At 36.7% G+C, this 276,281-nt stretch overlaps 6 protein-coding genes and 1 long non-coding RNA gene across 10 annotated transcripts; 3 read left to right on the forward strand and 4 right to left on the reverse strand.

The window, feature by feature from the left end:
* Positions 1 to 6,667: 6,667 nt before the first annotated feature.
* On the reverse strand, positions 6,668 to 9,327 carry LOC122844539. The gene is made up of 3 exons (XR_006372893.1): positions 9,239 to 9,327; positions 7,288 to 7,447; positions 6,668 to 6,826 (listed from the first exon to the last, which is right to left on the reverse strand). It is a non-coding gene; the product is annotated as an uncharacterized LOC122844539 (long non-coding RNA).
* Positions 8,720 to 72,045, forward strand: LOC122844535 (glucocorticoid receptor-like). Of its 3 annotated transcripts, XM_044140114.1 has the most exons (11): positions 8,720 to 9,652; positions 11,516 to 11,611; positions 12,025 to 13,157; positions 48,849 to 49,018; positions 52,107 to 52,133; positions 57,835 to 57,951; positions 61,617 to 61,889; positions 63,108 to 63,252; positions 63,909 to 64,039; positions 66,849 to 67,006; positions 67,754 to 72,045. In XM_044140114.1, exons 2-11 carry the CDS (start codon positions 11,585 to 11,587, stop codon positions 67,904 to 67,906), a joined length of 2,334 nt encoding a protein of 777 aa, XP_043996049.1. In that variant the 5' UTR covers positions 8,720 to 9,652; positions 11,516 to 11,584; the 3' UTR covers positions 67,907 to 72,045. The 3 variants fall into 3 exon arrangements, with proteins under 3 accessions (XP_043996049.1, XP_043996050.1, XP_043996051.1); XM_044140115.1 differs by lacking the exon at positions 52,107 to 52,133; XM_044140116.1 differs by lacking the exon at positions 11,516 to 11,611 and having other exon boundaries at positions 8,722 to 9,652.
* Positions 72,046 to 73,371: 1,326 nt separating this feature from the next.
* LOC122844538 (rho GTPase-activating protein 26-like) lies at positions 73,372 to 153,511 on the reverse strand. The gene is given in 26 exon segments (XM_044140118.1): positions 73,372 to 75,066; positions 77,332 to 77,423; positions 79,040 to 79,150; positions 79,240 to 79,275; positions 83,246 to 83,435; positions 83,687 to 83,831; positions 85,096 to 85,255; positions 88,092 to 88,197; positions 92,811 to 92,869; positions 93,004 to 93,049; positions 93,124 to 93,228; positions 94,561 to 94,626; positions 95,754 to 95,790; positions 97,222 to 97,300; positions 99,115 to 99,209; positions 99,521 to 99,621; positions 99,877 to 100,006; positions 100,899 to 101,003; positions 101,245 to 101,355; positions 101,446 to 101,547; positions 105,361 to 105,432; positions 105,772 to 105,833; positions 107,917 to 108,012; positions 142,409 to 142,565; positions 151,729 to 152,953; positions 153,137 to 153,511. Coding segments are annotated over 25 exon segments (2,421 nt in total). The 5' UTR covers positions 151,798 to 152,953; positions 153,137 to 153,511; the 3' UTR covers positions 73,372 to 74,977.
* Positions 153,512 to 153,653: 142 nt separating this feature from the next.
* Positions 153,654 to 157,640, forward strand: LOC122844537 (fibroblast growth factor 1-like). Its single transcript, XM_044140117.1, is given in 4 exon segments — positions 153,654 to 154,061; positions 157,114 to 157,217; positions 157,426 to 157,540; positions 157,543 to 157,640. Coding segments are annotated over 4 exon segments (495 nt in total). The 5' UTR covers positions 153,654 to 153,844; the 3' UTR covers positions 157,602 to 157,640.
* A 29,959-nt stretch (positions 157,641 to 187,599) lies between these two features.
* On the forward strand, positions 187,600 to 204,910 carry spry4 (sprouty homolog 4 (Drosophila)). 2 transcript variants are annotated; one of them, XM_044140453.1, is made up of 2 exons: positions 187,600 to 187,686; positions 202,370 to 204,910. In XM_044140453.1, the coding sequence occupies exon 2, from the start codon at positions 202,421 to 202,423 to the stop codon at positions 203,564 to 203,566; it is 1,146 nt and encodes a 381-aa protein (XP_043996388.1). In that variant the 5' UTR covers positions 187,600 to 187,686; positions 202,370 to 202,420; the 3' UTR covers positions 203,567 to 204,910. The 2 variants fall into 2 exon arrangements, with proteins under 2 accessions (XP_043996388.1, XP_043996387.1); XM_044140452.1 differs by lacking the exon at positions 187,600 to 187,686 and adding an exon at positions 199,946 to 200,238.
* A 57,341-nt stretch (positions 204,911 to 262,251) lies between these two features.
* Positions 262,252 to 270,364, reverse strand: LOC122844720 (NEDD4 family-interacting protein 1-like). The gene is made up of 7 exons (XM_044140438.1): positions 269,991 to 270,364; positions 267,735 to 267,822; positions 267,250 to 267,380; positions 264,657 to 264,744; positions 264,427 to 264,551; positions 264,074 to 264,140; positions 262,252 to 263,111 (listed from the first exon to the last, which is right to left on the reverse strand). Exons 1-7 carry the CDS (start codon positions 270,018 to 270,020, stop codon positions 263,008 to 263,010), a joined length of 633 nt encoding a protein of 210 aa, XP_043996373.1. The 5' UTR covers positions 270,021 to 270,364; the 3' UTR covers positions 262,252 to 263,007.
* Positions 270,365 to 270,992: 628 nt separating this feature from the next.
* On the reverse strand, positions 270,993 to 273,950 carry endou2 (endonuclease, polyU-specific 2). The gene is made up of 6 exons (XM_044140437.1): positions 273,846 to 273,950; positions 273,530 to 273,635; positions 272,671 to 272,792; positions 271,852 to 271,964; positions 271,395 to 271,548; positions 270,993 to 271,286 (listed from the first exon to the last, which is right to left on the reverse strand). Exons 1-6 carry the CDS (start codon positions 273,948 to 273,950, stop codon positions 271,032 to 271,034), a joined length of 855 nt encoding a protein of 284 aa, XP_043996372.1. The 3' UTR covers positions 270,993 to 271,031.
* Positions 273,951 to 276,281: the final 2,331 nt, after the last annotated feature.

Consider the following 276,281-nt stretch of genomic DNA (forward strand, 5'->3'; position numbering starts at 1 on the left):
TTATGTCTACGTAAATATTAGAAAAACCTTTAAATGGATTAACAGCTGCCAAGTCTTTTGATGAATGTTCACTACAGTTACACATCCAGATACTTAAATATATGCCTATTTATAATTGAGAAATATCTCAAGATCAGTCATATTAAATGTGAAAGCAAATTTGTTTTTCCTCAAATTCTTAATTGGATCTGTCTGGATTTTGACTTTGGCCATTTTAACACATTTATATTAAGAAATTAAAACCATTGTAGCTCTGTTTGAATTTTGTCCTTTTGGGAAGTGAAACTCTGTTTTAGTCTTAAGTGAAAAGAAAATTGCTCTGTGATTTTCAATAATTAGGATATTGCTTTGTAACTTAATCCTGCTATAAACCTTTTTATCTCTCTGACCTATCTGCTGTGTTGCTTCATGATTCTGTTTGTTGACTAATGTTCTCTAACAAACTTCTGAGGACTTCACTGAACAGTTTGACATATAATGGCATTAAACTAAAAACAGGTTAATTCTCCTGACATATGTAAGACAAACAGTTGTATTGTGTTTTATTTTTGGAATAAAATTGTAACATGGGTTGACTAGATGACACACTTTTTGCTTTTCACCTTACTAAACATTTTGAAACATGCTTATCTCTTTCTGACCACTTTACAGTTATCTGTTACTTTGTGCTTGCCAGTACCTTTAACAACATTTGTGGTTTTTACATTTCAAAATATAAAAAAGTCCAAGTGAATGAATGCTTTTGCATGGCTCCAGTCAATGGATTTTCCTCACAAATTTCCTCACAGACGCACTGTGTAAAACATAATAGTAAAAACCTTACTAAATTTTGGATTTGCAAAGTGAAGCCTTGCTTTGATGTCTCAATAAACCTACTGACATCATCATTGTGATTAATGTTAAGTTAAGCATTGCAGCTCATGTAGCAACATTAAAAACATTCACTCCTGTGAGATTTGTACCATGTGATTACAATCTCACTGGAGGCCTTTACCATGAACCACCATCCCTGCTGTTCATGAATAAATCACATGTACACCAAAGCCACACACAGACTCCATAAAATCTGTTCCAGTTAAAGGGTTGTAAAAATTAAACATAAGCTGAATATGTTTGCCGTCTATCAAATCTCTTGGTAATTCAAATCTTACATTAAATCTATGGTATGTCTCTTCTATTAAAAAATATGGTCTTTTTCATATTGTTAAGCCAATCACCATGTCGTGACAGTATAATATAATATGGTGGTGAAAAGCTCAAGCTCCACCACCACCTCCCTGTGCTGCTATTGGGATCTGAAGAAACACGTTAAAAACAACCAGTCAGAACCAGGTGGAGCATCTTAGCAATATCAATCAATCTCATGGCCTAGAAGTAACTCACCGTTACAAGAAAACCGTTTATTCGCCATGATCTATGGCCATGCTAACTAGTCTTACTATTCACTACAAGCCCGGTTGACTTGTATGATAGCAGAGAGCGAGGGCAGAAGGGGTGAGTGACACACACAATAATTAACAGTGCTAACACCCTCCTTAGCAGCTAGTCCTGTAGAACTGGGAGAAGCCAGAGGAGCTAATTAAAAAAAATAATAATAATTATCTGTCTCATACTAAACTGTCATGACATAGTGACAGTTTCAACAAATATGTCAAGAAATATTTTTATAACAGTTATTTACTGCAGCTTTAAGCTTTGGTGATTATGTCTAGCTAACTAAATATAGTGTACATCTACACAATGTAACAATTAAGCTTGATAAAAAAACAAAAACCCTAAGACAAAGAACATGTTCCTGACATCAAAACCCAACTCCAGCAGTTTTGCTGCACCACTTTACATTGCTGAAAATAGATTTCCTACATTTTAATTAGACTTCCTTCCATTGATTACGTCATCTATATTAATCGCACAAGAAAAATCAAACGTCAAAAAAGTTGCACATTTTTCATCAGATCTCCATCCATTCTATTGATATATGGATATATGTGACTGATTACATATTTTAGAATAGAAGTTTAATCTGTTTGTCTTATAAAGTGTTTTGATATGAGATTTGATGTGAAATTAGTTGCCTAAAAGTCCAGACCTAAATGCGAGAGCATTTGAGGTAAGACATTCACAGACACACTTTTCTCCATCTTACTGAACCTCCTTTTTTAAAATGAAAATGGACAAACATTTTAGTTTGCAAATGTGCAAAGCTAGTAGAGATGTACTTCAAACGACTTACAGCTGTAACTGCAGGTGTTCTACAAAATATTCAATCAGGGGTACCGAACATTAATTCACCCAACATTTTTTTAGATTTCTATTTGTAAAACCTTTGACAACTAGCAATCATTTTCCTGTTACTTCAGTTGGACAATCAAATAAAATTGCATTAAGTATATGAAAGTTTGCAGTTGTAGCGTGACAGTATACTTGCATGCTTAAGACTTTGTATACTTTTGTAATCACTTTATATTACACAATGCTACGTAAAAAAAGAAATGTTTTCAAAAGATTCTCTGACTGCTGCTGCCTTTGCGGTTTTTGATGCAAACACAAACCTCACAAAAATAATCACTGTTTTGTTGTCTGTCTGGCAAAAATAAACATGTCACAAAATAAAAAACCATTATGGAATAAATCAAAAATAAAATAAATACATAAACAAAACCTGATATGAATAAATACATAAAACTGTGAATGACTAAATAAGTTCTCCATTAAAAATATCCTTTTAAGTTTTTATTTTGTTTTATTTTATGGGCACATTTACATTTTTGATGGAGTACTCATGAAATACTTACCAATAACAATATTTATTTACTTAATTTTAAAGAAAAAATGTCTCTTCATAGTTTCCAAGCCCATGTTGAGAAGAGTTTCCCCTCTCACAGTCAGGAGAACTCTTTAAATTTGAACTACCTGGTTAGCTTTAAGCACTCATTGTTTCCTTTTGGTTCTTCCGTCTTCCGAAGAAATTCTTCCTCCCTCACTGCCCTTCCTGTCCAACATTACTGTGTTAAATAAGACCTGAATGAATGTAGGTGAAGGGCTTTTGGGGAAAAGTATGAAGGATTTACTGATAATATTGTTGATGAAGATCCTTACTAGTACTCTGCTATTCATGTGTAACTTCAGATAGATTTTATTTTGATATTATATCAATGTTTTCAGTGGAACAGTCCTGCTAGCAAAGCTGCAGAGGGCTCTGTAAAAATGACAATAGTTCCAAGAAAACAACACAGATCCTCAGGGTCCCTTTAAAATGCCAGTCTGATTTAGCCTCAAGGTATCTGGGAAGCAATGTCCATCCTCAGGTTTCCTGCACGAGAATCCCTAAGACAAAATAAATTTGTACCAGGTCCTTGCTTGTTCTTTACTCCATGTCCTGAAAGGAAGCATCTAAACAATATTCACATTTTGTTCAATACCCATCCTTATCTAGCCTTATCAAGCAGCATGGTTCATTTTGGTTCTATCTCTTATAAAATGAAGTTCTGTCACTGTGTCCTGTTACAAACTCTCAGCTGGATCTTTGTGGTTTATGAGCTTGACAACTTGCAAACAAAACTAAAGGAAAGGAGGAACTCTGTTATCAGTGGGAGGTAGAAAGACAATCTTTGTGGTCTTGAGTGGTCCAAACAATCTACTTAAATCCATTTTAAGACAAAATGGACACTCCTTTCTTTCTTTTTCCTTGTTTCTGCAATTTTAAGCTAAAGTACGTTCAAATATTTTTTTTATTTTTACTTGGGAATCTTAGAAACCTAGTTGAACAAATCTAACCATGGCTGGCAGAAATACCTGTCATCAAGTGTTTGAGATACCTGGTAAATAGTCATTTACATCATAGCTGAGGAATTTTGACAGACACTTCTTGTTATTGTTTTATTTGGCCATGTTACAGGTTTCCAAGAATGTACAGCTAGTTTGAGGTCATACCACAGCATGTTACAGCGCTAACACTACCATGTTGCACAGCAAGCGTTCTCATCATGTTTTTCTGTTCTTTCTTCTGGAATGTTTTGTTAGATTTATGTATGGAATAGATACTCGTTTTCCAAATATGTCCACTTTTTTTAACAGTATTTAACAGAATATTTTCTAAAGGTTTAGCGATCATTTGGAAGTCGTCTTATAATGAAGCCTAGGTGCAAATTCAAACTGGAAGACGCTTTCTAGCCCCACCCGCATTATCCAACCGGTGCATCCCGCTCATCAACGTCGACCAATCAACGCTGGTCCAAGACACGTCAAGTCCAATCACCGTCCAAGTCCCATCTGATAAGGACCTCCCTCCATGGCGTCTTCTGCTTTCCAGCAGAGCTCAACCCATGTGGTCGTTCGGCCCTTTGACCGCATTCTTCACCAACCTCCACCACCAATGCTGGATCCCGGGGGATGACGTTCCTATCAGCATCTGGAATGCTCATCCGAGCCTATCGCAAATAATCGATGTCTTCAGCCGGGACCCGAGTGCCAAAGATTTAATTCATGCATGTTAATAAACTTTTCAAATCGTCTTCCGTTCGCTGTCTGAGTATCTCCAGGTTGAAATAAATGTGAGACTTGCCATTGCATTCCTTCAAAAGAACAGTTACTGTCACCTTGGAACTCTTTCATGGATCCTGAACTTGCTCAGTCTCCTCACTGTTGAATCATTGACACTGCAGCATATGACATATAACATATGTCATATGTCACGGCAATATGACATATAATGCAATGCTTTATATGTCATATTGGGCTCTTTCGTGAATTCCAGGAAGAGTCTTTACTTTGCTCTTGGAGTAATTTTGTTGGGCCAGCTACTCCTGAAAGGTTCCCTAGTCTTCTATAGTTTCTCCATTTAGTTATTAAGTGTTCTCGCTGTTTTTCACTACATCCCAAAAGCCTTAGAAATTGCTTTGTCCAACATGTGCCAGATCTGGATCAGAAATAGGTCTCCTTACCTCTGTAGAGAACCTTTAACCGAATTCCAGTCTATACATAGATCTTTAGTATTATGAACCTTTTTCTACTTAACAGTCAACAACCAAACAAACATCCTGACTTCTAAATAAACCATTTTTTTCTAGTTTCATATTTACAGATAGTGTTCTTGGCCTAGGACCATAACTATTCAACACTCACCTCTAATGGGCAATTAGAAGCTTCTGTTCTAATTTTTCACCTATAGAAAAATGTCCAGGTCACTTTGGTCAGGCTAATATCAGCTCTGAACAGTTACATACCCAAATCCAGTTTCTTGGACTCAAAAATTGAGCATGGAAGATTGAGATTTAAGAATGTCTCCAGTCTTTTTTTTCCTGTGATATGAGTCAAATTCTCAAAATTTCTGTAAATATATTTGGTTACTTCTTTTTTAAAAACATGTTTGTAAGCTGTTTTAAGTATGGAAACAAGCCTATGGGTTATCTTGAGATATCCAAGTAGTTAGATTTTTATCTCCAACAGTGTCACCTCTTTGATATAACATTTTGAAAGTCAGTCAAAGTTGAACCACAGTTCCTAATCATTCATTGAATTTCATTTAATAGATGCATTCCCACTGTAATCATATATGCCAGTTCTCTTTTCCACCCAAATATGATCTCCTATCTAGCGTTTAGTCCTTTAAGTCAACAGAAAATATTTCACAAGCTTCAAGCAGATTCAGAATTTCTATTTCCTACTACCTGGTGCTCACTTTCTTGCCTCAGGTAGAACCAACGGTAGATGGGGAAGTGCTGGGAAGGATACTGCTTTACAGCAAGCCTTGCTTTTTCTTCTCTTTCCTGTTTGTGCCTAATTACAGACAACTGTGTGTCAGGTGTGTGAGGCTTGAGTCACAGCTGCTGCTCCTGTTCAACTCCTCCATAAATATCTTTTTACTGAATTGAATCACCAGATCTTACTGGCACTTGTACAAACACAACCAGCTGTTCTGGGTACATGCAAGTAATGTTTTGCCACCTCAGTGGATGCTGTTATACTTACCTTCTTAACTTCATGTGGAGGCTGCCTCACTCACCTGCAATATTCACTAACCTTGGGAAAAATACACACCAGTATCAACAAGACTCCCAGTCTGCTTTTGTGTTGCAGTTTTGGGCCGTTTCAAAGTCTTACACCTTCTTCAACAACTCAGTGCTTCTTCTCTTTTAGAATTCTTTTGTGATTAATATTGTCAGACCTAAGCAAACAATGCCACTGACCTATAGCCCCATAACCATAAACTTTTGTTATGTATTGAGATTTTTGTTATGTACTTTTCTTAAGAGAAGAACATTTGAGACCAAATGTTCAAAGTTTCAATATTGATTTGGTGCCAACTCACCCAAGGGTTGTATGTAAATATTCACAATGATCTGTCTTCATAGGAGCACGTTCAACCTATCGAGATCTGCTGAGCATTCAGAAGCAAGTTGTGTTATAAAAGCAAAGCAGCATAATTCCCCATGAATTTACAGTTGCACACACATGCACATGGAGCACGGCATGTCCAGTGTTTTCATTATTTATTGGTAAATAGGATCGCCCATTGTTACCGGGCATTAAAAACTCGCAGTGTTCTCTGTGATGTTTTGAGAACAGCATGGTTTTCTCAAGCCCTTGGGAGCTCCTCTCTCTCTCTAGCTCCACTGGCATTTAATGAGACATCTGCATGCCCAGGACACATTTTGTTCCTTCTAATCAGATGACTTGGATGGAGGACCATACCTGCAGACCCCTGTTACCCCTCCTCCCGCCTGCTTCTTTACCTTTCTGCTCCTGGCTGTTGGTTCCAGTCAACTCATCTGTTTATTTTGGTTGTCTGCACAGACTGGACTTTTCACTTTCCCTCCAATCTCTCCTTCAAATTGAGCAGATATAATTTACATATTTAATTTCTTACGTCCATGGATTGGTCTTTGTAAATACAGGACCTTCTACAGAATGGCTAAGAGAAGTGGAATCTTTGTCAGGGATACAGGAAGTTGTGGTTGACTCATTAAACCTTGAAACTTTCATCAAGTTAAAAGTAGATGGTAAAATTATTTTTCTGTTACATGTACAGTCCTTAGCAATAGTATAACATTTTCTCAACTTTTGTCAAATTACTAAATTACTAACTCTAATTTATTTTGGTGGAATCACATTTAATAACCGCAACACATAGTAGTGCAAAATTCCAAGTTGAAGAGTAAATAATAAGTCATAAGACAAATTGAAACTCACTGATACCTTACTAAAAACTGTTTTCACAACAATGGAAAATAAGCAACTGAATGTGGATTAGTATATATTACCAATATTGTGGAGTGGCTCCCTTACCTGTCTTAGCCAAGTAATTTATATGTTTTCAACGAAGATGCCTTCAATAGGAAACAATATCTGTCAGTTGATTATCCAAGTAGGGAGTTTCCCTGTGTAGCTGTAGAGAAGGGGCTTCAGGTTTCCAGAATGGTATCCTAACCCTTTGACCCTGCACTCTCTGCTCCAGCAAAAAAAAAAAATAAAAAAAAAAGCTTCACTAGTAAGTTACAGGAAAGTTAGTATGTAATAATTAATTCACAACTTTAAGCACAAACTGGAAGGTCATCTGCTGCATTAAGAAAGGATTTCAGTCCAGAGGGTTCAAAGTTCTTTACAAACATTATCTGTGTTTATCAATTAGAAATGCAGAAGAGATGATTACGCTTTGATAATGAATAAAAAATGTGATAGGTGGATAAGCAATTGATATCTTACTGTATTTGATTGCTTTATTGGTATCATAATTTTGCATAAATCCAGATTAGTTATGTCATAAGGCAAGAGATAGTCTGAGACAGGCAAAGACCAAAGTGCACTTTTACCATTTTCAAATGCTATCTTAAACAACTCCACTGTCAATTATACAAAAGTGACTTTAAATTTCAACCTTTGAACCATGGGGTCTCTAACTTCAGTTCTGTTGCTGAAACCTTCAGATGTGCATCTGCCTCAACACACCTGAAACAAGTAATTTGGCGATTAGCAGGATTCTGTCGAATTTTGGCTGCATGTTGAGGTCATTCATATGATTTGGGTAAGTTGGGTCTGAAATTCATATGAAGGCTGCAAAGCACTGGCCCTGGAGAAATGAAGTTTGAGACCACAGCATTGTCATGTTTGCATTGTGCAGTTACTTACACAGAAGACAATTGGTTACATGGGAAATGAAGAGTTGATCTTCCTATTTGAAACATGTACTGATAACAGGATATGTATCAGAGTAACAGTAGCTGCCTAGTGTTCACATCACTTTATATTTTGTTTTACATTATTTTACTTTTAAATTACAGAATTGCTTTGATTGGAAATATCTAAGAAGTTCTGGTTTATGCTGCCGTTCCACACAGGAACATAAAGGCTGTCGAAGAGCCTCCAGTATCATCTGGGTAAACAATGATCGGTTTCTGTGTAAATAACCGCCAAGTGCAGACATGGTAACGGTTTAAATGTACTTAGATAGCATTTTCATGAACTATTATGCCATATTTGGTTGTTGCTGCAGAAAATCTCCAAAAATCATTGTTATCACAATTATTAAAAATATTTCATGTCTCGCATCAGAAGCCAAATCACAGACAGGTTGATATTTAAGACTTTCTCCCTGACTTGAGCTTTTTTCATATGCTTGAGAAAAGCAACAGTGAGAAACAGGAAATACAGTATCTGCATGACCTCATCCAAAGGCAACTGAAACCCCCCGTCTCAGTTGATACCCTGACCCTACTTAGACCCCCAGATACGACGTTCGGTTCGACTAGAGGCGCACCGAACATGGGTTCGGCTTCCTAGATAAAAGGCTCGCAGGTTAGAGGTGACACTGAAAGATTCCGCAGCAGACGGAGTTTCAGTGGGCAAAAGGGGCGTTAACCGCCAAGTGCCAAACTCACTGAGCGGTTAAGCTGTCCCCAACAGGCAGTCCAAAGGAGTCAAGGTAGCTTTTTCTTCAACGTAAAAGAACAACGATATGATTGGAGCGAACAAACATAAACACGTGAAGACAGCTTTGATATCTGGTTTAAATGTGTGACAGCTGGGATCATCGATACATTTACAAGTGTGGATAAAGTGCTCAAGATAAGTGCTAAAGCTGACGATCTTGCTCGCCCTTTATTCTGAAACACCAAAACGGAAACGCAGATAACGTTTTAGGTGGCTTTGTCGCCGCTTCTCTAACAGATCGCCCTGTCTGAGTTTGCAGCTGAGTGGGCCACAGCACCGCGGCTCTATTATATAACTTTAATGTACTCACAGCTTTTTCACGGCGCATAGGGGTGATCATTGCACTGCAGATTTGATCGATTCTTTATGGATTAATCCTGAAGATCGGGAGCGACTGACTTTTATTTCTCTTTCTCCCCTCTACGTCCCCCTGCTGCTGACGAGGCGCATTAAAAGTTGCAGACGGATCCAAGAAGCGGCGCAGAGCGACGGTGTTGGGTCTTGAGTAAGAAATATCGCGGTGAATGTTTTCTTGTCACACGAACAGAGACGTCGCTACTCGTTCTTCTGCTATTTCAGCACGAAACATCAGCGCAATAAGAAGTGGGGCTTCTTTTACAGCTTGATGCGGTGGACACTGCGTTATTTCTCGTGTGTATTTATTTCTGAAACAACTTGCTCTGACAGGAGATGACCTAATCGAGGGAGTTTTCTTTCACTTCAGGTAAGGACTACTTTCAGGTGCAACTACTTTTTTCTTGTTTGTTTGGTTGGTTTGTTGTTGTTTTTTGCAGCGGTAGTGGTGGGTGGGTAAAAACCTTGTGGTTCCCGTCGAGTAGGCCGACGAGGAGCGACCACGGTGGTGCGTGACAAGCGCGCTGACAGCCGAGCACCGAGTGGCACAGTTAGAAACAGAGAGGCGGGGGTGGGGGGAGCCTCACGCTTCTAAAGCGTACTAAATCAGTCTTATTATGGAGTTCCCAATACACATGAAAACAACAGCTTTGAATCTTTGTTTTGCTCCTTCTTAAGGCGTGTGATCGAGTGCAATTTCCTTCAAAGCCAACAGGTTGCACTAATCATAAAATGCTTGTCCGGCTCGGTGGAAAAGTACAGTATGGGAAGTCAGGAAACCTCGAACTTTTTAAAGCAGAGGTTTTCCGTGAGCCATAGCCACCCCGTGAAATGTTGTTTTTAAAACTATTTTATTATTATTATTATTATTATTATTATTATTATTATTATTATTATTATTATTATTATATTATTATTATTAATATAATAATTAATTATTATTAATGTTAATAATATAATAAAATATTATCATTGATAATAAAATATTATTAATAATAAAAATATTATTATTATTATTATTATTATTATTATTATTATTATTATTATTTTATTTTTTATTTAAATAATTTATTAACTTTTATTTTCCAAAAGCACCATCTCCATGTTTACTTATGTGTATTGCTTTACATAAAATCAATTTTTTATTTTATTTTGTTCCCCTATATCCCTTTTTGTTAGTTCTTTAAAACTAGTTTTTGGATTTTATGTACTTATTTGTTAAACCCGATTTTCCTAATGTACTTAAATTTTTTTTCGGAAAAAGCCATGTTTTTTAAATTTAAATATTATTAGCATGTATAAAATATAGTTATTTGTGAGTCTATATTTGCCTCAAATCCCAATCTTTCTATTTTTTCCTTTAAAAAAACAAACAAGCAAACACACAAAAAATCTACACTAAAGAGCTGCTCTCATTGTCTCCCATAGCAATAAAGTAATAATTTCCATATAGAAAAAGTTCTTTTGTAATTTATGTTGGATCACAATTTATTCCTGTGTTTAGCTCAGTGGTGGTACAGCGTCAGCTCTGCATAGCTTCATGCTGTGAACTGAACTGTCTGCATTGGGGTATACAAAACTAATCAGACTCCAATCAATTCAGACATACTGATCTGTTTTAAAGTAGTTGGTACTCTAGTTATTATAACTGCACAATATATCAATTTGCAAAATTAATGTGTGCAATATAGTAATAGCAAAAGTCTATCTGGATGTTCTTTGGGGAAAAAATACTTTACCTGACATGCAAATAATAATATATTTGGCCACTTTGGTGGACCTTCACTCCCATTAAGGCTCCTACATGCTTAAGCTAACAAAGAGTTGTGAGGATGTCATGATGATGAGGAAAATGAGAAAAGAGTGATAAAATTGTGTCTTAGTTACAATTGATAGTGGCATTACAGTATTCAACAATGGTATTGAAACTGAATGTCTGAGTGTCATGAATCAGAGAGGTAAGGAGAGAGGAATGGACATTCGAAATGTGCACAATATGAAGAAGAAAAAGTGGCATAGGCGTTAAACAGGTATAGGTTAACAAGTAAATTTATATGGATGATCACTACCTTTCCCCCAGTTGGTAGCAAGACTGCTTTTCAGGACATAAAATGTCCAGATAAATTTATTATGATATTGAATGAGAAATGTTTGCCTTTAACTTTGTGCTTTTTCTGCTTCTTGATTCGCCACCTTAAACATTTTGTACTCGACTGCCTGTATTTGCCAACAGAGCTAGACGCTCGCTAAGGCCTTCAGTAAATGCCCTGCAGCCCCGGAGTGGGTTAATCTCTTCCAACCGATGCATTCTGTTGCACACACGCTCTCTGTAAGTGGGACCGTCAGCAGTTTCACTTGAAAAGCAAGTTTTTGCTTGGGCATGTCCTTACTCTTAAGCCAGAGAAGAGGACACCGTTCAAACATAAGACATGCACATTTTAGTCATTTCTGCTATGTAAATGGTTGTGGATACATTTTCTACTTAGCTTTCATGTTCTATTGTTGAAGCCGTAACAGTGCTATAGTTTTTGTTTGATTTTCAAAAATAAAATGGATAAAAGAACAATAGAGTAGTTTGCACTATTGAACTGTAATGTGACACTTTTGAACTTTTGACACCTGTAGCTATAAATGATCTATACTCTAGTGAGTTTTCTACCACAGATGTCATTGCATTCATTAATATCACATTTATTTTCATTTCCTCGTGACTCATCTGTTTATTGTTAATTTTGTTTGCAGAATGACAAGATGGATCAGGGTGGACCAAAGCACAACGGTAATCGGAACGACAACCTTACATTGGCAGGGATCAGACCTGAAGTAGGCAGAGATTCAGTCAGCACATCTGGTTTGCTGCTTCAACCCGCAATGCATCTGCCCAGTCCCGGGTCTGTGAACCAGAGCACAGTGGCACCGAATGGACAAGGGGGAACTAAAGACCAGGGGGAACTTGGAGGCCTCTTTGAGTCAGATAAGGAGGGTAAAATGAGCAGAATGCACAAACAAGAACAGGATATATTCAGCTATGGGGACAGTTTGCCTTTGTTGAACCAGAGTACGTCTGATCTCGACCAGACGTCCACTTCTGTCATTAACACGTCAAAAACCTCAGTCCTGGTGAACCTCCCTTTGCCTGACCTGTTCCCTCAGCAAATTAAGCAGGAGGGAATTTTCTCTCTGGATAAGGAATTAGAAACTTATGGTGGACAAGCAGGTGTTGGTTCTTGCAGTCTGGATGGGAGCACTGCTCAGCTAATTGATGATGCAGATATCTGGCAAGACCTGGACCTTCCAAACTCTCTGCCAGAAATCAGTGCTTTTGAGTTGGATTCAGAAGTGGCACATTTGGATACCATCCTCCAGGAGAGCGGCAGCGGTGGTGAAAAGTCCCTGTTAGGTAATGGGGCCAGCTGTATTGGTTTGAACGGCACAGATCAGCAGCAGCTGGTGCAGCAACATCAGCTTCAACAGCAGCAGCCACCGGGAATGCTCTCCAATGTTGTCATCAAGGTAGAGAAGGATCCTGACTTCATACACATCCGTACCCCTGGTGTGGTCAAACAGGAGAAGCAGGACGGTGCTAGTTACTGCCAGTCCCAGTGTCTGCAGGGTGGCATGAGCCCTCTGCATGGGGCGGGAACCATACCGTCTGCAATGGGTCTTGCCACGGGAACTGGGTACCACTACATAAGCAATCCTGAGACAGCGGGCTTGCAAGACCAGAAGCCTTTTGGCACATACTCAAACTTGCCAGGAGTTGGGGAGAGCTGGATAAGCGGGAAGAGGTATGGAGAAGCCTCTGGGATTCAGAGCACCAGTGATGGCCTTCAGTCTGCTGCAGCTCTGGGGAATTTTCCTGTCGGCTTTACAAGGTATGAATTAAATTATTACTCCGCCGGACTTCATTTTCCTACCTTTGCTTTATTTGTGTTCTGTAGAGTGGTTTGAATTTGCATTTACGAGCACCAAGAAGTTTAAATTTTTCAAAAAGCACTCAGTTTAGTGTGTTTCCCAGCTTTCGCTTCAGTCTGTAACATTCTTTAGCAAAAGAAGTCCTATCACTCCTGGGGTGCAGGGCATCTGGCACTTATCACCTCCCAATGGGCAGACCTAGCTAGACACACATTCTTCTGATTTATCCCCATTGTGTCACATTTTAGGAATGCCAAGGTTGAACTTTAAGACCTTTTTTTTTTCCTTTATAGGTCAGACATGGTTGGAAAACTAGTTGAAGTGTTGTCAGATTAGAAGGTGGCTGGAGAAAAAAATGTTGAATGTTCAGTCAAAGAGAGTTTACTCTTTAAAGAGGCTTTGTTGAGTATTTTTTTTATTCTAAAGATTTCATAATTCCATGAAACTGTCTGAGTGGAAGGGTCTTACTATCAAGGTGTGTTTTCAGTACATTTGTGAAAATGCATCACGGTGGAGCTTAAACACAAAGGAAATGAGAAATGTGAGAGAGTGAGAGATGTCTGGTAGGCACACCTCACTTTCAGCCTTGAAAGTACCATCTGATAACTTGATGAGCTTCAAAGTGGAGCATTAAAAAAATAGAGAGATTAATTTTTCAGGCTTCATGAGCCTCTTGTGTGTCTGAGTTGAAGAGTGTAGATGTTGTTTGATTAATGCTGGGTGAATCACTACAGCCTCGTTTGCAAGTTAGTGGTAGATGAACAAAGGACTCGGCTTCTGCTGGCGCTTCACTGTCAGATTAATATGGTGTATCTAACTTCCTGATCACAGGTGTAACAGCATGCTTTGCTACTTCATACTGTGTCCCTTTGATGCATGCCTGTCAATGATGTGCAAGGCGGGAGCCTCACAATGCAAAAAATATCTTTCATACACACGATAGAAAAAGACATGGTGTTGTTACTCAACCAAAATTAAGTTGGAGATCTGCATTGTTTTTAAATGTGTATACACGGTAATACATTTCAGTTATGATACCAACTTGGCATGAGATTCTTACTGTGCAATAATTGTGCATCGAATGCATGTATATGAACATCAAAAGGAGTTGGTGAAGGTAGTTTTGGCATATGATCAGAATTTTGAGGTTTTCCAAGTAGAAGACCTTGGGGAAGATCCAGAACTCGCTGGAGGGAGTATAAATCCTGTTTGGCCTCTAAACCCCTTGAGAATTCCTATAATTTACTGGAGTATGTTGATGGGAAAAATATGTCTGGGATTCCCTCCTGGAACTACTACCCCGTGACACAATTTCAATCTGTAGAGACTCAGACGGAGAAAAGCGAAGCCATTGGAAAAGTTTAATAACAGTATGATTTAAATCTTTGGCGCTTGGGCCCCGGCTAAGGACATTGATCATCGCAAACTTTGCGATGGGCTTGGATGAGCATTCCGTATGCTGAGAGGAACTTCATCTCTCGGGACCCGGCACTGGTGGTGGAGGCGATGAAGGATGTGGCCTGATGCCGAGCGAGTGGAGGTGAAGGGGTGGAGGTGGGTTGAGCTCTGCTGGAAAGCGGACGACGCCATGGATGGCGGTCCTTATCAGCTGGGGCTTGGACGGGGATTGGACGTAACGAGTCTTGGTCCGGCGTTGAGCAATCAACGGTGATGAGCCGGAAGTTCCGGCTGGATGATGCAGGTGGGGCTAAAAGAGTCTTCCAGATTGAATTTGCGCCTAGGCTTCATTTCAAATAAATAAAATTAATGGCCAGCATTCAAGTTTCCAGGTTTATGCTCATAAATTCCTTTAAATCCCTCTTAAATTCCATGGAAAGTTTTCAAGTTAAAAAATCTTGAGAATTTTGTTAATAATCCCCTTTCCAAAGGGATACGTTTCCAGACATTCAACATTGCAATGTCTATATAAACATTTACAGTCAGAAAAATATACTTTCTGACTTGTTTAATTATATTTTCGCATTTATGATGTCTTCATTGAGAGCAATGCTGAGGTGAAGTCAAAGACCTTGTTTGTATACACAAACTGGATTCTGATTGTTGTATTTCAAGACTATTCCAAACATTCTTCTGACCTGATACACTACCAGCTCCCTAATTATGGCACAACGCACATTTATCAAAACTTTACTTAGAGGAAGGTTTCAATATTTAGTTGAAACTTAAACAGACTGTTATATTTAATGCTATCATGCTAGTTATATAAAAGTTATGAAAATGATTATTCAACTTGCATAAACCATATTTAATAAAAGGAGTGAAAGGCACTAGCCAGGTAATTTATAGCCAGAAATATTTTCAGACAAATTAGTTTAGTTCTTGCAAGTGATACATATGTGTTTAAGCTTTCCTTCTGCCAGCTGACCGGCAGTGTGCCTCTGTTGCAGTGTTCCATTGTTCTAAAAACTCCATACAACTTGAGAAAACACCAAACACACCTGCACACTCTGGCCTCTCATTCCAAACACTTATGAAAGTGTTGACACTAATCTTTTAAAACCTTTGTATACCTGTATAACTGTAATTGACCAAAACGATAATTGTTTGAATTAGTGGATTGATGTTAAATGCTGCAATAAATAACATCACATGTCATAAATATTTTTGAAAGACATCAGATTAATCAAAGTGAGAGTAAAAACAAAAGAGTGAGAAATCTTTATGTCTAGAAGACTAGCAACCTGAATTTGAATTTGAAACATTGGACATAAAATTATCTTTAGTTTGTTGTCTAAGTACAGGGTAGGCCATAAGTTTCCATACATAGAAAAAATAAACATTTTATATTGGACAACCGTTTTTATTTTTCAAGGATTCTGTGTAATCGCTGCACGTCTTGGACCAATTTGTGGTTGATCTGCAGCATTTCCAGTTTTCTGAAACTTGAAAATAAGTTTTGCCACAGTGTAGTGTGTGATACTTGTTCCATATTTGTTGTTAAATTTTCGTGCAACAATGTGACTGCTTCTCAATCAAGCCATCAGTATGATTTCAATTCATTGTTCTTTTGTCAAACGCATCCTCTTCGGTATCTGAAATATACATTTTACATTCTATGTATGGAAACTTAAGGCCCACCCTGTAGAAACAAATTCTTTTAACTTAACATAAGCCTTAGTTAATTAAAAAAACAGCTTTACATATTTTAATATATCATGTCAAATGAAAGTAAACCTTACTGCTTGCCATTATTATTATTATGACTTTGGTGTTAAGTGTTTATCCATTACTAATTCAAAAATATTTAGACTAGTGCTTAACTCTTTCCTGTAGCTGTGCTTTTTACATCATTGAGGACTTTGACTGGTTTTTTGTTTGTGTGTGTGTGCGTGGGTGTGGGTGTGCGTGTGTGTGTGTGTGTGTGTACTGAATGGCCACGTGTACAATAGTGTGAGGGTGCCTCTTGGTCTACAAGCTGTCAACTGTTTTTAATTTTTTTCTTCGCTATACTGACCACCCTTCTGAGAACTGTGCTGGCTAGTGCTTTTGTTGCAGATGTTTTTAACATTTTACATAAATTGTTTTCCTCTATTAAATCCATTTGACTTAAATATTAACATGCTATTATCCAGATGTGACTTTTTTGGGTTGAGGAAGATTTAAAAATGAAAGTTCAAAATATGTTTGATTTTAGAAGTTATGTACTAATGTGTGCAGTAGTAAAACCTAAGATACATGAATTACATTTAAGGAATAATTATATTTTTCTTCTTGACATCTTCCAGTCCCTCTAATACTTTTTTCCCCTTTTTTTTTTTTTTTACTGTTGTCGTGCTTGTAAATAGATGTGTGAGATGTATTTATTAGACTTTTCACAATTCTCCTCATCTAGCTGCTCATGCAACTAAAACAATTCCTGATCAGTTAACATTACAAAAATGACACTTAAGTCACATCCACTGGATTGGAAAAGAGGGCTATTCTCATTTCTATTACTGCAATTTTCAATTATGCAGTAATAACATACATTACTGACAATAGAATTATATAAATCCAAATAGGAACAGCAATATATTAGCCTTACGTTGCAGAGCAACGTTTCATTCCTAATATCCCTAGACGACCTTTGAGTGACAGGATTTAATTCAATACAGCTGAAATATTCTTGCCATGTTGCTTTAAACTTAGCACTGAAAAAGTATCTAAACAGGTTCTGCAAATTTGCTCTGCATGTTTTTTCTGCTGGTCCCTTGTGTTTAAATGTTTATGTAATACTGTTTAGTTTAAATGTGCATGAATATATGGAAGTCAAAGTATGATTGCACCAATTGTATCCCTGATAAGCAGTCTTTTGTAGTAAATAAAAATGTGCAGTAAACACTTATATTGATTCCATCTAAGCCCAAGTTGAAAGCATGGCAGTGTGAGCGATGAAGGGACATGTTCCTCTGATTTTATAATTGTTTCTTGTCTGCATTCAGAGCTTGTTGTGTGTCTGACTTGAAGCATCTCAGGCTGCATATTTTTACATGTTACTGCTTGTATAGTCTGCAAACTACTGAGATGTCATCTTGTTACTGGAAGTCATGACTGTGTTGTAAGAGCTCATATATTGTCGTGAGTCCAAATGTAACAACAGTCTTTCAGTTAGGCTGGTATTCATCTACCCATAACTTTTGTTTTTAAAAATCAACAAACCAACCTGATTAGTTGTTAATTATCTTACCATTGCATGATGTTATGATAATATTTGTTTTTGTGTAATAAATTGTTTCTATATTGATATATTGTCATTTTATCTCAGGTACAGTAGATGAATCCTAGTGCTGACAAATCTAGTTCAGTGTTGTCTCTGTTAACTCACTCTTCTGGATTTGTAATCTGTTAAGATTATGTCAACGTTAATTCACGTTGTTTGAGTTCCTGTTTACGGATATCCCTTGTTACCCGTTGGGCTACCCCACTTGATATCTTTTGCTTTATTATATCTCACTTTTTAAATTGTGCTTTTGCTTTTCATTAAGTCTCCAGACATTTTTAAGCTTCATATATCCACTTCTGCCTTTTTCATACATAATTTCTTTGTTTGGTTTAATTAATGTAAATAATAGAAGGGAAGAATTTTTTTGCAGAGCTTTCTTAGCTGTGCATTTGATGTTTAAATTGTTTTCTTTGAAGTGAAGTGGATTATTTTATATTGCAGGAAATTATATTTAAACTTCATACTTGAATGGTAGCTTAAATATATTTAATGTAAATTTATTCATAGATATTTATCACAAATTGTGTTGCTTTTCATTTTTTATACCTTTTTGCATACCTTTCTTTGTGTATGTCACCCTGCCCTCCCCTCCCCTGTTTGAGCTGAGTCTTTGAAGCAGGCTTTGGTTGGGGGTCATAGGTCATGGAGCCAAAGGAGGTTGAGGCCTCTAAGCAGCCAAGCTGTTGCTTTTTTTAAGGTTGCTGTGGTGCCTGCTGGCTTGTTTATGCCTATGTTGGGTCTTGTGTGCATTTCAAGGTCTGTCTAATAGGCCACATAATGGATTTGACCTCTTTTACAGGACAGAGTGAGCCTTTTTTATTATTTCCAGAAATACAAAACTGCAAACATGTTGAATTATTCAGTACATTTTTGGAATAATTGGTTTGCACTTTTATTAATGAGTAAAAATTATAGATTCAGCCTCTTTTTGTTTTGTTTTTTTTAAAAGTGTTTTGTTTTTTTTAAAAGTGTTTTGTTTTTTTTAAAAGTGTTTTAAATGTACTTATCTGCTTTGAACAACATTCTGATTATGATTCATGTTTTTTATACTTAGAAAATTATATATGAACCTTTAGCACTGTCTTCATTGCTGTAAGATGTATTTACTATGGATTTATATCCGCCCTCTTCTATGTCGCATAGCAAATCATTATATTATAGAATTGGATATAAGACACAAATGTTCCTGTAATATCTCAATATAATTCTACCATGTTTAGGTTGATGTGAAAAAATAAAAATATGCAGCCTGCTAAACTGTGATCGGATATGTCTGGTGTGAGCGTAAATATAGCCCCAACCTCACTGTATTTCATAAACACGATTGAGCTTGTTGTGTTTGGCAATGGGTCAATCAGGAAACAGGAAGAGGGGAGTCTAAAGGCTGTAGTGGTTCGGTCTAATGTCCCCTCGCCCTCTTTACCATGGCAGATTGATAAAAGTAGTGAGAATGCTACGAGGGCACATTCACAGTCAATGGGTTATGCTGGCTTTTATATACTGCAAATAATACTATTTAAAACTGCAAGATTGCATCAGGTCCCATATTTTCAAGAAATGCAGTGCTTGGTACAGAGAAGCTCGTTTTTGAATTGGAAAACCGGCCCCCCCTCTAATACTTTTTACAAGACAGTCTAAAAAATTTTAGGGGTTTGTACATGTGACTTGTCAGGGTTTTCCACAGGAAACTGGTTTTGTGGAGGTGTTGGTGGAAGTTCCGTCCCCCACACCACTGAGCTGAATCCCCCTCTACCAAATAGCTTTTTATATCATTTGGGCTCAAAAAGTGCAAAAGGTTAGGACATTTGAACTTCAGTGATAGTTACGGAGCATTTTCACATGATCATTAGAGATCTGGGTCTTTAAATCTAAATTTGTTTCACATTTGTCATGATTCTCTATCCAATTGTTCATCCATTTCCTTTCATCTGTCAGCCTGAACAGAACTGAATATTAAATTGTCTTCAGGACTGTACGGTGATCTGTTATCTAATATGATTTAATTTAAAAGACACTAAGACACATTGATTTTTGTATGTTTCTCTGTGCAGTTTTATAACTGAGGTATTCACTAGTTTTTCACCTGCTCATTGTATCCCATGGAATAAGGAAGAAAAGGTCTTCCTTATTTGTAATATCTTTATATTACTCATAATATATAGAAATATATATTTTTGGGAGGATTTATAACTGCATATTTGCTACTAACGGTAGAGACAGAACTTTCCTTTCTTGGAGGTCTACTGCTAAATGCTGCTCTCTTTTTTTCAATTGATTCCTTGGTGAAGTGATTTTTACACAAACTGCAACTTTGCTTGGCATTATGACTGGATCGTTGCCATTAAAAAGTAAAATTGACCTGTTTTCTGTGACTGGAATGTGAATGGACACTTGTATATTGCAATAAATAACAAAACACTAGTTTTTTCCACCAACTATTGTACAGCTCATACAGAGGAATCTCATCAACATTCCTCGAGTTACACTTGGGTTGAGGTTCAGCGTCAGCCAATTATGACTTATTAATCAAGAGACTTTTGAAACGGCTCATTTTCCAGACATCAAAAAACATTAAGTTGTTGCCAAAAACTGTCAGAGTGGAGTATCTTTAAGCTCGATACTAAAATGCCTCGTATAAAAACCATGCTGAGAAGCAGAGTGCTTACTCTGCAGCAGAAAAATTGTACTGACAGCAGGCTACAATAACAGGTACAGTCGATGTAATTTGGCCAATTAGACAAATTCGTTCATTAATTTTATCTATTTGTTTTATTATTTAAGTGTGCAACATTTCTTTTGCTATAAGCTAAACCTTGTGCAACCACATAGATCTGTGGCACATGCATTGGAGACCTAAAGCTTGGTGTGTGGCTCAAGAATGAACTCAGTTTTGATATAATTCTTGGATCATTTGCAGCTCTAGTACTTCATCAGAATGAAAATCCTTTTTTTGTTCTTAAATAATGGAATGTCACCATTGTGAAAAAAATACTAAAATCCTTTAATCCATAAGGTTATAATTTCCCAGCCTTTTATTTAGTGTCCCTATTTACAAAAGTAGTTTTTTTCTTTTCTTTTTTTGCATTAGCTTCATCGAGATTAGAAACCATCAAGAACATTGAGGAATTCCATCCTTATAATGATGCTGACTGAGAGAAGTTGTGGCAAGACTAACAGACATTCATAATAACTGTAACATCACAAGTCCAATAAATTCTCCAACGTGATTAAACTTGCTTTGGTGATCATGAGGGAATTTGCTGAAAGCAAAAAGGAAAAAATGTTTTCCTAGCAATGCTTTCTACTTTCCTTTGTATACAGTTTTGCTCTTCAGGCAAGTTGCCAAACTGTTTTATTTGTATAAAACTGTATGTGTTCTCTGAGGTGCTCGGCTTTTTGGGTAGTCAACTTTGAGGCTGTGTGTCCGACTTGGCGAGAAACATGTGAGACTAGAGGTGGAAAAAAAATGTTTTCACTACACACATTGCTTGCTCTCTCAGTGTTTTACGTTGAACTAAAGGAAAACTCATCTGGGTGTGTCTGGGTTTGACAGCCAAAGTTCAGAGTTCAGCTGTTTGTTTTCCAGCAGCAGGAGGAGCAGATTTAAAAAGGGTTTCTTTTTTTTAAACCCAATGCATTAAAGTGTGACAATATGATTTTCTGCATGAATAAATCTGACTCATTGTGCCAGAATAGAATTTTGTGGAGATTTCAGCACTTGGTAAGAAGTGAATCCCAACAGCATGTGAGAAAGAGTGTGGTCTAGATCAGGATTATGGGCTTTCTTTTCCTGCCCCTGCTGTTCTACAAACAAGGGTTAGGGAGTTTTCTTGACACATGATCGGTGTGAGCAGGATGACAGAGTTACCAAGGAGACTGTCAGCAGGGGGTCACGGGTTCAAGCCCCTTGAACGACAACCTGCCACCTGTTGAAGTGAGAGCAACTTAACCAGTCCTTTTAGGCTCAGAGCCACTGTTATTTTTATTTATCTTTGTGCAAACTTGTGAAACCTGGAGACCATTTCCTGCAGGTGTAAATAGTTGGTAATTGTATTGAAGCTTGAATATATTTTGTGTTCTAGAAGTATTGAATGTCTGTATAAATGTGAGGTGATTTGGAGCTAGAATACTGTAGGAACCTTGTTTTTTGTTTTGATTTTCTATTTTTTTTTTTATGGGACAAGTTAAGAGAAGCTACTCTCTTTTACTGTTCAAAAGACCTTAGCTTTTTTTATTATTATTTCAAATGGAGCTAAATTTATCTTCATTTGTATTGTAATACACAACAATGCCAACATTTAGTTGTCAAAGGCTTTTGTTACTCCGGCTTCCTCCCACAGTCCAGAAACATGACTGTCAGGTTAATTGGTTTCTCTAAATTCTCCCTAGGTGTGTGTGTGTGCGTGTGTGTGTGTGTGTGTGTGTGTGTGAATGGTTGTGTGTCCTGTATGTCTCTGTGTTGCCCTGCGACAGACTGGCCACCTGTCCAGGGTGACCCCGCCTCTCGCCTGGAACCTAGCTGGAGAGGAACCAGCAACCCTCCTGACCCCATTAGGGACAAGGGTGTAAGAAAATGGATGGATGGATGAATGGAAGGCTGTTGTTTAAAGCCGAATAACAAATTAAAAATGTTTTACAGAAATAAACAGGCTAACAACCTGTTTATTAGTCACTTTAATTGTTTAGCTGCTCATATGTAATTAATGACTTTTTCAGAGCTTACGATCTTTTTATTGAGTGATACATATATGGCTTTTGAACTTTGAGACAAACTGTGATGATGCACAAATATGTTGGCTGAGTCAACTTAATAAAATGCCTATTTTTATTATTTTATGAGAAAAAATAGATCAGGAATAATATTGCCTACTACCAGACATTACAGAGGACCTTGTGCCATAGGTGAGTGAATGATTTACCCAAGCAAGGTAACTGTGCATGTGGAGAACAAACATTCAGGCTCTGAAGCTCTCAGCCTGTCTCGCGCTTTATGTAATCTTATGATCCATACTGGCTGGTTTTAGAGAAATTGTGTCAGTGGCCTCATTTTGAAGTAATGTATGGCGTTTCAGTTCAGATTTGTTCATGACTGTGGTTGACAAAGCGTTTCTTCTTCTCCTTCTGCTGGCTGGTTGTCGCTGCCCACCTCAGCATTGCTTCTGAAACTGAAATGGAAAACCGTTAAAAAAATCAAAGCAGAATTTGCTTACAGTTTATAGGATGAGAATGAAACCTTTCTTGTAGACATACCTTTTTGTTATTTGTATAGTCATATGGTTCATGGTTTAGAAAAATATGTTTAGAAATTACAGCAGCCTGCACATTAACTGACCTCTGTTGCAACATTCTCTTATAAAGAAAAATGAAGATTATATTATTCTTTTGTTTTAATTTGGTTCCACATTCCCTTAATGTAGTCTATAAAATAAACGGAACTTACTAGAGATTTGTCCATTGGCTTTTTTAGGGAGATTATAAGAAAATAAATGTGCTGCAGGTTCTGTGATAGAGGTAGTGGTTCTGAATTCAACTGACAGTTAATGCATTAGAGCATTATTCCCATTTGCTGTATACAACAAAGCATACATGATTTCTATTAGATACAAAAGCATGATTAATTTTCCTGGGTGATGAGCCTTACAGACCAGAAATACTAGTAATTTTTGGTTCTAATGCCTCCATTGAATCAGTATTTAATTCATTAGATACTCTGGTTGTTTGTTGTATCTCTCTAACTGATCCATCTTTGTAATTTTATTTACTTTAACTTCCTAAGAAAATACATTTGAAAAAAATAATTTGTCTTTTGAGCTGCTGACAGTGTTGCAGTTTGTAGCACTGATGTCTTGCAGCAAGATGTTTCTGAATTCAAGTCCTGACATAAGCTCTTCCTCCATGGAGTTTGCATATTCTCCTTATGCATGCAAGGGTTTTCTCTGGGTACTCCCACTCTACAAAAACATGACTGTTTCGTCAATTTTATAGTCTAAATTGCCCTTAGGTGTGAATTTGTATGGTTATCTATCCTGCGTGTCTCTTTATGCCCTGCAAGTTGTGCAGTGGAAACAACGACAGAAAAATATCAATAGTCCTTAACTTTTTCATATCTACAGCTAAAGCAACCTTGACTTTGATTAACAAAGCTGGATGAAAGTTTGCTATGTGAAGGAGGGTGGTAAGGTAGACAAAGGAGCTAAAGGTCTCCAAAGCTCACTTTTAGAGTTTAATAGCCTGTGTTTCTTCTGTCCCTTTTTGCTACTCCTTTTTATTTATTGGTGTGGGAACATGGGCTGACCTCTCAACTGGCACTCTGTCATCCTTTAAAATAGATGCTCCTCTATGTCTGAAGCTTGTCTATTTCTAGCTCTGTTAGCAGTAAAGCCAAGGCCAGGCTTCATTTCTTTTAAAGATCTGCTTATGGTGCTTGTGGTATTGATACATACTTTTATGGATTATAACACAGAAGTTTCCTAAATTTATGGCTAAACAAGACCAGTGTCATGCATACTTAGTTATTGGTGTTTGAATTGTACTTTTCTTCTTTTTCATTCGAATATAAATTATACTAAAATATTTATGAAATAGTTATCTGATGTGAAAAATTTCTGATTTTCTATAATCTCGAGTATTAATGCATTCTGTTGATAAATCCGATGTTTATTAAAGTAGAGGCGCACACAATCAGGATAAAGGTGAATCTTAAGACTTGAAGACGTTTTGTTGACTAAACAGATTTGTTCAAAAAGCAGCTAAAAACCCATTTGGCCCAAACTGGAATTAGGGTGGATTTACTTTTTATTTAATTCTATTTACATGAAATATTGCCTTCTTAACTACTTGTGTTTTGATTTGATATTTCTTATACCTCTCTTATGTTATTTTGTTTGCACTATATGCGCTTAAGACATAAAATTCACTTAAGCTACAATTTTCATATTTTTTTGTTTCTTTTTTTCAATAAAAACAAAGTGATCCCGTTAAAATTCTAGAGATTACTTATTTTATTTCTATCCAAGTTTTCTATTGGGCTATCTTTAACTTTCCCACAAACACTATTTTGGTTCTTGTTCATTAAAATGAATTAATTATTGAATTTTGTGGGCTGTCGTTTTGTGAACTTGACGTTTGATTTAACTTCGATAAAAACCAGATCGGGTGTGTATCTCTTAAGACCCAAGCACTTAAAGAGGGTGTACTTTCTTTTTTTATCAGATCTACTAAAACAACACTACTTTAAGTGAACATTTTCGAAGAGTATGGCTTTGTTCTGTTGACACAAAGAAAGACTAACAAAGGTTTGGGGCTTTACATCCAACAATCAGTTCTCAGTTCCTCCTTTTCCTCCTGCTCTCTTTTCTCTCTTCCATTCCTCCACTCTTCCTGTCTGAGGGCTTCCTTTGCCGCTTTAAGCCTACGTCACTGGCTTCATTGTGTTCATTCCCCTCATTCTCTCCATTTGTCTGCTTGAGCCAGATGTCAAACTGCAGTATAGATCTTCTGGTAGTTGTCAACGTTTCATTGCCCTTATGTGCCTCTTAATCTGCAGCGAAGCCAAGACTGAAACAGTGGTGTGTGTGTCCAAGTAGGTAAACGCACAGACTTTTCTCAGCAGGAGACACAGTTTCTTTGACTGCTTCTACTTAACTTTAAGCATGGTCGGCAGCTACACTTATTACCAGCAATAAATGCAGTAAATCACAGTGACTTTTATTACATCAGTATGGTATGGGTCATTTACACTCACTTCCCTCCTCGTTGTCACATGTTAATTTTATATGATAAGGAGAACACACCTGGTCTGTGTTAAGAGTTGTACTAAAAGGAACAAAGTGTGATAAACTTGTAGTTTTTCATATTTGTGACTTAGCAAAAAAAAAAAGATTTTTGTGTGAACAGTTTGGATAAAAGTGAAACATATTCTTAGCTCCTTTGAAGTGGTGCTAACCACTGCAACAGGAAGAGCCATGCATCGCTGTGGTCATCACTCATCTCCTCACATCACTCATTGGCTTTCAATTCAGGAGTGGCCTACATTTCGTCAGAACTAGTCTACCACACTATCAGTAACTTTTTCTGGTGAATTGATGGAACTTGTAGCTGCTTACTCTTTGAACGTCTTTCTCCATAGGGGTGAAATTTGCCAAGTAGTGTGTTTCCAACTTCAAGAACTGAAACTATTTAGTTTTAGGCCTTGCTGATGCCTCTAAATCTTTATCATAAGATTTTACTATAGCTTCAACTTCCATCTTCCCTTTGGGATTAATTTATTTAATAATTACTATTTTGTTAACTACAGCAATTTTCACAAGTATTGGCAAAGTTGGCAAAGATTTGAAATCTATTTAGTTTCATGAAACAAAATCCAAATTTTAATTTTACTGCATTCAGATTTTAAGATTTTTCCACATTAAGAAATTGTTTTTAACAAAACTGTAGTTGCCACAGTTGAATGCATGAAAAAAAAATTTCAGGAACTTTTAGTAATACCTGACCTCCTGTTTCCCATCTGTGTTAAAATAAGGTGACAGAGGCCTCATCCACATCAAATGACAACCCGCATCTAAAACAAGTTCTCGGTTTCAAAAACACCTGCATCAACACAGGGCCATTTTCAGAAGTGTTATCAACAAAGCACTATTTTTACATGTCGACGGCATTAAACATGAAGTGCGCACACAGCGCAAACCCCCACATGTAGTTAGCTGTGAACACAAAAGAGAACTAGAACGCCGCACAACAAAGTGCAAGTCGAGTCTTTGGTGCGGAGTTATGATCCAGCCAAGCTTTCAATACATGCTGCATTAGATTATAAATTTAATACACTACAAGAGGAACGTGTCATCTGCCATTGTTGTTGTGTATGTCATGTTTGGGGTTATAGGTTAAAATTAGAAATTACATCAAATATTTCCGCAGGAGAGGAGTTTTCGCTGATCATATGAATATGCAAAAGGGAAATTTTTCCTCTGGAATCCATTTTAAAAAATATTTAAGGTCCCCTTATATGGATGTGAGACACAGATGGTTAAAAAGTTTTGTTTTAGAACAAAATGTTCCCAGGTGGTCAGAGCCAGACAGGCTAACTTTTACTCGCTGCTCTTCAAAATGCTGAGACAGGAGGACTTTGCCTTTAAGAATGACAGATATTTGTCAATCTGTGAGTCAGAAAAAAAAAACCTAAATGTTTTACATATTGAGACTCACAGCTTAGACTGGGATAGTTTATGCAATTAAGGAGCAGGAAAAAAGCTACACTTTCTTTCCGGAAATAAAATGACAGCAGTTAAAATATATTTTACTTGTTTGTAGTAGATTCTGTGAAACATGAATATTTTTACTTTAGAATACGCTGTAGGAATTCCCTGCTGGCATATTTCTAGTCAGCACAATGATTAAAAGGCTGAAAAGATCTTGAACTGTGGTAAATGGAGCATAGCCTGAAGATTAGTAATAGAGGGGAAAAAAATCTATAATGATGACATTTAAATAGTCTAGGAAGTGGATTCTCAAAGAAAATCCCACATTAAAAGGTATTTTGCTTTATGCAAACTGTTTGCTTTAGTCTATGCTTTCCTCCACCTCTGGCAATAATCTTATTTGTGTTTAGTTCTTTTGAAAGCAACTTTAAGCTCTTCTTTGATGGAACCAGACTGGCAGGTTTAAATTATTATTAAATTGTTATTTTAGAGCTTAGTGACATGTCACCAAATCCACTGCAACATTACTCTTCTTGTTATTTGTGTGGTATCACCAACAGAAGCTCTGGAAATGTACACATTATATTTTTTATTTTCACATATGTCCTGCACATACAAACCTCCCCTGTTCAGTCTTTGACTATAAGTGTTGTAGCTGTGGAGAATACAGAGAAAGGGAAAGTAAGGAGGAGCTTTTACTGTAAATGGGCCCCATTCCAGCGGGGCCAAAGTCTGTACCCGACCGCAGCTTTCTCAGACTTTTCTAAATCTTCCCAAAGCTTCTCAGCCAAACTTCATTTCACCCTGTCTTTTTATTTACATCCTTTAAGTTTTAACAAAACTTTACTTTTATGAGACTTTACTCTGTTTCTTCAGAGAGTAAAGGTTTGCGTGCTTTGCTTTCATATCGTTTACCAACCTGATTTAACGTTCCTATTATTCTCAAGCTGCTGAACAGAACTGCTTAGCTTTAAATTCCTGACAAGCGTCTGGTTTGTCGCATATGGGTCACCTATTTCCACTCAGAAAATGCAGAGGAAGCCGTAATACCTTATAGAAAAAGATGAGGCAAGAAAACAGTAAGTGTTCCAGAAAGGCTGCAGTTAGCGTCTCAGAACAGATGGGGGGAAAAAGCAAAGATCCAATGACAATATCTTGTGTAAAGCAATACTTTCATTAGCAAATTGCAAGCTTTTAAGAACCTGTTGTAATGTTGTAATGGTGGAGACCACTTTCCACCTTCTCAGTTTGTGTTCAGTCAGTGGGTAAACATTCTCCGTGTCTCTTTTGCAGAGTCAGGTAGTTTCAGACAGAGTGGAAAAAACCCAGAGGTATTTTACTGACAGCCTGTGAGAAACTGGTCAAAGTGCTTCGATGCAAAGGAATGGGACTTCAAAAGTTCATTTGTAGTATAAATAAATCAAGTGTTCTATAAAACTTTATTTTTACAGCACTTTCCTAATAAATTGGTGTAACACAAGGTGCTTTACATAGATTCAAAAAGTAAACGAAAACATAAATTATCTAGGTTTTTGAATTTATTACATTTTTTACATCATGCCCTACATTATAGATCAATTTTCAGTTACTTCAATTGATGAATTTGAAACATTTCCCGCAATGTCTCACAAGTGATAAAATTGAGAACATTTTAGATCTTTTTGTTTCAACTAACCAATAGAAAATTATGTGTTGAATATTCTCAATAAAACATTAACAATATCCTGTACGTTGTACAGGAAATGCAAAAATATTTGCCCTCTCTGTAAGGCCATGACAGTAACACACGAGGACAATAGGAAGAAATTCCTGTGCATTCTTTCTGTTTGTAATGTTTTCCTGCTAGGTCAAGACATAATCTGAATTTTCTGTGATGTTAAAATAAGCCAAATCTAACAATAGATTATTTTATTTTAACAGTGGCTGCATTACGGAAAAATGAATTTTTCCTTCAGTTATCAAGGTGCTCAGTGTATCGAACAAACTGTGTGCTTCAGTGTCTCCAGTCCCCTCAGCTAAATTGAATGTTTGCATGTAGACATTTCACAATCGGTCTGATTAACCCAGTGTGTTATTTGCATGCAAAGGTTAATTGTAGCATATGTGGGAAACTAAATTAGCCTCTGGTTTATGAAAGTGTAAACAGTCATTTGTGGTGCTGATATTGTGCTTTGACAATTTCCTTACACTGTAATAGTACTAACTTTATTCTACTCATGCTAATATTTTATATTATATAATGTTTTAATATAAATGTGCACTGTAACAATATCTCAACATTGTTTGCAATGCCATGTTTGTTGAATGTTTTTTCCAGGTGTCAGGAATACACACTTTTTTTTGCCAATTATATATTCAGCCTGTCAGAAAGAGTCATATTACTGTGGATGCAGCTGACACACATGATGGCTCCCAACACACTAAAACTCACAGACAAGATGAGAGAATTCAACTTATCGTCATCACATGATTAGACGGTGTCACCGCTACCACAGGATTTTTTTTTTTTATTGTGCATATTGTTTTTGGGTACTTTTAAAGCGCTGCTCAACTATATTTATTGAAGATAAACAACTAGGAGACTTTTCTCCATGATTAGCTGCAGGAAGTTGTGAATTTTGCTTTTTTATAAGAAATGCTTTGGCAAGATGATTAAATTGTCGCTTTGGTAGAAGAAGATCAAATGTTCATTGGAATTAAGATGATATCTTTATTTCAATAAAAATGTTTCCAGCGTTATTACTTAAAAAAAATTATTCCAAATTGCAACTTTCCTTAAATAACACCATTAGGTGTCTGAGCCATTGTTCTATCATTTAACAAGGAGTCGTTGTGCTTGTGTCTTTTACCTAGAAAAGCACAAGCTGGCTTTAGCTTGCTTTGATTTTATGTCTGTTTTTGTTGTTGGATGATGAATGTTCTTAATGCACTGCATTGAGTTCGCTCTGCTTTCGCTCTTTAAGTGAGTGAAACTCTGACTGTGATGGTGTGAGGGTTTGCTCTAATGACTGCCGTTCCCCCTCCACCACACTTTGCTCCTCACTACATGGTACATCAGCCTTTCAGCTCTTAATTACAGCCGACACTCTGCCTATTTTCTCAATCTGCTCTCTTTCCTTTCTCTTGTATTTAGTGCTATCTCACCACTGAATCATCAGTCTTTCCTGTCTGTTTATCCTCATCTTGCAGCAGCAGAGCAGCAAATGGTGTTTGTCAGAGTACGCCAGCTCGTCTTTTTGTTTATTAGAACATATTTGTGATGAATAACATGTTAGTTTAGAAATTAAGATGGCCATAAGTTGTTTTTTTACTTCAAACGCTGGGTCTAAATTGGAGTTTTAAAGCAACAAGTGTAAATTGTAAAATACGATTGTGCCGTAACCATCAATCATCAGTGTATATTTAAGCCACATAATCCTCATAGTCTTAATTCGAGACCTCATGAATTAAGTTAAAAGCCTGAAACAAAATAAATTAAAGTTCAAAAGATGCATTTAACTTAGACAACTTGTTTTCTGCTGCTGTGAAGTTTCAGGCCTTTGTTTCCTCTGTGTCTTTGGGTAAAATCTGGTTGTCTCATTGTTGAAATGCAACATAATGGTGAGTTTGATATAATCCTTAGAATTTCATGCAGTTTGTGTTCCAAGATGCAGCCTGGTTTATTGACTGCTCATTTAGTTTATGGCCCTGAGCAGAAAAAAACAAGCAAGGGATCTTAAAAGGCTTCTTTATGTTTTCTCAACGGGGCCTTTTTCTTGCACACTCGGGAAGAGGAATGATGGTGGGGAGAGGCTGTTTATTTGTTCTCTGCTTCTATTTTTAAAATGAAATGGGCTTTATTTGTTTAACCTGATTATTTGTTAAGCATATCTTAAGATATATTTAGTCCTTAGACAGAAAAGAAAGAAAAGCATCTAAATAAAGTAGATCTGTTACAGTTTAAAGAGTAGAGATTTCCGCTAGTGACTAAACCATGTTTTGATCTATTATGTTCATGAATATGTTAAATTTTAATACCATGCTATTTTCTGATTTAAAAAGTAAAATAAATAAAAAAATCGCATTCTGAATCCAGAAAATAAAGTATGAGATATTTACAACATCTTTTTTTGGCACAGAATGAATTACGCCATATTTAAATTCAGTAAGACTGAATTGCTTTCTATTGTTTGTATGATGATGATTTTATTTCTAATGATTTCTATGTGTTGTTGAAAAATAGTTGGAAAAAACAGCGGCTGTCAACTTTGGTTGCTCTTAGTGACACTGGATAACATTGAGGAGGTGATGGAGGTTAAAGGTTAAAGGAGTGTGGAGTAGACCTGGCTGACACTAACAATTATTTTGGATTTTCAATTAATCTGATGAATTTTGAATATTTGAGAAAACAGAATTTTTTTGCAAAAATGTTCATATATTTGAAACATTTTGCATACCACAAAATGAAAAACAAACATTTTTTATGATGAATTATGAATTATATCTAGTGCTTTCTCAGTAAAAAAAAAAGAAGCTCACATAATAAATGTAATTTTCTATTAATATAATTTTAATCACCTTTTAGATAGTGTAATAAAAGAGCCTGTCACTTTAAATGATTGTTAACACCATGTTTTATTCAAGAACTTTTCTACTCAAACTTAAATTTGTAGAAGTTGAGATTCTCCAAAAATAAGTTAACAATTAATTTAGAATACTACAATGTCTGGAAATGAACACAAGCTGGCACAGCATCAAGCAGTCCAGTGCAGGAAAAACAGCAGACTGAAAACCTGGCCTCCCAGTGCATTCACAGTTCAAATTTCTATTTATTGGCGCCTTGAAGTACTGCTCTACTTTAAACCATCTTTAAAAATCATTCATAATGGGGCTCATTGGAGAGTAGTCAGATGCTTTTCACCATGTTTGTTTTGAAAGATTAGCACAGAGAGAGCTAGCCGACCACTGTGGCTGAAATTAAAGGCACAGACACACAAATACCTCTGCAGCCTGCTGGGGCGGGACTCTGCACTCACAGCAGTTTTGATAAAAATGCTTTAAGTTTGGGAAGGACAAGAAAGAAAATAACCAACAGGAAATCCTTAAACTTGTGTCAACAATTTATTGTGATAATAATAAATAAAAAGTCTTATGATAAATTTATCACAATAAATGTTAAACAATATTATAACTGCACACCCCTTTGTAGGTATAGTGACACTATAGGTGAAGATGTTTTAAAGAGCAATGGGACCTTTTTTCCAGTGAAAGTTAATGAAGTGAAAATCTCACTGAGAAATTATTGTTTTCCACAAAATCATCAGTATTATTATTAGTGGCAAACCTGACACTTATGCTCCTGAGAAACAATTTTGTAATCATGGTTTCCTCTTTCCTGGGAAAATTTAGGGATCCTATCTCATTTCTTCAATGAAGGAAAAATGAGAGAACATGGCATTCAGGTCAGCTAAACTTGTGTGGAAATTGAGAAAAAACAAAACCTTATCATGATTTGCTCATATCTGCGGTGTGAGCAATATTTAATGACAGCTTAAACTGTGACATTTAAGGCTGGAGGAAGACGTTTATCACAACACACAGTGAGCAAGATTATTCTCCAAACTGCACGGCTAGAGAACTACAGGAATTATTTTACCATCAGATTATGATACTGCAACTCAACATGAATTAAGTTCAACACTTTTGCTCACTCTTGTCACTCATCTAATAATTGTAGAGGACAATGGAGCTCTGTCCTTTCTTTCCTTATATTTTTTGCTGAAGACTAGACAAGATATACAAGTATGATTGATTAGACGTTGTGGAAGGCACATTAAGGTATATTTAGTAAGATTTAGCACTGAAGCACAGAGGTAGTTTTAATGTCATTCTTTTTGAAGAAGGGTAAATCATTTGAACTAATGATTCTGCCAGATGGCTTTTATTTTTTTTTATGTTTGGGAAGAGGTAGGCAGCTGCATTCTGGAAAAATGTGAATACCAACTAAAATAACAGAGTAGTAATCGTGTGCATAAACCTCCATGTGTTGTTGTTTAACAGCACTTTAGTTGTAAAGTAGAAGTTTAAAAAAAAAATAGTTTCCATTTCGCAAGCGGTTTTGTTATACGTCAGCTTTTTGCTTCTGTAAATCCTGGAGGAGTTGTCAAGAATGCAGCAAAACACAAACAGTGTCATTGACTAGGAGGCAAACTGGGTGTAGTTTGAAGAAATTTACGGAAAGAATGTAATGATTATTCTGAATTCCCTGGTGTAAATTCATTTCTTGTTTATGCTAAAGAAAAAGCAGATTTTATGTAGCATAAAAGTAGGGCTACCACTCCCCAAGCCCTTGCTGTGCAGTCAGTGTGTGCTGAAGAAAAATAATTCTCCTAGAAGTTGCCCTCTGTTGAAAGAAGGATTAGGCTGTCTGTCTGAAAATATTTGCATTTGCCTGAAAAAACAAAACCAAACAACTCTTACAGGCCTGGCCTGGATACTTCCCTCCACTCAGGTGACACAGTTTTTATTGCATGTTTGCAACAATCCAAGACAGTTACTGTGTGGGAGAGTAAAATAAATGGCATACAGCATATTATTTATGAGGGCAGAATATTATTTAGTTTATTAAATAATTAATTAATAATCAGCTTCTTATTTACCCAATGTTACATTACAAAATACTGTGAATGTATGGTTTTCTGTGTAATATGGTATATGCAATTTACTGCTTACCAACTCTAACTAAAGTAAAAAAAAAATCTGGTTTTTCATCAAGACTTACACCACCATGTAGAACTGTTAAAGAGGGAATATTTCTATATCTTCTATAAAAAAATATTACTAGCTAGCTTTGAATTTGAAAAAAAAATATTTTGAAAATAAGAATGTCATGTTGTGCAAGTGTGGTATCATAAACCCTCGTTTAATTTGGATAATTGTCATGAGTTGGTAAAAAAAGGAAAATAGTTCCATTAGGACATGAAATGTTGCTCTCAAAGTCTTAGAAACGTGATAATAAATAGAAATGCTCAGAAATGTCAGTTGGTGGCCTTGATTCCCTAACTAGTCAAGAACTTACATTTTGGAGAACGGATTGTAAGTTAAAATGGGCTGAAATTGGTTTTTGTGGGTCAAAGTTATGCAAACTGTATATCTGGAATTGACAACAAAATTGGTGCGTATGTAATAATTATTCTTGTAGGAATAAATAATATCCATGCTAAGGTAGATACATTGCTGCTGCTTTTAAATAAAATTGAGTTTTTAATCACTTACTCATTAAACTACATTGTTCTTTTTTTGCCTAAAACTGTTTTACTGCCCCTGAGACAGACTGGCGACCTGTCCAGGGTGACCCCGCCTCTCGCCCAGAACGTAGCTGGGGATTGGCACCAGCAACCCTCCCGACCCCATTAGGGACAAACGGTGAATAGAAAATGGATGGATGGATGGATGGATGGATGGATGTTTTACTGCTTAGTTTGACTAAATTTCATCAGCAAGAAAACAAGCTCAGAAGGTGGAGTTCAGGATACCTTTTTTAAAACATAAATATATTTTACATGTTTACATTTTTTAAAAATATTCCCATAATTGGCCAACCACACACCACACTTTACTCAAGTTATTCTATGTCAGAAAATAACACTGAGAAGAAAATCTAATCACCATGTAAATATGAAAGTGAGGAAAAAAAGAAATGTCCTAGATGTCCTGATGCTTCCCAATCAGAATGAAGCCCCAGAACAGGAAGCCTGAATCTCCTTAGCAACACATGTTGACCCAAAATGAAAAGACCTCAGGAGCGGTGAGATCTGATGGGCTCCAAATTCTGCAGACTGGAGCTCCTGTGGAGATTAAGGGAGAAGTAAATGTTCACACTCGTGTGTTTGTGTCACGGCCGAGTTAATACATGCATCCTCTCTGGAGCCCACCACTGATGCATTTGTTTGAAGAGATGCTGCTTTATTGTGGTTGATCCATTAATGTTGACCTGTGGTGAAAAGTGCTGGTTTCACCACTAATGGTTTTGTTTACCTCCATTAAATCAGTCCAGCAGATGCTGGGTTTTTTATTTCTTTTTTTTTGCCACACAGTTCCTGAGATGAAACAAAAACAGTGTGGCGATGCATTGCCTATATGCTCATTTTGATTTTTCATTTCTAAACTGCATATGTTACAGTTCCAATTAAGCCTTTTATCTCTAAACATATAAACTAATTCATTTATTTTTTGCATACATCCATCTCTGGTGCTCTAATATTAAATTCATGTTTTACTCTATCACTCCAAGCATAAACTCTGTTGAGTTTAGAGCTGATGCATCCACAGTGTCTGTGGATATCTAGATCACAATAACGGGAGCAAATCGTCAGTTCACCTAAGTGAAACTCTTCCCCTCCCCACCCAGAGCCCAAGCTCACCACTGCGTGGATCATATTCCAGCGGGGTTCCCATAGGAAGCAGTCATGTTAGGAGAGGAGGCGTTTTGGCCTGCACTGCTCCGTTCTGTTGTCAGAACTGACCGAACTTGGCTCGTTTTCTCTCTTTTTGTTGCGCCTGCCTCTGCTGGATCAGCTTTTATTGCTTCATCCTGTTCTTCTGTTATTTTTATCTTAACTCCCTCATCTATCTTCAAAGTCTTCTAAGAAAACGTCCCAACTGTGAGCACGGTTTATGAAATTTTATGATTTGTGAAATCATGTGAAAATATTTTTACAATCTCATATTTATCTCATCTAGTCACATATTACTTTTGTGACGTACATATTTCTTTAGTCTCATTTAGTTTTCACCTGAGGCAGGAATGGGTAAAAAAATTACAAGTGGAATTTTATTGTATTTCACCTTGTTAATGATTGCCTTCTTTCATCATATGTGCCGCTTTACGGGCAGAGCGTGTGGTTGAAAGTGAAGTGACAGACTCAGACTTTATATCTGGCAAAGGAATCTAGCAAGAGAAAAATTGAAACTTAAAGGCTGCTAAGATCAACACAGAAAGCAACAAAAGAATCTCTCCCTTTAGTTCTTCTGTTGTAAGTTTTCTAACCGGTTTACTTCAGTCTAAGAAAAGGCAGTGCTCATCAGAGGCCGCTGTGACAGTCGAACAAACATTGCATCAGGCTTCTAATTATTGAACAATATTTAACTATGTGTGGTAACAATGCCTGAGACTGCACAGTTTTGTGTGTTGTGTATTGGACCTGAGTGGAATCAAATGGAATACAGGACTAATAATTTACATAATAAGAAATGGGCCTACTTAGATCTTAACAGTATGAGGAAGGATTCACAATAAGATGACATGTTATTGGGTTAAAACATAGCGGACATTATTCTTTAGACACAAGAAATAGCCTTCAATTTAAATAAGACGTCTGGTTTTCCACTGCGTAGTATAATGTATGACATAAGGTGTTTTTAGTTGAAATAGAAAATTGCTGCAAAAATATTGAAAATCACAACTGATTTTAAAGTGTGTACTATATGTTTTATTGTTATTTTGATCTGGTTGTATTAACTAAAGCAAAAACAAGTTATAGCACTTTGGTAATTCCTGCTCTTCCTCTGCTGTGTTTTGCTTGACGGCTAACTCTGCAGGATTCTGTGGATTTATATGGACCAAAACATGAAATATATTTGGTGTTCCAAGATGAACCACTTTTTTGATGCCTGATGAGGAATGCATATAAACATTTTAGTGAAATCCCTTGCATCTAAAATCCTTTATTTTATTTAACTATGATCTAATGTCAACCTTTTGAATGCTCTGTCAATTCCTTCATGAAGTTGAACCAATTTGGCAACATTTTATTTCTCACCGTCACTTAAAAGCTCAGATAATATGTTTTATTAAAAGTCAAAGAAATCCCTGGTTTGTGTAAATCTGAACTGTTTCTTGATTCTCGCTCTCATTCAGCAGCCTTTGCACCCACACGATTGGCCTCTTGCCCTTGCATGATTCTCTCTTTGTCAGCAGAATTCAGTTTGCATCTTCAACGCCATTAATCTTTTTGCAGACAGACATGGTGGGCGTATGTAAATGTAACCCTCCATTCGTGAGCCAAAGCTTTCACTGCTGCCGCTGTTTTAGACGTTCCTCTGAACTCTTGCCCACTTGCTCCAACAGCTTGTCTTGCATCGTCTACTTTGCAGCAGCCACAAAGGGCGGTATAGGTGTAGTTTTTTTTAGTTTTTTTTATTAAGATGATTGTAAAGTCCATCAAAAAAAGGTTGCATGCTGTCCACACACTGAACTCAGACGTTGTAACAGCACAGAAGAAACGGAGAGATGCTAAAGGCTGTAATGTAATCGTCTACTGAACAACAGGAGTCACTGTCATCTATTCAGCTGATGCCAATGGTAATTTTATTGTGGTTGCTTTCCTCACTCAGAGGCTAAAGCGTATTCTCATGAGCTGCCACTCGGATGCATATCAGATTAGCAGAGTTTATGGTCTTCAGCAACAGTGTGCTGACATTTAAGATTTGATCAGGTGCTTTAATTCTGTTTCAAAAATAGAGAGACGTAGGAGTCAAGTGAAAGAAATCTCACTCTCTTCCCTTTTCATTTTGTTTACTTTATTAATCCCAGATGGCAGACATCCAAGTTATTATTTGGTTGAAATATGTCTTGTCATATGAGTATTTGTGGTCGTTTAAAATTATATCAATGTTTAGAAACGCATCAGTTTTACAATTGGCCTTGACTTTGCAGTCTTTGTTTTTTTCAAAAGGTCATGAATTTTAATTCTCAGAACAATTTATTTATGATCAATCAAGGATAGTTGCACTTAATTTAACATGGATTGAATCTAAGCTGTCTATAGAAGGTAGTTATTGAACCAATAATTAATTTTATTAATGAAACTAAAGTTTAATAATTTAGATAAACATAACACAAAATAAAGCAAAGCTAATAAGCCAGTAAAGCTAAGTAATGAATATGCTCTGCTGTTTATATCCTACAGACTCTTAGATGCTGAAAGGAAAAGTTTCATAAGCAGGAAAATGAACGTTCAGAATATTGTCAAAGCTAATAAGAAATCTACTGTTTATTATGGATTTGTTTATTTTCCGAATAATCCTGAGGTAAAATATGAAATACCTTCATTCATCAGACTGGAAAAAGAAAAAAAAGAAAGAAGAATCTTAAGTCCCAGAACCACGTTCCATCTGTTACATTTCAACTGCAGAACCACCAGGAACGTAATTAGAAGATTATTCTGATGACGTTTCCTTACATCATCAGATGTGCTTTATGTTCTCCACAGACTTCCATTTTTGCAGAGGTGGTTCTGCTAGCTTCACATCTCTCTCTCAGCTGAAGAAGTTCTCACATCTTCTGTTCTAACAGGGAAGTTGTTTGCCAGGTTTTCACTTGGACTATGTAATTTTTTACACTCAATAGCTCATCGATTCAGGTTTGGATCCTCAGTTACAAACATCTTGAGAGAGCTCTTAGGTTTGGCCATTCATGACTCCTTGGTAATAAGGTACCCTTTGTGGGTCATCAGTTGGGACTGAATCATCTTCCACAGAGTCATTAAATTGCCTTCTAATTACTGATAGAGTTTAGCTGGTGCTTTTTTTGCAACTCAATTTCTTTATATGCTCAATGCCTTTTTTATGGTGTCATTCTGTTTTTACCCATTGGTGAATTTACAAATTTGTATGCATGAACTAGATGAATTGTTCTCTGGTCAAAATGTCAAAGTTGAAGTAACCGATTGTGAAAATGTTACACATAGTTTTGACATTTTTTTTCTTTTCCTGCTACTCAAGTTCCGTTATTTTTGGCACAGTTTTTATTTAATCATGATCATTTCACACCTTTAAATTGTGAAAATGTTTAAGCTGCAAGGGTCATCACTTGAAAGGTTAAATTCTAACAATTTAAGTTTTTATGAGAATGATAGATATTTATGCAGTTGCGGTAAAACACAACCACACGCTGTGTATTTGCTGTAGATTTGCTGTAATTCAGCAACAGAGAATCGGTCATACAAACCGCCATTGTCTTATAAACACTGTAATTATTACTGCCCTGTAATGATGCTAACACAATTATGAAAATACTAGTGGAAATAGTGCAGTTTAATTAATCAGGAATTGGGTGAGAATTAAATGGTTTTCTTTTTAAAATGAAAGTGGGAAAGAAAAAGTGGGTGAAAAGGGAAGAAAGGATGTTTCTTCTGCGTAATTTGTGGGGGCTAAAGCATTTAAAGTCCTAAATGAAAGCTAATTACATAAGAGGAACAGGGGAAATGGGAGCTCTGCACCCTCAGGGCGCTGGCCATCTATCTGATTTAAGACACACAATGTGCCAGCACCAAATCGAATCTGCTGGGAGCAATTGAAGGTTCCCTGCGCCACACACACAAGCACACGCATGCATTTCCTTACGTCAAGATAAGGTGAATAATACAGACATTACTGCAGCATGTTCTCGTTTCTGAGCAGACTTTAAGATAAAATAAAACAAGTAATCAATGTTCTTAGACTAAGTTTTTGTTCAATTATTTCAGGTAAAAATTTAATCTAAAATTGTTTGAAATCAACCCTTTTAGGTTATTTTAGCCCTAAAATACTGTTTAATGACTGTAACACTGTGGTGTCTTTGGTATATTTCCAAATTAAAAATATTTTTCCACACAGTAAATGTCCATTCCCTTAAATTTGGGCAGAAAGTTATTGCAGCCAAAGTCCAACAAAAAACAGTCAAAGAATTCCCTGGGAAATGCTGATGAACTACACAAGTTTGCAAAAACATCCGTCTTCCTGGAAGCAACTGTAAAGAAATGAGGGATGACACCAGTCTTCTGCCCCAGATTTTGTGCTTTTTATTAGACACCATCTAAATAACCAGAAGATCAATGTTTTGTAATCAGTGTATGGAGCAAATTCTCTGAACCACAACTCCAAAATAGTTAACAGTGTTTTTGCAAATTTTCAGTCCTAGAGAGTTTGCCAAAGAGTTGGGGGAGGGGAGTGAAGCTGAAATACTCTCTACATGCCTGCAACTTCAACTTCATGTATTACTAAAACAAAGATGATGTTGGACAAAATAAGTTAAGCTTAATAGTTTTTTTTTAAATCTAGCTTTAATTGATGGAAAAAAACAACAGATCTGATTTAAGAAAAATAAACTTCTAGGTCTATACTGTGTAAACTAAAGGAGCCATAAAATGTTCCCTAACTAAAATCACTGTGGCAGAACTGATCATTTATATTTTCCACTGTACATATTTAGTTAAAGAGATATAAACTCGATTCGCTCCCTCTGGTCTAAAGCATGTGGCCCAGTTTCCTGTATTGCTCCACATTCCAGTTGAGCAGAACTTTGCTCCAGGGATCTAACATGTGACCCCATGTAGCCTAAACATAACCATTCTCAGGGTCGATCAGTAGATGTTTTGTGGAGCTGCTTCTGACTGTTAACCTTTGTTCTTAGTGCTATTTTGTACATTGAAGTTGTAGGAAAAAAGAAGACTATGTACTTTTTGCACACTTTGTAATTGATCTGTTTCCTTGTGTGCTAATCATTTCTGCTAATGTCTTTTGGTTGAGCTTTGTGCAGAAATTATCTGAAAAACTTTTACCAAAGTCAGTGTTTGAAATATATCCAAATGATTTAAATTTAACTTACTAAATTTCAGCAGATCGCCTGAACAGCTACAGTTGAAATATGGTTTTCTGTTCTTCTTCTTTATGGGATTCAACATTAATTGTAGCAACATATCCACTTTATTGCTGGACAAACTATATTAGTGAACTTTAGTGAACTGCTGTATTCCTGTCTGCCACAACATTCTGCAGCTAGTAGGTCTCTCACTTTTTCGTCTTCTGTTTCCCATAAGAGCTAATTTAAAATCACCCCTTCTTAGCCCTCTGAATGATTGTAATGTGTAATATGTTACCCCATATTTGTTACATGTTTGCACCATATCGTGTTGCCATGGTGTATTTTTAGTCCTTTGCTACGTTGTTGTAGCAGAGAGGAAAACGATGCTGAAAAGAAAGCGACAGAGTGAAAGCTTGCGCCCAGTTCACCGACGAGCCTCAGTGGAAATTTGCCCTAATGAGTTATCATTGTTGCCGCTTGGTTAATGATTCTTCATAGGCTTGCGCCTGTTGCTGGTGTGTATTTTCGAGCACAAGAAGATGAGAACGAGTAGTGGGATGGCACAACTGTCACTTGACGCAGTAGAGGAAGTCAACGCGCTTCCTTGAATTACTAGTTTTTCTTTTTTGAGGGTGACTCACACATGTTGACCTTCATGAGCTCACAATGAGGCTGTGGACAGTTTGCTGCATATGTCAGAGCAGTTTGAATGAATTATGTTTTCAGTATTATTCAGTTCTTTTGCAAAATGAAAACATAATTTTCTGTAGTCCTTGTAAATTGTCATTTTTGATTTGATTTGGATTTTCCTGCCAATTATTATCTATTTTAAGTCCATTCATCCACCCAGGCTTCCTCCCAGAAAAAAGAGGTTTTGCACTGACAGCAGGGTGGAGATGTAGACACGCTGATATTCTGACGGGTGGGCGTTTGAGTGTCATGCTTAGGAATAAGAAAAGAGGAAAAGACCGAGCTGTTATGCAATTGCAAATGGTTTGCAATGTCAGTTTTCATATCTGCACTAAGAAAAACCCAAATCAACAAACAAACTTGAATGCATGTGCATGCAAGTCTCCCCATTAGTGTCACATACTCTCTTATCTCCCGGTAGGTGAGTTGGATAATCTCATGACTCGCCTGACCTCTTCCAAACTGCCTGCTGGCACTGACAGTGGATTGGCCAAGAGGCCTGGGTGGGGGTGGGGATGGGAGGCGTCTGCTCCAGCAGCAGTAATGCCCATGTTATATAATCGTAGCAGATGAGGCGGGATACGAGGGGGAAGAGGAAGGAAAGGGGGGAGGACTTTTAAACAGAAGAGGAATGAGGAGATTTGTCTTGAAATGAAACTTGTTCAGATAGAGAAAGTGAGGAATATAAAAGACAGGAAGGAGATTCTACAATAGAAACTAAAACTTGCACCATATTTAAACTAATTGCATAGCTAATCAAATTTTTGTCAAGGGTGTCTTTTAAAAGAGTTGTATATAAATAAAGCTTTACAAAGTTTTAAAAACAAGGAAGCATTTAAACAACACAGGAAATGCTAATCTGGTCTGTTGCTTTGTTTTAAACTGCATACTTTTATAAAGGAATTCAATACAAAATGTATTCAGTGTAGACATAGTTTGGGACATAATATTTTTTTGTTATAAACCAAACTTTTAAACAAGTTTCTAACCACCTTTAGCCCTGATTTAATAGAAGCACATAAAAATTATTTAGACTAAAAATTTTACAATAGTTTCCATTCAATGATTGGGCCTAACAATTAATTCTGGACTATGTGCCCACCATAAGTGGTCAACATGCAGCTTCTGTAAATTGCAATGTGTGGCAGAACCGTATGCTTTCATTCAGTTGAATAATAAGCGATGTTTTGATCTAAAACATTATCGTAACAGAATGAACTAATCTGAGTGACGAAAGTTTTTTTTAAGCCATTGTGGCATCAAAGTGTGGAACAAGTTTTGGGCTAAAATAGAGTTGATGCTTTCATGCCGTTGTTTGTGTTTTTAGTTCTGATAGCTTCAGCATTAGGATGATATTACTGGAGCTGCTCTGTCACCAACTCTCTGCTGGACCAGAGGACATCCACCTGCAGATATTACATGAGTAATACTACAGTTAAACTGCAGATCTGCATGTAAATCATCTAAAAAATGTAGAATACAACAGAGCGAGGAAACGTTTACTGGCAGAGGCATTTTGGGTAGCAAAATGACGTGTCAAAGATCTGGCTGCCTGGGTGTGGGAAAATAAATGTGTGTGTGTTTATATGTGTGTATCTTAAAGACGTTACCAGCCCTAGTTTAGTACCAGAGGCACCACTGGGAAAACCCCTACTGTACACGAATAACAAGAACCATGTTTTGCAAAATGTGCAGATGTGAGCAAACAAGAGAACACTTTTAATAAACAAACAATATTTCAGCAAACAATATTATTTGCAAAAAATAAATTAATGCATCTTATAAGCAATCCATCCATCCATCCATCCATTTTCTTTACACCCTTCTTCCCTAAATGGGGTCGGGATCTTATAAGCAATTGAGATGGAAATATTGGTTCTACACACATAAAACAAAGATTTTGGTTTTATCTGTTTATTCAAATTTGGTTTATTACTTTTGGCTGTAAACATGAGCAGATATTCAAAACAGAATATATTCTGATGTAAAAATAAAAATAAATAAATATTCTATCATTTTATCTCTTATTTATTTGAGACTTTTTCTATTTTTACTTTATATTACTCACACATTTATTACACATACTTAAAACAGCATGTAAACAACAGTCGTTGAAAATACGACAAAAAAGCAATATATATATTTTTATGCTTTTGTTTGAACCAATGCATTTCGCTTGCAGAGTAGCTGTTATTTTGCTGCGGTGATGGCTCCATGCTTTTTGTTTGAAACAAAAATCTGAAGCTTTGATCTTGTTGTAAGGAAAAGAAAAAAACTTGGCTTGCATTGGTTCCCACTGTAATAACTGCTACAGTAAATGATTCTCCAGTGACATAACAGGTCAGCCCAGTTCTGTCTCTCAATAGTTTCTGCAGAAACCTTGTTTGTCACGCCGTGTCATTGAGGGCAGGCAGATTTTTCAAACATATAATTATATAATTATCTAATCATATGAATTCTGGAATTTTTTGGGGATTTTTTTTTTATTCAAATTGAATTTTAATCCTGAATTGAATTGGCGTTATTAAGTAATAAATGATACTCTTAAGGAATTGTTTGACTTAAAATGAGTCATAGCTGCAACATTTATGGACAACATGCTCTCTATTTTAGTCTGATTTAAATGGCTTGGGGCCAACAAAAGTAGAGTATAGTTATAACCAAGGGTAATGTGATATACCTTACTTGCATTCAAAGAGCATCTCATTTCACTGGCATTTTTGGCTCACAAATAAATGAGGTATTTCTGTCTGAGGGTTAGATTCTCAAAGACTGGCGTTGTTTGTGACTTGCAATTTGGGTGAAATATTTGCTGCCCCTTTAAATGATGTAAAAGCCGATTTGTAGGAATAAATTGTCTTTTAGTGATTTCAATGACAGTGGTTTGTTAAGATAAAAAGATGAACAAAGCTGGTAACAATGTAATTTTTCAGCACACATAGTGAGCCCATGATCACTCTGACATAGCAGTCAAATGGAGGAAAGAAATAAATGGTAACACAGTGTTTGAGTTTTCAGGTCTCAAAGGAAGAAAAGGTAATTGCGGTGGAAAAACAATAAAACACAGCTGTCCTCTTCTGTTCCTGCAAAAATCTATCACTGTGTGAGTGCACTTACTAGATTTTTCCATATGTTTTTTTTTTATTATTATTATTACAAAATCACTTTCCAGTTTTCCTGTTAATCAGTAAACATCGGCTCGGTGTCTGTGTATCACAGTTCAGACTTGCGCAGCAGTTTTGCTGAGCTTTGGTGCATTATGGTCCCATTTCTAATGAGGTTTGAATCGGTTTTAAATAGTTCAGAGACACAGTTGATGCCTCAGTGGTGAATGGAGCGTATGAGCAAGGTCTTTTATAAATGTTTAATTCAACACTGCCCTGTGGTTATTTTATGACCAGGTTTTTAGTCACTAGACTGAAGCAAATAAAATTATGTAACTTCTCTATTTAGTCATCGAATGCATTTTAAAATTATAAAGCCAAAACTGGGGCATCATATTGAAACCAAACATAGCAAATTCAAAGTAATTTCCGCCACTTAGTTTGCTTGAATTGTTGGTGGTTTCATTTGATCTATTTCATTCTTTCTATTGTTTTGCAGTTTCGAAGTACTCCAGAGGGAGCCCTCATGGGGCAACAGCCACTCAATAATTAGGCTTCATAGCATCTTCAGTTTAATCCGACCAAAGCTGTCAATAATGTGACTGTGATGTAACAAGAGTACATCACAGTGGAATGGAGGTTAAGAGGATGTTTTTTTCTATAAACTCCATACTTCTCTACTGATGATCCATTGTTACAACCAGCATGTTTCAGAAGGCAGCAGCTAAGATTCATGATGTGCAAAGACGGTTTCTAAGCATTTACTGTGTAGCATTAAATCATTTAATTGAATGAGGCCACGCCTTACCGCAGAGGGTAGTTGCACGAATAAAAACATTTGTTATTTGCATCAGATGCACTGATTAACTAAAGCAACTAAACTTCAATAAAATCAAAAGACTGAAATCAGTTTTCTTGTTGTAATGCTGCATCTGGGGAACATTACATGGAGCATGTTTACAGACCAAGTTTTCCATCTCCTCAGATTCCAGTTCAGTGAAGCATCCATTAAGCCAGTCTAGTCCATGAAGGTCCACAGATCCAAAGGTTCAGCAGAGCTTCAGAGTCAAAAATATCTGCCTTTCTTGTTTCAGATTGGTTTATTTTATGCTACAGACATACATAAAGTAGTGCAATATTTTCTGAAACCTCCTTGGGTTTTTTTCCTTCTAGCTCTAGGTATGTAGAGATTGACATGCTTTGCCTCATTTTTTTTACAGAACAGCTCTACCTCATTGAGGTCAGACGAATAGCATCACTGAACAGCAAATTTCAGGTTTTGTACCAGATTAAGCTGTACTGAAGCTGAATTGATCTTCTACAGGGTGTCACATTTCTTTGAATCTTTGAATTATTAATTAATTTCCCAATATTTTTTCTTCTGTTGTAAATGTGCCCTTGCTGTATAGTCTCACTTATGTCTGTGTGAGTCTGTGTGTTTCCACGTTTCTGTCACTTTGCTGCTCAACTTAAAATCATCTCTTCAGTGACGTTCTCTGACAAACCTCCAAGGCCACCACAGAGCCACTGTATTTAATACTGGGATTAGATTACATATAGGTGGACTGCGTTTACTTCTGAAGCCAATTAGTTAGCTCATAGAGGGATCTGAGTAAAGGAAGCAATGCAAAACACCACGTGCAAATACCTGACTATTTTAGGGATTAGCAGCAATTTCTTGGTCCCATAAATAAAACTGGGACGATGTTTAACAAAAACTGATATTTCTTTCCATCTTGTTGCCTTTTGTGCATGTTTTCTGGAGGGGAGAGGTTGGCGGTGTGTTTTTTGTTTGTGCATGTGACACTGTGGTGTGTTTTCTTTAAACAGAGAAGCAGTGTCAGCAATGTGGTTGTTTTTTCATTGTGTCTGAAGGGTAGAGAGGTATATATGTATATATGTAAATATTGGTTATCCTCCATAATAGTAATAGATATGGGTCCGAATCTTTAGATCAGTGCATCCCTTGTAAAACTATGTAAAAAAAAACCAAAATGTATATTTTTTCTTCCATTTATACCCTATTTTAATATGGTCTGTCACACAACATCTCAGTAATGTGTAAAGAAGTTTGTGGTGAAACACTGTGAAACATTTATTGATTTTTATTAAATATACATAAATTTGATTCAAATCGATATTGAACGAGTTGTGATGTTGTGGCAGATTCTAGTTAGTGAAAATATGTGTTAAATTTGACCCAGATTCTTAATGAGACTGTTAGCTACAATCCAGACAGAACAAGCAGGTACAGGTTGTGGTTTTAAAAGTTTCAATATAGGCCGCATTTAGTCATTTATGTTCCTAGTCATACAGCTGTTTACGTGTGAGGGTGAGATTAAACCTAAACACTATGTTCTGGGTTATTATGAGCGTCAATCATTTTCTCTCCAGACCACTAAAATAAACAAACAACTCATCTATATTCCTTTTTTTTCTGGTTAAGGTACTGCTGTCTTTCTGAAGTTAGATCATGTCATCTATAAACTAGAATTGTTTACTCCTGATGTGCCACCTCCTCTTAGAGACTCTGTCAAAAAGCTCCCTGCTCTCCCTTCCCCACTTTGTTTCTGCCATTTGTAAAACAGTGTGGTTGACTGTCTTACTGGAGGTTGACAAAATCTCAGCATTTGCATTTCTATTGCTGTGGAAGTTTGTGTCATTATATCTGGTCTTCATGTGCCAGGAGAAATCTTTCCCACTGATACAACATGGACAAACATTTTTAACTGGATGCCTTCCAAGATCCACTATTTCTACTCTGTTTTGTTACATTCTGGTTTACACAAGCAGGTATCGTCTTTCCAAAGGCTGTAAAATCCATTGTGGTGGTTTGAAAAAGGATCAGAGTTCAGTGTTTGAAAAAAGTATTCCTTGAACTGTTCTGTCAAGTTCAACCAAAGGCTTAAATGTATTTTATTCAGACTTTATGTTAGTTTGTTATTAAGTAGTTAAGGAGGAAAAATTAGAAATGTTTTTCAGAAACTTTTTTTTTTTACAATTAAAATCTGGTTACACCTGCCAATCTGCTTCACTATGGGTCTGGTTTGCTGTTGTATGTTTTCCATTTCCTGATGGTGGATCAAACTGGGCTCCATAAGATGTTCGAAGCTTGAAATAACCTAACCTGACCTTACCTTAAACTTACCTCTGCTTAAACCTATCCACATCTTCATCCTTGCATCCCTGATGTGTTCCTTAGTCTTATTTTTTCTGATGTTCACTATAAATAAATTTCTTTCACACGAAAGCTGTGATTATATTGCAGTGAAATAACATACAGATGAAATCTGTTTGGAGGACATTTAGGGGTATCAGAGTAGAAGGGGCTGAATACAAACTGCATGCCACTCTTCTCAGATTTTTATTTGCAAAACATTTTGAACACCATGACATTGTTTTCTACTACACATGACTTGTTAAGTAGAAACTACTTTGCATTGGTACTCTATCATAGGATCCTAGTGAAAAACACTGAAGTGTTTGCTTACAATGTGACGAAACGCTCAAAAGTTCAACGGGTATCAATCCCTCCACTTGTTTCTATATTTGTACATATAGACCTACTTTTTTGTCGGAAGCAAGCTTAGCAAAATGGTTGCTTCATAATTTTAATTTGCATTCTCTCCTGTGTGCTACAACACAATAGAGGAGAGTTTGTTTAATTCGGTCAAATTCTTGCCATAATCCTGCTGCGCCTGCTGCTGCTGCTACTGTAGCTACAATTCACTGTTTGTGGTGACTTAGGTTTTATGATGTGTGGTAGAAGTTATGGTAACTTCAATTATTACCAAAGAGAGAATGACGACCGCAAGTGTACACACAGCAGGATTTAACAAGGGTTTAATAGGCATTATAATAAAATTGCAGGCATGGCCAGAGATTTGGAGCTTAGCTTGTGCACAAAAACACTGTTGCTGGAGATAAGCTGCACACTGTTCAGCTTATTTGCTTTCATATTAATGAAAACAGAAGCTGTAAGCTAGTCAAAATAAGAACTCTATTAATTATGTCACATAATGAGTCATTTCTTTCTCTCCACCAAATAAAAAGGAAATAAAAAACATAATTGTGCTTCTATTTTTTTTTTCCATTTCTTTGTCTTTTGAGAAAATAATTAAAATGATGCCTTTCTTTCTGTTTTTTCTTTGGACGCCAGACCTATCAGAAGGACTTTTACGTCTCCTAGCAACAATACAACATGCCACTTTTTATGCCTGTAAATCAGGCTTCTGCAGGCTATAATTTTCCTGAAAACTAGCATATTTTTATGCATAGCACACATTCTGAGCGTGTTTTTTTTAACCCCACCCTCTTCTCGGCTTTTCTTCCAGCTCATCAGCCAGAGCAGGAGAGAACAGCAGCACTGCCGTGACAGGCCAGTCCAAGCCCGGTGGGCAAGCCCATAAGATCTGTCTGGTGTGCTCGGATGAGGCATCAGGATGCCATTACGGGGTGGTGACCTGTGGCAGCTGCAAAGTGTTCTTCAAAAGGGCCGTTGAAGGTTAGTCTTAGATACCTACCACACACTGATCACACTTCACTGATTTCTCTCAGTCGTGACTCACTTTTTGGAAACAGTTACGATTTTCCTCCATAAATCACAAGTTGTCTTTTTCTGAAAATATGAGACTTTAACACCAAGCTATAGTCATGTATTTTTTTGCATGTCCCTTTGATAAACATACAGCGCATATTTGAAGGATTCGACTGTTAACAGTTTTATCACATCTGCACTGTTTTTGTTTCTGCAAATGTCAGTGTTAACTTTGGCAAACTGGCAGGTAGATTGTTTTACTCCTGTATGTGCAATTTTGTTATTTAAAATTCTAGTTCTGGCCTCCTTTTTCTTTCCTATTGTCATTGCAGAGATCCACAGGTCATTTTAAAAAATCATCAGAAATCTACTAATTAAAAGACAATTAAATAATCTAACCTATATAATCAAATTTGACTAATGGGATTGTCTAGGGGTGGAACGGTTCACAAAATCTATATTTGGTTAACATCGCTATGATCACGACTTCAATTCACCTTTTTGTATTTTGTTAAGCTTTCTGATTTGGTAAAAAGATTTAAAGAATGTTAAATTCATGCTATTTTGCCCAGTTTTAACAATAGTTGAGGATGTTCTTCACAAAGATTCCTGTTATTTGCTCCACGTGGTGTAATTAACAACTTATCGACCATTCCTCATTAGGTAACAAAAATTTGGACATTTTAAACTGTGGCAAAGCAGAATATCTCACAGCAAATTTAGTATAAGCTAGCTGAACGCCATAGGAATTTGCTAACATGAGCATCATATCCTGTGTTTCTGCAATAGCTGAATATATTTCTCAGCTTTGGCGTAAGGTTGCAGTTTTGCTCCACTTAAAGTGTTTGACAAATAGTTTCATTCACAAAGACAGAGAAGCTGAAGATTAATTTTTTATTGCTATGATGCAGCAACAATAGGACAACTGAGTAGGAATGGTCCCAGCAGCAGGGCAGCATGATGATTAGATGAGCAGATACTGTAGCACAAATGGGACACCAGAGATGGATTATCATTTAGTCTGACGGTGTAGATCCACTTCATTCTATTTGAAATGGAGTTGCTGCTGTTGTTTCCACATAACATGAGCCTGCAAACACATGTTGTTTTTTATTTTTAGTTAATACGCTGACCTGTTTGGTACAGATTTCACTCAAACTGAAAATGAACCGTTCCATCCTCCGTATTACGCTGCAGTAGACTAAATGGATTCTTATTCTCCTTGTCACAAGAACCTCTAATATCATCTTGTCGAGTTTTTATTTTTCTAGATGATCTTTGTTTTGCAGTCATAAAAATATATTGAGAACAAAAGGAATGCAGCTGACAGGCGATAAACATCTGTTGGGTCTATTGCTTTTTTCTGAATTACTCCGTGTTCTTTCCTGTGCTTTTACTGTTTCTGTCTTTTTACAAGCTGTCCCTGTAGATGTGGTGTTACCTTCTGGATGTTTTGTTCCTCACAATTGATCATTGCTTGCACTCATCAACAATTGGCTTGCAAAGCCTTGGTGAATAATAAATAAGCTAGTCCCTTAATTCTTATTGATCCAATGCTGACGCAGTGCCCACTGCAAAGCGATGACCCTCACTAATCCTTTTCTCCCTGGTTAAGAGATTGTGGCCTTGTCCTGCTTTCACTCTGTTTCAGTTGCTTCCTCTGTCTGCTTCCACTGTAACTGCAAATACCATTGCTGGTGAACAAACTTGCTTTCACAAATCATTGCTCCTTATTTTACATGTTTGTCTGGCTTCTGCAGGTTCCGAGTATACATGTTAATGCAAAAGATACTGAAAACTGGCACATGGGACATTGCTGTCACAAAACTGTTAAATATGGTTCGTTTCAGATTTATGGTTTAGATTTTTTTGTCATTAACAGTACTCAAGAACTCGATGACTAAAATATGTTTTCATGATGCTTAAAAAGTAATAATAAATGTTGGCACATTATTTCAGGTCATGTTTAAAAACAAAGCAAAAACTGCAGAGTCTCAAGGAAGTCAGAGACTCGGCCTGCCAGAGTACAACCCATTCTTTGAATGAGTGTAGACTCAGAAGAGAATGTGCCAAATCTGAAAGTGTACCTATGTAGATCAGCCCTTATTATAAAATAAAATATAAAGTAGCTACAGGAACAGCTGAGTGAAAATGCACTTAAAGTAAGCTGGGTCTTAAAATGGCAACTCCCTATTCATCCAGTAATTCTTCCAGAAGAATGAGGTAAAACGACTGCTACTTAATTACTGCAAAATTCCTCAGATGATTGCAAACCATGCCTCACAAAACACTCAGGGATGGGTCTGAATGCCTAAAAGGCACTAGAAGGGTGGATCTGAAACCATACAGTCAGTGAAAACTCTTAGTTTAGTTTTATTTGTCAGAATGAAGGATCATATCAAATCAATAGGGCACCTGACAAAATGTGTTGGTAAAATAAGATAAAATCATGTAGGTTTTTAACAGCTTACACCATAGCAAAAGAAAAAAAAAAGAAAATGCAAAAAGATTCATTTAGCATTTTCAATATTGTCACTAATTTAAAAAAGCACAGCTGTTTATTTTCCTAAATCCATAGAGCTGTCCATATATTTTTTCCATTCTTAAATAGGTTTTGTCATTCTGCTATAAACTACCTTCTGCCAATTGTGTAGCGAACAGCAAACAGAAATGGAGAGATAATAATTATTTTTCATTTCAAGATTTAAAGGTTCCAGTTATTAGTGATTTTTAAAGTCTATGACAGTTTGATCATTAAAGTACAACATTTTGCACTTTAGCAGGATTTGATAGTTGAATATTCTTTGTGTCTTCAAATATGAACATTGAATATGAGATTATTTTTACGGTACTAGAAATTGCATGATTGTTTTTTTTATTTTTTTTGCTTTGCCTGCTTTTATGATGTCGTGCTGGTGTAACCACCGATGGGGCAGAACTGAACTGTCACTTTATTTTGAAAATAACTGCCAATAGTAGCACTGAGAAAGTTATGTGTGTCATTTTTGTTTTTCTCCCCCTTGTCTGTTCTCTGCTCATCATCTCTATGGTGAAGGATGGAGAGCACGGCAAAACACAGATGGTAAATAAATGCACTTTTAAACTGCATTAATAATAGTAATCATTGTAATTGTGATTATGATGAAAATTGTGTCACTTCTGATTTGCTCATGTCCCTGCATTTCTTCAGCACTAAAATGTTAGCAGTCTGCCTACATATCCACACAAGCCTCTGCTGCCCACTGTCTCTGAATGCATGCAGATTTCTGACTTGATGATTCAAATGAGCGTTGGTTGCTTTTGAATGATTATTGTGCTTTTTGGTTTCATCTTGCTCTACTTCACCTCTTCTTCCTGATTAGCCTGGGATCTCAGAGTTGATGTTACAACCACCCTCCATTTCACTTAAACATCTGCTGTTGACCCACTTTATCTCTGGAGATCTGTCTCTGTGCTGCTCAGGTGTTTATAAAGGCTCATATTACAGAATGTAATGGTAGGACTTTTGAGATATTGTTCAAAACGTTTCTGGGTCATTTTATTCCTATTTGGATTTGTTTACTTAGTTTTTAGTTATTTTATTGCTTACTCTTACTCAAGAATCAAAAATATGATTTAACTGATGTTCTTGCTGTTACACAAAACTAAGTTCTATTTCCCTCATTTAAAAAAAAAAAATTTGGGATTATATTTCATATTATTGCACCCATTCATATTTTCAAATTTGGTATCTCTGGACAATGAGGGCATTTCTGGAATCTGGTCAGCAGATCGGAGTCGGATAAAACACTCAGCTGACACATTTGACACCACAGATGGTTGTTTACGTTGGTGACTGAGATGACACTTTGTCACGTCAGTGAAATCTGCAGTTTACAGTCTCGGTATCGTCATTTTGTGTTCACAACACCGGCCCTTCAACACTGATGACAAGTCTGAATTATTTTCAGAATTTTTCAGGTTGCAATTTCTTACTATTATTTCCCCTTGATGTATCCCCCTACAACTAAAGACAACCCTGTTAAAGATGTTTTAATTTACACAAATTCCTCTTTTGTTACAGTAGCATAATCACTCTACTGCAGTTATTTCCAAGAGAGCTTTGGAGTTTGTTGGAATCTGTAAGAATAATGTAAGACAAACTTGGGTCCTTGTCCAGCCTTGTTTGGCAGAGTTTCCGGTTTTTGGTCAAAACATGTTAGTCTGTTAATAAAATTGGTTTCTTAACCCTTCTAAGTATTACCAGCATTATCTGATCTTTGTCTCTGTCTGTGCATCTCGGAGGTAAGTGAAGCTGTGATAGAAATTGTTGGATCTCTGCTGCATGTAGGTCATCTCATATTTACTAAGTAGCAGCAATTAAGTCTTTAATTGCTCCTTAGCTTTCTTTAACTTCAATAAATACTTTAAATTGAATAAGTAAATACTAAATTATGGATTAGCTTAAAATTTTTGTCGTCAAAGATTCCAGTACCAGTGAATTCATAAAAAAAAAACTACTAAAAAAAAAACAACCTCTGAATAAATATATTCGGAGTAACTTTTAGTTTTACATTGGAAAATAAGGAAGAAACTACGCTTGGGGAAAAAAAAGTGATTTTACAGTTATTTAACAGTAGTCCTTATGATTTTGGAAAGTGGGATTGGGCTGCTATGATATTTGCATCTTAAGTAAAGATGAAAAATCACATCATTACTGTTACCACAGCAATGTAAACCAAATGTTGCTCATCATAAACAAAAGTTTTTTTATATCACACAGAAAAGCTACAATTATTTACTTACCGTTGCAAAAATAAACTTTTTATTATTGAATTTAATAAAATGCAGTAATAAAAATAATAATAAAATGTGTGGATATTTTGGAGGTTTTGAAAGCATAATTTTCTTTGGTATTTCTTAAAACCAGAAACCAACTCATGACTTCTGTGGGTATGAACAAGTCAAGGCAAGAAGCAATTTTCCTAAAGTAATTTCCTGTCTTATGGAGACAAACAAGCTTTTCTTTCTTAAATAACTAACTTTCTTGTCTTTCCTATTTTGAAAAGTGTAAGAAATGGATCTCACTTTCTTTTCAGGTTCTTATTCCAAGCAAGCATTGGATAGATTGGATTACTAGATAAAAGTTATGAACAAAGTTAAAAAAATTGGCATTGCTATATACAAATGTATAAAGTTTTGTTCTATCTGGTGTCCAGACTGCACTTCACATCAGCCGCCGTCGCTGCAGGAGGAAGCATCATTAAGCTGAGCTAATTATTTGCTTGCTGTCCCAGATCCAGTGTTTACTGATGACCAGGAGATCCTGGCTGCAGCGCTACTAGAGTTGATGTTCAGACAGAATCTCTTAACACGTCATTTAAAGGAAAATATTCTAGCTGTGACTCGTCTTGGTAAAGCCAAGTACTGTTGAGCTTTATTTGCACGTTGTGGGCACAACCTATTATAAATAATCAGTGATTGCACATGTAGATGCCTAAAGGCTCTGCATTTCTTTGATTCCTTCCAAATAGTGTGCATCTATTATGCCTACAGCCATTAAACACAAATAGTAATGGGATTTGTCCTACAATGAGTTTTCAAAGTGAGTTTTAACAGTCTGACTGTTAAAACTCACCTGGATTGCGACTGTCCAGGTATCACAGAGTTAAGCAATTCTGGAGTTCCTTAAAGAAATTTGTTTCAAAGAAAGAATGGGAATATAATCTAAAAACAAGAAGCTAACATCTAAAATATGGTATTTAAAATCAGTGATTCCCCTTGTTTTCCTCCACTTTTCATATTGCAAACATTTTAACTCTCTGTACGGCCACAACTGTCTTAAAGATTAAGCTCCAGTTTTTAGAGACTCAAGACTTGCTACATTAGATATTTAAAATGAAAATAATCTTAAGGTTAACCATATCTTAAAGTGTTGTGTGGTTAACCCAGTTTAAACCTTCGTTCACCAGTTCATTAGCCATGTTGATGCCAGATGTTGTTCCATCCTGTTTTTGTGTTTTCTGTGCTGGCAGGTGTAGAAAATGCATTTCCTTCATGTTAAGGACTTTTTCATGGTTCACAAATAAATAACACAAGTCCACTTACTATAAAATCAAATTGTCAAACTACAAATGTTAAAAGGTTTAACATCAATATGCTGTGAAGGCTGAAAACAGACTTGGCCAGTAAAGTTGATTCTGGTAAAGTTTTACCAGCAACACCTTAGTCTTATCTTTCCACCTCTAGATTCCAACAACACAGAACATATTCACATCCTCTTATAAACCACCATGAATATTAAAGAATGCAATTTGGTTCAAGACATTGCATCCAGCCCTGGATATTTCAAAGATCTGCAGTGAGACTGTTATTAATAGACCAGTCATTGTGGTCCCAAAGGGCTTTTTGTTCAGGCAATGCATGACTTTGAATGCAGCCTTGTTTCTGAGCAGATGACGTCTCCTGCAGTCATGCTCAATCTTCTGAGTATGAAGCAACACTACTCCTGCACTAGCTATATTATCCTTAATGGTAACTTTGAATATATGAGGAGGGAGTATTCAGTTGCTTCTGGATGCATTGCAGAAGCTTTTCATATCTGCCCTACACTGAAAAAGGATAACTGCATAAGACTTGTTATTGCTGCTTGGAATTAGCTAGTGCTACATTTAGTTGTAGCACTGACCCTTTAGCATACATTCTTATTAAAAACATTAAAGTAATATTTTCTAGCAACATGATCAACATGTCTTGCACACTGACCTTGGAGTTGAACAAAAATACATATTCCAAGTAAGACTGTGCATAGATTTATTTTGTTATGTCTCCATCAGACATTTTTTCTTTTATTTTTGATAAGAACAAATTTTTAGAAAAGAACAAAGTTTAATACGGCACATCCCAAACTTACTGGCTCACCTGGCAAAGGTGAGCCAACAAGACTAAATAAATGATTAACTGCAGTCACTGTGAAATCTCACTGTGAAAAACCTATGAAAAAGGAAATGCTTTGAGTGCATTTATTCTGTGAACCACAAAAAAATCCACTTATGGGACCTTATAGATTAAATGTAGCTTAAAACTTAAAGCAATCACAGTGTGTAGGAACTTTTAATAAGTAATGATTTATTGTTTCTGCCAGTGTAGCATACGGCATAATGCAGAAGTCAAATGACAATATCCACTTATCAAAGACATTGGAGTTAAGGCAGAGGTGTGTTGAAGCAACTTGTCGAAAGTTGCCCGTAGCAGTTAGAGCAGTTATTAAAAGTTTTAAATCAACCGACAAACAAGGTTGCATGAGGACCAACGTTTATGACTACACTAAAACAGAAAAAGAAAGAAATCTCCACAGTTCACTTTTGTAATCGGTGCAAATAAATGCAAAGGATTTTAACTGCAACAGGTGAGCCTAACATCATAAGACTAGCATTTAAAAAATGAGGAAGATGAGGAACGAACCTGATGCCCTCTGATAAGTACAATAGAGGATCAGTGATTATGTGGCCCTGATTCTCTCCGAAAGCAAAGATGCATGACATCATGATAAGTTTTTAAATACAAGAGACTGTAAATATGATCATTGCTGTGAACTTTTGTTTTTGTCCTGAGGTTTATTTCTTTATATTTTTTCATGATGTCACACATGTAAGTAAAATGCATCCATGTGTGTGGGTCCATTTAACTCAAAAGGTTTGAGTTAATCAGTCCCAGGTTTGCAAACAATGACATTGTTATCTCAGCTTTCTCAAATTGGATTAAGGGATTATAACGTTGTTGTTTCAGTTCTCTTCATTCTTCCAATTTCACAAATATATATATATATATATATATATGTATATATATATATATATATATATATATATATATATATATATATAATTGTGATAATCCTAACTGACCTGAAAGTGAGTGAAAAAGTTGTTATTTTTATATAATGTTTGTGTATCTGGTTTCAACTGTATTTGCTGCAATGTCTCAGCAGCTTGTCTGCAGCTCATTGTTGGGTTGGTGACTCATAAAGTCCATCAATTCTATTTTTTTTGGGTGAATGTGGCAGTTGGAATGCCGTTGGATGAGTCTCATAACGAAACTTTAACAGATGAGCGTAGCATGGCTCTGTGGTGCCTGACATTCTTATTTTTGGTCGCCATGTTGATCCTGGCAGAGAGGAGATTTCAGTTGCTTCATGAAACATACCTCAACGTTCGCCCCAGGAAATATACAGCAAAGGTTTCATGAGCTAGCTGTGTTTGCAAACCATCAAATCAAAAAGGATATTAAGCAGTGATAATTACGTGGTGTAGAAATATTCCCCAGATGGGCTTTACTGTATTGCACAAGCAATAAGGAAGGAATAAGGAAATCTACTGAATTTCTTCCCTCTGGTCACACATCTATCACTGCCTTCCTTTTCTTATTAACTTACCTCTAATCAAAGACCCTGTTATGTTTTTTTGTTTTTTTCCTCCCATGTCTGTAGTGGTTATGGCACAATGCTTGTGTAGAATAAACAGTTATTAAGAGGTAAATCATCTATGATCTGCCAAATCAAACAAATCAAAATGCATTTTTATTCTTGAACACAACCATTGTGCCTGGTGGTAGAAACACAGACTTGAGAGGGTGACTCTGTCAACACTACTGGGATGCCACATGTTTGTGAGGGTTTGCTGTAAAGTCAACAGGTGGTGAATGTGGTTCTGCAGGCTGCTCAGGCTAATCCTCCTCAAACCATCTTAGCTGGCTAATTTGTCTGTCCCTTATCCCCTCTCCTCTTCCTCCTCCGTTTGTCTGTACAGGTCAGCACAACTATCTGTGCGCGGGAAGAAATGACTGCATCATTGATAAGATCCGCAGGAAGAACTGTCCAGCATGCCGCTTCAGGAAATGTCTCCAGGCCGGAATGAACCTGGAAGGTAAATACGGTGACAAGTGAATGAATCACGTCTGCTCTGGTCTTACACTGTAACTCAGCTTTTCCAGGGAGAGGAATTTCTGGGTAAAAATGGAACCAAATAAGCTTGTTAGGACTGAATTCATTGCCTCACTTAAATGTTGGCATGGCCATGCAAATCCTGAGTAAAATGGAAAGCCAAGGGATTAGAGGAAGAACGGTCTCCCCCCACCTACACCTGCCACACAAACTTTGTTACGCCGGGTGGGGGTGGGGGGGTATATTCCAGGAAGAGATGATTAATTTAAAATAAAGACCTCAGGGGAAAAAGGAAGCTCAATATAAAGTAGCTTGAAACATATCCATAAACCTTCTTAGATTAAAAGTGTTGCAAGCCCAAGTACAGTATACACTCCCTTGTGATACTTTGCATAACTCCCTTTCACTGCAGTTACAGAAAAAAAATGTTAAATAAGATATATTAGGAAAATAGATCAGTTGAAAAAAAATAATTTGTTGAAAACTTTGCACCCAACATCTTCTACTTTGGAAATAGTGTGAACTGATTTTGTAAAACATTCTGTGGTTTTTGGGTTGCTGGAAAAAAAAAACTTTAGAGCATATTCAGAAGTTACCAACTCTTTCAAAAAGCCAAGAAACGTCCCAAAGCATGTCAGGAAAAGTTTTTATATGTTGGTTTGCAATAACTGAGCAAAAATATTTCAGTTAAGAACTTTCCCAGAATATCCTTTATGTCATTGTCAATATTGATTTAAAAACAAGTCTTGGGAGCAAAAGAAAATAAAAGTGAAGCACTTCTTCAGAATAAGTCATTTACTACTTTGTTCAGAATCCAATCTTAATACAACTCTATGTTGAGTCAGTTTTTGCTCAAAGTCTGTAACAAAATATTGAATTTTCTTTTCAGGTTTGTCAAGGTTTGAATAGGTGTAGAAAATGAAAAGTTTTTTTCTTAAAAGATAAAAATCTATATTTCTGTCATTAAATTGCTGAAACTGCCAGTCTTTGTTTTCATATTGCATGTATATAAAAATGATAAAAGCGGTGGAGCTTGTGATCACTTGGCAGCAGTTCATTTTGTTTTGACTGCCAAAGCATCGGCGCAGGACCTGAAAAACTGGTGTTACCAATGCAACATGCTCATTCATGGCCAGAATAATGAACTCCTTCACCTGGGAGCAGCTTTTAGAAATGCACCGATCACACGACAATGACATCAGATTTGGACAGCTCTATCTTGACTGGCTCTGTTCCACGTCAAATTGTAAAAAATTTGTTTTCGTTTAAATGGAACACAACGTAGAACTCCCAGAATTTTTGGTTGTACATCTCCTACTGCTCAGGCATATTTTAAGTTTAAATAAAATCAGGTACAGGCTCAGTGGCATACTCTGTGCTTTAATGCCTTATTTTTGTAGCTGTCATGTTTTGACATGGGATTTTTCTTCCCTCTTTTATGTCTTATAGTCTATAGGAGCAACAAAAAAACCTATAAAATAGAAAAGTTTAGATTTTATAAATTTATATTCAGACTAAAACAATAAAAATATTGAGCTTTACTACTTGTTGTAAATCAATTTTACAGACTGAAAATTGCAAAGCTAAACTGTGACTTTTTATAGGACCAAAGCACTTTTAAGGAAAGCACATCTTTTATAGAAGAAAAGAAATGTTAATTATTGTTGCTTTCTTAAGTTTTGAATTTGGGTCGTTTTTATTGTGTTTTGACCATGTCCAGTGAAACAGCTCGATCACTGTTAAAATATCTACTTTTAATTTTGAGGAGTCTTAATTCAAACATTAATAAGAAAAAAAAAATCAGCAATATTTGTAGAACTTTATGGTTCCCATGGACTTAGGCATTAAAAAAAACATTGGTCATCAGGTTTAACACAGCAGCTGCTTTAATTGCACTGAAGTTGGATGTTATTTAAGCATATTTCATGTTTCTTTTAGCGTATTAAATTGCTGTTGGTATACTTTGTACAAGCTGATGCTCATCAAGAGAGACAGGAAGACAGAAAGTGGGATTTGATGGACGTCAGTGCATCAACAGACAGGCTTTGTGTTGAAAGGCTTACTGTTGCCATAGAAACGCCAGGGGAGGAAATTAAAAAAGGTAGAGTGTAGGAAAAGCTTGATATTTCTTTTTTTCCAGTGATAACCTCTCCACATCTGATATGTTTGTCACATTTAGTCACATAAAATGGCACCCAGATTAGGTACAGAGCGTGTGCAAAAACTAGTGCAGTAATGGAGAGGAAGTCAGAAATGGCAAAACCAGGATCTTAGAGTTTTGTTAATGTTGATGACATTGCATAGCTTAAGGGTTAGAAAGTAGCTGTAGTGCCGTTTCTGACCCGATATGCTCTTCCTTCATATTTTTAAATAAATAAATCTGCATTAATCTGAGGCCAGAGGCTGAAAAAGTGCTAAGTCAGTGTTTAATCAATTAGTTCAGGCTAAGCAGAGATTTAAACATAGGATTTGTTCAAGATTTTATCCCATTTTATAATATAATGATTTATTTGTGGATCACTTACAAGATGTCCACTGAATTTTCTCCTACATTAATCACTCTGAAGAATAAGCAGCAACTAATTTGATTGTAATATTAGCATGGCCATGCTCAAAATATCCATTGTCATGCTAAAACCGTAACAGGACCCAAATTTTAACAATACATTATTAATTTATTAACAGGTTTCTAAAGCACTTGGCTACTGAGGATTTGACTCAGGGCACTAAAACTTAAAGTAAACCTTCAAGGACTGCAGCTCATATGAGGCTCACAGGCCAGAGGGATAAATAGTCCTGACAGTTAGTTCTGAGAAGCTGATTTTAACCATTTGTATTCAGGATCTTGTTCTTTCGGTCATAATCCATATCATATGACCATAGGGGAGTGTTAAATGTAGACTGAGTGGTAAATCAGTTAATCTCTGGGCCAGAGCAGCATCAGCAGTTTAGTTTTTCACCCGGTTGCTGTGGAAATTAATAGAAAATAAATATTTATTTTTCTCTTTATTGGCAAGTTTCTTCTTTTCATTCTTCATTATTTTTTTATTAGTTTCTCTGGTAATTTATGCTTAACATTCTCCATTTTGCTATATATTCCCCAACAGACCAGAACAACATATTTATCAAGTTAAATTCTTGTCTAATGGAAAAGTGGAATTAGTATTGAAGTTAAAGAGACAAAATGCTCAATGGTAATGTAAAGTTTTAAATGGAAACCTAACCCTTAGACTGTGAGAACATCTGTGTTTCTCTAAAATGAGATGATGTTGAGCAGCGTGATGCAGGTAAGACACTGATTGCTGATGATGAATCCACAGAACCCCAATCAGATTTACATTCATATTATTTTCAAAAGTAAACCATTGGTTGGAACAATTATGAGCCAATTATGAATTCTGAATTCATGATTAATTTATCAATACAAAAAAATCAAGAAATATAAATTCACCATTTTGATGTAAAATATAAAAATTTATTACATGTTTTTATTGGAATTTGCTCTGTTAATTTTTTGGGCATTTCTCTGTTTTTCACATAAAATTCATACTTCTAACAATAATAATTTTGTAGTAGATACAAAAGCATAATATGTAAGTGAAATAAATTAGAATTTTAATTTTGTTTTCCACAACCTTGTCCCCTCAGCAAGGAAAAACAAGAAGCTTAACAAGATTAAAGTGCAAACGCCGTCCAGGCCCTCAGAACCTGCCAGCAGCCTGCCCATGCCCGTCATACCCAGAAGCATGCCGCAGCTCGTGCCCACCATGCTGTCCGTCCTGAAGGCCATCGAGCCTGAGATCATCTACTCGGGCTACGACAGCACGCTGCCGGACACCTCATCTCGTCTCATGAGCACCCTCAACAGACTGGGAGGCCAGCAGGTCATCTCTGCCGTCAAATGGGCCAAGTCGCTGCCAGGTAGCTTTGGTTTTGATGTGTACTTATGTCAGTAGTTGGTAAACCTTTTAAAGGACTCTCCAAATGTCGAGGCTGCTTGGGTCTGATTAAATACAGAAGGCAAGTCGTGGTTGAGCTACTTTAATTGGTGAGAATGTAAGTAGAGGAATGTTTTTATACCCTGCAGTAGAGACAGATGCTCAGCTACCATGTGATCCAATGTGTTTCTCCAGCAGCTGAGTGGAAGCGTAGAGTAATTGTGGCTCATAAAAGAACAATTATTGTCAGAACTCCGCTAACTCAAAGTACTTTGATAATGAAATAGGTCTTTGCCAAGGTTAATTCCTCTTTAAATGAACATAAATGGGGTGTTTTAAAGCTTTGTTTTTGATGTTGGAGACCACAGTGAGGACTTCATGAATTCATGAAGACCGCTGGTTTTGTATGTCACATAAAGCCAGAAAAAATACATTCAACAATGAACATTGCTTTCAGTATGATGTATTTATTACAGCTTGATAAATGAGACTTTTCCAAATATTGCACCACCAAATGCAACAGTCTCTGTCTGGTTCCCTACCTTTACAAAGCCAGCGATCTTACAATATAATCAGGAATATTTATTTTTTAGTATATAAAAAATAATATACCAGGAAACATCTTGAAAAACATACAAGTAAACTCCAAATTTACACAAGTGTTTAACTGCGTAAACTACAGACAACTTCCTGAAACGGCTCAAAACCACATTACCCACAATACCACCATCCTAAAGGGGAAGACGGGTTTGTTGGGTTGACGAGCCAGTTGCTATGTGGGGTTGAACAGTTATTGCAGTTCACTCCACAAATGTATGCAATTTAGTTTCAGTTTATTCTGTGGACTGCTAATTTTCTAAAATATTAAATATTGTTTATTAAGGCCATGATTGGGGCATTTTTAGTTTTATTAGTTTGGTCTTGAACAAGATGTAAGTTTTCCATAGTGACCAACTGCATGTCAAACTGGTGTGTAGTGTCTTTAACATACAGGATACCATCATTCTAACATAATCTTAACCTTAATTTATTTTAAAGAGAACAATAACCTTATGGAAAAGTTGCAATCTAAAGCCTCTAAAAATATAGAAAGATATTCTAAAAGAAAATTAAAATGTTCAATTTTATTTTAGGATCCACTTCATCTGCCTGTGTCATTTTCCTGCCTTTATATGTAACAGAGTTTATGTGTCCCTCTCAGGCTTCCGTAACCTGCACCTTGATGATCAGATGACGTTGCTGCAGTGCTCCTGGCTTTTCCTCATGTCCTTCAGCCTCGGCTGGAGGTCCTATGACCACTGTAACGGCAGAATGCTCTGTTTTGCTCCAGATCTCGTCATAAATGAGTGCGTACCAGATATCTGAATACTTTTAATTCTTTTATCAGAAACACATCATCAGATAGATTCATTAATCTAATTATCTGTTGCAGGATTGAAAAATCTGATGTTCAGACACTCAGATAGGAAAATTGATTAATGTTTCATCATCTAGATGTGTAAAGCTGGTAGAGACATTTCTCATAGTTGCAGCTGTTATTGCAGCAAAAGGTGGTTAAATACATGCCCCATGTAATTTAATAAAACAATCATTGATTTTATAAAAAAAGATTCAAAATTCATGTGTCATTTTCATTCTCCTGAACAACAATGTTTTGAAATGTTTTGTAAGGGATTGTACTTGATGAGCATCTGAACACTCAAAGCTGCTTTTCTTTTGAACATCACTTCCTATTAAGATTTAAAATGCACTGAGCAGTAAAATAACAAGCTTTAGTTGAATGAGTCATAGCCAGTGCCATTTCAATTGTTGATGATGAATTATTGTGTGGTATTTAAGAGTGAAAGTATGATTTAAAATTTCATATGTTCTCTTTTTTTTCATATAATTTTTTTTTTTGCTGCATTGTAGCACTTTTCAATATAAGAAAATAATTACATAATCAAAAAATTGATGTTGAGTCAAACTAAAACTTCTTCTTCTGCACCCTGTCCTGTTCCAGAGAGCGCATGAAGCTGCCTTTAATGAGTGACCAGTGTGAACAGATGCTGAAGATTTGCAATGAGTTTGTCCGGCTGCAGGTGTCCTATGATGAGTACCTCTGCATGAAGGTCCTGTTACTGCTGAGTACAGGTAATAAAACACCTCTATTAGAACGCTATTTAAAAAATTTAACAGAATGTTTTTGGATTTGACTGCTTAATGATGTTCTATTGTGAAAAATTCAAATTAAATATAAAAATTAAGGAAAAGATTGTATCAAAAAAGATTCCTTATTTTTTACCACTCAAACTAGCCATAGTGATGTGTTAGAAGTCATTATCTATAGGGGCTTTACAGATATTATATTTATTACTGGAAAGTTTAGTAGAAGGAAAAAGTGCAGAAGCAACAGGGAATAACCTTGAGAATATTAGGATGAATCCCACTGGTGAATCTGGGGGAGGGTCATGCAATATTCTCAATTGTTTTCATGTGTATTTCTGAGAAACTAAATTTTGATATTCTGTCAATAATCCGACAAAAAAAGTCAATTTGTTGTAATTGGTGTCAGTAAATCTTAAATCTTGACAGTTTTCTTAGTTTCATTCAAAAATTGAAAACTGCATCAGAAATCGATCATTTGGTGATTGCTTGATTTAATCATGATTTTTTTATCTCCTTGTTGAAAGTACTAAAGGAGTTTGACAGATTCTTCCACTTGTTTCCCTTTGGCTGTTCAATTCAAAGTTTCTTGTATTTTTATTTTTTCCAAATATGCAGAAAATGCAGCTTTGCTTTTATTTTATGCATTAAGCTCAAAAGATTGTTTCATAAGAATCTTTATAACATTTCATTTTTTCTTGCATGATCTTTGACAATGCTAAATATTGCTAAATTATTGGGGGCAACCTTTTGTTAGTTAGTTTTTCAAAATCAATTTCCTGAAAGAAATCTAATTTCCTTGTTTTGATTTGAAGAATACAGGTGGTCAAGATGGAGGTAATTTCGTTTCTTTCCTGAGGAGTTGATTTACATGCTGCTTTCTGACTTATGTAATTGTCAGAAATTGCCAAAATAATGCGAGGAGACTCATTACAAGAAAATCTCATTTCCCAGATTTGAATGTTTCATTTTTGGTGGCTGACCAGCGATTTATTCATGTAGTCTTAATCATGTCTGAATGGATGCGAGTTGTTTTTTAAACTGTTATAAATTAGGAGCGTGGCCTTAACTACACTAGAGGAAAATGTAAATGCTTTTCAGCCTTTTTATGGTAGAGAAAATGTTAAAAGAATTGGACACAGTCTCTTCTGGTTATTCTTACACTATTAAACACCAAGACAGTTCTCTTTCCCTTTCCTTTGCAAACTGTGAATTGCAGAGGAATGGACTGTTCTTTCTAGCTGTTTCTTTGACATTCAGGGAAAAGTGTGCTCTTCAGAGAGATTACATTTCCATAGTGAGCACAGGTTGCATTTCTGTACCTAAGAGCTATTTCCATCTGTTCCCCACAGTGAAGGAGAAACTATCAGGTCAGGACAGCTTTAGTAAGAGCTGATTAAATAACTCAAGAGGACATTTATCAAAACTGAAGCAACCCATGAAGCATTTCTTGTTTTATCAGCTCCAGGCAGAGAAGCATTTTAGCCCTGCAAAACTATTGAACTCTTACACTTTCTGTAATATTACAAGTGCAGTTTTGAATATGTTAGAATTTGATGTTGTAGACCACCCCAAAGTAATCCATATTCATAAAGTGGAAGGCAAATGGTAAATATGTTTTCTGAGATATAAAATTCTAAATAGTGTGATGTGCATATGTATTCAGCCTTCCTGAGTCATGCACGGGTTTCCACTTTCCCAATCTTCCATGGACAGATTTGAGGAGTTTGTGCCTAATAGCTGCCATAGCAACAGATTCTCCTACCTGAGATGTGGATCTCTGTAGCTCCTCCAGAGCTACGATGGGCTTTTCGTATTTATGTTCTCCGTTCCCTGCCGGTTGTGAATAGCTATATAATGTGTTTGCGTCTTGCAAAGTTGCTTTATAACCTAATCCTCACATTACCACATTTCTGATCCGTTTCTTGATCTTCATGCTGCTGATGAATCACAAATGATCAGATCCATTCTATTCACCAGGTACTGGATGTTTGAAGGCTTTTACTTGATATTTTATTAAAGAGAACTGAGTACAAATGCATGCCACACCTTTGAGATTTTATTTAGGGGAAAATACTTTTCTTTCCACTTCATAATTATGAACTTTCTTTGTGTCTATTATATGAAATCCCAATAAAGTGCACTAAAGTTTGTGCTTTTAATATGACAAAATATAAAAAAAGTTGAGGATATAACACAAGACGCCAAAATATCAAGATGATTCTGCAAAAGCAGGTCATTGTAGCCTTTTTCAACTCCACATGAAGTTCTGTAAAATATTACAAATTAAAACATTTTGTTGAAAGATACAAAATGATTCAAAGTACAGGCAGAAAAAAAATGCCTCTCTGTGTCAGAGATAAAAGTCCTGATACATAATATGTGTGATTATGTAAATCATCCTGCATTTCACTAATCTCTGTATTTGACTGTGGCTTTTTTGGACCCGTTGCAGCCTGACAGGGACTTCACTGATTTATTTGTTACATTAAACAGTTTTCCTTCGCTAGGAAACAAAACAGGGTGTTGGAGTAAATTTTAAAGGTCAATCTTTATATACTGTTCTTTTTTCCCTTTGCAGTTTAAAGTCGACAAAGTTGGTTGGTTGTCAAGATGTCAATATAATTGCACTTTGAACAAAAAGTGTGACAAAATACTCTGCATTTTAAAAAACAAGGAAACAAAAGACTAAAGAAATATTGTCCCTGTTATTGTACCCAAGATTATATTTATTTCCATCTAAGCTACATCCACAGTCATCTTTGTGTGCCTCTGTTTTCTTGTTCCATGTGTGCAGTTCCAAAGGAAGGCCTGAAGAGCCAGGCGGTTTTTGATGAGATCAGGATGACTTACATCAAGGAGCTGGGAAAAGCCATTGTGAAGAGAGAGGAGAACACAAGTCAGAACTGGCAGCGATTCTACCAGCTAACTAAGCTACTGGACTCCATGCAGGAGGTTTGTTACACAGACACTCACCTCTGCTCAGCTAGACGGGACTTTTTCTTCTTCTCTCGTAGCTGTTCATTAGTCAGGCCATCTGCTCTGGTAGTTGGCCTGACTAATGAAACATAGAAATCAATGTTACTTCTTCACACAAATCTGACTGAATTTTGATTTTACTCTCTTTATTTGATATTAAAATTAGTTTTCAGTCCTAAACATGAGTGTCTGAAAATTTCAGACATTTGGAGAAAATTACTTTAAGCTGAGTTTTGATTCATATTATTCACAGATTTGCTACTTCCTTTCGTAAATGAGTGGTTTCACTACAAAGCACAAAATGTGATCAATTAATTTGGTTTAGTTTCTTTTTCAAATATCTCACTATACTTGGGATAAGACAAAACTAACTAACCAATAACCTTTCAGCAAGATAGAGGAATTTTTCACTTATAACAAAATATTTTCAATTTCTTGAATTTTTTTGTTAAAAGTAAAGTAAAAATCTGCCAGCGGAACTATATATTTTCATCAATCTCCTAGTACACTAAGATATTTGCACTTCAAACTGGAAAAAATACTTGGTAAGATTGTGTTTTTGCAGTGTTCATGTTCCCTTCAAATCTCTTCCAACTCTCTGTAGCTCCTCTGACATTCTGTTCATTGCAGCACACCTTCTTTGAAAAGCATCCAGCTAACTGGAAACAGCTTCACAGAAGGATTCTCATTAAAGACTGGGTATGTGTGTGTGTCCCGTTCCAGATGGTGGAGGGTCTCCTGCAGATCTGTTTCTACACCTTTGTGAATAAGACCCTCAGCGTGGAATTCCCAGAGATGCTGACGGAGATCATCACCAACCAAATACCAAAATTCAAAGACGGGAGCGTCAAACCTCTGCTGTTTCATCAGAAGTGATGGCTTTAAACTGTGAATCGATGCCTTAACTGCCACTCTGCTTCTGGCTCTCTTGCACCAGTTCTGCTTTCCCCTATAAGTCTGGTTCAGATTTTTGTTTTGGTTTCACCGGCCTGGTATGTAACTCAGAAATTACCTATAGCCTCAAACCTGCTACCACTGACTGTAGCTCAGTCTCTTGGCACACCAAGAACAATATGAATGTTTCTTTTGAACGTCTGTGTTTTTTCTCAGTCCTCACCTCCAGACCTCAAACATTTAATGTTTCTAAAGATGTCCTATGGCCTCTTACTCTCTCCTGCCTGCATTACTAAAACCGTTTCCTCACACCGATGCTCGCCAGCCCGATCTGCTCCTGCCTGGTGTCAGTCCGCTCGCCTGCTGTGCTTCTCTGCGCTGTGAGTGTTGGTCACGGTCTGGAGACGAAGGGGACATATTGCGAAAGAATCTAACTTTTCTTCTGGACGCAAGGACAAAAAAAAGGATATGACCAATGCAAGAATAGAAAAACAAAGCAGCTTGTGGATCCTTCTTCATGTGTTTTTATGCAGATGCACATCGCTGATCACGCATTCAGAGCTCACACCAGGCGTCACGGTCAGTTCAACCTGACCCATGTTTACACAGGATGTATCTGAGGGAAAACTAGTGCCTTTTAGTTTTTATGCTCATTATAGCCATCGCTTACAGACGCATCTTTTTTTTTTCATGTTTTGCCTGGCTTTAGTTTGCTCAACCTGTCTCCTTCTGAATTCTCTTTGAATTGGACATTTCTGGTATTTTGAAAGTGGGACGTCCTCTCTCTCTCTGTTCTGTGCAGGAAGCAAAGTCAGCCCAGCAACTTGAAATATTGTTATTCTCATATCCAGGTCTTAAAAGGTTTAAATAACTACTATATTATGGTTAAATATACAATTTGCTTTGTATTTGAGTTGGAAGATTAGGTATTGTCTCAACCTTACTTCTCTTTACATGTTTTGCAGAAGCAGCCACTATCTTACAATTTTAATCTGAGTTGATAGAGAATGCAAATTCCTGTCAAATGGTGAATGTTTGCAACCACTTGCAATTTTTATTTTTTGGGTAAATTTTAAAAATATGCATCAAATCAAGTGAGCGAATCCATGAAAATGCCCACTATGTGTGTGTGCTCGATATTATCCATGATACTTCAAGTCAACCTCGCTCAAAATGTCAGTCCTGTCCTTTTCACTGCCAGCTGCTCTCAAATTGAGCTTGTTGCTTTTCAAATAGTTCCATATTTGTTTTATGTAATTTAAAGGTAGTGATAGCATCTTGAATTCCCCAATCAAGCTTTTTCCAGGCTGTAGCAGCTTCCAGTTTTCTTTGAGGCCTCACGCCCCCATTCCATTTTGGAGGAATTAATATTTGGGTGCTAAAGATGATAGCATGTCAGCTGTTGTGCTGCAGGTTCTTTGATACAGCAGGTGGACTTGAATCCTATAAAACCAGTAAGAATCTACAATATTAACCCCTTTTTACATCAAAGTATAATGGAACAATTATCTGATTTGTATTAAGCACAAGGAAATGCATGAAGTACATGCAGTTTTTATGTAGTAATACATTCTGAACTGTTTATTTTTTCCATAAATCTTTGATTGGTGGATCTCTGATAGAAGTGCAACAGAAATTGTTTTTGGGCTACTTTTCCCATCAAGCTCTGATTTTATAAAAATGTTATTGAAAAAAGGTGAAAAACAGTAAAATAGTGAATGGTGTGTCTAAATACACACTTTATACATAAAACCTGCCTTTTAATTCATTGCAGAATCCGTCCATTTGAAAGGCAAGAAGCTGCAGTCTAGTCCACATAATTAGTTTATTCTTGCTCAGGCGGTGTCTCATTACATCAGATATTTTTGTCCTATTAGTGCCAAATATCATAAAAGGACTTTTTCAGTTTTCTTCTAATATCCTGCAGATGTGAAGGGTAACGTGGACAGTGGTGGTTTGTAACTTTGCTTCAGGGTGCTCAATCTACAGTGTCACAGATTAACACCAGCTAACTAGGATCAATTGTTTAAAAGATGATTATTTTTTTCAGATGCAGATGTTGCTACGGTCGTTTATGTGTATAAAGCATTCGTACCAGCTTAGTGCCCAAATCTACTGTTCAGATTTCCAGCGGCTTCTGCTGAGTCTAAACACAACACTGTTCACCTTCTTGCTCTACTGTCCTTGGTTTTTCTAACTAAGATGTTGGCTTTCAGAGTTCCCACAGAGTTTTGACAAGCATGAAAGAAGTATGCATAGAGAAATGTTTTCAGTTTTATCTCTGTCCTGTTCCTTAACGTTGCTGTTCCTTCTGTTCTTTTTCTTGTGTCCCATCTCCCTTCCTTGTGTTACTCCTGTTGTTGGTTTTTGTATAGTTGAAATATCAGTCCTAAATTCATACAAAACATTAAGAATTAATTATTTAAAGTGAAAGAACTGGGAATGCTGAAAAACTGAGTCTGGAAAAGTGGAGTTTATACATGAACCTGTGTAGGAACATCATATGGATTTTCAGCTCTTTACTTAAATGCACAAAAATCTAGCAGTACTCTTCTATTGAGAGCCATATGTTGTGTTCTTTTCTTTGAAGCCAATCCTACTGGGTGACTGTTCAGTTCACAGGCTTTTCGGCTGCAGCTCACCCAGAGTGAGCTTTTATCCCAGCGTGTTGATCAATCTGAGGATTTTAACAGAATCCTTTTGTTTCAGGTGGCTTTACAGTTATTACGAATGTACAGTATTACATTCGTGTTCAGGTGGCGGCGAGTCTGGAGGCCAGCTTTAGCATAACATCCCCTCCTCCTGCCCCCCCATCCCCACGGCCTGATATTAGGGTTAGATGTATATAAATAAAGGTGACATATCCAGTGCAATGCAAACAAGTGTCTGTTATTACAAAAACCTATTTTTACATGTCTGTCAGCACTTGCGACTTTCTTATACATTTCAGTTTGACTAAAAGCCTTGCAAAAGGGAGACAGAGAGCCATAGAAATACAATTTCAAATCAGGAAATAGACAAATATTAGTGCTTTTGGAGATTGATCTATTGTAAGAAAAAATATTTTGTGTGATTTTTAAATACATTATCCTGATTCTCTTTGATATGACTAATTTTAATTAATAATTTTTGTACATTAAATAAGTCAAAAAAGTAATTTTTCCCCCCTGTTTGTCGGTTTGTGTTTGATAAAGGTAGATGTGATGAATACATTAGGAAGTGTTTGTCTTGTGAAGTAAATGTCAATTCTACAAGTGTGTGCACAAGTCTGCAAGAATGCTCACTGTTTTTTGTTTGTTTTTTTTTTGGGGGTTTTTTTTTTTATAACTAAATAAGGAAGAGGAGAGCGAGAGGGCTGTTGGGGCAACCGACTAGAGGACGTTTATTTTTGAATTTTTGTTTTGCGCTAAACAACAGTGACCAAAGCAGAGGAGTAACAGAAAACAAACTGAAGTAATCGAGCAGTTACAATTTGTGTAGCACCTGTGAGCTTACTTCTTAGCACTTCGGGTTTTATTTCAAATGTATCTTCTTTTTTTTTTGTAAAAAGTTTTGGCTTTGGATCTCCTGTATATTGCTGTAAAGATCTACTGGTCACTTAAAAGATGAAAAGGAAAAAAACAAAATCAAAAATAAATAAATGCAAGGAAAAACAATATCCCCATGTGAAAATTAGTTTTCCAGAGCCTGACAAAATTGCACTACCCTCACCTGAGTTGTCACAGTCTACTTTGTATAAAATACATGCAATTATCTTTAAACATTAAGGGCAGATCATGTTTCACTGGTATACAGAGCTATGGCTTTCACTGAAGTCTGTTTTCGTTCATATGTCAGTTATGTAGATGTAACGTAATGTAAAGGCAAATATAGATATAAAAAATGTTTAAAAATGGTTTATATTTACACTTCTGTATTCAGTGTCAATATTTCCCCTATTTGATTACATGTTGAATTAGGTTTTTGTGTTTTTTTTTTTCTTTTTTGTTTAGTTTTTTCAACGTTGGATTTGGCATTGTGTCAGATGATATCTGTCATCTCTGCTTCAAGGCGAAAATGTGGAAGAACTGATTTTCCTCTAGTTTAAGCATCTTACACAATAAAGTTCCTGTTTTGCAACACTGTTGCCTAAACCTTTATTTCAGTCAGGTATCTCCTCTGGGTTGATGGAAATGGCCAGATTGACTCAAGTGTAATTGTATTATTTTCAATATGAGACAAAAAATATGAAGTGACGAAGTTAACATCATGAGGTTGAGTTTAAAAAATGAGGTTAAAACATTTTGTTGTTGGAAAAGCCTAAAATTTTGAGACCAATAAAAATCAGACTTTATTTACATAGTGTCCTCTAATTCAGTTCTGAATAGAATCCAATATGATCAGGTTAAGATCATTTTTCCAGATAATAAAACATGTATATCTAATGAAGCATGGAATTAATTTCGGATCAATTCCTTTTATTTTTTTCACAAACAAGAAGGTGAAAATAGAGGAAAGAAAGTGAGGCTATTGCTTTGATCAAAGGTAACATTTTTAACTAGCATTATTGGGCCTATAAGCAGCTTTAAAAAAAAACCTTAATAGGCTTTATCAAATACAAAACAAACTGCTTAAAGTGTGTCTAATCTGATTTTATTTAATTTAATTCCATTGAAAGACAACTGAATTAAGTGGTGAAGCAGTCAGATGAAATCAGAGCTACACCCAATCAGACGATCTGCACTAAGATGAATGTGTCTGCACTGACAGACTGAGAAGTCAGCAATGTCTCCCAACCAATCACAGAGTAGAGTTTGAGCTAAATTTGAAAAAGTAAATGCTCAATGCCATTTCTGGTGAAATTCATCTTTGTTTCTTAACATAATACACAATAATCTGCGGAGAAGTAACTCTGGTCTGTCAGACACTTCCTACCTTCTCTGGCTGAGAAAACAACCAGTAATGGGAGGGAGGAGTCTCCAGCAAGTATTGATGCATATGCACATGCACATGCATATCTAGTTGCTATGGTTACCAGTCAATGAACATGTGACAATACAGAAAACTATTTTTTTTCTTTATACACAGTCGCAGCACAACAGAGAGGGACTGAAAAATGGTAAAAAGTTTTAAGTCATTAAGGGAGTAAAATAAATCAATTTGGATTTAATAATTGTGCTGCAGGTGTTAACATTTATCCAATGATGCCAGTGTTTCTGCTTAATCCACTTCAAATGAAATAGAAAAGACTTCTACATGATATATAATGAATAATAAATAATGAGTAGAGGTTCTCACACTTCTTTTTCTAAAGGGTCAGAAGAGTGTGGGTTAGAAAACAGTAAACAGAGGTAAACTGATTCAACAACCTGCGACTGAAATTGGCCAGTATTAAAAAATATATTTCATGTCTGACTCAAGAAATGCATCAAAAACTCCAGCCATAAAACGTAAAACTCAAAGCAGAAGTTGTTCAAGATGTGTCTTTAATTCTTCACAGTCCTTCACCAAAATCTGTAGAAATAATTAAGGCTGTGAACAGACATATTTGATACAAAATTCTGGCAACAAATAATGCAGTAATGGAATTAAGTTAGTAAGCTAGAAATACAAAATATAAAATTTCATACTTGTGAAAAAATTATACCCCATCAAAATGCCGTTTTTATTTACAGGATCATTAAAAACATCTCAAAAGGATGAAGCTTGGAATTTTAAGTTCAAGAAAATCTTATAAATAAGTTTATATATGAACAAAGTAGTCTTATTTCACATTAGCTTGCTTTTTTATTCTCCCATTTGTTTTTTCTCTTTTTAAAAATCTCTTTAAAAAGAATCTTGTTGATGATAAAAGATAGAACGGGAAAAAAGCTAATTATTACCAAAATATTCACCTCAGGAAACAAGAGCAGTCACTGCAGCCCAGAAAATGATTTATATTTCATTAACTATAAAATCAAAATGTCAATCTGTCCTCACATCATTATGCTTAATATCGTCTTTATAATTCCTCATCATGTGATCAAAGCTGGGGAATGACATTATGTCTTCTCTCTCTGTGCTGCTAATATTAAAGCTGCAGATTCTGCGTTATGGAAAAAATAAGAGACGGGAAAAAACATGCAGGTGCTTTGTACTGTTAAAAAGAGAGAGAGAACAAGTTTCCTGGTTGATCAGAATTCCAAGAATGGACCAACATAGTGCAAACATGACTCATCATTTCTTCACTGGCAGCAAGGCCTTGCAGCTGGGCTTGTTCTAACCAGCAGTTGCTCCTCCTATGCCTCACTGTAAACTGCTGAGCTGCCTGTGGAGCCTGTGTGAGATTTTTCACATTTCTATTTTCTAAGTGATGGCTCTGCAAAGGAAAAGACTTATAAATGAGTGTGGCGCCAACGCTGACCCAACCGTTTGAAGCGAACTCATCCGTGGCGTTTAACTCCTAAACATCAGCGAAGCGGACTGTCTTCCCCTGGAATTACCCAACGAGGGATTGCGAACACGTTTATAGCCGAGCCCAATCATTGCCGTCTGGCTCCAGGGCTCAAATTTCCCAAGGGGATTAGTGACCAAGCAATGAAGAGGTGAACTAGCAGTTTAAAGCTGAAGGCCACTTACCATTTATCTTGTTCCCTGTCAATAATGCCGTGTATACCTAATGACAACGGGGAATGATGAGGAAGTGGCAGTCCAGATCAGAGTAATAAAACACATTTAAAAAATTAATTGCTCAAATATATCAGCTCACTTAGAAGAGTAATTTCACCAAACCCTCATGCTTTCTACACTCCTGACACATAAACACTTGCATCTTCTTCACTGTGAACTCAGGTCAACACAATCCCAGTTTCAGTTTTTCCTCTTTCTCTTCCCAGTGCAATTCAGACAAAGTCCACAATGCTTCAGTCCTGTGCCAAATCCCTTGGATATTGTTCTGCTTGGTCCAGTTTCTATTCTTCAATCTAGTCAACACAAAGTCAATAAAATCTGCTCCAGTTGATCATATGATAACAGAGGAGTTTTGTGCAGTCAAGTCCAGCTTGGTCTACGTTAAGCTTCTTGGTCCAGCTGTGGCTACAGCATCTCCACGTAGTTTTCTGGAATCAGTCCAGTTCGACCATCCAGAGTCCCCTCCAGCCAGCCGGGCTCCCTGGAAGCATGAACTGTAAGGAAGCAACAGAAAGATGTAAAATATGATGGCATAAATTAAGTGCTATTCAGCTGAAATGAGATATTTACACAATAAGATGAATTAGACTTTAAGCAATTTTGGAAAGTCCAGATGATGCCATGGCTTTGTAAGCTGCTGACAGGTTAATTCACAACATTTGAGTTCAATAGAGGCACACAGAGGAATGTATGTTAAAGCAACACCTCAAACACATTGCTTCCTGTGACATCATGGGAAGAAATAGTCAACCAAGAAATCAGCAACACAATTTGAAACCCCCACATGTTGCAACGTTCGTCTGTTTAAACAAATTTGTTCTCATGTCCCACTGATGAACTTGTTTTGGTTTGAATTTGCAGGCCAGCATCAAAATCAAACAGACATTTTTGAAGATGCTGGCTACAGTGAAAGTCCTTAACAATGTGGGCTGAAGGGACACTCAGGAAAATAAGAAGTCTGGATTCCAAAAGCAACATTAACAAAGACAAAACAGATTTAATTTTGTAAGAGAACTGAAACTTTAAAACAACTATTATTACAACTTTAATTTTGCATTAAGTAAATTGAAGTTATTGTATTATTGTGCAAATATGTGGTTTCAGCTACATAGTTTGTATTGAGCTATCAATAAGTCATATCAAAATAGACACTAACAAAGCAAACATTAACCAAACATGTGATCTTAATGACAAGTATTTATGTGTCAAGTCCGATATGTTTAGAAATAACAGGCTGTTGTGCAGAAACTAATCTGGGACACAATGTTTGTCAGTCAAGACATAAATATACAAAAGTGACATGAAATGTGGATATTGGTGAATAAGGTAATCAATAAATCACAACAGAAATGCAGACCATATATATAGCGTTATTTCAGGGTACGTTTTGGCTGCAGTTTTCCAGCCTATAACTGGCATTGAGTTTAGTGAAGCATCAGGTTGAAACTTGCCAATTGGCTGTTCTTAAATTAGCCGGATCCATATCAGAGTCAGAAATTTCTGATCTCAATCAGGCTTATTTTAGACAACATGCAACAGGCATCTGGTTTCATGAAAGTAAACATAATATCATTTTAGCCCTCCATTTCCTTAACCTCAGTCAGTGTTCAGAGGATTCAGCCAGTTTGTTTTGGGTCACTATCATGCTAAAGGCTGCAGTTCTGTTTCAAGTTTACTTTACATTTTACTCAGGACGGCTCTGAGGTGAGCTAAAATACTGTCCTGGTCAGGTCCTGCAGCAGCAGAAAAGATGGCACTTCCACCTCCATGCTTCACAGATGGTATGAGTTTCTTTTCCTGGAGTGCTGCAATTATTTCTTTTGCCAAATATGTACTATATTCTATACAAAAAATCAATTTTAGACTTCTCTGTCCAAAGAACATCATTCCAAAAGTCCTAGTTTTTGTTTATGTTCTCTCAGTTTGATCTTCATGTTTTTTCTGAGAGTTCAAATCGTTGAATGAATCTGTGCTAGTCAGGAAGCAATCATGTGCTGTAATGCAGCGTTATTATTATGACTATTTTTTTAAATCATGGAGGTTGTAGTCTGAGCTTCTTGTGGACAGATTAAATGCTTCGTCCTTGACTGCTGATGAGAAGCCTGCAGTGTTCAGATACCTCTTTGGGGATTACATGTCCCCACGGACAAAGTTTGACCCATGAGGGCTCACATGACACTGCTCTGCATTACATAACTATCAATAGTCTTTAAGATGTCAACATTATTTAGATTTTAAAGGTCAGTTTGTAAGAACAAGAAAACCGAATTCCTCCCATGAGTGCTATGTGTGTTTGTCATTTCAGAATTTCTTCAACACATAAACAAATACACACAAACAGGTGACGCGCAGGCGAAACTGTCAGTGTATGGACAGTTTTAATAGCTTTTCATCCTTGAATCTGGGCAAATATGGCCTTCATTTAAAGGAAGCTATTGTGGGAGTTTTGAAAAAAGCTGACATGTTAAATTCTTCCAGTCATGTAGGAGAAAAGATAAATAAGCTAATGAAAGATCCTCCTTTGTCTGCACGAGTTGTTTTCACCTCTTAATAAAAACGAAGCCAACAGCTCCTTTACTCAGATATTAAAAAGTCTTTTGCAGGGTGAACACAATCTTTCAAAGTCTGAGGAAATGCAAATCCCTAAAACACACTGCAACCAAACTTACTGTGTGTTTTCACAACAAATTAACTTCTATAACGCCAACACACATCCTGTCTTTCTCCTTCACTGCTGCCAGCTCCGGCGTCTGACTCACCATTCTCAAAGACGGTCCCGGCGATGAAGGACAGCTCTGAGTCGTGCTCTGCCTTGCAAGCGTACAGCGCTCGGGCCTTCCTGCCTGTGATACTACAAGCACACAGAAAGTCGGAGCAAAACATCAAGATTTAACGTAATTCTTTTTAAGACAATTCTTTTTTTTTAATTTATGTATATGTTTTAATAGATTAAACTGCCGTTTTTGTTTAGAATTTTATCATTGAACTCCAGGTAATTTATAACTTTTCCTCTTCCTGGGGAATAAATACAACAGGACACAGAGGCCTTTAGTTTTTGCTGCTCTTCTACATGGGAGGGGCAGGAAACTCTGATGTGTCTTGACACAATTATATGTTAGAAAATGGAAATAAAAAAAAGATATTTGCCTAAATTTGACAGTTGAAGTAGATAAAAAAAATTGCCAGGAAAAAGGCCTTTCTCTCCTGCCATCAGAATTGTAAAGATATGGAGTCAAATGACTTTGGTATTGAGCTTTCCAGCAAAAAACTATTCAGGAGTTATTGGTTTGAACCAAAGGATGAATGTAGGAAAACCCCTTCAAAACGGATGAACAGGGTGAAGAAACTGAAAGAAACCTGCTGATTTTTTAAGAAATTGACGATTCATGAACCCAAATCAACATAGAAATTCTTCACTAGACATAAATGAAAAGGAGAAATCTATTATTAGGGGTTTACGCATCTTTATCAGGTACTCCTCTAGACAGCGTTCTGAGTGAAAGGCTACTTTGGGTTTTAAGTCGTCACAGAGAGAACCAGGTATTAGCAGTTAAGTCTTTAAATGTGGAGTGTTCAAATGCTGTACATCTGCCAAGGTTTAGGTGAGTGACTGCAACCAGTCGGTGTTGCTGTTTTCTATTCCAATTTAAATAGAGGGACTTATATAAGAAAGGCTGCAGTCTGGCCCGTATATAAATAGTTCAGAGCACTTTCTTGACCCAGGATGTAACCCCTGATCTTTTGATTTAGCTTTTGAAGGATCTCCTTTCATAGGGAAGGTCAGCAGTTGCATCATGCTAAAGGGCACATAACAATGTTCCCAATAAACATTTAAGACATTTACTTTAATAGGACTTTGCTCAACAGCTGGAGAAATGAGGCTTATTCTAGAGATCCAAATTCCTATATTCTCACTGCATAGTTAGAGCTGACCAGCTATCATATTTACCAGCTGTTGTTAGCTTTACCTATATTTTTATAACATCCTATAAATCTGAGCATAAAACATTTGCTTAGTTGGGTTTTATTTTTTTTGTCCCACAAATCATTAAACTCCTCTAGTTTTTGTGTTATAGTGAAGGGTTATATCAGCATTTTTTGAGATGGGGACTATAATAAATCAATAGTATCTTAACACCTATTACTTTTAGATTAGTTAAATCTGGACAAGATTTTTATGCACTAATACAAGCATCAGTTGATGTTCATATTTGATATATAAAAATGTGAAAGGCAAAAATGTTCAACTAAGTGATTGGTATTTTACCAGATTCAGTTTAATGTAGTAACTGTGAAATAGTCATTTGTCACCTTTTATATTACTGCTGAATTCTGATTGTTTTTTCTTTTGAATTATGACCTAAGCCAAAAAAAAATTCTACAGACAAATTATTACTCGTATTTCTCTGGGATCAGCATCTTTGTAAGCTTTAAATAAAACAAAACAAAGAACCAACATGGACCAACCTGACTGGGGAAGAGTCACTGGAAGCGGATGAGATCGGCTGTGGACTTGAAGGTGCTGAGAACATCGGCCAGGAGGGAGAACGGGGCGAGGTGGGGCTCGGAGATATTGCACTGAAAAGCAAAGTTTACACATTCAACTACCTTGCTTGTAAACTGTGAAGTTTACAAGTGATGGAGGACATATGGAAGACTTTTCCTACCTTGTGGGTATACTGCCTCGACTTTTTGGGTTCAGTCTGAAGACAGAAAATAAAAAAGAGATTTAACTACACAAGTTGAAAGTGTTAAGCAAACTAAATCGCAATGGTCACAATTTATCTCAAAGCTTTAGTAGAACATGAGCTTTTAGAGTGATCCTGTTTGTTCAGGACCATGTCTGATGAGACAGTCCTGCAACAGATCAAATGAAACATAAAACATTTGGCTTCAAGGATGAAATATTTGCATATTATTCATTTTGAGAGTCAAATGCATCTTCCTTTTAAAGTGCTGCAGCAGTTTCACCAAGTAAAAGGAAAAGTTCCTGTCTCATCCCATTTTTATAGTGCTGGATTTTTCATCCTAAACTGGCCAGATCTTTAAGAAATCCAATTCCAGTTATCATGTTAGTGTGGGGCATTTAGAAATGTATTTGAACTGCTTCTTTTCCCAAAGTGGAACATCTGGCTATCCAGTTACTTTTCTCAATATTTGGTACAAAAGTTAACATTACGGTGCATTATGCTAAGTACACAATGGATCAACATGACTGACGGACGAACAGACAGACAGACAGACAGACAGACAGACAGACAGACAGACAGACAGACAGACAGACAGACAGACAACCCACATTCACAGGGAAAAAAATGAAGAGAGCCAAGACAAATAAATGTGAGTAGTCCTTTGAGATCTGAGTAGCTTTTCTGACCACAGAGGAATTAGTGCAGCTCATTAAGCTTTTAAATGAACCAAAGGTTTTGATGGCCCGGTTAATAATGAGGGATAGTTTTGCTTTGTGTTTCGTTGTAATGCAAATTGTACCTGAAGAGGTATAAAAATAGGGATCTATTATAAGTGTCAAAATTACCTATTCAGCGTTCAAGAGTTTCAGGAACTTCTGATCATTCATGCAACTTCTTTGAAAGAAAAAGTCTTGTTTAGAAATGTGACAGTGGGTGCTGACATTAGAGTTGAGGATATCTGGGCCAGTTGCTACATGTTTTGTATTGAGATGGTATTTTACGCTTGAATAGCTTCGGTGATCGACCAACTCCTTTTTGAAAACTTGCACACAAAAGTAGTCCTTATCAGCGTCCCATCAGTCCGTTTGTTTGAAACAAAAACAAATCTTCAGTGGGCCACAAAAAGCAGCTTTGTCGTCGATCGTTATTTGCTGCAAATGTTGCTTGTGTGTCAGATTTCGCAACCAATAAATTTACCATGCTGTCCATCTAATCTGGTGCCGCATGTTGTTGATGAACTCACACTGATGAGCGGCTTGAGTGAAAAGCAAGACCAGATTCTACATCATGCTTCGAGACTGTTACTGTGGTTACCTTTTACGGTTAAAACAGCCATCAACGAGATTTTGGAGAGTCATGAGGAAACAATTTGCAAATGCAACACTGACAACTGCAGGCAGCCTTTTGTGCATTATTCTTTACATGACAGAATTTTTCCTAACGCCTTTTCATCTTTGTGATTTCATTGTTTGTAGAAAATGCTTCAGGGTGCATGCCATGAATGCACAAGGGAGGTGTAGCTTATTGTTTGTTAGTCAGAACAAGGGGAAATGGTGATTATTACCTATGTGCAAAAAACACAATGCTTTTACCACAACTGAATGAAAACTGATTCAGTAATACAGAAAAAAGGAAACAAACAAGAGGTGTTTTTAATTTAAAATATCAAAACCATTAATAATAAAAGGAGTAGATGATAAACGATTATGTGAAGCAATCATCTGTGTAACCTTCAGAGGAAGACCCCACACAGAGGCAAATAAAAAAGATGGTTAGATTACAAACCAGAGGCAGCTGCAGCAAGGACATTATGAGAGCTATGGCAGACCAAGCTCCTCTTACATCAGCCCTAAAAGTCTAAAGTAACACATGAGCCAACTACCAGCTAGTGCCAATAAATCCATCTGTAAACACTCTTTCTCTTCTTAATGTCTCATTAACGGAGTCGGTCAAATGTGCCCAGGCAGCCACCCGTACACAGACACAGAGCACGAATGACAGAGTGACAACAAATAAACAAAGTATGAGTCTTGTACAAAGCCAATGGTAGGAAAGAAAATTATGACTGAATGAAAAAAGTTTTACATTTTCTTCACTTTTTTTTTTTTTTTTTTATTCGTCAGCTACAAAAAAGTAAGTTCCTCTTCCTGGGATGCTTTAGAGGCCTACAAGCCCTGAGAAACCCTTATTAAAACCTAATAATATTTGTAGGAAGTTTTTAAATTGTTCGTTTTCAGTTTTTTTCGATTGCTTTTATGCAATCGAGAAACTCAGACTCCACGTTTTCAAAACAGTAAACACACAGGGCAAAACTCATAGTCCAGGTTTTGTTTGCAATAGGCCCGAAGTTGGCCCAAACATTTAAAATATGAAACAAGTGCAGATATTGCCTTGAAACAGCACAACCTGCCAGCAAGTGCATTGTGGGAGAGCAAATGGACAATTTTTCCTTCATATTAATGCTATTTTCTGTAAACTTTTTGCTGTTGCTATCCTTAACATTCCTTCACATTTGTTCCCCTGTAACTATGTGTAGGATGTGATGCTTGGTAGCCTGATCCTTTAGTTTGAACTACTTTCTGCTCTGACCACAGTTCATTTAGCTTCCTGTAAAAAACCTGCTGGGACTTTTCAGACAACGCAGTGGCAGTGGAGCATCTTCAGATCCAGCCCTGGGTTAGCCCATTACATCACTGGCATGCAAATCCCATTTGTAGTCTTTTTACATACGCTGTGTGAAATTGCTCTTCTTGAAAACAATCAGAATCAAAAATCCTCAGATTGTTTAGATTTAAGCAGACTGAGCAGATAGAGATTTCCAGGACTCTCGCAGTTTTCCAGCCAGCTGCTCAGCACCAGTTGCTGCATTTGGGGCAGCTGCATTGAGCAACAAGGAATTTCCCAAGTCAGCGGTTTGTTTGGTTGTTCACAGAGTCTCAGCCACTCAGCTGAATATTGCAGAAAAACTAATATGGCTGTTCATGTTTATTTTTCAAATATTTTTATCAAGTAAAATGTAATCAGTGCTCAGATTAAGTGAGGAAATAATTATATCATGCATGAGCATGATGCCAATAAACATTCTGAAAGTAATTTGTCTGAAATAACTCTTCCCTTTGAAAAATAGATATTGTGCAACAAAGCAAATGGAATCTCTCAGCAACTGAAGGGAAAAACTAAAGATCTTCTGAGTAATATCAAGGAATCCAAAGCTAAATGACCATTTCATATTTCTTTTTAAAGAACAAATTGAATTTGTAAGTTAGCTCACTCAGACACCAAATCTCTCCTGTGTGGGACTGATTCCACAAAAGGAAACCCGGCCAAGAGCAGAAGCATTTTATCAGCTCTATCTTTGCTTTGGCAGCTTTTATAACATTCACACCTCACTATAGAGACCAACAGCTTTAGAAAGACACAGTTTCTGTCCGCAAAGGATAGGGTGGACATTGTGGTTGATAGTGGAGAAGCTGAAAATAACTCAGCAGCTACACTTGGCTCCAACATAAAACCGTCTGCTGTTTGTTCACACAGACTTGGAGGATTTTGACCACATACTGCTTCTTTTGAGGAGGAGGGAAAAGTGGGGTGAAGGTAGTGTGAAATAAAATTAAGCTAAAATAAAAAGAAAATGACATGGAACATTAAGCAGAATAAAATATTTTTCTTCTACAGAAGAAAACCAGACTAAATATTAGGGCCACAGTAGATAAGAGAAAACAAATTAGGCATAGGGGAGGACATTTCTGCCAAAAAAAAAAAATTAAGATTAACGTCACATTTATGAGAAAAAACTTGGATGAATTACGAGTTTCTATGATTAAAGGCATAAATTTGCTATATTAATACTAGAATATTGTGCACCTAACATGACCAAGTGTAAAAAAAAAAGTTTAGGTGTGTAAATACTTTTATAAGGCACTGTTTGAACAGTGTAAAGAGCTGCATAGTGAAACTGTATATATAAGACGTTATGACTCACAGTGAGCTGGGTCGGATTTGTCGTCCGTCCTGCTCTCCATCGTTGCTGGTCAGGCTGTGTCTGGGGGTTTTATTGTGGCTGCCAGTGCTGCTACTGCTGCTGCTGCTGCTGTTGTTACAGTTTGTAGAGGAAGACACTGGGTGTTGCATGTCAGCAGCTGGGGTGTTGCCAACACTGTTCCTCTTTTCACCTACAAAAATAAAGCATGATTTACATACTTTTTGCTGCTATAATTGTAAAACTCCTGACTGAGCAGTGTGAATTCTAGTTTTACATAGACCAACTAAATCCTTGTCTTGTGTGTGTCTAACATGGTAACATAAATCAAATACCTTTACAAGCTGACACTTTTATGCAACAAGAGTACTTAAGGAGACAATATATAAAGTATGTAAAAGGTGAACAGTATAAAAATGTGTTATTTTTGGGCATGGGGATCACCTGTCTGAGAATGTGTCGGTGTGTGGAATAGCGTGAGAGGCCTTTCACTGCAGGACGGTGCTTTGCTCTCAGTGCTTCTCCTCCTTGACTGGTCGAGCTGCATGCTTGTTGAATTGCCCGTCGAATTGGGCACGTCCCCAAATATCTGCGTAAACAAACAAAAACAAACAAAAAAAACTGCTTTAGGAAATTGGAAGGAACTGTTTAGCCTTACCGTCTTATTAAACCTTCCTGTGAGGAGCATTATGCTGTTGTTGAAATATCTGTTCACATAATTAGTTCGCAGATTAAAAAGCAATGTGTATCATGCAATTGTCTGCATGTAACCAAAAGTTATGTAAAGAAAGCAATGTGAACAAACTGGTTGGGTTTGAGAAAACTAGAAGTTATACAAGACATCAAGATGTCAAAAACAAACTGCAAAATACAATCGTGAGATTTTTGCACATTACAACTGCTAAGTTCAATTTATTTTATTTGAATGTTTTTGTAATAGATCAATACAGAGCAATACATAAAGTGGAAGGAAAAGTATACAGATTTCAAAATCTTTTACAAATACATATCTGAAAGACGTGGCATATGTGCTTTACTCTAATACCTCTAAATAAAAACCGGCACAACCAACTGGTTTGCCAAAGTTATTACTCCCTTTGAAACAGCAATACGCAATAGCACCTTTTTAGCTTCAGTTAATTTTCAATGCACCTCCCCAGATGGGCTTTTGGCAATATAAAACAATATAAGACAATAATAAAAACTGCTTTGTTCAAAAGAGATTTTGGAAAAGGTTGTTGCAGGTTCCGCCATGAGTTACTAAACCTTCAGATCTAAGAGGAATTACTAGGTCACTGAACACCTAAAGAGACTAACCTTTCAAATCTTTGAAAAATAATGAGATATTACATTATTAAAGAAAGTTCATCATATTCAGTTTTTTAAGAATGTGGCAATGATGAAATCTAAGATGTTTTTTTGTTGAAAATTTCAATTGCTCAGTTATATATCATCATTTTATCGTTACATTTACACAAATTACACCTGTTGACTCTCAAAAGGATGAAGTAAGTAAAAATAAATGTTATATTTATGTGTGAGACATCTATTCACCACACATTCTCTTACTCGTGTCAACATGAGGTGGAAGAACCTTTTACTAGCGTCTTGTTTGCTCCATTCATTGACTGAACATTGTGTCCAATGGCAGGCTCTCATGCAGACATACTGTTGCCATGGTGAATTGCGTAAGCAGCTTGAGTCATGTGACTTTAAAGTGCACTTACAATTACCGTGGGCATGTTTAGATCTAATAGGTGTAATAAATAATGATGAATGAGGAAAAATAAAAGTTAAATCGTCACTGTACAATTTTTTGATCATGCCTGGACTCACAGCACTCCTCCTCTTACCCTCTCATGGTGCTCTATCAGGATTTCCACCACAATGTTTTGGAACTTGATGTCCATGATGGCTGCGACCGTCTCCTCCTGCGGGCGCAGCAGAGTGGGTCCAAAGACCACGCCCAGGTTGGCGACAGTCATCAGGTTCTGCTGGTGGTGACTGGCCACGCTGTGAAGGAAGAACAAAGAAAAAGGGGAACCACATTTAAATAAATGCAAAAATATAATACAAAAACTGAAATATCTGACTAATGCCTAGTCATTGTTTATTGAACTGAAATCTGCTGCTTCTTGTGATTTTTTGAATCCCCCCAAGAAATTTTGATAAATAAAAATAGAAAAAGATAACCGTCTGCTTAGACAACATGACACTGTTGTTGAAAAGTGAAAGGATAAAAACATTATGCATAGAGACACCTACTATAACGGGGATTTTCTATACCTTTGCTTAGGTCAAATTTGGACTGGATTTATTAGCTAAAAATGCATTTTTCAGAACTAGAAGCAAGAATTTGCCAATAACAGGGAGAAAATATCCTATTTCAGAGCCATTAAACCTGAAAAATTATAATGATAAATTATTATCACCTCTTGTATTGTTTTTAGAGGGCAGTCAAGTAATTTTAAAGAACATTTTGACAAAAACATTGTGTCTATGTAGAAAAGGCCATGTCACCAATTTGGAAATGTTTTAGATATTTAAAACAGAAAACAAATCAATAATTGATAATTATTAATATTGACTGATATAAAAAGCAAATATATCAAGATGTTTTTCAGTCATATCATCTGTCCTGTTCAAAAGAGCTTTTGCCTCAGTAAGAGAAGGAATAAGCTATAAAATAACTTGCCAAAAAATACAGAATTTCCCTTTATTTCTACAAATATTGGATGAAACCACTGTCATGCTTCTTTTCTTAGAGCAACACTTTGAGGGTCACAAGATGATATTAGCTGCATTAGTTGGGCTGCCTATTTGAAGGCATCATTATGACAACATTTTTTTCAGCTGAAGAATCTATGGAGAGGCCTCCCTAAGATCTGCAGACCCCAGTGACCCACAGTTAGAGTTTCCTGGTGAGATAATAACAGAAGATCTCTGAGGTTCTCTGTTTATACTTTGATTATGTTATTTGTGCAGCCCACACAGTTCTGTCTTTGCTAGTATTCAAGTTATAATGTAGCTGATTGGCATGTATATAAATACTGGTACACTGGTATTTTAGGAATGCATATTTACTTAAGCTCCAAACTGCCATTACATAATGCTCGAACTGAAATCTACTGATGTGATTTCAAAAATAAAACATAAAAGTTTCATTTTGTTAATTTTGCCAGGGACATATTTTGCAAGGTCACAATGCATTTTAATCTCCTTTGTAGACGCTTGGTCATAATACAAAGTAATTTCCTGCTAAAACTTAAGAGATAGTGCATTCAGGAGAAAGGAGCAGACAGATGGGCTGATGCAATGAAAGGATAAGGCCCCTGGCTGCAGCTGTCGCCGTGCACAAAGTCATAAAAATCCACTGTAAATCAACAGCCTGACAAGGACCTTTGCAGAAAAGCTGAAAGAGCACAGAGACCAGGAGGGCATCGCCTGTCTGCAAGCAGCAGGTCAGAAAAGGACAAAGCATAGAGGAAGACTGGGAAAGTCAAAGCAGTTTTCTGTCTAAGGCATGTTTTTGCTTCTGCAATGAATTTTACAATTAAAACAATCTGAAGATAGTTAAAGCAAGTGAATCTACCAACAAAAATAGGTTAATAAAATAACCTATTACAAATGGTTGGACTCATTTATGCATTTGACTTTTTACATGTGTAAACACTATCTCCTCTTTAGCAATGATGAAATCAACTTGCAGGCTGATAGGAATAGAAAACTGCAAAGATCAAAGGTGTGCTCTGATACAGTCACCATATCTATAAAGCGGCTATGATGATGGCCATCGGCAGCTATAATCCAACAAAGCTTGTGGAAATATGCTCGCTACCAAAAGGCCTGCATGCGCTCACCCACAGGTAGTATAAACATGGATGATGACCCATTTATCACAGATTGCATCATGCTGCAGCTCCAGAAGGAAAGCCTGATAAATCCACTGGGCTTAGATGCAGGTTTAGACTGAATACACAATGTCAGTGGAATACTTTAGCAGAATAATCACACATAAGCCACTACTGTCATGCCATGAGTTGTTTTTAAGGCTGGGGCTCAATTTGATTATACAGCAATCAATATATGAATGCATTTATAATTCAATAGATTTAGCCAGAGTATTAAAGTGTATTAATTTAATATGTTGCATATGTGGTGAGGGAGAAAAGTAATTATAAAGAATGGTCAAAGACTAGATTTTGATAATGGTTTGTATGCAGAAGTCAGATTTTTCAACTTCCAAGTTTTTCCTACTTGAAATTTTACTTTAAATTTTAAAGTAATTTTAATTTAATTTAAAATTAAATTTAAAGTACAATTTAATTTTACTTTAAATTTTAGAAAATTTAAAATAAAACTACCTAAACTTCAACATGTAATATGTCTACTGTGCATACAAAATTTAATTAAAGTTAAATTTCTGATTTTTTTGTATTGTAATAAATAATCTGTATTTGTGACGATCTTTTAATTTGTAAATGCAAGACTAAAAATTCCTGACAGAAACAGCTTGTCTATAGTCCAGCAAATACATTTTTAGTCAAATTTGGTTCTGGACTCCAGCTAGCAGATCCAATATCTTTCATTTTCTTCTGGTATAGTCTTTTTTTTTTTGCTGATTTGATATTACTCCCAATCCCTTCCTGGAACAGAAAACCTGGGAAAAGAGATTCTCCTGTTGGCTCCAGGGTTTCCATTGTAAACCCACAATGCATCAAATTACATGGAAATTTTACTGAGTCTAAGTTTTTGTTTTTTTCTCAGGATTGATGGCAGAACCAATCAAGAGATAATGGACTCCACCAAACGGATTGCAGGAGACAGGTTGTGTGTTATCTCCACCTACTTGGACAGGTGTTTCATCAGCAGCTCCAACATTTGTCTGTTCTTCTCAGGTAATCGGTGAACAAGAGCATGAATCTCTGTCACTCTGGCCTCTGGGTTGTCCATCTCTGAGGAAAGACACATATAGGTTATTTGCATCACATCTCTTTTTCTCTCCTAAGAAAAAGAGATGTGAGGAATCAGGACTCTTTAGTAATATCATTTACCAATACACTAACTCACTGACTAACAATGCAAATATATTAACAACATTATTACTGTCATATGTTACACTTTCATGCTTTATGGTGTCCACAAAAGGAAATAAAATCACATAGCTATTATGGCTTAAAAAGAGGATATGTTGTTATTCTTAGTTTTAAGTGAATTGTTACGTAACTCTGTACTGTTAATAAAAAGATATTATTTGTTAGTCAGAAGTGACAAATACTCAAAGAAGGTTTTACAAACTGGAGTTGTATTTAAAAAAAAAGTAAAGCTTATTTACAGGCAACTATTTTTATTGAACCAGAATTTAGAAGCAGCATTTGTAGATACGCATGGATGTAAAATTAAATCCAAAATTATTCATACCATTGCCCAATTTATGTTTATATTATTTAGGGATGCAACAATATGACAATTTGAGCTGATGTTGATATGTGACATAAATATTTTAGTGGTTAAAAAAAGTGAAGGTGTTTTAGCATTAAAGAGTGTTTATTAATGCATATAAAGTCTGGAAGTTGCATTTATTAAATTGGCAAAATGGCATAAATATTCAAGTCACATATCAAAACTATCCACACAAATTTTGACATTAACACTGTAACCTATTAATTTGCTGGAGATCACTCATCTCTGATCAGAGCTGCTGGAGACTTTGCCTTGTTAATGGTTAAGGCTGACAGACCTGGTATTAAAGCATCACAGCTTTAAGTCAATAGAAAGGTGACAGCAGATCAGCCCTCAGGATCTGGCTGTCAGCAGGAAGTAATGAAACACCGACTTGACTGCAGGGCTGGAAACCTTTTCCACACACTTTAACACTAAAAGTATCTCCATAACAAGTCAACTGCTGCAAAGGCCAAAGACTAAAATATAAACCAAAACTATTATCGAGAGTATAAGAAGAGTAGTGCAAGACAACTCAAACATGTCCTAATAAACATCTAGTGTCAACACAGACAGTCATCTGATCAGAAATATGACACCTACTTGTCATTTCCTAACATGAACACTACAAGCTGCAGTAGGGAATGTTTATAAAAAACTGTTTTGATCTACTACAAAACTGTTAGTAGATCCTGATAGTAGAATAAGAAATAGATAATCTGTGAAAAAAAATCAAGCTTTTCTGTATCCTCCCAGTGGTCCTACTGCTGTTTGCAGAAATACACCGCTCCCAGAAACAACCAATCAGAGCCAGGAGGAATGTCTTAACTGTGTCAATCATGCTTTTGTACATGGTGCTCACATCCTTCCCACATTTAGTGCATGCTGTCGTTCAAGCTCAAGATTGCTGGTGTGCTGTGGCTGTGCTTGTGTCAGAGAAACATCCTAACCTACCAGTGAATACCAGCCTGCTTATTTGTTTAAAATGCAATTAAATCCTTTCTCCACAGAGATAAAGAACATTTGATGAGACATCAACACATGAACATTGTTTAATGAAGAAATAAGAATTTTTTGGGTATGTTATTATTTTTTTCACATGGTTTTAACTGTGAACAAACCAAAGAATATTTATTTAAGAAATCAATAAATTATGTTTACATTTGTTGTCCTAACATGACAATTTTTTTTAAAGTTCAAAGGATAAGAATATTTTTGTGAGGCTCTGTCTACAAAAAGCAGCAATGTAGTGGGAAAAAAACAGAAAGTGTTTGAGAAATAATTTCAAGCTGTTCATAGTTTCTCAGTTATGCAAATCTTTCCCATCAGGGCGTGAAGACATTTGATTTACAAATTAGTGGATAAAGAGAGTTCACGTCTGAACTGACATGAGGGGAGAGAATAAAGGGCAACGCACATCAGTGGTGTCAAACAAGGTGAAGTCGTTTTCTATTTAACAGCTGACACAGATGGCATCTGATTCCATCAGCACCATCAAACTGATCTGAAAACTACTCCGTTTAGAGGAGCTGATTCCTCTCACAAAACATTCCCCAGATAACGTTCCATAACCTCTCTGTCTCAGAACTGTCAAGAACAACATTCAGTTTGAGTTAAAGGCACCAATTGCATATTAAATATGTTTTAAAGGCACCAGTCAACAGTTTTAGAGATATTGTTTGATCAAGCATCGACTGTGTCTCATCCATTCTCTATAGCCAATTGCAAATTAAAAATCCTTTCACCTATCGGGTGAAACCAAGCAATGATTTAAAAGATAAATATCAGTGCATATTTGTTTAATAGGAAAATCCAAACTTGTTAGACCAGCTAATTGCTAAAAGGTTCTTTACTGGCACTGTATTGCTTCTCATTTCTTCACTCAATTTAATATAAAACATTATCATAAATTGATTGGATATTTGCTTAGTTTTTAGAGGGTTTAAAAATGTAACATCACAGAAAAATATTAGGAAAGAATCATTTTAGTTAAACTGTACAGAGGAAGTTAATAGGTTCATGAGAAAAACATGTTACAAGCAGATGTAAGCACCCAGTAAAGTCAATAAACTGGTATTCTCCTGTCAGTGAGAACAAAAGACAGGTATTAGAAGTCAGACTCCATCCTACCACACCTTCTACTCCTCCTCATTTTTCCTTCCTTCTACACCAAACTAGTTCCCACAACATCCCTTTCTTTTACTTCAACCCATGTCTCTTTTTTGTCTAAATCTGATATTTGACACAGGATGAGAGTAAACAAAGAGAAAACTTGAGGAGGAGCAAAATGAGCGATGGTGTTGGGAGGAACGGGTTGGGATGTGAAAGAGAGAAGGAGTGAGGGAGGAGTCTGTAGCGGGAGTTCAAACCAGGACAGCGTCCTCATAGCACTCTGGGAAGAGCCAGGAGATAAAAAAATAGGAGAACTCAGCCGCATTCTTCCATGTACCGATTCATGGTGTGCAAAATTTAACAGGCTTTCCAAAAATAGTGCAAAATTTTAATATAGAGAAATTAAACGACAACAATTCCAAGCGTAACATGGAGGAATACTCCACATTTAAATATCGCTGAAACTCCACAAGCCTAACAGGCAAACATATAGAAACAGCCCTTTTACTCTCTCTCTGGTTGGCTTGGCTATGTATGGAGCTGCTTCCTGGCAGTGTTGCCAGGGACACAGAGTTATTTCCTGGAGTTTATTCCCATTGCAGCTGAGATTTCCAAAGGATTAACAGTCAAACATAGAAGACCTGTCTGCCCATCCTTTTAGGCCAAACTCAATTAAAATAAAATACACTTGATTTTACTTTTTTTGAAATAAAGTACAAAATAGATAAAATGAGAAAGAAGAGCATATAAACATGCACTGATTTGAAAAATATTTATGCCCACTGTAACATTTTCACATACCGTCGACTTCCAACCACAGACCTTAGTCTTAGAATATATTAACTTCAATTTTTTTTCATAAATAAAGATCTGAAAAGTGTGGCATGCATTTGTAGTCAACCACCCCACAGAGTCACTACTTTGTAGAACTGCCTTTCACAGCAGTAAGTATTTTAGGGAATGTCTCTACAACCTAAATACAAATCTAGAGATTCTATTTTTGCTTGTACTGAAACTCAGTCGTATTGAATGGGCTGCATCAGTAAACGGTATTTTCTAACATTTGACGTAAAATGTTAGGTGGATGTGGGTCTGGACTTTGATTGTGCCATACTAACACAGAAATAGGTTTTTATCTGAGGCATCTCATTGTAACTGCAGCTCCTCCAGAGGTACCACAGACCTTTATGCTGCTTCACTGATTGACGCTCTCCTTTCTTTATCTATCACTTCAGGTGGATAACCATAATGCTTTTTACAACAAATTAAACTTATAAATCTTGACTGAATACTTCAAATTTCTATAAAAATACTTTAAAAATCCAAACGGATCTGATGGTTCTGATGACTTGAGGAAGAAAATGTGGACCAGCCTCTGCTTGTAAGAGTTTATTTTGTATCCCAGCAGCAGCAGGCGAGGAATGCACTGGCCTGAAACGACTGCTTTGGCTGTTGGACACTTGAGATAATCAATCTTTTAAAAAGCAGAATAAGCCAAGTTTTTTTTTTCCTTCAATAGACACTCTACATATGAAACTCAGAATTTTTTTAAGTTGGGCTTTTGCAATAAATTACCCCAAAAAATAGACTTCAGCAAGTTTGTACCATTACGTTCAGTAACCCGTAGCTTTCGTCCTTCATGTCAAATTTGAATCTGTATACTTCTCATCCGCACAAGCACACACACGCAGGCTGGAGGCAATCTGGGTCACAGACATCACACAAAAAAAAGACCCAGAAGGCTAAAATAATCCCCATTTATCTCATTCATATGCTGGTTCAGATGCTGTTGTGTTTTAAACTCATCATAAAAACTCACATATTACAATGAAAATATTGAAATCCATGCTTAATCCGTACCAAAACTGTCTGGGACGATTCAAGAGGATTTCATCTGAAATCAGCAACAAACCAAAAACTCTTTGTAGGACTTTGTGTATCCTTTTATGAATAGCTGTCCTGTTTTCATGAGCATTTGGGAGGCAAATGAGGTGCACAATAAGAAGAGACTTACTGGCGGCTTTGATGAAACTCCTCTGGTACTGGTACGTCATGAGAGGAGCAGGAAGCATCCTGGAAAACAGATGTCACGTAAACTAATATCTACTCAAATAATAAAGCAGTTAAAATAGTCTGCCTCCTTAAGAGATGAATCAAGCAGAGTGTCCAGTTATTAAAGAGATATACATGAAATGAGCCACACACACCTCAGATAATGTTTGATGGCACTCGTTATTGTTTTAATCTCCCACTCTGGGTTGTCCAGCTCCAAACTTAGGATCTGAAATACAAAAATATGACTCAGTTTCCCCTAAATGGACTTGTACATGCTTGAATGTGTGTGTTTCAGTGTTTACCTATAGTCAGGCTCAGTAGTTTTTGTACTTTGGAGCTTACGCCAACGATTCTGTACAGACCCTGCTCATCAATACCTGAAGACGCAGAGATGAAATAAGGAAGTTATACTGAAGATATTTTAGGTAATTATTAAATAAGGAATATAGAAGCTTGACCGTTCTTGAGTAGATCTGATGTATTGAACTGAAATACAAAAAACTATATTTTTTTCTATTTTATAATTAAATTTAAGGTACAGTATCCTTCACGAATAGTTGGACCCATAATCTCGTACAAGAACAAAATAAATATGTAATTTATTAGAGCCAAGGGAACAGAAACAGGCCCACAGTATGATTTACTCTACACCGTGCCTAACAGTGAGCATGAGGGGCTTCTCCACATATTCATACTTTGATTCACAAACTAATTTGGAGAGGTTGCTGTTGAAGAGCTCAATATTTTAGTAACGAGGTGAAAGTACCCAATTTCAGCTGAATCTCAGTAGCATTTATTAAACACACCCCATTTACAGCTTTGATCTTCACATTGGGTTGCCCCATGTGGAGGGGGCTGGTAAGGCAATATTGTGATGAGTCTAAACAAGGCCAGTCAGAATTTATTGTAATAAATTACTTTATTAGTACATTTTGCCGCATTTCACCATCCAAACTGAAATTATTTAAATAATAAATGACATAATCATAACAGTGTGAATGTATCTCCTGAAGAGTGAAGAGGCAAAAAGAAAGCAGCAACAGATCCTGTAAGGGATTGGATGAAATAAGGTGGTGTTTTCTTTTTGTTTGTTTTTTTTAACATGCAGACCTTTACTGTGACATTTTAGGGGAACATTTGAAGGCCGGGAGTGTCCAGAAACATCAAAGAGACTCATAAGGTGGCAGCTTCAATTTTATTTGTGCTAGACGACGTAAACTTTTTCAACATGGCTTGCAATGTCAAGGATGCCAATTAAAGTACATAAAAGTGTTATTCCACCAATAGAAACACCAATATTTACATATATAGTGTCATTCTGTAAGTATACCTGGATCAAGTCCACAGTATTAATTCCCTCAGTGCGTACCGGTTCATGGACATTTTATTTTCATTGTTTGGTTTTGTTTGACAGTTACGTCTGTTTTGGTACAGTTTGATGAAAGGCCCAGTAAATGGATCATCTGCACCAAATATAACGGAGGAACGATTTACAAAGTTGTATCCCTTTTCTAAGACTTCTCAGAGATACCTTAGACAACAAAATTTTATAAATGGATTTTTACATAAAACACTTTCCTTAAATAAACATAAAATAAAAGAATCCCATGCCAACTGGGGCAAGCAGATGTCAGCTAAATATATGCAAAAGTAAAATAAACCACATGAATGAAGCAGGAGATCAACCAGATATACCGTTAACATTATACCTCGAGTTTCCACAGCGTAGATGAATTTTTTCATGACATTGAACCCAGTAACATCCAGCTGGGCCACTGTTGATGAGAGACAAACAAAGATCATGAGGCGATTAGCAGCTTATAAAAAAATACATGATGACAGGCTCTTCCTACTTTAGATTTTTATACACTTTGAAAACATTTCTTCTCTTTTCAAGCTTTTCTTTTGAGCTAAGAGCTTGATTTGAAACTTAAGAGAGTTGGACAGATGCAAAAAGTTAATTACATTCCTAAATATTTTTAGGAAAATCAAAAATCTGTTCAATTGTAGTATTCCGGCAGGCCATCCATCTCAGTTTTAATCCGTCCAGGAACTTAATCTGACCAGATTAAACATCCCCACATGAGAAAGGCATCAATGGTCACCTATTTCCTTTTACTCTTTAGCACTCATCTGTCATCACATCATATGTTTTGGTTTTACTTTACTCCAAAACTTTGCTCTCCCTAAATTAATAGCATTTTTTTAGTTTGCTTCATTTATATATGGTGATCTCAAAACTATAAGAATGTTTAGTATATAGGAATTTTTTTTAGGTATGTAAAAAAAACAAACATTACTCTAATAACGTTACCTTTGCTTATTGGGTCCACTTTCTCTGTCATACATTTAAGAATTCTCCATATATCTTATAGGCAAATTTTATGCACACCAACTCCACTTCTAGGGTTCACAACTGAGCAAAACCCAGATGTGTTCTGACAAATGGACAAAGCAACCATTGAGTTCAGGAGAACATGTCTAAATCCCACCCTGAGGTCAGCTGAAAGGCTCTGATAGGTTCTTTTCTCACAACTGAACTGTGTTTTTCAACATGTTTGTTTAGACATGAGAAGACACTGCATCATGGTTAAAAATGTGTTTCCAGTTCAAATATTTTAATCTCTAAACCAGGGGTGTCAAACTGCAGTCCTTGAGGGCCGCTGTCCTGCAACTTTTAGATGTGCCTCCGCTGCACCACACCTGAATAGTATAATTAGGTCATTAGCAAGGCTTTGGAGAACTGATCTACACAAGGAGGAGGTAATTAAGCCATTTCATTCCAGTGTTTTGTACCTGTGGCACATCTAAAAACTGCAGGACAGCGGCCCTTGAGGACTGGAGCTTGACACCCCTACTCTAAACCCTTTGTATAAATAAATGTTTAAACTGATCTACTCACTGCCTTCAGTTTGGCTGTCTTTGTTGAGATTGTACACCTGAAAACAAAAAAAGAACAATAGAGAAAAAGTTATTGTTATCTCATGAATGAAACTTTCTCTACCAAACTTTTCCTCTTGGCACAAATAGAAAATCTTTAACAGGTTATTAATCTGTATATGCTATTGGGAAAATGCATCCAGACATCACATTTAATTTGGTTTTAGAACACCCTGTAAATCCAATTAGCCATATCTGCACAAAAAAAATAGAAAATGATTGCTTTTGTGTGTCATCTATAGCAAAATGAAAGGACTTTTATTCATAAAACATTTTTTTTTTATTTGATAAAGTAAGTTACGCTCGAGGTTGAGTATTTATGCACTTAAATGGTTTATGTTTTTACAAAGGCAAAAATTTGACAGTTTCTGGTTTTATCTCAAAAAAGAGGTTGAGATACTAATGTGACTCATGAAAACAATAATCAGTGTTTTATCTGCAGCAATGAGGTCACATCCATGCGAATATGTGTTGAATAAATGTTCTGAAAAGTATTCCAAGGATATTATTGTGTACACAGCCCACATTATGGGGGAAGGGCAGCCCAAAAAGGGTTTAAGTCAGCAATTTCAAACTTTCAAGTTTCAAAGGCCGTTGAAAACATTTTCACACCCCTTGAACATTTTCCGCAAACATACGTGTACTTAAGAGGGATTTACTATCACAAAGCAGTGGATAATGGCGAGGTGAGGCATAAATGACGCGTGGTTTTCAACACTTCTATAAATACACATAAAAAGAAGTGTGACATGCAATTATATTTAGGTTCGCCTCGAATCAATACATAGCATACTCTGCTGTAATTGCAGCTGCACATCCTTTGGGGTATGGCTACAAGTTTTGCCCATCTACAGACTGAAAGTTTTGACTGTAACATACAAAGCTGAATAGACACAAATAAGCAAAGCTGAACTAAATTATTAAAGCCTTTTTAATAAATGGATACAAATTTGAACATAAAGCTCATGTTAAGAACTTCTTTTTCAAGGGTGGCCTTATCCTGCTGTAATGCTCAATCAGATTGAACTGATTAAACTCTAACAGTTACAAAACAAACATGTCTGAACACCAAAGGTGGCGTTACAGATGAGGCAGAAAACACAAGCATATTTTATTTTACAACGGGTCGCCTGAGTTCTGCAGCTGCATGTTCCAGCTTGCGTGGTGTCAATTACCTTTGCCCGTTTGCATGCGGACATGAGGGAAGTGTCGAGACATGAACAGTTCTGAATGTGGGCGCAGAGAGCAGCACTAAAACAGTTCAAATGAGCAAAACGTAAAGTTTGTAAGCCTAAACTAAACCATTTGTTGTACATGTGAAAAAGTTGCACAAAAGCTCAGAGGACATGATGTCCCCTTCTCTCCTCCTTTGTCTCCATCACTGTTTGTCTTCGTCATATAAGCGCAAACTGGTAACCATGGCAACTTACCGGTTCTCTACCATCCATAGCCTCCATCCACAACCTGCGATCCTCCTCTGACAGAGCCTGCATGGTGATTATGCCTTGTCTGCACACACACACACACACACACACACACACGCACACACACCCAAAAGGGACATTAGCGTTTTAAATTTTATGGTAAGTGGCAAACATTTTCTGTTTGAGGTTCTTTGTTAGAGATCAACAAATTTCCAAATGCACATGAAGAAGCAATTCGTAATACCACATTTTGCACAAGAACAAATGCCTTAATATTAAAGTATACCTGCAATTATTACATTTTATTTGCCAACCCTGTAGTAGTAAAAAAAAAAAAATTTTCAGACTGATTTGAATATGAAAATTAGATATTTTCCCCCTCCCAAGTGTGAAACGTGTTCTGTTGCATGTGCCAGAGTTCTGATTCTAATCTGCTGAAATCTGATGATCAGCTGCTCGGATCAGATTTTTCACCATAAAAGGATCATTGGCAGATGATGGATGTTCCCTGAAAAATTTATCAGCTAGCAAAAATGTATTAATCCACAAAGAAAAGACGAATCATTCTGAGAGGAGAGGCATTCATTGTGTGTTCTCACATCTCGGTCATTAAAACAGTCTCATTAGCTAAGTCTGCCTCTGCCTTCTTACAAGTTCACAATCGATCCTAGTCACTCTGTCAGCACAAGAACATTCATCTTCTTCTTGCTCCCACGCTCTGCGCCAATCATGATCCACTGCCCCGAAAAAGGACATCACTCATCCAGACGCACTCTGGCCAGAAAGCACAAACACATCCTGCAGCCTCTGCTGCTAAGTAAGAAAAACTTCTCAGCCTGTTCTAATAGTGGTGGAAATTAAAGGTGAAAAACTTGGAAAATATATCATCAGTTTGTACACTTCAAAGCTTTTTCAAAAAGTTGTTAAGTCACAAGAGACAGAATACTCTTCTTTTAGAAGCATTTATGCTTTTTAAAATGTAAAAACAGTATGAAAACACCAATCAAAAAGACTTAAAGGGCAACAAATGCAAAAAAGAGGATGAGGAGGTAATGTAGAGAAAAATGTGGAAGAGCTAGAAAAAGAACTGCACAGACAGAGAGCCCACAGGTTTCTTCTTAATTAAGCCAATGGCACCCTCATGTGTCTGTGGGGGCAAATTACAACACTGCAAAACCTAATGTTGGGAATCTGCTTTGTTAAATTGTGTTGATCTAATATACAGGTTCAGCTCAATAAATAAGAACATCAATAGGTTAATTAATCAAATCAATTAAAAATGTTAAACTCTTTTACAAAGATTCAACAAAACAATCTATACTTTTAAGCGTTTACTTTTGTTAGATTACATTATCCTAGGTCAAAATGAATCCCAATATTCTGTTTCTTAGAAAATGTGAATGATTTTTGTGATTTCAGGTGAAAAACTATGTTTGAAAAGTCACAAACAGTCACTGCTACTGAAGCAGGTTGTTCACAGAGTGCTGCATTCAAGGATATTAATGGAGAGATGAGAGGAAGGAAAAAGTGTTGTAGAAAAAGGTACACAGCCAACAGGTATTACTGCAGGTTTAACACAATTTTGGAGCTAATATCAATCAAGAATTTGGGAAAAAATATAAAATATTCCCTTTTTTATTTGTTTTTGCAGCTATGAGTAAAACCATTAAACCTGGCAGAAATAAACCCTAGTTATTTCAGGCTGTTTACATAATTTTACCTTTTGAACTAAATTGTTAAACTAAATAAATGTTTCAATGATATTTTAAGTTGTTTTAGAGCCACTTGTCAGTATAAATAATGTAACATGATAATAGATGAGTAGGTGAAAGGAAAATGGTTTCAGTATCTTGTCAATTAAAAAGATGAAGCAGGTGATCAAACAACAAACTCTCTAACCTGTCCATGGCCTCAACATCAAAACAGAACCTCTTTTCTATGGACTCCGTCTTCCTCCTGGTGCACGACTTCAGGATGAAACTCTCCTCCTCACCCTGATCAATAAAAAAAGAGAGGAAAAGCACAGCACTGTAGTACAACAATAACATTCACACAAACAGGTATTTCAACTAAACAAGCATTTCACATGGTGATGGAGGTTAGCTTGATGAAGTAAAACGAATCACTTTGCTCTTTCTGAAGCTGCACATTAATTGACACACTATATTTCTGACTGAAAATTTCTTGCTAAATTTTTTTATGCTTCAAAGTGAAATGCTACTTTGTGTTTATCTATCACATAACAAATTACAGAATGCGGTTTAAAATCAGGACAAGAACCCTGATTGGTGAGTGACACACTCACCATTTTGCCCCCTGATTTGGGGTCAAACACAACCATGGCGAACTTCTTGGGCTCACGGTGGTAAGTGCAGTAGTACTTCACCCACGTAGAAACAAAGGGACCTGAGAAATAAAGAACAAGAGCTCAGATGATGAATGATTGCACCAGACAGGAAAGAGGATGGAGGAATAAAGAGAAAAGGTCAAAGAGATACAGATGGACAGAAGTAAAACAATAGCAGCAAAAAAAAAGCTGAGTAGGCCCAGGTACAGGGATAAAATGTGCTACCATGGAAACCACATGAATCCTTTGCTGCTGTCAGGTCACAGATACAAGGTGGTTTCTGTAAGCAGAAACCAAGGTGGGCTTCTACTCACGCTTCTCCAGCACGAACAAGTAGCCCTCCATGGTGTGCTGGCTGACACTCTTGTGCTCATGAGGGTTCTCCTTCATCTTCCTCATCAGACTCTCAACCTCAGACCTTGTGCTCTCAAAACGGTTCCTTGTCTGTACGCACAAGTACAAGAAGCAAAATCCGTTCTGATTACACATTACCTGATTTGTTTTCTATCAAATTATGCCAACAGAAACCTTCACACAGGCAGAATCACATTCTAAATAATTTCTAAACAGAAAATTTGCTCCTGTCAGTAATATTAGAGTAATATAACTAATATTTGCTAACTGAAAATCTTTGTAGAATTGTCAAGTATTGAATTTTGCAAAAGCGTCTTAAGAAATAGAAAAAACCTCTATAGGATTAGGATTATTTAACTACTAATAGTTACATTTATGCCTTTTATTAAATTTGACATTTTGTCTTTCATACCTCCTTAATAATGTCTGTTTCACTTACCATAGTTTTGGGCCAATTTAAATTTCTCAGTTAGTGTTTCTAGCTCTTAGATCTCCAAAGTGTACGCTTGTGTTGACATGAAGTAACACTTTGTGTTTTGTTCCAGACTCCTGCTCCTCTGAGACCAATTAGTAGAATCCTATTTAAGAAGCTGCATGTAAAGGACATTCAAATAGATCTTTGTCCAGTTGAATGACATATATCCTCACTGATTGTGAAGGTTTAAATTCCTTTTTTGTTCTCTTGAGATAATGTTAACTTTTAGATCAGACTGTCTTTGTAGGAGAAAGTTACATTTTATTTAACCCTAGTTTTCTCCTGCTAAAGTTAGGTAAGCCAGGTTTGTATCTATTTTATCTTGAAACAAATATAGCTTTGTTATGGCATAACTTCCAAAGTTATGGCATAACAAGTAATAACAGCTTGTAGGACACCAAACAGCTGGAAACAATGGCATCAATCAACACAAAAAGGAATTCAATTGATCTGTATTCCCAACTACATTTAAACAAAAGTCTAATTTGTTTGTTTTTGGGTTCTTACGTTCTGTATGCTGATAGTGAGATCAGTTTTGAAGTGGTTGAAGTCCTTTGCTAACTCATAGCCATGATGATAGTAGGTGAACAGGCCTTGAAGAAATGCCAGCAGCTGAAACAAAGCCCAACAACAACAACAAAGAGGGAATAATATGACCAGGCAGGAAAATAATAAAAAAAAATGTTCTTAGCAATGTGGGCAACAACTTTCTTTTATATCCTCAAAAACCACAGTTGAGATGCCCTCAACTAAAACTCAATCATTGTTTGATAACAAAATAAGGTGTAATGCAAACCATTCAGCAGATGAATTAAAGGAACAGGTATAATAACAAAATGCGGTGTTATCTTACAGGCTCCACAAAGTCAAACATCTTCCTCTCTTGGACCTCTTGCACCTTAAAGACATACTCCAGAGAAACTTCGTAGAAATGCTGCCTCACGTGATCCACCTGGTTATCCGCCTAAAACACAAAATTAAATGCATACAAGTGGTAAATCACAGGGACAGAAGGAGAAACTTATGAGATGTAGAGGCAGATAAATGTCCTTACTTCATGTAGATGGGACTCTTTTTTCTTTGCTGAAAGGCTCAAATGCTTCTCTAGCACTCCACAATATTTCTCTGTCTCTTTGTCATATTTCTTCTTGGCTTCCTGCCACACAGAATACAACACAATTAAGTTTTTCAATCAATATATCTTTATTGATGATCCCCTTTTCCAATAGAGGAAAAGCCTCAAGAAGCGTCACACAAACAATGTGTAATAACAACAAAAGAAGTTCCCTGCACTATATTGGAAATCTTGTATATTTCCCCTTAAATGGTACTATATTTGTAAGAAAAATGCTTTTGTGGGTTGAGCCACAGATTTGAGTTGCTGTACCCATTAAAAAACATCTGAGTCCTTTCTCAAGATAAGATTCTGCAACCAGCAAAACTTTAATAATCTCAATTCAGATGGAACTTGCTCCTCCAAAATGTCAACTTTCCACTCAAAAGAAGTAGATCAGCTAGTGTTGGATAAGTTGTGTTGGAGTGTTGAGTTTCCTCAAACTTTAATCATCCAACTGAATAAATACCAGCAATCAAGAGTCAATAACAGAATAAGCTTTCTGGTATTTGCAAAGAGCATTAGACTAATCTTTCATTGGCACAGTCGACATATATACAACCCTCAATAATATTAATAATAAAAGTAGGAAGAAGCAGCAGCTGTTCAGCTGTTTTATGAGCAAAGAGCCGAAACATTTCTAAAGGTTTTTTCCTCAACATAGAACATATCCTTTTTTATTTTTTTAAAGGACTCAGAGTCAGACTGTCCTCTGTGGGAGCCCAGCTGTTTATCAAACAATAGAATATTTCAGCACAAGGACAAAGGCACATGGTCAGATAATAAGCTGGGTGTAGACACAGAGTTTAAATATCTTGGGGGAAAGTGTTCAAACTAAGCGACAAACAGCTGGGTCTTTCCACTAGTTCAGATGGGAATTAGAAAACAGCTGCAGAGCACATCAGGAAGGATGAGTCCGACTGTAAATATCAAGGCCTCTGTTCAAAGTCTGCCTCCTTGATTCCCTGTAGAGTCTGAAATTACTATCTCTGCAACCAACTTCTGGAAAGGCTTTTTTGTAGACTTCACATGCTTTATGTAAAAGATAAAGAAGCATCTGCAATTAAATAAAACCAGCTAAAGGCCAGATTGCTGTTCTTTTTCAATACTTAAAGAATTTTGATGAAGAAAAAAGTATTATTTTTTCCCCACCAGCAGGTGGCAGTACAGTAGATGAGGATGTTGTGACCTTTCAGGGCCAAGAAATATTTCTTTACAGAATCCAACATCAGCACTAAGTTGACTCATCACATTTACAATGACGGCATAAACCGCTGATTCAATATGCCAAGTAAATAATCACAGAAATCCCACAACACAGCCATAAGACACAGCCATCACACTTTGTAGGTTCAGGCAAGCATTCACCTTATTTATCTTACAGAATTAAAATATATCTAATTTTACTAAGCAGGTATTTTGTTGGGGAGGTTTTAAAGACAGTTTATGGGATATCTGGGTTCCTATTTTTCAAATCCAAACAAACTGTTGCAATAATTCCACTAAAATATTTTTGTGTAAACATGCAGTTGAAATTTCAAAACAATTGAGGGCAATTGGGACAAAGAGGCCGCCAAGAGACAAACAGCATCACCACAAGACCTGCAGCTATTTCCCACTAGGTTGTGGTATTTATGTGACAACAATCTGATGTATTTCCCATGTGTCCTGACAAAGAAGCAGGACAGAAGCTTTTATATTCCAGAAAAAACACAAACGCATGGTTAAAATCTCCCAAAATTTGTTATGGTTTGATGAAAACCAACAAGAACTTTTGTGACACAGTGCCAAATGCTGTGTAAAGCAACATTGTGCTTTACCATAAAACACCAAATCCACTATGAAGCACAGTGGAGAAAGCATCATGCTCTGGGATAAGAGCTGAAGTCATGATCTCAGAGATTTGGAGAAATTAGTTGAGATGGATAAACATTACTATGACAAACTGAAAGATCCTAGGGAAACTCCTACACAAACAGACTGAAAGCTGAAAAAATAAAAATAACTGAAAGGTGTACTAATTAAAACACTGAAATAATCACAGTTTAAACAAAGAGCTGCACATAGGTACAAGTTATTTATAAACACAATTAAAGTAGGAAATGAAGAAGATTGTCTAATGTGCAGGGATAGGTTATCCTCAGTGGTCAGTAATTTACCCTCAACATATTTGTTTGTGCTCATTATTGATTCTCAATGTATTTACGTAAATAATTCAAGCATTGTTAAAAGAGAACAGAGAGTGGCCCCATATTACCAGAAGCACATCATGTACAAACAACAGTTTGAGAGCAGTTTTCAGTAACATTTTCATGACCCTCAAATTCATCTGGGAATAATGTTAGGATGTACAACTAGAACTATGTCTTCAGCTTACATTTGTTTCTGCAGAGGTAGGTAAAACTGTGTCAAACAAAGACTTTACCAGTTCACTTAGTGCTTAACTAGGATTATCATTGTGACCTAGAGACTGCACATCCGATGACTGTGTCACGATCAGACAATGACTGAAAACAATGGGAATGGTCAACTGTGAACTACGAACAATGTTTTATGGAAATCTGTGCTGCTGCTTATTTAGGTCCTTCAGCTACTAACTGCATGGATCAAACTTACCATGACCTATTAAAGGAAGACTACAATCTGTCATATTTACTACACAGGGGAGGGGTAATACTAAAAATGTGTTGAACCTGAAAAAAGCTCCTGTTTTGGGGATTGTTGGAATTGTTTTTACAACCCTGATCTATTTTTGGGTCTGGAGCTGCCAGCACTGTTTTTTGGTTCATACTCATCATATTGTAAATCAAATTTGAGATGCCTGCTTGCAATATAAGATTTTTTTCCCCTTTAAAAGGGGATTAATGGCGAGGCAGAGGCAGCAGTGGATCCATGTCTGTCTGTTCTCCGAATATTGACCAAGTTCTACCAAAAGTAGTATACCTATGAGGAGTGCAGCTTTAATACTTGTAGTACAATTTTCCAACATTCAAAATAAAGTGCTAAGTTTCTGAAGCCTTTTTTTTCTGAGTTCAGTTTGCATACAGCTAACTGGTGCTGCATTGGAACATGCTACAATTAAATGATGCATGTTGTAGTTGACACACTGAGTAGTGTAGTAAAGTAACTTTTGTAACTAGGGAAACCTTGTGTGGAGTTAAATACTTAGGCTGCACTGCAAAAACTACAGTACTGTAAAAATATCCATCTTCCAATTAAAAGAAAGGATGACAAGAAAGAAGAGATTTCAACATTCATAATAATGCTAGTGAATAAATTAAGTTTAACTGTGATGAAATGTAGTATGCTGAAAAGGGTGAGTTTTCAAAAGTGTAATGTTTGTATTAGTAGAACACTTGTTAAATGAAATTAATTTATATGGTTTACACATTTTGAAGTGTTTTTTGTTCCTTCTTTATTTACTAGGTAGAATCCAGGCAAGCATGCACCTTAATAGTGTAGCAAAATTAGCGTAAAAAAAACATTTGTTTACTCTGTTATTTTACTCAAAATAATCTGATTGTCCCCGTCTCAGAACTATGTAAGACCTTTGTCAATTCTCACTGTAGCTTTTAATAAGCAAGTTTTATTCCCATCTTCCTTTACCTTCTCAAGTACAAACATGAAACATTTCAAACATTTTCCTGTAAATATGGGAGCTATGTGAGATTTATTTTAAAAAGCATACAACCTCTATCAAAGTTTTGTGTGTTGTCCAACCGCTACAACAGCAACAAAAAAAGGTTTATTGATCAATGTTTCACTGGCAGTGTGAACACATCAATACTCATTCACAGCTCATGTATGTCCATTTCTGGGACTGGTCCTGTGACAGTACAGAGTTGCTCCTCTTACCTTGGCTGCACTGATTTGTTCTTTCCTAAACCTCTCCAGTGGAATAATCAACACATCGTTGGCGTTTTCGATCTACAGAAGGGTGGACACACACAGATATCTTTTCTCATTCAACAGCAGTATATCTAATGGCATGTGTGATATGAACTTAATTAATAATTATCAAACTAGAGCTGTTCAAGTTCAGAGAACATTAACAAAATCTATCAGAGACAAATTATTTAATGTAAAATATCATGAGATACTATCGATAGTATCGATAGTTTCTTAAAGATATTATATAATCAAATCCTTATTTAAACATGTTTTCATGTTTTGATCAAAGGTTTTCTTATGTCAAATAAAGGGAAAAAACCCAAAAGAGAAATATCCTAATATGTATTAAAAATAATCAATGCTTTAGTCACTCACCATCCTTGTCCTTTCATCCTCCAGGTTTTGTAGGACAGCTGCAAACTCCTGAAGTGACTTGGCTGAGGAAAGTCAAGTTGATAAAAGCAACAAATTAGACAGATGAAAACAATAAATAAAACAAGAAGAGGTCTTACTTTGAAACAAAACTTTAATTCAATCCAGTTGAGATTACTTTTCATATAAGTGCAGGCAAAAGCCAAAAGGTGGGTTTGAATGGAATTTGTACTTGATCATGGGTCCTTCAGAAAACTCTGTAAACTCATTTTGACAATAAATTAAGTGGGAATGAAATCCCTCTTCAGAGGGTTTGTGTCTGCTGTTTTCACAGTGAACACAGTTTCCTGGATCACTGGCAAGCGAGACACTCCTACATTGTTTGGGTCAGAGTTTCCACTTGAGTTGCCACTGCCTGTCTAACACTTCAAGCGCATATACAAACACAGACACACTTCATCTCATACTGAGCACGTGCAGAAAGGAGGAGTACTTGTGAAAATGACAGCTTCCACAGGAATTACAATCACTACTGCTTTACAGTCAGATTTTACAAATATTGTATCCAGTCATGTAGAACTACATCTTAATTTCACCTGTTTCATACTATGCATCACCTTGCAGCAGCAGACTCCATAGCAGGGAGAATATCAGTTCTGACATGTCTATGAATAGTCCACACAAACAACAGTTCAGCCCAATTGAGTGTCAAGCTGTTCAGGAAAGATAACTGGGGATAGTTAAACAACAGCAGTGGGTGGGTCAGAGCGAAGCTCAGAGTCGCGGCCTGCACAGACAGAGCCGGGCAGTCATGAGAGGGGTGTGGCGCCGGCACTCCTACTGCAGGATGTTTGAACAGAAATTGTCTAGATAAATACTGGGAATTAATAGTTTTATTCTTCAGCACAACATTGATATTAGGCCTGTTAGCTTTAGGTCTGCAACTCTTAAAAAGTGACTTATTTCTTTGTTTCTCCATTGCATACATTTGTGTCTGAAGCTCTAGCAATTAAAAAAAGATAGATCAAAGTTTGATTTTCACTTTCTTGGGTTAAAATCTATAACTTTTGAAATCTTTTAAGTCTGCAGAGGAAATGTCAATTTGAAAGATATTAAGTGACGCTGCATTTGCTATAAAATGGTAAGGAAGAACAGATGTTGTGCATCTCACTTGACTTCAGATAGACAGTAAGTATATCATAATAAACCGCACCACTAGTTTGTTTGTGAGTCATATCCTTTTAGTTTCTTGGTAAGACGTTTGTCAGTAAGTGTAGCTTTGAAATAACTTATTATGACATAATAAAAACAAACTGCTACCAGATAACTGTCACATAGAGTAACTAAAAATTCAAAACTGAAATAAAACTCAGGAAAGGAGCAAAGCTCTGAGTTTATGAAACAAATATGTGAAAAGTAGAATCTGACATGAGAGCCAGTGTGCATTCAGTAGCCCTCTGCCGGACGGTAAAAGTAAAAATGCAAAAGGATGAGGTATTTTTTAAATTAAAATCTAAAACGGAAAGTAAAGTGGTATAAAAAAATATTTGACCCTCGAAGGAGTATTTGAGGGTCAGATTGCTGCTCGGTGTAAAGGGGCAGTTCATTTATTCTGATCCAAACTTGTTTGGTTCGGATCAGGTTTTACTCTTAATGGGTGAAATGTGTTGTTTGATCCGAACTAATTTATTTTTAATAAGATAAATTAATAGATATTAATTAATTTATTAATAAATGTATTATTAATAAATGTACAACAATTTGCATCTATTTTAAAGGATGAATTTCTAAGATAAATAAGGAGACTTAAAGTGACTTCCCACACCCCTCAATACCATCTGCAGACATGAGCTCTAGAAGACATATTTGGTGCTGAAATCCTTCTGAGCAGGAAGGAATGTACCACAGACTCTCACATCATGAAAACATTTGTTTGGTTTAAATGTTTTCTGTAGACAAAGTTTAATCCCAAAATAGATCAGGGATTCTGAAAACATCTTTGCAGATGAAAAATAAAAAATAGATGAGGAGGCTTTTAAAAATGACCTGAAATGCCTGTTCTCTTCTACACAGCATTGTCATGAGTGCATTCACAGGCATTCTTTTTCTGACACACTGGTGTCTAGGGTAACATTTCAACACACTCACCAATGCATATCTCGTCATCTGTTTCAGCATCACCAATACACTGGAATTTGAAGTCGTTGAGAGAGTCTGCAAACTTCCTCTTTGCTGTTGACAAACCTGACAGAACAGAAAAATAAGAAAAGACTCATGTTAACTGAGGCACATTATAAATAATATGCTTTTCTAAATTAAACTGTGAATGTGGATGTAATCGGTTGTATAGACTCATAAAAGGCATTGCATGTTTGTGTAAAATTAGCATTAAAGTATGTTAGATACCTGCCTTCTATTGCAGTTTCTTAAAATAAGTAACCTCTCTTATGTCGTGACATCTCTTGTTTATCTGCACATATGTTCGTGCTGCAAAAGTTCAAAAAGTTATATTAGCCTTAAGTCACATTAGCCACATAAGGCAGTAAAAGTCCTTCAACAGTTGCATGTGAATCCAAATAAAACATAAGGCACTAAAAGCGCCAAGGAAATAGACACTCGAAGCAAGTTTGGCTTCCCTTGGATATATAACTCACGGGCAGATTTGGCTTCACTACAGCATTTCCTGTTGCTGGGCTGACTGAGGTCAGCCGCACACACAGGCTCAGAGTGAAATAGGGGCAGGATAACGAGGAAGGCACAAACGGAGACACATTATTCATACGTTTCTTAGAAACCACACGTTGTGGGGGAGGTCTCGCATGCAGTCCTGACTAGAGGAATCAAGGCGCTCAAGTAGACTTAAAATAATGATCATTTTATATGGTTGGTTTGGGGATAATATCTGGTCTTGTGTTTTGGTGGTCAAAGAAGAAAGAGAAAGACTTAAAGGGGTAACATTATGATGTGGTAAAACTCAGCAGGGAAGTCTTACTTCTTAAGAAGGAGCAGGACATATTCAGAACGAAAGTACCGTTTGAAATCCAATGATAGTTTAGAAAACAAAGATAGGATTTGACAAAAATGACAGAAATGGACAAATCATGTCTCTTACAGAAACATGTAAGTCATATGGGTAGGACAGTAAGTGTAAAGAAGACAGGCAGTAGTTGGCTTTGCTCGTGTACATGCTGCAGTATCGGTGCAGTTTGCCAGTCAGAAATGAGTCCCAGGCCTCTCGAGTCCTGAAGAAACTGCCAGAGAATTAGACATGCTGCTGGCACACTCAGACATACATCATTTTCTCTCTTAAGACTGACACAATGAATCACTGTAGGATGTCACCAAGCAATGAGTTAGAGTGGCTTTACCTCATTAAAATTATCCAAAGAATGATGAAACTGAAGCCAAAGTCTGAATTTAAAAGATAAGATAATCTTTTAGATAATCTGCTAATACTAACAGAATAGTAGTCTCAGGCTGGAACCAAACACTGTAAACAGTAAAGGTGTGTAGCATCTAATACACATTTAATGAATTGAATTACTGTAACATGTGTAATCGATTATTGTTTCTGATGGCCACCAGAGGGCAATTCTTGTGGTCAAATTAAAAAGGCTGTGTTCCCTCATAACCCATTACCTCTGTGAATAGTTTTCTAAAAATGTGCATTTCAAATGGCTCACTTTTAGCTACCTTCAGTGCAGCATCATGTTCAGTTAAATCTCAAGGGAAAAAGCCAAAAAAACAAAGTTTATTCTTAAGACTAGGGTTATTGTGATCTCTTAACTCAGTGTTTCCCAACCCTGGTCCTCAAGGGACACTGTCCTACATGTTTTAGAGGTTTCCGTGCTTTAATGTGCCTGATTCAACTGGTTGCAATTCAACAAACGCCTGTTAATCAGTTATCAATTGAAATCAGCCGGACTGAAATAAGGAAATACCTAAAACATGCAGGGCAGTGTGACTTGAGGACCAGGATTGGAAAACACTGTAACTTATTTCTGTGCATTTTTTAACACTTGAATCTTTCTGGGCAATAGGGTACTTGTCTGCAACCATTATTTACCCTCCTTTAATCCCACTCCATCTACTAGAATAAAAAAAAATTACTCAGACAGAAGTTGACCTCATAAATGACCCTGGTAGGGCAGAGGCATTTTCATATCAACCTCCACCTTGATGGGTGGAGCTTAGTATCTAAATTAGCTCTTAGTGCCTGTATTTCATTTCACCGCCTTACTTTAATCCTATTGTAAGGACCTTTTTAATATACTTTTCAATTTCTACTTTGGCTATCTGCAGACAAGTCCACACCTTTAACACTACATTCACACAGGAGATCTTGATGCTAAACTCCTTTTTTTTTTGCTGAAATTCAATTTTTTTTGTAGTTGCTAAGATGACATGATCACAATCAAACTTCTGTGTGAATATCAACCCTCATGCTCAGATGAAGTACATTCACCTACCATATTGCTTTTGATAAAACTTCAATGGCAGAAGTAATTACAACACAGTTATGATTTAAAGGTCAAATCTTTACTCAATCAAACAGTCCTTTCATCCATACTGAGTTCTTTCAGAACCATTGAACATTGGAAAACATGGCTGCAATGTGAACTTCCATTACATAATCACATGTGATGTAAACAAAGTTTTATATCACATTTTTCAGTAACCTTTTATTTGCTCTGTTTAAACAATGCATGAGGGCAATGTTTGCAGCATGGGTGGCCTCTGAGAGAATGAAAGCCGGCTCTGCCAGCAATGACGTCTCTTATTTTTGTGCATTACAAGAACGCCATCACTCATTTAACACATACCCTTACTTCATTCTGTTCTTTCTGGTTTCTCCTTCCTACCACTGACTGTTCCCATCTGCACCTTGCAAGAACAGTGAATCTCATAACTTTTTTCTTCTGTGACTCTAGCCTTTGCTTCTGTAAGTGGTCCCCCTCTCATAAACTGACCACAAACCAATGATTAAGACAACAGAGGCTTTCAGAAGAGTAAACTCTCATCCCAGAATTCACTTTGCGGTAAGGGCCAGCACATTCCATGCTCAAAACAAAGTCAAAAATTATTTCTTAACTTTGAGGTGATTGTCCAACATGCATTAAGTACAGCAATTGTTTGAAAATGTGCAAGTATACAAGCACTAAATAGTATCATGTTATCAAGCCAGTAAATGTTCACACCTCAGCAAATGCTGAAGGTGCTTCAGTATTTATATAACTACTGTTTACACAAAACGATTGACTAACAAGTAATGGACAGATACTTATAGGAACCCTGAATGAGAGGTAAAATAAATCACCCAACCACTGGAGAGCTGTACTTAAGAGAGCTTATTTAGGGTCTGCACGTCTCCAAAACAACCATTAGACTCATTCTATGCACCAACCGGTTGTTTGACTAGCATCACAAACATAAACAAAGAGTTTGCTAAACATGGCAAGGACTGTTTTTAGTCAAATAAGACTAAGACTGAGGTCTCCTACTACAAACATTCTGGGTGAGTTTGGCATGAAACAAAGGATAATTATTGAGAAATGCACCTCATACCAGTGCTGAACTGTGAATAGGCAGAGGTTCACTGTACAGGCAATGCTGACAAATTTGAACCCACATGTTCATGAGTGTTCTATCAGTATGACACACAGAAACCAAATCATAGCTCTGAGGTCATTCAAACTAAACTTGCAAATCAAAACCATATTGTTGGCCAACACATTTCTCTAAAATGTGTCCAACATAAATGGATTCCAATAAAATAAGGGAATGTAGCAACAAGTACATTGTCCAGAGAGGCTGTTGTGTAGGAGAAGGTCAAAAACAAAACAGTAATGCCTTCACATTTATGAAATCTATTCAAAGTGGTGATTTACATGTTTATGTTAAGCAGATAGTTAAAAAATGGCAACAATAAGCAGATAGAAGACCAAACTTAGCGAGACGTACAGTATAAATGACTGACAGATTTGTCAGTGTTTAATGAGAAATCAGCTTTTTTCTGTGACTCCAAGTGAAGCAATCTTAGCATGCATTTAGTCGTGATTATACAAAACCATTTTCACATATTTGTTTTGAACAGAAGCTTTTCTTTAATGAATGAAATCCGCATTTGGAAGATACCTTTTTGGATTTATTTAGGTTAGCTTTGGCCAATATTAAATGATGATCCATTTCTCAGTAATGTTAATGGCCAAGTTTACACAGGACTGCTGCAAACTCTTAACTGGACTGCACTCGAAAACTGGTCTCACTTCATGTACATAGCTAAATAACTTCTATTTTACTGTCATTCCTGCACTTTATATTTAATATTTATATTTTATATTGTATTTTATTTATTCTGGAGTAACCTCATTGGAACCTCAAAACATTGTCCTGAGCCGTATGCAACAAAATTTCATTATGACAATAAAGTCTGTCTAAGTCTAAGTCATATAAATTGCCAGTATTTTCAGGCGGTGATTGGGAAAAGCTTGACGTTTAGACGCCATCATCAAGATGCCTTGAGTCAGCTGTAGTTATCATGCCAGGCCACTAGATGGCAATGTGATTTTAACATGTCATCAAATGCACATGTGCTTTTGACCCTTAGCTTCCACCTCAATACCTTTCACCTCATTGTAAACAGTACTCTGTCTCCGTCTCACATGAACAAGGTTTTTGTGTAACACATACATATTCCTAATCAACAATACAGCACAATTCTTTTTGTTGTCATCTGCTTGTGCTAAACCCTCTAGCCGTGCGTTCTGTGCATGTGCGCTTTCACACCTGCAGAGTATTTCACACCTCTGAGTGAGATGTTACAGAGAAGTTTCACTTAGACCTGATTTCAAAAGGTACCAGTAGGAAAGACTGCGGTCGTTGGTGTCATGAAGACGAGCGGCTGGACTGCAACAGAAATCTTAGTTTAGCTGAAGAGTGGCTTTGTGTAAATGGGCCTAAATAATGACTAAATGATGATCCAAAGTGTCATTAAAAGAAAGACGGAAGCAAACAAAAGAAATCTGTTATAATGTCAAAAACAAATACTTTCTCCTCGAAAAACAAAAACAGAAGAAATGTGAAGATACTTTTTCCACATTACTTTATCTCATATAAGAAAGAATGTTAAACAGAGTTAAATAAAATATTTCTTTGCTTCTGCAGCATTCAATCATTGGTACAGCTGATTTATTACTAGACCTATTGTTAATGTGAGAAAAAATTAACCAGGGTATGGAAGTATGTGAAATATTTATAGTACAAGATTTCTAGTTTAAAAAACAGCACATTGCTGACTGTAGATTATGCATAAACAATGTTCTCTTGTTGCGGTTTAGTTCATGTGTGTGCAAGTCTATTAGCCAGTCCAGCCAAGAAGGATAGCAGAGGATGGTGAAATCTAAAAATAGGTGACCCTGTTGACACAGACCTTCTCCTTTTCCTCTCTTCTATCACACTTATAAGAAAGGATTCCTGCCATGCCTCTGTCCTTCATCCCCTACTAAACATACAATGCTGGGAAATGAAGGCAATTTTTTTAAAGTGCCTTTTAGCATTACAAATAAAAATTGTTTATTGGCTTGTGCTTAAATTTCAAAATAGATCCCCAGACATTTTTCACTGCTCAGGTAATATTGCAGTTGTAAGATTCATTATTTAAATTCAAGGTTTTATTATATCTGTAATTTTTAGAGTTTATCAATTTTATGAAATCAATGTTAACTTGCAAATTTCAAAGACAGAACAGACTGAATACTATACAACACTACCAGCAAATGCCCAGCCACTTTCTACACAATTCCACTCTATGCTAATCTCACCTCAGTGATCTGTCTGGGATTCCTCCCATTAAAGTGGATTTCTACAGTAGAACGTCTACCAGGCCAATTAACAAACAGTATGACATTTTTTGAACGATGATGTTGATTTTCTATCCTGCTTTAGGATAGCCGTCTGCCTGTAGCTTTAGCAATGGCAGCAGAGGAAGTGAACAAAGTCATTCAGTCCTGTGTTGGCCATTTTGTTTGACTCGGCACTTCTTTCTTCGAAGTGAAGGATGACTGTTTATAGCACAGGCAATTTCCAGTAAGCTTTATAGTGTTGAACTGGCGCATTACATACATCGTGGGCAAACAGCGATTGTGTAAAATGTAAAATTTCAACAGTGTCCACCCCTTCAGCAATTATTTCTCAATAGCCGAGAGTCCAAACCCTCTGTATGAAGCTAAGGGTAGAACAGGGGACTGGTTTTCACCAGGCTAGTGGGAGGCAGCCAACATACCCAGAGAAAACTGGTGAGAAGAACATGAAAATGTGGAGAAGGAGTCCCACAAGGATTCCAATCCTGGACTTGATGCAAAGCAAAATAGCTACTGTTCATGCTAATGTGTTTATCGCAAATCTGTTGTCATCACCATATCACTATTTGTTGGACTTAATTTTCCAAAAGTCATGAATTCATTTTTTGCATGCTAATTCTATAAACCACCTGTTGGAGTTTCACTGTAAAGGCTTGTACCTGATGTATAATGATCCCAAAATTACTGAAGATCACAGGGTTTGCAAAAACATTTACAATGACAAATGTGAAAGAGGGAAGAGAGGTAAATGTGGATATACCTCAATAGATAAAGTCATTTCAGACATTTTAATCAATATCAGCACTGTAATCACTTTGACTTCATTTAAATGAAATCCTATGTGCCACAAATCCTTAATCCTTTCTTCTCTTCCACTGAATCTGCTACCAATATGAACAATAACTGAGGATCTGTTCAATCACAATTCAAGGGCCAGTTATTCCAGAATATAAAAATCAGCGATTGGAATTGGCAGAAAATTTTGCAATAGGTGCATTTTCATAATTTGTGCTTTGACAAATCAACTTTTACAGAGATTTGTCACTTTCAAACCAAAAGTGTTTTTGTCAAGAGAGAAATTGGGTGAGAATAATTCTTTGCACTGTAACATTTGACTCATGCTCAGTTCGTAGTTTAACAATGACATCTGCATACCAGGGACCACTTCTGGAATGTGACATCTTGCACAGCAAAACACACACATAACACTGTCAGCTACACAAAAGGCATGTGCAATTAACCACAACCATGCAGTGACACAACGGGCCGTTGTGTGTGTGTGTGTGTGTGTGTTGTCCGCTCAAACCCACAAATACACAATCAAAAGAATGGGCTAGTGTGATATCAACAGGATATCCAGTGGTAGCCTGTACTCTGCTGTAGCTTTGTTCCACACACATGAGAATAAAAACCTCTTTCATCAACTGGTACAAGCTCACACAATATTCATCAGCAGAGACAAAAGAAAGATTTTAGTCCCCTCATTTTATTCTTTGCATGACCTAGCAACCAAGCAAAGACTACAATTTACTGACTTAATTAAAGGGTGAAACATTGCAAGTCACACTGCAGCCTACAAGAAGTAGTATTTGTCTTGATAAACACTGAAACGTAGGAGAGATTATAAAAAGAAGTGTAAATATTACTCAGTGGATGTTCTTGTTTCTAAAAGAGTAACATTATTTTAATAGTGTTTACCTCATGTAGCCTTAAAGCAAAGTGTAGCTCCACTATCTGTTACTCTTGCTGCAGCATGTTTAGACGTGGGAGCATTATAATTTAGAAAACAATATTTTATGCTGAAGAAAACTCACAAATTTGACAGAATTCTAGCAGATTAAACCAATTTTCTAAGATGTTATAAAAAGAACCCTATGTAGTTCAAACTGTTTCTCAAATCATTCAAAGATTTGAAAAGATCATTTATTACAGCAACTTTTGCAATAAGACAAAAATAGATAAGTGTCATTTGGCATGGAATGTGCTTGACCTCCAGATTGAGGTTTAAAAACATGAAAGTTGGGTTATCTGGTCTCTCTGAATTGCCCTCTGATTTAAGTGTGTGTGTGTAGGTGCGTGTGCGTGTGTGTGTGTGTGCGCCTATGCGTGTGCATGGTCACGTATCTTGCATGTCTCTGTGTTGCCCTGTGATGGACTGACAGTGTACCCTGCCTCTTGCCTTGGATGAATTAACGTGTCCCACAATTATTGGCATTCATCCAGTTAATAAATACTTTCTAATTGGACAGTCCTTTGTCTTTTCATTCACAAGGTGAAGGAAAAGATGCATTTTGGGGGGCAGTTGACAATTTCCAGTCAGTTTTTCAGCAAGTAAGAAATTAAACATTTCCGCATTACCTGAATGGCATGCTGGATTATCTTTCCAATCTTGAAGAATGATAAAAGGAAGAGGTTATGTCACATCATATGTATAACTCAGGACCATGGGAATTCTTAGACTAGTAATTAAATCAATGTTATAGTTAAGTAACTGTAAAAATGCTTATATTGTCTAGGATGCAATAAAAGATTAATTTGTTTTGAAGCTTTTTCTACATTTTCACCATGTGTCATTGCTTGTAGACTGTGATGTATTTGAGGGAACAGAAGAGCTTTGGCTAGTATTAGGAAAATGTTAAAAAACTGAGCAAGTGTTTGAAAATGTTGTTTCACATCGCTGCCCAAGTAGTATTAAAAGTCCTAAAAGAAAAAAGAAAACTCAATGTTCAATGACAAAATCTTAACCTGATCTGATGAACACTAACGACCTCATTTTTTAACTTGCTTAGTTTTACATTGATCCAATCAAAGAAGCATAATTTTTACCACTAATTCCAGGATGGAAACTAGCAGTGTTGAAATGTTAATTTGTTTAAACTTCTGCCAAATCCCAGTTCATCTGACAGCAACTAAATCTTTCTGGGCCCACTCTGCTTGCTTTATTGTAATACAAGCGTTAACGGTTTGGATTACTTGCATTACTCATGTTGTGGGGACATAAATCTGTTAACACTGTAACATTACTGGGCTTTGTGGCCTTGTCCAATCTTGGGACCAAATCACAGCTTAAACAAACATAAATGATTAACTTTTTGTTATGAAAGCTTGAAAAAAGGTTAACATGAGGGTAAACGTACAGTTAGTAATTATTGTTAGGATTAAATCCAAGAAATAAGAAGTGTGAAAACAGAATGTCACTCGTATTTGCTGTGGCAACACAACACCGGTGTTGTTCCTGTTTCCTTTCAAGAAGATGTCCTATGTATATGCAGGTCACTGCATGTTTAATATAAATCTGGGGGCATGAGCAGTCTGTCCTGTAACACAGCTTACAAGGTCAGTTTGAAACGTAGAAAAAATTAAACGTTTCTGTCATGGCAGCTATTAGTCATAATGGAAGGGAACGTGTATAAAAAACCTAGGAAGTGAACTTAGCTGCTTTTCAATGTTACCAAGGTGACTGACGGGTTGAGGGAAGGTAGAGGCCAAAGGGTGTCTTTTGTCTGTCCGTTCTGCTGTGTCAGCTTTAAGGAAACCTAGCTGCATGGGAGAACATTGACGAGCAACATATTGTTCCTGATCTCCCACATTAATGATTTATGTAGCCATGAAAGAAGAGCCTTGTGTTCAGCAAAGTCTCAGATTTGTCATTTTTTCCTGTAACACCATCCAAAAATATTGGACATTACAATATTATCAAATGTACATCTCCCGAAAGCTTGCAATGAAATCATATGTTGTATGTGTAAAGCAGCTTGTTGCTCAGAAGCAAAAATAAAAAAGATAATTACTGTTAAATGACTTCAGCTTACACAAGGACAGTAATAATGAAAGCATAGTAATTTAAAAAAAATACACGAGTCTTAATTTTAACAAGATAAGAATATAGAACAGTTATTTTCACAGTTTATGTTTAGGTTATAAATACCAACCTAACAGGAAAGTGAAGACATGGAGGAGAAATGGTTATGGAAAGTCAAAACAGCATTGTTTATCTCAAATAAAGCGGTAGTGTACTAAACATGCTTTCAATAAACGTTGGTGGAAATCTCCTCAGAACAACATTCAGGGTTTCAACACAAACATTTCTACTCAGATGCAATGAACAAGAACAACAAGATCAACTCGCAATCACAGTCAACAGTTAACCAACCAGCTAGCTAACCAATAAAGCAAGTAATTAAGCAAATAACCAATTCATCACCCAGCCATCCTCCTTATTTCACCAAATAATCAAACACCCAGAAGACAATTCAACAAATCAACTAATTACTTAGCTATGATTCAACAATTCAATCACTTTAGCAATCAATAAAAATCAATAAAACAACAAAAGATTAAATCAATAAATTCATTAACTAACCAATCATTTTAACAAACATTCAACCATTTACTTAAATATCACATAATTCAATTACTCAATCAACCTCTAAGGCCTTCCATCCAATCAACAAAGCAATCAATAAATTATGTAACCAACCAATCAATCTACCAATGACATGAAAATATACTAAAAAAGCAAAAAAACATTTCATATGGAGATATGTAAAAAGACAACCTCTAACTAGTTAATCAAAACACATAAATGCAGATGCTCGGTGCAGTGAAGATTAGTACGGCTATGTGTGATCAGAAACATTTCAAAACTTTGAAACCTACAGTTAGAAAAAAGTCATTTGATTCACGTAATTCAGACACACACACTCATGAAAAAGCTCCTGCATACTTTGAAATCACACTTTCCTGGTGCCACTTGTATAAATACTTGCGTTGGTGGCTAAAGTACAGCCTGAACCCAGCCTTACCAGTCTTACCCTCCAACACCAGCCAATGTCTCAATTTTATTTTTAACAAGCATTTCACCATGAAGAGCATGAAGAAAATGAGACACCCTTTATTCTAAATTTAAACAATTAAATTAGACTCTGAGTGAGATGGTTTTTCAAAATTTAAGTACATGGTAATTGCAACTTTATAGTTATGAATAGCTGTAAAGAATAATCACTTAGAAGAAGTTGATCTTTCTCTTCAGGGCAGGGATAAGAGAACCCTTTGTCTGCATTTACAACAATATAATGCTCTTAAACTTTTGTGTGCTACCAGCATCTCTATAACCACAGACAGGAGAAAAAAGAGGCTTGAGCTGCGCTGAAAGTGGGAGTCATGACAGTAAAACATAAAAACTCACAGAGGACCTACCGGTGCATTCAGAGCCCCACATTTGGAACCACTTAGAAAAAGCAAACATGGGCCAACACATGACACAGCACCAATGGCTGACAAAACACACCCGGCGTATGCACATGCACACTGGAAACATTCCTTTTGTCTGTCTCAGCAGATGGCTTCCAGCACATCTTAATGCAGAGTCTAACGGGACAAGTGTGAATGTGCTATTTTCTTCTTCAATTTACCTGACAAAACCTGTTTGGATCAAATGTCAAATATTTCAAAAGCAGAGCAAGTCCAGTTGCATTTTAATCAAGCACTACACACAATTCGTCTTTAACGCCAGCCAAACTGCCAATGCGTAAGAGGAATCACATGGATGGAATTTCAAAAAGCAAAAACATGAAATGATCTTAAACCAATCTTCCATTTCTAATGGCAAGTGCATAATGTGTGGAGTGTTGTTCTTGTCACTGCTTGTTGAGAGTTCTTTGCCCTGTGATTGTACCATGCTCATCAGAATCTGACTGAATGGCACTCAGAGGCCAACAACGCAACGAACAATGGCTATATAAAGCAAGGGAACAAAACAACGCTAACAATGACAAACAAAAGCTCAAACTAGAGAGAACTGAAAGTTAGATGGTGAAGTGGGGGCAGGAAGGGCTTTGGAAAACCGGGAGAAGTAAGACGGGAGAAAATCCTAAAGTTGCAGAGAGGAGAAGAGGGAACTGAGCTGAGAAACAGCTGCAGGAGATAAAAATTTGATCCGTTACCGCCTGAATTAAGTAGCCAGTGAAATTACAGGTTTGAGAACATCACAGAAGAAAAACTACTATTAATACCATTAATTTCCTTCATTTCAAGTAATTACATATACATTATGTACTTAGCAGATACTGTTAATGAAGAGACCAAGATGTTTAAGATTAACAAAGCAGAATAAATACCTCAGACAATAAAGCTAAGTTGCATGTTCAACCTGTAAGATTAGCTGTTCCACCTCTGGGTCAAAATGTGTCGCACAGTTTCTCCTCTTTTAGCTTAATTTCACACAGCATGCCATCATCTGCTGCTGTATTTCTTGCTCAGTCATCCACTCTGGTTTCTAATCATCTGGATTCCATATTGAAGGCTTCCAAATTCCATCTTTTGCATTACTCAGAATAAGTTTGGGAATCAATTTTAAGATACTTATACATGTTAGCATCTCGATGCATTGAAACAGATTTTATACCCCAAGTATCATGCACTACATCTCTCCATCTTTACCTCTGAAATTAGCCATGATGGATTATATCAAACTCTGTTTTTAAGGTATCAATGGTCAGAAAGACATTGCAGACACTGGTTGTACAGACAACAGCTGTGATAGTGCTGCCAAACCAAAAATGTTCACAAGAGACCATCTTGCAAAAGAAGAGTATGCTCTTTAATGGCCTATAAACCACATCCCTTAGAAAAACTGAAAGTAGATGTACGTCACTGAACAAAATCTTCCACAAAGCAGGTGGAAGGAAACAAAGTTAAAGCTAGATTGGGGAAATTATTGTCAGAGATGACTGCTCTTCTTTCAGAAATTGTGAATTATTTTGTAATTTTTAGTGGCCACAATGAGTCAATTCTGCCACTGCTTAAGGGGTGAGGAAAAGAGCTTTTTTCACATAATGAATTCACAGAGTGGATTTTATGAAGTGGTTTTGAAATGGAAATCTTTCACTCATAGTGATTAATAAAAAAAAATTAACAATGTTTATGAAGCAGCTTAGTCTTTTTATTTTGTTAGTTCAGCATCAGTAAAATATTTTATATAAGACACAAATATTTTCCAAAAATGGTAAACCCAAAACTATTTTATATTACATACTTTATACTGTACACTTTTAAAACTGATATAGTTTCCTCCATCTAAATTGTTTTATGGATTAAACTCAAAGTTGAATATACATGTCAATAATTACAGCTGCATAATCTAAAGAAAAAGCATCACTACTGCAACATCAGCATGTGTAATTTCAATATCTTAAAATGCCTTTTAATTTTACATGACTCAGATTGCTATTTGGGACAAAACAGCCTGACAGGGACAATAGGCCAAAACGTCCAGAGGTTGAATTATGTGATGGAGTCTAATATTAATCGGTTCTCCGTCTTGCTGTGGGAGGAAAAAGGGACCACTGTACATCACTGAAGCTTTCACAATGTGCCGCTTCTTGTGCCAGGTCACATAGTTGTCGTATCCTGGCAACATGGACAAAGACCACAACAAAGTGTAGAAACTTTAGCTTGTCTGTGGCTGTGTTTTAGAATTACATATGTATTTTTTTCCTTCCTCTGTCATTTATATTTATCACCCTTCATCTCTTTCTCATATTTCCTGTCAGTCTCCTTCAGTCGTTATGCTCTGTCACTCTCTTTCCTCTGAATCTTTCTCTAACCGCCAGTCAACCTCTTTCTCCCGCTCTCATTTTGGCACTGCCACGCCTGTTGCTGACACAGCGAACAGAGACAACCAGGGAGGCTTTCCTCTCTCTGTGTTTAAAAAAAGAGAGCACTTGCGGAGTGAAATCATCCTGCAGAGCGCCCGCTGCCACTGGAAAAATCCACACCAGGAATTTGGGACGATCTGACTTGGAATCCATGCGGGGAGCCAGAAAATGCCCTGCTCTGGGTAAAACTGACCCAAAAATTAAAGGAAAACACCAAGTGTACTGCCAATTTTAAAACGTTCTTGTAAAACGAGGAAAACACAGACTCCACAAGTATACGAGTGTCACCAGTTCTTGCCCGGAAGTTTATTTTCTGCTGGAAAACTTGGGAAAACAGCAAAGATAGCTTATGCTGCATGCAGGTATCAAAATAAAGATTTTATTTATGATGGATTTGTAACAAAATATAAAAATGTTTACAATTAAGTGAACTATTCCCCTAGTTTTATACCATTTCTTAGCTGACAAAACAAATAAACAGTTCAAGTTTTTCTCATTGTCAACTAGGGCAGCACTATAAATCAAAAACAACACACATATTGTGACAGACTCACAATTACTATCAATAGATATACTTCTGGTAGAATATAAATATTAAATATCTAAATAATATTCGCTGTAGGCAAGGGACTCTTTGGTAACCTAGCAACAACCTGTTGAGTAACTTACAGTATCAGATTTTGCCAATGTAGCTGACCAGCATCAATGTAAAGAAAAATAGGTGTAAATTTTGTTTACAAAAGGGTAAATGACTGACTATCGTGTAAACCGTGGATGATTCAAACTTCTACTAAAGTACAGGTAATTTACTAAACTGGTTAACCTGATTGATTACTTGCAGAAACCATTAAGTTTAACCACATTTTTATTTGTTTGTTTCTATTTCTGCTATATTTTAACATTGCTCAGCAGAGAACCTTAAAAATAAATCACCTGGTGATCCCAGTTTAATGATTTTAACTTAAGTTGTTATCTTTGCAGAGGAAATAAGACTCAAAGGTAATAGCTATTTTCAGTGTAAGTGAAGTGTGTAAAGATAAAGTCTTGCTGAAAAGTAATGCTAGACATGCTAACTATTTTTATAAGATGTAAAAGAAATGTCCATTTTGTTTCAGGAGGAGAAACTTTTGGTAAAAAAAAACCCCAAAAAAAACAAGTGAAATAATGGGTTCCAAAAGGATCCAAATATTAAGAATCTCCTCAAATTAGTACTGGTAAATCTAAGCCTAGGAAAAAGATTGGAAAAATGCTAAACAAAATCTGATCAGTTCAATGTTACACTGAAATTCCTTCTGGTTTGCTATAGAAGCCAAACAATCTGAAGATACATTTTTAGAAAAACGATTCAGTCCTCCAACATCTCATCTAATGGCATAACCTGATGTGACATCCATGACCTATTAGCACAGGCATCCTCTTCAAAACAGGAAATGAACCATAATATACAACCTTCAGGGAGCTCACAGTAATAAAAGAAGCTGAAAGTAACATTTCATTTCAAAAGGTAAGTAAATGAGTTGCAAGATAAAAGATTAGTTTTCCTTCTGGATACCAGACTTTGTGTTTCCAGTTGGGACCATCATTGGTGTGAGGGAATCAAACCGCCATCCCAAAACAAACAGAGGTTTTAAATAAATCAGACTGTAACAGTAAAGCAACAGAAAAGTTTAATCCATTTCTTCAACCAGGTGCCAATAATACAAACTAAACTAAAGCTGGTTAACCTTTAATCATTTATGCTGCTTTGAAAACAAATGTGCACACGACAGAAAAATGCTGATCTTGTTGTTCTTTATACATAAAGCCTGTAGGTCACCGTTCAGATCAGGCCGGAGTGGCAGCAGCGGCGCCAGGCAAAAAGAGACAGAAGAAGATGGAAACTACAGTAACCAGATTAGTGCCAGTCTCTAAATAGTCTCTGTCCACTTCCTCCACTGATGAGGACACAAACCTGCCTCTGGTCTGCAGACTAACACAAACAAACTACCTACAATTCTCTGTGACAGTTTTATGGCCTTTCTATCTCCCTTAAAGTGAAGTTATTTATTTATTACTGGTTACTTGCTTTTCTACACTTACTTTTAGCATATTGACCCCAAGGATGGTTTATCCGCTTTTGTGGGAGCAGACTGTTTATTTTTTCATGTTTGTATATCAACACTTTAGCAGCTATAATTCCCATTTAACAACCAGTAACTAAAATGGATCTGACATGAAGGAAGTTTGAAAATGTTTGGTTTTACTGTATCAACCATGAAAACTGAGCTGTAAGTTAATACCTGGTAAACACAATCGTTGCTTTCAGAAGCTCTAGCCCAGCCCAAACAGCTCAGAGCTGTGACTGACCTTCCTGCACAGATTCAGTTGCAGTTAATGTTGTTTGTTGCATCATATGCTACACTATGTTTGTCTAATTTTGGGTGAAGTGAAAGATTACATTGTTTACATTGTTACTGATTACACAAGAGACATTGTTTTAAATTTCCAATTAAATCACTTAAACCTGCTATATTCTTACACTACTCAGACACTTTCCTGAGTAATTGGAGTGTCGTACAGATACCAGTTTGGGTTGTTCAGCTGCCAAATTTGCAATTAAACAGTTCTACAAATCTGCTAATAAATAAATTCTACCCAAGTGGTGGTACTGATTCTACGGACCAGGCAAAAGCTGTAATGAGGTTGTACTAAAGTAAAAAGCCCAGATCTTTTTGTTGAAGACAACAAGGATGAGCGGTTCAAAGCAAAGACATAAACCAGGAAATAAATCAGCAGTGTCTTACAGGCTTGACTGAAAATGTTCCTGACCTCATTCCATCAAGATGAGATAAATGGAGGGAGGATAAAGAAAGGCAATGACACAAAAGCTATTTAAAACCCAAAAAGGAAGAAAAGTATCCTGTATTTATTTTGTCCTAAATAAGTACTGGTTCCATTTACTGCTTTCACAGTTTGTTGAAAACAGTACATCACTGCAGCTTTTATGACTATGTTGGTTTACCTGATTGATTATTTCTGAAGATTAAATCTACAAAGAATACGAATATCAATTCTTTAAACATTGTGCCATATTGTTTACATTTTGCTTTATTCCCACCCTATATGTAATATATAGAATTCTAACAAAAGTTTACAGAGGCCACCCTTCCTACTTTTTGTGTTGCTGCTCTGGGAAGTTTGAAACAAGAACTCCCAAACAAGAACAGGAAGAGGAAGTAGGTTTTCCATCCAGACTGTTTTCCATTCAGAAAAACTGCAATAGATTTATTATAAGAAAACATTGTGCTACAACACACTACAAGAACTCTCAGCTTCTATGATTGAAATTGTTCTTAAAATAGTTATATCACTAACTTGCTATACACTAAGAGTAACTTAGATTCAGACGTTTTACAGTAAAAAATTATGACGGTACAGTAAGCACCACTTGATAGTCTTTAACTTGATCAAGTTAATCCCTGAGCATTTGCAAATTAGATTTACCATTATCAATAGGGATGCTTGATACTTACCAGCCAAGCTGATAGTCATCCAGATTCAATTTTATACCATATACGGTATTCCTATATACTGCAGAAATTGATCAAATAACTCAAAAAATAAGCAAACAGAATCTGGTTAAATAAAAATAATTTTCACTTTAATGTGCACCAAAATGTGGAACCTGATGTATTAAAACCCACCAGATCTTTTCTTTCTAAACCTCTCCTGCTGACCTGATTTTCTTTTCTCTTCCTAAACTCTTCGCCTCAGGAGGCAGAAAAATATGCTTTTAAATAAATATGCTCTTGTTCCTGATGAATGGGCCTCCGTGTCTTCCAGATTAATGCCCAACCCCCCAAATCAACCCCCACCATTATCAAGGCTGAAATCTCAACCTTCAGCGAGCCAAACGCCATGCGAACCATCCACCTCCAATCTGTAATCTCCCCGCCTTTAATCCTTTATTCTCCAGTTTGCTTCATTCTTGTCAAGACATTACTAGGTTATCAGGCCAATCCTATTATTTCACCACCATGTGTAATGCTTAGTTAAAGTCAGTGCCTCAGTGAGGAATCACTCTAAGCAGCAAATTTGTACATGTGTTGAATTTTGATGACCATAGCAGTATGGAAAATTTGCTCTGCTGAAGATGTATGTCTCAGCATGCTGCTGTGAGCCTGCAAGCACGCATGTGTGAGCAAGCTGTCTCCGACACCTGCTGCAGCCCCGAGCAAGCTGCTGCGAGGTTAAGACAGGTCGAGAGACAAGTCCTGATGGAACGTAACCTGCTGCTCTTATTCCTAGACAGGTTAAATAATGGGAATGTTCTTCTGGAACCAAACAGAAAAAATATGTCTACTCTTTCCTATTATCTCATTTCCAGTAAGAGAAAGTAAGCAGCCCTACAGGCACAATCATTTCTTATTATCACATTACACACATACAGCTACAATGTCCATATTGTCTGGCTAAGGGCAAAGAACAAGTTTAGTCTTCTAAGACGATTCGCATCTTTTATTAGCCATTACTTGGTAGCTATCACTCTCTTCAGCCACTCTCAGGCTGGATCGAAGCCATCCGGATGTACAGCTGAGTGGCTTTTAGTTTGACAGCTTTCTCTGTGGCCAACATGAGAAACTGAGACTAGACACAAAACAAATGAGTTGGGGTTTTAGAATAAATGTAACAAAGAAAACAGAGACAGCCCTGCATTGAAAAGGTCCAAAGTTCTATCAGTAATAATTATAGATGCTTGGAGAAACTGGCAGTTAAAGCTGAAATATGCAACTTTTATGAAAAAGTTACATATTTAATGTAATTAACAGAACAAAATGAAGTTTTCAACCTATGTGCTTGAAAGTGCACTTAAACGAATCGATCTTTTAACAGTGGCATACAAATCCTATGTGTACCTTTTTATATACAATAGTGTTAGAAAATAGTTTTGTCAAAACCAAAAAGATTTAACCAAGAATTAACCGAAGAGAGAAAGAAGTGTTTGTAATTGAGGTTTAAATCTCTACTTAGTTATTCAGTTCATAAACATAAAATTATATTTGACAACTAACACATAGTAGAACTGTATGACAACAAGAGGAATTCAACTCAGTTAGCAATTTCAATACACACTCCTTGAGAGCTGAGAGGCCTAATCAATAGCTCCTTAGACCAGGCCTGTCATGATAACAAATTTTGCTAAGCGATTAATTGACTCAAAAATTATTGCGATAAATGATAATATTGTTTGAAGACCTTTTTACACTGATTTAATGGAAATGACATAATATTGCATGTGATTTCCTGCCAAAGATAGATACACTTTATTTTGAAAAGAACACTGAACACTGGAGCTGATAAAATAAACAAAACAACCAAAATAAAATGGATTCTCAGTCTCCATTAGCAAAAAAAATATACTAGAATAGAAACTAAACAACATAAAGCCAAAGTAGAAATAAATACTGCATTCAACCAAAAGAGTGCAGATTATGAAGTCTGTAAACCATATTGCCCTTCAGTAATCATTAGATTTAAATAGAGAAGATGGCACATCGACTACCTGATGCAATAGTTCACACTACACAAATTTTTTGCCCCTTACGACAATCTTAGAACGTTGTAGGATGTCGCTTGCAATTTCGTAACCTGTAGTGTGTGGTGTGTTACGGTAGATCGTTGTGGCCGCTCCAATCTAAATCAGGGGTTTTCCCCACTGGGAGCTTAACGCAGCCTGTTGAATGTGACAGGTAGCCAATCAGAAAGCGTGTGGCGTCCTGCTTTCTGAGGGGAAATTACAGAGAGGAATCCCAAACAGCTGACAAGGTGCAACAGAAGTCCAGCGGACATTGGAGATGATATGTGGAAACAACATTAATGTTTATAAAACATTTCGTGCAAAGAATATAGGAAGGAGGAGAGGAGGAGTTGGAGCGAAATTGCTACACAGTTGATGAAGGCTCAGTTGATGCACTGCAGGTAGATTGTAGTAAAGCATTGATTAATGCCTGGTTTTAAAATTAGCTAACTGGACTTGTAGCCATTATTTTGTGCCCATAGTTGGACACCACACAGCCCGATGGAACCCGATGGAACCGTTATACATAGGATTTCTGTTGGCTAATATGTGATCTCTCAGGTTTTGAAAATGGGCCGACAATCGGCCGACAGCTCTAAGATGGTGTAGTGTGAACTGGGCATTACACTGAGGAAATGAGGAAGGGAGGGTCAGTGGAGAGCACCGGAGTTTAGCCTTTTTTCATTCAGTGTCATTAACAGAAAGAGAAAAAGGCCAGAAGAGACGATAAAGCCGATAACTAAAATGAGTTCAATAGTTTTAATTTATCGTGTGATTAATTGATTTATTGTTTATCGTGACAGGCCTACCTTAGACAATCATAGAGCAGATCAAGACTGCAATATGTGATGGTCCATAGAAAGTGAATGGGAGACTGACTTTGCAGGATCCCCCATGTTCAATATGTCAACACTGTAATGCAAGATTAACTGTAATGTAAAATGTAAAAATATTGTAAATTGAGTCTTTTTGACATTTGCTTCAATTTCTTTCTTCAGAAAGTAACTCACGCATTAATATCTTTTGGGGAAAAATGAGAGTTTAAGTTTAGAGAGAGAAGAATTCTGTGAAAACTCCCTGTATAAACTTAAGAATGAGAACGTCAACATAATTCCTAATCTAGTAACAAAAGAAGGTGCTAATACAGTACAGACCAAAAGTTTGGACACACCTTCTCATTGAATTCAATGAGAAACTATGTCCAAACTTTTGCTCTGTACTGTATATCTTTCAGACGGCCCAAATACCCAAAACTGAAACTTTACGACCTTAATAAAGACAAAAAATCAGTTTTGGAGTGACTGTCACAAAGTCCTGATCTCTGTTTCATAAAAGAAATGTAATCAGAACTGAAAATGTGTGCACTAGTAGGTAGCCAACAAATCTGACTCAGTTGCACCAGTTTGGGAATGAACCAAAACCCCAGAAAACTATTCTGAGAAGCTTAGAAGAACATACCCAAATTGTTTAATATTAGTTTTATGTATTAGAGGCAAAATAACCAAACACCAATGACATGTATGTAAGCTTTGGTTTTGATAAAAAATATATCTATTGTTTAGATAAATATCGCCTTCAAATCCCATTAACTAAATGCAATTAGAGAGCAAAATAAATAAAATATGTAATTATATATGTTCAAAATTTGAAAAAAAAAAAATCCATGCTCTTCCCAAAAATGTCTTAGCTATTGTTTTCTACTAACATGACAATAACTGTAGCTTTAAATGTAGGTATACTTTAATCCTGTAACTTAATAGCTCTATAAAAAGGATAACACGATAATAAAATGTTTTTAAAGGTTGAAATAATTTGGACTAAATGATCTGAATAGTATGTCAAAAAACAAATCCACAATCTTAGAGCCCCTTCCATCTGCCACTAATAGAAAACCCCAAACAACCTCCAATCTGTAGAGATGCACCCAAATCCCTGCCTTAAATCTCAATCCTCTTCCATCTACAACATCATAAAACGTTGAGTGAGTTTTAATCCTGACCTTCTGGCCTGAAGTACTATCACAGTCTGACCAGATACACTGTGTTCACGACCAAATCAGACAGCATAATAATCATAAGTACACATTTCTAATGAGACAGCATGGCTCCAAATGGAATCTGTAACCCGTGACAATAAAAAAGCAGACAGTATAAAGTGGTAACCCTCTGCTGTCCACACACGTGTATGTTTGAGTGAGACTGGGTGTGAGAGAAATGGGGGTGAGGCAGAGAGCAAGCCTTAGAGGAAGGAGCGTTATAACCTGCGGATTAAATATTCTTAGCAGGGGGTTATTCTTGGCACAAGCAGGACAAAAACAGCCAGCAGCCACGCAGACACGCGCACTGTTAAATACACAAACATGCACTTCATTGCTCACCACGCCAGTCAAATGTGGTTTGTTTGGGTTGGCTCTGGGCAGCAGGGTGACGAATGTCCCCCTCTCAGCCCACCCCTGCCTGCCTGTATCATTATCCTTCTTCTTATGATGAAGTAAATCGGGTCAAAGTAAAGTAAAATTGTTATTTATAGTGAAACATTTTGTTACAAAAACCCTCAACAACCTTAAGGACAAAACTAAATAGTTGTGCATGTCTTTTGACTAACAAACTCTGTACCAAGCAGAAAAATCTGTGGTAAAAGTGTGGTATGCATTTGTACTCTTCCACTGTTGGTTAATCATTTAGAAAACCATCATTTCCCATCTTATGGCTTCAGGCTGTCATGTACAGTAAGTCCAATAAGTTACGACTAATTGTTTAGCTTTACCAAGAATGTTTCTTCTGAAATAAAGACATTTTAGAATTTCGAAATGACGCAACTCGCTGTTCAGAAACTATAAGAAGTGTTTGATTATTATAATACAAATAAAGGTTTGGAGTTTTTTTGTGGTTTTTGTTTGTTTTGTTTACAAATGAACTGTACATTCACACAAATATAACAGTGTTTGGCTACTGCAATAAGTTCAATAATTTGAAGCATGTGTTTAATGTTGGCACTTTTTGGTTGAGTTTGATGCTCAGAAGGCTTTGTGGGTAGTCCACTAATCACAGGGTTTGGGGTTCAAGCCCCAAGTTCTCCACATGTCAAAGTCTAAAAGACCTCCACCTGGTGGCCCAGCTTCCTGAAAAAATCCTTCTCTGTGTGTGTTAGTGTGTAGTTTTGTTAGCAAAAGTGTTACTATTAAATAACAAGCTAGCTTTCTGCTTCAGAGCACGACAGTGGGCCTGCTCTGCTTGGTTCAAGCTGATGCCCAGTGTTATTACTTCATCACAGCAGGGGTTCACTCATGTCTCGCTCTTATAAAAATGATACAAAATAACACAACCTCCGGCAAAGTGCACTATAAAGCCCAGGCGGCTGTGTCTGCTTGTGGTAGAGAATTTAACAATAAAAATACTGGCAGGGGTTAAAGATTCCTACATTTTATGCAACATGCACTCCTTTCCGTATTTAGTAAACTATTTGGAATGATGATCAGCTCAGTTTTTCTACATGCACTTTTGTATTCCAATGACTCTACAGAAAGGAAAAGGAGAGAGACAGCAGCCATGAAACCAAAAAGGAAAACATAGAGGAGAAGGAGGCTGATAAAGAGAGGAATTCTTTTTGAAACTTAAAGTCTGACAATGTGGATCACTGATTCCAACTATTTATATTCCTTGTCTTTCTCTTTTGTTCTCTCTGTCCACTTCCTGTCAAAAAACACTCCCACATTTTGATCTAAACACAAAGTGCATAGAAATGACTTTGTTGAGATAAATATAAAAAGATTTTAAAAATCAAATATTGTGACAGCAGCACATCTAAATGCAACCAAATGGCTCTGAAAGGTTAGATCTTATGCATGTATGTATTAAATGATATTTTTTATGATTGTGTAATGTCAAAAAATAACCTTGCTGTAGAGGTGAAATTCTACCGTACTGGTCTGCAGCAGGTCTTCAGAATGTGTCCTACAAGCTGTTGATGTGCTCTGGGTCTTGTACAACAAAGGTTCAACAAAGTTTCTTTTAACAGTTCAAACCCAAAGCTGGTTTTCTAATTGGCAAGTCATGTCCAGTTTGCTAATTATGAAAACATAGCTGAGCAAATGTAGTCTAAATCAGGAATTTAGAGGATGATTCACAATGAAGAAGCAGAAAGCTAGCTTGTTAAAACAAATAAGGTAACAAATGAGCCAGGAGCGTAAGCTTATGTAAAATGTACAAATCACATTCTACCAGCAACAGCGGCTGGTTAAAGCTGCAAAAGGTAACTCAGTGTTGTAGAGCAATTATTTCAACATCAGCACTAACCTGCACAACGTGCTTTTGTAGCGTGCAATAACTTGTCCTCTCTGGTGTTTCAAAAATGGCAATGATACCAATCAACATATTACATATGAAAGAAGGAAAGAAAACTGACGTCAGGGCATAATTTTTCTATTATGGCCCTCACCTGAGAAACAGTCTTCTGTTTCTGCTGATGATTAAAAAAAAGAACTTGGGGCGTGCTCCGGTGGAGTAGAGGGTAGCGCGCCCCACATTTGAAGGCCTTGAGTCCTCGACGCGGCCATCGCGGGTTCGATTCCCGGACCCAACGACATTTGCCGCATGTCTTCCCCCGTCTCCTTCCCCCTTTCCTGTCAGCCTACTATGAAAAAAGGGACACTAGAGCCCACAAAAAGGATCCCCTGGTGGGGAAAAAAAAAAAAAAAAGAACTTATGTTTCTGGTTAGGCTTTTAGTTGACATTTAAATTTGAAATCACTCATTTCCAATTAAACCTCTTCCACACCTGGAAATGTTCTCAGCATTCTTTTGGAAAATTCTGTATGAATAGAATTTGACTGATAGAATATTTTCAATATATTTATTTTGAATATTTTTAAAACGAATTAAGCTGAATTATAAAAAGAAAATTCCCGATAATGTTCAAACCTAAACTTTAGCTGACAATGTTATTTAATCACAAATTGCAATTTAATATTCCTGTAACCATATTTAATTTCTGTCAGCACACTAATGCAAATCAGTCTGAGTGCTTGTTTTAAAGTAGAGTCCATGCTTTGGCTTTTTAAAAAACGAGGGGATGTTCCCACCTTTACCAATGAAAGTGCTGTCGTGTCTGGATACAATAACAGCCTGCTTTCACCTTACAACTTGCAGACATGGTTTCCTGAGACACAGTGCCAGGTCGTGATTCGCCTGCCAGCTGCTGCCTCCTTTCCTTTTGTTCTGACTCATTTAAGAGCTTTGATGTGAAAGGAAAACAGCTATATTATCTGCAGCATGTGTAAACGTGCCTGTATGAATTATGTGCTCTGGTGGACTCCTTTTGCTGGGCTTAAGCCACACCTGTTGTCTTATCTTTGAGAGCTTTTTTGTTGTAAACCTAAGGAGAAAGGAAGGTGTGGCTTGTTCAGACTGAAGGGCTTTCTGGTAAAATGTGACAATTCATTAGAGAGAAAGTTTTTTTTTGCTGATGAGAATAAAATTGCAAGTCTGGACAGTCGAACCTGCAGAGGCCTGAAGTTTCTTATTAAAGGACAGAAGCTGTAAGACACACCTTTGCTGCTCTGCAGGCTGTGGGTTTGTAGCTCATTATCAAAGGGGTTGAATTTCAATGTGACTGCCCTGGAGGCAAAAAAAAAAAAAAGAACAGCTGTGTTTCTATCTGAGGGTCCACCAGGAAAACTTTTAGAAATGTAATTTTACACAGAACAATCAGTCAACAACAACAAAACAATATGGTTTGAAAGGAATAAACATGGCTGCTGTGTAACATGAACATTACACTACTCACATGGAGATAGACTAAATTATTTATTTGTAATCTACTACTTTACATAAACCTCATTGCATTGAAATAAGTATTATGTTACAGAGGATGATAATTTGGAAAAGTTAAAAATATTGTCATGGTTCTCTGGATGCTGACTTGTTTATACCTGAAATTGTTTCATGAAAAATGGCTAAATAGAAATCAAGGCTCAACTTGAATATTGTCAATTTAACTGTCAGTTTATTTTCCATCTAGTCAGCAACACTGACTAGATAAAGAGGTTGATACCCAGTAACATATTAATGTCAGGGCACATAGACTTTGAACCTTTAACCCAAGATGGTCATGTCTAAAAACCTGGACACCAAAGTTTGCATCATGGTGGTTATCACCTGAACTCAGGAAGGAAAATTTGAGGCTTTGTGTGGCGGATGCCGCTAGTATTTTTAATAAACCTTACAAAATATTTTATCAATGGAATGATGTGTGGCCTTAATATTATCCATCCATCCATCCATCCATTTTCTGTTCACCCTTGTCCCTAATGGGATCAGGAGGGTTGCTGGTTCCTCTCCAGCTACGTCCCGGGCGAGAGGCGGGGTCACCCTGGACAGGTCGCCAGTCTGTCGCAGGGCAACACAGAGACATACAGGACACACAACCATTCACACACACACTCACACCTAGGATTTAGAGAGACCAATTAACCTGACAGTCATGTTTTTGGACTGTGGGAGGAAGCCGGAGAACCCAGAGAGAACCCACCATGCACAGGGAGAACATGCAAACTCCATGCAGAAAGACCCGGGCCGGGAATCGAACCCAGGACCTTCTTACTGCAAGGCAACAGCTCTACCAACGGTGCCACTGTGCAGCCCCCTTAATATCATTACCTCCTTTAAGCAATATCTTTGAAATTTTGAGTGAACTGAAACTAAGTTTCTAAAGTTGTGGTTGTTACACTTTAGACCAGGGGTCTCAGACTCCAGTCCTCGAGGGCCGCAGTCCTGCAGTTTTTAGATGTGCCACAGGTACAAAACACTGGAATGAAATGGCTTAATTACCTCCACCTTGTGTAGATCAGTTCTCCAGAGCCTTAATTATTCTCTTCAGGTGTGCTGCAGCAGAGGCACATCTAAAAGTTGCAGGACTGCGGCCCTTGAGGACTGGAGTTTGAGACCCCTGCTTTATAGACACCAATCGTTTGCTTTAACATTTTTTATGACACTACCTCCCTGAAATTATCAAAGGCAAGAGACACAAATACACTCAATTGTATTTACCCAAGAGCATTTTGATGCTGGCTATGCTTATCGCCAAAATATCCTCACACCTGAGTAATTATACATAGTAGATTTTCCAAAAAGAATGCCTAATGCAGATTTTTAGTTAAAAGCAGACGCATTAATAACTAGGAGGCATGTGACTATCATTATTTATTAGTTTACTTTTAAATTTGTAATCTGTTGCATTAAGCTGAAATAGACCTTAAAAACCAACAGATGCATTTACTGCAAATGTTCAAGTTAAAGTAAAGAATCTCACACTGAATACAGAGAGGAGGTGGTAAAGAAAGCTAAAGTAGTTTACCACTCTCCGTCTGCTGTTACAGCACTGCAATTAAACAATTTGCTTCCATAACCACCTGCGTTATATGGTCTCTGCTGCTGTGTTTTTTATAGCTAAACCACAGTGATCAGGTAGCGATGTGCAGAAAGTAAAACAGCATTCCTCAGTTTAATTTCTCACTTCACTTCCTGCTTGATTCCACATCTTGTCCAAGCTTTATGATGCAGTAATGTGATTGGATTAATGTGTAGCCAGGAGAATTGCTTTCATTCCTAAATGTCCCACTTTAACGCTTTTGCCTTACAGCAGTTGCCCTCTGCCAGGTGTGTTCCTTTTATTTGTACAAGAGGGACCATGGAACAAGCTGGTGCTCAGTGAAGTTGGTTTAATTACTTAACAAGTATCTGAAAGTACTAACAGTTTATTTAAAGATAAAGGCCTGTTAGAAAGTTACTATTTTCATAAACAGGGTTGTCACTTTTTAAAGTGACAACCATTTTAAAAAGTGGTTGTCACCCTTACAGACTGGTAACTTTATTTGTGTATTTGTATGGTTGGTAATGGCGTGTTGCATTTACACTATGCAAGTACTGCTTTGATTTTTTTTTTTTTTTCCTCTTGATGAAAATGTCTGAAATAAATTCATCAATTCAAATACTAGATATATTTCTCTGTTTATTAAAAGTGGCTGAAAAAATCATGTAAAAATTTGTCCCATTAAGTTTATATATTTATTCTAAATGGCTGTATACTGTGAGCGCCTGTAAGCAAAAGTCAAACTCACAGTCTTTGCCAATAAATCTGATTTTGATTCTCATTATCTATTGGAAAATACCTTCTTGGTAAAATGAACATACATTTAATTATTAATCTTTCAGGGTTCTGAATAATTGTGAGCCTATGAGTTGTATTCCAGTTTCCATATTTAAGAGCCTTAATGACTCCACCTTGACAAATAAAGTTTCATTTCAGCTAGGTTAATTGAAACTAACTTTGACAGAAAATTCCAGTTTCATTGGTTAATAATTTAATTTTTAATTTTTTAATTTAGAAGAGTCATTACTGTCTACATCAGAAGTACCCCACGAATGTAAGTGTTATTTTAGCCAAGCAGATGCACTGCTGCACTGAAAGTGTGAATGTGAAACTCCTGCTTACAGTTCTGCAATCAGCTTACTATAAGTTCCATGCATGCTTCAAGTTTAGAAGTGATGTCAGAATCTCACTTCCTGATTTAAGTTTGCATGATGTTAGAAACCCTAATAATAGCTTGTTTTATACCAGAGCTATACTAGCCCTGCTTCTTTTGCACTTCTCTTTTCAGATCCACGAATCATCGCCATGTTTGTCTTAACTGTAACCTTGGGAAAAAAATACACATATATATTATTTTGTACACTGATCTACCAAGCTTCTGTCATAAACAGAACTGGGTATACCAGAGATTATACATTAGTGAAATAAACTGTGCTCATTGGAGAAAACAAACATAAAGCCACAAAGAACTGAAGGCTGGAGTCGCTGTGTGATTGCTGGGCAGCGCAACCAATATGCCTCACCGCTAAAATATTTATCAGGCCTAGTCCAGCTGGAGTCAGATAGTCGATATCAAAGTGTCATTAATGACGTTGGCTGGAGTTCTTTGGTGATGAGCTTCATCAGTTTTTAATCTTTGTTTCCATTATCACATATCACCACATACTTTATCAGCACAAAGTAAGTTAGCTTCAGCAGTTTGGTGCATTTAATGACTTAGGCATCTCCAGTGGGGGAATTTAATATCAAAGTACTTTCGAGCATATATTAGATTTTGATATAGTACTTTTTTTTTCAATCAAATTATTTATATTTCTAAACTTAAAGGGAGTAATGGGAAGCAATGTGGCAATGTTTAAGAAAGCTAAACTGTGCCTGAAATGGTGCCTGAACTTGATAGGTAATATTTCAGCTTTATGATTAGTCAGACTGACTGATTTCAGTAGATATTAAAAGGCTTGATTGAATACTAATGCACTTTTTTAGATTTTAATTTTCAATAATATATTGAGAAACATGCATTTTTCAGTCAATTTCACAATTGTAGGCTGCTTTGTTTTGCTGTTAAAACCTTTTGCCACGAGGGTAAAAAGCTGAAATTATTTGAGGGCCACATATGTTCACTCTTTTGAGATGTAAATGTAAAGTGTATTGTTTTTTTCTCACTGTCTCAAAAATGAACTAAACATACTGAATTTTAGTCAAGCGAACCAAGCAGGCAGATTTTTATCACAGTAAATCTAAAACATTACAGATTTTTTTGCTAATCTGCCTCATTAAAATAAAGACATAGAACTCTGAAGGTTGATTCGTTTTCATTTTCTTTGTCTAGTGAAATGTTTTAGTCTGTTTTGAATGAGAAGATTGTGATATGGGTTCCTCTCTTTGCAAATGGTTGCTGTGTTAGACTTTTGTTAGACCCAGCATTAGCCACCCAAATAAAAGCGTCAATATGACTGAGAATCCTGCATTTAGAGTACTGAATGAAAAAATGCAGGGCGTGTCCCTGCACGTGTTTCATACCATGACTGAAAATCTACTGCAACAAAAAGCAAGACAACAAAAGCAAAAGAGCTGAGGCAAGTCATGCCCTAATTTCCCTCTCTTATATTCTACCTAACAACCACAGCAACACCCCCAACCCCCACTGTGATGCAATTTATATATCGCTGAAAAGAACAAAAGAATGAATATAAACACATTCTCTTCATCCAGATCTGGGCACATCTGGAGCAAAACTGCAGACAAAATGGTGAATATGTACAAAAAGCCAAAAATGGACGCTATTCTCCAGTGTGACACGTTCAGTTTTCAGATTTAGGGACACCACAGCTCAATTTTCTGCCCTCATTCTTTTCACTGCTTCACTCAGGTCCACAACCTAGGAAGCTCTGCTCCAATCTCCTCCATAAGAAGCATGAATGACAACAACACCCTCTCTTCTTCTTTTCTTTCCCAGAGACACTTTTTTCTTTAGCCCAGCGGCACAGACTCAGCCTTTGGTTCACTCAAGCTCTGCTAGAGAATTAGTTATGGTGTTTTGTGTTTGTGGGTCTATGACCCTCATCTATCAGTCTTGTTGACAGCTGAGCCACTGAATGACTGCCATTGCCTTTCCTACAACCCACTAACAACAGCGTGGGTGGCTACAGATATGAAAAGACAGATTTACAGAAAAAAAGCAAAGAATCAGAGAAACTTGCAGCACAGCGGTGTGTTTCAGGGAATTTCCACCTCTCCTTCTCTAGGACCTTTACACGCAAGCCCTCAGTTATCCAGTAGCTTATTTGTGAGGTTGTTATGAGCACTTTAATGTCCTATTTGATGTTAAAGTAATTCCTTCAAAGCACTACCACTATCAAGATGATGATAATGGGTGGGAAGATGTTCTTAAACCAGTACCAAAGAACACAGCACACGCCTGGGCAATGAGGATCAAGCCCCACGTCAGGTCAGTCTTCCTGTGGAACCATAGGATGAGGGAGCTGTTGTCTCAAAATGTTCAGCCTGTACCATCTCTTTCCCCATGGGCAAATATAATCCAAAACATGATTTTTTTTTTATTAGATGTGTTGTTCAAAATAAACAGCACAAAGGAAATCACTTCAAGCTTTTGGCATCTATGCATCTTGACCACTCCAAGCAATATTTGTTGGTCCAACGAACTTCTGCCAAATATGTTAGCATGGAGGAACACTGCTGTTTTTCTTTGCACTTATGACTAAAAGCAGTAAAAACTGTATTCCTATAAACACATTTCTGCCAGCATTTGACATAAAAATTTTGGTTTATATACAAAACAATTGCTTAAAAAATCCACAATTCAGTCAGAATATGTTATTTTCCAAGATAAAAAGTCAATTTCAAGAATGTTGTTAAAATCAATATATCTTCATGAAAGAAAAGTAGTCTGAGAGATGCTTTCTGACAGACTGAAAACATGCCAACCTCATGAGTCTGTGTTACATAAGTCATGTAAACTCTGTATCTTGTTTCCAGCAAGACACCAGAATGTCAGGCTGGTAATTAGGGTTTATTTGGCCGATTCAGTCGTGTCATGTTAGAGGTGGAGTAGTGAACTACATGTTTACAGCCTCCATAATGACAAGCTGTGTCTACCTTAAAATGACAATCTATCAACACACAGACATGCAAGAACATATTAATGCAAAACTCTTTTATACATGTAGAAACTTCTTTTATTTACATTTTTGTATGTTTTTAAAAATGATTTAATCAAGAGAAGCCTTGTAGCTTGAGTTTGTGTGCTGACAACTCCTGGCATGCTACCCTCTGTACCTGCAACAGTAAAGCAACCAGTTCAACCCACAGAAACAGGATGGAGCTGCTATAAACTTGGTATGCAGTGGATGAATGTGTGAAATAGGGCTGCATTCAAAAAGTCACTATGAATAATGACTTGTCAAAACTGCTTTTTTAAGAAGTTTCATATGTTTCTCACCATACTTGACACTTATCTGCAATAATCTTTGGTAACAAAACCCAAAGAGGCAGCACCATCACTACCTATTAACTACATTATTTTTCTCTCTTCTAGAAAAAGTTTACTTTGTAATTTCCAATAGAGGTTCAAGTCTATAAAAAAATAAATAATATACTTCTATGGTTTCTGCTCAATTCAAAATATCTACAACAGCAGTTTGTCCTTACAAAATGTTTTGTGTCCTTAACAAAAATCAAGTTACAGGCAGAAACAACTGAATATAAAGCAGAAGTACTATGCTTCATGGCACATGGTAGCAGCCGGTTTCACTTTTTCAATTTTTAATTCAGAATAAAAACACAAGTGAAAGCCTTCATAGACGCAAGAAATTGTCCTTCACCATTTAAACTTTAAGGACTTTCCATTTATTTTCTCAGTGACAGAGGAGGCTGCAAAGACTGGCTGCAACATCTTGCAGACGGCACAAAGACCGCAAGAAATCAGATCATCCTTTGTGAGGTCCAGCCTTTTGTTACAAAACAAGTATGGTTTTTAATAGCTGCAAAATAAACTGAGCAGATTGGCAGTGACAGAGCATTCATGCTACTTTAACAAAGCATGGCACAGCTGTTGCTGATATAACTGGGTTAAAAGTTCAAGTTGCACATAAAGAAAGAAAGATAGAGGCAAGATTTCCATTTACTGGATCTTAACTATAACATTTTTTACAAGTCTTACACGTCCAGGACTAATCACTGAAAAAGGCCTTCTGTAGTCTGATGCACACCTCATTGCTGAGCTGCAGTTGGTTCATGAGACTCAAGTCCCAAATTTTGAGTTTAAGTCAAGAACTGAGTCTTGGAATATAAGCTGAATATGAAGTTGTTTGGAACTTTTGCAACTTAAAAATTACTTGAGTCTGAGAATTTTGTGTTACTTTATTTAACAAGGAAGCAACTACTGAGATCTAAAATCTCTGTTTTAAAAGTGATCTGGACAAAAATATATATAGTTATGCTGGCAGTGCAGTGTATGGTGTTGAGCTAGTCCCTTCTGAGTCTAAGTCTAGACTCAGATTTTTCTGGCGCAAAGCGACCTACCATTACTCCAGTTGTTTCTTTTATTAAATCAACAGGAGAAACGTTTTTGATTCTGGGAGTCAAAAACTTTATCATGGACCACTTACAAGGTCAAAATGTCATCTGTGTGTCAAATTATTTTTGCTGTGCAAGCAGGAATTGTGTAAACTTCATTTCCACCCCAGAGCTTTCCCTAATGAACTTTATGAGTTTTGCCAACAGTTCTCTGGCAACATATTGCATGAGAAAACAGTCCCTGGTTCCAGTCTCTCATTATTCTCACAATCCCTGAAAAAAAATCCACTTTACAAACTGTAAAGTAAATCCAGCTGACTTAAAGCAAACAGATGAGTAACATTAATTGGCATAAAACAGAGAACATAACATTTTTAATGTGATTATAAATGTGATTTCCTGACACTAGAGGCGGGGTAAACCCTGGACAGGTCGCCAGTTGTAGTGGAATTAGTTCAACTGAAAGTAGATCCTGTAAACTGTGACTCTGAAAAAGGCACAGTAAAGGGTATTAAAAGCAAAAGACAGAAAACACCAAACAATCAATATGTTGTTATTATTATATAAAGAATTAATGGAAGTAGTTCATAGTAAAGAAAGCATTCATATTAATAGAGATAATGTTTACAAAGTAATTAATGTAATGCTGCGATTTTCCTGAAAATTAAAACATGTGAAGTTCTTGTAAATGATATTCAACTGTATTTCAGCAATTGGCTTTTATCAGCATAAAGCAGACAGCACAGCCGTCAGCATACCAACATAAATGCCAGCACTCATCAGTTCAGATGAAAGCAAACACTCTCCCTGAATGCCCCGCAATAATACAAGCCGATAGGGACAAACGTGCTGACAGCTTGAGAGCACACTGTGCACTGTACAGACAAATCAGCCTGATCTCAACTGTTCCTGTTATGTCCTTCATCAGTAACACATACAGGAACAAACTCATTGGCACAATTGATGTGTTGATGTGTAAAACCCCTAAAAATCAGCTTTATAGCTTAAGTAGCATAACATAACTTTGAAAAGATAAAAAGTTTGAACTGTTAATGTAATTATGTTCATAATCAATTGGGAGAAAAAAAATCTCAAAGCTTATAGTAAGAGAATTGAACAGAAACTGACATAGTGGCATCACCAAGTTTTATATCAGCCAGGAAATGTAATCAAAGTGGAAAACGGTTACTTGGATCTGATGGTAGGACAAATCTATTTCTATGTTAGCATCAGAAATGTAAACATGAAAAGTTTGTCAAAAACAGTTATGAAGTTAGATGTTGCACATGGACAGTCATGGTGTCCATCACTTTTATTGAGCTAACACTGTTTTAAAACGATTAATAAGATACAAACAGGATAAATGTTAAGTAGCAGACTGCAGGCTAGCTATGTGAGCAAATAGCCTGACTAATTAACCTACTAATATCAGCTTTTTTTTACCTCTGTTACTCTAAAAGCATAATGGCAAAAGGCTATAATATACAAGTAGGTATCTAAATCAAATGAAATCAGACGCATACAGCGCTTTTAGTAGGACACTCAAAGAAGCTTTGCATGAAATCAGTCATTTCCATTTGCGCATACATTCACACGCTGATGATTGTAGCCATAAATGTCCTGGGGCAGTCAAGGTGGGTGAAGTATCTTAACTAAGGACACAACAACAGAGGTGGCTGGAGCAGGAATCAAACCAACGATCCACTGATTGCAGGGTGAACTCCTACCACCTTCACCCACTAAAAGCATATACTAAATTAAGTAGGTACTAAAAATGCTTGCTTAGGCCTGTCAAAAAACTTAAGCTAGCAGTAATATAAGTATCAAACAATACCTAAAAGAAATTTGATTGTGTAATTTAACGCCATCAAACTGTGCTTGTGTCTCTTTAAAAATCCTGCTCTTGCTGAGCTTAGTTTACAGCAGCATTTCACTGAGAAGTAGCTTGTGTAATGAGCTCAGCTGACCTGCAGTTCCACTTGGTGTTAGCTAATTGTTGCTGGCTAGTCTGAAGGAGCTAAGTGGGGGACTCGTGGGGCGGATGTTGCCAAACTTCGGCCCCACAGAAGTGAGCTGGAGTGGACCAAGCTCAAAGGTGGAAGGTGGAGCCAGGTCCACCCAGACGTTTTGTACAACTTAAAGGTTGCCATGTAAGATTAAAGGATTTCTCAAATATGCATGAAAGAATCAAGGAGGAGTTTTTGATGAGGGTATAACAATACAATATGACGTAAAGCTCAAAAAAGTGAATTTTACATAATATTGCCACTTTAACTAAAAGCAAGTACACCATATTACCCATTGTTTTATATTTCAGTATACATTACGAAAAATTGCCATGGAAATCTCGTACCAACCTGTACCTAGCTCTAACTTTGTGCTATGTTATATGAGCAGATAAATTGCTGGGAAATGAATAAATATTCATATTAAATATTGATGTTCTTCTATTAAAGACTGGGTTAATATGCTGCAAAATAAATAAATATTTCAAGATTTTTACCAAGATTACAAGAGAGTCAAGCATGTTTGTTTATAAATCACATGCAAGCTGTCAGGCACCTTATGGAAATTTATTTTTGTTTGTTACTTTGTTTTAAATCAGCTGTTTCCATCAGTCCCATTCAAATTGCACACATACACCTGTCCAGCTTTACTTACATTTCAGAGCCTGGATCAGCGCTTTGCCGTCTTTAATCAGCTCCTTGATGAACTTGTTGGTTTTGTCCAGCTCCAGTTCGTGGGACTTGAGCCTGTCCCTGAACTGCGGGCTGTCCAGGTAGCAGTCACTAAACTCCAGAGCGGGTAGTCCCATCTTCTACTAATCCACGAACACCAAAGAAACAAAAAACAAAACTCGGAATCAGCGGAGAAAAGAGGAATAAGATGTGAAGCAGAATGGTGGGAGCTAATACTTCTACTTCTACTGCCTCCGCAAGGATGGAAAATACAATTGCAACATGTAAAACAGCAGCTCCAGGAAGCTGTCCCTACATAACGCTATTTGTTTTTGAATTGAAGCTACCAGCAGGAGTTCTCTTATTTCTCCAACAAAATAAAATAAAATAAGATTAAAAAACGTCCCAGATAAAGGAGCTTGGTGCGCTAAAACGCAAAGGTATCCACAGTCTCAGGTAAAACTGGTGTTACATTGGTCTCGACTTGGACGTTTTGGATTTAAAAAAGCTTTCCAGGAGGGATGGAGGGAGAGAAAAAAAAACAAAGCTCAGCTCCAGCTCCCAGCAGCTCCTAGCGTGGAGCTATACGTTCTCTGCTGGGCGGCTTTAAAACAAGCCCGTTCAGAATCAGCACATCCCCGCAGTCGACTACAAACCTACTCCGACACGGATAATCCCCCGACTGACGTCCATTCTGACCAATGGAACGCATGGAAGGGAGAGCGTCACAAATGGGGCGGGCGCACGTGGGATACTCCAGAGCTCAGATAAAAAAAATACAAAGAGCATTCACTCTGATCAAGTTTTTGAATACGGTTTTATGAGCGATTTTCCTGTTCACCATTCTTTTGACAAAAAAAAAAACTACGAGTCAGACTTTTCCACTAAGGAAGTTCATTGTTTAACTTACTGTAAATGTTGTGTTACGTCTAAAGAGCAATCATGGGTGGTTGGTTTAATTCTTTAGATATTGTAAACTATAGTTTAGTAAAAATATTAAACAATAACAATATTCTGTGTGCACATGCTACTGGTGACATCACATAAGACATAAAACAACTGATTATGGTTGTTTTGAGAAATTAGTTTTTCTTTTATTTTTCACTTGTTTACTCCAATGCTAAGAAGAAAAAATAGGATAGAGGACTCAGTCAAGTAATGTTTCTAGATATGATTTTATAGGACAGATATTTTATTGCATATAACTCACATACTCACATTAGACCTCCAGATCAACATCTCATGGTTTCCCCATTGTTCAGCTTTTTTATTTAGCTAAAATAACAGAAAAACAAGTTTCTATCCACATATCCCTCTGATCACACCACATATTACATAAAGCAACAAATCAAAGTGCTTTATACAGGTGCATTTTTGATTGTTTTTTTCCTCCTTGCTTGTTGGCACAGACCATCATGGATTCAGTGTCAAATTCTGGCTTAAACACCAGAATACAACGTGAGCAAAGTATTTGTCAAAATGTAGTTGTCCACTACAACATTTACAAAAGCAGCTTTAGTAAAGCCAACTGTTCAGCTTAATATTCTTGCACAAATCTATTCATCGTGACACAGTGTATTGCTCTTTTATTGCCACTGTATATTTATTCACAGAATAGTCATTTTAATAATGTGGACTATTTTAGTTTTAACTGCTTCAATGAACTGAACATGAACCCAAAAGAGTTCAAATATTTACTCCCAAAAAACAAAAAGTGCATTAATGTGGAAGACATATAAAGGAAAGATGCTTTCATAAATATATCCACATATATTTGAGTTGGTTTGTTTCAGTTTACATATGATGATTGAAAATTGTGAAGAGATTCTCAACACACTTAGATCAGAAGGATTTTGGTAGTGAAAGGACAGGTATTAGCTGATTTAATCTGATAGAACATCCTCTTACGTATGGACGATCTTTGCTTTTAGAGGGACCGAGCTAACTGGAGCTTTTAGCAAAATACTCCAATGATTTGCCATAGCGGAGAAGACGCTGATGTCATTTCAAACGAAACAGGGAATTTCTCTGCCTGATGGTTCTAAATGCATCACTTCTAACGCCCTCTGTTGGTATAATGTAGCACTACAATTGATATCTAAGAGGTGATCTAAAACAGTTGATAGTGTTTTCATATCATTATTATAGTGATAAAATAAAACTAATTTTATATTTTTGTTAAAAGTACTAATTAGAGGATAGTTTTTTAAAATCATTGTGAAATATCCATGACAGACTCTTTGCAGCAGATGGTTTCAAGACCCCAAAAGCAACAAAACCCTTTTACAAAAACAAAACTATGACACTGAAAACAAATAAGACAGTTGGATATTTTAAGTGTTAATTTACAGTTCAAAGCCACCTGGTCTAAATATGTGTTGTTTGAACTAAGAATATATCATTGTTCATATTACTTCTATAAAAACTAAACCCACACTTTAACCCAATAAGAAAAAAGTTATTCTGGCAATAGTTCAGAGACACCCTCAGGACTAAAAAACCTTCTATAAACACACCCATGTCTAACAAGAGTTTAGACATCATAATTAACCTATCATGCATATTTTTGGACATTGAGAGGAAGCCAGAGTAGCTGACAAAAATCCACACTTGAACATCGAGAACATGCCAACTTAAACCCAGGATCTTCTTGTACCGAAGCAGCAATACCAACATCACATAATACACCAAAGTAAACAAATTCAAAAATAAAAGTGAACAACATGTTCCTACAAACTGAGAAAACACAGACTAGTGGTCAACCTTTCCAGTGTTGCTGCCTACCAAAATTACTTTGAGAGAGCATAAGCAACTCATAGAAGTCACAAAGAACCCAGAACAGCATCTAAAGCGCTGCAGGTTTCACTCTCCTCAGATAAAGTCAGCAAAGGAGAGTGCGCCAAAATTTCTCCATTTATTGCCAGGTTTTGTAAGGTAAAATACATAAATATTCATATTTGCTTCAGTAAACAAGAAACAAATGAGATCTTTTGTACAGGGAACCAGAAAATCACTTACGTTAAAAAAAATGTGTGTCTATTTAGTTGCCTAAAAAGAGTTGAAAAGCAGGTTTTGCAGAATGTTAAGACATATCTATAGTGCTATCAAAAAATTGACAGCACTCATTCATTTCTTGCTTGTCTCACTTACATGTTTCAGATGGTCAAACCATTTTTATAATCAAACAAAGATAACCAGAGAGTATTTATAAAAATCTCATTGACTCTAACCAAGTTACTGGGTATGCTTACCAGAGGTGGCAGCAACTGCAATATAATTACATAGGGATCCAGCTGTAGCAAGTGTTTTTATCAAGATGACTTTATAAGGCCAACTGCCTTGCACTTGAAGAAATGAACTGACTTAATAAAGTTCATCAAACTTCCCTAAAGCTTCACAAGTTTGAATTCCCTTTTTTAGAGTATTGCACATATGTCATTGACACATGCAGCTTGTTTATGCTTCATGTGTTAAAGCAGTTCAGATTTAGAAACACAACTTCCTTCCCCAAAATCTAAGAGCATTGGCGTCTGGTTGCTCACTCATTTCTCCATCTGCCTCAGTCTGCTCAACTGTTCACCCACACTCAGGAAGTGGTCTGTTATTTGTGTATGTTCTAAAATGCAGTAGGCAGGTTCAAAAACCGGATTTACCCGGTTTGCAATCAGGTACAATACATGCAAACTATATTTAGATTTGGCAGCAGCTGGTCTGAGTCACTGATAACACACAAGAAAAATGTACTTTAAGTCTGAGACTTTATTGTCCAATACAGGTTTGGTCTTTGATGTACTGCAAGAACTGAACCTTTTTTTGCCTTTCCTTCTAGCTGTCAAATTCTAAAATGAAATTCTACGCACAAATAGGGCTTACAATGCTTAGGTGTACAACATAGTTAAAATGTGGATGATATCAGGTCCTTCATTTGATTCATCTCAAAACATGTCCAGGACACAATGAAGTCAGGGACATTAATATATCTTCACAGCATAAATAAAACTCCTAACCAGCATAATTGCAAATGTAACCCTCTACTTACGTTTAATGGCCATCAAGATGAAGCAAATTAAATATTCAAGGCATCTTGTAATTTTTTCGGTCAGTAGCTCTGGTAAGTTTTTATCTTGACTAATAAAACAGACTGAAAGAACTGCTAAGCAATTGACTCATGGTCTATTTCTTATTTTTATTTTGCAAGTGAGGTTCCCCTTTGAACATGCTAAATATGTCTTAAAATTAAGTTTTTAATCCACATATCAAATGATATTTCTAGTATATTGAATATATGTGTACTGTAGGGAATATTTTTTCTCTCTTTCTTTTTTGTAAACACAAGACACAAAAATGTCTGATTCTGGATTTGAAAGCTTTAAGTGATCTCAATTTCTCTACCTTCTTCATTAAAAGCACCTCACAAAATATCCTTGACATTTAGTCACCTTACAGCCACAGACATAATGTTGGGATTTCACATAAACTATCACATGGTCAGGTGGAAGGAAAATTGATTTTCTTTTTTTTTTTTTGTTGTCGTCTCTTCTTGCAAATAAAATCTGAAGTGAATTAAATGCATGTGCATTACTCAGACCTTTCTGCTGTGATTACAGTTTGCCACAAACCATGTAGGAAACAACACAAACATGTGGAAGAAGACTCAGTTCAGAATTTGCTTGGCCAACTTGAAAAACACTATTTTTCCCTTCTGACATGCAAGACTACTGGTAAGGCTGTCATCATTTAATTTTTAACTTGCTAAACTTTACAAACTTTCTTCTATTTGACTTTATACTCTAGGAGAGGAAAAGGCTGCATTCTAAGTTAGGTTTCACTTTCACCTGTGCTATGATTTGCCTTTAGCTGTTTAGCATTTGTCTCTAAATAAATCAAAAAGAAATTGCTGCATAAAATTTTGCTTTGATTGATACTTGTTTCTCTGATAATTTTATGCAGTTTCTTAGAGAAAAATGCAATCTTACAAGAGACAGTTTCATACGGTGTATCTAGTGCTGAATTATTGTAATTAATTAGAAAAGTTTATTTATGTATTGTCTCAAATAAATGTTGGAGGATTTTACATTTATATTGATTTACTACATACAATTCTTGACTGATTTTTTTTTGTTTGGGAAATACTTTAAAGTGGCAAATAATAACATTCTCCAGCCAATTTGATCCACACTATCTGGCTTTGCCCTCAGCTTTCTAACTACTGGTCCAAAGTTTTTGCTATTTTGTCGGACATTTTTGACAAGAAATTGGAGCTTGACCCCTTGACTGCTTTGTTTGGAGTTGCACCTCCACAGTCCACCCTGTCCTCCTTTCAGAAATCCTCCTTGGCTTTCTTGACTTTTTTGGCACGGAAAGTGATTATAATAAAATGGAAGTCGCCTCAACCTCCATCATATACCCACTGGCTTCGAGATACACTGTATTTCATTAAACTTGAGATAATCCGTTTTACCTTAAAAGGCTTTTCTACAAGATTTTGGGGTTTGTGGAGCCCCTTGTTAAGAACCCATAGAAAGATTAATTTTCCTAATATTCCAGACTGACAAGGTGGTACGTTTGTAGCTGGTATTTATTATTCTTATCAATATCTCTTTTTCTTTCATCTTCTTTCTTGAGTTAAGTTTGACTGATACATCAACGGAAGTGTCCCCTGGCACCTGACCTTTTTATTTTTTTATTTTTAAATTATTGTTATTATTTTTTCTTCTTTCTTTCTTTCTCTTTTTTTGAGTGTATGTTTGTATGGGTTGAGGGAAAGAGATTTACATATATTTAGTACTGTGGTCCTTTTTATTTTATTTGTTTATCTTATGTTTCTGTTTCTGTCCGCTAACACAGTATGTTTTCTCTGACTTGATCCATTTTATGTATTTTGTGTAGGTGTATATATGTTGGTATAATTGGGCTTGTTCTAGCACAAGTATGTTTGTATTTAAAGGTACGCTGTTAACTGTATAAGTATTGCATTGTGTTTACACTGTACCTCATGTTAAAGCATAAATAAACTGGGAAAAATAAATAAATAAAATAAAATAAAGTGGCAAATAATGATGCAGTTTCCTTAATGGTTATGTCAAAATCTCTAAATATGTGAGAATTACCAAAAAGCATGATGAAACTATTTAGTAGTTGAAGTTTGTTTTTGAAACGTTACATTTTTAAGTAATGTATCGACAATACTGGATTATAAATTCAGATTTTTGAAGACTTTCATTTCTGATAGTTTTACTGTTCTGCCACCTGGTGGTTCAAAAACGTAACATGTGCACATCCACACAGGAAGTTATGTGATAACTAGTATTGCCTCTTTTGGATCAACTAACTTCCTTGAGTCCATTATTCTAGCCATCTAGCAGTTTCTAAGATTGGTCATAGGAAAGTCTGCACCAGTCCTTACTTTAAATACGAATGGTTTTATTATTATTATTATTATTATTATTATTATTATTATTATTATTATTATTATTATTATTATTATTATTATTATTATTATTATTGAAGCACTCTCAAAGTTTTCAGTCACATCCTTACTATTACAACTATTATTTCTTCTTTACTGAAGCTGTTGGTCACAAAAATCCACCCAGCTGACAAAGAGTGCAGCTGGAAGTGAGCCCCAAAGTCAAATTCTGCCAAAGGCCCTGAACAAAACTGGGTCGAATCTGCAAAAGATACTTTCCTGGTATGACACAAGATTGTCATCCTTGCTGTTTCTTTTTTTTTAATCCCCTCTTATTTAAAACATAATTTATAATGCATAAATTTGCCTAAAGTGCCAAAGTGATTTAATGCATAATGTCTGCAGGCATGTGAAGTAGATTATTACCTTGTAAAGTGATTCCAAGGCTCTCTCTATAGGAGAGAGCCCATGAAGGATTCTGGGAACTGCAGTCATCTCTTTTATTAAATGTTTATAGTTGCATTAGTCTCAGGCTTTAGTGCTCACATAGTTAGAAAGCTCTGTTGTTTTCCAGACTTTGGCTCAGTACTGTGTCCTGGATGCCTGTGTCACTCTTTCTCAGCCCCTCTCTGTAGTCTGAGAGGATAATTTTAGTCCTGACTCTGGCTTGTTAAAATGAGTCCTCTGCTGGAGGGGTGGCGATATTAGTGAGAAGAGGACTGAGAACATACAAACTTATATATAAAAAGCAGACACTTCTCAAGTGCAAGGAAGGATGACAAACTTGTTTCAACTAAACTACAAGAACAAGAAAGGACATGTTGGCACTCACATGACTTTCCCACAGGTACATGACAGATGATTGTTACAGAGTGAGAATGTAATTAGAAATAGAGCTTTGGATTACCAAATTTTGCATCTACTGATGTCGGTGTGGACTCTGTCACCCAGGCCAAAATAAAGCTGGATGTCTAAGCAAAAGGTAACTTAGTGTTTCTAGTTCATGAAGACATTTCACTTCTTATTCTTCAGGTCCAGCAGGCTGATGTGGTGATAAGGCACAGACACTTCTCGAACAACTAAACAACAACCAGATGAAGTTTCCTCTTCTTTTAGTTTTTGGGATTTGGGCAACCATTTTAACAAATTAGCAACAAAGAGATTAGATCTTTACCACCTACAAGATAAAAGAAAAATATTAAGTACTTTACACTACATTTGAACACATAAACAAGATATTTCTGAGTGTAGATGCACAAATTAATATTTACAGAATTTCTTTAGTCTGAGAGAAATGTTTTTGTAATACTTTGTAATTTCTCTTCAAATTTTGGCTTTATTTAAAGGATGCAAGCGTCAGGAAAAATGTAACTAGAAGAGCTTAGCTATATTTTAGGTTAACAAAATTCACTATATTGATAAATATCACAGTATATGAGGAACAGCTCATATAATGTGATTTACTAAAATTATTTATCGAGTTCTGATTTTTACATTAAGAGTACCTGGTATTTTAACAGCCGTGTGCATACTTTTGAGAGCCACTGTAGAAGTTTAAAACCTGCTTCTTCGGATGATTAAAGGCTGAACAAGACACATCTGTTTCCATAAACAGCTTTTTGAACTTTCCTCCACTTTAAGCCAAACATCTTTACAACACTTGAAGCCAAAACCCCCCTGACCTCATCAACATACACGCAGGTTGAAGCTCTCCTCCCACATGTCGGCATCCTGACTGGGTTGTTGGTTGGACTTTTGACGTCATCTCCAGCTGCTACTCTATCCAAAGGTCCTGGTCTGGCAGCACTTATGTTAAATACCCCGTGACACCTACTTGGAGAAGGGGTAGGCTTCACATTCTTTTTGTGGCTCTGGCCTTTCATTCTTTCTTCTTTCCCCGCTCCCCTGCTTTCCTTTCTTCCAAGACATTCTTCTGCAGAATGTCTTGGCTCTGACGAAGCAATACCTCTGCTTACAAATTCTAAGAAAGAACCAGAATTGTTAGAGTAACACTGCCAGACTGGATCAACAACCCTGTTTTTTGTTCTTACAGGACAAAGTTCTTGATAGTTGCTGCTCTGGAATCTTTGGCCTCCAGGATAAATAAAAAGAAATGAGCCCCAACTATTTGTATTTGGCATATGCATTTGTACTGGATAAACTCTTGAGGAAAAGATATGGTAAGACAAGAAACCATGGTCTTAAAACAGGATAAAGAATGTAGGGTGTTCTAGCAACATCCATGCAGAACTCTGGATTTGTAAGCCAACCTGATCTGTTGAGCTATTTATTCTTTATTACTTTGAATTTTGTTAAAATGTATTCTTAGTTTACTTTATATATTTTGGATTATTTAGTTTATTTTTACATTGCTTTTTTTGTTTCTTGTTTTTTTGTTATTTACTTTTTAAGTTAGTCAGGAAGAACTGTGGGTCCATTTCTAGAAGCATATGTACTGGTATAGAACCAGCATGCACTGGGTTGGGGCCTATTGTGTTTTACTAGAGCAGAAGAGGCAGCAGGAAATAATGAAAAGTTTGGTCTTTATTATTTGCTTGCCAAATGGAAAAATACACCCTAAAATTCAACCAACAAGTTTTGGACATTGGACTTCTTTTGCCTGCATACAAAACATCACTTCAGTGCAGTAGTGGCTTATGCATTGAACTTTTATAGGATATTTGGTTTGACAAACAATCACCACTACATGGTCCGTTATTTATTGTAACATTTCCAGCAAGGAATAAAGTTTTTTAATGCCATACCATTTCACAATTGCTTGCTTGTGGTAAAAAAAAATCTGATTCAAATTCCAGATCAAGAAGCCTAACAAATAAATTAAAAATAACATTTAATTTATATATTTAAAAGTATTTATTTATACACACACTTACATATATGGACCATCTCCGCAGCTGCTCCTCCAAAGTACAGGGGATGAAGAGGATCCTTGTCCATCCCATTGGTCTTCTTCAAGTTGATGCAGAGGTTATTGTCTCTGCATCACTGTACCAGATGTACCACCTCCTCTCTGTATTTAGACTCATTGTTCGTAATGTGTCCCACTACTGCTGTGTCGTCTGCAAACTTTACTATATGACAGCTGGGGTGTGTCTTGCCAAGCAGTCATACGTCAGCAGATTGAAGAGAAGGGGGCTCAGGATGCAGCCCTGCGGCGAGCTAGTGCTGAGAGTGATGGGGAGGAGACGGTGTTGTGAAAAGTAGACAGTATGAGGTCTGGAAGTTCAGTGTTCTGTTCCCCAGTGTGGGACTCAGTCCAAGAGAGAAAAGCTTCTGCACCAGGGTCTGTGGGATGAAGGTGTTGAAAGCTGAGGAGAAATCCAGAAAGACCAGACGAATGACAGAATTTCTGCTCTCCAGGTGGGTGAGGGCTGTGGGGACTACAGATGAGATGGTGTCAGCAGTGTAGCGGTTCTTCCTGTAGGCGTACTGATGAGGGTCCAAAGTGACATCGATGGAGTCCTTGATGGGGGCATCGACTAGCCTAGAAGAAGCACTTCATGACTACAGATGTTTGGGCTATAGTTTGGTAGTCATTTAGGCCTGTGACATGCTGGAAAATACAGAGAAAATAGTGGTGGCCTTTAGACAGGAGAGGACAGGTGGCAGTGGCAGTGATGTGTTGAAGATGTCTGCCAACACCTCAGACAGGTGATATGCACAGCACCTCAGTACCCGCACAGGGATGTTATCGGGGCCTTATGGGTGTTGATTCCCTGAAGGGTCATCCTCACATCTGCTGTGGTCACACAGTAGGACATGTCACCAAATGGTTGTAGAAGTTTGGTGCTGGGGGGGTTAGGATCCTCAAAGCGGGTGTAGAACTTAATAAGTGCATCTGGCAGTGAGAGGTCCTTTGGGCATTGTGCACCCCTGATATTGTAGTCTGTTGCACTTAATGCCTTTCCACATATGTCTTGGTGGTGAAGTGACCCTGAATTTTCTGGATATATAGGCTTTGGCCCTCACAATGTACGCAGTCAATTCTTTCCTTGGAGTGCTGATGTAGTATCCCTAGCTTTCAGCAGAGGTCTCACCTCAACATTCAGCCAGGGTTTCTGGTTTGGAGAACAGACTGGTGTGACATCATCAGCACACCTAGAGATAAACCACAGAACAGAGGAGGTGAACGATGTGCACAGAAAACAGTCCTGGCCATACAGTGACTGTCTTTTTTTGTGGGTCTAATCTGTCTCGTCAGCGGACGATATGCTGGCGCCAACAGGGTTGAGATGTGGTCATAGAGGCCAAGATGGGGGCGAGGAAGAGCTCTGTACTCACCGTTAATGTTAGTACAGTCCAGAGTCTTGTCTCCCGGCGTGGGAAAGGTGGCATGCTGGTAGAAACTGGGCAGTGTCCGCCAGTTTCACGTGATTAAAGTTCTCCGCAACCTCGTAAAACGCCTCCGTTTGTCGATGCTTCATTAGCATTAGCACCCGGCGGGATGTAAATAATGATGAGGAACACGGCAGTAAACTCCAGTGGAAGATAGTATGGCCGACATTTCACTGTCATAAGTTTCATCGCCTCAGAGCAGTAGCTATTTACCAGTCCATAGTTCGTACAACTTTCATTCACGTACAGAGACCTCCTCCCCTTGTTTTTTTTTCCGACCGCTGGTCGCGTCCGCTCGGACTAACTGAAGACCGTTGGAGGGGTGATGATGCTTTGCATTATTTATTAGTTTGTTGACATTCAGATCCTCCGGTTGTGGGGGAGTAAATGGGTGTTAGCGGTTGCCCACTTCTCCCATATCAGAAACCGCCACTCTTCGCCATAGCAACCAGTGTTTATTCTTGTTTGGTTTTGTTTGGCATTTGGAAATTAATCTCAAATTAATGTTTGGTCTGAGAACGTGCTTAGCCTCGCCTGAATCTAGTTTGGATCCTTATACTTACAACAACAAAAGTAGGGGAGAAAAAGAGCAGAGGAGGTTCTGATTTTCGGCAGGAGAGAAAGGAGAGCATTTCCAGTATCCACATAACAGACATGGGGGGGCTCTCTTCTTGTTTCCGGCGTACTCCTCCCGATCAGAGTGGTGGTGAGCAAGTTGGTCGCCCTCTGTCTTTACAACAGACCCAGGATCTTAGCTCGTTTCCGGAGAGAATCTCGAGAGTCAAGCTCTACTGTCAGAATGGAGGATATCACCTGAAGATTGCTCAAGATGGAACAGTGTCTGGCGTGAGGGAAGAAGATGACCCCTATAGTGAGAAAAATGCATTTATCAATTTATTCTTTGTTATTTAAACTGCTTTTCAGAGTTAGTTATCAGATATGTTCAGAACGTTAAACACGACACACATTTATGGCCTTGTTCTAAATCTTTATATTTTCTGAATGATACTGTTTGTAAATTGGAAGCATTGGTGGACAAATCAAAAGTACGTAAGCTTGAAAAAAGAAAGAACACTTTATTTGAAGGGGTGTGCATAAGACTGACATGACACTGTAATAAACATGACATAACAGGAACAATTGGATGAAGAAAGTTAAGACTAACAAGTGACTATCAAGTAATTTAATATTAACACAGAGCTACATATTTTTCTTAAAGTTTGATCATTTGCATATTTATGATAGACTGTGATTTACTGACTAATGTCAAGTTGTCATAAAGTCATTTTTTGTCTTGATTAATGTCCAGTTGCCATGACAAAAACGATTTTTTTTTTCTTGGTTAACGTCAAGTTGTCACAACAAAGACATTTTTTTGTCTTGATTAATGTTGTCAAGACAAAACCGTTTTTGTCTTGGTTAATGCCAAGTTGTCATAATAAAGACATTTTAAACAATGTCAAGTAAGAGCTGTGTTCAAATTCTGGGTCTGCGTCCTTCAACGGACGGGTTTGAAGGCCGATTACGTCATAGCATGGCGACTCTGCCTGTGCGAATTCCTTCACATGCGAAACTCACATTGAATGATGGGTCCGGTGTATCCTTCACGGCCCACCATATCCCATAATTCATTGCGGGTCCCGGCAAATTATTTTTGTTATATTACACTTTAAGTGACAACGTAATTTTATACAACGTTTTTAGACGAGAATCTGCTCGGTTCCCCAAAACATAACCTGCTCTGACATTTTCGGACATGCCTGCTGCCGCTGCGTTAACCGCAAGCTCCCCTCGCCAGCTGCGACAGCCAGCGCCCTGGCTGGCTCCTGCGAGAGGAGCCAGCCAGGTTCGGTATCCCGGAGGAGAACGCCTCACTCCCATTGTTATAAATACTCCCACTAGCTTTCCCTAATGAGTGGAAGTTAAACACCGATATTATTCAGACAAGTAATGTCTAGTTGTAAAATGTTTGGTTTACTAAAGTGTAGTTAATTTATTCTTGAGTAAATCGGTTTGATTGATTAAAGTTAAGCCCTCAAGCATACTAGTTGTATTTAACTGTAAGGTCTTATCCGAGATTTGGAAAGTATTATACTTGAAAATGAATAATTTGCTTATATATATTGCTGGTAGAAATGTGCATTAGATGTTTGAACATTTTAGAATCAGACTAACAGATTTCTTTTTTTTTTTTTTTTTTTTTTTTACTATGGAACAGCATTTACTATAAATGCTCCGTTGTTTTTTAGTTTGTTTGTCTTCGCTGCTCTCTGCTTCATGCTGTCACGGTTGCTAGGCAACATAAGTTACGCTGAGGTGGGGGCGGGGACAGTTGGTGAAGGCTAGACCTGTCCACATTCACAGCTTTTCTCTTCCGGTCTTAGTTTATTCACGGCCTTGGAAGGACCCCGTCTACGTATACTGATCCTTGGAAGGATGGAGACCTCGAATTCGGACACAGCTTATGTCTCTGAAAGATTTGGCTAGCCGCCTGCAAGTTCCTGAAAGTAGCCTTAATATCCTTGGAAAATAAATTCTAAATTCTAATAAAATTACCTAAAAATTTAGGAAAAGAATTCTGAAAATCTCATTAAGTAATCCATCTGTTCAGAAAAGTTGCCTCTAAGTCTTGTAAAAGAAGCCAACAAGTTTTGTGAAAGTTATCGGTATTAGGAAAGTTATACTTTCCTAATAGATATGCAGTCTAAGAAAATAGACTGCATATTTTGTAAAAGTAACCCAGTAAGGTCCAGAAAGTAACTTGAGGGCAGACTGTACGTTTGTGACAGAAGCTTGGAAGGCTTTTGCAGTAATACTGTATGTAAGCTTAAAAGTAACCTGTAGCTTCTAGAAGGATAAATCATTACTCCATCATTACACTTTGCTGTAACTTGAAGGCTCCAGCAAAGTGCATCATTTTATGCACTTTGAATAACTTTGTTACTTTGTATAACTTTGTTAGCTACTTTGCTGTAGCAAGTTTGGTGAAAGTAATGTTAAAGTTATCTGAAAGATGTGAAAAGCAACCTGTAACTTATGACAAACATTAAGCCCATTTTGGGAAAGTTACCTATCAATTACACTAAAATAAATTACAAATTCAGCTAATGCAACCAATAGGTTTTAAAAAGCAACCTGTAAGTTCAAGAGAACGGCCTGCAAGTTTTATAATAAAATAACCTTTGAGTGGTGTGATGGTAATCTAATCTTAAGAAATTGTAAATTATGACAAAGTAACATTTCACTACCAGAAAGACTCTACAAATAAATTCTACTTTTCAGAGAAGTAACTTGTGCATTCCCTAAAAGTATTATATAAGTACCATGAATGTTTCAGTAAAGTAGCGTTAATGTTCAATAAAATCCACCTGTAACTTCCAAGAAAGGAACCTGTAAAACTAAGCTTTAAGTTTGAGGAAAATAACTTGGAAACTATGTAAAAGCATGTCGAATGCTTTGTGAAACTAGCATGTAGGCTCCAAGGAAGTAGCAGGTTTTCCACGACAGTAACTGTTTCAAGTTCTATTAAAGTTGGGAAAATGACTTATAAACTGTGGAACATAACATTTATATCCCAGGGAAGTAATCTGTAGTATGTGTGGCCATTGGGGAACGTAATCGCTTGTGCAAGATTTTTAGAATACATTTCTGGTAAAAAAATTTATTACAGATATTATTATTATTATTATTATTATTATTATTATTATTATTATTATTATTATTATTATTATTATTATTATTATTATTATTATTATTGTTATATGTGTTTACCCTTTGAGCACATTTATATGGGGGAGCATTCCACCAGGGAAAAAACAGCATTTTTGGAAGACATTTGTTATATTATGTAGGTATGTTCTCAAATTTAGCCTTGGAAAGGAAGCAAAAAGTCACACAGAAATGTGATGTTGATTGTGTTACAGTAATCATGAACCTGAAGGCGGTGGCAATAGGAGTTATTGTCATCCTGGGGGAGTCGGCGAACAAGTACCTGGCTATGAATAACAAAGGAGAACTCTTCGCAAAAGTGAGTTTTGGATTTTCTACTGTACACTTGTCAGAATTGTCTACATGTTTTTAAAACTGTATTTAAAATGTAAATGATTTTTATCTAATCTACATTAGAAAAAAAATTGAATTATTTTATTAATCTGTACAATCATTGAGATTAATTTTCTTAGAACCCTTGAATCAAATTGTCTGACTGCTGCTATTTGCACATTCTTTTTTCTCAGGAGGGCGTAACTGATGACTGTAACTTCTTGGAACATACTGAACCAAACGGCTACACCACACTTCGCCACCAGGGATCCTCCTTTTATGTTGGTTTGAAAGCGAATGGCACAGCTATGAAGGAACAGAAACCCACCAGGGCATGAAGAACATTTTATTCCTGCCGAGGCCAGCCTAAGCTTAAATGAATAAAAACCCTGGAAGACCGCAGAAAGGATTTTAGCTCACGTAATTTTCATGAATGTTATGCTGGACAAAGCACTGTAAAGGTGACTTTGAAAGAGTTCATGAGGTAACAACCCTAAAGTTTTTTTGCCCACTACAGCTGATTGAAAATATATTTATTAGACTTGGACGTATTTTATTGTCGTTGCACAAAAACACAACAATGTTGGCAACAAAATGTCATTGCTTGGCTATTGGAGCATACAGAAAAAATTAGCTTATATGCATACTTATAAGCTAACAAAATATACTCTCTAGTACAAAGCCTCCCTTCTCACTAACAGGCTCCAGTGCATGTCGCTGCTGCAAAATGAGCATTCACTGTGAGCCATAATTTGGTGCTAAAAGGAAGAAATGTACAGCTTGCTTACAAAATATCTTTAAAGTTGATCGTGTCTGAAACAAACAGTATAAACTGAACACTGAGCAACATGGTTTTAAGACCTGCAGTTCAGGGGATGATTGTTTTGTAGTTAATCTAAATTGGGGTGAAGTTGGGGTTCTCGCTTTTTAATGAATGATCTCTATTCCTGGAACCACTTTTATATGTGCTACAGAGCCACATGTGGCAACCACAAACCATATATGTCGCTGTACTGAATGTAAGTTATTTGAATCTGGTCAGAAGAAGACAGATGAAGAAGTTTCTCTGAAAACCTGTTTACATTTCACAATATATTGTAACTTTGTGCTGGCTTGACGATTAGTGTATTTATATGTGGTTTTATCAGTAATCAAATGTTATTTTACTCAACATTGTAACAAATATTTTCAATATATAATGTGATGGAAAAGTAAATTTGATATATTTTTTAAAATTGTAGAAGTATGATCTGGATGAAATGGCTTGTAATTCCAGTCAAGTTACCTCTCAGGCAGAACTGTGAACATGAATAACACCTGGGTTGTTTTGATGACTCTTTTAAAAGGTGATTATAGCTCTTTAAAACTGTTTCTCGCTCTGGCAGCAAAATATTTGCTCCACTTCTTGAAGTTTTGTTGTTGAACACTAAACACAATTAAAAAGAAAAATAAATCAAATATCTTGTGTCATGTGGTTCTTAGCTAAAAACATGTTTTTCCAACCATCTTGTGTTATGTAGTGTTTAAAGGGCATAGATCATAATTTTTGCACCTTTTCTTTTTTCTTTTTTGTTTCAGGTTTGTAGCATACTGCAGTCATATTCATTTCCAGGGACTGAAATTAATAAATGTATTCAAAAATAAAATGTGAGCCCCCCCACCCCCCAAAAAAATTTGAGTACAAGGCAGCCAAAAGTGTTTCCACCAGAATGTTTTCAGTGGGTGAAGAATTTCTCTTCCTGATGTGTTCATTTCAATAGGGTTCATCCTATATTCTCGCATAGAAGATCTTTGCAACCAAAACAGTCACTCTGTTTTATTCTATGTTTCTGTGATATGCTTAATAAGATGGTTTTTAATAAAGAAAACACTCCATGTTCAATGTACAACCATGGTACTACAGAAAAAACAGATTCAAATGTTTGCTAGGGACTTGGTTGCTGTTTTTAAGTGGTTTGGCTATAATCCAATAAGGTTTTACTCTTTCAATATCCATAGGGATTTTCTTTTTTGGCCAAATATAATTTTATATCCAGTTTGGCACAAAATCTTTATGTCTTTAAATTATGTATTTTTTAAACCTTTGTCTTTGGAAGCTTATTTTTAATCTCATCTCACAAGATAGTATAATTTTTTAGCAACTTATTTAAGAAAACTATACCTGTTTAGGTAGTAAGTAAACAAAGATTTGTTTGGCCACAAGATGGCAGCATTGATATTGTTTCTAAAGACGTTAGTTCCGGTTGAAGATAGGTATAAGTTACTGTACTGAATTTAGAAATGATTGATTATACATATGAATTTAATGGAAAATAACAAACAAAAAAATATAACAAATGAACAATACTTATATAAATTAGCTGCTGTCAAGTATTTTTTAATGCTAGCTGTAAATTTAATGGTGACGAAAAGCAATCCAATGCTGTTCGAAGGCAATTTCTTCTACATGCTCTGATTTGAACTCCCACTGCGTGCCTGCTGAAATGTTCACCATGAAACCATGACAGCAAAGTGAACGAAATGACCTCCATTCACCCCGATCAAATGTTTTCACCGCAACTTTTTTGGAAGCGGGGGAATTCTTCATCTAATCCATTCTTAATGTGTAACGACTGAAACAGAACATGGCCTGAAGAGACTGCTTTAGAGGCCACCCTGCCAGGAAAAATTTCCGGGAGGAAGCATTCTCTGGAACATGGTTTAAAATGTTTGGGATGGCTGCAGCTGATCTTCCGACAAGTATCAAATTATTGTGGGAATCAAACTGAGATTTCAGACACATACCAGTAGGATTACCTATCCAAATACAACAGTTTGACATTGTAGTTTTACATTTAGTCCTCAAATTTATTCTGAGCACAACATTTGTTCAAAATAATAAAATTCCTCTGTTTGTATTAGTTCAATAAGGCATAGAAATTCTGACAATGCGAAAGTGTCTAAACTTCAATTTAGGAGTAATAATTGACTTCAAAACAAGCTGGTAATTTCATTGTGCCAATTGAGAAAAGGGTTTGTTTGACAGCGCTCATTGGGCTTACAAATACAAAGCACAACAGGAAAGCTCAAAGAGCTTAGTCAAGAACTAACAAAGGGGTGATTTAGTAAAGTCATATGGTTTCCTCTGGGAGCTATTTTTAAACCGGAAGGAAGTATTATAGTCAGATGACACAAAGACTAAGCAGTCTGAACACAATGACTGATGTGTTTAGATGAGTAAAGGTAAGTAAAGTCAACACTGAGCAAGCTGTACCAACTGCCGAGTTTGTTTATGGTCAGTACTGAGTAGAGGGAATCAGGACTACTGATGGGATATTTAGGATTTCCTTCATATTGCAACCTCTATTTCCTCTAGTTGTGTAGCTTTGCTCTCGATTAATATTAACTGAAATATCATTCATTTTAGACTGCATTCCAGAGGTTCTTTACTTTATTAAGTTTCTGCTATTTAATGTTTAATGCTTTTTTGTAATATGTTTTCATCATGTAAACTACTTTGAATTGCCTTGTTGCTATTAGTATACAAATAAACTTGCTTCACCTTGGCTACTATCAGCCAGAAAATTAAATGAAACATAGAGCTGAGTGATGAAGCAGAACAAGGACACCAAATCCATATCTGATCCCGGTTATAATAGCTGATCTAAAAGCTAATACTAGAAGCAGTACAGTATTTTATTCTTAGTTCTGTTTTTAGATTTTTACTTTTGTGTAAATCTAAATGCTTCGACTTGCTTGTCACTTTATTGCTGGTACTGCTGAATCTTCCCACTGAAGAAATCACAATAAAGATGATTTCTCTTCTATTCTAACAACCAGTCTAATAGGCTAACAGCTACTCCTGAGAGCAAACATATTGTACATAAAACTACTGGATAGCATGAGAAGAGCTAAGTTCAAAGTGGACTTTAGTTGCCTTAAAATACTTCAGCCTCTAAAGTTTTATGGCGATTCAGGCTACAGTTATTCTATGTATAATGGTGGGTTACTTACTGATTATTTATACAACTGTTTCCATGGGAAAAAGATACAGTGCACCACAAATTATTTTCCTGTGTGAAACGTCATGAGAATGGAACATATAAAGGTTTTCCAAGCAAAGTAAGGTTGCATAAAAAGTAAAAAAAACATGGTAATTCTTTATTACAGTGATACTCTATCAAATATAGTCTTACATTTCCCATTTCCAGCATTTGTTTCACACAGGAATATCATATAGGTGGATCACATCCGATCTCATAATCTTCTGTATAAGTTACTGGCCTAAATAATAAAATAGATCACACTGACCTATTTTTTTACATTTCATTTTAATTTTGGTAAACCATTATTACTTGATTTGTATGTTTAGATTTAAAATTCCAGTACAGTAAAAATGTAAAATTGAGAATTCTTGAGATCACAGGCAAATGTAAAATTATAAATTATGGGTTATATCATCATATCAGAAAAAAGTTTAAGATAAAATATTCAGTTTAGCCTTAAATCTCCATGTCTTGCTACCCTCAGTCCTGCATTTTCAAACAGAAGTGTTACATAGACGTTTAGGAGACTAAAACAAGAAAGCGACCTGTCTGAACTCTAATTTACAGGACCCCACCCGCTTTCCAGCTGGCCACACAAACCCAGACAAGTACACGCACATACACACGCACACGCCTTCACACACACAATCTGGCTGGCCATTGGCCTGTTGGCTTCAAGCACACACAACACAGCACACACACACCCGTATGTCTTTTCTATCTTCACAAGGACTTTGCATTGACTCCTGTCAGTCATTTCTATATCCTAAACCTAAATCATTGGAGCCATAAGGTCCATCGGTCTTCAGAAGGTCAGTAAAAAAGCCAGAAATGGTCCCAAGAAGAACAGTTAAAACAGTTTAAAAAATACAAAACACACACATACACACAGAAAGTCCCTGTCTTTCTATCTTCACAAGGACTTTGCATTGACTACCTGTCAGTCATTTCTATATCCTCCTGGACATTTAAGTGAAACCTAATAGATACCAGTGCATATATAACCCTAAACTCAAATTGTGCCTTGGTCCCAAGAAGATAGGCCTATAAAGCCCATTGAACTTCAAAATGTGAGTAAATATGCCAGAAATGGTCCTCAGTAAAAAACTAGTTAAAAAAATACAAAACACACACACACACATACACACACACACGCACACACAGGAACTGAGACATCTTCTCTCATCTGTTACTCGTCTCCTTGTCCTCAGTTTCATTTTGACTTCTTTCCCTTCCTGTCTGTCTTCCATGTTCCATTTTAGCCTCAATCTTTACTTTCACTATATTTGCTTTAACATGTATTTTTGTTATGTTTCTGTTTTAAACTTTAAAAATCACCTGCATAAGAAGTTGTGATTGCCTTTTTTTCAGTTCCTTTTGGAGAAACACTCCGTTCTACTGTCTCACTTTCATCCTGCTTTCTTGGACTGATAATGAAAACAGATATGCTTTGTCAGTGTCGCTGTGTGCATGCTATTCCCGTCACCTTTCTCCTCCACACAAGCTCTGCCCCGCTCACACACAAACGCACAGGAACGGAAATAGGAGATGCATATCCGTCAGCTGATCCAACTGGAAATGCTGACAATGGTATCCCCATCTGCCACCGTTATCTGAGACGGCAAGAGAGTAAAGAGAAGCAGGGAGAAACATAAAAACAAGTGTGAAAAGGACATGAGGAGAGATAAAGAAAGCATTTTAAAAGCCAAGAGAATCACACAAATGTTTGTGGTTTTCCCTACAGCAACTGAATAGATCATTTATACGTGATGGATACATTTTGGGAATTACCAATCATGTAGAAATCTTGTATAAGTCAGAGCAAATGCTATTTGATAACTATTTGACTCTTCAGAATATACACTAAAGAACTGGCAGGATGACCAAAGGAGGCTTGCTGGGCTTTATAAAAATAAAATTAAGATGATTTTTAGATCATCAGTAGGAGGCAGATTTGCCTGTTTTGTCATGCTTAAAGTTATACATGTTAAACTTCAATGCTTCTTTGACTGTATTGATACCGACTTGGAAAAAAAACTTTTAGGTTTAAATCTGGTATACTGAATACAAAAGTTTTGTACCAATCTTTGGAAACTAGAAGTTTATAAACATGGAAGATATTTTTTGTTCTAATTCAAATAGCATTTTATATACTTGAAAAACAAATGTTTTTTCATCGTGGTAGAGTATATTTGCAATTAGCAATGGAAATATTATTTCATAATATTTTCAATATTAAGAATAATCAGTAGCATGGCTTAGGGTTAAACACACTGTGACATTAGAACCAGAAACGTCAATCTATTTCAGTTCGATTTTGTTACAGCAACACAAATTGATGAAGATGAAAAATTTGTGAAATCTTTTTTTAAAATGTGATCATTCTTTGTATTTAGCCCACGTGAGCCAACTACTTTTCACTGAAATTACAGCTTAAAATATTGGCTTGACATGACTTTTGTTGTAAAGTGCTCTGAGATTGATTTCATACTGTGAATAAGTGAACAAACTGAACTGAAGTCTTCTAGGGTTTGTGTTTGACAGCCATGCACATAGACTAAGATGTGTATCCAATCATAAAATAGTTTGAGTTTAGATTTGATAAAACTTGTTAGAACAGTAATTTTCCACTCTAAGAAATTCCTCAACTAATTTACATCTGAACTTTGACTGGTCCATTCTAACATGACAATAGTTTGCTCTAGCACTTGCTACATAATGCAGCTCATTTGTCTTCTGGAAGATGAACCTCCATCGGAACTGAAGACTTTTGCAGCTTCCAACAGGTTTTCTTCTTCATGTTTATATAATTTCTGACCAATTTGACTATCTTTATTGAAGAAAGACATCCAATAGGCATGAGACTACCACCTCCATGTTTAATCATGGAGATTCACTGATGGACTTTATTTACAATTCAGCTGCCGTCTGAAGGTATTCAGTTGCACTGGATTTTATTAACAGATAGCAGAGTACAAGAGGTTGAATATGTAGGACTAACTTTTTGTAGAATTTTCTCTTTCAAGGATAGAAACAATGTCAGATCTGGGCCAGTAGGTTTTGAGCTGCGCACAGATAAAGGAGAGGAAGGAAGTTGTGGTTCTAACATCTGTAACTAAGAAACTGTCATGACTCAAAAATGGAGAGAAAAAGTGAGAAGCTTGATGTAAAAATGAAGGCATTGCGTATTTGCCTTGGGTGAATAAAACTTCCATCATTTTTCTTTTCTTCTTGTAAAGCTTGGCAGATGCAAACTAAGGTTGAGGTGACTTTTGAACTCTTGTGGATTTTGTGAACTATATAAGGAGAGCAGTGGCACACAGCAACAACTGTATGTAAAACTTTCTCAGACATACTCAGAATTCTTGTATAAAATGGAAAGAGTAAATTTATTCTTTTTACTGCAAGTCTGCCCCATTTCTTGAATCCTTTACAAATCTCAAGACAACTTGGGGTCCAATATTTTCGCTAAGAGCCTCGGGCATTTTGTGTGAAAGGTATTTGGAATTAAACTCTCCAAATTGAACATTTCTTCAATGTTTCCATATGTGTTTATTGTTATAGCGAAGTCTTTTTTCTCTCTGCTCTTTATGCTCTCAACTGAATACACTGTCTTGCTAAAGCAAGAGAAAGTCATCACCAGGACTGAATGTAACTCTGAACTGTGCTACCGGCCTTGAGTCTCAATCATACAAATGTCTTTTGATTATAAATAGAGTGATTGTTCCTTAACATCTGCAATCAGCAGAACTTATTAACGACACAGCCACAAGTTCTCAGTGTGACTCAAAATCACTGCCTGTATTTCCACAAACAGGGGAGAACTGTCAGCTATTGTTCTAGACAAGAACACACACACACACACACACACACACCCACACAGCCCCTCATGTACTGTAGACCGGATGCTGGGCTGTCTACTCAGCTGCGATGTCTCACTTACACAAATACACTCTCACACACAAGACCAACTGCGGCGATGACGCTCGTAGTAGTCAAAAAATATCCTGAATGGAAAAGTTGGCTTCAAGACTCAGATGACTTTCTGTTTTCTTGGATTTATTTTCAACATCTTGCAATTTATACAACTTATACTTGCACTGCTGTCTGACACCATGTTTAACTTCAACCACAGTCATTCGCTCTGACATAGCAGAAATGGCTGAGAAAACCAAAGTCTTGTTTATCGCAGGGTTTACTCAGTGCCTATTCCTTCCGCTTTGAACACCTTTTCTCAGTAAGTCAGATGCCAGACGTTTGGACTTCCTGATGACGTTCAGAACATTTGAAAAAGCCTATTGGGAATTTTTTTGGCAAGATACTTCTGTGCAATTTTAACACAAAAACAGAAACAAAAAGTGCCTGTGCAACATAATGAGGTTCCCTGAAAAAAACATAATACACTGGAGATGTTGCCTTCCTCTTACTGTAAAGTCCTGATATTTTCTCAGTTTAAAAAAAACTCCATACACTCTCTGTACACTCAATCAAAAACTTTGACTGTCAAGATGGTGTACAGTACATTTACCACTAACGATAGTGCTCCTATAGGAGGCATTTTCTACAATCTGGGGCTCAGAGTTATTCAAAATGATGCCTGATTTCACAAATCCATCCATCCATCCATCCATCCATCCATCCATCCATCCATCCATCCATCCATCCATCCATCCATCCATCCATCCATCCATCCATTTTCTTCCGCTTTATCTGGGGTCGGGTTGTGGGGGTAGCAGCATCAGAAGAGATGCCCTGGGTAAAAAGGCTCCACAATAATGATATAGAAGTATTAAATCAAAATCAAACCAAGGACTATTAATTTCCCTCAAATCTGGTTATAAGAGATAATATTTTAGACTTTTGGTTAAGAAACTCATTGGTCTTCAATACACATGCAGTGTGCTGCTGAGGAGGAAATCCCACTTTTAAAAAAAAGCAAAAGCTAACTTCACAAGTGTCATGATCCTGATGAATAAAACCTTCATGAAGCCTTTTTTCTTTCCCTGGAAGTCGTCATGGAATCATTCTTATTCTGGCTGTACATGCGTAAGCAAAGCCATTACTCCCACTCCTTTTTGCGTCGTTGCCCAGGCTCCTTTCTGGGAAAGAATTGTCCAAGTTAAAGCTCTTATCGCTTCCCTTTCCCCTTCCCTTTCCTGTCATTCAGAACATGAAAATAAATGGGAAAAATATCTAGAGAAAAACAGAGCTCAGAACAACCAGATGAAGGCTATTTATGGCAAATATCTTACATTCCACACATCCCTGATATGTCACAGTGTTTGATTGTGGCTGTGACCGTGTCATTGCAGGATATTGTGGCTTCCTCTCTCTTTTTTCGGCCTTACTCACTCCCTGTTTTATTCTGTTCCCAGTTCCTTTCCTTTCCATTTTTAGGCAACATCCTTTCTGTGTGTTCCCAAGACCAGAGGAGTTGCTATAATTGTTCACTCGTTGTCCAAAAGGAATGTCCAAAGCAAACCAGTCTTTTGAAGCGGTTCATTGTCTGCTGACCTCAGTAGGTAAAGGAGGTGGTGATGGGGGAGGGAAGGGAGAAGATGAAAGCTGTACAGATGGGGAAGAAATGCAGTGGAAAACACAGGGCACAAGATCAATTTATTATTCAGCAAAAAATACTTCAATGTTTTAAGTACTTTTTCAAAACCATTACTTGTGGCTGCTCTTTTCCTTCAACTGATGAATGGCAAATCATAAAATTTTCAAGAGGTTAAATGAAACTTTTTTCTTTGATGTCAACATCAAAATTCAAGAAGTTAAAAATATATAAATGGCTAAATGTATTTTTGTACAGAGTATACAAATAGGTTGCTTCTACTTTATATAATCAGGAGTTGATATGAGTTATATATGAAGTTGATATATTTTCCATTATCCTCCTCTATGCACAGTAACACCAATATCCCGCTTTGTCCCAGTTTGGTTGCAAAACATTTGATGTCCTACATTTCTGTCTTGATATAAGGGTAGACTAATAGTTCTGCTACTTTGCTAAATTACTTCAAATCATACTTCAAGAGCAGGACTATTTAGTACGATTTAGTCGTAATGAATCTAAGAAAACTCAAATCACATATTCAGCAACATTTCACCATCTTATTTACACATGGCTTCTATATGATGCCCAACTAATTTAACAATTTGACATCCTCAAAGGCTTCTGTAGGAAGAAAATAACTAAATGTTCTGTAAAGTGAAGACGTCTGTAAAACTTTTGAAATACAATCTGCCATTGTTCTTCGTACGTGAGACGTGTCTTGGATTATAGGTCATGTTAGGATGGTTACTGTTTTCATAAAGGATGCATTCTTGCTGTCCACATGAATACCTGAGGGAAATATTTTCACTTTGAAATCTATTAAAAATGTTTTGGGTTCCTAAAAATCCAATTTCAATGTGCAGGGCAAAAGTTGTTAAAACCTTTCCTGTTTCAGAAAAAAAAAAAAAATTCAATCCCTTGTACATTTATGGGATTTAAATCCCATGTAGAAGGGGACTTAATGACATAAAAACTATGTTAGGCACAAACTCAGACTCAATGTCAAATGTTTTTGAGAAATGTCTGTCTTTTCCACACCAAATTTAAACATTTAAATTTATTTAATTTTCCTCTTCAATTTTGGAGAGAAAAAAATGTGCATAATTAAAATGAATAATTCAACTAATAAAACAGCATTTTTTTTCTTTATTCCTATTATATGATCCAGTACAACAAACTGAAGTCATCACAGTACTGTTTAGAAATGATTTAATTTGAATTATTTTGTAGATCTTGGTAATGTTATTTAAATTTCAGCCTGATGTAACAGTAAAAATAGAAATAAAAATAGACAGAAATGAAGAAAAAAACAATACATAGATGTTAGTTTTTTACACACACAGTAACAGATCTGAATATAAAAATGACTACTGGGTCTAAATTTAACTTCCAGGAAACAGCCAGAGGATAAAAATATCTTTATTTAACATCACGTGGGCGGGAAGAGAACAAGCGACAAAAACTTGATGGAAAATTTATCACCTGCCCACTTGTATGTGTGAGTGAGTGACTGGATTTGAATTCAGCACAATGAGAGGAAATAACAGTTTGGAGACTGAGTCAGCACAGATTCATCACTCTAGGTGAGCAGGAGCTGTGGGGCTCAGCATGTACACGTTATCAGTGAGGTTAAAAAAAGACATAACACCTCTACCCGTCTAATGTACAGACATGTTATTTAAATGTGCTCTACTGATAACTGGATGTGGGTGTAACAAGGCTGATATAGAAATGAAGCTATTCAGATCACAATCTCTTCTATAACCTCCATGATATGTGAGTTTGTAGCTCTGATGTTTCCATTCATTTAAATATTGTGCAGCTAAATCACATGAGTAGGACTGAATTTATGTGTAAGAGCCACTATTTCTACTGATGTTCAAATATGGGACATTATAAATGATCATTTTAAGATGTCATCATGGCGATCAGTGTTAACTGATCAAAGATAACTGGATAACTCTGGGTTAGTTTGCTGACGTGTGTGACCTTTGTCTCTTGATGCAGAAATGTCATTTATCATTCAATTTAATTCCATGTTATTTTCTCAATATTTTATCTTCCACTCACTTTCCATAAATTGTGAATCATGGTTCACTTTTGAATAAGTCAACTCTACTAAAATAATATAAGAATATGGCCCCTGTTCACTTCATATTAACTGAAAAATTAGTCGGGTACAGAAATAAGAATTATTGTAGTAAAAGTGAACCAAAAATATTCCCAATGTGTATAGGAAGTGAGAAATTGTCAGTATGAAATTGATGTTTGGCCAATCATCATTTTCATATCTGAAAGCACTAACACTGCCAAAGTCCAAAACGGTAGAGCAGGAGACCAGCTTTCTCACTGTATCCACTGACAATGATTAATAAATAACATTGTCAAAATGATCATGACATCAAATGTAAATGACAGATTTGAATACGTCATTTGAGGGGGGAAATTAAAGAAAAAAGAGCAAAGATGACAAGAGTTGCCATTGGTCTCTAAATGACTTTAGGTCTATTTTTAGCTTTATACACTGTATGTGTCCCCTCAATGTCAGGGAAGCTTACTAACGTAACAGGAACAAATGTGTCACTCTCATTATGTAATGTTCAAAGACAAGTAGCCTTTTTAAAAATTTACAAGGAAACAGTTTAATACAGGGGACATAATATTAAAGATCTTCATATATTATGACAGGATATACTGGGTTTTAGATCTGGAGACAGAACAACTGACCAACTGTTCCTAGTTTTTCTTGGCTCCTCATCCAGTCAAATGATCAACTGTTACTACACTTGCAACGTATCGCCAAGAGTTTTGGGTTAATTATCTTCACATAGGACAGTGATATTATATTCTTAATCCATAAAATGTAATATATTATAATCCTACTCTATGAAATGCCTTTCATAAGATTTAAGAGCTTTTTTAATTGAAATATTTGCAAGGTCAGGCACTGATGTTGGACGAGAAGGCCTGATTCACCCTCTCCACTCTTAATCTACCAAAGTGTGACTTACTGGGTTGCGTTCTCACACACTGAACTCACTCATGTTGGAACAGGTTGGGCCCATTCCAAAACTCTTCCCACAAAGTCGGGGCATGAAAATGTCCAAAAGATCATCTTACAGTGGAAGTAAGGATCAGACCTCACAAGCAGTCCCAAACCATAATTACCTCTACACCTGATACGCTGCATTCAGGAAGGTTTTGTTCTCCTAGTTCAGCATTTGCAGATTCACTTATTCTCTGTTTTTTGTGAAACTTAACTCTAAATTAGTCTCCAAAAATGTGCCTACTCACATTTACAGCATATTTAAAATTTTCAAGTTTATCTCAAGGTCATTTAGACTCTGCAGTAAGTTGGTGACCTCAACAGACTACATTCTTCAGCATCTGGTGACCCTGCTCTGGGATTTTATATGTACTGCTGTTTTGTGACTGAGTTGCTGCTATTCCCCACAGCTTCTACTTTTGGCATTACTTACAGCTTACTGCAATATTTTTGAAATATTTTGAGTTTCCTACGAGACTTTTTGCTTTGCTTTTGAGGACCTGAGGGTGAAAACATTCTTTCACAAATGTTTGTAGAAGCAGTGTCCATGCAAAGGCAGGGGATTGCAAAAACTCATGCATGTGTTGGAACACCTAAATTCAAGTATTTGGAAGGTTTGGAGAATTTGGCAAAATAATGTAATTTCATGCTTTTGTCAATTTGTCAAATCTCTACAAAGCTTGGTGTCAGTGTTCTGGCTTAAAGTCATGGTTACGCTTAACTTCTTATCTCGGACAAACCTTCCAAAAAACAAACTTGTTGTTTGTCAAATGTTGTTAAAAGACCACCTGAATCAAACTATTTGTGAAATATTTTCACCCATATTTCTTTGTCACTGTGTCAATTTTGTTATGGCATTTATTCAATCACTTTGTGAAGATGTGAATGAAATCAGTTTGACTGAAGCAAACTGAGCAGACTGGGGATTTTATGTTTGTGTGGGAGTTTGAATCTACAATTGTGCATGTGTATGTAGGTCTGTGCGTTCTGCTAATTATAGCTTTCCTGTAACATCTGCAGATCATACTAATGCTGTTAGCACATCAACCTCCAGTAACATTTTGATCAGTTTAAGTTTTAAAAGTTTAGGGTCCTTTCATAAAATACTTTTCTGCATTTTTCTAATGCTTTTAGAAATAAACACGTCGTTAAGATAGGATCCTTTTTCTTTTTTATTCTTTTCCAAATGTAAACTGTAAACACATCTACACATGCCTGCAAACACCTGCTTTTCTTCACCTCCCAACATGCATCTGTGGTCACACAAAGTCTGATACAGCCCAACAGGGTGTGTGGAGGATAGATTCATTATTTTAGCTTCTGCCTGCTGCTTTTGTTTGCAGCTCAGCAGCTAAAAGGGAGCGATCAGCCAACCATGACAATTCATAATGGCTTTTCTGCCTCATCCACAAGTCTAGAAGCGTGCCTCCGGTCGGGGCTATCCCTGTGTGCTTCTCCCTCCAGGCCCCGCCCTCCCTACCTAAAGCCTCTACAGCCCTGGATGAGTCTGCGTGTGTGCACATGTGGGTAGATACAAGCGGGATGTTTGTGGGTGCGGAAATTCAGCCCCGTGTTGGCGACTTTAACAGCGGAAGATGACCCCATTGAAAAGAAGTGAAGTCAGCCGGCGCCCCTGAGCCTGACTGATCATGCAACAACAGAGAGACACCAGGATTGCTATGATACAGAGCTGCCTCAGAAAAAAGCATCCTAGCTAAAGAATACAAAATGCAACCCAGCAACATGTTTTCTGATCCTATCAGATAAATTATTCTTTTTCAAAATGGCATGGCTTGTCATTGCTGAGCAGGTTTTTCATGTTTCCATTGGTATTTGAAGATTTATGTCTGGTGATGAGCTCCAAGTCGTTGAGGTTAGAAGGCCTCCTTCCCATCACTCTAATCTTTGACTCCCTCCAATTGAAGTTGGGACTCTAGCTGGATTACCTAAACAAGTATAGGCTTCTTCCAGTCAGAAGAAATATTTTAGTAAAATAAAGATTACTTTAAAGCTAAATCTGCAGAGGTATAATAATTTTGACTTTGAATGAATGTCCAAGGCTCTCATTGTGGAAATTTCATCTGCTATCTTGACTGTGTTACATGTGATTGACAGCACTAAGACCATCATCCTGGCTCTGATTGGTTGTTTCTGAGTGAGCCATACTTCTGCAGATGGCAGTAGGACCACAGGGAGAAGGCAGAGCTGGATTTTTTCACAGATTATTGGTCTCATCTTTTAATGTCACGATATGGTGATAGTTTCAGCAAATACGTAAAAGAAAAAAATATATAGCTCATCAAAGTTATTTACTGCAGCTTTAAACACAAACCACTCCAAGAAGAAAACTAAAACTACTGAAAGAAATATCCAGTTGAAATGCAGCTGAAGACCCATCCCACTACAAGCAGCTTTTCCAGGAGTCAGGTACCACAATATAATTCAGTTATGATTTGAATTATTCCACATTTGGGAACTCTTCACAGCCACAAATGGAAAAACATGGAGTAAGTCCTAAATCTTTCAAAGTATTATTGTAGGGTTTGATTATCTGAGGCACAAATAAAAACCATGAAACAGTGGATGTTTAATATTTTAACCAATTTTTAATAGTTCTGTTGCTGCTTTGTGTGTGAGCAAAATTGACCACTTTTGGGACAAATCAGTCAGACTTTAAACACTGTATCTGTGATGGTAAAAACTTCTTTTCACTTTGAAGGGATTATAATTTAGCTTCACAGAGTAAGTGCAGTGAAATGATCATCAATTTATGACTAAATCACCAAGAGTTAATCCCAGCCTCAGCTGTGTCGTCTCTGTTTTGGTCCTAGAAGTGATAAAACACAAAACTCTCTTTCAAATCTCTAACTGTTGCACATTTCCAAACACTTTTTAGTGAGCCTGCTTAAGGTACAAAGAGTATTTGATATGACAGAACCATTGGTTATGGTTTTATTTCTGGAAAATCATTGCTTTTCTTTTTGAACGAGACCTCAGTGGACATCGCTGCAAAGGGAGAAGCTGATCTTTCTGTGTGTTGTGAAGATGAAGACATCTTCATAAAGCCTTTGACATACAGTTATAAAGTCCAGAGAACAATTACACTTATCGCCTTTTGACAGTTATAATATTCACTCTTTACTTTTATTGCCTAGCTCTATCTGTATCTGAACATCTGTTTAAGCCACAGTAAAAAAAAAAAGAAAAAGCTAAACTAAAAGCAGTTTTACTGTACAATAATTCAATATGCAGATTAAATGTTACCATGGTAGTCATTTCACTAAATTTAAGCTGTTGCTGAGGGCAAAAGAGGACACAAAAACTGATACTGTGGAGGAAAGGCATAGAACATCAGTGCATAGGATGTTCCCTATAGACAATATCTCTGCTTTTGCAGACTATTCACTCATTCATAATCCAATCATAAATCACTTTCCTCCTCACTTTAAAATGGACATCAAATAAAAAGCAAAACCATTAAAAATCGTAGAAGAACTTAATACTAACAAGATACAAAGTATTTAATAAATCTCATTTCATTCAGAACCCAAAATTATTTTTAGAGTGATGAAACCATCTGCCTTATCATCCTTAAGCAACAGTCGTTACTGCTTTGAATTTACAGCATTGATTTTCGGAGCATCAGTGTTTAACTGTTGGCTGACCGGTCTCCTGGGAAACAGCATCCATTTAAAAAAGTCCAACAGAAGAAAGACAAAATGATGGATGAGGAGAGACGGAGAGGAAGTTTCATAAGGGGTGATTGTGAGCTGCAGAAGAGCAGGGAAAGTGAACATAGGAGGAGAGCTGATGAGAGTTGAAGGCAGTGAAAAAGCGAGGGAAATCAAGTAGCCATCCGGTGATCATTTTACAGGCTGAAGGGAAGTGTTCCTGGGGAGGGGAAGGAGCCAGACAAATGACTGAATTAAACCTAAGTGGGTGGCAGCACTCGTCTTTTAACAGAACTTCAGTCTGAAACAACAGGAACCACAAAGAGAAACAACACTTTTTATGAAAGATTTATAAACAAAAAACAGTATCACAAAGTTTGTCATGGTTTAATCCACCTTTTAATCAAAAAAGAAAACTTATTTGCAGGGAGAGGGCAAAAGAAGAAAAACAAAAGCTTCTGTAAAAAAAAGTTAAGAATTGCTTTTTAAAAATACCTAAATTATACTAGAAAGAACAAGCCAAGTTTATTCTATGTAGGAGAGCCTTAACTGGTCTTCTTAGCAAACTGCAATTTTCTTTTTACAAGTAGTACTGTAGTTTGTAAATGTGGTAAAATAAAAGTAAAACAAGTTCAAGGCAACAGGTTCAACACATCTCCCACACAAAACGGTCGGGTTTAGTAACTTTGGCTTCATCTCTCAGTAATGTGGTAAAAATCGAAGGCCTTTTTCCTTTCATTCCTCCCAAACAGCCAGTTGGCAACCAGATGCTCGGTGTAGAGTTGGTGACTGAAAGATGCCAACTCTTCAGACACCAGTTTTCAAACAGTGAACTTTGAAGATTTACAGTCATGCTGATTAAATTCAAATGTGTGTTCAGATTATGCTTGTTTCATCCATCCATTTTCTCTTCACCTTGTCCCTAATGGGGTCAGGAGGGTTGCTGGTTCCTCTCAAGCCACGTTCCGGGCGAGAGGCGGGTTCACCCTGGACGGGTCGCCAGTCTGTCGCAGATTATGCTTGTTTGTTAGATAAAAATTACCTTTTGAAAATACTCTTCAAAGCTGAGATATGTGAGGTAAATTGTTTCTTATACATTTACAGACTACCTTAACACTGTTTTGTTCCATCTTTTTAAATCTGTCTTAATTTTCTTAACTTTTAATTTTTACTGGTTTGTAATGTTGAAAATTCAGAATGAATAAAGTGTTTCTGATTTCTGAAAAGCATGTTAGAAAGTTGTCACCATGGTTTCACAATATTACCTTTAAAGGTTGCTCACTCACCCTTGTAAATATTAAGACATCCCTGCATTGCATTTTATTAGTGGATGAGACATAAAACACAGAGCATGGTGTACCTTCAGCACATCAGAAAACTGGGTTTGCAGTCATCCATGGCAAAAGACAGATGGAGTCAAAGGAGGTGAGTTTAGACTGTATCTGCAGAGAAGAGGAATATGAAACAGATGGTCATTTATTGAACAATACCTTACTAAGCACCTTTTACACATTCTTACTGGAGCTGGAGTGAGGCAATTATTCTGCTTTTTTTACATGTATATTTTGAATTCCAGTGGACATATACTTGGTTCTCTCATTGAAGGATTTAATTCCCATAAACGTGTTACAATAATAAATGTCAGAGTTCTCACCTTTCGCTCTCGCCCCATCTGGTCTACTGCACTGTTATTGTCCTGGCAGCTGAATGAAAGATGCTTGGGCACATTTGGTTCAGTGCAAACAAATAGTATTAAATGCTCTCCTCCGGTTCTGAGAAGCGAATTCTGCATGAGTGAGAAATGTCCTGGTTGCAGAAACTTTCAGGGTCAGTCGAGTTGTCGGTGGTGCATTGAAAAATGACATCTTTTGAACATAAGAAACATGATTATGCTTCTGGAAAAGACAATTGGCTGCACAAATTTGTTTATTGCATGCATATGTATTCCTGTGTGCATGTGTTTGCACCACTGTGTGTGAGTGCATGTGTTCTGGAGACCTGTAAGGCCCCTGGTATCCAGTAGAGGAATGCAGCAGTCTCTTGAAAAGTAGTTATCAGCTAATGAGAATTCCACTCGGAGCAGGAAGGAAGGGCTTAGAATGCGTGTCCCCCAGCGAATTGGGGCGAATGTTAATCACGATGCCTCCGAGCACAAGCACACACACACGTACACACACACAAAGGCATGCCTGCTTGCATGCACAAGAGTCTAGACCCAGCAGAGCGCTGCAGAGCTTGACACATGAACAGAAAAGAAGGGGGTCGGGGGAGATGAGGAAAGAGAGGATGTTTTTAAAAACTCGGCTTGGTGTTGTCTTCGTGGTTTGGAACTAATTGGTTTCAGATGAAAATCAGCGAGCACAAACTTGAGAAGGCCCTAATGTTGCCTTGCACTCAGTCTCCCCTTGCAAAAAATACCCATCTCTTCCCAGTTTTTCTCTGTTTTCGTGGCTTTCGGCCTTCCTGCCGCACTGATTGGTTAATTATTCAAACTTCATCTCGATTTAGTGCAACAGTCAATTGCCTAAGAGTGTTGGCATAAAAGTGAAAACCTCTTTAAAAGATCAAACTTTGTTTTATCACAATAGATATATAGACAACTCAAACAATCTTGTGAAAAAGTTTGCATTTCCCTCTTTTCTGCCCATCATTCCTATCCTTCGTTTGTGTCGCTGAAGGACACTCGGGCCTCTAGAGATCCTGTCCCTCAGGAAGAAGCAAGCGTCCCCCTCCCTCCTGTTTTTTCATAACCTATTATTTATGTCTGACAGACCTCCTCCAGACAAATGGCTGCCATATGGAGAAAGACAGAAAAGCAGAAAAGGAAGGAGAGAAGAAAAAATTCTCTCTGCATCTTTTTCTCTCTCTTGCATTGCAAAGTTTTTTTTCCTGGAATACCAAATTGAATTATAAAAAAATGTTCCTTTGGCTTTTGTAAATGTTTCTTTGCTTATTTTTTTTTTTACACCAAAACTATACCAAGATTGTTAGAAATGTTTCAAGTACTTAATGTGTCTCTAACCTGATGGAGAGATCAGTAATGATGCCTCTTTTCTAATAGTGACAAATATGTAAAAGCAACTGCTTGGAAATTTTAGTTTGTTTTAGAATAACTCTATAAAGCAGGTGAATGCAAATATTTGCCACACTTAAGATTTTTGTTTGTAAAAAATTTGAAAACCTCTGAATTTTTCTTCAAATTTACACATATCCATAAACTTAGTGCCAGTCAATCATTAAATCGTAATATATATCCTAATAGAAGACAATGGAGGAAATGTCAGAAATTGTGAAAAGTTTTAGAGATATGACTATTGGCTGCAAAGAGAAACATCATATGAAGTAATTAGTGCACTCATTTGACAACTGTTTAAACTAATGCATAACAAAGAAGCATGGGTTTTCTTCAAATAAGAAAACTTTTAAATTATAACAAAGTGCAGATATTTTTCTAAATTACTGTAATTATGATGAGTTCATATTCTTGTCTACTATACACAAGAAATATTTTAAATTTATTTTGGAAACTGTTAAATTATCCTTTTAGCTGTTATTAACAGTTACAGAGCTCTTGATTTATTTTTAAATTTAAATACACCTTTTAAAAAATAAGTAAGGTTAACATTTTTAGGTTGAATAACTCATTCCCTGCATTGCTACTGGAAGATTTATTATGTTAGTCATTTCCTGTATGACTCTTTTTCTACCTGGAGAGCTGAATTTTTGAAGCAGTTGGTTTGGAGTCCAGTTGTATTTCTTTTATTGTTTTTTGTATTCCATACATGGAGATGACAGAACATACATACTAGTCACTCTGTGTGTGTCTGGACTTTTACTGACCAATACAGGAAAATTGTTGCCTTCTGAAAAGGATTTGCAGCAGTGCTGTGAACAGATCGGGTTTGGTTTCAGACATAACATAGTTCAGAAATATTTCATGCATGGTATTCCAGTATGCAGATTTCCAGTTTTCTATATTTGTGTGCAGTTTAATTTATTTTTTATACTTAACTTCTTAACAATCCCAGAGAAATCCTCTTTCATTTTGTTGCTTGTATTAACTATGAAAAGGAAATAAATTGATTTGGTTTTAATTAACACAAAGAAATGACTTGATTTAATCAAAAGCAGCTACAATCTGAGAGCGGTGTGAAATAATTGCACATGATCAGTAGATAAACAAAGTGGAAGAAAACGCATCATAGATTGAGGTCAGTTTTGTAAGTATAATAAAACCTGATATGCTTAAATAATTTTGCAGTTTTTCTCATTTCAGTCAATGAAAAGAAAAAAATCTTGTTCTACCAAACATCTGGTGAAACATCTGAAATATTTCCCAACAAGGAAAAATGAAATTATGTGAACTTTCATCTTGTGTCAAGGTTTCAGGAATTTTCCTGCATTTCCAGAAAGGATGGAGGAGTTTGATCCATGGCGGTTTGTGACTGTGTGAGATGGATGGTGTGAGATCTGTTCTTTCCCCGAACACAGGTAGGCAGGAGAGCGGGAAGGCTAAAGATGGCAGCAGAGCAGTGTAGAACAAATGAAAAGCTCAAAGAAAACAGGAGAGCCTGAAGGAGTGGACAGCAGGTACCAGTTTGGAGGACTGGAACCAGTGTGGTGTGGAAGCCGCAGTGAAGCCAACCTGAAAAGCACAAGGTGTAGAGGTAAGCCAAGGAACGAAGAAACATAAAATCAAACGTTTCAAGTGCGAGAGCCAAGGAGCTGGGCTTGACTCTACTGTTGTGGTGTCAAAGTGTCGTCTGCCAGCTCCTTAAACGCCACAGTCAGAAATCAGATGATATCCATCAGGTGTGCAAGCAGAAGCAGGTGAATGCTCTCAAACAAACATCATACACATGCACAGGAATAAAAACAGCCACTCACACACATCCTAATGTCTTGTGTCTCTGGACATGTCTTCCTGTTGCTGTTCATTCTCTTTTTGGACTATTTACAACATTTTGTTTTTCTTATGTTATTCCTGTGATTTTTGTTGTTTTCTTTGCCTCCTTTTGCTTAATTTTTCTTTTTTCTCTGGACCACTTGTCAGAATTAAAGTGTAGCTTGTTTCTGATCCCCTAGGGAGTTGCTGCTCTGCTAATCCCTTATGGGGCCTTCTCCTCCTCTTCCTCTCGGCTCCCCTGTCTGATTCTTTCTTCCTTCCTTCCTTCCTGCCTCTCTGTATCCCTGGGTGTAAAGCTGCCTTGTTCCCACTGGACAAAACGGCACCTTTGTGTCCTCCTTGACTCTCTCCTTCCCTCCGCTGCTGCAGGCCTCCCCTCTTCCTGACACACCATCACCACGCCTTTCGTCCTCTCCAAAAGTGAAGCAACATTTCAACCAGGGGAAGTAGGGAAATTGTAAACAGCAGGTTTGCAGGCTGGAGGCTGAGTCCTGCAGGGTTCAGAATCCAGCAGAGCAAAGAAACAGACCTTTGTTAAAGAGGGATTAGCTTGGAAGCTGAGATGAGGGTTGCCACCTCCACCAAAACTCTTCACACCTCCGCTTCTAATCATAAGCACTTAAACAACACACCCAGTTTGACACATGACCCTCAGACGGAAAAAATTATCCACTACCTGCACAAACTTGTGCTGCGCATTTTAATGTTTGAGAAATTTCCTCGCACAGAAAAAAAATACCAACACCTACTGATATTTGGTGTTTAAGACTCTCTAGTGGAAACATTTTTAATCAAAATGTGGTGCTGTTTGGGCCGCCAGTCTGACTACAGCACTTTTTTCAGTTGGTAACCTTCTTTCTTGCAGAAAGGCTTTTTTTTTCAAACTTGTGCTGTAACATCTTAACATGGCCATAACAAATATTTTTAACGTGTTCTGTATGAACTCTAATAAGCAGTTTAAGCAAAATCAATTACAAAATTTACTAAATATTCTAGAACAAACATCTTCCATTGGATAATCGCAGTCTGATACACCAATGTTCCCACATGTTTCCATTTCTTACATCTGCTGCAGACGGCTGTTAACAGAAGCATTTGGCAATCATCTTATTTGTTCTCCACATTCCAGTGTCACCATTACTGCAGCAGAGCTCATAAGTTCACACATAGGTTTTGTCTTATCAGCAAAAGGAAAGAAAAAATGTGTTAATGTGAGGCCAATTCTGTGTCTCTTTAATAATTCACACATGCTAAAGCCACTGATGAGAGTGTGCTTACACATGAATTGGTATTAAGAGGCAGCAGAGTGACAGAGGTGTAACTGCTGAAGAAAGTGCACTTGGACACATCACAATACATATATTAAATTCGACAGCTTTTTCTAATCTACTGTGACATAACATGTTAGAGAGGAGCAATAAAAGCAGCTCAGACAGCTTGAAATGTATGAGAAATGGACGACAAGCTGAAGTCAATTTATCTTAGAAGAACTAACTTGTATCTCAGAATGATGTTGCATCCAGTTCAGCTCAAACTAACACGTACATTTGATGCATTCAAACTGCAGTAAACAGACCATGCCAAGGGACATGTTCACAAACACATTTGCAATTTCAATGAATTGGAAAATTAATATTTTTCATTGAATGTAACTTATTAACATACAGGGTCTAGTAAAAATATTCACACCCCTTTTGTAATATCAAAAAACAAACTTCAAAGCATTTTATTAAAATATCAAGTGATTCAGCCAAGTGGAAGGAAAGTTATACATGGCTTTCATTTTTATTTTATTTGACAAAATAAGATCTGAAAGTGTGATTTGCATTTCAGCCGAATCAAAACTTTGTAGCATCAACTTTTTGCTATAATTACAACAGCAGGTTATTTGAGGTACGGTTTTGCCAGTTATGCACAAAGGATGACCTATTTGTGCTTTCAAATTAGGTCAAAGTCAAGCAGTCTGGATGGAAAGTCTCCATGAACTGCCATGCTAAACCATTATCTGCTTATATCTTCTGCTGAAGTTCTGGTGATATATTTGTGTTCATTGTTCTGCAGGACATTTACCTCAGTCTCAAGTCCTTTCCAGCCTCTGATAGGTTTTTGATTTTCTGATTAATGCTTTACAAGCCCAACATGTTAGGTTAATCATCATGCTTTTGTAGATCTTGCAGTTGTGCTATACTTTTTCCATTTGATCTAGAACCTAATGGCTTTTATTGAACAATGAATAGACAATAAAATAGGAAGGGGAGAACATGTGAGGACAAATGACTCAAAACTGGGAATCAAACCCAAGACAACTGCATTGAGGGCTAAAGAAGCTTGAGGTTTTAAGATGAATTTCAAGGGCTATAAAATGTTTTGCAATGCACTTTTTACACTGGGAAGATTTACGGATACACACAATAAAAAGAGGTAACTGTTGATAGCATGAAAACAACATGTCAATGGCCTGGTTTATTTCCTGCACACTCTAAAAAACTGACATTCCTAAGTGAGGACTATATTAGGTAGTAAAAAGCACTTTGAAAAGAACATCCAGTTTGACAACTATGATTTGCAGCCATGACCTAAAAACACATTAAGTGTCTGCTTGAGACTGCCTTTGACCAGATGATTCAGCCAAGGCCTTAAATCTTTAACAGATAGGTGTACAAAAGGGCAGTCCATCAGCCCAGACTGTTGGACCTATTTTAACCAAACATCAATAACGCCTCGTAAATCACAAAATGACGTTTGGATCTTCTGAAGAAATCCTGTGCATATGGGTGGAAGGTGTGTGTCCTTAAAACACACATGCAAGCCAACAACAACGATCAAACAGCACAGCTGGACCTGATGTGCCACAGAGAGAATGACAACCTAATGCTGGAGATTTAGCATCTAGCTGGAAATGCAAAGCAAGGCAGGTTAGAATCTTGAACTCTTTGATGGCAAATATCAAATGGCTTTTGTTGGTTTCCATAGTTTCCTTTTTATGTTTCTTACTTTCACTTCCTCCCATCCTTTCACCATCTCTCTGCTGAAGTTCGACAGCTTGACTCTTCCTCTCTGAGTGTGCTTTGAACTCCTCAAACTGTTCTTTTGAAGGCCTCAGTCATAAAATGTCCTTTTATGCTGCAGAGTCTCTTTGATGGGGTTGTCACTTTGTACAATTCTTTGCTCAGAAACTCCAGACAGGCATGACCACACCCACACAGACGGACAGACGGACAGACAGACAGACAGGCAGGCAGGTAGGCCTCATAAATAAATTCTGTCCAATTTGAAGATTTAACAATCCCTTAACATTTTTTTTCTGAATTTAACATTTAAAGGGAAGTGATTTAGATCTGTGTTGCTGGAGAGTAAGAATTAGATAGTTCTTGATCTGAAGGAATATCAAGTTTTAAAAAGCAATGATTTAAATAAGTGCTTGTATGATTTAATTTACTTTTAATGATTAAGTTCCAGACTCAAGCAATCAACTTCATAACTTCTTTTTGCCTTCTTTGATTTTTAGGGCTGCCAGCATTATCAGCACTACATAGCAAAACTCAATCATATTCAGAATGAGATCCTTCAGCAAAAATATATTCAATTTAAAATTAAAAAATTAAAACTGCTAATAGTATCTTCTTTTTTCCCTCTTTTCTTCTTTCAGCAGTTGCCGTTCCCACATTCACGTCTCAAACTATACAAACTGGAAATTCATATCAACCTGGAAGGTTATGCTCAGGCTGATCCTGGTATCTATTCTTGCTCTGGAATATAAATAGATTCAAACCAGGTTAACTCATTGTTAGCAATTATTCTTGCTGTCCATCCACTGTCCACCCTTATATCAGATTCACACATTTGGTGATCCAGATGTTCAATGTGCAGAGACAGAAGGTTTTATTTATTATACTTATAAAGTTTGAATTTTGGTGAAATCCAGCATTATTGTTTCCATTCCTGCTGTTTGGTAATAACTGTACAGTCTGTGAACAAGAATCTCTGCCATTTACTTTCAAACCTCAGATTGAACACAATTCAATTCTAGTTGGAATCAAATATATATTATTTTATGATTTATGTCATAAAAGAGATAAATCCTTTGTGACCAAACTACCACCAAAGTTTCTGAATCTTTTCTCTAGTGTTTATTCACCAAAGCATGCATTCCCATGGCCACCAACTGTGGCCATTACTGTTTGGATTGAGTTTCCGCTAAGCATCTCAACACTGAGACAATCTTTGTACAATCGTAAAACGTGATCACCGAGAGCCTTTTAGGAACCTGGAACCCGACTTTTCCCAGGATCCCTTTCACCTGAGCTTGAGAACAGTGGTGGGAGGAAAGAGCAACACAAAGAGAAAAGGTTGGCCTTCAAGAATACATCTGCAAACTTTAGTCTAGTTTACAGCAGCAGCTTGAAAAGCATCAAGTCATTAGGAAAAGGGCTTGAAAAATGCTTTTTAGTGTTGCAGTAAGTTTTTCACATTCTAGTGAAAAATCGCGTCTGTTCTTCTGTGTTCAGCTAAATGAAATAAAGTATGATGAAAGATGATTATCATACCAAACTGTCTCCGAATATATTCTGGATGAGCGATAAAGACTGTGGTTAAACACTAATATAAATTTTTATATGAGATTCAAAAAATAAGGTGAATAGATGTTCTTTTGCATTTTTGACTTTTTCTCACATCAAAGATCTAACATTTCTGAAATGTTTTGTGACCTCTGATGATTTTTATATTTGTGACATCTTGTGTGAAATTCTGTCCTATGGACCAAATATAAATACTGTTCAACCATTGATGTTGAGGTAACTCTCCACCCAAAGGGAAATTTATGACCGCTTCAAGAGATTTCCAGCAATATTTCTTATTTCAACAGACAACTACAAACACACAAAAACAAGCTTTATAAGAATGATCTAGGTGAGCAATAATTTTACCCTTTAGCCCACAGTAACACACACAATTATGACACATATTGGCAAATGAAATGCCCAAAACTTTAATATTTCTAACAGGCAAAAGAACCGTGTTGATAAAATTAAAATATTGCTTTAATCCTAAATGTGTATGAATACTTTGGCTTAATTGTAATGGGAACAACTGCCCACATTTGACTGATTCAAAAGAAAACTCCCTGTGGGCACAACTAACACCTTTTTTTTAGTGTCGCCCCGATGGAGTAGCGCCCTTGGTGACAGGCCATATCACCCTCAACAAATTCCAACTGTGATTATTATAAAGCCAGAAACACACAATGTTTACCATCTGTATAAATTATGTCTTTGTCTCTTCTGAGTTGTCATGTAAAGATTGTATTTTACTCAATTCATGGGCTTTACTCTTTACAGTGTAGCACTTTTATTTGCAATTGTCACGTTTTCCTGCAGGAAAATGGGAGCAGCATGTAGTTTATTGCTTATCATTTGTCAAGGTGTGAGTTCAAAATGCATGACACAGGATTTAAAGCAAAAATATGTTTCAGGTCCAAAAAAGCATTCTTGTTTGAAACAGGTCTCCGCCAGCTTCTGAAATATCAATCACCCACGTTCAGAGGCGAGCGGAAGAGCTGTCAGCTCAGAATATGTGAAACAGATTTCTAGGACAAGAACTTTGTACAAACATTATAAGACCTCTGCTAAAGCAGTTTGATCAACCTGTTTTCTTTCTTAACTCTTCTTCCGCTCTTTGGTCTGTGTGGCGTGGCTTTTGTGACTGTGTGCGCGTGCATTTGTTTGTCTCTACAGTAAGAAGGTAAAAGGAATGTAAATCACTCTGTCACAGGTCTGCACTGTGAAAACATCCTGAGTTCTTGCTGAGATACCATCCATACACACACACACACACACACACGCACACACACACAGGTTCTAGGGTATATCTTTTAAAAAAAAAAACAAAGGTTAAGTTTTATACATTTTTATACAGGAGTTTTATACATTTTAACTGTTTTTACTGAGAAAATAACCAAGTGACTATTTATATAAAGACGATCTATGAATTAATGGTCAGACCAATAAGGGAACTTGAGTGACCAAAGGCTTTCTTTGACAGGTCAGCATATCATGTTAAATCAATACCTACCTATGAATGATCCTAATGCATATTTAACCATAAAAATTAGCTTCAGCTGATGGTGAGTTTTCTCAGTTGCTGAGTATTTGGCTGCAGCTACAGTCTGAAACAAAACAAAATCTATTTTTTATTTTAAACCCCTGACTTCACTTTCTCTTCCATTCACCACATGTGTAGCATTAGCTTGAAGCGACAATGTGTTGATGTGAGGAAACAGTAGCAGCAGCTTCCTATAAAACTCTGTTAGAAGTTAGAAAAGGAGCTAAAATAATAATTTACAAAAAGTAATCACTTTTCTGTTGCTTTTTGTCTTGTCTAGTCAGTGAAAAAGAAAAAAAATCTCCCGACATTTCTGTCCTGAAACTGAAATTTGAGCTCTAGACTTTTCTGTTAATGCAAGTCTTGGGTGGAAGTGATGTTCTGCTTTGATTCCTAAGTTCAGTGGATAAAATCATCGCTGTTCGGCAGCTTTCCTCACCTTCTTGACTTGTTTTCCCTTCACTGGGCACTAAATATTTATCAATTTCAGTCACAGAATATGAGTATAATGAGCTACAAAAAGTTATAAAACTGATGATAAATGTGACTCACAAAATCTTTTTTAGATATGTATTTCTCAGTATGATGACTGCATTTGTCCTGACACCATATATTATCAGCAAATCTGACCACTGAACTAGGATATCTATGTTTTGTTTCCATTTGCCTCACGTCAGAAACTTTTTTCTTGTTGGTTTCCTGTGTCAGACAGATGAAAGTGCTGCTGCCCCACAAAGCTAAATATAGCACAGAGGCATCTGTGGTAAAAAGGTTTTGAAATTATGCAGATAAGCACTTTGCAGAGACGTGGGCTGTGAAAATGTGAACGTCGCAGTTAGTGTAAGATGACTCCCAGGGCAGATGGTGTGTAAGGTGAGGTAAAGAGCATGTGATTTAATGGACTAAGGTGTCAGATGGTTTGAAGCTTAATTTTAATTTTTTTATTTCTAATAACTGCAGATTAGTAATTAAGGTTCTTATAGCTTCAGAAAATTATTTGACCATATTAGAAAAAAGACAGGATAAAGAACATAACTGAAGAAACAAGAACAAAAATTCAAGCTATGTTTTTAAAAATGCTAAGTTGATTTTACATCCAAAAATTGTTTCATTAATACTTTGAACATTCAAAAATATTCATATAGCTTTGTAGCCATTGTTGTGTAAGTAAGAAAGTCCCTTTACTGTCCATCAAGTCATGGGTCAATAGGTCACAGAGCAGCATGTTGAAAAGGTCGCAAAAAAGAGGATGAAGGAGGTGAAAAAACAAATGCTTGTCGCCAGAGTGCTGTAAGCAGCGCCATCTCTGACTGTCACCACCCTGAGTGGCACACATCAGAGTTGAAGGGTCAGCAGGGGTGAAGAGGTGTAAGTGTGTGTCAAACAAGCAATAAAAGCAGTGATTGTATGGCAGGTTGTTAACCTTTTGGAAAAGGTAAGATGCATTTCTGTGTCCGGGTAAGCTAAAAAAAAAAATGGTTACCTAGGAGAGCCCAGCTCTTTACATTACATCTACAAATTTCAATACATTTTAGTGGAACTATGTGTGATAAACCAACATAAACTGTGTATAATTGTGTATAATTGTGAAGAGGCAGAAAAATGATGCATGTTTTCTAAATAAAAACCTAAAAAGGGTGCTGTTCATTTATGCTCAGTCAGCTATACTGGCCAGAATCACTTGTTGTTACAACTAAGAGTCTGTTGGAGTTTATCTCTATGAGACAAACAGCTTTTAGGGTCACTTTGGGAAAGAAAACTGAGGAAGTTGTATTATTTAATTGCTTAATATTCAGATTAAAGACAGAATTATTAGAAAAAGGGGGAAAAGAATATCAACAAAAATGTCAAAGTGACAGACAACCAATGGCTTGTGCAAATTAGAAGATTAATTTAACCTTAGAATAAGATTTCATAAAGAAACGTCTCTTTCTTGTGTGATAAAAACACCTTTTATATAGATTTTTTTGTGTTCTCTGCATAGCTTATTAAAAACAGGACATTTTTTAATGAAGGCCAGACCTTAGAAGTACACAACTGAAAGATGTACAACCAACAGATTCATCCACCTGAGCTGTGAATTCCTGCAGCTCCTCCAGCATTACACCCTTCTAAAAGAGTTTGCCATTGTAATGACACAACATACCAACAGTGCAATATAGTGAAAAATAAGCTTTAGAAAGTACAGAAAATGGATACATTGTTATTTACTTCCCTCCAAATACTGTAACAAAGGGCAAGACATCTGAACAACCCAACTTCCAAAATAACACCGTGAGCTGGAGGTGGCTGTCAGATTGTTAATGTAAAGAAATTGCAGAAAGGGTCAAAGCAAAGCTCTTTTAATCCAGTGTCAAAAAGGTGTGTGCACAAGTGTCTGTTCATAGAGAGTCTGTGTGTGGGAGGTGAAGGATGAGATGATGGCGGGGGGTTGTGGGGGATGGTGACTGGATGTGACACAACAGAGGATAGGCAGGGGGCAAGACAGCGGGTGGTTGGTGTGACCAGTGTGAAAGGTTAGGCTACTGTTAGCTGGGTGGAAGCTGTGGAGGAGACTGGAGCTGAAGTGAGGGTGTGACTGACACAAGGACAGAGACGGCTAGCAGGGGGCTTCGGGAGGTGACATGAGGGGAATAATGGGGACAGGATGCGGGTGTGTTCCTTTGACAAGTGTGTGTGTGCAACTTGGGGCAATGTGTGTTGTTTCAGGTGTCCGTTCACCCCCAAGCCAACCACCAGGCACAGGAGAGAAGGCCTGGCAGCTCATTAGCCTGATCAAAGACCTCACTTCTCCCTCAGATTTAACACACACACCACACGAGCACCCCCCCCCCCCCACACACACACACACACACACACACACACGCCCACACACACACAACAGACAGAGAAAGAGAGTCAGAGACTCGCAAAATGTGTTTACCTGGCAAATCCAGGTCTAATCTGTCTGATATGCAGGATGTGAAGATCAATTAAGGAAATGAAGGTGTGGTGATGAAAGGAGGGGTGGAGAAGCAAGAAAAAGGAAGGAGTTACTTAAATCTGTCTAACAAGTTTATCAGGTTAATTGGTTCACTGGGCAGGAGGAGTGTAACAACAACACTGTATTGTGAACATTGCTGCAGTGTTGGCATTACATAACATCAAGGTGAGTTCCAGGTTTTTAAATATAAATGTTACTAAAAAATGACAAAATTACAAAATTTTCTTGTGCAGCAATAAGTTGTCTAGTTTGCCCCATGAACAACTACAAATAACTGATTTGAACTGTTATGAATTTAGATCAAAATTGCTGGGTGCATGGTTACGATTGTTGCCCAAATGGAAAACCACTGAGTGTCCACGTTTGAACTTCCTGGCTGATGTTGCTTCAATATTCCTAGATAATGTTCTTTCCTTATGATGCCATCTATTTTATAAAGCACCAGCTCCTCCAGCCCATGTTTTAAGAGACTGTAATCAAGCTGTATGTAAACTTCTGAATGAATTAAAAGAAAGTCAAAAATATTTTTAGCTAATAGTAATAATTTAGGTAATTCCAATTAACTTAAAACAAAAACATTTGGCCTGATTTACCTGAAAAATATATGAATGTGTCAGTGTATGTACATAGTTTGAACTTTATTATCGCAGTGTTTTCCAGTTTTCAATGAGTCACCACATGTTGCTGCAGTCAGTAACCAGCTTCATCTATATTGATTTATCAGGTGACTCAGTTTTTGGATGAATTGATATCAGTTTTAGTAGAATATCTTCTGTCTCATTTCTCTCATCTTTTCTTGTTTCCTCCTCTTTAAGTCACTTTCTCTTCATCTTGTTTCCTCCCCAGTGATCATTTCATTCTCTTCTAAGCACTTTACTCTCACCTCTTTTCTAATTTCTGTTTATCTTTACCCCCCTTCTTATCTTTCTGATCAACCTTTTGTTCTCCCATCAAGTGCTCTCATCTTCCTTCTTTTCCTGTCCTATTTTCTTGCTTCTACTTGTTTTCGTGAGCTGAAGTTGCTGCTGAAGCTACCGTGACTTTCTAGATGTAAATACTGAGCTGTAAGATAATTGTGTTTGGAAAAGAGTCAGCACTGGGAGGGATTTCCTTTTCCCTACATCAGTTTCAAAATACTTGAAAGTACTGTTTTGTATCTATGTTGCATTTTTCTATTTGTCAATATCCAGGGAAATATTTCTAGTTGAGAAACCAAGTACAAAGTTTGATAGGTTCTGGGGAAAGGACTTGATTTCATAAAATAAATGGCACATATCCCAATTCTTCATAATGATTTAGAAATGTTGCCTTGCTAAAATGCATATGGTTTACTCAGATCAAACTGTTTCCAAATCTAAATCTTTTGTCATGTTCTGCAGTATCTATTTTACTAGTTAACTGTAAGTGAAGAAGGAATGTTTTCCAGGAACCAGTGTCATTTTCAGAACATATTTTATTCTTCCGTTTCCACTTCATTTACCAGAGTGAAAAAGAGCAGCAGCCATCTTGAATCTGAGCTTGGGTTTGAGCATTTGACTCACAGTTTCAGACAGTTCTAATGTGGTTTAAAAATAAAATAGAATTAAACAAAAAACATTTTTTTTCTAAAACTACTTCAGCCAGTCAGGAAATGACTTGTTGATGAGTTGTTAAATGTGGATTCAGACAAACTGATGCAGAAATTGTCTTACGATCACAGAAATCACATGTACATTAGTAGCTAAATGTACAGATTAATCTGAATGATTCTGGTCAACATCTTTGCTGTGTTAAAGGTTTTCTGTAAGTGACTCCACATTTAGACACATCACAGCAGAAAGAATAATTTGATGACTTCTGAATTCACAAATCTCTCTGATTTATAAAAAATTATGTTCTACTTATTTTTATGTTACTGTACACATGAGATGAACAACTGCAAAACAAAAGCAAAATGTTAGTTTTCATCAAGTTCCTCTAAAGTGGAAGATCCCCACTGGGAGAGAGGAGGAAAGAGGAGCTCCGGTGGAAGTTAACCTTTGACCTCTCTTCAGAGGAGCGACAGGACCCCGACTGCACTTTGACCTCCAGGGACTAACCAGTCGCTGAAGCATGGCCTGCCTTTTTAGGCAGGGCCATATTTCTCCAAACCATTTCTCACATTCTGGGCATTCCAGGAGTCACTGCAGACATATCTCCCACAGGAAAATCAATACACAAAGAGATTAAAATGAAACAGCTAGTTATGTGACCTTACAGAGAAAATGAGGACTTTATTCTCTACTTCATTACACTTATGATGAAAGTGGAAGTGCACCCTCTTTCAATTCTACTTTTAAATATCTGATTACCAGTTTCTGAATTTGTTTAAATCTGAACTCAAATATGCAAAAGCAAACTGCTTGTTTAATAAACTCAGTGGAAAAGAAAATGTTTAACAGTTCTCTGAAGATCTCATCACAGGATTTCAAGAGCGAGACTTTGACTAGACCTTTAAGACAGCTTGATGTTTTGACGTCTTTATGGCGGCATGGGCATGACATCACCACTGATGTTTGGATTTAGGTAATAATAAAAGATGTAATCCAACGACCATTCAAGAACATTATTTCAAGGAAAATGCTTGTCACCCCAAAGTAATGCACAGTTCCAGTGTTTAAAAACTAACTTTGACAGAAATGCACAGGGTCTGCTAATGGAAGAGCAGCTGTGTACAAATTAATTCTTGCAGATTTTAATGAACCAAATCAAAGTTGGATTGAACAATGAAACTAGATTCTTCAACAGTGATGTGACAGAGTGATGAAGTCCAATAGAAAATGAACAAGTTAAATTTTACTTTAACCTGCTAACTTCAGGTTGTTGCTAAGCCTCATTTTTCAGACACAGAAAATTTCACTGTTTTGCCAAAACTTTATGTAGAATTGAAGTGATAATGACACTTTGTTAATGTACAGGTGAAGGCATAAGGCATTATCTACATTTATCATATATTTTTGGTTCTTTTAGACGGGAACATTAGAACATCTTTTTTCCTCTGTTAATGGAAAAGATTATTTTAGACTTTGAAGACAGATCTATTTATTCTAGGCTATATTTTTCCTGTGATACATTTGATACCAACTGTTACAAACATCCCTAACATTTTGACTAAATTTGAAAGGCAAAACTGACAATGTCTGTGAGTCTGCTTATTTTGGCACATTCTTGTCTTTAAATATGAGTGGTGTGTGTCTTGTGGGATGTCTGGTGAGAGCAGAACCCCATTTTGGTTGTTCTTTGCTATTTTTAAACTTTTCCATGTGACTTCTTGTGTATGTTTTCCAATAAGGAGACCAAGAATAGATCCAGATCCTCTGTGTGTGTGTGTGTGGGTGTGGGTGTGTGCGGGTGGGTGTGTGTGTGTGTGTGTGTGTGTGTGTGTGTGTGTGTGTGTGTTTATTAGCACACTAGCTTTTAATTGCACTCCTGGTTCTGCTTTGTGTGATCCATTTCCATTCTGTGGTGCTGGATAAGTTTAGATCCAACACCCACACCTATACATGCACACAGTCTGAACGCCGACCCAGACAGGACCAAACCAGGCTGCACACTAATTACATGCCTGAAATTAGACATAATATTGGCCAACTGGTTGACAGTGGAAACGATAATGGAGTGCCAACTTAGGGTTATGTGTTTTCATATGTGCAATTTTTGATATTATTAAGTATGTTATTAGTGTTTTTGAATAACCTAATGATCGGTTTTGTGCATTATTGTGCATAATTAGTCAAATAGCTAAACAACAAAGTCATGGAGAGGAATTAAAAATTGGAAAAAAATCATATTGTCCTCAGGACCAGAGGAACAATTTAGTCTCTGGTTAGAGCTGCAAAAATCTCCCCAGAATATATTATCTGCTGTATAGTTAAAAGAAAGGGCTTGCCAGCATTATATTTAAAACTGTCACGGTTCAGAATTGGCTTCTTCAGGACTGAAAATCCATAAATATAGGAGTGGAAGTCTGACGCAGTCTGTTGTGGCAAGGAGACGTGGAAAGGTTTTTTTTTTTTTATTTTAGTCCACAATGAAAAGACGCTAACTGTTGAAATACATACAGACATGTGGTTTAAGTAAAAGTGTTTACATTGAGAAACTGCCTTAGAGAGCAGATGTTGACATCAAAAGATGTTTCAATAGAATTATGAAAAGTTTAACATTCAGTTATATTATACCTCTTCAACAGTAAGAAAAATCCCCAAACAGGTTGAATATTTGGTGATTCTTTCCCCTCATGTTTAGTTTATTTATTAACTACTTGTTTTAATTGTGCAGGGTATAGCTTAGTAGCAATTATATTCACATGACGATGCAAGTGAATGTATGAAAAAGTCAGAATATGAATCTAAATACAAGTGAATAAAAACACTTACAAACTTGCTGTGTGTAGACAATATATGATTTGTAAATTTTACTTTAGCTTGCTAACAGCTGGATGTCAGCAAGTTACTGTAAAAGACTTATTCTCATTTACAGTATTAAATTAGTTTAATATACAAAAGAAAAATCCTTACTGTAAGTCACTTACTGTATAATTACTGGATTTTGAATATATTTATAGAGCTTAAGCTCAATTAAGTTAAAATATGTGAATACAATTTGAACTTAAAGCCTGGTAATCTTTAGGAACACAGTAAAAGACAAAGGCAGTTCCTTTGTCTCTGCTGGGTCACTGAGTTGTTTGATGGAAATGATCTAGTGCGATCTTAAACACAAGGATCCTGGAGGGTTGATTTGGTTTAAAAGACTGATTTAAATTTTATTGGGTTTGTCATTACAAGAAATTTCCTTTGAGGTCCATCATCTTTTCTCTCTTTTCCCTTCTTACTCTTGAAAAAGTGTTACTTCCATTGAACTTCTTCACATTTTGTTTTTTTTTATACTTACTAATTCTAATGCATTTTTTGCAATAGATCATACATTAGGGATTTTTACAAGGAAAAGCAAGATGATTATTTTCTTTTACAGATGAAAATCTGTGTGCCATTCTGACTGAATCCACATTATTGGAAAAGTTGATCTGAGCACCTCATGTAGTTCATTCTGTTTTAATTTCACAAACTATCTCTGTAAGGCTCAACATGGCCAGTTGTGTGTGTGTGTGTGCGTGTGTGTGTGTGTGCATGTGGACCACAGAAACGTCTTTATTACGTCCTAAAATTTAAGACTGGGCCAACTCTCTTCACAGCATATGTGCACATAAAGGAAACTGGACTCGAGTGGCAAATGAATGTCATGATGATTTTAGCCTTCTGTATTCAAGATCCTCTGAACGCTATACTTAAGGAGTAGCTAACAGTGTTGTCTTTGTCTGACAATCCTTGTTTAAATGATGATGCTGCAGCCTTTACTAAACTTAATGACATGGTTTTATTGATCACTGCTGGGAAGTCAAAGCTTTTTTTTGTTGACTTCAGGAAGTTCACGGGTCAGGGTCGGCAACAGATCAGCATTATTTTAGCTGACACGATTTAGAGTGGCAATCAGCCAGGAAATGTTTGTCAATATAAACACCAAGTCTCACATTTCTGTTTTTAAAATCTCTAAGTAGAATTATAAATATCAAAATTTGGAATCCTTATTGTTTCATGGGAGTCAAAAGAAAAATAATGATGATGTAGATTGCAAGAATTTTTTTTCCCACTTGAACCAACTGACTAAAACTAGAATAAATTCAAGGCTCGTGGAAAAATTGCACATGTTAGTTAAAATGTCATTTAAAGAGCACAAAATTAATCTCATTAAATGATAACTATAATATAAAATTTCATTAAATAAACATAGATTAAGATATACAGCTAAAATCAAACATTTACACTCCTGTTCCTATTCTGAGGTTAAAGTCAGACCAAACTTGTTTTGTTCTCGATCAGCTAAATTAACAAAAAAATATATATTTCTGTATGTATGAGATTTATTTATGAATGTCTTCAAAATCTGAAATTTACATACATTTCCATAGCTAGCTTTGCCTTTGACCTGTCAAACCTTTTGGGTTTCTTTCAATTAGCTTCTCACAATGGTTTGCTGGAGTTCTGGCTCATTCCTCCTGACAGAACTGGCATAAGTGAGTCACGATTGTAGGCCTTCTCGCTTATACACACCTTTTTGGGTTTGCCTGCAAATTCTCTACAGGATTTAGATGAGGACCTTGTGATGACACTATTTAAAGAAAAGTGAAGAAAATGTGGGTTAAAAGCAGCTGATATCATCATGACATTATGTAACAATAACATTCCACAGCTGTATTTGTTTTAACAGCTGAAATGGACAGACCGCTCAAGTTATCACTGCAGAATCAGAGCTATGAAAACCCATTTCCTTTTACTTTCCTTTGACATAGAAAATAACGGTTATGCAAAGCTACTAAACCCATCCAATCAGATCTAAGGATCTAATTAAAAATACTTCTAAAACCAGATTTTTGTTTTTCTTTTTACTTAAACTGCCTCTGAGGAAACTAGGAACCTTTTTATAACAGCTGTTGGAGAGTTTAAATCTTTTCCTTTTGAAATTACTGACTTTTCCAAAATGTTCTGCCAAAAACACGTGGCTCCCACTAATATATTCTTACATATGTGGTGTATTTTTTAAATCTAAATGGATTAGAAGGTAAACTGGACTGAAAAAATAACTTGATATGGTGCTAACACTGATTTCACAAGAAATAAGGAAAGTAAAAGTTCAGATAAAGGAGATTACAGAAATCCTTTAAAACTCAGATTTTATTTTTTTTAAGAGCGAAAAAAAAAAAGTGAGATGCTGTAAACAAACAACCTGTTGCTGTAAAACTCCTCTGTGAAGTTTCATTTTATCTTTATCTTTTTTTTTCACAGGATTCTTTTTCACTAAATCAGTTAGATCTAATGTATCATATTATGGTGCCATAAGTGCAGGCCAAAGCCATCAAAACTCTTTATTTTGATGGATGAGGACACACAGACTCACACGGTCACACAGACGACCCCCTTCCTCCTCCTCTCACAACAAATTTCTTCTGGCTCCAAAGCATAAACACACGACCTGGTCAGGCAGCGAGGAAGGAAGTCTGTATTCGAAGAGTGGAGCTGCCTGGCATCATGGTCAAGTTCTGCATCTCACTATAGTCTTTTTTGTCCTCTTGGAGGTTAAACTGTATTTGTTAATTTTGTTATCACTGGTTGTGATGTTGATGATGGATGCTGCTGATTTATTATAACATATCCACCCGGCTGCATCAAAAGTGGATCAAATACTATTTTTCCCCAATATAATGCTTTTTTTATTCATTTATGTTATTAATTTTTTGTGACTTTTGTGACTATACATACACTTTTTGTAATCATAATATCCAGTACATCCATTATTTCAACTAACATTATGCAACTTGCGTCTGACTTTTTAAAAAAATTCTCCAAATTGTTCCACAAATTCATCTTTGCACATCCTTCTTATCATTGCCTATACTCACACACTCACACGCACACTCTCATTTAACTATCATACAGTTCGTGAACACACACCTGCTTGTTATACAACATCTTCATCTTCCACTTCCTTCAGAAAACAGAAAACATCTCCCAGACTCCTCACACCCTGTTCATCATCTCTCTGAGCTTCTTCCTTGTTTCCGGTCACAGATGTTAAAAGATGTTAAAAAGTGCTCAACACCAGGCTCTTTAAACAAGGTAGATGTCACTCAAACAATGGCATTTATTCAATTTCGGTTTATCTTTGTTTACAAATCTGCTGCCTCTTTAACCGGATAGTGATTCTATTTTATGTTTCATTTATTTTTATGTTTGCAGAATGTTTTCTTTAGTCTAATGTTATGGCAACAGATCCAATATCTGTCATTCCTTAAACACTGGAAGTAAAGGATGCGTGCAAACCGTGAAGTTAAACAAAAAATTATTTATCTGTAAAAAATAGCAAAAAAAATGCAAATACATAAATGACGATACATCAGTTTTATAATTCCTCTTTTTCCTTTTCCAAAACAGCTTACACGTCAAAAACTGTATTGCTCTGTGTCTAGGTAATCCGTCAATAGTTTCTCTAATACAATATATGGCTTGACAGGAAGCAAACCTTTCAAAATAAAACTAAATTTCACAATAAAAATAGTCTGAACAAATATCAGTCTTCTTACTAAATATACTAAAATAAAAAACAAACATATAACTTGAATATTTCCTATTTATGGCTCTAACATCTAATCTGGAGTTAACATTCACTTTGTTTAGTTATCTTTTTGTTCACATAATATCTTGGCACGTTAAAATATATTGTCTCTGTATGTGTACACGTGACAGATTTATTTTAGATTATGTTCTTTATCATCATGATTTTTATTCAGCTAGCTGAATAAAAATCATGATGTATGTCCATAAAATCACAATGAAAAAGAATCTTGGATTTTGCTCTACTGTACATTCTGTGGTGTTTTTCTGCCTCATAGTTTTACAGTAATCTAGGTTTTATGTTACAGTTGTGACTTAGTTTATTCTTGAGATTGTATTTTCTTAGTACGACAGGAAGCACACAGACTTGCTAACCCGCCATGAGATGCATTTTAAAAGCTCTAAATTAAAAAGAAAAACAAGATCAGGCACTGGAAGTGTCCTACACACATGCTAATTGGTGAGAAATGTGTATTGTGAAGCAACAAGGGAGGAGGAGAAATGATGGGCTTACCTGCAAAAGAAAGCTTTTGATAAGCTGTCACTGTCATTTACATTTTCACCCTGTGCTCACACATGATTAAACTCACTGACTGAACCGTTATCAGCCTTTCTTGGGTTTTTAGCTGTTTGAAAGAATCAAAAATAAAAATAATAGATAAAATAAAAGATGGAAAAGCCCAGACACCAAAACTACTATCTAGTATCTAGCTGTTTACAGTTAGTGTGACATTTGTAGAATTGGTATTTTCTAAAAAACCAAGAAAAAAAGAGTTCCCCTCAAAAAGATATTTTTAAGGTCAAATATGAAAAGTTTTCTAAAATAATTTTGTCACATTTATTTTGATGAGAGAAATGCAATTTATTGGTAGATTCATCAATCTGTTTCGGAGCCAGATGGGGCTGTCCATTACAATCGGAGCCTCACAGCAGTAGCCAGCAGATGTGGCTGCGGGTGAGGCTGGGAGGAAGGACTCCAGAGAGAGGGAGAGAGAGCTGGACCTTCCCTTCTGTGTGTGTCTACCCAGATGATCACACCGCTGAGAAATCTACAATCCAACAAGCACTTCATTTTGGCCGTGCCTGCGAGCCACACAGCTGCAAAAGAAAATCTGAACGTATCCACAGTACATCTTTGTGCATCTCTGAACATCTGTGTGTCAGGAGACAGAAAGAAAAATGGAGAGAGAAATGTGAAAGGATGATAGATAGGAGGCCGGGGAGGATTGGGGGGGTTGGTAATACGACAGTTTATTTTCTTACAGTGCATCTTCTCAAATATTTTTGGTTGTTAGTGATTGAACATTTTTCTATTAGCAGTTCAGTCCCAGATCCAGCTGTTTTCCAATGTAATAATGTGTAAAGTAGGCTTACCATGGTTCACAATATTACCACAGGTTGTAAGACACATTTTCATAAAGTATAAAGAAAACATGCAAAATGGCCTTTTATTTTTCCACAGTGTAATTTTTTTATGTGTGTGCTGGGAACAACTATTACAAAGTCACATTTTATTTAACTTTTATATCGCAGCAGTAAACAACAGAAAACACACAATCTAAAGTGAAGGACAACAACTTTCCCAGATGAAATCATAAAGTTCAGAACAAAACCCTGCAGAAGGTACAGTATTTCACACTTCTATGATAAAGTTACATTTACAGCATAACAGCACATGACACATAGCAGGAAACATTAATTATTATATAATTAGGTGCTTAATAATAATCTAAATTGGAGCTATACCTCTGCAATGCCGCAAATTGCATTCATCCCAAAAATTATCTCTAAGAAAAAAGTTACCACTATTGACCTATGGTAAATATCCCACTTTTTTAAGCACAGTTCATGAAAGTCTAAAACTGCTACTTTTATAACTTCCAGTTTCAGCAAGATATGTTGCAGTGACATCAATAGGTTATGTATAAAAAAGGAGCAAAAGCTGACAGTCAAAATTTAGCTGTTAATTTCTATACTCCCCAAAAAGAGAGATAGTAGTGAAATAAAAAAGACAATTTTCTTTGCTGCAGAAGCATCCAATTTTTTTATTAACTTTTTTTCCTTTTGCTTTCCGTTTGGTTTTATTTTCTTGAATTGACTTTGAAACATTGCAGTCATTTGTTGTGTTTTGCATCTCTAACTACATATTTTCAGTTTACTGATTCATACAAATAATTTCCTTTGGGCATATGTAACAACTTTTGAAGCTGTACTAACACTTTAAAGTATAACAAAAGTCTGTATAGACAATGATGCCTTGCACACCCAGTGGCCGACAATTCAACTGAATAACCATGACAAGTTATTCAAAATATTAGTCGCTCCAATAACTGTAAAAAAGAAAAGAAAAACAACAGCAGGTTGTGCAGCTCATATTTACACCCTTGGAATGCGTTCCCATCTTAGACCTGAAAATGTTGTTTATGAACATACTATGAAGCATGGCAGTGGCAGTATTGTGCTTTGAGGCTGTTTTTCTTTTCCAGGGTGGAGGAAAACCTGTTAGAGGTGATGTGGAAAAATTACAATAAGGTCACACCTGCTAGTTGTATTGCTACGTGTTTATTGTAAATTCCTGTATAGTCCCACCAAGATAAAGCTATTTGGGTTACATGTACAAGGTTGGATGTTGTTTTTCACTGCATGGGAACCAGTCTGTTCCCATGCTTTGAATCCCTTATCGCTTTCGTATAAAACTCATGTGTTGTCTCTGCATGGCAGAGCTTTTCATCCAGACTTGCTTCATTATTGATTGTCCTACAAGCTCTCTGAGTTGTGCACAATTCATGAATAAACCTGATTGAATGATTTTACCTGAACAGTGCTTGGAAACAACAGAGGCCAAAAGGCTTTGAGTCTTGGGTGGAGGTTTGGATGGAGGTGTCAGTGAACATACAGTCTGAAATGTGCAAAGTCAGTATAGGGACATAGCCCAGAAACACTGCAGTGAAACCTTTCTACAAACTACTCCATCAGGAATAGTTTGTTTGAATGCAGATATATATATATATATATATATATATATATATATATATATATATATATATATATAGATATATATATATATATATATATATATATATATATATATATATATATATATATATATATATATCGTCTGGTGGATGAGCTTCCACTTCATCCTCCACTTTAAATTTTACTTTCATTTGGCATTCCATCCAGTCTGAAACTGGAATAATTTTCATTCCTTCCTTTTTTTTCTTCCCTTATCTTCACCCCGGCTTTGTTCAAAAACAATAATCCCAATTTGGCGGTGTGGTGGCTACCATGACGATGCGTGCAAACGGATAATGGGGCAACTGTTAACCTTTGACTGGTTAAAAGCCCCAAGCTGAGTGGGAGAGGGGGCGAGAAGGGGGCTAGGGACACACACACACAGAGACACACATTATGTCACAGAGAGAAAGGAAATTCACACTCATTTCCTCCGTGTGGTTTCGGTACAAATCAACAGCATCCTGTCCTTTTGTGAATCCTGCCTGCCCTCACGCTGGTTTGCGTTTCACACACACACACAGACGCGCGCACGCACACACACACTCTTCTCACCACCGCCTGTTTTTTTACACTACAGTGGAAGCTGTATAGTCATACCTCACATTGTTGCAGAGGAAGGAAGGACACGTCCTTGCTCGCAATAAATGGCTTTAGATAGAACAGGAACCCATGAGGGGAGCGGCTATTATTCGGGCTAATCCAGTTTAGCCATGTGGCCTCTGGCATCTTCACAAACTTGTCAATAAAATGTGTCTTAAAATTGAACAACCACCTTCAGATGTTCTGTTTTTCACTTAAAAACTGACTTCTAATGATTCTGATAAATATTCGGAAAAACATATTTTCGGCCACTCAATTTACGTCTACTTACACTTACAATTACCCGCTGGTAATAAATATTATTGAATTCATCTTTATTTTGACGTTTTTTAAAGCATGATGATTAATTTGAAACTCGAACCTATATGTAAATCAGGAATGACATTGTCCTTGTGACCAAAGAAAGCCCCCACCCCTCTTTTTTCTCCACACACAAACGCACACGCCTCATTCGCCATTTCTTCCCATTCATAAAAATCCGGGCTTGGCGCGTGCGCAGTGCAATTCGGTGTCCTCCCCATTCATAAAAATGTAACCTCCGCATTTCAAGCCCTCCCCGACTCGCTCTTCCCTCCCATTCAGAAAAAATAAATGAAAAAACGGAGGCATCTGCACAGCGCCGTCCCCCTTTTTCCTCTCCTCTACCCTCCCATTCATAAAAACTCACTTCCCTCCCCCTCGGTGGTTGCAACATCATATCCACAGCTCTGCGTCCTCGATCTCAGTCGCCTTTTTAATGCACCAAGCCAGCAGAGAGAAAAGCGCTGAAAGAGCCGCTCGCCTTTCCTTTTGGAGTTAACGTCTTTGGAAATACTTAACGCACCACCCGCCATCAATCTCCGAGTGGACTATAGAGAGACCTGCGCGCGAACGTCGAGCGTAAGGAAGAGATGAGAATTGCGTCCTGATACCCACGGTAAGTGATGTTTTCTCTGTGTTACATGTTTAGAAGTCGTGATGCAGCGATACCAAAGCCTGGCTTGTTTCAGATCCATTACTCTAACTTAGCTACCTCAGTCCGTCGGATCCTGTATAAGGTACAGGCGCGACATGGTTCTCCTGAGTAACGTCCTTTTTTCCTTTTTTTTTTTTTTTTTTTTTTTAAAGAAACTGACTCAGAGCCTGTGTTTGCGTGTTTAAGTCAATATTTAACCACCGGTTTTAGGAGCAAACGCGAGATTAAGGCGAAGGAGAGAGAGGGAAGCGAATAACGTGCAGATGTGCACTTCTGCATCTATCACGATTATGACGTCTTTTAAATTTGCTAAATTTTCGCTCCGTGTTTAAAAATGAGGCTTCGTGTTCAGTCGCGTCTGTCCTTTTCGCTCTGCAGAGAGCACCACGTCGCTTAAGTCCTTTTTCAATCACCCTTTTCACCTTCGTTTCACGTTACGCGTCTGATAATTCATTTATTATTATTGTGTATTATTATATTACTTTATTAAAAATTTTGAATAGCAGCGTCCGCATTTGTTGCTTGGGGTATGTGCGATTGTGGAACACAGTGATCAGCTTTCTTTAAAACCTCTATAATTTTTAAATTATTTGCAAAATAAGATTGAAAACACCGAGTACTTAAAAGCAATAAGTACGCTATTTGAGTACACCGAACGGCCGCCTCCGGTTTTATGACTCAGTCCATTCACATTTCCAAGGGAGCAACGCGCGCACACACAAACACACACACGCACACACACACACAGACACATTCACAAACACGTACGCACTTGCACACGCATAGTTCCGGCTTGGAGCTCATAATGGTCTAGATTTTTGACTATCACAAGCGCTTGCGCCTTTGCCAGCAATGTCGCAACAGGTTTCACAACAAGCCAGGCTTTTTTTTCAGACCCTTTAGAGGGAGGCGAATAACATGATCTGGGGTACAGCCACAGGAGCATAACAGTGTGAAGTAATGACATTTTCTGATGAAAACGGTAGATCAGAGTGCCAACATTATATGACTGACATAATAACAGGCAGCAGTGATGTAGGTTAGTGCAAATCGTGCTTGCTCTTGCTCTATTTCTACTTCACTTCCATCAGTTATCAGTGGGGGTCTACCTGACGTGCAGCACTCATGGAGGAAATGGATGCAGCTGATTTCACTGAGCATAAATGGAGCGCACTGATTCATCACTCTTATGCTGCCTGCAGCACAGCAGGTCCCATTCATAAAAACACCTGCTGGTTCATAAAATCAGCCCCATTCACAAATTCCGAGACTGATTATTTTCTCTGATTTGGATTTGTGGTTGTAAAGTGTGCTAAGGAATTACATCACTACATTACGAAAGCTGAAGGAGTTATTGATAAGCGGATCTACACAACTTAAATTCTTGCCTTCAGTTCTGCTTCCCTGGCAAGTTTCTAATTTCTTCTCCTCCCTGCCTTGTTTTGCATCTTTGAGTCTTTTGCATGCAAGTCCTGCTCTGTGGTGCTCTCTGCTTTTTTGTTAGAGAGAGGACGAGAGTCCAACTTCTATTGTGCTAATGTCAAAGTTAGAAGACATGGGGTTCAGACTAAAGGTCCTTTGGGTACCCATTTTAAAAATCACCATAGGTTGCAAGCTTAACAACCAGAAAATGTTATATAATAAAATCTTAAGAATATTTCTAGCTGCAGTTGTTCTGTTTTAAGTAAACAAATTGCAACTTGTATGACAAATGTCTTGTATACATAAAACCTAGGGGGTAAATCAGAGGCTACTGATTCACTTTGACATAGCATCCTGATCAGACACCATTATTGAGTGTAAAGAAGTTGCACAAAGGTAAAAAAATAAACTTTACTTCAATACTTTGATCATTTTTTTCCATAAAATAATAACATATTTGATTTTCAGCAACCCTATGGGAGGTTGCATTGAAGAGCATAATAGTCATCAATCCAACTTTTGTCAACTGTTATCTTTGTAGATTTGAGACATTACATCACCTCTTGTATAAAATACTTACCTATTCCTTATAAGTTTCAGTGTGAATAAATAGTATCATGGAAGCCCTTGTTGCTTGTTTTAACAGAATCTCTTGTATCTGTTTTTGCAGTATCACTAAATGCTGCTTTAATGTGAAGACGTGCAAGGCACCAGCCGACACATGGAGTCCAGGGTTCCCCACCACATTCCCGGAGTGTCTTCTTCCCTTATCTCTCAGCCTTTGCTGGACAGTCGAGTGCCCTATGGTCGTCTTCAGCATCCTCTCACCATTTATCCCATTGACCAGATAAAGTCATCACATGTGGAGAATGACTACATCGACAGTCCAGCTGTTGTAGCTCAGCAGCCTGTGAGCCAGAAGTCTGCAAACCGAAGAATCACCTGGCTTGGTCAGAATCAGGAGGCCTTCCTTGGGGCCAACCATAATCATCACCACAATCACCAACATCAGCTCCATCAGAATGGCCGGTGTGAGCCTCACCCTCACCCGGACACCACCACCCACCCCTGGATTTCCTTCAGTGGCAGGCCCAGTTCTATTAGCAGCAGCAGCAGTACCTCTTCCGATCAGCGGCTGTTGGACCATGCAGCACCGACGCCGACGGTGGATCACCACCCAAACTCAAACCATCACCAGGGCCCCATCAACACCATCACAACCCGAACTCCTGGTTGTTTCTCTTCCTCTGAATCTAAAGTCCTGACCTCTTCTTCCTCTGCTTCCTCCTGCTCCTCTTCCTCAAAATCACTTGACCTCAAGTCTGCAAAGGTTCCTGCTGGAGGTGTGTGCTCCACTGGGGTTCAACAAGGACTGGTGCTTATCCCTTCCTCTCCAACCGAAAAGAAGCACCTGTTTGTCTGTGAGCACTGTGGGAAGTGTCGATGCACTGAGTGCACGCTCCCCCGAGCCTTACCCTCCTGTTGGGTCTGCAACCAGGAGTGCCTGTGCTCGGCTCAGAGCCTGGTGGACACAGCCACCTGCATGTGCCTAGTCAAAGGGATCTTCTACCACTGCACCGAGGACGAGGACGACGAGGGCTCCTGTGCCGACAAGCCCTGCTCATGTTCACAAGCCAACTGCTGTGCACGCTGGTCTTTTATGGCCGCCCTCTCTGTCGTCTTGCCATGCCTAATCTGCTACCTACCAGCTACGGGACTGGCCAAGCTGGGACAGAAGTGTTATGACAATATTAGCAGGCCTGGCTGTCGCTGCAAGAACACGCAGGCTGGCATGAGCATCCCTGTCAGTAAAAATGGAGGGGTGGAAGCAAACGTTGGGACAGAAAAGCAGCAGCAGGGGTCATGATAGTGGACTCAACTAGCTGGCTGTGGCCTTGCAAGAAAATGGACAGGACCCCACTTGTTTGGTTAATATGGACTGGACAAGGCAACACAATCCCATTAAACCATCATATTTATCTGCTGGAACATGACTATTAAAACAATGGTACTTAAACGGTTTCTTGACCTATGTTTGATAGCATGGATGATTAAAATGGGCCATTTAAAAGTGGAACAGCTAACAGGTTTGGTGAGAGATTTGTTTTCATGTTCTATAACGGTGATGATAAGAAGAGACCAGATTGTGTGGCCTTGTGTCTGGGTTTTAAAGAAAATGGCTGAAGGCACAAAGTCATACCTCTCTGCTGCTCAATATTTTCCAGCTATTTTTTGTAATGCCAAGTAAACAGAAACTGGTTGCTGATCCTACGATTTCAAAAGGTATTCAACCCCAGCCATCTAGAAAAGCACAGTCCAGTGTAAATCAGGAAAGCAAGTGGTTAACTGCTGAATACTGTGGCTTTTATGATGGGCCATTACAAGAAACAACTTCCTCTCAAAAGTGATTTTCACCATCTTTTAATTTAGCAGTTATGCTAAACGAGGCTAGCTTGGTAACATTTATCTCTAGATTGTTATTTGAACAGGGGGATCTGTGAAAACAACCCTAATATAACAGTAATTTTCCATATTTTTTCATATTTTTGTGTGCTACAAGTGAGAAATAATCAATTTACAATTGTTTTTTTATTCATTTTATGGCTGGTAACGCTTAGACCTTCTGAAATATTTTGAATGCTGTTCACTGCTCCACCTCAGATGTAATGCATGTCACGATCTGCATGCTCTAGTCTAATGGTTAACCACCGTGCTAGAAGTGGATTTGTGGTAGAGAAACGTAAAAAAAGAAAAAAAAAAGATTTAAAAGGAAAAAAACAACCAACCTTCTCAGGGATTGTTATACAATAATCTCCTCTTGAACTTGGCCTACTGCATGTTGAATTTTAAAACTGCCTACAAGAGCCTGGTCTGCTTCCTCTTTGCACAAAAACGGCAAAGAAAACATTTAAGAGGCGAAAGAGGCAATAGTGAATAATTTAAAACATGCAAGCTAAGTCAGAGGCAAACGGGCCATAGAACTTTTTTTTCCAAAGGAGAGAGATGCAGGTGAAGAGGGTCAAGCTGAAGGTAAAGATGAAGAGGAAAGGATTAGAAAAAGTTATTGTGTTTGTATCCAGTCAGCCTTTGTCAATATCAAACCTGCCACTTGCACAACTTGTTTTTAGGACCCCTCTTAAAGGATGTACTAAAGCACAGTATTAACCATCTAAGCAATCTTGTATTACTTTGGCCTTCACTACATTTACTACACACACACACACACACATCCACCCATCCACCTCTACGCACATCTGTGTCTTCATTAAAGTCAAATCAGTATGCTGCATAGCTGATTGTGTGAAATAGTCTCTCTTTTACTATTCTATTTTTGTGAATTGCATGATGTTCTTAGGAATTTGCCAAAGGATGCTATTATACAGTAGCATGTTTTCACAGTCTAAGTGACCACAGTTGTTATGATGCCCTTTTGCCAAATAGTTAACAGTGGCAGGTTGTTAAAGGTGAATTGCCCTTTAATACAGGTGGTTGTTTCTCTTTGGCATCATGGCATATTTGCTTTGTGACTCCATAACCCACAAGTTGGACCCTTACCTTCCACTAGGGTACCTAACTTTGCTCATACTTGTATTTGGCTTTTTGCACAAAGCTAATATCATTCAAAAAAATAGGAGAGCAGAAAAATCTACATGTGGTCCTTGGTATTGAATGTACGAGGCAACATTTCAAAAAACCTAGCAATTCAGTCTGAGATAGGTGCCAAAACTGAGAGCGAATGTGTGCCTGGGGGGAGGTGGGGCAGCAAAAATCACAAATGTTTTGACTATATATTTAGTAATAGAGCTATGAAGGTGAAATGTTATTTGCTGTAAATAGTTTCACAACATTTGTGTTCTTTAGAAGAGACTTTTAAATGTCCTCGGAAGATTGCATGGTACATTATAACCACAATTCAGTACAAACTATATAGAGACTATATTAGATATATATTTTGAGGGTAAGAATAAGATGTTTTTGAAGAAAATGAGTGCAGTAGAAGGAGGCTTCGAGAAACAAAACGACTTTATACCACTTGCACTTGATTTAGAAAAGTGTGCCCGGCAATAATAAAGAAGAAGAAAAAAAAGTCTCCTGCTGATTATGCTATCCATGGCTCATTAGCAGTCGAGAGGCTAAGCTAATTCCCTCTCCGAGTCCTAAAGACATTGGATTCATTGAATCCACACTGCGGACACAGTCTACCCTGATCAACCCGTTCTCTGCTCCTTTTTTCATTCATGCATTTCTTCCTTCCTTTCTTCCATGGGAAATAGTCCAACAAACACTCTTGGCCTGCCTTGATTGACAAACACAGCTGCTGTTCATAAACTTGTCATACCACAGAGACAGAAGAGACACACGTCTGATACTCTCACCCCTCTTGCTTTCTTGATGTTTTTTACCCTCTTGTCACCTTTGTTTTTACTTGGAGTTGTGTTGATCTTTATCACCGGTTGGACCTCTTTCTTTTCAACAACTGCTGCCTTTCTTTGTAGATCTTTTTACTATTATGTGCTCAATGGCCTGTTCAAGGGGTGAAAAAAATCACCAACAACTATGTTGAATCTGTAGTTTATTTTGAGTTCTACATACCACTGTCACCTGGTTTATATTTTTCACATAAAAGGAAAACTATCATACAGTTGCTACTCGATTCCTTCGTACCTTTCCAATGACATTGTTGGGGATTAAGAAATGAGATTTGTGCTTTTTTGTTGGTTTGTTTGTTTAGATATTACAAAAAGAAAAAAATTCTCATATAAAAGGTTCCCTTTATAGATATATTTATTTTGAAGTTCTATTTTATATAGTATTTATTTAGATGCCAACTTTTTGTTTGTGAAGAAAGCTTATGTTGAAATGGAATGTACATTGACAATGGAAATATATATTGTTAAATATACTTGGCTGTGGTGTTGGTTTTTTGTGCTTCACAAATAAAGAATAAATAGAAAGGTAGTAGACTGCTATAACATTTTTAACAGAGTTGTTTTGAGAAGGCTTAAGTTCCCTTTGACCATTCTCAGTCTACCTGAGAGCTTCTCAGATTAGTTAGATTCTTAGACCAGCTGTTATCATCTCAAAGTAGTTATTGAATTTTTATTTTACAAACTGAGACATTTAAGAACTAGTCATTAGCTTCTCAGATTAGCATTTATCCTTTTAAATTAGCCTCAATGTTCTGGACCAACTAATCTGGATTTATGCTAAATGAAAATGTCAGGAGATTTGATAACTAGCCCAAAGCGACTTTTACTAGCTGTTAGCTTTTCAGATTAAATGTTAGCTTCTCAAATGTGTTGTCAGCTAAGTTTCTCAAGCTACCTGTTAGCGTCTATCTTTAGGTAGTTGTTAGCTTTTACTGCAGGCCATTAGTATGTGAAACTAGCTTTTAGCTTCTGAAAATAGCCACTAGAAGATCAAACTAGCTATAAGCTACCCTGAAAAACCAATGGCTTCTTGTTGAACTTGCCTACAGCTTCACAGACTACCCAGTAGCTTTCCAGGTTAGCCAGAAGATTAACCAGAAGGTCTGACAGAGATTCAAAATCTCTAACACATTGGAGATCTGGCCAACGTAGTAAGAATGTAAATATACAATAAACAGAAACACAAATGAAATAAAAAATTTACTAACTCAATAATGACCAGGTATTTATTTTTAGTTTAACAACCTTTCATAGATCATTCCAAGAACGTGATAAGGAAATGCTGTTTTTGCCAAATGAAAAGAAGAGGTCAAGAGTATCATCTATACTGAAGATATTAGCTGCAAATAAACCTTTAACAGAACCTCAATTGAAAAATCCTAAGCAATCTCTTTCATTAAAACTTGTACCACCATTTAATTTGAGAATAGAAACAGACAAAACCTTTGCCAATAAGGCTTTTCTTTCCATTAATCATTTCGCTGTAGAACCTTTAAGGACTTAAGTTCCTTTGCATTATCACACTGCCTTCCTGAGCTTGCCCTTCCTGTTGCTCAATACGCCACCCACCATAAAACACTCACAGGGCCCTAAAGGCCAAAATAAACTGAGCGACCTTAAACGGAAAGAAAACATTACATAAGAAACAGGAGATAATCCACAGACTTCCTCCGGACTATGTAACTTGAGACTTGTGCTGCTCACCTGGCCACTTCATATCAGAGTTTAAACTCCACAGCTGCTGTTCGTGTGTGCGTGCATGTGTGTGTGTGTTTGCCTTGCAGGTTAGAATAACTTCCTCAAAGTTTATAGGGGTGGTCTGTTCTAATTGGGATGTGTAACATTCCTCTCCCCCCAAAGCACCACCTTATGAAGCCAGCACACACTCAAAAACCTTCCTGTCACACACAAACACACACACTGCCGTCACCTCCTACCCCCCGCCCTTCTCAAGCCCACCTGCACTGCTGCTACCTTGGGGGCGTTTCTCCTCCAACTCTCATCCACTCTTTCTTCCAACTCCCAATTGTTTGATTCTATACTTTATGTATTTTCTGGGTGTTTTCCCGAATGAGCCTTGGAGAGGAGAATGGAACAAATGAACAAGAAGAAAAGAGAATAGAAGGTTGCCTTTCAGAATCATATAAAGAACATCTTTCCGCTGCGAAAGCCCTGCAGGCGCTGCTATGTCTGCTCCAACAGGTGAGATCAGAGACCAACCTGCCTGTTTACCTGCCGGTCTGTCAGCACCACCTGGGCTGACACGCACACACACAGCACACACACACAACCACAAACACCTGCATTTGACTTCCTCCACACCTACATTGTCATCTCCACCCTAACAAGCATCATACATATCATCAACACAGGAAGCTTCAGCACAGGCAGGTGGAGCAGAAACCATTTATTATCAGCTGCCATTGTGGCAGACTGGATTTACAGAGGAACCAGTCCTGCCTCGGTAGGAAAGTGTGGATGCACATAATCATTTGCACTCTACTTTGGAAATCACAGAGAATAGCACAAAAACACTGAAGGCTTTAAGTTTTTTTCTTACACGTTGCTCACATTTGCTATATTGGCTGCAACACAGTAGCTTCTGTCACACACAAACATGTTTCTGTGTAACAGAATGTGCAACGTGCAAACATTAACTTTTGTCAAGACAATGGCTATTACACTGATATACTTACATTTGACATCAAAATAATCATCCGCTAGAAAAAAGTTTTATAATTAACAAGTCAGAACTGAACTGTAGTTAAATGTTCTTACCAGTTTATCATCTAGTTTACTTTCATATATACTTGCTTGCTTGATTTGTTAAATAATTACTTTTGCAAGTCTATTTGTTTACCTATTTTCTTAGTTTCTTGCTTACTCATTATTCTTCTATTTATTCCTTTACTTATTTTTTTAGCTACTTGTTTGACTGGGTTCTTTACCTACTTACTTAACTACTTGTTTCTTTACTTATTTATCCTTTTACTAACTTATCACACATGCTTACTCACAGATAACTTATCTGTTTGTTTCTGTAGTTATTTAATTCCTGAGCCATTTTTTTACCTATTTCTCTTTTTTGCAAAGTTTCAGTCACACTGAAAACAAAAGCTGGACTGCTATAATACAGGACAAAGCAACATCCAGGTGAAACAATCAGACTCAACCCATCCCACATTTGTCTACGTATCTGCTGTGTTTTACAACAGACAGAACTTGTAAGATTAAATTTCCCCAGATCTGTGTGTGTCACCTGATTTGGCAACTGAACTCGAATTTGCATAAAAGTAGCAAACAATAATCTACTGCTGGGAGGATGTGAGGCAAGTGCTCTGCTGTAATTGATGGTTCGTCTTAGCCAGTTTCTGAACCTGTTTGAGACGATGTTTGATGTTTTGAAATGAAAACTGTAGTTTTTTACTCTCTTCCATTTACATGCTCAACTAAATCCCCTGCAGTTTGCTCTTTATGAGATACCAGTTAACAAAAATGCCATTTTCACATCTGGTATGGCACTTAAGCCAAACCCCTTTTACACCTGACAAACCCCAGATACAGTTTGAAGACACACATTTTGCCATCTCTCTTCCTGTGCTCAGTAGTTGTGTGTTCTGCAAAATATAGTCAATAAACTCCAGACTCAAAGAGTCTGTACCAATATTTAAAAACCTAATAGGCAACCTTCTTTCAAAATTTAATCAGGGAGTGATTGATGAGTGATTAATGAAACTAATTAATTGCTTTTAATTTCCAATCACATGATACCCCCCCAATCCGGTCACATGATCCTCCCCTGTCCCAAGAATTTCTCATGACCTCAGTTGGTCGGAGCATGGTACTCATAAATTCAAGATTATGGGTTCAATCCCCATATTGGCCAATGGAAGCATAAAGTGTTACATAAAGTCAACTCTTCGAAATTGCAGGAGGCTTTAAATTAAACTATAATTCATGTTGATTTTGAAAAATTTTAGAATTTCAATGCTTTAGTCAAGATCATGTAAGTATTTTATACTTCAAAATAAAAAAGGGTGGAATATTAAATTAAAAAAACTTCAAAAAAGATATTGTTGGAAAATACACCATTAAGCATGTTGATTTTGAAAAACAACAGCATTTCTTCAAGTCGTCATTGTAGTAAGATCATGTAAGTTTTTCTTATATTGAGAAAAAAAGCAAGCTTATGTGTGTCTGGTTAGCTCAATTGGCTGGTGTGTGGGCCTCATAAAGCAAAGGTCAAGGGTTCAAGCCCCACATTGGAAACATAGTGTTTCTTAAAGTCAACGCTTCAAAATTGCAGGAGGCTTTAAATTAAACCATAATTCTTTGATTTTGAAAAACTTTAGAATTACACTGCTTTTGTCAAGATAATGTAAGTTTTTCTAAGGTTGATGAAAACTCAGCTTTATGTGTGGCTGGTTAGCTCAGCTGGTCAGAGTAGGGCACGTATGAAGCCAAGGTCATGGGTTCAATCCCCACACTGGGCAACAAAAATATGAAGTCTTAATAAAGTCAAAATAGCAGGAAGCTGTGTATTTAACCACAATGCATATTAATTTTGAAAAACATTGGAACATGAGTTCTTTACTCAAATCTTCATTGTGGTAGGATCATTTTAGTGTTTCTTATATCAATGAATATTTAACATTGTGAATGGCTGATTAGCTCAACTAGTCAGCGCTGTTGCTAAGAATGCCAAGGTCATGGGTTCAATTCCTACACTGGCCATCTGAAAAATAAAGTCTTTTGATAATCAATTCTTTGTAATAGCAGGAGGCTATATTTTAAACCACAATTCACATTCATTTTGAAAATCAATAGAATATGAGCTCTTTACTCAAATCTTCATTGGGGTGAGATCATGTAAGTATTTTTAAATCCATGAAAACTCAACATTATGAGTGACCATGTATTTAGGAAATCTCTGTCCAGCTGACATTAGCTCAGCTGGACAAGGTGTGGTGTTAATAACGCTGAGGTAAATGGTTCAATCCCCGTACTGGTCAATGGAAATCAAAAGTCATTCAGACAAACAATACTTCAAAATAAAGGGGTTGGATAAAAAAATCAACACTTCACAATAAAAATGGTGTAAAATAAAATCAACACTTCACAATAAAAATGGTGTAAAATAAAATCAAAACTTCAAAATAAAAAAGGTGCAAAATAAAATCAATACTTCAAAATACAAAAGGGTGAAAATTAAAATCAACACTTCAAAATAAAATATTGCTGGAAAATACACCTTTAAGTATGTTGATTTTGAAAAACATAACAGCATTTCTTCAAATCTTCATTATAGTAAGATCCTTTACCTGTTCCTAATATTGACAAAGAAGCAAACTTATGTGTGGCTGGTTAGCTCAGTTGACTGGTGTGTGGTACTCATAAAGCCAAGGTCAAGGGTTCAAGCCCCACCTAGGAAACATAAAGTGTTTCTTGAAGTCAAGGCTTCAAAATTGCAGGAGGCTTTAAATTAAACCATAATTCGTGGTGTTTTTGAAAAACTTCAGAATTTTACTGCTTTTGTCAAGATAATGTAAGTTTTTCTAAGGTTGATGAAAACTCAGCTTTATGTGTGGCTGGTTAGCTCAGCTGGTCAGAGTAGGGCACGTATGAAGCCAAGGTCATGGGTTCAATCCCCACACTGGGCAACAAAAATATGAAGTCTTAATAAAATCAAAATAGCAGGAAGCTGTGTATTTAACCATGATGCATATTAATTTTGAAAAACATTGGAACATGAGCTCTTTACTCAAATCTTCATTGTGGTAGGATCATTTTAGTGTTTCTTATATCAATGAAAACTCAACATTGTGAATTGCTGATTAGCTCAATTAGTCAGTGCTGTTGCTAAGAATGCCAAGGTCATGGGTTCAATTCCTACACTGGCCATCTGAAAAATAAAGTCTTTTGATAATCAATTCTTTGTAATAGCAGGAGGCTGTATTTTAAACCATAATTCACATTCATTTTGAAAATCAATAGAATATGAGCTCTGTACTCAAATCTTCATTGTGGTAAGATCATGTAAGTATTTTTAAATCCATGGAAACTCAACATTATGAGTTACCATGTATTTAGGAAATCTCTGTCCAGCTGACATTAGCTCAGCTGGACAAGGTGTGGTGCTAATAACGCTGAAGTAAATGGTTCAATCCCCGTACTGGTCAATGGAAATCAAAAGTCTTTCAGACAAACAATACTTCAAAATAAAAGGGTTGGATAATAAAATCAACACTTCGCAATAAAAATGGTGTAAAATAAAATCAATACTTCAAAATACAAAAGGGTGAAAATTAAAATCAACACTTCAAAATAAAATATTGCTGGAAAATACACCTTTAAGTATGTTGATTTTGAAAAACATAACAGCATTTCTTCAAATCTTCATTATAGATCCTTTACCTGTTCCTAATATTGACAAAGAAGCAAACTTATGTGTGGCTGGTTAGCTCAGTTGACTGGTGTGTGGTACTCATAAAGCCAAGGTCAAGGGTTCAAGCCCCACCTAGGAAACATAAAGTGTTTCTTGAAGTCAAGGCTTCAAAATTGCAGGAGGCTTTAAATTAAACCATAATTCGTGGTGTTTTTGAAAATCTTCAGAATTTTACTGCTTTTGTCAAAATAATGTAAGTTTTTCTAAGGTTGATGAAAACTCAGCTTTATGTGTGGCTGGTTAGCTCAGCTGGTCAGAGTAGGGCACGTATGAAGCCAAGGTCATGGGTTCAATCCCCACACTGGGAAACAAAAATATGAAGTCTTAATAAAATCAAAATAGCAGGAAGCTGTGTATTTAACCATGATGCATATTAATTTTGAAAAACATTGGAACATGAGTTCTTTACTCAAATCTTCATTGTGGTAGGATCATTTTAGTGTTTCTTATATCAATGAAAACTCAACATTGTGAATTGCTGATTAGCTCAACTAGTCAGTGCTGTTGCTAAGAATGCCAAGGTCATGGGTTCAATTCCTTCACTGGCCATCTGAAAAATAAAGTCTTTTGATAATCAATTCTTTGTAATAGCAGGAGGCTGTATTTTAAACCACAATTCACATTCATTTTGAAAATCAATAGAATATGAGCTCTTTACTCAAATCCTAATTGTGGTAAGATCAAAGTTTTTTAAATCCATGGAAACTCAACATTATGAGTTACCATGTATTTAGGAAATCTCTGTCCAGCTGACATTAGCTCAGCTGGACAAGGTGTGGTGCTAATAACGCTGAGGTAAATGGTTCAATCCCCGTACTGGTCAATGGAAATCAAAAGTCTTTCAGACAAACAATACTTCAAAATAAAAGGGTTGGATAATAAAATCAACACTTCACAATAAAAATGGTGTAAAATAAAATCAACAATACAAAATAAAAAAGGTGCAAAATAAAATCAAAACTTCAAAATAAAAAAGGTGCAAAATAAAATCAATACTTCAAAATACAAAAGGGTGAAAATTAAAATCAACACTTCAAAATAAAATATTGCTGGAAAATACACCTTTAAGTATGTTGATTTTGAAAAACATAACAGCATTTCTTCAAATCTTCATTATAGATCCTTTACCTGTTCCTAATATTGACAAAGAAGCAAACTTATGTGTGGCTGGTTAGCTCAGTTGACTGGTGTGTGGTACTCATAAAGCCAAGGTCAAGGGTTCAAGCCCCACCTAGGAAACATAAAGTGTTTCTTGAAGTCAAGGCTTCAAAATTGCAGGAGGCTTTAAATTAAACCATAATTCGTGGTGTTTTTGAAAAACTTCAGAATTTTACTGCTTTTGTCAAGATAATGTAAGTTTTTCTAAGGTTGATGAAAACTCAGCTTTATGTGTGGCTGGTTAGCTCAGCTGGTCAGAGTAGGGCACGTATGAAGCCAAGGTCATGGGTTCAATCCCCACACTGGGCAACAAAAATATGAAGTCTTAATAAAATCAAAATAGCAGGAAGCTGTGTATTTAACCATGATGCATATTAATTTTGAAAAACATTGGAACATGAGCTCTTTACTCAAATCTTCATTGTGGTAGGATCATTTTAGTGTTTCTTATATCAATGAAAACTCAACATTGTGAATTGCTGATTAGCTCAACTAGTCAGTGCTGTTGCTAAGAATGCCAAGGTCATGGGTTCAATTCCTTCACTGGCCATCTGAAAAATAAAGTCTTTTGATAATCAATTCTTTGTAATAGCAGGAGGCTGTATTTTAAACCACAATTCACATTCATTTTGAAAATCAAAAGAATATGAGCTCTTTACTCAAATCTTCATTGTGGTAAGATCATGTAAGTTTTTTTAAATCCATGGAAACTCAACATTATGAGTTACCATGTATTTAGGAAATCTCTGTCCAGCTGACATTAGCTCAGCTGGACAAGGTGTGGTGCTAATAACGCTGAGGTAAATGGTTCAATCCCCGTACTGGTCAATGGAAATCAAAAGTCTTTCAGACAAACAATACTTCAAAATAAAAGGGTTGGATAATAAAATCAACACTTCGCAATAAAAATGGTGTAAAATAAAATCAATACTTCAAAATACAAAAGGGTGAAAATTAAAATCAACACTTCAAAATAAAATATTGCTGGAAAATACACCTTTAAGTATGTTGATTTTGAAAAACATAACAGCATTTCTTCAAATCTTCATTATAGTAAGAACCTTTACCTGTTCCTAATATTGACAAAGAAGCAAGCTTATGTGTGGCTGGTTAGCTCAGCTGGTCAGAGTAGGGCACGTATGAAGCCAAGGTCATGGGTTCAATCCCCACACTGGGCAACAAAAATATGAAGTCTTAATAAAATCAAAATAGCAGGAAGCTGTGTATTTAACCATGATGCATATTAATTTTGAAAAACATTGGAACATGAGCTCTTTACTCAAATCTTCATTGTGGTAGGATCATTTTAGTGTTTCTTATATCAATGAAAACTCAACATTGTGAATTGCTGATTAGCTCAACTAGTCAGTGCTGTTGCTAAGAATGCCAAGGTCATGGGTTCAATTCCTTCACTGGCCATCTGAAAAATAAAGTCTTTTGATAATCAATTCTTTGTAATAGCAGGAGGCTGTATTTTAAACCACAATTCACATTGATTTTGAAAATCAATAGAATATGAGCTCTTTACTCAAATCCTAATTGTGGTAAGATCATGTAAGTTTTTTTAAATCCATGGAAACTCAACATTATGAGTTACCATGTATTTAGGAAATCTCTGTCCAGCTGACATTAGCTCAGCTGGACAAGGTGTGGTGCTAATAACGCTGAGGTAAATGGTTCAATCCCCGTACTGGTCAATGGAAATCAAAAGTCTTTCAGACAAACAATACTTCAAAATAAAAGGGTTGGATAATAAAATCAACACTTCACAATAAAAATGGTGTAAAATAAAATCAACAATACAAAATAAAAAAGGTGCAAAATAAAATCAACAATACAAAATAAAAAAGGTGCAAAATAAAATCAATACTTCAAAATACAAAAGGGTGAAAATTAAAATCAATACTTCAAAATAAAATATTGCTGGAAAATACACCTTCAAGCATGTTGATTTTGAAAAACATAACAGCATTTCTTCAAATCTTCATAGTAAGATCCTTTACCTATTCCTAATATTGACAAAGAAGCAAACTTATGTGTGGCTGGTTAGCTCAGTTGACTGGTGTGTGGTACTCATAAAGCCAAGGTCAAGGGTTCAAGCCCCACCTAGGAAACATAAAGTGTTTCTTGAAGTCAAGCCTTCAAAATTGCAGGAGGCTTTAAATTAAACCATAATTCGTGGTGATTTTGAAAAACTTCAGAATTTTACTGCTGTTGTCAAGATAATGTAAGTTTTTCTAAGGTTGATGAAAACTCAGCTTTATGTGTGGCTGGTTAGCTCAGCTGGTCAGAGTAGGGCACGTATGAAGCCAAGGTCATGGGTTCAATCCCCACACTGGGCAACAAAAATATGAAGTCTCAATAAAATCAAAATAGCAGGAAGCTGTGTATTTAACCATAATGCATATTAATTTTGAAAAACATTGGAACATGAGTTCTTTACTCAAATCTTCATTGTGGTAGGATCATTTTAGTGTTTCTTATATCAATGAATATTTAACATTGTGAATGGCTGATTAGCTCAACTAGTCAGCGCTGTTGCTAAGAATGCCAAGGTCATGGGTTCAATTCCTACACTGGCCATCTGAAAAATAAAGTCTTTTGATAATCAATTCTTTGTAATAGCAGGAGGCTGTATTTTAAACCACAATTCACATTCATTTTGAAAATCAAAAGAATATGAGCTCTTTACTCAAATCTTCATTGTGGTAAGATCATGTAAGTTTTTTTAAATCCATGGAAACTCAACATTATGAGTTACCATGTATTTAGGAAATTTCTGTCCAGCTGACATTAGCTCAGCTGGACAAGGTGTGGTGCTAATAACGCTGAGGTAAATGGTTCAATCCCCGTACTGGTCAATGGAAATCAAAAGTCTTTCAGACAAACAATACTTCAAAATAAAAGGGTTGGATAATAAAATCAACACTTCACAATAAAAATGGTGTAAAATAAAATCAACAATACAAAATAAAAAAGGTGCAAAATAAAATCAAAACTTCAAAATAAAAAAGGTGCAAAATAAAATCAATACTTCAAAATACAAAAGGGTGAAAATTAAAATCAACACTTCAAAATAAAATATTGCTGGAAAATACACCTTTAAGCATGTTGATTTTGAAAAACATAACAGCATTTCTTCAAATCTTCATTATAGTAAGATCCTTTACCTGTTCCTAATATTGACAAAGAAGCAAACTTATGTGTGGCTGGTTAGCTCAGTTGACTGGTGTGTGGTACTCATAAAGCCAAGGTCAAGGGTTCAAGCCCCACCTAGGAAACATAAAGTGTTTCTTGAAGTCAAGGCTTCAAAATTGCAGGAGGCTTTAAATTAAACCATAATTCATGTTTTTTTTAAAAAAAAAAAAACTTCTGAATTTCACTGCTTTTGTCAAGATAATGTAAGTTTTTCTAAGGTTGATGAAAACTCAGCTTTATGTGTGGCTGGTTAGCTCAGCTGGACAGAGTAGGGCACGTATGAAGCCAAGGTCATGGGTTCAATCCCCATACTGGGCAACAAAAATATGAAGTCTTAATAAAATCAAAATAGCAGGAAGCTGTGTATTTAACCATGATGCATATTAATTTTGAAAAACATTGGAACATGAGCTCTTTACTCAAATCTTCATTGTGGTAGGATCATTTTAGTGTTTCTTATATCAATGAAAACTCAACATTGTGAATGGCTGATTAGCTCAACTAGTCAGCGCTGTTGCTAAGAATGCCAAGGTCATGGGTTCAATTCCTACACTGGCCATCTGAAAAATAAAGTCTTTTGATAATCAATTCTTTGTAATAGCAGGAGGCTGTATTTTAAACCACAATTCACATTCATTTTGAAAATCAAAAGAATATGAGCTCTTTACTCAAATCTTCATTGTGGTAAGATCATGTAAGTTTTTTTTAAATCCATGAAAACTCAACATTATGAGTTACCATGTATTTAGGAAATCTCTGTCCAGCTCACATTAGCTCAGCTGGACAAGGTGTGGTGCTAATAACGCTGAGGTAAATGGTTCAATCCCCGTACTGGTCAATGGAAATCAAAAGTCTTTCAGACAAACAATACTTCAAAATAAAATGGTTGGATAATAAAATCAACACTTCACAATAAAAATGGTGTAAAATAAAATCAACAATACAAAATAAAAAAGGTGCAAAATAAAATCAATACTTCAAAATAAAAAAGGTGCAAAATAAAATCAATACTTCAAAATAAAATATTGCTGGAAAATACACCTTTAAGCATGTTGATTTTGAAAAACATAACAGCATTTCTTCAAATCTTCATTATAGTAAGATCCTTTACCTGTTCCTAATATTGACAAAGACGCAAACTTATGTGTGGCTGGTTAGCTCCGTTGACTGGTGTGTGGTACTCATAAAGCCAAGGTCAAGGGTTCAAGCCCCACCTAGGAAACATAAAGTGTTTCTTGAAGTCAAGGCATCAAAATTGCAGGAGGCTTTAAATTAAACCATAATTCATGTTGTTTTTGAAAAACTTCAGAATTTCACCGCTTTTGTCAAGATAATGTAAGTTTTTCTAAGGTTGATGAAAACTCAGCTTTATGTGTGGCTGGTTAGCTCAGCTGGTCAGAGTAGGGCACGTATGAAGCCAAGGTCATGGGTTCAATCCCCACACTGGGCAACAAAAATATGAAGTCTTAATAAAATCAAAATAGCTGGAAGCTGTGTATTTAACCATAATAGATATTGATTTTGAAAAACATTGCAACACAAGCTCTTTACTCAAATCTACATTGCGTTAGGATCATTTTAGTGTTTCTTATATCAATGAAAACTCAACATTGTGAATGGCTGGTTAGCTCAACTAGTCAGCGCTGTTGCTAAGAATGCCAAGGTCATGGGTTCAATTCCTACACTGGCCATCTGAAAAATAAAGTCCTTTGATAATCAATTCTTTGTAATAGCAGGAGGCTGTATTTTAAACCATAATTCACATTGATTTTGAAAATCAGTAGAATATGAGCTCTTTACTCAAATCTTCATTGTGGTAAGATCATTTAAGTGTTTCTTATATCAATGAAAACACAGCATTATGTATGGCTGGTTAGCTCAACTGGTCAGTGCTGTTGCTAAGAATGCCAACATCATGGGTTCAATTACAACATTGGCCATCGGAAAAACTTTAGAATTTCACTGCTTTTGTCAAGGTCATGTAAGTTTTTCTAACGTTGATGAAAACTCACCTTTATCTGTGGATGCTTAGCTCAGCTGGTCAGAGTAGGGTATGTTTGAAGCCAAGTTCAAGACCGGGAATTAAAAGTAATTAATTAGGGTCATTAATCACTCATCGATCACTCCCCGATTAAATTTTAACAGAAGGGTGTCTATTAGGTTTTTTAATATTGTTTATATTTAAGTAAATTAACAGTGAGAATAACCTATAACCACGTAAAAATTATTATTTTTTTTTTTTTACTTTAATTTTGTCCAACTTAATTGATGTGATTTTTGGTTACAGTTATAGATAGGCTTCCTACTCTAAGCCAGTGTTTTATATTTCCACTAAACATTGACATGTTTTATGGTTGATCCATGCAAATGTTCACATATAAAACCTTGTACAGGTCTGCAAGGATGCATGCTCACATGGCTCACAAATAGCAAGTGCATTGCTGTCTTAAAATGGATCCACTGACATTTAGACTCCATAGTGAGGTCACATCCTATCACGCACACATGCACACACACTCCATACAAACACTCAGTCTTCTCCTCCCTGTATGCTGAGGAATTCAAAAGTAAGGTGAAGTAAAGTATGACAAGATGGCTTCAACACACATTTCAACACTTGAAAAGTGTCAGGTGTAGTGAGTTCGTGGGACACGAGTCTGTCCAGGATCTTGAGAGGATCTGTCCTGAAATGCACAGAGCAAATGCTTTTTTTCATACAACTGGATATGTAGTTGGATCCAGTTAACATACAATATAAAGGAAACTATATGGCCCTTTTTAATCAAAACTGAAAGTTAAATTTGATGAAATTTTCTCTCTTTTATGTTTAAGATTATCAAAAATATGTTTCTCTTTCATAAATGCCAGAACAATAAAGGAGGCTTTAAAAAGTCAACTTTCTTCAACTTCATATCTTTACATAAATTATCTTATTATTTTGTAGAATTGCAATTTAAAATGTAGACCATTCCTCTGGACTGGGCTGCTGTAAATGAGATAGGTTTGTAAACTGTCTTGCTCATTAAGCTCTCTTTCTGAGAGATTAAGATCAAGGTTTGGCAAAAGTCACTCCAAAACATTAACTTTGTTGTTCATAAGTCACTTTGTCACTAATTTGATCGCATAGTCAGGGTAACTGTCAAATTGGAAGTCCCATAGATGACCAAGCTTGAACTCTACTCCTGCAGCAAAACAACCCCCCAAAATTAAGTATTACCACACCCACAGTTCACTATTTGGATGTTAACTATGGTCATCATTACCAAAAACTATGTGTGTGACTGGAAACTGGAAACTGGCTTTTTATCTTGCTTTTAAAGTGGTGCCTTCTGTCTGGGCTTGTTCCATTTTGGATATTGACATTCTTTCCAGTGTTAAACTTTTGTCTTTTCCATTTCTTCTGCTTTTAATTTATCACAAAAACATGTTTATCGCTGGAACTCAGCCTTCTTCTATAACATAAGGGTAGCTAGAGGTTATCATGGTGTCTATGCTTCATAAAGCCATTTTGAACAAATGACTTTTGTTCCTCTGCCATCCAGAAAATGTATCCAAGGATGAACTAGACCTCTGAAGGTCCAGAATTTTCTTTATGATATTATAGACAATATTTTCTATATATATTTTTTCAATTAGAAGTGTGCCTTAAATACATCCCCATATATTCTTCCATGTATGTAAAAATGTTTGAATAACCTTCGAGGCTATTCATTCCCAAATTGCGTAAGAGATATGTAAACTTGTAAACTAAAAGATATAATGAAAAAATTACATTTCTTCTAGGTAATGTATTTAAATAACTGGTGTGAACTGTAATTTTTTTGTCTTGAATTTGGCAAGTAAACCATGGCCCAACACACTTCCCATGGACTTTGAAGACCAAGGAAGCAAAAGAAGAAGAAAGGACAGATTAGTCAGAAGTTTTAGGACCACAGTTGTTTGCCTTCCAGCAAGTCAACAGGGCAGTCAGCCTGTCCACCATGAAACCACTCACCCAGCCAGCAAACAAGCCAACCGCTTCATTTCATTCAGTGGGGCCACTGGCATGGGACCAAGTAATGCCACCAAACAAAGAGCTACTGTCTTGCATCACTTCCCCTCGGAGAGGCTAACCAGGCCGCAGCCTCTTATCACCAGGCGCTGCCAGTCTGAAACACAACAAGACCTCTGCCACAGCGTCCTCTTTGCTGCATCCTGTTTCAAGCCTTCTCCCATTATATTACAGTGATATAAACTCCATACCCACAGGGAGGGTCTTATTTCAGTTTCAAGAGTGTCAACAGAAAGGGCAGCGCACAAATAGGAAAACTAATTTAACTCATCTGATAACATTTTCAAGTGAATTTTACACAACCTCCAACAATAAAGCAGATTCCCATATGGTTTTAAATTCACTGAATCATTTATTTCACAAAAAAGTTAAATTATATAATATATTATAAAAGAGTGTAAAATCACAAGCTTGTTATCAATTTTTTAGTCAATCAGTATTCATTAGCCTGGCTATTACCTTCCAATGAATTTCCACTCAGCTCAATTCCCTGAGTAGAACTGAAGATCTGATGAAAAAATATAAACTAAGACAAAAACCATGGGAGCACAGGGAGCCAGAGGAGAACAAAAACATCAGAAACAAACAAAAGCACAATGAGGATGACCAGGGAACAGGATTAAGAGGAGGAACCAGCATTGAAGAATGACATGGAAGTGAATAAATAAATACTGGGTGTGTGAATGCTGGAACAATTGACCCTGCTAATTGACTAACAGGTAGCAGGTGTAAGGGGAGAGAACAGAAAGCAGGCTGAGGAGGAGCATTTATGCTAAACTTAAATTACACCTATATGAATTTTGTTTAATCTTTAAATGACGTCTGATGGCCCTAAATTTACTTTTGGTGGTTTCAGCTTAACATTGTATCCCAATAGGTTTGGGTGAATTTATGGCTGTTAAGTTACCAAATTGTGAAAATGTTTCAGAGGTCTAAATACAATAATGTTTGACATTTGAGGTCTGCACAGATATTTTACAATATTATACAATATTTTATTCTTCTCAAGACAACTTTATTCTGCTGTGGGTGAATTATTTTCTTATAGCTGAAGCTAAGGAGGAAAAGTTTGGAATCTTAATGGGCAGCTTTGCCCGTCTGTCTTGATAAGTATTCAGCCAGTGTAGTTTGATACTTCCTTCTATGCCACAACCTCTGTGTGTATGCGTGCGTGTGCGTGTGCGTGTGTGTGTGTGTGTCTCTTTTCAAAGGCCTGGTGGCTGCCTAAAGGGGTGTGGGTGGAGGGGTGGACATGTGTAAAGACACTATTGCATTCCTTTCAGATCCTCCTCTGAAACAAAACACACACACACACACACCCACATATGCCTACGCACACATGCAAACACACGCCTGCATCTACAGAAATTAGTTCAGAATAACACACATATGCACTCCTTTTCTCTCCTCTTTCTGAAAAAACAGGAGTAAGAAGGTCCCCCCTATCCCTCTAGAAAGCACTGGATGGGCCAAAACTGGGTTGACCAAACTTGGCTTCCGACCCAGGAGCAATGACACGCCCCTTTGGCGGTGGGCTGCATTGCATTCCTGGTGAGACCATTGTCAAAGCCAAGCACTTCCTCTGGAGCACGGCCAGCTGCACAGCAATAACATTTTGTACATTTATCTATTGGCTTTAGACATTCAACCCCTCACACTGACAGAAAACAGTCACAAAAATGCACATACACAAGGCAGAAACTGTGTGCTGCGCATGCACGTCTGCACATTCCCCCAGGAGAGTATTGCAAAACATTGTTTTGGTTCACATCTGTTCTCGTATCTCTGGCCTTCCTCTTTCCAGTCAAAATGTCTGTGTTCAATATTTTTATTTATTGTTGGGGTTGTTTAACTGACCTCCACATGTATTGGGGCACTGCAGGTATTATGTCATCTTTACTGTTATACATACACTGACTGAAAAACCTGTACTACACATTGAAAACTCCTACAACTTCTTACTTAGTAAGTAAATATAATTCATGGTCTGCATTTCTGATAAAATATTTTAACTTTGCCTTATTACTTGGAGCAAAAATGAAGCGAAACACTAATTTCAGTATGAATAAATTTAAGAATTGTTCTCCAACTCAATTTCTTCCTTCTTGGATGAATTGTTCTTCATCCAGAAGAATCTTCTTGGACAAAAACCCTGACAAAGTTGTTGCTACCATTAACTTTGTTTACTATGTTTGTCATTCTTTTTCATAAAAAACACAACTTTCTTGAGTACTTTTGTGTTTAGTTGACTTTATTCCGTGAATGTTGAGTTTGACAAATGAGCAAAAGGAGAAAATAGAAACATATAAATCATGATTGAAGAAAATATGAATTAATATTTTCTGTCTCAGTGGAAAGTTAGATTCGGAAGCACAATGTTGTCAGTGATATTTTATTTAGAAGATTTATATGCCACTAAATATTTCTCAAAAGACAAATACACAAACTGTAATTGCATGGTTAAACATTTTATTTTATTTAAGAAAGTAAATGGTATGAGTCAGTATTTCAGTGTGATTGAACTAGTCAGAATTTGTCAAATTGGCTGGACAAATTCTAACTAATTGGAGATAAATAAATTAACATATTTCTACATCTAAAAAATGCTCACTTTCCTTCACACAACTTGAATTGATGCACTAACACATTAAATCTCATTCTTTTTTTTGTCTGTCTGTTCCAGATTCTCTTTTGTCAAGATAAACAAAACTGAAGCCAAGCACACAGAAAGAGGCTCTTGCATAACAGGTATGACTTCACAGGAAGTAAGGGCTGCTGTGCTTGTTTGTTTGATGTGTGAAGATGTGTGCATAGCAAATTACATTCAGCATTATAAAGCTCTTTAAAAACATTTTATGATTTAAACTTAATGTGTACACTTGTGTGAGAGAGTTCACTTGTGTTAAGTCTTGCAGTTTGCATTAAGGCTTTGTTGTTGTACTCAGCAGGACAGGAGACATGAGGACAAATTGATCTCCAGTTTGACTTTTGGATTTCAGCTTCCTGTGTGAGCTAATGCAACTTTCCAACATGTGTCCCACACATAAAGCTCAAAATAAAATGTTCTGCAAGATCTTCAGGGGAAATCATTCTCACTTTCATTTTAAATGTTCTGGGCATAGTGTAATTTCACATGCTTACTTTTATTTTTTACATTAGTTTGAGTTATGACCAGTTGTTGTAATGCATGCAAAAGCATTTCAGAAAATACCAATGGCCCATTTCCAAAATTATAATAAGTTGCTAGATAAATTAATAGTCCAAAAAGCCAAATTAATGTGATTTCTTTACTGGCAAAAGATTTTTTTATGTAACGTCAGCTGGAGTTTAAGCTTCACAATGAAATTTTATCTTTGAAAGGAAAAAAAAAAAAAAGAGCAGTGATGTGATGGTTTTTCTGCCATAACAAAATATATGTATTTTGCAGAACTGTAATGGAAATACTTTTATTGAATCACACTAGTCATGTTATCAACTACTGGTGAAAACCACAACGAAGAAGAAAGGAAATATTCTTCTTCATCATTTGTAGTTTGTTCTTGTGCTTAATTGGACAATGTGCAGCTGCCTCCACCAGAGTTCTCTCAGCATCACACAATTCATAAGAAATTGTGTCACTTGAACATGTTGAATCCATAGCGCTTCTGTAAAATCACCAACTACAATTTTCCCAAAAACGCTGCATGAGTAAGCCACTCCTAGCTAGGCTGGGCTTGTCACTCCAACGCCTGAATAAAACGCCGACATCTCTTCTGATGCCTGAGAGATGATGAGTGCTAGCAGCAGGGCTGAATTATGATCTCATGTTACTATTTACATACATTGTCGTTATAATTTTTAATGATTTATCACATTAACAAGCTTATTCACACAAGATTTTGCTAAGAAAATGTATTTAACACAAACGCAGCAATTGGATGAATACGTTTTTTGACGTTAACAGAATAAAGACAAAGATTTAAGTATATTTGTAATGGAAGCACACCAAGCATTTCTGAACTACTTTCATAAAGGAGGCACTATAGCAAAACCTGGTGAACCAATGCAGTTTTCGCATGTCAAAGTCCTCTTCCACAGGCAACTGTTATAAATTATTTAATCTCTAATGTTGCTTCTGCTTCCTGTTAACTTACATTTGATTACATCGTGAGCAACTTCCAAAATCACCATGGCGACCTGAAACCACCCGCCAACGACTTAACATTTCTCACACTGCCATATACACATAAGGAAGAAGATCAGGTCAGCAGATATGTGAGAGCTGTGTGCATCTGAGCCTTGTTATGTGCATGTCTCAGTGAGTGTGTGCGTATGAAGGATCTCACGGTGCGCTGTCTTGGCATGTCTCACTACAGTTCAATGTTTCCTTTTAGCTCAGTTGGTGCTCTTGTGTTCCTGTTGGCTGACCTTTTCTCTTCCTGTGAAGTTCCTGTCATGCATGCTCTGCCAAAGGTCACAGGTCTGCGAGATGAAAACTGACTCTCCAGTTCAAAATCCTTCAGGAAAAAAAGAGGAAAAAAAGGCATCTTAAAAATACTTACCCACACAAATGCAGTAAAATGTAACAATACAAGATGTTTCTCACTACAAGCAACCATTTGTTTAACCATCATAAAATAAAGATGCCTTCCACAGCCTTGACTAACAACCATAAGAAATAAAATGTCAGTAGTGGCGTTTATATGTAATATGTACGGTAATATAAATTTACAGTTTTTGATACAACATACACCTTTAGTGTTACATTGAGGGAACCCAAATGTAGAGAGGCTGAGACAGCAAATTGATTTAAATATTTAATGAGAAAATAAGAACAAAAACATACAAAACAAAATCATTGGAGAACAGAGGACTTCTCCTCAACAGAAATCCAGGAGATAAAGAACAACAGGGAAATTACAAGGAAGTAACAGGGATAGAACAGGATTAGACAGCAAGAAGTGTGAGCAGGAGAATGACTTTAATACTGTGAGGGTGAATGCTGGAGCAAAAGACCTGGGCTGATGAGTTAACAGGCTGCAGGTGTGAGAGAGAGAAAAAATGGCACAGGGGGCGAGGGAGAGTACACAAAGGACTAGGAAATTAATCTAACACTAAAGAATGACTAGACCTAAGAAACATAATTAAAATAGAGAAACAAGGAATAACTAGAGACAAGAAATAAACATAACTAAACACACTAAAAAGGACTGAATTAAAGTTAAACAGAAACAAGACTGATCTAATTAAAGAAACAAGCTAGGAACACAGAAAAATAAACACCCAAAGGCAAGTCAAAGCAACCCAGGGTATAACATTTAGTAAATGTTAGAAACACAAACTTGAATTTGGGGATCTCAGCTCATGTGAATTAAACAGTTAAGACCAACATTATTTATTCTCCTGTCATCTTTAGATTTGAAGAAGGTTTTTTTTAGTTTTTCCGTCACATTTCTTCTAACTGTTACATATTCATGTTTGAAATGACCTGACTTGAATCTGTGAGTGGAGCTAAGGGGAAGTCTGCAAAAAGTTGCTCAGCTATTACACAAAGAGTTTGATCCCTGGTGTTTTCTATAGATTATTGAAAAGGGCATAAAAATTTGGGATGTCATATTTCCCCAAGACTAATACTGCTTATATATATTTTTTCACTAGCTTTTGAAGGAAGTCTGTCCCATTCTTATCAGAAATAAACTTCTTTGCTAAGTGGTAATTTTAAATCCAAATCTCCATGTATATGAAGTTTGAGTAAGAGACCGAGAAAAGATAAAGCAGAGGCTGTTTTTAACAATAATTATCAAGATGCTTGGGTAGTGAGGTAGAAAGAATGTGGTAATTATTCTGGTTTTATGGAGACATGGAAGAGAGGGAGGTAAATTCAGCCCTCTGTACATGAGGTTGGAGGTGATTTTAAAACCTAACCTTGACTTCTCCAGACTTTCATCCTGTTTGGATGACCTACCTGTTCAATCGCTGGTCTTAAAGCTTTTCTCCAGTTGGTATTTGACTTGTCAGCATGGACAGTTGCAGTTTTCAGTCCATTTTAATAATAGGACTCATTTTGGAGCAGGAGCTTCTCTCTTGCTCAGCACCCTGTCAGTTTGCAGTAACTGTAGACAATGTTGTCCCAGCAACATCCAGCATATAATAAAATTGAGCCTTTTAATCTTTTCCACCAAAGCTCTGAATTCAGATGCCAGTCAATGTATCTTGTTGGAAAGAATTTCTAACAATATGGAGGAGAGTTACAGAATTATAATCAGTCAGGATTAGCTTCCTGACGAAAACTGATGTCTTGAATAGTTTCCAAAAGAAGAATCCTTTTGGAGCTACAAGAAGGGCTTCAGCTGACCCACATATTTACATATGTGCACACTGTCATGCACAGACACACAAATGTAGTTGGAGATGTACCAAATTAGAAGAAGTTTTGTGGTAGTAGTGTCCATGAGAAGTGATCTGGCATTCAAAGACCTCTGGCTCTGATGGCTGCCACTGTGGCTGCATGTGGAAGGGGGGTGAGGAGCTAAGCCAAGGAAGTGGTCGGTCTTACTGAAATGCTTAAAAGCCAGATATTTCGGAAATCCTATTACTCTATCCTGCATGTGTGTGTCTTACTGTATGAATTAGGGGGAACTTGAAAAAAGCAGAGAAAGAGGCTATTTTTCAACAGCCTCTTTCCGCCTCTTTCTATGTAAATCCTGTTAAGTTTACAATTTATTTTTCTGATTTTCAAATTATGTAAATAAACCTTACCTTTACTTTCCTTCCTTTTTTAATTTTTTATCATAATCTTGTGTGTTTACCACTCAGGTCAAACTTATAATTCACTTAAATCAAAATCCAAAGCGATACAATTCTACAACTTTTCAAAGATTCAGCCTTGAACAAACACACTGTATTATAATGCAACAATAAGAAATTTGAGAGCTGTTTACACATTCTTGAGCATTTACCAGAAGTAAACACCAGCCTGAGGTTTTTTTGTACCCCTCCAGGGGGTCTTTTGTGGGCTCTAGTGACCCTTATATGAAAGTAGGCTGACAGGAAGTGGGGGAAGACATGCAGCAAACATCGCCGGGTCCGGGAGTCGAACCTGGGACAACCACATCGAGGACTCAAGGCCTCCAAGCATGGGTCACGCTGTCCCCTATGCCACCACGGCACGCCCTGTTTGAGGTTTTCAATGGGGAGTAAAGCTAACTGCTGTCCAGCAAAAGAAGTTCTTAGCACTAGGGCCTTCATACGTCATTTAAAGATAAAACAAAATTCAAATAGGTGTGATTTAAGTTCAGCATAACTGCTCCTCCTCAGCCTGCTTTCTGCTCTCTCCCCTCACACCTGCTACCTGTTATTCAAAGCTTAGCATTAATACCAAAATCTTGTTTGCTACAATTGACAGTCACCTTAAGTCAAATGCACTTATTTGATCTCTTAAATGAATGTGTTTCATTGTTTTTTTATACAGAAAATAAGTTTGTGTTTTCTAATGTTAAACTTGTAGTTGTCCTGATTTTAAGCTTGTCTTAAATCATGTCTTAAAACCAGTAGTTTTAAGTTAAAAGACCCTACATTTAATGCAGATTTAGGTTTAAATCATTTTTTTTTTATTTTAACATGTTTTTTTCTGACTGGAAGACATGCAATTTTGGGGTAGCCTAGTCATTTGAATCAGACAAAATATCTAGCTAGTTAGCTATCTAGCTAGCTTTTATTGTCTAATACTGATGGAAAAATTTTGTTGAGATTTGGAAAGGGAGCGAAAGAAAGAGTAGAAGAGGTAAAGGAAGGGGAAAAGAGAAACAGCGAGGGAACAGAGACAGCGCACCTGCTCTGTGACCTCGGCCCAGACAAAGACACCTCTGTCCCGCGGCACAATGACATCCGGGACACTGTAACTTCCTGTGTCTGGTGGGACAAGCAGACAGCACAGCAAGCCTGCTGTTTGTGCAGCCTGCCTCTATTGACACACATATGCACACACGCACACACACTTTTTCTCACACACATACATGCGCACACCCACAAAGCAGTTGGCTGTAATCAAACTCAAAAGCTTTATTCAGTGGTCACTCTCAACACAGATGGGCTTGTTTCCGCGTGAGTCCATGGTGAATTTAAAAAGTGATCAAAACTAAATAATATCGACCACAAAATGTCATCTATTTTTCCAAATTGTTTCTGAAAGGAGCAATACATCATTCTCATTTGACTGAAGTAGAAACACATGTGCATTAGCAGCGGTCAAATGGGATTATTATAGTAATCAGCTTGGAGCGTTGTTTTCTTGGAACCATATTATCTAATTTTATCATGAATGTTTTGAATTTTTGTTTTATCTGATAAGACGCATAAATGTGTAAAGTGGAGGAAATAACCATTTATAAGCCATAGTTTTTTTTGGTTTTTGTTTTTTAAATGATGTTATTACTAGTATGAAGTAAAAATAAGACATGAAAAAGTTTTTTGGAAACAGTGATGTTGACGTAAAGCTTTCACAAAAGGACCATTTTTATTTCATTCATTTTCTCTTGACTTAGAAACCCACCAGCAATGATTGGATGATATGTTGTCTTACATAAGAGTTTGTTCCCTTTTAGATAACAGGAAAGATAATAAACCAACAAAGACTAAGATTTTTTTTAACTTTGTTGAAATGGCATTGAGTATTTTTTGTAACTAACTACACAAAAGCCCTTCAGATGCAACAATCATCACATTGTGTAAACAGGCAGAATTACATGACCTTGCAAAAGTATTCATTAATATTCATATTATTTTATTTTGTCACATTTTGTCATGTTGCAAACATTTAAAAAATACCATTATTTATTTATTTTTGTTGTTGTTGTTATTGGAATTGTATCTTTTAAACCAACAAAAAGTAGTGAATGACTGGGAAATGAATGAAAAATGATGCCCAAAAAATCTCAAAAGTGTGATGTATACTCAAGGACTTTTAATGTGATACCGCGCAATAAAATCCAGTAAAACCAAAGTCATTCTGGTCAAATGCATGCAAATCACTTTGTGGATGAAAATTAAATCTGCAGAGCTGCACACACTTTCCCCAAAGTAATTAATGATAGCATAAAAAAATCTCTTAGAGGCTGCAAAATATTTGACACTAGAATTAAGGTTGTTTTTTCTCTAGAGTTACAATTAAATTATTACGATCAAAACAATTCTTTTGTAAAGATGGCCCAGTCAAAGTCCAGACCTAAATCAAATTGAGAATCTATTTCAAGACTTGAAAATATGATCATGGATGCTTTCTAGGAAACAGGACCAGGTTTAAGGTATTTGGCAAATAAGAAAAGAAAATATAAAACACTCTAAATGTGCAAAAGGTGGTTTAAATATACCCCAAAACATATTTCAGATGGAAAGTTTATTTTGTTCTATCCCAATAAAATATATCAAAGTTTGTTGTTGTAATGTGGGATTACAAAAAACTGTGATAAAGTTTAAAAATTATAAATACTTTTGCAAGACACTGTAGATTATTTCCAAAATGATGTATGGGTTCAGCTAATAGATCTAAAAAATATCAGTTATTCCTGCAAAATGATTAACGTTCCTTACTTTACGTTACGGTTTCATTAAAAATAAGTATGTTGTCAAAAACAGGTTAGGCTGTGCATTTCTATTTTCCAGTAAAATGTCAGTCTAACACAAACCTTCCTAATCATATAAAAATTCCTTTAAAAAGAAACAGATGTTTGACATGTCAGGTTTTGGCTAAATCACAATACTCATGTTTCGTGTGGATTGTGTTTTTTTTTTTTTTTTTATTGTAAAGGCTGTAAACTTATTACATACATTCCACGTCAACCACACCCTGTAGTAGCAGGACTGTATCACGGTCATTATGGCAGGAGATATATGGGAAAAGAACAGGCTGCAGAACCTCAGCAATAGTTCAGTGTGATTGAAGTTTGATCCCACTCACCAATTATGTGGTTGTGATGTTTCCTCTGTTGCAGCCATGGTATCTTCCTTTCACACGCTCCAAAGGCTGACGATGATGGGAGAGGAATGCATGTCATAAACACTTGCAGTGAAACACTATATGTATTCATGAATTATGCGATAGTTCATGAATGGTAGGATTTCTTTCTGCTCAGAGATTTTATTATGCAGATGGTGGAGATTATGATTATAATTCAAATTTAATTTAGCTTTTTTGTTTTTCATTTTGGTTGAAATCCAGTTTCAACATTCAGTTTCTTGTCCTTGTATCATTCAATAAAGACCAGTAGAGCCAAAATTAAATATACATTTTTAAATCCCCTGTAAGTTGAGCAGTGTCAACTTTCATTTGTCAAACGTGTTACCAAGTACCACTAGCTCCCCTACTAGCTGCAAATTTCTCAATTCACAACAAATACATAAAACTTTACATAAGTGTTTATTTATTTATTTATTTATTTATTTATTTATTTATTTATTTATTTAATTATTTATTTATTTATTTAATTATTTATTTTTAATTTACAGATTTAGGTCACCTTACTACTATCACAAACCAAGTAGAACATATTGATGATGGAAAGCAAAGTTTGCAACTTTTGAATTCAGAGATTAGAAGTCCAGGAACATCCTCATCCTCAATTTCCATGGTTTCAACTCCAGAAAAACTTTGTGGATTTGCTGCTTTTCTTTCCCATTGTCTGTCTTCCAGGTACAGAAGACGTTTACCACCTCAGTCATTGAAAATCTTTGATATCCATACAGATAGCTTTTTGTTAACTGGCTGAGATCAAGAACAATAATATCCCAACATGAGACCAGATAACATAGATAATGTGTCAATGAACTATTCTCTAAACAACTAATCTTGGCTTTTCAATGGCTGATTTTCAATGGGACGCTAACTTCAAATTTATTTCAGTGTCTGCTTATAAAACAGCTTTATCAGTGCTTAACTATTTGGGTTATGTACTCCTTCGTTCCTTTAGTGTGTGTCTGTCTGCAAATGCCACAGTGCCTGCATAGGAATATTTGTGGATTGGAGTTTTGTCAACATATGTCAAGGTAAATGAATGTGTTTGTGTTCATCTGATCGCTGTGTGAAGGTTACAGAAAGATTTGGAGGCTTAGGTTCTTAAGAGAAGAGGAGGAGGAAGAGAGTGACTGTGACTGCTCAGAGCGAAGTCTCAGTGGAGCCAGAAAACCAACACATGAAAACACACAAAGCATTACAAACAGTGACACATCTGAAACCCAGAGCAATTAATTTATCTCAGCAGAGTGAGCCAATGATTTATCACTTTCATATCTCAACTATTTGAATAGTTTTTCATTTTTTAAAACAAACTAATCACATTGGCCTGTCTCCAAGAGCTTTAATTTGGTTTTCAAATCACCTGGCAGATTGAATGTGTGTCAGTAGTTTTCTTTTTTCTTTCAGGATTCCAAGGAGTTTTTCTGGGCTCCATGTTAGGACCCCTGCTCTTCACTCCATATAGACAGCTTACTGTTAACTGGCTGAGGTCAAGAACAATGATATCTCAACATAGGACCAGATAGCATAGATAATGTGTCAGTGAACTATTCTCTAAACAACTACATTTTTATTCTGATGCCCTGACAGAGGAGTAAAGCCATGTTTGGAAGTTGTGCAACTCTGGAAATTTGATTTTCTCTTATCTGTCTATGAAAATTAAAATCATTGCTGCTTTTTTGCACTGAGGTTTTTTTATTGCATAGTACAGCAAAGTATTACTTTCTTCTTCTCTTCCTGAGATATGCACACAACCAACGGACGTGTATTCAAGAAGCCTTCAGACTGACAATCCCTTTTCCACAAAATTGAACCGAGGCCAACGCAGCTGCATAAAGAGGAAACTTCAGAACTCAGTTTTAAATGTTATTTAAACCAATGTGCAACTATTATTAAATCACATAAATGTATATTTTAAATGAAAAAAGTATCAAATTGTCAAACTCCTGATTTTTAAGAACTGTGATCATTTTGAATCAGATTTTAGCAGCAGAAACCAATTCAGTTCCTGTTGCTGCGACAATCTGTAAAACAATTTCTTCATAAACATTTGTGTTGCTAACTTAAAAATAACTTCTTTTCCACAGTGAGTGGTTGAACGAAGGACTGAGGAAGCCTGCCCGTTAGGCTGACAGCTGAAAAAGTCAACAGTAAGGCTGTCACAACGTGTTTACTTCAGCAACAAATGTCTTTTTAACAAAATCCCATTTGGTATCTGAAAGGTTGGGGGCTTTCCACGCCCTTTAAACCAGACATCTCCCTCTGACTTTGATATGATGGAAAAACATCATACCACAGTTTTTCTTTGCAAATTTTACCACCAAATCAAATCTGGCCATTTCTTCCAACACAGAACATACAAGCTAAATCAGTAATGTAGTGTACTGTTACCAATTAGCTGAGGAGTTATTTTAAAGGTATTTTCTTTACTATGTAATTCTATCATTATAATATTTACACAAAACTTTGATTGCAGTTTTAGAATATGCTTGTCAGTACCCTACCTAAATAAACTCTATAATATTAAATTTTCTGTTAAAATGTTTTGTTAGCTGTCTCTTAAAAATACCCTTATGCCATATGTAGTTTTTCTATAGCTTTTTTATGGCTATTTTGTACAATAATACTCTAAGCACAAAGAGTGTCTACAGACTGTGAGTTAGTCTAGTATTTCCAAAAGAATTTTAAAGTGACATATTTGAGACCACATTTAATGAAACTCTGGGTTAGTTTATTACTGTCCTGCTCTGTACCCAAACCAATAAGGCAGAGTTAAAAAATACAGCTCTGAAACAACATTAGAGAGGGATTAAAAAAGCTTTGTATGTTATTTTTCTTGTGTTTCGGCAGTAAATTGTTGCAATTTTTTTACAGCAGCACACATAACTTCTAACACCTGGAATATTGAAGTGACATCCATTTATATGTTTAAGGGAAAAAAAACAGAAGCTCAAGTTTGTTATTTATATGGAGCTAAAAAGACTAAGATGCATAAAAGCAGACATGAAGCAAAATAGAGAAATGTGAGTAATATATAGCTCACATTATATATATATATATATATATATATATATATATATATATATATATATATATATATATATATATATATATATACTTAAAATTAAGTTGAATGTTATTTGTGTTGGAGCCTGTTTGAGTCTGTTTAAACTTTGTTCAGTCTGACAGGCAGGTTATGATTTTTCAAAATCATAAATTACAATTCAGATAAAACTTTTCTATACTCTTTTGCATCACTTAAGTAAATCCCTTCTCTTTCTGTTTTGGCCTTCTGAGGTTTTGCTGCAGTTTCCTTAAGTAATTTGACAGTTTGACCACATCCAGTTTGGTTTCTGGCTGGTGTCTTGGCCAGGAGCGCAGCGTAGCTTTTTCTGGAGACTTCTTCTTCTTCTAGCCCCCTGCTACACCTCAGATGTGCGTGGTTTAATTTCTGAGGGCCTCCTAAGCACATGGCTGTGATCCCAGAGGGAAAAAAGGAATCAAAACACAAGTTAAAGAGGGGAAGGAGTGAAACAAAGAGGACAAAAAGAGTCACCAGAAATATGAGGACAGAATGAAAACATTCAAAAACAGAGAAGAAAATGACCACAGGACACACATGCTGGAAAAAGAAAAAGCCATAATTCTTCCCCTGCAGGTCATCTTCTGTCTTTCTCTTCTTGAGACAAGGACATAAACATCGGACAGGCACAGAGCCTGACCCATAGAAGAAGAAACGTTTCATTTAGTAATTTGTCCCTGTGTTCCCTGACGTCCAGAAACCCAACCTAACTCTGTGCTTTATAGTTCAGAGCTGGAACACAGACACACAACTCTTTACAACTGTACGAAACTGAAACGCTGCTCTGTTAGTAACAGGTTTTTATTGTTTGAATGTAAACAAAACATACTGAGATACATGCTCTTTGACATTGGACTCATTTACAGAACCATTCCATGCTTTGCATAAAAACTTAAATGGAAAATGAAATAGGGGGCTGCACAGTGGCGCAGTTGGTAGAGTTGTTGCCTTGCAGCAAGAAGGTCCTGGGTTTGATTCCCGGTCTGGGGTCTTTCTGCATGGAGTTTGCATGTTCTCCCTGTGCATGGTGGGTTCTCTCCGGGTTCTTCGGCTTCCTCCCACAGTCCAAAAACATAACTGTCAGGTTAATTGGTCTCTCTAAATTCTCCCTAGGTGTGAGTGTGTGTGTGCATGGTTGTTTGTCTTGTATGTCTCTGTTTTGCCCTGCGACAGGCTGGCGACCTGTCCAGGGTGACCCCGCCTCTCGCCCGGAACGCAGCTGGAGATAGGCACCAGCAACCCTCCCGACCCCATTTAGTGAAGAAGGGTGTAAGAAAATGGATGGATGGATGGATGGATGGAAAATGAAATAGAAAAATAAGATATTTTTTTAATCATCTTTTTTATTAAATAGATTTGAATCAGTCATCATTACCAATTTTTCTATGATGAAAACTTAAATGTAACATTTATAAAAATATATGTTTTTTACATACTTGTTAAAATTATCATTGTGTCATGACAGCATAACACAAAACAGATAATCTGAGAAAAAAATCAAATTCCCTACAGAAGCATGTTGTGAATCCTCAGATTAGTTGGCATGGCAACTGTTGATGGCGGATAAATCGTTCTCCTGAAACAATACGTTGTTTCTCCAACATGAGCACATTAAGTTTTAACATGACTCTCCTTAATAGCAGTCCATCACACTTTCTGATTGATTCTGCAAATGACTACAGACCACTTGGTACTGACTGACCATTAAACTGTTGAAATCTACACCCTTCACAAATGCGTTATAAAAATTGGGACACATGTTTCATAAAGGTTTCAGGACATGATGTTTCAAAAGGTGCACTTAGTTTTCCAGCAGGCACTCATTTAATATCATACCAGTGTGCATGGTAAGATGGGAAACATTGCAACAGCAGCTTAATACTTTGTTTGGTCTAAGTTTTGTTTATGCCAGCACAATAAACCGTTTTGGGCCTTTCCCCCTATTTGTCAAGTTCAGATTATTATTTTTTCAATTTAGGGGCTTAAGATGATTTCCAGAAATCAAATGCAATTGTGTATTATTTTTTTTTACCACAACTGTAACTGAGAAAGAAAAACAGTGCTTATGTGTGTTTCAGCTAGCAACAGTCTGGATTGCAACAGGTCATTAAGTCAATCTGAAGCCTAAACAAGTCCAGAACACTGGTTTTAGCAAACACAAATTATTTATGTAAATTCTTTTAAGGGGTTTTCTGATTTCCAGAGATAAAATATATTGACATCTTAGTTAAATACACTCACTTTCTTTGTATAGAGGGTTTTTTTTATTCCTTTCATTGCTCACGCTGAAGACTAAGTTTTTCCTTCTACTGACACAAAACATTTGAAACCACATTTAACAAACCCACATCAATGCTGCGTGTTTGTTCCATAAAAAATAATTACATTAGCAAGGCCCCTTTTTTCTCCCATAGCTTGTAACCTAGAACAGTGCTTCAACATTTAAATCGAGCTGTTTCTCCCAGTCAGTCGGGGTTTGCTTTGGTTTCTGTATTTTTAAAACAATTACAAGGGAAGATAGGAGGAATGAGCAGTGGGAGCATTAATAAACAAAGGACTAAATATTGTTTACTGGAAGTCAGACATTACAGAGGGTTTATGGCATGTACTAAAATTTGCATGATGACTTCCTGGGGTGAGTTTCACACCCCCATCTTCCTGTCTCATTTGTATCTTCCTCTTTCTTTTTTGGTTCTAGCTCAATCATCACAGCAGCAAGACAATTTTTATCAGTTTCTTTGACAACATTTTTATAGGAGAATTGATCAAGACAAAAAAGGCAACAAAATGTTAAATAAAACTGAAAATAATTGTTAACTAATAAAACAGAGGAGCATTGCAGTGATTTCACAATCTCAGAAACTTTTCTGTACAATAATATATGTTCTAATAAAGCTTTCTTAAGCTGCAATTATATATAGATTGGATTTTATCTTTAGTGAAGAAGGTACATCTGAACTAATCAGAAGCCAAATCTTGGAATCGGGGAAGAGTGAAATCTGGCAGCAGGCTCGTTAGCATTTTGGAGTTTGTAGGGAAGCAAAATGGTTGGTGAATAGTCCTGTGCATGTTGGCATCTGGTTTGAAAGTCCTTCACTTGTAGAATATCTGGCATCATTGAATGGCTGACTTGAAATTATTTTGAGGCATTAAACATCCATATCTCTGTTGCATACATACACATTACTGCATTATCTTATTTTTGGAACAACTCTATCAGACATTGATGAATAAAGTAATCTGGTTTATATTGAGAGAATTAACTTATTTCAGAACATTTTGGATCTGAACACAAACTGAGACAGTGACGGTCAGCAAGTAGCTTGCTTTTAGACTTATTGATGGAACTTTTAAGGTGCTATTAATTCCCATCTATGTGTTAAACTGAACATAGCTAAACTGAGCAATTTTACCAAAGACTTTTTCTCCATTTTCACTTCATAGCCTTTTTGGTATCTCAGTGAAAACTTCACGTCTAAAAGAATCCAGCAGCTTGTTTTCAACTGTCAGGGAGGCAGGATTCCTCAATGACATGTTGTATCCCATCTGAACTGTAACATCCTCCCTATTGGATAAATAAAACCTCAAGGTTAGTGTGTACGTGTGTGTGTGTGCGGGTGTGTGCGCGTGTGCGTGCGTGTGTGTTTGGGATCAGAAAGAGATATATGATCTCTCCTCCTCAAAAGAAAGAGCCTCTGGTGATTAACATGTGCAGCACCCACAAAAGTCAAATGAAAAGAAAACTACATGAGCACGATCGCAAATAGAAGTGAGGGCATTTACTTACACATGTAGGCGTGTGTGTGTGGGCGTGTGTGTGCGTGTGTGTGTGTTAGTGCATGTCTGTTTATTTAGTTTGAGGTGACAGCAGGAAGGAAGGCAGGTTAACGAGCTGCCGGCTCCAGGCACCCAGGCACATGGTGATTACGCAACCCCACTCAACTCCTTTTTTCTTTACTCACACACACGCAGACACGCACACGCACACATGCAGATAATGCATCCACCTGGGTGAGGAAACAGACAAGCTCAAGAGTTTGCAGACCCTTTCAAGAGCTCTTAAATTGGCTCAGAGGGATTTTATCTCTGCATGGTTCTTACGTAATAAAACTACACTGATAAATGTTTATTGTGTCTGACATAAGTAGACAATCTAAAAGCTTCCTTTTGCATAAATATGATACATTTTTTGTGGTACATGAGTTGCTGTGGAATGAGTCCCCATTTACAAAGGCTGTTGGTATTTGGTCCTACATCTGGGGTTTAATTCCCAGCCTTGGAACCTTTTCAGCATTTCCCCCCTCCTTCCAGTTTCCAATTTTTGTCTAATTATTGTAAAAAATAAAAATAAAAAAAGCCAAAATGGTCAAATAAAATCTTAAAAATCAAGGTACATGCTGTCTATAATGTGTTCAAGTGTCTTGCTGCAAATGTTGAAGGACATTCTGATAGTTTTTGTTTTATTCACTTTATGTAAGTTTTAGGAATCTTAAAAAAGCTGATTTTTTTTCTTTCTGATACAAATGCAAACATTGATCTAAAACAAATTAAAATCAATACCAATTTTGAAAACAGTTTTTGTTTTAATTGAAAAATGTCCATCATAAATGTCCACAAATCTTCTATCAGACTTAAGTCAGGACTCTGACTGGGTCAACTTAAATGTTAATATTACTTGTAGTCAAGATAAATATGTTAGTAAAATTAGAAGACTTAAATGTAATTCATTCATTCAAAAATGAAAAAAAAAAAACACAAAAAAAATATCTGTGTACAATAAAGAGAATCCTAAATATCACGAAGAGCCTTCAAAATAATGAGAAAACCCCATTTAAAAAGGGGAATTTATACTAAACTTTACCTGAAAAGCTTAGTTTCATACAATCAAATTTCTGGCATTACTTTGCTGATTGAGTCTCCGGTGACTGAGGGATTACAGTATTTGATCAAAAACGAAAAAATTTAAGATTGCAGAAAAGGGAAGAGATTTCAGAGCAACATAAAAGATTTACCAGAGTGTGTATATATATATATATATATATATATATATATATATATATATATATATATATATATATATATATATATATATATATAATTGAATATATATATATTAACTAGGCTTATTTTCACAAGGTATATCAAAACAGGACAAATATGCAATAATCCTGGAGTCAGTACTTTGCAGTTTCATATTTTTCATGTATTTCTTTGAATAATATTTATATTGGCCTTCCTGATCCATCAGACATTAGCTGAATGTGTGTTTAATGAATTTTACATTCCGTAAAATTGAAAACTCTTAACAGAATTAGGTTTAGAAGCCAAAGTCAATTCTGTGGCTTCATAAGTACATATTTCATTTTTGTTGCCATTTTATTAAGGACAGCCAAACATTAAAAATTAGTGATGTATTTGCTAATTTTTGACTTCCTGTGGGGCATGAATGTAGCATTTAGACTGGACTTAGTAAATCTCATCTTCATATGTACACACACTGACACACACTCTAGAGATGTAAAAATAAATAACGGTTGTTTTTTTTCATGTGTGCGTGTGTGTGTGGATGTGTATGTGTGTGTGTCATTCAAGCAGAAAAGGCCCCTCATGTCATCTATTAACACACTCTCACCTTTGACCTCAAACTCAGCTGAATGGCTCTCTAATGGAGGTCAGACTTCCAGAGTGCGCTCATGTTTGTGTACGCTTTCACATGTGCTCAGGCTCAGTCGTGTCCATTTGTACGAGCATCAGCGTGGCAGACAGTGAGGGAGAGCTTGGGAGCAAAAAAAGACCCCAGAAAGTGGAGGAAGTTTATTCAGCCGAGTTTCCAGAGCTCCGGGAGCTGCTCTATTTATAAAGACAGCAAACCATCGCTAGATATGTTTGTGTACTCCAGAATATGTTTTCATGTGCTGTTTGTGAGAGCACTTTTCAGCCGCTGTGTGTTGCCACACAGTGCATGTGTGCGTTAAAATTAATAAATATGTACAATTAAAGGCTTCCTGTTATTTAGTGGTGAGGCCAGAGGAAGTTATTTTGTGGTACACTGATAATTTTGGTCAGAACACTGGGCTATAAATACTGTCAGCGCTCTGCACTCCAGCCTGCCTTCCTCTCTTCCCTCCATTCCTCCATCCCTCCCCGAAATAAAAAAAAGCTTGTGTGCTGCAGGAAAACAAGAGCAAAATAAGTATGCAGGGAGTTGTTTTTAAACCTTTTACTACATCCGTCCTTCCCGTCTACCCTTGTGTCAGCTTCGTTCTGATGAACAAGGCTTTGTTTGGCAAGGCACACGCCATAAAAAAGCTTAATTGAAATACACAAACATTGCCTCATACAATATAACCCATTTTGGTTATTTGTGGCTTATGTTCTAGAATTAGAAATCTTGAAAGTATGAGACAAAAGGTTAAAGAGACTGAGTGTTTTTTTCAAGCAGAAAAATCAATCTAAAATACAAAAGCATAAGGATATGCTTTTATATAGAGAGAGATGATAGCAAAGCATATGCAACTACTGTCTGGGTCTCCTCCAATGTCTGCTGTTATAAACAGAAAACACACCCTGACTAAAATATACATTTTAACAGGAGTATGTCACTGTAGCTATTGGTTGTCAATCTAGGAACACATTTTCCCCAGAAAATCTGAAAATGTTGGTTTGTTCTCATTTAATGAATAAAACATCCTCTGTTTGTTGAACAGGTTATGAGACAATAGGAAACTTTGCTACAAGAAAAGGAATTATCCAGAGCTAGTGGTGTGAACACAACAAACCTTCTGCCATAACTTTAGGAGATATATGGAGCAGTCAGCAACCAGACCACTGACACATCCACAGGTGTTGATTGTGGAAACCCCTTTGTTTCTTTACTCCAGGTTACTTTTAATGTCTCCTTTGTCAGTACAAGACATCTGCTGATGTCTGCAAATTGTGTTTCCTCAACTACTGCTGTCTGCAAACGGTTCTCTGCACATTAACTCACAATAACTAGATGCAGCTGCAACTTTTTTTTTTCTCAGCATCTTGGCTGAATGAGTGACATAATATTTACCAGTAATTTACCTCCACTTCGAAACTACATCAGCTTTGTAGTGCCAGATGATATGTTGTGATCTACTTACTGTACATGGACTTGGACTACACCAGGAGTTGAAACTCATTTTCAATGTGGGCCATATTGACACCATGAAGGGTCGGTTGTGCCGTTTTGTGATACATTAATATCTTAGTTCAGTTTTCTGTACAGTATTACTCTACTGTTCTACTGTTGGCTCTGTTGACTATGTTGGCTGCAGTCCTTGCTGATTCTGATGATTTTTTTCTTCTAGGCTCTTTTACGCTTTTCTCAATTTTGAGCATGAAAAAAATCATCTATGTAGCCACGGCTTGGGAACGTTATTGAAAACGCCATCCTGGTCCATGTAGTTAACTGGATCATGGGTGATATGGTCAAAGCAGGCTCTGTGATTTATTTTAGGTCAATCGTCAATCTTTGGGATGGCACGTGTAGTCACTGGTGCATAAAACATAGATTGATTTGCCCCTTCAAATAGTCCCCATCATATAGAGAGTGATGCTTAGCTATGTCAGTGTGGCATTTGCTAAAAGAACATTTGCTGGACCCCATCAGCTGTATGATCAATAATGAAGTTTTCAACATTTTTGAAGCCTCTTAAACATACTCAGTCCTAAAACTTTAATCTAGACCTCTAGTAGTCATTTTGACAGATAAAGTAGATGACCTTAGCTCCCAACCTCTAATATGTTGTGAATTTGAGAGATACGTCACTTTTGGGAAACCAGCTATTTAAAAAATTGGAAATGTCTTGATAGGTTCAAACTTGACTGTGTTTAGGTTGTTCTGTATCCTCATACAGGAATATCTACAAGAGTCCTAAGTCACTAACACACAATCAGACCAAACTTTCAACTCATGTGGACAGTTGCGCTAATACTCACAGATGCATGTGGTCACTTCATGAGGCATGCCAAGAAATTCTTGCAGGGGTATGTTAATATTCCAGATGCTTTAGGACATAAACAAGCTTCCAAATCGGAGAACGGAAATTCAATTTGAACACGGCTCTGCATGGCAATACAGAGATGTTTATCTCTTTCTGCCTGTCTCTGGAGCTGGACAGCTGAGTGGCCGCTGAATGTTTACCTACGATAAGGGCTTTCTGTTTGACCACCAGTTAAGTTACACTGAAGTAAACTGAGAGGCCATGAAGGGGAAACTTTATAAATAAGACCAAGTGTTCAGGATGTTACTTCAAAACTGAGGACTAGATCAAAAGAAAGGGAAATTAATTGTTTTGTGCAAAGTAAGTTTAGAGTTTGCACATTACTTAAATAAGTTCAACTATTTACAGTTTCTGTAAGAAAAAATATGCAATGATTATCCAAAACATGATTATATAAAATGCATGTGAATTTTAGAATTGGGATAATGTGCAGCATTGTGAATCAACTGCAGCTAATGGATTTTTTTAGGCAGATCTGTGACGACACCATTGCAGTAATGAGTGTCACTAAAGATAAACACATTGACGAGTTTCTCTAGATCTTGCTGAGACATTAATTCTCTAATCCTGGAAATGTTCTTCAGGTGATAGAAGGCCGTCTTTGTAATTGTCTTCATGTGTCTCTGAAGGTTCAGGTCAGAGTTCATCACTATGCCCAGATTTTGGGCCTTTTCGGATGCTGTGATTGTTCCTCTTTAGGTCCAAAAGTAAGAACCTCAGTTTTGTTTCCATTCAGCTGGAGAAAGTTATGGCGCATTTTATTTTATTTATTTGTATAGCACATTTCAGCATCAAGGCTGAAATGTGATCCATGCATGAAACATACATGCATGGATTTATTCTAAGCATCTGCTCAGTACTGGATGGCGTCATGGTCCCCTGAAGAAATTGCAATGTAAAGCTATCCATCATCCATGTAGTCGTGATAACCAGAAGGAGCAGGTAGTAAATAGAAGGGGGCACAGGATGCAACCCTGGGGTTCTCCACATATGATGCTCTGATAGAAAGTCAGCTATTGACTCAGGGAAGTACCACAAAAAAGCAAAGTGAAGGATTGTCTGGACAATTTAAAATAAGCAACACTACATTTATATGAATATATGTTGAATATTTAGATTTAATAAATATTAATAAATTTAGGTGTCTTCCACAAGTAATCTGGCCTATGATCTTCAATTCAGTTTTTATATGGTGCAAATTCACAACAAATATGAAAATAATTTCAATTCAATCACACGTACATTCAGATTGATCCTAGTTATCAAATACTGCAGCATACTTAGTTAATTATTCAAAGTAGTTTAAAAACCAGCAGATTGCATTGAGTCATTTACTTGCAAACAAGAAGAGCTTTGAGTTTACAACATGTCCAATCCAAATTGGAAACTCTTTGCTTATGCAAAAGTTTGCCAAGATTCAGGAAGAGCAAAATCACAAAAAAAGATCCATTACATGTTTATATTTACTTTTCCAGTTTCTGCATATCCACACAGTCCTGGTTGGCACAGCCAGAATAGAGCACAAAAATGTCAAAAGAAACTTTAAACAAATATAGAAAGCATTGCTTTTAATATTTTGTAAAATTAAAAGTTCAATTAAACACATTTCTAAAAATAAACTAAAAGTATTATTGCAGCAAATTCCCTGATTTTATAGAAGTTGCATAGTTTGCTTCAGTACATCAGTGCAACTCTGTTGGTAACCAATTACTGTCTCTATACCACAAGGACTTTAAAATTTCATGTTCTGAAGTTTTACTAAACAATAATGTCAAACACCAACACCAAGAAATGGAAAATACCTTCATACTCTACGTCTAATTTGTATTTACTAATTTTATACTCAAAATAAATGCCTTCTCTACTCCACAAACAATAAAGTCAGTAGATGCACTTCTGTTCTGAACTAATTCTAGGTTGTCCCAGGACTTTATCCTCCGGCAACATCGGAACTCTGTGTTTACTCATCTCATAATAAGGCTCATTCAGCTGAGGACATCTTGATTAGGTCTGCCAAACGTCTGGTTTTCATTTAGCTTGGAGGATGGAACCAAAGGAAGGCAAGAACAGAGGAGAACAGAAAGAATGCTGCGTGGAAAAGAAGATCTCTAAATTAATTTTTTTAATTTCATGCATCCTTCTTCTAATAGGACCTTGTGAAATTTTCTTCTTATCATAAGCAAATGAAACAAGCAAGTGAACAACCTGTTGGGTGTTTTTACACATCAAGCAATGATATTCATATAGTAAGTGTTATTGTACTTAAAAACCATTACTTCTAAAAAAAAAAAAAAAATACTGTTTTCTTAAATGTCTAAAGCAAATAACTTGCCAGTGCCACTTCATTTTCATCTTTCTCATTTCTGTGCATCACGTTCTGCAGAAATTGGATGCTTCAAAAGCAAAATATTTGTCACTTGTCTAAAGCACATTAGTAATTTGCTATTTACTATTTATATGAAGCAGTTTTCACCAAAAGATTTGACAATTTAAAGTAAAAATATTTATGTCTGCTGAAAAATTGTGTTTTCTACAAGATAGCTGTAGGCCTAATGTCTCCATTGTGTTCTCGAATGATAATTCAGTGTAAACCTTTTATCACAAAATTCTTTAATAATTCAAGGTGAAGATAACCATCACTTGTTTATTGCACTCCCATTGAAAAAGCATTAATATCTTTTTAGCATTACATGTTATTAGCAAATTGCTAGGTAGCTATCAACAATTTTTTTAATGTGACACACTTATTACAAAACGTTGAAAGGAAAAAAATTTACAACTATCTTCTCATTCACCTAATGCACGGGGTCCTTAAAAGACTGAAATTACCCCCATGCTGCTACCCCCATAGCAGCATGGGGGTAATTAATAATGGATATCACGACCACTTGACTTCCTACCTCACGTTGGTGACAAAACACACTAAGACCCACACAAATATTGCTATAGCGTCCATTTCCATCTTTAATATTTATCACATTAAAGATGACTAAAAGGTTATCTTTTCAATATCTAACAAAGTAAATGATAAGAACTAATGTTTGCACATTGCTATAAAATTTTTGGAAATGTGTGAAAGTTAACAACAGCCACTGAAGCACACACACACACACACACACACACACGGAACATGTTTATGTACAAGTGTAGAGTTCATGTAACAGATAAAGGGATGGTAAAGTCAACATTACTGCAGATAGCCTGCTGATAGAGCGTTCCCTTGCTTCCGCTGCCCTTTGTTTACCTAATGATCAAGTGGATTTTTCTGTGTTGGGAGTGGGGGGTGTTTGCGGGTGTGTGTGGGTGTGTGGGTGGTGTGTGTGGGTGTGTGGGTGGTGTGTGTGCGTGTGTGTGTGTGTGTGGGCATGATCAGTTGTGGTTATATGAGTGGCTTCCAACTCTTCTTGTGACACAAATATGCAGAATTTTTTTGTTGATTTATACAAAATTAGTCTGCTCCTTTTTGCTGTGGAAAATAAGTAATGTGTCAATGTTTTTAGAGTTCAAATATTAGTAATGGATCCCTTAATGTAACATTCACACCAGATATCAGCAACAATTCACACGTACAAAGACATCTAAGCAAATTAATCTTCAAATGATGTTAAAAAAGGTGGAATCACACAGGGAATAGTATTCAGGTATTAAACAAACTTAATTAAACCTCCTCAGTACTTTGTGGAAAGCCTTTTTTGGTTGTGACAAATGGAGAACTTATTGTTTTCATAGAAGAACCTGTACATTTAATTTCCCGATCTTTATAAAGCTAAGATCAAGTGATTGTCATCCAGGTGCTTGTTTTTCTGATTATTAATTTGAGACCTCTGTCAGAAGAATTATGAGGTGAAATAATTTTGTGGTCAGGTAAAAGAAAAACAGATTAGAAACCCTTTTAAAGGCCATCAGTTAATTTAAAGCCAGTTTATATAGACTTGGACGTAGCAGCAGAAATGCTTTGTAAATACTGACAGATCTGAGCTGATTCCTTGGCTTTCTGTGTTTTTGGCACACCCTTTTCTTCATTTTTTTAATACTTATGCATCGTGCCATTTTAGTTTTTTACCATTGCTGTTACCAACATCTGGTGTGATTATCATTTTTTTGTCAAATGCTCCAGTAGAGACATATAAGACGGAATATGAGAACAAATTTGGTTTGCTGAATAGTTGTTTCACCCGCTGTATTTGCAGAAGTTTGTTTCTCTTGAATATGTTTCAGTACTAACCATATGCTCTGTTACTATGTGCAACATTTTTGCAAATATAAATATATCTAAAAAAATCGTATGCAAACAAGATTGAGAGGAAATAGACAAAGCCTTATTGCAGGGCTGGTTAAGAAAGTAACTCTCTCTGTTACTCATTCATATGTGTAAGAGACACTTTATTCTTTTCCTGATTTAAATGTGTGTGAAATAAATGACACTCTTTGAGTCTGAAGAAGGAAGTGATAGAAAATAGGACAGCAAACTAAAAACAGACAAAATGTTGGGTGAACTCTACCAACAAGAGGAAGTGCAAACCACAAGGAGTCAGAAAGTCAGTCAGGCAGGCAGTTGTCATTATTTACCCTCCTCAGTCTTTGCTTAAACTCAAGGCAGAGGAGTCATGCATCAGCGGAGGAAATTGTGAATGTGAAACATGTCAGATTAGAGAGGAATTCTGGGAGCCTGCAGATCAGCACGATGAATTCGACCATGGGAAAACCATGCACACAAGCACTCACCCATAGACAAAATCCTCAATGTGCACGTACTCACACAGCAGCAAAAGCCATTCAGAGCCTGAACCACCTGCTACATTCCTCAGCCAATAAGTCAGCTACTTAAGCAGCCAGCTTTTTAATCGCCCAGTCAGTCAAAGGACCAAGCAATAAAGAAACCATCCATCTCCTCAGTTAATAGGCAAGACTGTGTTCAACACTTCCTAAAGTTGGACAAACAAGTTGTGTGAATTCTTGCAAAGTCTTCGTCTTTTACCATTCCTTAAAGACCTACATTCCACTCTTTCAAGCACAAAATGCAGATCAGATACAGAAACAGAATAGAAAATTACTGAAAAAGCAGGGAAAAAAAATTGAGGGGGCTCCAGACAGGATGAATATGTATGAGATAGTCCTCAATGAAGGAATCTGAAGCACATTATAGAACATATTTGTTTATAACAGTAAAATATGCACACAAGGTTACATAAAACACTCTGTTTTTTAGGGTTATAGTAATGCTGCAGATGTGAGTTGAGCTGTGGTCAGTCTGTCAGGTGGCCAGCCAGCCAGCCAGCCACCCACGCATCCATCCAGCCAGCCAGGCAGGACAAGAGCATAGGAAGCAGTCATTACAGAGGAAGCTGGGGCGTCTTAACGGCATTATGTGCCCCTCAGAGAGAGAGGCGGTCAGAGGCAATATGGCTGACTGGAGCGCTTCAAAGCAGGAAGGAGCCCAGCCACCACCACCTCAACCTGCATGCGTGTTCAAGGGGAAGCAAAGAGTTTAATGGGTTGGGGTGGGGATTTTGGGGCAGGATGAGCAACTTTTAAAAGTTGATCTTCTAGTATTTTATCAGCACAGATGTAACTTAAGCACATGAAGCTCCGACTGAGGTTTTGGGATTTCTGTCCTTACTGGATGTTTTAATGAGGCGTAAACTTGTGGGCAAGAGTTAAAACATTGAGATTTATTTTGTTACTTCTCTAAACCAAAATCAGTGTTTTCTCAGTGAAGCCACACCAACTAAAACGGAGCAACTTGCCACTTTCCTGCTGGCACAGCCATTACGGTTGTGTTGTGTTCAGTGCCAGTCAGAAATTTACAAAGACTCAGTATAAGCAGGAAAATCCAGCTGTTTTGGATCTTTTAATAATGCATTTGAAAGGTTGTTTTTCTCAGGGAAAATGCTAATATAACACAGAAGTTTGATAAATTTTAAAATGAGGAATTGGGTGGAACATATTGTGAATTTTCTCCTATATACTGGGTTACAATCATGCATACAGACTCAAAAACAGATATGCAAGTTGACTATTGCATTCACTCTTTGTAGAGACACCACAAACATTTTGTACCATGGTTCTGATTCATTTCTGGCTGAAATTTGACAAATGTTCCTGGCAGAAATGGCAGACCGGTTGGTCTTCTTGCATCAACTTGGCTTTTAGGCATGGTCCACTAAGCTTAACCAAAGCTATCAGCTTTGGTTAAGGTCGTTCCAGAAAAATGATGTTAGTCTGCTCTATCCTGCCTCAAAGTAATGTCCATGTGTGCTTAGTGATGTTAGTTGATGTTAGATGTTTAGTATGACTTCATTCTGAATCTGTTGCTTCAGTGAAAGCATTAATATAAGGCTGTTACATCCTTTTTATTTCCCACATAAATTCTTCACATGCATATTTTAGTTTTTTGAACAAGATATTTATCACATTAAAGATGACTAAAAGGTTATCTTTTCAATATCTAACAAAGTAAATGATAAGAACTAATGTTTGCAGGTTTCGTTTGGGAATCATCCAAGGTGTTCCCTTTCCTCTAATCCCACAGTAGAAATTTCCCCAACTCACTGATCCTCTGGACCTATTAACCTGCATGTCTAGCATGGTTCTCTGCTCCCACACACCTTACTCAGATAATTGAATTATCTCATCAGACTGTCAGCAAGTTCAGGAGAAGCTGAGTACTGACTCTTCAGTTTAAATGTGATGAAGCAGGAAAGCGCTTTCCAGGAACAGAACTGAAAAAAACTGCTCCAGCAATGTCAGCATACCTGTTTAAATTTAAAGCCTATTTTTTTTCTTCACAAGAATTTTATGGCTCCATTCAGGGTGTCGCTGCTTTTAGCAAAGGTCAAGGGTTAAGCAAAGTTCAGGGTTTTGGTGAATATGTGATTCAGTTTTTAACAAAGCAATTAAAATATTTAGTTAAATGTATGACTTTTTAAAAGTCCTTTCATTCTTTACAGAAGATCTTTGTATTTTGTCATGTTGAATTTCTCTGCTTTAAACTCTCACAATTGCACCTTTTCTTCCACATTTGTTCACCAAGTTTTTGAGAGGCATTTTATTGGAGAACAAGAAGTAAGAAGTAAGTATTATGCAACAAAGCCTGGCATTAAAGTGTGGACATCTGATGCATGTAACAGCTCCCTGAACTTTCTTTTTCCTTATCCAAATAATATCATGACAATATTATTGACAGGTTTCTTTGTTCATTCTTTGTTTGCTGTCTATCTTTTTTGCTTTTTCTTCCTTCTCAATATCTGTTTTTCAGTCCATTTCCCTCTTTACTGCTCCCTTCCTTTTTTACCAGCCACCCTCATCTCCTCATCATCATCTATCCAGCACCTGTGGCCCTGCAGAGGGGAAGTTCCAGGGGAGAGGAAACCCCCAGGGCAACCAGGCACTTCACAGATGGTTAGCAAATTACGCCTTCATTACTTCTTCTTTCCTCCCCTTTGCTTCCTCTGGTCATTGCTTCAAAATGACTCTGTGTTCCTGTGACACTTCACATCTGTCAGCAACTGGCTCGTTGCTCATAAAAGCAGCAACCAGTCTGGATAAAGTAGAAAAACCTTATTTAAAGTGCTCTTATCTAACAATTTTAATTATCTTATTGGATCTAAGATATAACATAGGAAATTAACAAAGATTTTGCACATAATTGCAACAAGCAAACAGATTTAGAGACAATTATTTGGAGGAATGTTTTGGTGTTCTGAATTAATGCAAAATGACATGGAAGATAAGTAAATAAGAATGAACACATGATACCTTCAGGGTGAAATACAATCACTAAGAGACCGCAGAAACTTATCCAAGACACTGCATCTCTAAAACCATGTAATATCTATGTAATGTAATATTGTGAACTGCCTCTAAACATTTTGGAGCGTTTGATGCAATTTTCCCTCCAAGGACTTTATTAGTGATAAAAAGATATGCACTTATCAAATCCAGAAATACCTGTTAAAATGATCTAAACTTTAAACTACATCTGCATATAGTTTCCTTTGCTGGCTACAAGTGCTTATAAAAACATTTTTCATTCAAATTCTTTTCCTATGCAGTTTATTTATTATTTACAAAATAATCAAGTCAGATTTGTGCCTACAGGTAATTGCTGCCGTGTGAACAGATTATCCAACCGTAACAATAATTTGAGGCTCATCCAGAGTTACCGTGAAACTCTTGGCTGCTTCTCTGATTATTGTTCGTGTCGTCTGCCAGTTTAGGTGGACGGCCATGTTTTAGTAGGATTGTGTGCCAGGCTCGTTTCATTTGTGGAACACTGATTGAACAATGCTTTGTGAGATTTTTATGGCTTAAATACTGCTTCATCATCCAACAATATGATGTACATTTATGTCTGTAATTTACCACATATAAAGCTTATATATGTGTAAGCTGTCTACTAAAACTCCTGTTAGATCTTAACCAGTCACATACTGTCCATTTAGTGTTTAAAGTCATTAAGTGAGGAGAAATAAATTTGTTTTGCAAATCCAATTGGTTTTCTGACCTGCACCTGCAGCGACTGAATCAAAGTTCCAGATTAAGAGGCAAATTGAATGCAAAATAAATAAAGATATTTTTACATGTAGGGTTGAACTGCTGCTAACCTATTGCTAAAGAGTAAAACAAACTCCATATGCACACTAATAAAATATGTTATTAACAGACAAACATTTTTAAATGTCCATTTAAAGAAAAAAGCACATCTAATGTTTTCTAATAATCAGTGATTATCATTATTAAAAATTACAGCTTTCTGTGTTCAATAAAGGGACTTCATGATGTGGCTCCACACGGTCTGCAGTTTTAACGGCGGATGGCTGATGCACACATTCTGTATCTTGTTTCCATGCCTCCTCCAGTCCACCATGAAGGCTCAGGGCCCAGTGCACCCATTAGTCAGGCTGAGGAAGGCATGGAATAATAATGAGAAGCCCCTCTACCACCACTTCCACCATTCATGTGTTTCCAGGAGGTAATTCCATCATGCAAAATGTACCTTTAACTTCAATAGATGATTCTATGGAAGACCTTTTTCTTATACAGAAAAATAATTAGTTTTTACGTTTGCTGTTTGCTTGCTTTGTTTGATGTTGAAAACACAATTTATTCTTGGTGATGAGTTCCAAGTCCTTGACTTTGGAAGGCCTGCTTGCCATCACCCTAATCTTTAGCTGTCTCCACACTGATATAAGCAGACTCTTTGCACAATGGGAGCTTTGAGCATTGTAAGTTACAGTGCCCAATGCCAACCCCACCCACGACACCCAACATCACAGTTTTTCTTTAAATTCTTGACGTTCATAAAAATCTGCAATTAAGCCCCAAATCTGTTTTCCACATCTGCTTTTTTACATTCAGGGTGAGAACATGCTGGAAAGGTTTCAGAAAATCAGAGGATTACATCCTGCATCCATCCTGAGAACGACAAGCGTCAACAGTCACTCTGATAGGGATTTTAAAATCAGTAGTGAATGCATGTGCAGAGAGAATCTAGCAGGAACCTCAGGCTCCCAGATAAAATGGGGTCAACAAACACACACCAGTAGAGTCTGAAATTACAGCCATTTTTAATAAAATGGGTTGTTTAAATATGCAGAGTTTCTGAAGCTATTGAGTACTGCATCTGCTGTCCAGTGGCAGAATATGAGATTTCTATCATTTGAATTGCATGCTAGAAAATGCAGTCATGATATTATGACAGTTTGTTGTTGATCACTCAACTTTAATAATCACATTGACTTTTTCATTTTTGTTCATGGTTTTTCTGTTGAAGAAAAAGTTTAAAACAAAACTTAGGCCACTACAATGAGTTGGGAATGTACAATATGAGTTCAAACTACAAGTCCAACCAGTTTGGGTCGGGGGGATCAGGGAGCTGAAGGCTTCTTTCTACCTGCCAGATGTGACCTAAGCAAAAGCCTTAAATCTAAACCTTATTAAAAATAAATGCTGGACAGGAAGGAAGATGGTGTTAAAGGAAAGAGTCGACCAGACGTCCTCCAATGCTGCTGCAGTAAAGTGACAATGAGAGAGGAGAGAGTATGACTCATACACAAACCCCTCCCTCCATTTCTCCCTCAGCCCCCCTTCTCTATAACTCCCTCCCCCCGGCCAGGCCGTGGTTACGTCGATCCTGACTCATTCATTCACAGCCAAGTCTCAAGACTGCTTTTATTATATCGATGAAATTGTTCTACTGAAGAGACCATTTCAGCTCTCATTATAGTTCAGTGACATACTTTATCATGCTGTCTAGCCTGAGTCCCATTCATAAAAAGTCCTCTGAGCAGAGTTCATTCATGCAGCTTCATTTTAGAACAGGGAAAGAAAAACTGGGAACTGGGGGAAAAAATAAAGAAAAACCTTTTCTACATGAGCATGTTGAACAGTCAGACATTTTGGATAAATCCATGTCAGTAATTCACATTTCTTATTTTTAGCATATAGATCCTCTGCTGCTGCAGCTGCTTCATCTCTGTCTGGTCATTTCCGCCCCGCCTTCCCTACATTCTACTTCCTCTATCGTCCTCTTCCTCCTCGCTGAGTGAAGAAGCATCTACCTACATGTGGTTAGCTCATCTCCTTTTCTTCCTCTCCTTCTCTCCTCTCTCTGGTTAGCTCATCTCCAGGCAGTCAGCTTTGCAGGCAGCTAATTATAGGCCTCGCTGTGGAGCGCAGGGTCGGATGTGACAGCATGCTGTTCTGTATGTATGTGTGTGTGTGTGTGTGTGTGCACTGTATGTAAGTCTGCTTATCTGTGTTAAGTGGAGACATATCTGTCAGTGTTTGTCTCCATTATGGTTACTTCATTGCTCATTTAGTTCACATTTTGTTCAAGCAATGAAGACTCTGTTTCTCGTTTTTTAGACAAGCTCAGGTTGAGGTTTGATGAGATTTGGGCTTCATCACAAAGGGCTGTCACATGTATGAAGATGTAAACGTGTGTGTGGTGGGGGGGCGTGTGCGCGTGTGTGTGGGCGTGTGTGGGATATCCAATCCCAGCCCCTCCCACTCTGTGCTGCAACTCTGACTCATACAAGGTGGAGACGGCCAGGAACATACACACACATCAACACATATATGTGTGTCCATGATCATACTAATGCATACATATACGGCAGAGTTAATAACATGAGATAATGTGTACTTATAACCCTTTAATACATAGATATGATTAGGCTTTGTGTCTAGTTTAGTAAAACAATGAACATTCATTTAAATTACAGCTGGCTTAATTTGAAAAAATGCAAAATGACAATTTTTGTTATTTAAAGCTGAGAAAAATTAAGAAAGGCAATAATAAGAAACATGCTTGTAATTCAATACATAGAAGGAAAATATTCGGCTTGCCAGGCCAGCTGAAAAACATCATTATTCAGAATGATTCTAAAATTTTAATGAGTTCCATCATCATTCTAAATGTATTTTTCAGGTTGGCATCAAATAAAAAAAGGTTGCATTGTCAGAGTATATATTATAAGAAAAATGACTATTTGTATTCTGACAAAGTAGGTCATTTCCCAAACCTTACCAAATAGCAACAGTTTTATTATATTTTCCGCAGATGAGTGCAATTTTTTTCTAACTTTTCGAATCACAAGACTAATTTTTAACATCATCCACCAGTCAGAGCTGTTCAGCATTTACTAATTGAGCAAAGCCACAGGCCTCCTTAGTATCACTGCAGTTTCTCCACAAGGTCCATGGTCTAGTTTGGTTCAGCTGTTCTTATTTTGGTTCTTTTCCACTGTCATCTTATTGTTAGATACTCTGTCAAATACAATAGAGGTCATATTTAAAAGCAGCATTTACAACAAGCGTTTACTCACTGCTACTGAGTTTAATTTAGTTAGCTGTAATAATGCATAGCGTTTCATGAGAACGTGGACAATCAGTTTTGCTGTAAAAGTAATTGGGATGTTTTAGAGCAGAGACTTACTTACCCAACATCAGTGACTGACCCCACAAATGCAAATAATGATATTAAAATATTTCAGACTAAACATGGGATTTTACTCAGGTTCACAGACAAGCAAATACTTCCAAAAATGTAGTGTAATCACTTCATCTCCCTTGCTTTGGGAAAACATCATATTTTATCTTAAGAGCAATAAAATGACTCATCACCAAAAACCTGCAAATCGTAAATGCTGCGTGCCAGCTGAAAGAATCTGACCTTATTTCCTTCTTTGCAAACTGCAGGTCATTATCAAAGAATGAAAATGTGTCAGTGGACTTCCCAGTTAATTGAATCGCATCCATTCATAAGATATGCATGAGTATGTGCACCTACACAGATGACTGCTTTGGTCTGCACGCCATGGCAACAGCTTTCTGTGTAAAGGATGGGATCAGCAGTCAGTGTGTATCTGTTGAGATGCTATGGGAACTCTCTCTCCTCCTCCTTCTCTTTTTTCTTTATCGCTCATTCTTTCCCCCTCTCCTCTGCCTCACAGCTTCCTGTGTAATCCCTCCTCCCCCCGCTGCAATAAAAGGAGAGAGAGGCCCGTTCATTCATGCATTCAGGCAGTCAGCTGAGCGGAGGAAAGACAGAGGGAGGAGGGAGGAGAAGCAGAATGAGATGGAGGAAGAGAAGGCTTCCTCCCTGTGCTGAATAGGTCACCTGTACTACATCACTGATGGGGGATGGAGTACTGGAAAAAGAAAAAAAAAGTGGAAGGTAGGACAAAAAAAGACCACCATCCCCCTCTTCTCCACATCCTCTTCATCTGTGTCTCCTCCTCCCTCTGCCCTCCCTCTGCCCGTCCTGCCGGTATGAGTCACACACAGACCAGTTCCCTTGATGCACTGCGGAAACGTAATGTGACGTACAGCCTCCACCTCTCCCCGCTTCACCACATGCATCCCTCTCGTCTCTCCCATTCATTTGTTCGTCTATTCCCTCCCATTCATCCATCCTCCCGTCACAACACAGCAAGCCCTCCATTCACAAAAAGAAATAAAAAAATCACACAGAGCCCCGCGAGCCGGAGAGAGGCGGCAGGTGGATTCACAGCACTGGAACAAACACAAACCGTCACACAGAATAGAAAAATGAGTGCAGATCAAAAGCATCACAAGGTGGGCTTATTTTAAGAAACCTAAATGCATAAATCTATCCAGAACACATATGGGTGTAATGCTGTGCAAGATTCAGCATTCCCATGGTTACGGCGTGCTGTCAAACATGAAGACTTGCCGGGAGCACTAATTTGTTACAGTAATTACTCTTCTGACAGAAGGGGTGTTTGAGGTGTTTAAAAAGTAACAATTACAATCAAAACCTGTGTATCACAGGAAAAACAGGAAACATGAGCTCTCTCTACCTTTAAACAGCCTAATCGGTGCAGAAGAAGAACCTTGTACTTTGGCAAGGAGAGATATATATTATAACACAAAAGCCAGCAAATCTCTGTATGTCTAACCGCAATAATCTGCTGCCTTTTCTGTATTTATTTCTGTTTTTAAGCAGAATCTAGAGCTGATTAACAGACTGAAGGTGAAGAAAAAAGGTGACTTAACACTGTTTTTTTTTTTTTTTTTACTCTGACGTCACTCCATCTCTACCCATAACTGGGTCTGATACAGCATCATGGTATTAACCCATTGCATTCTCACACAATGAATTTGCTTAGGATGAAAAGTCACAGGATACCTGCAGAGAATATGTCGTCAGCAGTCCATGGAGGTGAGCGGTAAATTAAGAAACACGGGTCATGTTCTACCTTATATAAAAATAGTGCTAAACAGCAAGTAATCATAGAGGTAGATGGGATAGAATTACATACACTGAATAGGCAATAAATGTAAAAATGTGTGCAAAAGCAATAAATGTAGATATGATACATTTTGACCAAACTGTTGTGGTAGGTGGGGGTTTAATGAAAGAGCAGGATATCATGCAAAAAAGCAAAAAAATTCTGATCAAAAAAATAATAAACAGGAAGTAATGTATTGGTCAGCTCAAGGTAGTTTCATTGATAAAATATTGGTTTTCTTGCTTATTTAAAACATTTAATTTGTTTGACTCGACATGATCTTGGAAAGCTATTCATACCAGATGAACTTTTTCACAATTTGTCAGGTTACAACCAACAAATTTAGTGTTTTCTAGGGAGAATTTATGTGATGACTGAATACGAATTAAGAAGATTTTTTCCCTTTCTTCATTTCAAAATACCTCAAACTCTATCAAGTTTTTGGAGAGCATCTGTGAAAACCATTTTATTGCTGTCATGCACTGTCCAGATGAAACATGACCCTTCACCCCTGTCTTGTCTTTTGCACCCTCTAACAGGTGCTTCAGGATTACTTTCTAATAATTTTCATCTATTCTCTCATCAACTGTCTTGCTCCCTAGATCTGTAGAAGAAAATAATCCCCACATTCCGGTGCTGCCACTTCCATATTTCACACTGGGAACAGGGTGTTCTTGGTAGATCATATGTTAGTTTTTCTCAATATAGCATTTTGCATGCATAAATCTCTGGAGCCTTTATATATGGGCTCTATTTACTATTTAGGTAACTTCTGAACAAATATAAGATTATAATCATGAGCATAATAAATAGGAAGACATATTTTACACATTTTTTTTTCCTGTAAACGTGTGAATATCTGGTATCAATTTTCTTTCCCTTCACTATTTTGTGCTAATTTTGTTGGTCATTCACAAAAATATCCCAATTTAACACATTACAGTGGAAAAAGTGGAAAAAGTTCAAGCTACATGTGGTATTTGCTTGTAACCCAGAAAGAACTACAATTTGTTGAAAACAAAAAAGAGTTAAAAATGGTGGTTTTGGATAAGACAAAGTCTGTAATGCATGTGCGTTGTAACGGATGGCAGTCGCCCCCAACCCTCAGAGATAAAAACGCTCCGGTGACGAGCGAAGCCTTCAGGTTTACACTGCTGCTTAGTCTGAGGAGAGGAGCAGAAAAAAATCTCAACGTACAGTGTGATTCACCACAACAAAGTGTTAGGGGAGGGGGATGATGATGTCATTGGTGGGGGGCTCAGAGGGAATGGGGGAGTCATCGCTGATTCAGAGAGGAAAAAGGAGGAGATGGAGGTGGCGGAGGAAGAGAGGTGGAGTACCTGCTGAGTGTGACCCATGGTAACAAGGTGATGCTGGCCTGTGGATGACTCACCACAGTTTTACCAGCCTCACACGTATGCACACACCGTACTCTGGGATGCTCACGCCATTCTCCACTGTGCACACAAAAGCATCACGTGTGTACAAAGACATGATGTGCAGCTCATTAAAACCACGTATGACACGTAGACACACTTGCATGTGAAGTGGTGGGAAAGAGGGAGAGAAGGGTCAGGATGACTCACACTTCAGTGATAACACTCCTCCCCTCTGCCCCAATCAAACACCGAACACGGAGAAGGATATATCATTTGGATGCAACCCACATCCTCCCCACATCCTGGGAACCTCCCATCTGAAACTCAGGCTGACAGCATGAGGCTCCAGCTGACGGCTGTTTGTCTCAAGGTGATGGGAGCTCTCTGGCAGGAAGTGGAGTCTTAAATAAATCTGAGCATATAGTGTGAAACATTTTCTCAAACAGGAAGTCATAAAGGTGGGGGATTTGTTCATTAGTGATAGGAATCCATTGTAATTCTAAAGATCACTGTTCTGAATGAATTATCATGATTATCTTTGACCATAAATGTGCTAAAACAGAATTTTCCATAACTCTTTTCTCTTTATTTTGACCTATGGAGCACCTATCAGCTCTACAACTTAGCTCTGTTTATTACTGCAAACATCACCAAGTCTCCATGATGTTGTTTAGTCCTCTCCAGTGTTAAATGTCATTTATTCTAACTTTTATTTTTATTTTTTATCTAATGAAAGAATGCAATTTTTTTAAAAAGGGGAAAAAAAGCTGACACATGTACATGTTTATCAGACAGTTGCATCACCGTTTCTTACAACAACTCTTGGTATGTGTTTGAGAAAGCAGTCGAAACAGTTTGAAAGCAAAAATGTTTTTGCCAATCTTGCTCAACACTTGATTTCAGCTGATCAACAGTGCAGTGAACATAATGTTCTGGGTGGGTGATGTTATGATGGCCTGCAGGAAGTGAAGCAGCAAATAGCTGTTTAGGTTAAGCAATGCTGTTTGTTTAAATGTAAACATAAATTATTGACTATCTATTCATTATTTGTTCTTTTTGAATTGGTGCTTACACGGCATTTGAAGTGCTGGCCCCTTTGCCTCTTTAAAGTCCTCATCCTAGCACTATGCATTTCTTTTTGACAATTGTTCAACATTGAGTAGACTGGTTTTAATAAAAGATATCACAAAAATATCACACAAATAGAGAAATAGCAAAACACTTGCCTCTGACGACAAAGAAGAGGCAGCATAACCAGGGAAAATACAACCTACCGGTACAAGCAGCTGCATAAAGCCTTCTGAAAAGGAGGAGAATTAAATAATACAGTCGTCAGGATATACGAAGGAGTGCAACTGTACATCTATGAGCCCCAACAATGGAAACAAAAACTGCTTGCTGACAGCTGATCCAAACAGAGTGATTTTGAGCAATGATGGGACTGACAGAACGCTCCTAAATGCTGCATTTCATGTCTACAAATCAGATAGGAACAGGCTGAGAGTGATTATTGTCCTTAGTCATTTATAAGCAGAGTAATAAAACTGAATGAAGTGGCTTTAAACATGCTAATGGATAACACAGCTACTAGCCAGGACAGATTAGAGCACAGAACATATTGCCATGTTTGCAAAACACCAAACAAGTCAGTGAAGTGGTAATTTTTGAAATCTAAACCAAAGACTTTGGCTAGAGAGAGATAAGTAAGAATTGTTTGGAAAGTGTTGCTAACGCTGTTGCCACACTGTCACTTAAATAAAAACTTAGCAAGACACATGCAAGTCCTTAAAAACCTTGTGTTACGACTGGGATCGTTTAACTTGATTATACAAATGAGTGTGCAGGTGCCTGCTTCTGATTGGTGCCTGGAGGACAACGGAGACGTCCAATTGGTGGTCTCCAGGAGGTGACGGATGTAAAAGCTGGTGACGCGGATCCATCCTCGGCTCATCCCAACCGACCACACTGTTTGACAACGTGTAAAGTTCTGGAGTTTGTAGGAGTGAGCTGCCGTTTCTGTTTTCTTAGTTTTCTCATGTTTTTCTTAGTTAGGGAGGTAAGTTTTTGTCATTTGGTTTATCTACTTTTAATCAAATAAGTTGGTTAATATTCAGATACTTTCCTTTTGTTTGTTGTTTTCGGCATTAGCTCACTCTGAAGTCATATGCTCCACTTGTTGTAACATCTCAATTGAAAAATACATCTTTTTAAAATAAATATAATTATAAAATGTTCAGCTTCGTGTGTCTTGGCTGCTTGGGATCTGAAGAGGATGGATCCTTTATGTTATGATCTGGCCACCCCTAGATGGATCGTAACAATTGTTTTATGTCTACATTAAAATAAATTACCAAGCTTACCAGCTTTTTACATTTAGTGGCATTTTAATATTAAACACAAAACCTCATATTAAATCAGAAAGGCTTAAGTTGTTTCAAATTCCCAGTCTTCCTACTGTCTCGGGTGCCAGACTTTTATCATGAACAAAATCTGCATTTTGCACACACACACACACACAAGATCTTTTAAACTAAAGCCAGAAAAGTATAACACTCCCACACTCTGTAAATCATAAAGACTCTTCTTATCTTCTGATAGCTAAAACATGCAGGCATCGCAAGCACTTGGCGAGCACACATCATTCTCATCAATTACTCCGAGAAATAATTTCCGTCTGGAAATCGATGGCAGCTGACAAGACACAGACAGGTCTTGGCACAACGTAGTTATTTTATGAATGACATCTGGACAACAAAATCACCTGCACTGAGTGACCCTGCTGGAAACGATGAAGAACGACGGTCCACAGTGGATGCAAGGCAAGCAGAGTGGGAATTTTGTTTTTTGTTTTTTTGTGTGCACTGCAGAGGTCGGCCTGCAGCTCTGTCAACAGTTAGACCCTCTGCACCTGGCAAAGTGAAGCTTGTTTATTCGAGGTCATCTGGTGACGTGGTGATTCATTGGACTGGTGTTGAAGGTCTTTCTGGTGACCTTTGTCTTTTTCCTCTACCCTGCAGGCTATTTGGCCTGTGATAAACTAATGAAAAAGTTAAACCTGCTTCAGCCAGACTTGACTTTGCTGCTGAAAAGAACATTTTAAAAGGAAATGCAGGAAAGTTAAATATTACATAAGACCATCAAAAAGAGTTTTTTTTAATCTGGAAATGTCAGCGTTTTAAGAGGTATGCTTAAACTGTACAATACGGCTGGACAATGTGGATGAAAAACGTATCATTATAAAAGCATTTCATTTAAGTCAAAATAGATAATTAGGTTTTGTTTTAAATATGTGAAAACTGTCAAACTGGTTGCATGACCTTTCCTGTTTTATTCACAGTTTTCACTCCGCTCTGTTATTTATTTTTAAACACTTATGAGGCACAGAGGTAAAATCTTAAAGTGTTGCTGCGCAACTTACCCAACAGGCCGTTGCTAGGTAATCAAAGAGCAAGTGAGTTAGTTGATACCACCAACCTTCCTTCACTCAGAGTTGAGCAGCTAAAGTCTTTCCTCTGCCTACATCTCCCAGAAGGCAGTGGGGTTCTGGATCCGAGTTTAGAAACTATTGTATATGCTGAGTATTGAATATTCTTCAAGGCAAAGGCTGTAAGAATTTCTGTACATGTAATTTCTTATGGGGTGTTTTTTTATTGATATATCAACAAAAATCTTTTCATTATGGGTGTTATATACAGTTTAGAGAAGATTTTATTTCATTATTTGATACAGCTGTAACATAAAATGTGAACTAAGTGAAGCAATGTTAATGCTACTGAACACATTGAGAATTTGAATTTTTAGTTTTCAGACGCAATAGTCAAAATGAACAAAAAAATCTCTTTAAAATATATTACTGTGTCTAAAATCTATAAAATGTGTTTCGCATTTTCAACTGAATTACATAAATGGACTTTGACATCTTTCTAATTTTTTAAGATGCACATGCAAGGCTTTTAACCACATAGTGAAGCAAATGGGGAGGCACATTAATTTTTGTAATGCGCCTCCCCATTTGTTCTCTATAACAGAATCAGCTATTTATACACATTTTAGGGCTCATTCTTGTTTCATATTTTACACGTCAGCTTACATCTGGGGGGAAATCAGAGATGATGTGGTATGAGAAAGTGACACGAAAAGCTTCCATTTATACCAAACGATTGTTTCAGCTGGTGCAACATTTCTTCCAGGTGGGGTGACCTCTGCTTCCTGTTCCATCTGCACAGAAAAACCCAGCTGACACGTGTAATTAGCAGCCACTGGTAGTAAATCATTTCCACTCTAGCAACCACATGTCTCCTGTGTTAAATTTAGCACAAGTACATCTCACAAGAGACAGTTGGATTTAAACCTTTTCTTAAAAGTCTGATTAAGTATTACATATTTTTATGAAGAAATAAAATAGAAAGTCTTCTTCCTAAAGTTCCTAGTCCTTTATCCTTTAATTATACATAAAATACAAAAATTCCCTATCATTTTATAGTAGATATTTCTGCAGTGTGAAGACATGAGTGAAGATGAATGAAATAGCATCAGATAGGATTAAGGATGATGAAAAGATGTAAGAAAGAAGGAAGACATGAAGGATAAAGGCTGGACACAGGGAAGGAACATACTGTAGGGAACACAGGGCATGAGGGAGGAAAAAATGACAGGTATGAAAAGAATAACATATGCAAAATACAATACAGAAATGAAAAAAAAAATAAAACAACTTTTTTCATAGAAAACAGGCAAACATTTTGCACACACTGAAACTGAAAATATGAATCCTGTAAAGTCATCCATGATGATTCTGATAAAAACCCAAAAGGGCCTTTGTACTATTTTTAAAAATTGTCTAGCAGTAATAGACCCAACTCTGTTAAGATCTGAACTTTTGAATTCAACTTTACAAATTAAAAAAACCTGTAAGAAAAAAAAAGAATCAAGAAAAAAAGGAGCTAGTTATTTCTGACTTCAATATCTAGCAGATATTGCCTTCAGGCAATTATATTGATCACTTTCTTTTCATAAACTTACTCAGAAAAATTTCATTGGTTGGAGTAATTTATTAGTTTGAAATGTAACATTGCACATCTAAATCCAGAGAACAGTTATAATCGTATCCAAAAAGCTTTCTCTGTGATCAACATTTCAGCAGGTAATAAAAAAAGAAAACAAATACACCAACAATTTGTGAATGCATGAAAAATAAATCTTTATGGTAAAATGTGACAGCTGGCCCTCTTTGGTCCTCTTAGCAACTGAACCAAAAAAATAAAAAGTCTTTAACATATTCCCTTTACATCTACTGCATTGTTTATTATTTAATTAGCAACAAACAGCACTGATTGGAGAATTTAAAAGCATATTAAGTTTAACCTTTAGTAAATCTTCTCATGATGCATAAATCAACCCATAACCTGCAAATCACCCAGAGACCTGGCTTGTTGATCAGTCTCTTCTGCACTAATTTGAGGCAAAATAACACATACAATAGTGCCCCCTGGTGGCAAAAGAGATAACTTCTGCAACAAAACTGAGAAAGGCATTCATTTGGAAATTTCATAATTATAGAGAGCACTTCACAGCTTACCATCAAAAGCTGAAGCACAATAGAGAGTTCTCTGTATTTACCGTTTAACGCCAAAAAGAAAAGGGGACAGGGGTGACTAACGTCAATCTGTTCAATTTGTTTCAATGAGAGAAAATACAAAATTACCCTTTCTCACTGGAAAATGTCTGACGGTTTGTGTCATGGCAGAAACAAACATGAAATATAAGAAATACTGGTTCTTTGTGGGCTTAGTAGATGAATAGGACTCGGGTGCGGGGCAGAGTGGAGAAAGTGTCGGCCATCTTGCGGATTCTGGCATAGTTGATGAATCCGCGGAAGAAGAGCAAGAAGCCTGAAGAGAACATAAAGAAGGGGAACCATGAAACTAAAGAACCGTCTTTCTTAAAATAATGATCAAAATCCATGACTGAAAAATGGAAACACTTTCTAAATGTTGGTAGAATTACTATCCAGTTCCTGGCTTCACCAGTAAAGCAGTATACAATTTTTAATTCAGCTTTACCTCATCTTGCTCATCTCTTTGAAATACCCACACATTGTTTAGCAAAATTCAAAGGACTCAAAGTCATCTTTAAAAAAAGATTATGATCCAATCAAACTACCAAATCCAGAGTCACCTGTTGCTCTTTAGAATCGTTGCTTTTTTGGCCAAAAATGATAGTTAAGAAATGGTTTCAAGTACAAAAAGGTAAAATTTCTAGCATTTTTCCAATATTTTTGTGTTTTTTCATGCTATATCCACATCACATTTGCACAAGACTGTAACAATACAAGGAATAATCAGTCTTTTTGTTTTTTTGTTTCATTTTGTCATGAGCTGCAAACTACATATTCTTTTTCGTATTTTAATACGTTTATATAAATTGGTTTTATTGTCTTGTAAAAGTTTGGCACCTTTGTTCTAAAATAAGACATTTATATTTCTTTAATTGAACAATAAAAACAAATACTTTACATAGTATATCAAATATAAAACTTGATAAGATTTCATTTATTCATCAAAGACACAGCTTTTAGCAAACTGTCCACAAAGTGCTGTATGCAGTCGATGAGTCATAGAAGTGAAACAAAACTTAATACTACAGAAAGGTCAAGATTATTAATACAAAAACTACGTTTTTAAATAACCTTGAGATTTTCAAAGTGCATGAACAACACTTTTCCCAGGATTCAGTGCCATTTACACAACCTGTGATTTCACAACACTTCTGTGATAAACCTCATAAGGGCCAAAATGCGTCACAATCAGGAGTAGATGAATGATTCATCTAAGTGCAGAGGCTTGCTACTTACCCAATACCAGAAACACCCACCACAGCCAGTACTGTCCATCAAAGTAACCCGGGAAGTATGTGGAGAACTAAAAACCCAAGACACAGTCACAAATAACCAGTTAGAACAAATATGGCCTGCGATGGTTTCACTCAAATTAGTTCCGACCTTTAAAAGGCGAACAAAGAAAGGAGTACGGTCTTCAAGAGGTCTTTAAGGAAATAGTTCAGCGCAAACAAGCTAACCACTACAGAGAAAGTATTTTAAATACCACTATGGTATTTGAGGTTTTTTTGATTTCTTAGTGTGTAAATAAAGCCACAGTTTATTGCGTTGTGTGTGTGCAGCGAGATGTTAGGTTTTGTTTTCCGTACCCTGACGATGAGAATCCATTTGATGAGGGAGAGTCCGAAGCCAGAGATGGCCCCGTAGCGTCCGGCCGCCGAAGTGGTCAGACAGAAAGACAAGAAGAAGCCGATCCAGTTGAACAGGAAGGCCACTGAAAAGGGACGGATGGGAGATCAAAATGGAAAGATTTAAGCTTGTAGTCACAAATAATCAAAATATTTTTAGATTATTCTGAGCAAAGCAATGAGTAACTAACTGAAGAACGTGAGCATAAAGATGCCATCATTTCCTATTCTCAGTTGATCAGCATCATCAAAATCATCTCTGGTGACGAAGTCTTCATCCTGCAACACAATAAATCACAAAAAACTTTAAAAGCTGAAAATACGTCCAAGCAAAGCTGGACCTCTGCAGAGCTTCCCTACAGAGCCTGGAAAAGTGTTCACATCTCCTCAACTATTCGACATTTTGTCATACATAAAGATGATTTTTGTGAGTATAAATTACATTTTATGACACAGACTGTCAAAGGAGTTGATAAATGTCAAGTGAAAGGAGATTTTTGAAAAAAATAAAATAAAATTAACTTTTGGATCTTTAAGCCAAATGCTGAGGAGGAAAATCAACAGTACAAATTACTAAAGCAGAGGTCTGAAACCTTTAGAGCTTAAGAGTCATTTTGCTCAGTACAGCCAAATAAGACTTGTCTAGAGCTGCAAATGTCACAAGACTTTATAGATATATATGAAAAAAAAAAAAAACACGTTTTAGGCAAATTTCTAGTTTAGAACATGTCTTCTCATTTTTCAAGAACCAGCATTCAGTAGCAAACTAAAGATAAACAGAAGAGGAGGAAACTTTTTATAAACATAGATTCCAACTGAATTCTGCACTGAAAAGATAGTAGACCTAAAAGCATATTTCTGGTACTTTTGTGAAAATTCAATGCAAATATTACAAGAAAAAATTGAAAAATGATCAAAAACTTAGATTTGTTACTGTATCTGTTTTTAAAAACATGAACAGGTTCTTTTTCATTTTTAGCCAAAGTTATGATACGTGGCACTAATTATGAGGTAAACCTGGCAGAAAACCTGTTGGAGATCAGTGACCAAATGTCAAAATGTTTAGAAGGTATGAATACTTTTAAAAGTTTCTGTACTTTGAGTAAGTCGTTTAAGTTCAGCCGTGACGCTGAATTTGAGACATCTTCTACCTGCATATTGTGAAAACATGGAACAATCTAAGAAACTATTGGGAGGCAAATGGAGACATCACAACACACTAATCCTAAATCACCATGGTCACTATGACTACCACCTTTAACTCCACAGATTCTGTGGGTCTTCTATGAAAATAGAAATAACTAACATTTTACAAAACACACAGGGAGGAGGTGTACTGAAAACATAACACGATGTTGGGACATTTCTGTTTTCACAACACAAACTAGGACTAAATAAGCTTCCTTTCATCACACACTACTCCAGATTACCTCCAGTGAACTGTGAATAATATCGTCAAAAGTCTCCAGGCGTTCTCTGTGATGAGGTTGCTGCTGAGCGAAAAGCAATGTGTGGCAGAGAAACACAATGACAATAACCAATCAAAAAAAAATTACAAGTTAAAACAGGCTGTTTATACAAAATGAAATCTCTCTGGATCAAACCATCATGTTGGTTTTTGAGAATGCCTCATTAGTGTACCAAAAAATCCCCAAACTCTACTGGGAATTTAACTGGAATTGTGCTTTTTAGTCAGATGTGACTAAAGACTAAGTGAAAGGTACCAAGATGTTTTAGATAAAAACACTAAAAAACAAACTGGTCCTCTATTGGGATCTTCAGCAAGATGACGGTCCAAAACATCTGACCAAATTAATACAGAAACGGTTTAACAAGCACAAAACCTACATTTAACAATGAGCGTGTATCTATTCCCAAATGAGCAAAAGACCATCAGAACTTTGAAAGCTCTCAAAATATTGTGTAAAGAGGAATAGTACAACATTCTCCTCTGAATACTCCAACCTTTTGAAATTTTCCAAATAAAACCTAAGTGATGTTGTAGAATTTTTCAAAATACACAGGGCAGAGGTAACAATTAGATCCTGGAGGCCGAGTCCTTTCTGGTTCAATTTTTTTCCTGCAAAATAATATAATATACTCAATTTAAAATGTTGAAGAGGCTTCTTTAATAAAAAAAAAAAAAAGATTATTTTAAGGTTATTTTTACTCATCTTTAAACAGGGTGACAACCATCAGTCTGGTCAGGTTTTCAGGTCAGGTCCAGTTTCAGTTGAGTTAGTTGGTTCTTTTACATGTTTTGAGGTCGAACATTTTGAAGACCGTTTCAAAATTTATGTTGGCATTATGCTCCTGTGCCATTAGACAAATAAAGCCAGACACTTTTTTGAGCTGAAAATACATAGTTATGATTCTATTTTAGTTACTTAGTTATATTTTACAAATGATGCTTCTTATCCCATTATCACTTTACAAATAATACTGCTTTATAGACTTTTACTTGTGGAGAAATAATGCTTACATATTAGTTCTAAGCACTAAAGCATGCATTAGTTAACCTCCTTTTTCCAAATGCATCACTGTATTTCCTTTCATCTGAGTGTAGAGCAGTTTTAAGTCTTATGAAACTGTTTTGTTCAAACCACAGATGTAACCAGATATAAAAGGAACATAAAAATATCTCAATCTAGATCGCTGCACACTTCCTGCCTTGCAAGCAACTCCGGAAGTCTCGGAAAAAATGTTCTGTCTGAGTGAATGTTAGAGTGAGACAATGTTGACAGGTAACAGGATGACAGAGAAAAGGAAAAGTGAGGCACTCACTCTTCCAGTCAGCTGGGGAGCAGAGGTCTCCGCTTTAGTTCTTTCTGCTTCGTCATAGGAAGGGAGCGTCGTTGCTACATTGTAGGATGGAGGCTTAGGGAGAACCCCGTCTACCTTGTAGTCAAAGTAGGCTGTAGATAAAATAGCATGGTTTCATACACTGAAGAGCAGCACATTTAAAGGCAACTTTTCACATGTAACATGCATAGTAACCACTGAGGAGCTTGTAGATACTTCTATATTTCACCATAATTACACTAAAAGTGTACATATTTATGTCCTTATCCTATGATAAAAGGTTTTTTTTGTTTTAGGTAATATGATGCAGAGGTTATCACTCATGTTTCTCCTGAAAGTTGATCTAGTGGAAGCTTGTTTCCTTAACTTGCTCCTATGCAGACCATAGTTAATATAATTCCCCAGAATGCTTCTGATATAAATACACCTCAGCATTAGAGAATCCACCCAAAATGAGTGAGTTTTACCAGGACTGTCCGCTGCGATGCTGCTGTATGGAGGAGGAGCATCAGCTGCAACCTGGGGGCTCTCCTCACTGTCCTCCTCATTGGGCAGCTGGAGGACAAAGAAGCAAAATATAAGTTTGCACACTGGATGATCCTTTCTCTTTAAAAGAGAATTTTAAACAAATTACAAGGATGTCAAATCAGGTAGTAAATTATCATTGTCACATAAAGTCAAGTTGTGAAGTGGTACTTAAAATTAGGTGTCAACAATAAGCTTTCAAAAAAGAAGAAAGTCTCAGAAAAATAAGCATGAACGGATGCCTCATCATTTCTCTTTTTCTTGTTATTTTCTTCATTAAAAGCAGAAAACAAACATTACAATTATAACAAAACCACTTAATCAGCTTCTGTCTTGTCATTTAGAGAAGCTTATTTTTCTCAAGTCAGCAAAAACAGCAGCATAAAACCAAGCAGATATGATCACCCAACATTACTTATAGGCTTTTTTATAGAGCAACAGAGACAGAAAAAAAATACTATCAGATTTTATCAATGCTGAGGATGAGCAATGAAAAATGAACCCAGTTACAGCAGCAGGAAGGTGGAGCCACACAGAAAGTTCAGGTTTGTTTTAGTGAAACCACTCTTAATGTTTCACCATAAATAACCACCATAGCAAGTCTCTCCATGAAGGCTGTATAGACATGAACTCATGCTGGAAGTTTAAACCCATAATAATGATGAGGACAAATAAATGAAATACATCACTATTGAGAATCAGTTCCACTGCATCACCTGTTTATCTACATCAGAATGCTTTTATTGTTGTTGTACCAAAGCACAACAAAATTCATTCCAGTACAGCCCATCCACAGAAGACAATGAACAGACAAAAACAAGGAAGACGGGGTGCCTGAGGCTGAAACCGTTGTAGGCGCTGCCCTTTATTTTTAGAGAAAGACGAAATGATAACATCAGGAAGGACGAGGCGGAAAAAGTCATATAAGAAAAACCTCTGCACATATATCAACATTCAGAGACAGGACATATAGCAACAATATACGTGCTAGTGAAGGTAGATAGTGGGTAGGGAGGGAGCTTTCGCCGAGAGCTGGAGAAGAAAATTTACATAATATACATGACTCACATATAAATAGAAAGGTAAAATATATACTTTAAAATATAGTTTTCTCTGGTTGTATGAAGCACCGAAGTACACCAAATTAACATGCACAGTTTTCTTAGAAATGATTACCACACCTTGTCCTCGATGACTAAAAAAAACAATCTGTAGGTTTAACAATATTTACAATCACAAAAAAAAAAAATTTTTGCAGGCTAAGTGACCAACGAATCACCTAAATATCAATTATATCTAAAAGTGTAATTTAAAGAGTAAAACTGCATATTTTTAGGATAACGTCTGCAATTTGTTTATGTATGTATTTAAAAAAGTAAGAAACATAAAAATAAACATTAAATTGCAAATAATTTGTAATAATCAATATGCTTTATGTTTTAGCAGCAATTTATTATTTTAAAGTTTTTCTGTCTAAAATCATAAGATTCCTGATTATGGCTTATATTTTAGTATTCTGTTGTTGCTTAAATAGCTTATCATAAAACCAGGCAATGTTTACTCAAGTTTATCATTCCTAGAGGATTTTTCAACTGAATGAATGATTCATAAACAAAACTACCTCTCAATAGGAATGTTCCAGTCCACATTGGACCAATCCAAGTGTTACAGCTTTAAAGCTCAACCCTTATAAAATATGCTTTTTTTATATAAGTGGACGTTTTACAGATGATAAATTACGTTTAATTAATTACCAACAGTCTATGTAGAAAAATCTAGTCCAGGTTTTACTTGTTTAAAAACAAAACTTTGAAAATCCCATGATGTAAGTTGATGTGGAAGCCAAATTTGAATTAAATCGTATTGTTCTTTCTAATGTAAAGACTTCAGGTCATGTGAATGTGTTTAGATCTCTTTAAGATAGAGGAACAGGTCTTTACTTTTTTGCCGAATCTGATGTTTGAGTGGGCGTCTAAGCTTGTGTGCTTACATTCGCTTCGTTTTAACAGGTTTATATAATCTAAAAGAATATACTTCACAACAAAATCTAATAAGATCTTTCACTCTGATTGATATTCATCTTCCTAACAGAAAACACGGCCGTATTAAAGACAACTACATAAGACAAACACCCCTACTTGGGTGGCTAACAGTGAGCAGCTAACGCCTATTTGAGACGAAGCCGTGTTTTCACCTACCTGCTGATACCTGGCGCTCGACTCCGCCATTCCGCTCCAAACGGTAGTTAGTCCACCAGATAATACACCACCAATACGCCTAATCGAAACAAAATTATATAACTGTGTAAACTAAAACATACGACAGTCAAAATGGAAAACTGCTTCTCTTCTATTAAGGGAAACTGATAAAGGTAAAACACAGCAGATCACGCATTACTTCCGGTTGATCTCGGCGACTAATGAGTAGTGCTGCCTAAAATACATTTATTTGTACATTTTCTACATATTTTTAGCTTAATTTAATCCTTATTCTCTTCTTAACATACATTTCGTTCCATTTTCGACTTCCAATAAATGTATATGTGTTTCAACTTTGAAAAGTAATCACGTCAGCTTCCGTTTCTTCCCTAACTTAACAAACCGTCGTCAAATCATTGACGTCATTCGCCAAAACAAACTCTCTACCGCCCTCTTTTGATGTAAAATGGAGGAAATAGTTTCAGCAGGTTCAATTTTGAAACTTTTTATAAGATTATACTGGCACTGACCAAAGAAAGTAGAAAAAAAACAATAATAATAATTTTAAAAATAGGCAAAGGAAATTTATTTGTATACCAAATTTTAGCAACAAAAAAATTTTACTTGTCAATTTAGGCGGATTTGTAAACTTATTTAACCATTACATATTTTACAGAAAGTCCCTTGAGATTTATTGTATCTGATTAAAGAGATAATATTTTAAATACAATAAAGATATTTGCCTCACATTGCTGTTTTTATTGGCTTATTTTCATTTAACTTGTCAATCATAAAATCCAAAAATACACTAATATTTATGGTTATAGCTTAAAAATATATAAAAAGAGAAGTTGAAAGGATATGAATGCTTTTGCAGGCCTGTAAACATAGGGACTGAAAGAAAAAAATCCAAATGTGGATGGCTCCTGAAATGTTTTATTGTATCTTTATGTAAAAGAAAAAGACAGCAACAGTACCTGTGACATTTTGTAAGCTCATGTGTTGGAGTGGTTATATTTCAGACTGCTTTCCAGTCAAGTCTTAATGAGGATTCCTGTACCTAAGGAGCACGGGGAAGGTCGTGCCTATGTGCTTTTGGTTGTAATGGTGACAGACAATCTCTACATCATAGAAACTGAACTGCACTTTGACGCGCTCATTTGGTGAGGTGAGGAAGCTGAGAGTGTAGAGGGCAAACTCAAACTCAGGACTGACGCCGATGAAGATGCTGCCCTTGGGCTTTATGCCATTCTTCCAGCTGAACTGCAATGCCAGGATGTGTTTGTTCTCATCAGGCTATATTGAAGATTAAAAAAGGAGAACAGGTGGGATTAAGCAAGTTATGTGTACAAATCTAACTAGATAGGAGTCAAATTATCACCATTACGTAAGGGGATGTTATACCTGAGGAGAATTTGCTGTGACACTGTAGCCTTTGTAATCAATGTGACCCAGCTTTTCTTGTATGTACAGCTGAATCCAGTTGTGAAAACCAATGACAGTCCGCCCTCCTCTTGTCTCCCCAACAAACACATGTTCAAATCCTGAAGAGTCTGGCCTGTGGGCAGAAACAAGAACATAAGATCAGTAACATGTTTGCCTTCATGTTATTATAATGATTACTTTTTTCTGTTAAACAGCAAAGAAAAATACTAAGCATCATATGGAATCACCTAAATTATTTTTAAGCTGTAGCTAAAACACATGTGGAACCACTGCTTATGAACATGATGGGCAATATTTGTATTTTATGGTGGCATCAACGTTTCTGAGGTGTATTCTCCAAGGGAGGTGGTAGCCATCATGCTGTTAGATTTCTTGTATGGAGATATATTTAGATGCTGTGGCAGTCACCACCCACCTGCTGGATCCTCTTCTTGCATAGAGTTCAAACCAGATTCTGTAGAGCTGCTCCTTGAATTCTGTGTCATCTTGAGGAGAGAGTTGCTTCTCCACCAGGTGTTTATGAGCTATCTAAAAGCATTATACACAAGTTTATTTTCAGTGTTCTGCCATATTTCATTCACGTTGAACCATACTAATTGATGAAAATTACATTACTTGATCTAAAGAACTTATCATGCAAAAACATGATAAAAAAATTGCTTTGTCAGTTTACATTTAAAGCTGCAGTACGTAACTTCTATAAAAAGAAAAAAAAATCTTGCTCCTCTGCCTTCTCCCAGTGCTCCCAGTAACAACTGCAGTTACATGCCATTCAGTCAAAAACAACCAATCAGAGCCAGGAGGAGGGTCTTAGAGCTGTCAATCACTCTCATTCTCATCCACTTCCACTTTCTCTCAGCTAAACTGAAAGCTGGTCCATCACCAAATAGCCAGCCACGATTGTTAAGGCTTGTAAGCATGGTCACCAATAACGGTGGATAAAGGTTTTCCTGGAATGGTATGTTGTTTCTCCACCATTAGCACATTGAGCAGCATTGATTGACAGTGCTAAGACCCTCCTCCTGTCTCTGATTGGTTGTATTTGGTCAAGAGTGGTGCATTTTATCAGATAGCAACAGTAGCTCAGAGAGGAAGTGGAGAAGATCAAACTTTTTACAGATTATCTGTCTCATACTATATTGTCATGACATAATCATAATTTTAATAAATATGTAAAAAGCCTATTTTTTGTAAAAGTTACATAATGCAGCTGTAATAGGTCCATTTCCAGTACCTTCATAGTGCGAGTCTGAATGATGGCATCCAGGAACCTGTGGTTCTCTGCCACTTCCTCAGGAGTTACAATCTCTGGCTCACCGGTGTCACTTTCATAGTTATCCAAAAGGGAGATAAAGGCTGCAGAATCAAATAAAGATTTCTCATTATTTTTAGGTTCACATGTGCTACAGGAAATTAAGTAATGTTTAAAGCTGTCCACTCCCAGAAACACGAACATTACACAGAACAAGTCAGCCAAACAGAAATCCTCTGAGCAATCCTTTGAGTGCTGAATAGTTTCAGAAAATAAAATAAGCAAGAAAAATAAATTGGTATTTTTCTGGTTCTATTTCATTCTGGAAATACTTCTCTCTTCTTAAATAAAAATGTTATCAGATATGAAAGAAGATAAGCATTTTTTTGCAGACCTATGCATGCTGTGTGATTATGTATAGTGTAGTTTTCCTTTAAGAGGAGGCGATTGTTGCAAACCCGCCGCCAGGAATGCATGACATGATTGCAGCAATTGAGATGTTTGTTAATTGGACTGTTGCATTAGTGGTGGAAATGTTTCAATTAAAGTTATTTTTTACAACCTCAAAAGTTTATGTATTTTACCAGGATTTTTTTGTGAAAGACCAGCAGATTACAACATATTTAGGAAGATGAATTATGAATAGTTTTTATGACTATCTGGCAAGTTAAGAGTATTTAACCTACTTTATTCTGATACCCATAGATAAAACCCAGAGAAACTTTCCAAACACACCTAATTAAAAAGGATCCCCTCGTATGTAATTACAAGGCATATGTGAAAGAGCTGCCATACATTTTGATAACAGAAAGCTAGTAGCAGTAAAAACTTGAGCACTGACCTAAAAATGTCTCCTTTTTGAAAATATTCTCATCAACATATGTAAACAAAGGAAGTCCTGCCCTGTCGTTGCTCTCATTGTCACCCATGCTGTCTCCAGCTTTGCCCTGCAGCAGAGAGAAATCATCAAATGATCACACTTTATGTTTCACTTCAAAAATCCATGAAGATCCTTAACTACTGCTTTTAACCAATGTTCATTATTAATGTACATTTTAAACTGAGAATATTTCAGTTTAGAAAATACAATGTGAGAATGGTACAAGTGCATATATAACAGATTTATCTTAATCTGGATGTCCATGAGTGTGGTGCACCTGCAGAGAAATCCTGTAGTCTTTTCCAGGTTTGAGTCGGTTGACGTCATTATCCCAAATCTCCTGAACTATAGCCGACAGCTCTCTGTCACTCTCAATCATCATACGGCCACTCTTTGTTCTCCTTGTCCCACTGTTCAGTCTCAGTCCCCTTCTGATTGCAGTGGTACAGCGTTTAATGTCTCAGCCAAACTCCAGAGGTACGCAAAATCTAAATATTCTAAATTAGTAAAATAAAAAATGCATTAGTCGCACACAGATAATGTATAATCAGAACAAGATATTTACACACACTAAATACAAAAGCAAAAACTTTTTTATCTCACTGTCAGATATTAAATCTGACTTCCCTTTTTTTTGCTTTAGGTCAGTTAAAATGACCAAAATCATTTATACTTGCTAAAGACCAGAACAATAGGAAATATATTTTTTGAGAATTTTCAATTACTTTCTCTTTAAATGCTTACGTATTCTAAAATTCCCTACATGATTTTATGTAAGCATTTTTCTGCAAACCTATAGATGCTCTGTGATGCATTGGTTTGCATCACAGAGGAAACCTTTCCCTTTCTTTGAGTGCCTCAAATCCTAATTTGAGGCAGAATTGTATTGACTTATTTGCTGCAGAAGGGATGGGTACACTTTACTAGATAAATGCCATCATGAGGAAGGACCATTATAAAGAAATATTTACCCCACCACCCATTCACAAGCTTTATATTAGGAAGTTAAAGTTTGAGCATCAATCTCCCGAGTGAACAATGATCCAAACCAGCTTTGCTGTAAAGCCGAGTAGGAAAAGCAAAAACAATGTTTTGGAGAGACCATCAGAAAGCCTTAATTTTAACTCTGAAATTATGAATTCAAAATTCAAACAATCTATTGTAAAAAGCTTGTGGAAGGATATACAAAAGGTTTGAGCCAATAAGTCATAGATTTGAAAAGATAAGTCATTATTTTTGGTAATCCTAATTACAATGCTAAAACAAAAAAAGAAATTGTCTTAATTTAATGTTTTACAAGCAGAAAGAAAAGGTTATGTCTCCATTTTACATTTTTCCTATGTAAACTAGTTTGTCACAATTAATACTTCGGTCTTGATGGATGGAAATCTAATAAAATGAGAAAATCTATTAGGAACAAAATATATTCAAAAGGAATTTCATGTATTTTACAGGTAAAGAACAAACAAATCGTGGCTGAACGTCGAGCTCTAAGAATTCAGCATAAGATGGCAGCGCTGTAAGCATCAAAACTCACTGACCTGCTTCTTTCAGTCCTGATCTGCTTCTCTGATCCAACAAGGAACAACTGGTGACTGCTGTGTGGAAGTTTCTGTGTAGGCCTGTTGCTCCCAGTTCTGATTCTTTGAGTTTCTGACTGCAGGAGTCTTTCATGGTAAAGGCCCAGCCAGTCAATCAGTCATTCATTGACTATGTAAAAGGACAGGAGGGGGGACGAGTCAGGGGATGGGGCAGGACAGGAGAGAGGGGCCGTTAAAAAAACATTTTCTACAGTCAGCAACTCTGGCCAAAGAGATTACACAATGATGTCTCTTTTCAGGTTCAGCTAAAACGGAGGCTCTTTGTTCTTTTGACGTTTCATTGTTTCTCTCTCTGCCACAGCATCACCTCTGGATTGCAGGGTAAATACGGGTCATGTTTCAGGTAACAAGGTGCTGCTGGGAATTTGGGGCTTATCTAATCATCCAAACAGGGACAAAATGCCAACTATGTTACCAGAAAATGCAAACGCAAAGGCAAAAATTCCTTATTCTGCTTTGCTACTGTCTCTGATAGTCATGTTCTGCTATCAATCAGTCAATCATGTTTAGTTGTATAGCACATTTCATCATCAAGGTGGTTCAAGGTGCTTTACATAATAAAAACAAAATGTTACAAAGTTATAAAGAAAACACAGTACAGTAAACAATTGAACAAACATTACATTTTGATAAGGATCATGACCAAAATCATACACATTAAACATGTTGGTCAATGTTTCATTAATTATGGTTCAAAAACAATTCAAAACAGGTGGGTTTTTAGTTTTGATTTATGGAACTGTGTTTCATTTGTTTCGCAGTTTTCTGGAAGTTTGTTTGTTTGCTCCAATAATTCCATAGATTTCAAACAGTCAAAAAATATATTTTATTATAAAATTTGGTAAAACAGTGGAATACAAAGCAAATAATACCCCCACATTAATGAACTATATTTTGTTCTTATGGAGAATGATATGCAAATATGTTTCATGCCATGTGGAATCAAGAAATCAGCTATTTTCTTTAAAACTGAATCTGCAGCAAAAGATTATTGAACATATGGAGTTTAGAAAGAGATGCTGGTTTTAAATTCAGCAAGTTGTTTCAGTTTAATAGTCAGCTTCTTGTAATACATTTGTTTTCCTTACTACTTTGATTTAAATGAATGAAAA

This window comes from Gambusia affinis, linkage group LG15, assembly GCF_019740435.1.
Source record: "Gambusia affinis linkage group LG15, SWU_Gaff_1.0, whole genome shotgun sequence".
Taxonomy (NCBI): Eukaryota; Metazoa; Chordata; class Actinopteri; order Cyprinodontiformes; family Poeciliidae; genus Gambusia; species Gambusia affinis.

What these genes read in the sequence shown, in the direction of transcription:
- LOC122844535 (XM_044140114.1), top strand. Translation starts at nt 11,585, where the DNA reads ATGCATTCTGTTGCACACACGCTCTCT. An exon ending in CTGTTGCACACACGCTCTCT is followed by an intron (nt 11,612 to 12,024) that starts GTAAGTGGGACC and finishes TTTTGTTTGCAG; the next exon opens with AATGACAAGATGGATCAGGG. An exon ending in TTTCCTGTCGGCTTTACAAG is followed by an intron (nt 13,158 to 48,848) that starts GTATGAATTAAA and finishes CTTTTCTTCCAG; the next exon opens with CTCATCAGCCAGAGCAGGAG.
- LOC122844720 (XM_044140438.1), bottom strand. Translation starts at nt 270,020, where the DNA reads ATGGCGGAGTCGAGCGCCAGGTATCAGCAG. An exon ending in CGAGCGCCAGGTATCAGCAG is followed by an intron (nt 267,823 to 269,990) that starts GTAGGTGAAAAC and finishes TTTGTCCTCCAG; the next exon opens with CTGCCCAATGAGGAGGACAG. An exon ending in CTTTATGCTCACGTTCTTCA is followed by an intron (nt 264,552 to 264,656) that starts GTTAGTTACTCA and finishes GTCCCTTTTCAG; the next exon opens with TGGCCTTCCTGTTCAACTGG.
- spry4 (XM_044140453.1), top strand. Translation starts at nt 202,421, where the DNA reads ATGGAGTCCAGGGTTCCCCACCACATTCCCGGAGTGTCTTCTTCCCTT.
- endou2 (XM_044140437.1), bottom strand. Translation starts at nt 273,950, where the DNA reads ATGATGATTGAGAGTGACAGAGAGCTGTCGGCTATAGTTCAGGAGATT. An exon ending in CAAAAAGGAGACATTTTTAG is followed by an intron (nt 272,793 to 273,529) that starts GTCAGTGCTCAA and finishes TTGATTCTGCAG; the next exon opens with CCTTTATCTCCCTTTTGGAT. An exon ending in TCACAGCAAATTCTCCTCAG is followed by an intron (nt 271,287 to 271,394) that starts GTATAACATCCC and finishes TCTTCAATATAG; the next exon opens with CCTGATGAGAACAAACACAT.